General features: G+C 47.3%; 18 protein-coding genes, 1 long non-coding RNA gene and 2 pseudogenes across 38 annotated transcripts; 12 read left to right on the top strand and 9 right to left on the bottom strand.

Moving 5' to 3' along the window:
* Nucleotides 1-10532: 10532 nt before the first annotated feature.
* Nucleotides 10533-11504, bottom strand: LOC117032203 (olfactory receptor 13C7). The gene has a single exon (XM_033123524.1). It carries the CDS (start codon nt 11490-11492, stop codon nt 10533-10535), a length of 960 nt encoding a protein of 319 aa, XP_032979415.1. The 5' UTR covers nt 11493-11504.
* A 7077-nt stretch (nt 11505-18581) lies between these two features.
* On the top strand, nt 18582-19552 carry LOC117032211 (olfactory receptor 13C7-like; annotated as a pseudogene).
* Nucleotides 19553-26731: 7179 nt separating this feature from the next.
* LOC117032217 (olfactory receptor 13C7-like) lies at nt 26732-27691 on the top strand. Its single transcript, XM_033123540.1, has one exon. It carries the CDS (start codon nt 26732-26734, stop codon nt 27689-27691), a length of 960 nt encoding a protein of 319 aa, XP_032979431.1.
* Nucleotides 27692-36410: 8719 nt separating this feature from the next.
* On the top strand, nt 36411-37361 carry LOC117032224 (olfactory receptor 2S2-like; annotated as a pseudogene).
* A 26132-nt stretch (nt 37362-63493) lies between these two features.
* SPAAR (small regulatory polypeptide of amino acid response) lies at nt 63494-67019 on the bottom strand. Its single transcript, XM_033123948.1, has 2 exons — nt 65562-67019; nt 63494-65079 (listed from the first exon to the last, which is right to left on the bottom strand). The coding sequence occupies exon 2, from the start codon at nt 64673-64675 to the stop codon at nt 64448-64450; it is 228 nt and encodes a 75-aa protein (XP_032979839.1). The 5' UTR covers nt 64676-65079; nt 65562-67019; the 3' UTR covers nt 63494-64447.
* Nucleotides 67020-69615: 2596 nt separating this feature from the next.
* Nucleotides 69616-70688, bottom strand: HRCT1 (histidine rich carboxyl terminus 1). Its single transcript, XM_033123945.1, has one exon. It carries the CDS (start codon nt 70422-70424, stop codon nt 70095-70097), a length of 330 nt encoding a protein of 109 aa, XP_032979836.1. The 5' UTR covers nt 70425-70688; the 3' UTR covers nt 69616-70094.
* An 18111-nt stretch (nt 70689-88799) lies between these two features.
* LOC117032334 (olfactory receptor 13J1-like) lies at nt 88800-89979 on the top strand. Its single transcript, XM_033123762.1, has one exon. The coding sequence runs from the start codon at nt 88851-88853 to the stop codon at nt 89802-89804; it is 954 nt and encodes a 317-aa protein (XP_032979653.1). The 5' UTR covers nt 88800-88850; the 3' UTR covers nt 89805-89979.
* A 7193-nt stretch (nt 89980-97172) lies between these two features.
* On the top strand, nt 97173-98198 carry LOC117031538 (olfactory receptor 13C7). Its single transcript, XM_033122029.1, has one exon. It carries the CDS (start codon nt 97173-97175, stop codon nt 98196-98198), a length of 1026 nt encoding a protein of 341 aa, XP_032977920.1.
* Nucleotides 98199-102357: 4159 nt separating this feature from the next.
* TMEM8B (transmembrane protein 8B) lies at nt 102358-128094 on the bottom strand. 10 transcript variants are annotated; one of them, XM_033123211.1, is made up of 14 exons: nt 127508-127702; nt 126926-127004; nt 122355-122544; nt 121787-121994; nt 115916-116049; nt 115314-115582; nt 114376-114701; nt 111294-111387; nt 110977-111100; nt 110762-110904; nt 110383-110561; nt 103734-103880; nt 103486-103602; nt 102358-103234 (listed from the first exon to the last, which is right to left on the bottom strand). In XM_033123211.1, exons 1-14 carry the CDS (start codon nt 127688-127690, stop codon nt 102869-102871), a joined length of 2559 nt encoding a protein of 852 aa, XP_032979102.1. In that variant the 5' UTR covers nt 127691-127702; the 3' UTR covers nt 102358-102868. The 10 variants fall into 10 exon arrangements, with proteins under 10 accessions (XP_032979102.1, XP_032979104.1, XP_032979099.1 ...); XM_033123213.1 differs by lacking the exons at nt 126926-127004; nt 127508-127702 and adding an exon at nt 127975-128094; XM_033123208.1 differs by having other exon boundaries at nt 102358-103238; nt 126926-127590.
* Nucleotides 128095-128319: 225 nt separating this feature from the next.
* On the top strand, nt 128320-138834 carry FAM221B (family with sequence similarity 221 member B). 2 transcript variants are annotated; one of them, XM_033123219.1, is made up of 7 exons: nt 128320-128457; nt 130090-130771; nt 130920-131063; nt 135346-135456; nt 135644-135841; nt 136034-136153; nt 136514-138834. In XM_033123219.1, exons 2-7 carry the CDS (start codon nt 130090-130092, stop codon nt 136549-136551), a joined length of 1293 nt encoding a protein of 430 aa, XP_032979110.1. In that variant the 5' UTR covers nt 128320-128457; the 3' UTR covers nt 136552-138834. The 2 variants fall into 2 exon arrangements, with proteins under 2 accessions (XP_032979110.1, XP_032979109.1); XM_033123218.1 differs by lacking the exon at nt 136514-138834 and adding an exon at nt 136302-136483.
* A 1146-nt stretch (nt 138835-139980) lies between these two features.
* HINT2 (histidine triad nucleotide binding protein 2) lies at nt 139981-142258 on the top strand. Its single transcript, XM_033123221.1, has 5 exons — nt 139981-140225; nt 141432-141572; nt 141670-141774; nt 141880-141952; nt 142072-142258. The coding sequence occupies exons 1-5, from the start codon at nt 140145-140147 to the stop codon at nt 142161-142163; spliced, it is 492 nt and encodes a 163-aa protein (XP_032979112.1). The 5' UTR covers nt 139981-140144; the 3' UTR covers nt 142164-142258.
* A 649-nt stretch (nt 142259-142907) lies between these two features.
* On the top strand, nt 142908-145283 carry SPAG8 (sperm associated antigen 8). The gene is given in 9 exon segments (XM_033123417.1): nt 142908-142926; nt 142929-142982; nt 142985-143114; nt 143217-143949; nt 144074-144248; nt 144444-144489; nt 144569-144683; nt 144806-144868; nt 144980-145283. Coding segments are annotated over 9 exon segments (1524 nt in total). The 3' UTR covers nt 145169-145283.
* A 99-nt stretch (nt 145284-145382) lies between these two features.
* NPR2 (natriuretic peptide receptor 2) lies at nt 145383-162359 on the bottom strand. Of its 4 annotated transcripts, none has more exons than XM_033123413.1 (22): nt 160877-162359; nt 159825-160030; nt 154584-154697; nt 154148-154283; nt 153813-153907; nt 153453-153585; nt 153134-153218; nt 152514-152643; nt 152287-152361; nt 151996-152073; nt 151661-151765; nt 151468-151539; nt 149507-149666; nt 149173-149328; nt 148926-149094; nt 148612-148758; nt 148020-148143; nt 147765-147833; nt 146350-146524; nt 146180-146278; nt 145857-145948; nt 145383-145724 (listed from the first exon to the last, which is right to left on the bottom strand). In XM_033123413.1, the coding sequence occupies exons 1-22, from the start codon at nt 161541-161543 to the stop codon at nt 145659-145661; spliced, it is 3153 nt and encodes a 1050-aa protein (XP_032979304.1). In that variant the 5' UTR covers nt 161544-162359; the 3' UTR covers nt 145383-145658. The 4 variants fall into 4 exon arrangements, with proteins under 4 accessions (XP_032979304.1, XP_032979305.1, XP_032979306.1 ...); XM_033123414.1 differs by having other exon boundaries at nt 152514-152634; XM_033123415.1 differs by lacking the exon at nt 152287-152361 and having other exon boundaries at nt 160877-162325.
* A 1194-nt stretch (nt 162360-163553) lies between these two features.
* LOC117031478 (uncharacterized) lies at nt 163554-177909 on the bottom strand. 2 transcript variants are annotated; one of them, XR_004424575.1, is made up of 7 exons: nt 177858-177909; nt 172013-172272; nt 171168-171436; nt 165598-165728; nt 165096-165167; nt 164187-164369; nt 163554-163807 (listed from the first exon to the last, which is right to left on the bottom strand). It is a non-coding gene; the product is annotated as an uncharacterized LOC117031478 (long non-coding RNA). The 2 variants fall into 2 exon arrangements; XR_004424576.1 differs by having other exon boundaries at nt 172013-172245; nt 177858-177908.
* Nucleotides 177910-187504: 9595 nt separating this feature from the next.
* Nucleotides 187505-190644, top strand: MSMP (microseminoprotein, prostate associated). The gene is made up of 3 exons (XM_033121970.1): nt 187505-189659; nt 189879-189987; nt 190356-190644. The coding sequence occupies exons 1-3, from the start codon at nt 189530-189532 to the stop codon at nt 190534-190536; spliced, it is 420 nt and encodes a 139-aa protein (XP_032977861.1). The 5' UTR covers nt 187505-189529; the 3' UTR covers nt 190537-190644.
* On the bottom strand, nt 190559-194642 carry RGP1 (RGP1 homolog, RAB6A GEF complex partner 1). The gene is given in 10 exon segments (XM_033121968.1): nt 190559-190980; nt 191487-191676; nt 191885-192012; nt 192221-192367; nt 192641-192790; nt 192891-192974; nt 193240-193376; nt 193756-193890; nt 194163-194302; nt 194304-194642. Coding segments are annotated over 10 exon segments (1644 nt in total). The 5' UTR covers nt 194613-194642; the 3' UTR covers nt 190559-190756.
* On the top strand, nt 194294-206274 carry GBA2 (glucosylceramidase beta 2). The gene is made up of 17 exons (XM_033121967.1): nt 194294-195233; nt 198747-198838; nt 199359-199474; nt 201513-201731; nt 202042-202281; nt 202520-202622; nt 202776-202929; nt 203020-203145; nt 203345-203517; nt 203756-203860; nt 204063-204170; nt 204267-204418; nt 204523-204629; nt 204780-204922; nt 205002-205117; nt 205211-205402; nt 205697-206274. Exons 1-17 carry the CDS (start codon nt 194899-194901, stop codon nt 205973-205975), a joined length of 2760 nt encoding a protein of 919 aa, XP_032977858.1. The 5' UTR covers nt 194294-194898; the 3' UTR covers nt 205976-206274.
* On the bottom strand, nt 206141-210117 carry CREB3 (cAMP responsive element binding protein 3). The gene is made up of 10 exons (XM_033121969.1): nt 209999-210117; nt 209775-209912; nt 209536-209683; nt 209394-209461; nt 209181-209270; nt 207957-208063; nt 207778-207846; nt 206965-207049; nt 206782-206866; nt 206141-206704 (listed from the first exon to the last, which is right to left on the bottom strand). Exons 2-10 carry the CDS (start codon nt 209901-209903, stop codon nt 206391-206393), a joined length of 1095 nt encoding a protein of 364 aa, XP_032977860.1. The 5' UTR covers nt 209904-209912; nt 209999-210117; the 3' UTR covers nt 206141-206390.
* A 219-nt stretch (nt 210118-210336) lies between these two features.
* Nucleotides 210337-242036, top strand: TLN1 (talin 1). 3 transcript variants are annotated; one of them, XM_033121964.1, is made up of 58 exons: nt 210384-210606; nt 216728-216890; nt 217140-217237; nt 217500-217629; nt 217709-217861; nt 218139-218281; nt 218395-218522; nt 219239-219299; nt 219943-220047; nt 220405-220560; nt 221298-221399; nt 221569-221645; nt 221850-222030; nt 222194-222307; nt 222418-222526; nt 222743-222951; nt 223121-223219; nt 223627-223677; nt 224215-224382; nt 224572-224866; nt 225410-225576; nt 226410-226538; nt 226723-226839; nt 226947-227060; nt 227256-227390; nt 227537-227665; nt 227843-227945; nt 228063-228271; nt 228667-228786; nt 228996-229193; nt 229389-229528; nt 229715-229808; nt 229910-229999; nt 230110-230232; nt 231792-231935; nt 232431-232592; nt 232829-232969; nt 233059-233240; nt 233429-233561; nt 233778-233879; nt 233967-234137; nt 234226-234375; nt 234487-234588; nt 234670-234789; nt 235515-235661; nt 235832-235998; nt 236110-236293; nt 236384-236509; nt 236605-236721; nt 239011-239196; nt 239311-239418; nt 239911-240016; nt 240217-240341; nt 240453-240578; nt 240706-240768; nt 240884-241066; nt 241209-241337; nt 241461-242036. In XM_033121964.1, the coding sequence occupies exons 2-58, from the start codon at nt 216761-216763 to the stop codon at nt 241584-241586; spliced, it is 7677 nt and encodes a 2558-aa protein (XP_032977855.1). In that variant the 5' UTR covers nt 210384-210606; nt 216728-216760; the 3' UTR covers nt 241587-242036. The 3 variants fall into 3 exon arrangements, with proteins under 3 accessions (XP_032977857.1, XP_032977855.1, XP_032977856.1); XM_033121965.1 differs by lacking the exon at nt 210384-210606 and adding an exon at nt 215125-215215; XM_033121966.1 differs by lacking the exon at nt 223627-223677 and having other exon boundaries at nt 210337-210606.
* A 5606-nt stretch (nt 242037-247642) lies between these two features.
* Nucleotides 247643-255198, top strand: TPM2 (tropomyosin 2). Of its 4 annotated transcripts, none has more exons than XM_033123445.1 (9): nt 247643-247990; nt 248443-248568; nt 251421-251554; nt 251647-251764; nt 251862-251932; nt 252077-252152; nt 252657-252719; nt 252882-252951; nt 255048-255198. In XM_033123445.1, the coding sequence occupies exons 1-9, from the start codon at nt 247877-247879 to the stop codon at nt 255128-255130; spliced, it is 855 nt and encodes a 284-aa protein (XP_032979336.1). In that variant the 5' UTR covers nt 247643-247876; the 3' UTR covers nt 255131-255198. The 4 variants fall into 4 exon arrangements, with proteins under 4 accessions (XP_032979336.1, XP_032979335.1, XP_032979338.1 ...); XM_033123444.1 differs by lacking the exon at nt 255048-255198 and adding an exon at nt 253942-254281; XM_033123447.1 differs by lacking the exon at nt 252077-252152 and adding an exon at nt 252401-252476 and having other exon boundaries at nt 247701-247990; nt 255048-255196.
* Nucleotides 255199-256164: 966 nt separating this feature from the next.
* Nucleotides 256165-261777, bottom strand: CA9 (carbonic anhydrase 9). Its single transcript, XM_033123442.1, has 11 exons — nt 261346-261777; nt 260489-260518; nt 260047-260217; nt 259754-259896; nt 259552-259644; nt 258426-258492; nt 257511-257668; nt 257186-257321; nt 257021-257047; nt 256516-256597; nt 256165-256381 (listed from the first exon to the last, which is right to left on the bottom strand). The coding sequence occupies exons 1-11, from the start codon at nt 261758-261760 to the stop codon at nt 256315-256317; spliced, it is 1389 nt and encodes a 462-aa protein (XP_032979333.1). The 5' UTR covers nt 261761-261777; the 3' UTR covers nt 256165-256314.
* Nucleotides 261778-265430: the final 3653 nt, after the last annotated feature.

Genomic DNA, 265430 nt, shown 5'->3' with positions numbered 1-265430 from the left:
TGTATGGTATCGTTTCCCTATCGTTTTACTTTTAACCTATCTTTTTTTATATTTAAAATAGGTATCTTGTGAAAATCATATACTTGGTTGTTTTTTTAAAATTTAATCTGATACTATCTACCTTTTAATTGGAGTGTTTAGGTCAGATTTAATATAATTATTGCTATGGTTGAGTTAAATCTATTTTCTTGCTACTTGTTTTCTATTTGTTCCATTTGTTCTTTTTTTCCATTTTTTCACTTTTCTTTCTTTTTTTATCTTCCGGAATAAAAGTGTTGTTTTTATGATTTTATTTATTTCCTCTATTGGCTTCTTAGCTCTACCTCTTTGCTTTATTTTTCAGTAGGTGCTCTAGGGTTTATAGTATACATTTTAACTTTTTACAATCTATCTTCAAATAATAATTACCACTTCATGTAAAATGTAAGAACATAACAGTATACCATTTTCCCCCCTCCCATCTTTTGTGCTAATGTTGTCATACATTTTGCTTTCACGCAGTTATTATTTTGCTTTAAATAGTCAATTATTTAAATAAAAGATTACAAAATGAGAAATAATGTCATTTGTATTTCTCCACAGCTTAAGCAAATCTGAGGCTTTTCATTCCTTTATGTAGATCCAAACTTCTTTCTGGTATCCAAAGGAAGAGAAACTGTGAATAGGAACATGGCAGGTTTTGTTTATTTCAATTAACTAGGATTAAATTCTTTTCCATTTTTAATTCTGTAATTAAAATTTTATGATATTTGGCCTCCTATGTATACAATGGGCCAATTTTTTGAAATATTAATATATTTTTTATTCCCAGTAATTCCTTCACTAGAACTAAAACATGAGGGTAAGGCGTGCATTTCTTCAGGGATGATTATTAGAGTAGAAAAGTAGACAAAGAGGAAAAGTTCTAGCTTCTTGGTTTTAAAAATAGACATTTGAAATTCCAGGCAGTGGTTTTAAGAGTAAAAGTTTTTGAGATATCAGAACCTAACCTGAAAGGCTCAGGGCATAAAATACTTGTATGAACAACATACTTGGAAGAATACTGTGATCACTCAGATACACTCTGTCTTACCCCTATCAGTTCCTGACAACGACTCACTCTAATGGGGAAGGAGGAGAGCCACTGGAGAAGGGGTCCCTTGTGTGGGGATGCAGTGGGGTGAGACATAGAACCCCAGAAATATGAGATAAGAGGGAATCTGAGCCTCTCTTCCCATAGAGCTCAGGGAAGTGACACACCTCATAAAATTGCCCTGCTCTCAGCATGATGTAAGTGCAGAGTAGAAATGGCTGTGAATATGTCCCATTCCTTGCTTCCCACCTAGAGTGCCACAGAAGAATAGCTGAATGTTTTCTTTGCCCTTCAAGAGGGGCAAGGCAAGAGCTGAGCCAGAACTGAGTGCCTGAAGAGGTCTCAAGAGCAGAATGAGGAGGCTGTTGCTGTTATTTGCATGGTCTATACAACTGGATACCAGATGAAAATGCAGGTGCCAATAGGGAATGATGATGACAACTGAGGACCAGATGTCCTGCCTTCTTCCCCAGTCTCAGTTGGTGTGTTTGGCTCTATATATTCCTCTTAAAACTAGGAAGGTGTTTGGGAAGAGGCCTTTACTCAGCTGAGAGCACACTGAATTGACTGAGATTAAGTTTTAGTCATTCAGGAAGGGGACTTGTAGAGACCACTAGCTGTCCATCAAAGCTTTGTGTAACCCTTTTAGAACTTGTTGCTTGGAAGCAGCTGCCCTGCCAGAGAAAACACTTTCTAACTGCTGTCATGTTCACTGTTAATTTAATAACTCGAATTCGGCCTTGGAGAGCAAAGCATTCCTGTGCCTTGGAGCAGAATGGGTGTATCTGACATCCCCATTGGCCTCTATATTTAGATCTCACTGGAGGACAAGAAGCCCCACCCAAGGCAACCAACACCAACGGATTATAAAATTTAGCATATAACCCTCAACCTGAGATGCTGGTACAATATCCCGCCAGCCTCCAAGGAGCCCGGTAAAGACACGAGCCTATGAGTATGCCATTGTCCCCATTCTCTACTCTCCTTGCCTGTTTATTTCTGTAATTTTCAAACTTAAAAAAAGTAAGTTTATTTTTCAGCAGTGAAATTATTTTCCAACAAAATCTTACAGAGTCCCAATATATAAAATAGAAGGAAGCCGTGTTTTACTGCTACATTAAGTTCAAATTTATAATAATTACTTGGTTCATAGATAATGAATGAGATTTTGATGAACACAAAAACTTGAAATCTGGAATTATGGATGATATTTGTGGTCACTTCCAATTTATTTCAGTATTTTGGTTTGGTTGCCTGCTGTAGAGAAAATCCTGCTTCAAGCAAATAAGTAGGTTGCAGGATCATGGTTTTTAAACAGCTCACCTTGAAAATCTCAGACTAGTCTTTATTTAAATTAAGATGGTACCTTTAAAAAGAAGTAATGAGAAATTTTTGTGTCAATTATTAACTTATGAATACTTATGTCCATACTGAAACCTCTACATGAATGTTCATAGCAGCTTTATTCATAATCTGCCAAAACATGGAAGCCACCAAGGTGTCCTTCAGTAGGTAAGTGGATAAACTGGTACATCCAGACTACGGAATATTACTCAGCGCTAAAAAGAAATGAGCTATCAAACCATGAAAAGACATGGAAGAAACTTAAAAAACATATTACTAAGTGAAAGAAGCCAATCTGAAAAGGTTACATACTGTATAACTCCAATTGTATGACATTTCTGGAAAAGGCAAAATTGCGGAGACAATAAAAAGATCAGTGGTTGCCAGGAGCTGGGGGGTGGGAGGGATGAAGAGGCCGAGCACAGGATTTTTAGGGCCGTGAATTGTATACTATAATGGTAGACACATGTCATTATACATTTTTCCAAACCCATAGAATGTACAACACCAAGAGTGAAACTTAATGTAAACTATGAACTCTGTGATGTGTCAATGTAGGTTCACTAATTGTAACAAAGGTACCACTCTGGTGTGGGATACTGATCGTGGGAGAGGTTGTGCGTGCGTGGGGGCGTGGGGACAGGGGGTATATGGAACATCTTTGCACTTTCTGCTCAACTTTGCTGTCAATTTAAAACTGCTCTTAAAAAAACTAAGTTTATTAATTTAAAAATGCCAGTGAGACATTAAAAATCAGAAAAAATCTTTACTCAATAATAAGGTTCCTTAACTACTCAAATTCCTTATCCTAAATGTGAAGTTAGAGAACCAGCACCCCATGTTTCTGGTTAATCCCAACACCATTGATAATATGACATTATTACTGTGTGCCTAGTTACGTGTTCACTTGTTAATTGTGCAATTGGTTATGACACCATGATGAGACCTAGACCGAGCAGATGATTCTGAGCCTCGCCCGACACTTAATTGAGAACAGTGCACCTGTGTACTTCCTGGTATAATTATACATAAGCAGATGTGCATAGGCTTGGATTAAAGAAAAGAGCAGCGCAGAACTACACTTTTTCTAATCAAGGACACATTTAAAGAAGATAAAATAAATGCACAGAGATGGCAGGAAAAGATTTATTCCAAGATCTATTCAAAAGGCAGTCGATTCAACAGCACATATGGCAATGTGGCAGTGGCCTCCAGAGTGTCAAAAATCAAGACATAAGTTTGCATATGTCTGTTGTCTAACTACATATTAAAAGTTATTTACAATATGTATAGTCAAGAAACTCAAATACTTGCAGAACCTGAGAAACCTCCATTTGGGAGCAGTTTGATTCTTGTTCAATCAGATTGTAGTATTCAAGAATTTTGTACAATGTATGTTTGAACATGTCTGTTTGAATTCTGATAGATACCCTCTTTCTTTTCCAAAATAATGAATCACACTGTCTTCCACAGCTGGAATAAAGATGTCACTCTATTCTTTTTTGGCTTTTTGTAATTATGATGGTATTTTATGTTTAATTCTAATCCATCTGAAGTGCATGGAAGTGTATGGTGTGATGCATGGATCAAAGGCAAACTTTCATTCATTTGAATGTTGTTGCTGTCACACTATTTATTAAAAGGTGGTTTGTTCTTCGTGCTATTCATTTTGATCTGACATATATGTATTAAATTCTTATAGTTGGAATTAATTTTATGGTATCTCTGATACCATTGATTTTACAAAACTTTAAAAAATCGGTGGCATATAGTTCAGTAATTGTTATTTCATAATAAGTTCAAATCTGGTAGGAAGAATGTAACACCGTTAGTTCAAAAGATACTTGTATTGTTCAATTGTTCTTCACTAGCAATTTGTGTAGTTCAGCAGTCTTTGGGGGGATTTAAAACCCTAAATAATTATGTTTTTAAGCCCAGGTTTCCTATTGGCCTTACCTCAGAAATAGTGAAATTCAAATCTTTGGGGGTAAAGCCCAGGAGTATGCATATAAAAGAAGTTCTTCTGTTTGTTACAATTTGAGTGCTCTTCCACCTTAGAAATTGAGGTCGTTTTTATAGTAGTATTTCTTCTCCCAATCCCCTGATCAATCACTCTGACTTCTTTTATACTCCCATAACACTTTTAACTTTTTTCTTGACTCAGTATGTCATGTCTTGAATTATATTTGTTCCCAGTTGTTTGATACTTGTTATTACTGTAAGGCTATTATTCCTGGTTTTTTCTTTATATTGATGGTTCATAGATATACAATCGTTTTTTGAGAAGTTATTTCTATCTCCTTTTCTGAACTCTTATTACTATTGGTTAATTTTTAGAACTACAAGAATTGTGTTTTCTGCAAAATTTGACATGTATTTCTTCCTCTCTTATATTTATGCCTCTTATTTTGCACTTGACCACATTTTTATATCTATTTTTATATCTATTTGCACTTGTGCATTGTAGAGCTATTTGATATAAGAATGCACGATTTCTGGTCTGGCACATAAGAATCTTGAAAGTCAACATTGTGTTAGCAGGTAAAAAGGTGAACACGCTGATAAATCAACAATTCTTCTTAGATCCATAGGGAAGTGAGGTCACAGGGCAAACTGCTGCTCCCACCTTGGAGAGACCAGCCTGATGCCAGAGGACTTGGCTTAAGGCAGGATTCTTCCACACTGGAGTTGCTTCCCTGCCTCTTTCTCCAGCCCCTTAGCCCTGGTCCCAAATCTCTAGGGCTTGCTGTTCCAAGTGGGGCCTGCAGAACTTGTCAGAGACTAGATCGGACCCTACCTCGGAGTCACATAATCTGCATTTTCACAACATCCTCAGGTGATTCATGAACACATTCAAGTTCAAGAAGCTCTGATCTCAGGAGCTTGCAGAAACGTCCACCAGATGGCGGGTTTGCAGCACGCCTCAGTAGCCAGAGCCACAGTCAACCACCCAAGACTCCTTCAAACTGTGCCCTAAGTGGTGTTAGAAGTTTGGGGCCATTGCCCACGCACTGTGGAGGGAGTGAATAGAAAAGCGAGCCCAGAGGAGACCCCTCATCAATGAGTGGCAGGATATGGCTCGTGAGCCGAGAATTCTCCCTCTCTGGGTTTTCCCCAAGTATTTTCACACGCATTGTCTAGTGAGAGGGATGGGACAATACGCTCTCATTTTACAGGCAAGGAAATTGAGGCCCAGAGAGAGAAAGAAACTTAGCCAAGTGCTCAGCAGTTGCAGATGGTGTTGGTGGCAAAATTGGAAGGCAGGTCTCCGGCTGCCAGACCTGGGCTGAGAGCACCTCTAGACGGACAGGGCAGGGTGGTTCAGCACCGGTCTCTGCTGACCTGAGAGGCCTGCCTACCCCGCTCCCGACCCTCCTCCACCCGGTTGCTCTTTGAACAACTACCTTATTTTCTTTGAGAGTGCTAGAAGCAGCTGCTGTAATAATTCAATTTGGAATGTTAATGGGCTTCCACAATACTAAGGGTCCTAGACTTAACCCCTGAGGGAACAAAGCATCAGGTGTACCTGGGATCAAACAGGACCAGCTGTGGTCCCCAGAAGATTCCCTGGGAATCTTAATAGTCCCTGAGTCCATGGCCAGTACCGGCTGTGAGCCACTGACTCTTCCATCTCCCAACCTCTTTAGTTTTGCTCTTTTCATTATAAGAATGAAGATTTCACTTGTGTGAGCTCAAGTAAAATTTTTCTTATTTTTTCCCTAAGTAAGAATTCATTTGCATTGATTAGGAAAATCACATTGAATTCAAGAACTGAAGTTTTCATAGAATTGAGGTTAATTGAGCCTGAACTATATGTGCCCCGACTATAAGGAAAGTTTTAAAATATTTTGAGGGAAGCAAAGGGCAATAATAATTCTCATTTCCACCCCTGTTATTAACCATTCATAAGACTTGTGCTAACCACATTATTTACACAGCAAGTCAGATGAAGTGGAGACCACAAAACAAAGGTAAACACAGAGACAGCACAGAGAATGAGAGAAGCAGAGACCTCAACAAAGAACCTCAGACCCTCCCTGTGTCCCCTTGCTCACCTCCTCCTAGGGTACAACCACTGTCCTCTTCTCAGCAGAGGCCCCGCCCACCTCTGGGTAGTAAGGAGGTGAGGGCTGTGGTCAATTCAATAAGAATAGGAGCCTCATTTTAGAGATTTTCAAGGAGAAAGCTCCACCACATCCCCTCTCACCATCCCCAAGTCCAAAGAGAAATTCAGGAGAGTTTGGTTTTCTCTTTCCCCTCTCCTCCTAGAAATTCCACAGCAGTCCTCATCTTTGCATGTAGTTTGGTATTTTATAAACAATCCTATGTGAAAAGGAACCTCTGCCACCATCCAGAATCTGGGAATGAGGAGACTCCTTCTTATGTCTGCAAATGCCAGACAGTACAGACACGCCTTTGGGGGTGACCATGACTAAGGACCTGAGATCTGCTCACAGAGGTTTGTATTTAGGTAAATCTAAGCATGTATGTGGAAATAAGTATAATCACTGTCTCCTGTAAAAGTCACGTAACACATGTAATAAATCCCTGGGACTGGCCATTGAGAGGGCAGCACAGAGCAAGGGTGCCCAAGGGACTATGATACTGGAAGGTGACTTTTACATAGTTCCATTTCTCCATCCCTGGTTTCATACCAAGCTTGAGGCCTTGGAAGTTCAGTCTTCAAAGAACCTCAAAGCCATTCAGTCCCAAAATAACTTATAACGGGAGAGAGACGGCAAGGCCCCAGAGAAAGGAGCTGTGCGGGGCCGCAGCCACCAACAGCCAGCCCCCTGCCCTCCTACTACCATGTTTTGTCATTAGTTCATTTGTTTGTTTGCTTGTTTGGTTTTTGAATTTATGCCTGGCATCATCCCACAAAAGATTTGAGATAACCCAAAAATATATCCGAGGTCAATAAATTAAAATTAGGTGAGGAAATGGGGCAAAGGGAAATTAAAAGTAGAAAAATTACAAAATGACAAAGCCAGAGAGGAGTAAGATTCACCTCAAAATGCAGACAATCTGAGCTGCAGAGTTATGATGTGATACAAGAACACATCCGGAACTGGTTTGAGTCTAGTAGGAAAACTCAAGAAATCTTCATGTATTTATTCTTTAATCAAATTAAGTCTGACATTAAGCCTCCATCTGACCTGGCTAATGGTAATATTCTGTCTCAATCACTAAGGGTCATTCTATCCTCCTAGGGATTTCCCAGAGTCAGGACTTCCATAACTTTTGTGCAATATAGAGCATTCCACCCAAAAGCAGCAGAATATACATTCTTTTCAAGCACACATGGAACTTTCTCCAGGATAGGTCACCTGTTAGGTCACAAAACAAGTCTTAACAAATTTAAGTATGAATGAAATCATACCAAGTATCTTTTCTGACCACAGTGGAATGAAACTAGAAATCAATAGCAGTAGGAAAACTGGAAAAGCCACAAATATGTGGAAATTAAACAACACACTCATGAACAACCATTGGATCAAAGAAGAAATCAAAAGGAAATTAGAAAATACCTCAAGACAAACAACAACAAAACACAATATACCAAAATTTATGGGATGCAGCAAAAGCAGTAGGAAAAGATGTGTGGAAGGATATTGGCAGTATTGGGCAACAGCTGATCTCCAGTGATACTAGAAACAGTATTTTGGTTAACTCAAGAAAAGTATAGGGAACTTGAATGCTCTTTCAAGTGCATGTTTCCAAAATGTCTTGGTAAAAGTGATAAATTTAGACAAAGTAGTACAAGAGGAGAACTTTCTGAGTGTGGACAACTAAAGGAAAAGCTGGATGAACCTATGACTGTGATGTGAACTATGTAGATTCTGCATTAAGTATAGTGTCAAAGAAAAGGTATATGTGGGGTGTGAGTAACAAACAAGACTGGTAACACATATAGAATGAAAGATGGAGTATGACTATTGGCCTTTCTCTAACCATGTTTATGCCAGTGGAAGAAGGAGGTTGGAGTTGGCTGGGTGAAGAGCAAGGGATAAAGACAACGGCCTCACATCAGAGACTTCTGATTCTGACAGCTATAACTGATAATGCTGATGTTAATGGTCTAATTGTAATCTTAACTAATCAAAACTAGATTAAAACTTCCTCAGATTAGTCAACTATAATTTAATGTGTATGTAGTCACGGGTTAAGGAGTACAGCAAAAGGAATAGAGTCAATGGAACTGTAATAGATATATACAATGTCAGAGGGGCAATAGATTGGGGGAGGGGGGTTATCACTTTGTGAGGGGTAAAATGTCTATTACATTGTTTTTGTATACCTGAAACTAATAATAAAAAAATCAAATAAAAAAAAATAGGAAGATTTCCTAAAAAAAAAACACACACACAAAAAAAACCACTTCCTCAGATTACTTAGTGAAGGGTTACACAAATGTATTGGGGTAAAAAAGGGGGGCAATTCAAAATCTTTTTCTTAGTTATAATAGTGGTTAATATGCAGTGTGGTGCCACTGGGCTCTTTTTGTAGAGAGGAAATATTTGAACACATTTTTGGACACTAGTGTATCAGACATGGTTGCGAGAGCTTTTGCTTTCTTTGTGTATTCTTTTTATAGTAGGAAGTAAAAAATTGTGGGAAATGCCTGACTAGAATAAAGGTCTGTGTGCAGGAAATAAATGAGTTATGTTAGTAAATTGTAGGAGAAAGCTTAAATCGGGCAGCCATAAATCAATGCATTGTTATTAATCTTTCCCATCAATTATAAAAACACACACAGACACGCATATGTGCACATACATACATAGGGTGCCAACTGAATATTTTAAGTTAAAATGTGTATACAATTTTTTTGGCACCCCCGGTATATACACCATTCTTAAAAGAGGTGTCATTTTCAGATATGAAGATTTTTTTCTGATATTGTACATAATGCAATTACATATGGATTCCAAACTTCTATTTTATTCCAATTCAAATAAGTTCTAAATATATACATTTTATACAGCAATAGAAAATGAATACAACTTTGGAGGCAACTATCAATCAGTAAGGGAAGGGAGCTGATTTAACATGGGAATAAAGAAGAAAGAGGGAGGAAGGAAACTGAGAAAACAACCTGCTTTTTACTAATAATAGTTAACAGACAAGTTTGGTAATCACTGACTTTTACAAATATAAATTTAAGTGGATTAAAAATAATTGCTGTAATACAGTACGTTTCACTCCTATTTCCATATGTTCCTTGAGTGTAGGAGAAAGTCATGGACTTGGAGCTCTGGGAGCCACACGGGTCCTATGGCCAATCCTACCTGTGTGCCGATAGAGGGGAGTACCTGTTACTGCTGGCCTCTTAGTTGTGGAATTGAGGATGATTTTTACATTTGCTTCCCCACAATCTTTTTGAAGTTTCATCAAAATGTGGATATTCATGTAGTGTGTGCTGGGTGTAACTGCCATTCATGTGCCATGTCAGTTGCATGGAGCTGCATGGAGTTTGGGAGCTGCCAGCATCCAATCATGCAGCATTCTACTACTACTGCAGTGGGGTGGCATGTTTGCCTCTGAGCTTCCCTGCAGTGACAATAAAGTGGAGAACATGGTGAATGACAAGATTCTTAGGGTCCATTAGATCAAAACAAAGCAGCTGCTCAAGATAGGTCCGGCTATTTCCAATGCTAACGTGTGAGTGGAATTCCTGCCAGGGTGCTCATGATCAATATTACATGTTGAGGCAGATGACATTTTCCAATTTATCCCTATATCAGATAGAGCAAAAGTCTCTAGGATGAGACCAAAGCAGAACAGAGTAAGCAGCAGTTCTACACAGGGAAAAGCAATACACTCTGAGGTCGCAGTACCACTAAAATTTTTGTTTGTTTGTCTCTTTGACCACATTTATAACTCTGTATAGATATTCATCAAATTCTGTTATTAGAAGGTTTAAGACTTGGGCAGCAAAATATAGCTATGATATAATACAGTATGGCTTGTGTGAAGCCAATAAACTCATCAGTAGTGCCAGAAATGAAAAGGCTCTTCCCACTGATAGCCCAAGGACCTCCCGGGGTTACCATTTCCCCAAGTACAGTGAAGAGTTTAGAGGTCTTGCATCTGGCAGTCTGGGAATCTGTGACAGTCATTCAGTTAGGTGTTTCTGATGTACCAGGTTCCTCACAGCGGCCTTCACGTCCTTGTTCCTCAGGCTGTAGATGACGGGGTTGAGCATGGGGGTCACCACCCCGTAGAAAAGGGACATGAGCTGGTCTGAAAGGTCCTCTTTGTCTGCCCCTCGTGGGTCCTTGGATTTGGGTTTCCCATACATGAAGAGGATGGTCCCATAGAAGACGACCACGACCGTGAGGTGGGCAGAGCAGGTGGAGAAGGCCTTTTTCCTCCCCTCAGCTGAGGGGATCCTCAGGATGGTAGCAATGATGAACACATAGGAGAAAGAGATGAACAGAACCGGGATGCCCAGGAAGATCACATTGGCCGCCGCCATACTGATCACATTGATGGAGATGTCAGCACAGGCCAACTTCAGGACAGCCAGGATCTCACAGGTGAAGTGGTTGATGACGTTGTCCCCACAGAAGGGCAGCCTCATGGCCTGGGATGTCTGAACTACAGAGTTGGTGATGCCAGCTGCCCAGGAGCTGGCAGCCATGGGCACATAGGCAGCCTTGCTCATGACCACAGGGTACCTAAGGGGATTGCAGATGGCCACATAGCGATCAAACGCCATCATGCTCAGGAGCACACACTCTGTGGCTCCCATGGCAAAGGAGAGAAACATCTGCACAGCACAGGCTGAGAAGGAGATGGTTTTCCTGGGGGTCAGGAAATTGTCAAGAACGAGGGGGACTGAGGAGGTTGTGTAGCAGATGTCCAGGAAGGAGAGGTTCCCCAGGAAGAAGTACATGGGCGTGTGCAGGTGGGAGTCAAGGATGGTCACCAGGATGAGGACCCCGTTTCCCAGCAGGATCACCAGGTACATCAGCAGGATGAGCACAAAGAAGGTTTTCTCCAGCTTCGGTTGGGTTGAGAGGCCCAGGAGAATGAACCCCACCACGGTGGAGGTTCCATTGGAACTGTCCATGTTGCATCCACTCTGTCACCTGCAGGAACTCAGAAGGTCAACTTTGGCACTCTCTGATTCCAAAGGTGCCTGGGCAGCCAGGCAATAATCCCCACCCTGCTGAGCAACTGGAGAATAACTCTAACAATTCAGTCATCTCTACAAGATTCTAGGGAAAATGTAGTAGAGATCAATATTTAACTTCTGCTTCCAGTAAGAGCGAATGAGTTCCTTTGGACTAACTCTCCTGCATATGGCAATTAGAAAAACTGGACAAACTATCTAAAACATCTGTGTAAAGCATTGGCAAGCTAATGACACAACAAGAAATCATAGGCTCATAATTCTGGGATAAAATAGGAACTCAGAGAAGACCAGCATTTGAGGCTGTTTCAACTGGACTATGTTTCAGCTGCTATGATTGCAGCTTCTAGAGGTGGCTACTGTGAGGCCAGAGTGGTACTGACGCCTCCTGGAGGTAGAGAACAGGTTTGGAAGTGCAAGGCCCACGATGAAGTTGTTCCTAACTAAATTTCCTCCTGTTGGGAGGAGACCCCAAAGGGCGGCACCATAGGAATAATAGTGAATCAGAAGAAAACACATATTTACAGGTGCTGTCGCTTAGCTTCAAATCTTGTAAGCCCTGTAATGGGACTGAGGTGCTCCCAGATTTTCAGTGTTTCCAAATATGTAACAGAAGCCAACAAATCCACTCTGAAGAAAGGTAACATCACTGCAGTCTCTAAATTATTTCCACAAATAATTTTGCCAATACAACATCTGGCACACCTTTGAAAAAGAGAATAAGGCATATAGGAGATAAGACAACAAAAATGAAAACCAACAGGAAAAAACAGAAAGTCAAATGTCCCTTTCCTTGGGGCCAGTGGGAGCCAAGAGTTCCCTGGCTCTGGTGTCACCTGCTGAGAGAATTAGCCCAGACCATAGTGCCAAGTTCTGAACATGCTGTTGATCCTTTTGTATAATACATTTGGGGCCTCAAGGGAGCCTCGTGAGCACCGTGGCCAAGTTGAAGGAGAGTTCTGACTGAATAGTACTTCTCGTCATTCTCCATCTGCCTGCATCAGAGGCACTGGCTTCTGCCTAAGACTGTTCACAGAACCCCGAGTCCTGTTCTGTCAGCTCTTCCTTCTGGAAAGCTGGAATCTCCCCTCGTACTTCTAAGTGCTCCCTAAACCGGGATTTATTCTGGACCAGTGAAAAACTTGTAGGCAACATTGAGAGTGTTGGGCATTTGGTTGTATTTGCTCTATATCTAAAATACTTGTGAACTTCCTAGATATCCATCTCTCCGTACTGTCAGTAGTCCAGCTCCTTCCTCGGTATACAGGGGTGATTCCTGCCTGTAGAACTGTGAGACACCTCTCTATAGGTGTTTCACATTATAGTTGTTACCAAGTCAGTGCCATAACAATTTAATCAGGCCGACAGACATTTATTGAGCATCTGCTCTGGGCCAGGTGTAATTCTAGGTGCCAGGATCACAGCAATGAAAGGCATAGCGCCTGACCTCAAAGAGCTCCAAATCCAGCAGGGATGGGGCGTGGTGATTACCATAATTGATTATATAAATAATTGCATCAGCATCATCGACTGTAATAATTACTCCAAAGCTACAGACAATAGGCCTTAGGGTCTATTTAGCAATCTGCTCTCTTTTCAATGTCGAAAGCCCCTTACTGCATTCCTCACAGTCCTCCAGCCTTGCCTGACGCCCTGATAATGTGGGATTAATGTGGGGTGCTACCAGGAACCTCCTGGCGAGGGTCTTTTCACTTTGAAGGAGTTCCCCTTTGATACTGAGCTAAAATTTGCTCCTGTGCCACTTCGATGCCTCTTCCACAGACAGCCCTCTAAATGTTCAGAAATAGCTCAGCTTCAGCATAAACAGGAGTCAGTCTCCCTTTTTCTCCCAGGGCCTTAAGAAAAAAAAATCAATCTATTTCTTAGAGGCAAATGTACCATCCAGGAATTGACTATAAAAGCTAGTCAGTACTGAGAAAGGCCTCTAGCTTGAGTATGGCTCAGGTGCCCAGGACACACTGCTTTCTGCGGTGTGTGTGCTGAGGTAGTAAATCAGCCCTAGCCTGGGTTTTCACTCCATGTCTGCCAACTGTCCGGCCTCCCCCAAGAACCTGGATCGTGTAAGAAAAATATTCCCCCCGCGCCATCATCACCAGATCCAGCAACATGGCTGATTATAACTGCTGGACTTTGGATTCTTAACTAGGAAAGGAGAAAGAGCCCTTAGTTTTAATCAAGAAGGGACAAGTGTGAGAAGGAGGCAAGAAGCTTTGCGCTGGGCAAGCACTTTCCCCTCTGCACAACGTGAGGTGAGGCCAGATGATCTTAGAGACTCTTGTAGTTTAATGGTCTATTTGACTCCGTGAAAATAACATCATACCCATGAAAGGGCACCCTGTCTCCCCTTCGCAAGCCCCCATTCCATGACAATCAAGCCTGATGGCACAAATGCAGCTGTGTGCTAATGATAACTTTGGATGATCAAAATCTGTACTTACTCTTACCAGAAAAATGATGAGCAACAGTGATCTGTTTCCTAAGGGTTGGGAAGAGGCCACATGTCAGAAGTAGCGACACTGGGTCTAAAGTACCAGAGGGAGGATTCAGAATGTGACAGGTGAAGGGTCCAGCCAGTCTTCTCCCCTCCACTTCCCTTGTGTGCTCAGGGCATAGTCTCCAAAGGACTGGCCATCACCCTTAGAAGATAATTTATATTCCACTTTGTTCTTCGGGACCATTTTAGTCCCTGAAGTCATTTAAAGTTTGGAAAGTGAATTATACACAGTTTAGAAACTTTATGTTCTTCTGGGATAACATCCCCAAGATCCAATTATGCTGAAGGCACTGGAGGAAGTTTGCTGCCTACTTCTTCCTTCCTTCCCTCCTCCCCTTCACCCCGCCTCCTTTTCTTCCTTCTTTTTCTCTTTCTGAACACCATACCCCATTAACAGAGTCCAACAGCCTTCCGGTCACTGATCACATGACTCATTCCAATCTCCAGGTCTTTTCTCTTGTGTTGTGGCCAAGCCCCATCACACTAAATCTGTGCTTACCCAGTGGTTTTTACTCTCCCTTGAAATGTTCAGCTTGTTGAATTAAGCCCGTTGTGTTCTTCCTCAGTCTTTACTTGGCATCGTCCTTTCAGCGTCCTGTCATCTTGCATTCACTCCGAGACCCCATGGGAGTCACTGACAGAATGTGACTCAGAACAGGAATGCGTCCGGAGAATGGGTACATTCCTTTATTCAGCAAATGATTATTGTGTATTACGTAAAAGGCAGAAGTGTGCATAGTAACAAGTCTCTGCCTTCTGGCATGCACCCTCTAGTGACAAGAGAGAGGCATAAGCAAAGAAAATTACCAAACAAGGTAGGAAGTGCAGAACAAGGAGAATGCCCACCTGCTGTGAAAGCCCAGAGAGAGGCAGAGGCCAGACTTCCTGGAGGAGGTGATCCAAGGTCAGTGGTGAGCCGGAGCAGGCTCCACAATTGTGTACATCTCCTTCCAACTCCCATTCAGTGACTTCATTGGTAGCTTGAAATTGGACATTGTGGGAGTGTTTACATCATAGATATTGGCAAATGCTCCAGATCAGAGCTGTTTTTGACCTGGACATCCAATTGTTAAACATTTACCAGCATACCACTGGCACGGATGAGCGGCAATATGCCTGATGAAGGGGAGTGGGGAAGTACCCCAGGCAGAAGGGGGCAAAGGCACAGAAATGAGAAAGATTCCAGGGGTGAGGGATGACCAGCAGAGCAGTTGCTGGAGCATAAAGGGACAGCTGCTGCTGACGTGGAGGTAGGCAGGGGTCAGACCTGTGGTTGGTCTTTCTAGGCATCCTGAGTTAGGACTTTCTCCTACAGGGGATAAGGAAGCACATAGGGGTTTTAAGTAAAGGTCTGACAAAATCAAATTTTCATCCTTCTCGGCACAATGTGGAGGGAAGATTGGGGGCACGAAGACAAGAACTAAAGAGATAGGGAAACACTGCCCACAAGTGAAGGTAAGGACATTAACTGGGGAAGTGATTGAGGGGTGGTGAAGACAGGGAGATTCAAGAAGTATTTGGTAGATACAAAATACAACTATTAGCATTTGGTTGGACATGACAGCCAGGAAAGAGAGTTAAATCAGTATTTGCAGCTCAGATGACGGGTGGATGATGGTGACACCACCGAAGTAGAGAACACTGACCAAGTTGTTGGTTTGAGGGGAGAAGGTGAATTCAGTTTGGGGCAGAGTGTGTGTGAGGAACATCCAGGTAACGACGGGAGATGTCTGAGCAGGAGACTCATCGACTTGTCCATCGCTGAGGGAGAGTGGCTGGAGTCCTGGAGACGCCGGCACTGCTCAGCGCTCTCTAGACACAACTCTAACTGCACTACCAGGGGAGATTGCTGGAGACCCCCCGAAATGCAAATTTGTAATATCTACAGGGTTTCCTTGATGTCTGGGTCTCTAGGGGCTCATCTGCTCTGATGGGAGAATCCTCTGAGAAAGTGGGTCCTGAGGATAGCGAGGAGGTTTACTGCTGGCAGGAGAGAAAGTCCCCAGACACCGGTGACCCAGGGGATGTCAGCAGGGGAGTGGATAGCCAAGGGTCAAGGATCAGGGGTTAGGGCAAGCAAGGACTGAAAGAGTAGCCCACTCCAAAGCAGGGGAATTATAGGCAGCTGCTCTGAGCATAAAAACACCCTCCTTCCCCTTAGATTCCTTAAAAGGAATAACTGGCACCCCAATCGTAGGAAAAGTCTAGATAGACCAGATGCTTCTGCATCAGAAGCATCTGGAGGACTTGTTAAAACACAAATTGAAAACACACACACACACACACACACACACACACACACACAGATCTGATTCAGTAGGTCCAGGGGGGAGCCCAGGAATTAACACGTTCCCAGGTGATGTCAATTCTGCCTCTCTGTCGGTCACACTTGAATAGCATTGGGTTAGATGTCTTACTAACTCAGTGCATGGGGTCTCAGGTCATTGAGATTTCAAGTGTTTCTGAAAATGTTTCTCCTCATTTCTCCTCACTGCCTACCGACGCATCAGACAGACCAGCCAGGGGATATCTGGGTTTTAATTGGCCAAGACGGAGCTTGTGTGTCAGAAATCTCCTTATTCCATGTGTGCGAGTGTGTGTGTACATGTGAGTTTGTCACAGATGAGTGGAACTGACCAAAGAGGTAGTCTGAACCCCAGCAACACCAGAATTTTCTGGGGTGGCATGTGTTTACTATGGCTTCCCGGGGACAAAGGTGAACATGACACCACTGGGAATTCACAAGGTCTGTGACCAGAGCCCTGGTCAAAAGGTTTCGTCCCTCTCATTCTTGACAGCTTCCTGACCCTCAGGAAAACCATCGCCTTCGCAATCTGTGCCATTTCAGGCCTATTTCACATGAGCCCAGGAGGAAGGGAGACGTTAGAAAAGGCAGATATCAGGTCCCTGAAGAACTCTAACAGCCCAGGCTTCCTGTCAACAACATGGGAGGCCAGGAGCCCCCACATTGTTCAAAATGTTCGAGCAGAGGCCAAGAAATCATTTCATGAAGAGAGGATCCCTGTAACAGGTGGGTTAGAGAAGGGGGTTGGCTTTAATATCTAAAGATTCTGCCAAGCCTCAAATTATGTGTTCCCTGATAAAAAAAGGAAACTTTCTCTAAAAATTGCTACCTATACCTTAATTCTGATATTATGAGATAACCTCTATTGGACATTGTATCATTACCAATTAGTAAAAATGACCCCTTCTTCAGTGCCATGTGAAATTCACAAACCTCTCTCCTGACCTGTTTGATTTCAAAGACTGGGGTACATCGGAAGTACATGGGGAGCACTTACTTAAAAAAACAAAACAAAAAAACTGATTACCCAAACCACCTACAAAGAAGGACCCAGAAATCTGTCTTTTTAACCAGAACTCGGATAACTAGGTTGATACAAAAGTAATTGCGGTTTTTGCAATTATTTTTAACCTTTTAAACTGCAGTTACTTTTGCAGCATCGTAATATTACATTATAATAGACAGCCAGCTCTCTGCTCTTTTGGGCTCCCTTCAGGGTCGGGTGACATCTGGTGTTCCTAATCTCTTTGGCAGGAAAACTATGATGATCTACAGTGTAGTTTCGGGTATTCTGGGAGGCTGAGTAGATTTACATGTGATGATGTCTGCAAAGCAGCTAAATGACAGCGGATGGCATATGATTCAAGGTTCCACTCAACCCAAGCTGGGGATGTGAATTATGCGTGGACTCTGACTATCAGGTAATATTTTATTCCCTGGGCCAAATCCCAAAGTGGCAGAGGTGCAGACAGGTCAGGGGAGGTTACAGGGAGCCACACACAAGCCCTGCTCTGCAGAACAGATTTCTGGAGATTTTGTTGGGCACTCCATGGTACAGGCTCCAGAAATTCAGTTTGTTCAGGTAATTTAGAGAAGAGGGTCAGGATCCAAGGATCTGATCCACATTAACTAAACTCACAAAACACTGAAGTGTAAACCAGATGCTGTATAAGAAATAAAATTATTAAAGAGATAAGAAAGTTCATGTTTTCAAGCCAGCACATTCTCTCCCTCTAATACTGTCTGCATGGGAAGCCAAAATTATAATAGAAACTTGCTAGACAAGCAGGAACTAGATCCAGAGGAATGGGCCGCATGATCTTCACGGCTAGGGTCACTGAGCTGTGATAGTCTGAGGTTCCCAATTATATGACACAGTTACTCAGAGACCCCTGCTTCCCTGGAAAGTGCTGGAGACACACAGCATATAGAGACACACAATTTTGCTTCAGGTATATTAACATCATTAATGAGACATAAATATCCTTCATTTCATTAAGTTTCAGTAGGTTTCCAGAGTCTCTTCTTCATGGTTTTGAATGATACACAGCCCGGCTTTAGATAATTTGGTTTTATAGTTGAATCCCATAGGGTGAGTTTATTTACAATTTTAGGGATATCATACTATGATCCCGATGTAGTAAAAAATAAACAAACATGTATTTTCTGCCTTCAGTATTCCTAGGGAAGAAAGAGAGAGTTTGAAATGGAAGAATCCAACCAAACTACTGTGATAGAATTTGTCTTACTGGGCCTCTCTGCCCTTTCAAAACTAGAGAAAACATTCTTTGTGCTCATGTACCTGGTGTCAATGTGTCGATGTACCTGGTGATCCTGCTGGGAAACGGGGTCCTCATCCTGGTGACCGTCCTTGACTCCCACCTGCACACGCCCATGTACTTCTTCCTGGGGAACCTCTCCTTCCTGGACATCTGCTACACAACCTCCTCAGTCCCCCTCATTCTTGACAGCTTCCTGACCCCCAGGAAAACCATCTCCTTCTCAGCCTGTGCTGTGCAGATGTTTCTCTCCTTTGCCATGGGAGCCACAGAGTGTGTGCTCCTGAGCATGATGGCGTTTGATCGCTATGTGGCCATCTGCAATCCCCTTAGGTACCCTGTGGTCATGAGCAAGGCTGCCTATGTGCCCATGGCTGCCAGCTCCTGGGCAGCTGGCATCACCAACTCTGTAGTTCAGACATCCCAGGCCATGAGGCTGCCCTTCTGTGGGGACAACGTCATCAACCACTTCACCTGTGAGATCCTGGCTGTCCTGAAGTTGGCCTGTGCTGACATCTCCATCAATGTGATCAGTATGGCGGCGGCCAATGTGATCTTCCTGGGCATCCCGGTTCTGTTCATCTCTTTCTCCTATGTGTTCATCATTGCTACCATCCTGAGGATCCCCTCAGCTGAGGGGAGGAAAAAGGCCTTCTCCACCTGCTCTGCCCACCTCACGGTCGTGGTCGTCTTCTATGGGACCATCCTCTTCATGTATGGGAAACCCAAATCCAAGGACCCACGAGGGGCAGACAAAGAGGACCTTTCAGACCAGCTCACGTCCCTCTTCTACGGGGTGGTGACCCCCATGCTCAACCCCGTCATCTACAGCCTGAGGAACAAGGACGTGCGGGCCGCTGTGAGGAACCTGGTGAGTCACAAAGGCTTCACCCAGTGATGGTGGAAGACAGACGTCCCTGTAGTTATGTGCCTCTTGGCTGCTTTCACTCACAAATCTCAGAAGAATGTGTCCTCCAAAGATACATGTGAAGAGTGATGACCAGAAAATCAAAATACACATGTAATAGAGAATTTAGCTGTTACTGGACCTATTTTAAAAAACAAACAGACAAACAAACAAAACCAATAAAGCCTAAAACCTGATGGGAGCACGACTTGAGGGGATGGAAGTGGAATGCTGCTGAAAACACAATTCATGATTTTTGTGATTCTCTATTGGGCAAGCCTGAATTCACCTTTGTGAGCAGGTTGCTCCTTTGTTTTGGGAAAAACAGCTTAGTGTACCTTTGTGGCACAGAAAGATCCAAAATCCTACTCTGAAAAGGAGACACTGAAGACAATGGGGGGCAACACTTTATGACAGAACATTATAAATAATTATCTTTGTTGTCGATTAAATGGCACGTCGTCAGATTTTTTTTTTTTTGGAGGCAGGGCCGAGACTGGAGATGAGAATGAAATTGGCTTTTATCCTTTCCCTGAAACTCAGAGGATTTGGCATGATGTAGATTCCATGTAGGGCATTTCCTTTGAGGGCAAGTAAGCTGGATCCTGTACCACATGTGTAGAGGATCTTAGCCTGGGAACATTCATATCTGGAATTCATTAATTCCATCTGGTTTGAAGTTTCATTTTCCTGCCCTCAGTAAGTGTTCTTTAAAGACACAGTCTGGCCCTACAGTCTCAAAAGTTGAAGGGTGGACCTACTGGGAGAGAGCAGAACACGGTACCACCGCAGTCTGAAAGAAGCCCAAGTCAGAATGGTGAGACAAGACCAGCAGAAGGTGGAGCGAGGTGGCTGACTGAGGAAAAGTGCAAAGATAAAACTGAAAGGCGGAGCCAGTTCACCATGTACCTAACAAGAGGTCCAGAGGTAAAATGTGTGAGGATCTCAGTCAGTAGAGACACAAAAAAGGGCAAAAATATTGTCAGGGAGAGAACTTTGAATGTCTCTTTTCCCTTGAGGCAATTAGAAGTCCATTTTTTTCCTGAGAATCAAAACTTTCTAATGAAAACAAATGCTCTCTGCATGCCTTGCTTGAGTGTCCTGGGTTCCTCCTGCCTGAGACCTGGCCAGCAACTCTCTTTGGCCCCACAGCACCCCCTGCCCATACCGAGCAGAAATGATACTGGTCACTGCCTGTGTAACCCCTTAAGTTGTCTCAGGCTATACAAGCGAGCACGTAGGGTATGTTCACCATCTCAAAGACAGTAGTATCTGTCCCACCCTGGTGTGAATTTACCTTTCTCTTTTGAGCATGGAGCCCACCTATGCCCTGTTTAGCTCACTAAAGAGAGTATGACATTAACTCAGGAATGAATTCTAACCTTTACAAGTCAAGAATTGACTTAAGGGCTGGCCCGGTGGCTCAGGCAGTTAGAGCTCCATGCTCCTAACTCCGAAGGCTGCCGGTTCGACTCCCACATGGGCCAGTGGGCTCTCAACCACAAGGTTGCCGGTTCAACTCCTCGAGTCCCGCAAGGGATGGTGGGCTCTGCCCCCTGCAACTAAGATTGAACACGACACCTTGAGCTGAGCTGCCCCTGAGCTCCCGGATGGCTCAGTTGGTTGGAGCGCGTCCTCTCAACCACAAGGTTGCTGGTTCGACTCCCGCAAGGGATGGTGGGCTGCGCCCCCTGCAACTAGAAAACGGCAACTAGACCTGGAGCTGAGCTGCACCCTCCACAACTAAGACTGAAAGGACAACAACTTGACTTGGAAAAAAGTCCTGGAAGTACACACTGTTCCCCAATAAAGTCCTGTTCTCCTCAAAAAAAAAAAAAAAAAAAAAGAATTGACTTAAAAATGAAACATACCCGCAGAGAAAAATTCCTTTTGGACATACTTCATTTCACTAGTTTTGACTTGGAGAACTGTACCTTGTTCCCGCTCAGATCTTTCTACAGGACTGAAGGAGGTGTTCTCCAGTTGCTGAAAGCACTGCCGGCAGACAGCCTTCAGCTGTCAGTCATCTTCAGGAATTAGCTAAAGAGGCTCTTAGCTGAAGAGAGCTGACTCACCCCACATCATACCCCCTTCCTCAGGGCAGCCCAGATCCAATGACTGATTGGGGAAGAGATATAAACATTTTGCCCCCACTACGGACAATTCTGAAGGGCTATCCTAGTGCCAGAGTTCCCCGCGGGGTTGACTAATGCCTTCGTTGAGATTGCATCACAGCCCAATATCTCCCTCTGCCCAATCCTGCTTCCTATCCTCCCTTCCAGTATTGATCTCAAGCGCCCTCCCTAATACCCCTCCCTAAGAGTCCTCCTGCACCCCAATCTCCATCTCAGAGGCTGCTTCTCAGCAAAGTCAAACTGTGACACTATGCAAACTCCAATGCTCAAGTAACACATGTGTTCTATTTTCATAATCTATGGACTATGGCTGTACTTAGCAAAAATCATGCAGAATAGCTGAGTGAGGCACTACAGTGTTGTGTTAGCATCAGAAGTTTTGGAACCAGACCTTGGTTAGATTCCAGCTCCCCTATTTATCATGGTTGTAACCTTAGTTTGTTTTACATTCTAGATAATTTCTCTGAAATCTGCCTATCAACCCCACCCAGCCCACCTCCCTATTCAATGTTTATCAATCTTTTTCTTACCATGAAACTCATAGAAAATAATGGGATTTGTATGGCACCCTGAATGAGTCCACTAATGGATGAAGTCATTCACCTGGGGGCTTAGTTCACTGCCTGTCCTCCTTAGTGATCCCTGGGGGACTCTGAGCTTGGCATATCTGGAGCCTGTAGGATACTAGCTAGAAAGAGTGTCTCGTCCCTTAGCACCTGCTGGGAGGACGGTCATACCTCTTCTCCTGGCCACAGATGATTAGACTCTTGACAAAAACTGTATTCATCTTATTTTCTCTCCAAGGAATTTGAAATCTAGATATAGAGACCCTTGTTAGTTGGCATAGGGCTCTTGAACAGAGAGGCCACATAAATCCAGGACTGATGTGGCCATGTGCCTTGTAAGACAGAGAAAAGTGATCCACAGAGAGATGACAAACCAAATGCATAAAGAGAACTATACCAATGTGAAAATCCAAGGGGTTAAGGAGAAGGGAGACATCAGAGTGATAATGTTTTGAAGGCTGGAAAGTGATGGACTAGTGGTCATTTCCTTTGCAGATCTGAGAGAAACAAGTCTGAAGGCAGAAACTAGGAAAGCTAGTTTCTGAGCAACACCAGATTTCCAGCACAGAAGAACTCACTGTATTCGGTCCCTCTGAGACCAGGTGAAGAGGGGTGCTGCTGCAAGAAGGAGGATTAGGTGAAAGTATATTAAAAAACACAATCCCTGTGCCCCATCGCTCTTGATATTGGTCAACTGTCCCTTACATATCTCAGCGAGAGGTTTATTCTCTGCAGAGGATAAAATAATGGCTCCCTGGACTGAGGAACAACAGGCACAGTTGAGAGCATGGGTATTGTATTCTTCCAGGGAGGAAAAAAACTATCATTACAAAGGATCGAGAATTAGAAAGCCAGCAGCTTTGTGCCAGCCGCACAAATTCTGAAGGAAGATGATTTCCAATAAGTACCTACCACACTGTGATGGTTAATTCTATGTGTCAACTTGACTGGGCCATAGGATGCCCAGATATTTGCTCATGATGCTATTCTGGGTGTGTCTGCGAGGGTGTTTCTGGATGAGACGAACACTTAAACTGGTAGATTGAATAAAACAGATGGCCCTCCCCAATGTGGGTGGACCTTATCCAATCAGCTGAAGGCCTGAATAGAACAAAGAGGCTAAGAAAGAACTCCTTTCTCCTGCCTACCTTTGAGCTGGGACATTGGTTTTCTCTCTGACATTCTTCCCTGTACTTGCCTTATCGTGACCATACACTGATAAAATTCCCTCTTCTCTCTCCATGCCTTGCTGTTTGGGTTAGCTGAGGACACTGATTTCACCTAAATATTCGACTCTGACCTGTTCCTAACCATGGGAAATGGGCCATAGTGAGAGCTTAGCAGAAAACATAAAGCAACCCATTTCCTCTGGTGACATTTGTGCCAGATACCTGGTTCTTGGCCACAGAACAGCTGCGCCTGGCTTCTCCAGAAGGGCTAAAACTGTCCGCTTATATTCTCAAGTGAGTCTTCCCCCAGAGAGTGGCCATTTTTCCCTTTACATAAAAAAAAAAAAAAAGCTAGATTTGTAATTGTTATTCAATTTTCCAAAACGGAACATGCATTGAACACTGATACATTTGTAAATGGTAAAACTATGAGGGAAATCAAGAGAATGTGTATTTGCTTTCTATTGCTGCATAACAAGCTACCACAAAATTAGCTTAAAATAACATCTGATTATTACCTAACAGTTCTGTAAGTGAGAAGTCTGGGTGGGCTCTGAGAAAAAATCCACTTCTGAGCTCATTCAGGTTGTTCGCATCGTTCAGTTTGTTTATTTGTTTATTTTTGGTTGGTGGGGGGAGTTGTTGGCAGACTAAGTTTCTGATTTCCTTGCTGGCTATTGGCAGGGGTCATTCTCAGCTTCTTGTGGCAGTTTTCTGGTCCTTGCTGTGGTTCCCTCCATCCTTAACTTCAGAAATGACAGGTGGAATACTTCCCATGTTTTCTGACTTCTCCTTCTGCTACTAGTCAGGGAAAACACTCTGCTTTTAAACAGCTAACCTGATTGGGTCTGGCCCACTCGGATAACCTTCTAATCTTGAAGTCAACTGACTTTGGACTTTAATTATATTGATAAAATCCCTTCATGGCAGCACCTAGGTTAGTGTTTGACTGAATCACCTGAGTGCAGGGACATGGGGTAAGATGGGGATCATTAAGTTCTTCCTAGAATAAAATGACTTCCATGAAAGTCAGAATAGTGGTCACTTCTGGAAGAGAGGGAAGAAGGGACTATAATTGAGGTGAGAAATAAGAGGGGATTTTAAGGTACTGGAACATTCTAATTCTTAACCTGTTGTGGTACATGGTGTATATGTTATTACTTTCCCTTAAATATCACACACATACTTTTTTACATATTTCTGTATGTATATATCACAGAAAGAAAAGAATCAATGCAAGGCATAATGACTTAAGACCACGAATGTGGCATATATTTGATTCTAAGATTTTTAGAAGCCAACGCACATGGTAGACATATCTGAAGGGAGTGGGAGGAATCACCCAAGTCTTTTATTTTCCTGACACTAGGCAGGCTCCTCTTGGACACCAAGAACATCTGTGGAATAAGATCTCAACATATGTGCCACCCGTCAACCTAGGCTTAGTAATGAGAAGGGGAAACTCGAATGTGGTTAAGAAACTATAGCGTTCAGAAAATAGTGGTCCTGGGTTAAGATGTTTCCATGCTGCCTGGGTGGTCACAGCTCTCAGTTTGGATCCTGGAAATGGAGGTTACCAGATGCCAATGGCAAACCAGCCATGCTTTCACAGAAGCACAGATAAAGGATACTCATACACATACACACACACACACACACACACACACACACACACACACACACACACACACAAGAAAGACTTCTAACAGGACATCGATTCTGTGATCAACAGGCCTTTTCCAAGTCCAATGCTGAATTGAAACTTTCCTGGCAGGAGCCCAGACCAGACTCATGCCCTCCCAATGCCCTTTTATGGGTTGGCCTGTGGTAGGAGCTCAGAATCTATTTGGTGGGACCCAGACAAGGGGGGACCTTCTAGGTCACTTGCTTCTTTCCAACTCTAAGATCCTGAATTTGGAAATGGACGAGGGTACTGAGCTCCAAGGATTTGTCCGGTGTGGTGGGCTTCACATTCTGGTAGGTCTACCGTAGGCTGTGAGTGAGAGATCTCATTGATTGGGGGTTGATGTGAATTCTGGCAAGAGCAGAATGATGCTTCTTCACTGGTGCTTTCAATTGCTCAGCAGAATGGGTACAAAGGGACGGAGGGGGAAGGAAGTATTTCTGGAGGGACTTTAGAATAATTGGATCTTGGGGACATAATCCCAGATGTATAACGTACCTAAACTTTGTCACTTCAATTTATAAACTTTAAATTGCTTCAGGGACTAGTATAATCCCAATAGCTGGATGAGATTTAAATGGCTTCATATTTGCAATGGATGGTCCTTTGTGGATTGTACCCAAACACAGAACAAAGACAAGAAAACTTAGCTTTCAGGCTGTAACTTCTCTGGCTGCTACTTCAGACTAGATTGGCTATTTTCAGCCTCTGGACTATTCCCAGACCTTAGAGAAGTGATTTTCTTTATCAACTTGTTTACCAAAAAGGTAAGAGAACACTTTTAAAAGAATGTGGACACTCCTGTGGTCCCAGCCCCACTGATGGCTTCATCTCTTGTGAGTAAATGGCATGGGGGGAACGTGAAGGAAACAGAAAAGGACATGTCAATGGTATGACAGAAAGTCCAAGAACGAGAAGTTCATGAGATCATTTAGTCCCTAGCATGGAATGCCTCTAAAAAGAATCTATTCCAAAGTGAGTATTAGGGAAATGAGGCCCAGAGAGGAAATGGGACTTAACAATTCCCACACGTTGAGTGATGGGCAAAGGCCGGTTCTTCCGGTAGTAAGTGCTCTGGAGGAGTCCAGCAGGCAAGTAAAGGAATGAATGAATGAATGGCTCAGGGGCCTGTAGAATGTCAGACAAAACTATGAAAGAGGAAGAAAGTCATATCCAAAAGTGTACGGAGAGGGGAATGGTTGGGAACTGATGATGAAGAAGACCAGTTACTTCCACCAGACCTATGCCCCAAAGGGAAAAAAACAAACATACAAATGGAGTATAACAGTCCTCACAAAACTGATTAAAATGAATCAGTCACACATGGTGTAACTTGAATTAAATGTGTGATGCCCATCTTGAATGTGATTAGGAATATTAAATCCAATCGGGTGACAATTTAAATATCTCTATGGGGTGGCCAACTATCACAAGTAGATTTTGATCAAATTCTCTGTGTTTTACTTAGAACAACACAGAGAACCACACACATTTCCAGAACTGTTCTCTAGCTGTCCAGTGAGATGAGTTTTCTCACTGGCTTTCTGGTCACATCAGGCATCAGAGAAGCATGCAGCCGGCTTCCTGAGTTCCGCAGGTGACAGAGCATATACACTATGGACAGGTCCAATCGGACCACCCCCACGATGGGGTTCATTCTCCTGGGCCTTTCTGCCCAACCGAAGCTGGAGAAAACCTTCTTTGTGCTCATCCTGCTGATGTACCTGGTGATCCTGCTGGGAAACGGGGTCCTCATCCTGGTGACCATCCTTGACTCCCACCTGCACACGCCCATGTACTTCTTTCTGGGGAACCTCTCCTTCCTGGACATCTGCTACACAACCTCCTCAGTCCCCCTCATTCTTGACAGCTTCCTGACCCCCAGGAAAACCATCTCCTTCTCAGCCTGTGCTGTGCAGATGTTTCTCTCCTTTGCCATGGGAGCCACAGAGTGTGTGCTCCTGAGCATGATGGCGTTTGATCGCTATGTGGCCATCTGCAATCCCCTTAGGTACCCTGTGGTCATGAGCAAGGCTGCCTATGTGCCCATGGCTGCCAGCTCCTGGGCAGCTGGCATCACCAACTCTGTAGTTCAGACATCCCAGGCCATGAGGCTGCCCTTCTGTGGGGACAACGTCATCAACCACTTCACCTGTGAGATCCTGGCTGTCCTGAAGTTGGCCTGTGCTGACATCTCCATCAATGTGATCAGTATGGCGGCGGCCAATGTGATCTTCCTGGGCATCCCGGTTCTGTTCATCTCTTTCTCCTATGTGTTCATCATTGCTACCATCCTGAGGATCCCCTCAGCTGAGGGGAGGAAAAAGGCCTTCTCCACCTGCTCTGCCCACCTCACGGTCGTGGTCGTCTTCTATGGGACCATCCTCTTCATGTATGGGAAACCCAAATCCAAGGACCCACGAGGGGCAGACAAAGAGGACCTTTCAGACCAGCTCATGTCCCTTTTCTACGGGGTGGTGACCCCCATGCTCAACCCCGTCATCTACAGCCTGAGGAACAAGGACGTGCGGGCCGCTGTGAGGAAACTGGTGAGTCAGAAACACTTCACCCAGTGATGGTGGAAGAGTTCTGATGGTTCTCTGCTCCCTGGTTGCTCTCACCTGAGAATCTTAGAGGATAAGATGAACATCATCAAAATTTACATAGGTAAATCTGATCACAGAGAAAGGCTCTGTGTGAACAGGAAACATTTAATGGGACCTTTTCATCTCATTCTACAAGCAGTTCTACAAAAGTATATTTCTGTTGGTAAAGCGTTATAGTTTTCTATCTCTGTGATGCATATTAAACAAACTGATGTCAAGGAGAAGCAACTCTTCAAGTTTTATTTTTTAATATGAAAAGCTCTAGTCTGTAGATCTATAATTCAATTTCTCCTTGGCTTCTTTCTTTGAATATATTTGAACGGATCCTTACTTTTATGTTACCTTTCAACTCTTCGTTCTCCATATTAAATAATAATAATATTTATATCTTTATCCTCATTGTTTCTTTCTCCATATTGTCACATTAATTCTTAAAAATGTTCCCTGAATTGTTCCCTCCCTATGTCTTAATCCCTTTCCTTTCTTAATCAAGGTCCCCATCAGAAAATTGTTCACACTGTTGGAGCACAGAAAGAAGTGAGTAAGATATGGCAAAACTGCTAAAAGGGTGAAAGGCTCAGCTTTTTGTCTTTTCCCTTTTTGAAACGTTATTCATTTCTGGATTCTGTTCCTGGGTACACTGGCCTCCTGTGGGTCATCAGAGTAATGTGGAAACTGATGTTTCAACAAGGATCAAATAAATTCTATTAATCACCTGACTTTTTTTGACCAAGCATGCCACCAAGTGGCGACTGACTATCACTTGCTTTCTACCTAAGAATCCCCAAAGCCACACAGAGATCAGAATGAGGAGGTAATATTCACCAGGAGACATCTAAGAATCACCCCTATGACTGGTGAGGAATTCCAAGCCAGCTCTCAATAGTAATCAATCTAAAAATCCAGGGGAAAGAATGAGCAGGATGAAAAATCTCTGATATTTGATGTGAACTTTTAATCCAATAGAGAGAAAACAAACTACCAATAAAAATAAACAGCCTTTGCTGGAAAAGAATTATTGCAGGAAGATGGTAAAAATATTAAAGAAAATTCTCAGTAATTGTCTCAATGAAATTCAAGAGTCTATTGAATCAGTAAAACAAGGATATTCTCTACAAAGAGAGGCTAGGAGAAAAGATGACTAGAAGATAACATTTTCTTAGGGAAAAAACTGCATTATTAATCAAATAAATTTTGGTAAAAATATTTAAAAGTAGATAAGGCAAAGCCTAAAATTGAATTTTAAAATTGAAAATAGCTTATATTGCTCTCCTAGATTTCAGAGAAAAAAAGACAACAAGATTTAAGTCATTTAGAAAAGATGAGAGTCATAGAAGATACAGCAGGGAGATCCATTATGGAAATCATGGGGTGGGGGGAACAGAGCATATGAAAGAAAAATAATAAAGAGGAAAAAACATTCATTTCATTGAGCATATGTTTTAGATATTTTGTTCATAAAAGGTTCATCAATCACCTGGTAAGAACTGTGGCAGAAGACCTACCTATGGAGAACCCAGGATGAGTTTTGATATATGCCAAAACAATTCTATAGACTTTTCCACAGAAGAAAAGCAGATCACCTGACAGGGAATGAGAACCTGACTGCCATTGTCCTGCTTCTGTGCAGCCCTAAATGTAGAAGTCATTGGAACAAGGTTTACAGAGTGCTGACAAATGGCTTGTGAATCCGGAATTCTACACACAGCTGACTATTGCACAGATATGAGGGTTAAAAAAACACTCACTGTCATGTGAAAGCACAGAAATCACACACCGCTATAATCTTTTTCTGAAAAAGAAATTTTATTTAGAAAGTTCTCTGCACAATTAAATAATTGAAAGAATGTGATACACATGGTATGTAAGAGACAGTGGAGAATAATGAAATGCATGTAAGACCAATAAATTCTAATTATAATAATTCTGGATACCAAGTGTGCAACGATTAATTCATAGAGGAATTATTAGAAAACACATAGAGGTACACAGTGACAACAAAGCACTGGTATAAATCCAGTTAAATTGTAGATGACTTCATCAAACTGGGAGGTTGAATGCCTTAAAGCTGGTTCAATATTCAAGGATCAGTCAATGCAATCTACTATATTAATAGGCATCAAGTGAAGTTTATTAATAGGCATCACATCAAGTGAAGCAGGAAAAGCATCCATTCATGATAAAAATTTTCAGCATTGAATTGGAGGTCCCAGCCGTGCAGTAGGGCAAGAAAAAGAGACAGCAAGTCTAATATTTTTGAAAGAAGAAAAAACTGTCATTGTTCACAGATGTTATTGTCTACTATGTAGAAAATCTAAAATAATCTAGAAATATAAGTAGCAAAAGGAGTTTAGCAAGTTCCCTAGACACTAAATCAATATACAAAAAAAACTATTTTATTTTTATATCCCAGCAACAGATTATGAGATATTTTTAAGGATACTGAGAAATATAAATATGTATTTATAAACAATATAAATACCACCATACAGGGTTAAATCTGGCAAAAAGAACTCCAAGACCTTTATGCATAAAATTATAAATTAAAAAATGAATAATAAAATAAAGAGAAAAATATTTCCCATTCATGGGTTGGAGAACTCAATATTATAGAGATATAATAGTTCTTGGGAAGTCCCAAATTGATCTATAGATTCAATGTAATCCCAACTGTTAAATCCCAAAAAGAATTATTGTAGAATTTAACAAGCTGGTTTAATAATTCATATGAAAGAACAAAAGATCAAGAACAGCCATGACATATTTGAAGAAGTATTGGACAGGGATAAACAGATTTACCCTATAAGGAATCAAAACATAATATAAAGCAACATTAATTAGGGTGGTATAGCATTGACACAGGAATAGACAAAAAAGAAAAAACAATAGAAAAGAATGGAGATCTCAGAAATAGACCCATTCATGTTTAGAGACTTGATATATGACAGAGATGGAATCGCAGATCGGCGGCAAAAGGATAGGTTGTAAACACAACTACCATAGGACAATCGGGATTACATATGTGTGTAGCAGGAGGAATGTATAAAAATATTTATAGCAGCATTGAGCTGGAAAGCAACCTAATTATTCATCTAATTATTCACCTAATTATTCACCTAATTATTCAAAAATAGAATGTATAAATAAACTGTGCTACATCATATAACGGAATTTAGCAATACAAATTAATGAATTTAGCTACACTCATAAACATGAATAAATGTCACCAACATGATATTGAATGAAGAAACAAGTCAAAAAAAAACATTTACAAATGACATGATTTACAGAGTTTCCAAAGAGGGAAACCTAAACTATACTGTTTAAGGATGCAAAAATGTTTCATAGGTGATAAAATTCAAGAAAAGCAAGGAAATAATTATAACTTAAATCAGGAGTGCGATAATCTCTGGGAGGAGAGAGAGGAGACTAGAAGTCGGAATGAATACCCAGGAAGCTTCAAACATACTTGTATTGTTCTGTTTCTTAAATTAGGTGATAATTACTTTATTATTCTTTAAATTTAAAATATTAATATGTGCTTTACATACTTTTATACGCATTTATATGTATGCATACTATATTTCACATTTTAAATGACTTTAAATATCAAGCTTTAAATACAACAATGCAATGTCACTTTTTACCTATCAGATTGGCAAAGACCAAAAAGTCTCAGGACCAACATACTGTGTTGGCAGAGTGTGGGAAAACAGACCTTCTCAAACAGTAATAACAGGAATGTGTAAATTTGGCAATATCCATCAAAATTACAAATGTACATAAAACACATACATTTTACCACATGTGCTAAATTATAAATATGCAAGGATATTTGTTGTAGCATTGACTGTAATAGCATAGGATTGTAAAATGTAAATGCCCATCAATATTAGGTCAGTTAATTAAATGACGGTACATCCTTACAATGGAATATGTATATGCAGCCATTTAAAAGAATGAGGCAGCATTGTATTTTTTTCCAGAAAAACTTTCTAAGGTACATTAAGTGACAAAGGGAAGATATTAAAACAGCGTGTATTTGTGTTAAATTTGTCTCCAAAATACTTACTAGTATACGCATAGAACATCTGTGGGGGGAAAAATAGCAGACAAGAAATTGCTAACATTGTTTGCCTCAAGGGAGAATTACTGAGTGACTGGAGACAGAGACTTAATTTTTATTATATACTCATCTATACCTTTCAAATTTTGATCCAAGAGTAATACCTGCTACTAATGATGGTGACGATTATAATAGTGATGATGATGACAACGAGAATCAGATGTGTTGAGACTGAAATCCCAGCTCTGCCATTCACAAGACAAGTGGTTTTTGGTAAATTGCTTAAGTTTTGAAAGTCAGTTACCTCAAATACAAAAATAGAGAGAAAATAATACAATCACCCAGTAGATACTCAACACACATGCATTGCAGGATGTCATTGAACTTGTGTAAGTGTTTTTTGCAGTGACTGGCACATGGGGGCAGCTCAGTGAACGCAGCTAATTCTGCTACTGTCGTGAGACATCTGTCCTGCCTCCCAACTCTGGAAATCTAGGACTTCAACTTTGGACAATTGCTCTGTCCCTGAAGTGAGCGCTGGCTTCTCTGAGACCCCAAGGAAAGCTCAGGAGGAAACCAACATCTGCTGTGCGCTGCTCCTCTCCTCCATTCGGCCACGTCCCAGTCACGCCTCTCATTGGGATGAAGCAATGTGGTCCCTGGAGCCGCCAGATATACTGAGGGCCTGCATCCTGCGCACACTTGACATTCCAGACATTAAATTGCTTCTGGGATTAGCAGAGTCTCCGTTGGCATCCGTCGCTGCTGCTTGAGGACTCTCTTCACTGCTGGGGAAAAATGTACCCTTGGGACATCTGGGCCTCAGACCATGATGACAGGTTCCCTACATGAAGAGTCTGTAGCTGAGACACCCAGGGCTCAGCTGACACAGCCGGAAGGAGGGACATGAGAGAAAGGTCTACAAGAGGCTGTTCCCACAAGGATTAAGGAGGAAAAAGAAGAGGGTCCCCAAGGTAAAAAGAAGTCAGGCAGGGGAGTGTCCGGGCCTTCCTCTGGCGTCCAGATTCTGGCTTGGGGCTCAGTGAGGCGTTGAGAATCATGTCTGGGATCAGGGGTCTCAGAGAAGTGGCCACATGCAGAATGTGGGTGGGGAGAGCTGGGCTGTGAACATGACTTCTGCAGAGCAATTCCTGAAAATGGGCTTTCCTCCTTACCCCACCTCTGCTTCAAGAAACCTTCCTGCAGCTGGTGCTGGAGCAGGGAGGAGCAGCTGACAGTAAGCTCCAGGCTGCCCGTCCTGTTATCCAGGGCTCGCCATTGACCAAGGCCCTGCCCTGACCTTGCTGCTCCATCTTCTCATGAAACACACATTCCGGAGCCTCGGCAGGATTTCCACCCCATCCTGCAGAAGGTTCTCAGAAGAATGGGCCTTCCTCAGGGTCAGAATCGGGGGGTGAGCAGACTCAAGCCCTGTCCGTCTAATTCCTAGTCTGTGCAAGTTTTTCTGACTTTCCTTCCATAAAGGTTAAGCTTTCCCCCCCTGAATACAAAGTGATTTGTGCCCATTGTACGAGAAAGTTTGATACTACTAAAGAAGTACAGAGAAGAATCCCTCCCCTGTTGATTTTGCTATATCTTCCCAGTCACTTTTATCCACATACAGTATATCATTTACCTAACTGAGATCTTAACTGTGTGTACAGTTTTGTATTCTTTTTCATTTATCATAGTAGTATACTAATACAGTGTAAAAATTATAAATATAACTTTAATGTCTGCCTAATATCCCATTATATGAAACGGCATCATTTATTTAGGCATTTATTAGACAGTTATTTTGTTTCCTATTTTCACCCACAAATATTGCTGTGATGCATCCCTTCACAAAGAGTTATTGGCCCTCCACTCTCCTTGATTCTTTAGAATTTTTCCCCAGAGATGGAACTTCTGAGGCAATGGTTAGGCAGGTTTTTGGGGTTTTCCTTTTTCTAGGTAAGTAAGCTGCTCTCCAGAAAGGCTGTTTTAGAGTGTATGGGGCTCTTTTGACAACACTGTATTCCATTTATCAGCTGCCTGCTGGCTCTAGAAGGTAGGGATGAGACCACAAGCAAGGCCTGGCCCTTGTGACAAGCCAAGGTGACGTACCTGGCGTCCCTTCCTCCTTTTGCTTTCCCTGGCTCTTTGTTTTCTCCCATGCTGAGTCCTCTCCAGAGTCACAGCCTCTTTCCTGTTGACCATTCCTTGATGGGAAACCAAGAATTCAGATCTCCCCAACACACATGCACACACCCAAACCAGTGGGCTGCCACCTTCACCAAGAACTGCTCCGTGACTGCTGGGACAGCACCATGCAGTCCATGACAGAATTGGGATGCACTGGGAAGCACTTCATTCAGCCTTCTTGTGATGCATGTGGGGAAACTGAGGCCTAGGGAGGAGAAGGGATTTGCTCAAGTTACACAGAATAGACATGTCACAGGCTGGGGCACGTCTCACAGGCCTGGACTCTGCACCGTCTTCCTGCCTGTTCAGTTCATTCTAATTGAACCAACGTTTTTATTCAGCAACTTTTACATGACAGGCAGTAAGACTTCCATGGATGTACCTCTGATGTGGGTCAAATCCTATGCACATACTCATACACCACCCTGTGCATGGGCAGAAGCTTCTATGTACACGGATTTGTCTGATGGGAGTGGACAGGATGGCTTCTCTAACAGTCACTATTGAGTCTTGTTTGTGATACTGACTGTAATGTTTTCTTTTCATTTTCTGGAGAAGCTGGGAAAGCCACTGGGAGGAATGTGAGATAAGCTGGGGCAGAAGTTCACGGGGGAGCACTCAGAGTGGGCCTGCACTGAGCAGACAGGAACACCCTCATGTGCTGTATCGAGGGACACAGTACATTAGGGTGATACAATGAACCCCTACTGCATAATGGGGAGACCTCTTCTGGGTCAGATCAATGGTCATCTGCTGGGCACAATTTTGCACCCCCCTTCTCTTCCTGGAAACATTTAGCAATGTCTGGAGACATTTTTGTTTGTTACAACTCAGGGAGAAAGTGTTCGTGGCAGCTGGTGGGCAAAGGCCAGGGATGCTGCTAAATATCCTACACGGCACAGGACAGCCGCACACAGCAAAGGATTCTGCAGCCCAAAGCGTTAACAGTGCCAGGTTGAGAAACCTTGAGTTCAACTGAGGGCAGGAGCTACAGTGCCTGACAACACACCTGACATAAATGAGTGAAGTCAGTGTGTGCTGGATGGACAATGAGACAGATCAGAGAATACACACACATAGAGCTGATATGGAGAGACAGAATCTTTTAAAAATTTGTGCACCACAATAGGCAGTCATTTAATGGAAAGAAGTCCAAATGGGGGCTTGCAATCCAACCCCAGCTTTACCATTCAATCCCACAGAGCAAAATCATTAGCTCCTCTGAGTTTTGGTTACTTCAGCTATAAAACCTGAACAACAGTAACTTTTCCATGGCGTGTTTCAAAAATTAGGGCACAGAGTAGGAGCTCATTAATATTAACCGCTCATGTTACATCATCCACCCACTCCTACACACACACACACACACACACACACACACACACAGCCCAGCACCACCCGCACCGCCACAATTAAGAAGGAGCTATAGAAATATTATCAATGAGGACTCTGAATTTAGAGTCTGAGCAATTGCAGGTAAGAGACTAGAAATCCTCTACACAAAGGCATACAGATCTTCCTTTAATCTAGCCACTTGTGTGGAACACAAGAATGGGGTCAGAGAGCCAGAACACTACACAAGAATAAAATAGAAACATAAAAGGACAAAGAAAAAAGCATTCCTTAGTCACCCTTGGCTAAGAATTTCACCAATATCTTAATGAGATGAATTAGAAGTTAATGCCACATACCCTACTATTTTATAATTGTGGTTAGTGTGGTTATTAATAATTGAGTTAACTGGTCAGTAAGCTGCATAGTTGTCATCCCATAGTGGGTTCAGTCACTCCAATTAATCCTTGTATTGACTTCATAAAGTTCCTCCCCATATGGGGACCTCCCCATATATTGCTATCAATCCACATCTAAAAGAGGCAGATTCCAGTTCTGACGATGGTCGAGTCTGTGTGTCTGATGGCAGGCAGACTGAAGAAGTAATCCTCGTCATGACTGAGCCTTTACCGAGGCTTATTTCTGTCTGGATGCGGATTAACACTTTTATACAAATTCCTTCCAAATGTAATCAAAATTTAAAGAGGCTTGAAAATTTGCTAGCTCTAAGAGTTGAATCGGCTTGGGGATTTACCTCTCTAAGAAAGCTCAAATTAAATAAAATGTCTATACAATTGCATTAAAGAGAAATAATTCATAGCATTTTCCAGGTGTTAATCATAATGCAGAGGAAAAGCCCTCCCCGACAGCGGATGAGCTCGGCTGTGTTCAAGTCCTATCTCTGTAAGCTCTGTTCCAGCTCCGACCATCTCTGCTCTAAGACTTAATGACACCTCTACTGTCTCTTTCAGTTATTTTTTCTGTTACAGACACATATGCTCTCTTACTATGTAGCAGGGACTTGACTGTAAACCAAAGGCCTGGCACGCTTCTCAAGAAAGGCTGATGTGCTCATTTGTACTTTGTTGGTGACAGAGGGGAGATCATATGGAAAAAACCAATCAGACCTCCCCAGGGTGGGGTTCATTCTCCTGGGACTCTCAGCCCAACCGAAGCTGGAGAAAACCTTCTTTGTGCTCATCCTGCTGATGTACCTGGTGATCCTGCTAGGCAACGGGGTCCTCATCCTGGTGACCATCCTTGACTCCCACCTGCACACGCCCATGTACTTCTTCCTGGGGAACCTCTCCTTCCTGGACATCTGCCACACAACCTCCTCAGTCCCCCTCATTCTTGAGAGCTTCCTGACCCCCAGGAAAACCATCTCCTTCTCAGCCTGAGAAAACAAATGTTCCTCTTTTCCCATGGCAAGGACAGAGTGTGTGTTCCTGAGCACGAGGGCATTTGATCGCTATATGGCCATCTGCACCCTCCCTGAGGTACCCTGTGGTCAAAGGCTGCTTATGTGTGCATAGCTGCCAGCTCCTGGGCTATTGGTGGTGCTGCTTCTGTGGTACACACATCCATGACAATTCAGCTGCCCTTCTGTGGGGACAACGTCATCAACCACTTCACCTGTGAGATCCTGGCTGTCCTGAAGTTGGCCTGTGCTGACATCTCCATCAATGTGATCAGTATGGCGGCGGCCAATGTAATCTTCCTGGGCATCCCGGTTCTGTTCATCTCTTTCTCCTATGTGTTCATCATTGCTACCATCCTGAGGATCCCCTCAGCTGAGGGGAGGAAAAAGGCCTTCTCCACCTGCTCTGCCCACCTCACGGTCGTGGTCATCTTCTACGGGACTTTATTTTTCACGTATGGGAAGCCCAAGCCTAAGGACCCCATGGGGACAGATAAACAGGACCTTTCAGGGAAGCTCATCCTCCCCTTCTGTGGGTGGTGACCCCCATGCTCAACCCCATCATCAACAGCCTGAGGAACAAGGACGTGCGAGCCGCTGTGAGGAAACTTGTGGCTCAGAAACACTTCACCCAGTGATGTAGGAGGGGTCCTCTGTTGTTCTCACCCCCATGGAAAAAAGGACTTTCAATCATTATAGCCTCCATTCAATAGCCAAGTCAAGTTAACTGAGATGGTCTGTCACCCCTAAGTCTGTTGTCAGGGAACGTTAACTTTTCAGAGTGTATATACTGAACTTTGGCCATATGTCTGACAGCTTCAACAGACGCCAGACAATAATACTCTACGTGGAATGTCTGAAGACATTCTGAACACACGCCAAAATCAAGGCAACAGGAACCATTAGAGAAAGTTAAACGTCCCGTATTGTGTCTAAGCTCAGGGAAGTGAGACAGCTCTCACAGTAACTTTGCCATCTCTATTGGACTCACCAGGAGAGTCTGAGGAACACAAAAGAAGTGGAAACTTCCATTTTTGGCTTTTGTTTATTTAATTCGGTTTGCCCAGAGTGCTCAGAAGAAACAAGGACAAATTCTCCACATAGAGAGTTTTGGGTGAGAAGAATCTATTTTGATAAACTGAATTTCTTTTTAGTTATGAGAAAATTGAAGTTACTTTTTCTTAATGTATTGCATATTATGAAACACTGCTAGTAAATTAAATTCAAGAAGGGGTATAGTTTGAAATTGATATTCATCACTTATAGTGGCTCCCAATAGATAAAGCTGGTATTCTGTTAGCTAATAACTTACATTCTGAAAAGAGAAAAAATAGATGATAGGAAAGATGAAAGGAAGGAAAGAAGGAAAGGAGGGAAAGAGGTAGGAAGGGAGGGAGGCAGGGAGGGAGGGAGGGAAGGAGGAAGAGAGGGAAGGAGAGAGGGAGAGAGAGAGAGAGAGGGGACAGAGAGAGAGAGACAGAGAGAGAGAGAGAGAGAGAGAGAGAGAGAGAGAGAGAGAGAGAGGAGAAGAAGAAGAAGGAGGAGGAGGAGGAGGAGGAGGAGGAGAGGAGAGAAGAGAAGAGAAGAGAAGAGAAGAGAAGAGAAGAGAAGAGAAGAGAAGAGAAGAGAAGAGAAGAGAAGAGAAGAGAAGAGAAGAGAAGAGAAGATGGCTACGTCTGTTTGAAGACTTTGGGAGCTGAAGTTTGACAGGTTTCTTGCTCCAGGAATTCTCAGAGCCCTTAACATGCTAAAGTGCACTGTGAATGTTCAAGAGATACAAAGTCTGTAGCATTTCCTGAACCTCCATAGATCACCCCAATAAAAATTGGGAAGCATTTTCTTATCTATGACCCTGAGCAAGTGGCTGAAGCTCTCTCAGTCTATTTCTTCACATTTTAAAACCTAACCACTTGATTTTACATTAGGTAAGATACTATAAATAAGTGTTTTTAAATGGTAAGGACAATAGAAATGCAAGCTATTCGTAGTAGCAGTAGTACGAGTGCTGCACAGTGCAATGGGCCACGTCGAAAAAACGAGACATAGTTCCTGTCTAGAACAATAGACAAGGAAGACAGATGAGTGATTCAGAGATGGCAGTGGTTGGACAGAAGCAGTTTTATGGCAAGTTATATTAAATTCTGAGACTATTGGAAGACTTGTTTAAAAACGGAATTTAGAAAGTGAATCCAATTTTGAGACTAGATCTTGAAAATTTTTGCTTCAAGTGATATTTAGGTTTTCTTATATTTATTAAAAGTGAATTACATAAGATAAGGATGTACATTTTGTTAATGAAATTTCACTTTCTTGTGTTAGTCACGTTCCTGCTTTCTACTTTGCACCAGTTAGGAAACAATTTTGCTATCGCAAACACACAAGAGTGACATCTAGCGGGCATTCAAGCAAACTTCACACACTTACAGAACCATGCATATCGTTGTTACAGTAGAAGAGGTTTCCGAGGTCTTGTTCAACCCTATCTGCATGACACAAGAGTTCCTCTCCAGTATCCCTGACCGTAGTCATTCAGCATCTGCTTGGATACCTCCAATGACAAAGAATTCAATACTTCCAGATTCGAGCCATTTCATTCAGCCCAATTAGCAAATTCTTCCTTGAATTATGCTAAAATATACGCTGCCATAACTTTACCTCCCACTTCTAAGTCAGCTTTGTCCCTCTACATAAAATGCACCTCATTTCCTTCTTTCAGATATATGAAGATAGTCCTTCTGGTCGCTTGAGTCTATTTTCCCTCCAGCCTAAACAGACCCAGTCCTTCCCCCTGAGCTAAAATCACCCAACATTATCCAACTGGCAGGTACTGAACTGTGTCTAGAGCGTTATCTAGTTTATTTCAGCAATAGGAAGAATGTGATGTTTCTAAAAATACCTTAGGAAGAATAACGAGATTGCCAAGCTAACTCTATTTCCCCAAGTAACTAAGATCAGACTGGTATAGAGAAACGCCTCTGAACAAGCCCACCTCCTTGATAGGCTGTCCTCTGCTCACTTTTCTCTCTCTGAGTAATGGCAGCCACATCCTTTTATATTACAAATTAAATGATCCTAATTTAATTGTTATATTAAAAATTACATAAATTGTTTTCTCTAGAAACAACAGCTACCTCCACTCCCACCTGCCAAACTTCACATTCCTTCCCTTTCAAAGTCAGTCACCTTTCTCCTGGCCTATGCTTTCAAAAAGAACAAGCTACACTGAAAGGAACAAGAAGAGACAAGTCTGAGGAAATTTTTCATTGACCTAGGTCATCAGTCTTTCTGGAAAATTATTGCTATCCATACAATATGGGAATCCATTCCTAAAATCCCCCAAATGGACATGATCAGAATGGATAAACTCTTTGGGGGGGGCAGGAATACTGTCATATTTTTACACTTATTCAAACAAATGTATTATTTCAACTTCACAGTTCTGATTCAGTGATTTTTCGGGGTTTGATTCTAATGACCAAATCCCCAATGAAATCTTTAAGCCGAAACTCCAAAGATAAAGTGGATCTGCTCTGCTGGAAGCAGGGCAGGGGTGGGGGCAGAATGGTGGTGGGAGATGGTAGAAGAAGTAGGGTTCTACCTGCTCAGACTGACCTTCATCTCCATCCCCCAGGGGGTCCCCAATTCAGAGGCACCATCCAACTCAAGTAAGATCCATACCACTGGTGCCAAGAATATCAGAAATTTTTTAAGAATATTTTTGCTCCACTCTCAGAAATAAATTTGAGAATCTCAGGGAAAAAAAATATATTCTAAGAAAAAAATAAATTACCTGATTAACCATTAAAGAGAAAACCCAAAAACACTAATCACCTAAAAAGAAGTTGAGAAATTGTCAGAGTTATCATTTTAAGATGTTACAGGCCCAGATAGATTCATAGATGAATATTATTAAATATTCAGGGGACAAAAGATTTTAATACTGTTTAAATTATTGCAGAGCATACAGCGAGAAAGATATCTTCCAAATTCCTTTAACCAAACTAGTATAACATTGATGCCAAAACGTGAAAAACATGACAAAGGAAGTACAAAGAAGAAAACCAGAGACTCATCTCACTTATATATGAATGTGTGTGTGTGTGTATATATACACATATAATGGAATTCAGCAACACATTAAAAGACTAATATACCATACGCAAATGGGTTTATTTCAAAAACCTAAAGGTGGAACAATTTAAGGATAGCTACTGGAATAATTCAGCCCATTCATAGGTCAAGCGAGGAAAAAAGTGATCATTTCAATAGATTCCCCAAAATTATTTGAAAAAGTTCAAAATCAATTTCTGAGTTTTAGAAAACTTCTAATAAAATAGGAATGGGTGTGTCCTTTTTCAACAAAATTAAATCTATGTCTCTAATTTTAAAAAGTCTGCATCATACCTAATGAATCAGTAAATCAAACTCATTATAATTTAACATTGTTCTGGAAATACCAACCATTGAATTAAAGAAAAGAAATGTAAAATGAAAATAGAAGAAAGTATGGAATACTAGTAATTTTATACCTGGACAAAACAGGAAAATCAATTGAAAAGCAATTTTTTTAAAAAATAGAAGAATTCAACAAAGAAGTTTGTTATGAAATTAACATGCAAAAATCAATTCATACAAATAGTAACCAGGAGAAAATATAATGGGGGGGAAGAACTCATCTATATTAGCAATGAATTAGGGAGGAAATAAAGTTAAGTATCCACAATACTTAAATGTTTCTTACATCAGTTAGTTCCAATGTCCTGCCTCTTTCCACATTCTCAGAATCAGGCTCATTGTTCTGAGTCCCAGTTCCATAAGGCTTTCCCCTAAACATCAAGATAAATTCCAGAGGAATCAAACATTAAAATATTAAAAAATAAAATCTTAAAAGTTCTAGATGGAGGGAAAGGTGAGGAAGCTTCTGAAAAACATGGCAGTTTATTCTGTAGAATCCATGATGCTTCACGACCCAGCCCCCATCCAGCTACTGTATTCTCCTAAAACAATCAGCTGCTGAGGCTCCAAGGGCATGGGCAATGCCATGGCTCAGTTAGGGCCCTAAAACATGGACCTGGTGCAGGAATTTTACTCCTCTGTGCAAGGAGATCTGGGCACAAGCATCAGAGTCTTGGGGCAGGAAAGAGAAGGAACACTGGTAGCTCAAGAGTCAGGTTGGGTGATTCCGTGGCCACACAGGGGCAGGACTGTGGCTTCTGTGTCAGAGTTGCTGGAAGAGCTGGGGGGTGGGGGTGGGGGTATTTCTGGTCCTGAGCAGGAGATGATCCAGATTTTACTGGCCTTTGAAGCTCAGGGCCTATTAAAGGATTCTCAACTGGCCAGTGTCTCACACTCCAATCCACACAGAGCCTGCCCCACTCTTAGGATAGTGGCTGCCAGCAGAGCACCCAGCAGCTAGACAGAAGAGCAAACAGAACCCAGGAAAACAAGTGTCCTAATGTCATTGAACTGATAGAGGAACAAAAACATGCCAAGAGCACTCCAGGAGGTTCAAGTCCAACACAAAAACATATTTCTGATAAGATGGCAGATTGAACACTTGTACACAGTGTAGTTTGGAAGAAAATACATGATATGATGCAACTGGAGGAGAACACAAGGTCAGAGGAAAGTTGGTGGGGAAGGGGGGGCAGGGTAAATAACAAAGACTTGAAAGTGATCAGAGAAGGAAATGCCAGGATTTGGATCCAGTCTGTCTAACTCCGGAGCCCAGGCCGTTTCAGCTCTAGCAGCACTTAGCTAGGTTTCCAGTGGGGCCCAGAGATGGGTAAGAATGAGAACAGACCCGGCCAGTATTGAAGAGAGTTTAGGGAAAAAATGGGGAGACAGCAAGCTCCTGTTCTTTCTCCTGGAGAGGATTTCACTGCGCAGCATGACTCGATTCCTCCTTTAACAAAACAAAGGCTGGCTCAGGCAGGCCTCAATCCTCTTTCTTCAGAAGTCACCAAGTAAATGCTGCTTCAGAAAATCCCGTGGTACTGCATGGAAGCAATCAAACTTTCAGCCCATATGTCCACCCTGTCCATCAAGTCTGGCTGACAGAAAGCGTCGCCAGTTTAGGTCCAGGGCCCTGGCAAAAAGGTTAGGGTGTGGCAAAGGCTTGTCTGCAGTCTTCTGGCTCTCACCTCGCTTCATAAGGGTTAGCTCACTGTTACCAAGTGTACACCCCTATAAAGACTTGTTTTGCTGCCTCTTCCTGACCTCTCTGTTCTCAGCTACATACTTAGCCCATATAATGTCGGTTCAGTAATGACTTGCCACCCTTATGGCTTTGAAAGATTAAGCCACTTTTCAGACCATGACTCCTTTTTTTAAATTCTGTATAACAATGTTTTCACCCAATGACATATGCTACCTCCTCTACCCACATTTACAATCCAGATTTAGTTTTAGTGGTCCATAAACCTAAAGTACCTCACTGGTCTCTCACAAACTCTCATCTCTAAGGGAACACAAAATTCTCACCTGAAGTCTCAGGGGACTTCACCTTCCTGGACTGTAACAGGGATACTTGGGGGCCAACTTCTGTTTCTGCACGTTAATTACAGGCTTCAGCATCTGAGTAACAAGAATGAGCCCTCCCAAACCCTCTCTGGTTGGCCACACCTTAGGATCAGACTTGTGGGACAGGCAGATGCTGTGTTACAACAGCGAGTGTAAGGGAACAGCCATGTCCTACTGGCATCTAGACTGGATGACCTTGAGACTTCCTCAGCATTTATAGCCTTGCTGTTTTTTATCAAAGCTGTTGGCATCCCTTGCTTGTGGGGTTTGCTTTTAAACATTCCCAATTGAATGGGCTTACATTTTTAATAGCCACAATTATCCTTGTTTAAATTATTTTAAGGCAGTAACTTTATAGCTTTGTGGGATGTTTTTAGTTTAACTGATAGGACTTCAAGCTCTAGATTGTTTATTTAAAAAAAAAAAATTGACCACCAGTGTTTCAGATACATGATAATAGAGCCACTTTCTTTTCTGGCCAAATTTTTCAGACAATTTAAAGGAAAACTTTTTAATTCTGTGGGTTAATTATATTGGAAACTGAGGCAAAAGAGGTTATTCATTCTCCAAGTTGTTTCAGTTTGTTTGTTTTTATATTGAGATTTCCAACCCACAGGAGAAAATTTGATATTTTAAAACTATTTTGCATCTTGCTAAAATCTTCAAAGTCAGAGAAAAGATTTTTTCTTTTTAATAAGAGCAACTATTTATTGAACAATTACTTTGTCTTGGGCACTGAAAAAAGGAGTATGTGTGCATATGTAGGTATGTGTAAAATTTGTAATAATATTATATTAACTATTTATATATTTATAAATATATAAGTCATCTCAATCAATTCTCCCTTGTACAATGAAGTATTATTCCCCCCTTAAAGAAAGGATTTTAATTGGGTGGTCTTTTTATACGGAGTCTGAGGCTGGTACAGACGGTATAGTGTACATAGTCTGTGCTGCTCTACAAGGTTACCCAGGAACCCACTTCTTTCTTTTTGCTCCACTCTCCCCTATGCTGTTGTTCTCATTCAAATGCTCAAAGCTAGTTCACCACGTTATTTTAAACACTTCATTCCAAAGAAAGGGGCACAGAGAGGGCATTGACAGTTTTTTCTGAAAGAAGTTGAAAATGTCATTTCCACTCAATCTCATTGGCCAGAATTTAGTCACATGGTCACACGCAGATGAAAAGGATGCTGGGAAATATAGTGTCTAGCTGGAAAGCCATGTGCTCAGTTAAAATTTAGGGGTTTCTCTTGGTGAAATGAAAAATGGATACTGAAAGATTATTGGTCTCTGCCACAATGTCATTTGTTTCATGAATAATTGCTGGATCATAGCTAGAGTTTGATTGGGAAAGTTTGGGAAATGGGTTTGATCACTCTGAGAGGAACTGACTACTTTGAGGGGATGCATTGGTTTCTAGAGGATTAATTAGGGTTAGTGCTGATTTAGGCGTGAAGAAAAAAATACAATTGAGTATGACTGGACTGACCATGAATGTATTTTGTGAGGTTGATTGAATTAGTCAGTAAGATCTTTGATGAGATATATGACTCCCAGTTTAATATCAAAATACAAAGAAAGGGTTCAGCTATAAGTTTGGTCATTTTGAGAAGTAACCTTTTTAATTTACCAAACATTAAATTTTTGAGGTACAAATTGGTTATACTTAGTTATAATAAGAAGTATTACATTCTCTCTCCTGCCTTCTCTTGTGCATTGTATGTCAGTGTCAATATTCATTCCATTTGAGGTCCATTTGGTCTCTTAAAAAGCTAGCCACAAATAGCTCTCAATAGCACCTCTGGGCAGACACCAAAGAAGTAAATCTGATCCTAAGTAAAATCTAGTAGCTTGCCAATATTTTCACCAGTTAGGAATTATAGGAATTTAGTCATAGAATTTGAAAATAAATTAAAATCTCTTTTTAGCCATTTTTTGTTTTTAGTAGAGACCAAGATCCCATTCATTGCAAAATGTTTTCATAGGCATGAATGCTTGTTTTTGATCCAGGAATAATAAATGATTGACTGTTACCCAGCAGCAGGGTGGGGTGGGATTCCTGGCACTTTTTTTTTAAGCAAAGGAAAAAACAACTGAGCAAAAATTTGTTCTTTCAACAGCTTTTCATGGAAATGCAGATTAAAGAGACTACGGGGTTTTTTTTTAATCCCTTATTGCAATAATTAAAAATATAGTTACACAACACTAGTGGGAATGCTGTTTTAAGTCAATATAAGTTACCTGACCTAGATATGGCCTTTAGGGGCATCAACTAACAAGGCATCTTCCATTTATTAACTTTTTTATCTCAATGAGTTCTGAGTTCAAATGTTTTCTTTTTAAATATAAATATTTACTTTTGCTAAAGCTAATCTGAAATTCTTGAGTGTTGACTTGAGTATGCACAGAAAAGATCTCAGCTACTTTCATTGGAAGTAGCTGAGAAATCCACTGTTAGCATTTAAAAATGGCTGATGTGTTAGAAGTCATTTCATTTCATTGTATAAATCTTTACAATATAGAATAAAATTTAAAATTCCTTCAATAGATGAATGGATAGAGAAGATGTGGTACATATATACAATGGAATACTATTCTGCCATAAGAAAAGAGGAAATACTGCCATTTGTAACAACATGGATGGATCCTGAGATTATTGTGCTAAGTGAAATAAGTCAGACAGAAAAAGTCGAGAACCATATGACTTCACTCACATGTGGGATATAAAACTAAAAACAACAAATGAACAAGACAAACAAACAAAAAACCATAGACACAGACAACAGTTTAGCGGTTACAAGAGGGTAAGGGGGGGTGGTTGAGGAGGGTACAGGGGGTCAAATACATGGCGATGGAAGGAGAACTGACTCTGGGTGGTGAGCAAACAATGCAATATATAGATGATGCATTATAGAATTGTACATTTGAAACCTATATAATTTTACTCACCAATGTCACCCCAATAAATTTAATAAAAATTTTTAAAAGTCTTTTTAAATAAGATCTTGATGCTAGGCATCACAAAAGAAAGGTTTGTCTCATTTTAAAAAATGCTCTAAACCAGCAATTCTCAAAACTTTTTATCCTAGTGATTAGCACAAATTAAAAGACATAATATTTGATATTGATGAGGATTAGAGGGAAATAAATACTCATATTCTTGGTACTAATGTAAACCAACTCTATTTTTTCAATATAATGCTATAATATTAGGTAAACATGCAACAAGGAGACTAAGTAAAGAAAAAATTCAACCATCTTCCAAGAAAGAAAACTAAGGGACCTAAAGGTCAAAAATCCTGTTTCACAAGTGGAATCCCCATGCATTTACTGTTGGGTTGCCAGATTTAGCAAATAAAAATACAGAATGCCCAATTCAATTTGAATTTCAGATAAACAATGATTTTTTTTTTTAGGTACAAATATGTCTATATACTTTGAGGCACACGTATACTTTAGAAAGTATTTATTGTTTATCTGAAATTGAAAATTTACTGGGCAACCTATGTTTTATCTGGCTGCCCTAAGTTAATATAAAATAATAATAATAACCAGAGAGGAAAGTTTTACCTCTGATTGTTGCTAAAAATCCTGCCCTGAACCTCCTCTTTTTGTTGTCCGTTCCCCCAGGGAATGGTTATTGCCAAACTTTGTCACAGGAATTGTTCAGCTAGTCCTTTTATTTTACCCTTATCCTTGGGTCTATCTTAAAATATCCTCCAATATTTCTTGTTCATTTTCTCTTTTGTATTTATTTATAAGCCTTTTCAATTTCAAGTTGCCCTGAACAGCTCCAGGTACATTCAAGAACAGTTCCAGGTACATCCTCTTGACTATGTTAAAACTAGGAACTACTAAATTTCCCTAGGAAAGGGCATGAGGCCAAATCCAGAACAGAGAGCACAAATAAATCAAAGGCTAAATCTTTGGGGGTCCTCAACTGCAAAGGAACAATTGTTTCACCGCTCTTAGTGCTTTTAGAAATAAGCAAATCGCCTGGAACAGACAGGCTAGGAAAGGATTCTTTCAAGTTCACGAAGTTTACCGGGGGCCTGATTAGTTCAATTCCTATTTTTCTTTGGTTTAGAGCCATCCCCGTCTACCACCACCCAGATCTTTAGAGGCTTAAAATGGCCAGTTACAAATATAAGAAAATATAATTAAATCAAACACTAAAAATGACGTAGACATTTGGACACTGACTTGATATTTGATGATACGAAGGATCATTGTTCCATGTTTTTGGGTGTGATGACGGTGTTGTGCTTATGTTTGTAATGAGTCCTTATCTTTTAAATACATCCTGGACTATTTGCCGATTACATGATATTTCTGGAATTAGCTTTCAAAGGGAGGAGGTGGAATAGGTGGAAGTAGAGATAAAATAAACAAGCTTGTTGAAGCTGGGTAATGGGTACCTGGGAGCACAATATACTATTCTCTATGCTTTTACGTATGTTTGGATTTAGCTATAAGAATTTTTAAAATGAGAATTATCATATGCATACAATATAATATTATTCAGCCTTAAAAGGAAGAAAATTCTGACACGTGCTACAACGTGGATAAAAATTGAAGGCATTAGTCTAAGTGCGGTAAGCCAGACACAAAAAGACAAACACTGTATGATTCCACTTAAATGAGGTACCTAGAGTAGTCAAATTCATAGAGATAGAAAGTAGAACAGTGGTTGCTAGGGGTGGGGGAATGGGGAATTAATTTTTAAATGGTACAGAATTTCAGTTTAAGATGGTGAAAAAATTTCTGGAAATGAGTGGTAGTGATAGTTAGACAACAATGTGAATATACTTAATGCCACTGAACTGTACACTTTAAAATGGTAAATGTTATGTTGTGTATATTTTATCATAATAAAAATATCAATTTAATCTTATAAATAATGAATATTACTTTCATAATGGACAGCACAAATAAAAATGGAAAATAGCAATAAAATCTGATTACAGGGGATTAGAAACTAATTTCTATTCTTAAAGAATAAACACACATTCTTTTCAAGATGAAAATCAAATCTATCCTGTTAGTCTCCCCAGGTAGGAAAATCAAGTTTCCTTTTAAATGTATTTTATCTTTGAATTTACAAAATTAAAAAGAAAAAATAATAATAAATTAAAATTATCATGATAAACACAGCAAGCATTGCCATTGGACAACTTTTACCCAAACAGTTAAGTGTGACAATTTCTGTAAGCCTCATGGTCCTCAAGAACCAGATTACAAAAGTCAGTTAAGAGCGAGTCTATGTTGCTGAAATCCCTGAGCTGGGCACCCTCTGCAACACACCCCAGCTGCTTTTCCACATTCAGCTTGCATCCTAGGGGGCATTACCAGTAATTTCAGCCCCTTTGGCCAAATCTCAGGAGCTTTTCCACATAAAACAAAAGCAGAAAGCAGATCAAATGATAGAGCAATTCTAACAAAATCCCGTTACAATCTAGGTTCAAGGTGGCAAGTTTGTTGGCAAGATTAAACATCTCATGATTGCATTCACTGATTTTCATTTTCTATTTCCTTAAATGAGAACTGACAACACTCAGTTACCTCTAAAATGTCAAGCCCCACAGAAATAATCTAATTCTTGCAGTGTCACCATGCGTGTCTCTAACCCAAAGCAAACACCATAGGCTTAGGACTGAGGTCTCTATAGGTCCTCTGACCCGGGGTCTTCCAGGATCCCAACCCTCTAGAGAGCTCATCTTTAAGTAGCGACCTGGCTATGCTGAGGGTCCCTCCACATCCATATACCCCAGGCAAACATCCTTAGCATCGAGCAACATAGCAGTGAGTGTAGCAAGCAAGGCTCTGCTTCCATGGAGCTATAGCCAAGAGGAGAAGGTGAACAGTGAAGGAGCAATTGTAAGTGTGGTGAGTGCCATGAAAGAGAAGTATAGAACACTTTGGAAACCCAGGAGAGGCTCTGGCCCGGGGTGGTAGTGGTCAGGGAAGGCTCCTCTGGCAAGAAACAGGATGAGGATGAAGTTACAGCTCACCCTGGAAAGGAAATTTCCAGTGGGATGCCCTGACTCCGGAGGTATCCAAAAGGTGAAGCAGGAGTGGAAGATGCTGTGAAGAATAGCCTCCACCCTGGATGGGGAGGAAACAGGGTAGAATAGCAGTCATAAAGAGCACAGGCTTTGGAAAAATACAGCCCTGAGTTCTGTTTTCAGATCCATCCATCACTTACTAACCAGAAACATAGGTAAGTTGCTTGACCTCAAAATTATCGACAATTTTAAAGATACATAAAAGCAAAATCATTTAATGACCAATCATCACTCAGCTTCAACAATGACCAATTCATGACCAATCTTCTTTCATTTATATCCTTACCCAATTTCTCTGATTTTACCGTCATTTTGAGACAAATCACAAATGCTGTATTATTAAACCTATTACATATATATATATGTATATATATATATATATACACATACACATATATGAGATATATGAGAGAAACACACACAAAAATGTATACACATTTTAAGAAAGGAAAAAAACTGTATTAAAATTCTAATACTCAATATATACTGATAACAAAAGAGGAATACAAGTCACGTTTGACTTCTGCAATTACAAGAGGTGCTCAAAGTGGTTACCATCAGCGCCCAGACACTTCTGATTATAGCGAACATCTGCTTGAGCAACGTTGACCAAAGTGTCCACTTGTATACATTTTTTGGCACCCTGTGTGTGTGTATGTGTGTGTGTGTATATATATATATATATATATATTTTTAACATAACGCACAATGTTATTACCATGTGTAAAATTTTATCAGTCATTTCTTAATATCAACAAATATCTAGTCATTTCCAAACTTGAAATTTCCAGTTGTCTCATACTGTGTGCTTGTGAACTTTGCTCCCCCTTCTTAGTTACCTTCTGCCACTAACTCTGCACTCATAGTAAGATAGGACATTGTCCCTGGAGACCTGGAGTGGAAATATCACATTCCAACTTTGAATTCCTTCTGCAATCAGCTCCTTAGCTGGCATAATTGTTAGATCTTCAATCAACTCCAAGCGGGAGACAGGCTGGATTCCTTTCCACATTTTGCAGGTGAGAAACCTGAGACTCAGAGAAGAAATGGAGCTCTCCATGCTCAAAGGGTGAGCCAGGACTCAGGACCCAAAGCCTTATCTTCTGATTCCCAGGCCAAAGCTAGTTCTTTCCATTTTTCCGTTTCTTTTTGTTGTTGTTGTTGTTGTTGTTAATTCAAATGATGATTTTTTTGTTCAGGGTACAAAATAACACCTGCCCATTGTCGGACGATTGGACCAAACCAAAGCAGTATTAGAAGTTCCATCCCCTGTGGTTTAACTGCTATAAACAATCTGAAATAATTTCCTGCTATTTGGTCGTTTTTATACATAGATATTTTTATGTGATAGAGATTATATTGTATATGCACACTTATATCTATGATTCACTTAATTTTATATCACATCCATCCCCAGCGTGTTATTAAAAACCCTTTGTTGACATCATTTTAATGTGTGAATCATTTTCCATTTTATGACTATGTCATAATTATTGAGTGTGCCATGTATTGGTGGACAGTTACTTTGTGTCCAATACTTCTCTTGTAAATAATGATGAGATGAACATCTTTGTTGAGAAAACTTGATCCACTTCTTTGATTGTTTCTTAGGACTGACTTCTAGAAGAGGATTGCTGGTCCAACAGATATATAGGCCCTGATGCGCTCACTAGCTGGTGCTCAAGGAAAGCTCTCTCAAGTTAATACAGCTGTCATTCAGAAGAAAAGTAACTTCTAAATTACTTAAGTAAATTTAGTAGAAAATTGTATTCTCTTTTCAAAATATGCTTTGTATGTTTTGAAACATATTGGTCTTATGTCTGACAGCTTCAGTAGATATAGAACTTACTAAATATTCCAGCTGAAATATAGTGAAAATATTATGGGATCATGTTAAATTTCTAGATGCCACTAGAGTAAGTTAAATGGCTCTTATTGTCACTAAGCTGCCCAGGTAGCAGAGATCCACAAGAATGGATCTCATAGCAACTTTGCCAGCCCCATTCCATCCTCTGAAGTACAGGCTTGAATAACTACCGGACTATCTAAGATGTAAATAGAATCCTCCAAATTAATAAGTCCAAAATAGAACTCTCAGTTTCTTAATGCCCCTCTTACAACTTGCTCCTTCCCCAATTTCTCCCATATAAGTAAACAGGGGCACCACCCCCCACCTGGTGGCTCTGGCCAAAAACCTATGGATCATGCTTAATTACACTTTCCTTCACCCTCTGGATCCAATGCAAAAGGGAGTCCTTTCTGCCCCCTTTAATGCATATCCAAATTGAACCCATTTAGTTGGTGCACATGCTTTCCTACAGGCCATTCCTCATGTTTCAGAGCATGTCTCTTCCCTCTTCCTCACATTTGGGAATAAAATCCCAGTTCCCACAAAATCTGCATCTTATCCAATTCTTCAACCTCATCTCCTACCACGCATCCCTCTTTCTTTGCCCTCCAGCCACATTGATGTCCTTCCAAGCTCCTTTCTGCCTGGACCTGGAATGAGCTCCATCCAGATCGTCACACTGCCCTCTCCTTCACATCACTCAGGTCTCTGCATGAAGGGCATCTTCTCACATACCTAAGACCCCTCCCATTGCTGTCCATCCCCCTACTTTTCTGTTCTTTTCTGTAACACTCATTACTACCTAACAAGCTTTTATTTGCTATTGTTTATTGACCATCTCCCCATTAGAATGCTCACTCCATGGGAGAAGGAGCTTCACCTGCTGTGTTTATTGCTAACACATAGTACCCAGCACAGGGCACAGTCTAGTGCTTAACACGTCATGCTCGATAACCATTCATTGTTGAATGAAGGAACGAATAAGGTAGAAAGCTTTCACTATAAAGAATGCACATTAGATTCACTTTTGCTTATTACAAAGAAGGACAAAGAAAAGGTCATTCTCTGCAACTTGAACTATCATTGAGAGGGAGTAAACTATAAGGGCTTTGTAAAGTGTAAACCACTAGATAAATAGAGATTATCATTATATTAATGTGGCTTCGTGCTAGATGCTGTCTGCTCCATAAAAATGGACAAGACACAGTCCCCGCTCACACGAATAAAGATATCAGCCAGTGGAGATGCTCACAGAAGACTTTTGACCAAGAGAAACAGTTTTCTTGTAAGTACACTAAATTTCTGAGACTATTGGAGCCTATTTAAGGACAGCATTTAGGAAAGTATTCAGTTCCATTTCAAGAATACAACACTGAAATTTTATTTTGTTTCCAAATGCTAAAAGTTAGCTGTATGTGGGGGAAAAAAGAATGCTTTTTCAATCAAGTTTAATTTACTATAAAGTTAGGGGATCCCATTTTGTAATTTGCACTATGAAATTAACTGCTGTGAATACACAAGAGTGACATCTAGTGGCCATTCTCATAAACTACAAGCTCCTTGAAAGGTCAAGTCAGATGGACAAGCTACTGGTTGTCATCACCATCTTGACTGTGGTTACCAGATTTCCAGATTTCACTTCGTTTTTTAAATGGAGACTTATCTGGAGTCGCCAAGATTATATGGTCACCATCTAATCAATCTTGCCTGTAGTTGATGCCACATTACAAGCAATGCTAGAGCTGATGCACAAAGGCTTGAGAGAGCCAATTGTATCCACCTCTTTCCAGCTGCCAGTGACATCACACTGGTAGCTTGAAATTGACCACAGTGGGAATATTTATACCTCCCCTTAAAATTCAGCAAATGCTACATATAAGGGTTTTTCTTTTTTTCCCCCAGAGAGTCAGTTTATCAGCACACACTGGTGATAAGTGTGTGTTGTGGCCTGGTCTGCTTCTAACGGTAGTCATTTTTACAAACAAAATAAATATTAGAAGTTTATACACATAGGGTACTTATACAAATCTTATGAGTAGTGTTACAAAAAATAACAGCTTTTGGAAGCAAAATAGGTCCTTCTATTGGCTATTTCAATAAGTGACGCTGTGTAGCGCTATTAATATTGCCAGAGGATCTGAACATTAATATTTTTTAAAAGTTTACCTATAATGGCCACTGGCATTTCCAAGTGTTTGAGTATTCACTACAGGCTACAGGTCTTTGTAAATGCTTAACAGGAGAGCTGCAAAAAGAAGAAGGTGTTATTGTTGCAGAATGCTCCAACATGAAATCAGAAACTGCTCTAAAATCTAGATCAGTAAGAGCAATATTGAATTCAACAGCAAAATCAAGACTAGCGCAAGCAATGAAAACATTTTTATCATTAAAAAAGGAAATGAGTTTCTATGTAGCACCATGTACCTTAATGCCCAACTTGAAGATATTTGGGGCACTCTCTTAATTCGACCAACATTAATGCAATTGAAAGGAAGTTTCCTATGTCTGAAATATTTGTCACAAAAAAAAGATGAAGACTATCAGATGGAGCAATTAATGCTTTGTGTCTTTAAAGTTCATTTAAAAATAATAAATTTTAAATATTATAGTATTTTCTCAGTTTTTAAGTGATTTTTATTTGGCATTTATTTGGTGTTAATGTTCCTTTCTTCTTAATGGTTTCTATATCTGTGTCTCTATCAGGTAGAGATCACTTTTAGATGTCATTGAAATAATCTCATCACAATTTATTCATTCATAAGAATAAACTATAAACCATATTTTTTCTGAAAACATCTGAAACAGTATCACACTATCACAGAAAATTATTCACTCTATTACTATGGTCACTCATTATTTAAGAGCATGTAAATAGTGTTATGAAAACTGCAGAATAATTTATGATTTCAGGAATTCCCAAGAATTTCCAGAAATTCCAATTTATTATTCCTGAATGCAGAATACTATTGTTGGTTGGGAATTTGGAAACATTATTCTGGATCATTGACTTTCAAATATTTTAAAGCAGCAGACCTCTTTTTATCAAACAAAATCTACTTTGGAAACAGAAGATATAAAAGGGATCAAAATAAAGCTCTAGCTGAAGAAGATGAGAGACTAAGGAGAGGTGACTCTGCTCCTAAAGTTTTCAACCAAGTTGCTGACTTGGGGCCCTTCATTTTGGAGTTTCTGAGTCTTGATATCCTCATAAGTAAACTGCAGTAGATACAGTTCTCCTGGGCCCCCAGGCTTGTTGTGAGAGATAAAGCTGCAGAAGAGCTTGCAAACCTGGGACACCTGGTAGAGTGTTGGTTGCTAGGGAGACAGAGGACGTCCACGTACCTGCTACAACCCTAACAACCTGAGGCCAAGGGGAAAGAGCGGGAACTGGAAGCCCAGAGTCCCACCCCAGCCGGGCAGCTTTCCCGGGTTGCTCCCGCTCCCGCTCCCGCTCCCGCTCCCGCTCCCGCTCCCGCTCCCGCTCCCGCTCCCGCTCCCGCTCCCGCTCCCGCTCCCTGCCAGTGCCTGTCCCTTCAATTGGGTTTAAATTGGGATCAGGCAGTAAAACAGAAAATTTTATCCCTCATGCAAAAGTTATGGGGAGTGTAAATTATGAGGAAGTTCATAGTTCACTTAAATGGGGACCAGAAAATTCTATTTCAGTCTGGAACTGCCATATAATGTAGAGGAATCGGTCGACTCCCCTCTCTGAACTAAAGATCGCACAGTAAAAGGCCAGGAGGGCTTGAATGACTCCACCTTTCCACTTGGAGAATTCATGCTGCCTCATTCCCACACTGAGCAAAGGTAGAAAAAGAAATTGATTTTTCTTGTTCATCTGGTTCTGGAGGGTTCCTGCTAAGTAGAGGCTCTGCCATTCCTCAGCCCAGAGAGCTCTTTTTGCAAATAACAACTATTTACTGAACAGTAATTGTAAAGTGTGCTTTTTTTTAACCTTTTACCATCTTTTTAAAAAATATTATCACATGTAATAAAAAGCAACACACGCTTCTTAAAATAAATTCAAACAATCCAGAAGTATATAAAGTAAGCGTACTCCTCCCTCCAAGCCTATTCCCCAGTGGTAATCATAGCCTTCCAGACTTTTCTCTATGTTTATACAAACACATGTGCATATGTGTAACTTTGGAGTGTTTTTGTTCTTGTTTTTGTTTTCTTAGGGAGAAAAGGTGTTTGTTTATTTGCGCTTTCTTTTTTTTTTTTTTGAGACCATTCTGTAATTGGCTGTTTTTTCTCTATTTATAACGGGGCAGTTTCCAAGTCAGTATATTTTTGTAATAGCTATTAATCCATTTTATGGATGTACCATAATTTTGTTTGTATATTTCCCTGTGGATGGATACTTGGATCTTTATACTCTTTTGCTATTAAATAATACTGCAAGAACACCCTTGGACATATATGTTCGTACATCTGTACGGGTGTTTCTGTAGAACAAGATTGGGATTGCTGGAGACGCACAACACCGAGCACAGGGCCTGATAATCACCATGTTGTTACTCTCTTCCTATTCACACCAGCACTGGAGAAGTGTGATTTCTGTCTCCTCACACTTATCTGTAAGGTAGTCCAGCCCATCTATCCCCCGTCCCCAACAACCTTCTTCTGCTCTAATACTTTCGACCCCTCAGATGCCACCTGACTCTGTCCCTTGGCCAGTCATGGGACTAACTCGTGGAGCAAATTCAAGCCTAAAACTTGGTGAGCATTAATGGAATCCATGGACACTTTGCCGCTGTAACGAAGTACCACAAACTTAGAGCCTTAAAACAATACAGGTATTATAACAAATTTGTTAGGTAGATAACAAATGTATCATCTTACAGTTCTGGAGATCAGAGTCCAAAATGGAACTTGATGGGCTCGAGTCAAGGTGTCAGCAGGGCTGGGTTCCCATCTGGAGGCTCCGGGGAGAGTCTGTTTCCTTGCTTTTTCCTTTATGGCTTCTAGAGGTGGCCCCTCCTATCTCCTAGTTTTTCTCATATCGCATTCCTCTCACCTGACTCTCTTGCCTCCATGGTCCACATTTAAGGACCTTTTTTATAATATTGGGCCTACCTGGGTAATCCAGGATACTCTTATTTTAAATCAGCTGGTTGGCCACTGTAATTCCCTTTGCCATGTACTATGATGTACATATTCACGTGTTCTGGGATTTAGGATATGGACATCTTTGAGACCATTATTATGCCAAGCACAGGTAGTGAGGCTGAAGCAGGGAACAGAGCCCACACAGTAGCTTTCTAAGGAGTTTAGATCTATGTCTGAGAAGCCCCTCCAGGGCCAGCGGGCAGTGGTGCGGTAAGGCCAGGGAGACCAGTCAGATCATATTACAGTGGTGAGGCCTGTGCAAGGACAGTGACATGGGGATGGTGAGAGGGCACAGGGAGGCGCAGGCTGAGGGAGGGGCTGCCATTGTGCCAGCATCGAGGGAGTTCCCAAGGACAGACGGCCTCTCTACGTGATGTGCCACAGCCCTGGCTTCCTAAGTGGGGCCTGTGGGTAGCTCCAAAGGCCTTGGCCTGGAAGTCACAGCGGTGGCTTCCATAAGTGGAAGCCCCTCCCAGCTGTGGGCCCTGCTCTCTCCTCTACAACTCGGGGGAGGAGCTGCCTTGACAAGTTCTGCAGCCTGGCCTGAATGCTGGACCTGGGATCAGGATCCATGCTGTCTCAGGAGACAGAGGGTGGGTGCTGTACAGCCAGGCCTCACGGGGCTAGGCTGAGTCCCAGGACACTCCCTTTACTCTCCCCACCCCCCCCCAAATGCACCCCTCAGGCCCGGAAGTTCCGGCAGTCACCTCACACCAAGATCCCAGCATTTCCTGAAACTTGGCAGCCATCCCCCAACTCCTCAGCCTTGACTCCGTAAACCCAACCGTGGGAATGGGGCAGGGGAAGGGGTGTGTGTGTGTGTGTGTATCCCTGTCCCTATGGCTGTCCTGGGAATTTGTCTGTCACCATTTCTGCATCTGTGTTTGACTGTGTTTTTATATCTCTAGCACAGATTGGAGTTGGTTTATTTTATAATTTTAAAAAAGAACTTTTGTTGCATTTCCTTTGTTAGTTTCTTGCTTTTTCTTATCGAAAATCAAGCCATTCATTACAGGAAATACAGATAGATAAACAAAAAGAGAAAACATTTGAGACACACAAACAGTGCCACCCACCCAGAGACAATCGCTAGTGAACTCCTGGGCATGGAGCTCTCTTCTATGTCACTTCCATGCACCAAAGTGTATTTGAACAAAAACACAATTTTTCTGCATGGCACATTTATCGTTCTCTCATTTACTGTACTTTTTACTTACTGATATACGATGAATGCGCTCCCACGTTCATGAATTTAAACTTACCTCATTATTTGAAGCCTGTCTTCAATGTTGACTATGCTATGACTTGCCGGACCAGCCCCTCCTGATTGTTGTTTAGGTTGGTTCTAACTTTTCACTATTGCAAATGCAGTGGGTGAATGTGTGTGTGTGTGTGTGTGTGTGTGTGTGTGTGTCTTTTCAAGTGTCATGTCCTGAGGAGAGTGGGGACCTGGCACAATGAACAAGTGGTTTCCTTTAAGGAAAGTACTTTTCCAGAAAACATGTTATTTCAGGGCCTCCTGACTCCAGAATCAGGCTGTCCCACAGAGAAACACCACCCTAATTGCAGGCAGGAGTGTGCAGAAAGAGCAGAGCAGGGGTGTGCCCCTCTGACAGCTGGGTTTCGAGGATCTTCCCCCTGTCAGATGTCCCCTAGACAAGGCAGGACAGGATTCTCATCTCATCTGTTCTACCAGGGAAACTGAGGTCCAGAAAGTTAGTGGGGTGGAGAGGGGGGAGCTAAGATAAAGCAGGGCGAAACAAATCAGGGTTCTCCGTGCCCTTTGCCCTAGGAACTTCTCTCCTGAGCTAGGAGAGAAGCCCTTGGGGGTGAGGAGGAAACATATCTGTCCTGTGCATGGAGAGGCACAGTCTGTATCTGCAGTGTGAAGCCTTAGGGAGGCCGTGTAAGCTGGCTCAGGGCTGAGGTCTGTTTACTAGAAGTCCAGCACTGGACAGATGTTTGCCTGGGGTGAGGCTCGGGCTGCCCATCACAACTGCGTAGGCCGAGACCCCATTCTTCCTCAGTCAGAGATCCAGGTGGGAGCAGCTGTGAGCAAGGCTTTTGTCCAGGGAAACCCAGGGCCAATCAGATCCCCCCGGTGCTCGGCTTTCCCCTCATCCTGAAGATATGAAATGGGTCGGCTGAGGGTTTGCTAGATGCAGACCCCATTTATGGAGGAAAAGGAGCTTCGCTTTGCTCGGGGAGGTCCCTGGGGCGACAGGCCGGGAGTCCTTGGCCCAGAGAGCCTCACAGCAGGCAGCTCAGGTCCCTCAGCAGTAAAATGGGGATGGTGGGCTGCTGGGGGTACTGACAGAGGAAATACAGAAAGCACAGTCGCATGGAGGAGTCCAAGAAAGAGGCACTAGTGATAGAAGTAAAGTGGACGAAGAGATTTGGAAACTGGCAGGCCTGAGCTCAGTGTGATTCCATCCCAGGTTGCCAGGGTGACCTTGAGCAGCCACTTCCCTTGCTGCCACCAGATAAACACTTCTGGCTTTGCTAAGCATTCCAGTGCAGCCTAAATCTCTGTCCCTCCCTCTGGGAGACAGAGGAGCTTCTGGCTGGCCTGTTCCGGAGCCCCCCGCCCTCTTCTTACACAATGGGCAGAATGGCAGAAGCACGTTGGGCCAATATACACCACAGCATACAACTTACCACACAGCATACACACTCACACCCACATATACATACACACTCACACCATACAACATACACACGCACTACACACATTCTCCCCACTCACACCACATGCCCCACACACATGCTCACACCCACACACATAAAAGGAAAGCAGGACTGTAGGAGCTGATCACCCCTTCTCTGATCACCCCTTCTTCATCATTCCAGACTCTCCTTAACCCCAGCCCCCTCCCGTAGCCACCTCTGAGCATATACTCCTGCTTCGCTGAGAAAACAGACCCTCACGTCCCTTCTCCCTCCGAGACCCTCACAGGCAGCATTTGTTATTTATTGGTATCCCCAAACGTCCTTCCCGGCAGCATTCCCTCACCCTTGCCCACATCCAGTCTTGACCCCTCTGACCTCCTCCTGTGCGCTGGCTCCCAGACCACCCCAGGGACCGCTTCTGTGGGTCTCTTCCTTGCTCATTGTTGTGAGCGCCTGGAAGGGCAGTCGTGATATTTCAGTCTCTTCCTGAAAGTCAAGGGGACATTAACCCCTCAGTAGGGCCCTACGTCCCTGCGTGGTACTTGTGACGTGAGTGGAACAAAGTCCTGGCCCACAGGTTCAGGTAGAGTGAGTGACACTGGGAGCCAATGTCCCTCCAGAGGCCAATGCTCTGATAAGCACAGAAGGGTATACAGAGTAGAACAGAATTTAATAACGAACCAAGTCCCAGAGTCAATCGGGAAGGAGAAGGTTCCTGGTCCAGGAGAGGTGACTGGGCCCACGAGGGGTCTGAGGCGAGCTGGTCTTGCCGGGAAGAACTTCGGAGAGTCCCGGAGCATGGTGGCTTGCACCTCTCAGATGACAGTCGTATTGCCCAGAGGAACGTCCCGGAGGATTGTTCCTGAGTGTCTCGCTCAGAGCCTTGCAGAGGGTCGTAGTCGGAGCGCCCAGACGGACCACTCATGGCTCTGCTCTTGAGCTCTGCTTTTGTCCTCTTTTCCTTGGACTTGTTTATTTCTTAGGTGATAACCAGAGGTTGTTTTGGTGAACATGTTTATCACTCAATTTTGTCATGCTCAGTTTCCCACAAAAACATATTTTTCACTTCACTCTTATCAGTCTCACACATGTGCGGCCGTAGTCCTGTCCCTACTAGTAAACAACTTGTTTTGCAACCTCAATACAACATATATAATACATTTTATATGCTCTACACACTCAGGTACTCAGTGTCTCTCTCCAAGCCTTCTCCTTCGGGCCTATACAGACTCAACCTCTCTCCCTTATTAAAAATAATAATAATAAACTCACCCTCAGTGCAGCAATGCCCCTCTGGCCATAATGCATCACTCTCCTTCCCTTCAAATTATCTTCAGCTGTGATCGTCCCTTCCTCCGCTCTCAGTGACTCCACTGCTCTTCTGCGCGCGCGCGCGCGCGCACACACACACACACACACACACACACACACACACCACTGTAGGGCTGCTCCCTTCACTCCATTCAAACTGTTCTCACCAAGGTCATTGTCAACCATCATGTTATAAAATCCAAGGTCTCTTCTCCATTCTCACATCACCAGCCCTCCCAATGCTTTTAACAGGTTGATCCATCTTGTCTGAGAACCACCCTCTCCCTCACAAGATTGCCAGATAAAATATAAGACACCCAGTTAAATTTGAATCTCAGATAAACAACAGATAATGTTTTAGTAACAGTATGTCCCAAATATTGCATGGGACATATTTATACTAAAAATTATTTGGTGTGTATCTGAGATTAAAATTAACTGTTATGTCCTGTATTTTTGTTTGTCAAATCTGACAACCCTACTCCCTGCTTCTCTGCCCCCTGAGCTCCTCACTTTCCTGTCTTGGTTGGTTCTCCTTTTGTCAACCTGCTCCAGGGTGCTGGCCTTGATTGTCTTCCCTTCTCAAACTCCCTGCTCTCCTGGGACAGCTTCTCCCACCCTCAGGTCCACCTCCACATAGAGCTGGCCTCGCCCAGAGACTCCAAGGACCTTCCCTCCAGCTCCCACTGGGGGAGCCCCGCTCCCCTATAGCAACAGCAGATTGCAATGGTGGCGTGTGTGTGTGTGTGTGTGTGTGTGTGTGTGTGTGTGTGTGTGCTTGCAGAGACTGTACACGTCCAGCCCGGCAAGTGAGGCTGCCTCTTAGCTGCCTCCAGCACCTGTTGCCTGGAAATGTGCTGGCCAGCCGTGGCAAGAAGTGCTTCCCTCTGGAGCTGGCTCTTGTCCAGCCCTTCTCCTCATGCCAGGTCAAGATGAACAGCTTACTCCCTGCCCCCACATGGTCTCGGAATCTCCGCTCATGCTCTTCCCTCTGTCTAGAACACCCTCCTCCAAATTCTGCTTGTTGAAGTGCCCTCTTTTCTTCAAGTCCCGCTCAAGGGCCACTTCCTCCCAGGTTTCCCTGGGTCTCCTTGCTCTCCCCACCTCACCCCCACACCTAGCTCCTGAGTGTGTGATTTGCTGCTTTGTCTAAGTCACGATGTTGGGAGTTCATTGAGTGCTGGGACTGTGTCTGGTTAACTTCCACGTTCCCTGGGCAGGGCCTGGTACACAGTCCTGCTCAGCCGGTGTTTAGTGAATGGAGGAGTGAATGGCTGAATAAGAGAATGAGTGATGGAATGAATGAATGAATAAATGCATGAGTAGGTGATGTGAACGAAAAAGCAGGTATGTAATAAACCTGACAAGTTTAGGGGGGCCACATGGCAGGCCTGACCTCAGTGACCAAAAGTAACCACCCAGGATGGTCTAAACATAAAAATTTCTAACTGGACAGGTTAGTGGGCAGTCATGCCCCAGGCCTATAGCTTCCTTAGCAAAGCTCGATCTTTACCTTAAGTGAGCTCTCTGTCCACTGTTCTTATGCATCTAGAATAACAAACCTTTGAAATACCAGAGTAATTTTCTTTTCCAGACCCCTCAAAGACATAACTATAGGCACCAGAGCACAGAGCACAGAATCCCTCATTTTTATCTTGTTTCCCACATACCATCTCTGTGTACTGTAAATGTTAATTATTAACTATCCTGTACCAATGTAAAAGAAGTATGTGCTTCTCCATTTTACTTTTAGTCCATCCTAGAGATTTCCCCACTTTGCTTTCTCCTGCCTTTTTAATCTACACCAGTGGACTTCATGTACCTTCCTTACATTTCCCCCTTTGATTCTAAACATATAAAAGGAGCTGCAAAACTACCATTCTCCAGAGCATTTTCTTAATCTGTTGAGATCTTGCTTCCAGGCATGTCCTCAAAAATTTGTCTCAAGTAAACCGCTTATAAAACTTTTCTATAGGTTTGGATGTTCTTTCATGAACAGTGAGGAAGGCAGACTCAGTGAGTAAATGGAGTGGACGGATGGATGGATGGATGGATAGGTGGGTGTGTGGATGGACAGATAGATGGACGGACAGAGGGATGGATGGATGGATGGGCAAGTGAGCAAATCCTGAGGAGACCTCAGGGCTTGACAGACTGCCTGTCACCTGCAGTGTGATGCCCCATGCTCCCATCCCATTGCTTTGTTTTCACAGTCACTTGATTCCAGCCTGCAGACCTTTCCCTCCACTGACAAGGGAGGATATAGCGCATGGTACAGGGGCAGAGCCCTGGGCCTGGAGTCCGGATACTTGGGTCCAGATGAAGGGTGCCTGACCAAAGCAGAGCTGACTCTGCTTAAGGGTAGTGAGCCGCTGAAGCCCACTCTTTTCTCCCCTCCCAGATGTTGCTCCGCTGTCCTGCCCACCTGGAGCTCCTATGCCCAGGTATTTCTTTGTGCCTGGACACACTCACTCACCTCTAACTAGTCTGGATGTCTCTGAGCACAGCACCTGCTGAGTTCCTGTGGAGATGTACCCGCCAAGGCCCCTTCAAGGAAGGACCTCAAGGTCAGTCACAGCTGCAGATCTGCTTTGCCTGAGGGCAAACCCTGGGTTGGAGGTGGGCGGGAGGCAGCAAGCGCTCAGAGACCCAGCAAAGGTGGAGGGGATGGTAAGAGTCAGCATCACACTTTCGCTTCCGCTATCTAATCCTGCTCCCTTCTCCTTTCCCTCACAGACATTGTTCCCTATAAAAGTCGTGCACCCCAAACTTTGTCTCAGTGTCGACCTGCAGAAAAGACAGCCTACAACAAACAGTTCCCTTTACTCAGTCTCCAGGTCCTCCCTGCAGCCAGTTCCCCTCTACGTGTATCTATGAAGGCCTTGCTCGGCCCCCATAGATGACCAAGTGACCAAGACATGATCTCAGGAGCTCCCATCCCTGGGCTACGCCTCTCCCCTCCCCATGCTCACCCACACCCGCCCTTTCCATCAGCCTGACCGGCTCCCTGGCCCCTTACCCCCTCTGCATCTCTGCAGTCCCAAGCCTCTCTCTCTGAGAGTCCTTCCTGTGCCAGCGACATGGTCAGGGTGGCCTGTCTGAGCACCCTCAGAGGCCAGAGCCCCCCGCAGGGTCAGTCTTGCACCCCTCAACAGGCTGGTTCTGTAAGAGCCATCTATTCAGGGCTGAATGGACACACGATCCAGGAGACTCAGAATTTTGCACCCTTCAAACTATGCTCTAAATACAGCATATTTATTTCGTGGGTACAGAGAAAACAGATTTTCTTTTAATAAAAACTTCGCCTCTCTTTATTTGTGACGGAAACAAGAGCTTTGCTACATGCTCTTAATGTAACGTAACATTTAGCTTATCTGGAATTGTCTTTAAGTTCATGATTTTCTGTCATTCCTGAGTGACACAAGTCACTCACATTCTCTAAGAGGAGAAGTGACCTAAAAGAATAGAGTAATAAAGTCTCATTCAAAATATGTTTCAAAGTCTTCTTTCTGGCTTTCCTGTTAATAAAATATCTCATCCTTTCTGTGACTCTTATTTTCTCTTCTGTTTCCTTTTGTGGTTTTCCAGCCCTGCTTCTTGGGAGACCCATAAAAGGATATACATTTTCAATTATAAAATAAATCATTGAAGCAGAACTTCAGTTTCAGAATTTCAGGGCTGATTTCAGGCAAGTGGCAGGGGAGGCCTCTGTTGGATGCACACATACCAAGCAGCAAAAAGACTCACTGAGGGGAGCAGAGAAGAAGTGATTTGTAAAAATGTCCACTTGAGGGCACTGCTTCTTCTGGTGGCAATAAAAGCAGTTTCGTAGGCATCCGGGGGAACCTGAGTTACCCCGACCCTGTTTGCAATAAACTCCACTTCCCCTGGAGATCAGAAGGGCTCGCCCACCATCCAATCCAACACTGTTCACTCATTCACTCTTCGAACCTCTCCCAAGCCCCTTCTTGTGGGTGGGGTCCAGCTGAGCTCTCAGAGGTCACGGCTGACTCCCACCTGGTCCCAACACTGTGGCTCTCGCAGGCCCAAGGGCACAGCAACCAGGGATGGGAAGGAAGAGGGAGTTTGCTGGATATAGGCAGGGATGCCAGACTCGGAGCAGTGGGGCCGTCTTGCTGGGGGATGGATGAGTCTGACCCAACAGCAAAAAAAATCCTGAGGGCCCTTAGGCCTCACATGAAGGTCCAGAAGTCCCGGGCACTGGCCACTGGCTGGGTGTGACGAGCTGGCCCTGTGAAGAGAAAAGCCTCCTGGCGAAACGTGGCCACTGTGAAGCTGTGGCCCGGGCCCCCCTGAGGATTCTGGGTCCTTGAGTCACAGCTGAAGCAGCAGAGGATGCAGGTGATGGCCAGGGTGACCACAAACAGCACTGCCACCATGCCAATCACTGCCGTTTCCATGGCCCCGCGTGGCAGTGGACCCACTCAGCAGCCTGCTCAGCAGTCTTAGAGCCTTAGTGCCCCATCTGAAACAGGGGGCTCTTGGTGGTGACGGGTACCCTGCTCTGCCAGCTGCTCCCCCTGCAGTCTTCTAGGAAGATAGTGGTCCAAGGTCCTGAGTCGTGCTCCCTCGAGGCCGTTGGGCGCTTCACATGGCCCTACTCTGACTTCAGTTGGTCTCTGTCACCGTTTCTTAAGCCTGGCCAGGCTTCCAAGAGCTATGGACAACTCCACTGGCAGCCTCTGGAAGAAATGCTGTTCTGAAAGATGTGAGCCCAAGACTCCCTGGACTCTGAAGAGCTGGAAGGAGGGGGCAGAGGACTTTGCTCACAGGGAACCTTGCCAAGCCGGCCCTCTGGTGACGCCTACGGATTTCAAGAGAGTTTGTATGCTCAGACAAAAGACAAAATACTCCCCCTCGTGGATCCGTGGATCCGGGATGAGCCTGGGCTCGCCCCTGGAGGAACCGTGGGCCAGTCCTTGAATAAGCCTATCTGCTGCATCCTGAGACCCTGGCCCTGTGCTGGGGGCAGGGCCGCAGGTGGGGAGGAAGGCACCTTTGGGCAAGCAAGATGAGGGGAGCCCTGCAAGCTCACCGCTAGTGCCACGGGGGCGTCGGGCAGGGCTGTGGGGGAGGGCCTGGTTCATTTGGCCTCCTTTTCTGTATGGGGTCGGGAGAGTACTGTTTAGATAAGGCCCGGACATCTGAGCGCTGTCAGTGACATACTGTGGGGCTCCCTGGCCCTGCAGTTCCCAGAGAAGCTCTCTTCTGCTGCGGTCTCCCCGCCAGCCCTCCTTGCTGCCTGCTCATGCCCACTGCTTACACTCAGGTGCTGTGAAAACTTACCCTGGGCTGCCCCTGGGTGACAGCTCTGGCTGTTTGTGGTGCGGTGGCCTCCTGGCCTGGTGGCCGTCCCAGGAGCCAAGTCACGGCATGCCCTTCCCTGGGTGCTGCAGCCTTGCTGCTGCCTGGGACTGGGCTCCAAGATGTCGGAGTGGCTGTGAGCACTTCCTGAATTCCTTCCTCCGATTGTCACGGCCTAGGACCTGCACAGCTGCCTGCCGCCTGTCTGCGTCCGCGGTGACTACACTTACCCACCCCCCACGAACCCCCATGCCATTTCAGTCCTGCCCCTGCCAGGTTCTCCACTTAACTTGGGGGGGTGGGAGGGAGCCAGGCCCAGACCACCGAGTAAGTCTGCCAGAAGGTGCTCCACCCTGACACCCACCTGGTCAGCCCTCTCCAGCCAACACCTCCTGAGACCACCACCACTTCCAGAAAGGAGACTGGGTTATTAGTCCCACTTTACCCAAACTGAGGAACGAAAGACTGAGAAACAATAATTCCAGGCATGGGACACAGCCAGGTATTATCTCATATAATCGATCCAGAAACCCTGTGCGGTGATATTACCTCCGCTTCACAGATTCAGGTGCTGGTAGTCAGAGGTTACCTGACCTGCCAAATCAGCCTATTGCTAGTTTGTAGTGATGACAAGAGCACCAAATGGCTGAAGAGGGGCTTGCCGGCCTTCCTTTCCAGTAAGATGCTCTTTCCAGGTAGAGCCACCACAGAGCCATCACCTCCTTCTATGGTTTTACTGCTCAGAGTTCAAAGGCCCAGAGAGGGACAAGGGCTAGCCCGAGGTCACACAGTCTGGGTCCTTTTCGATTTCTCTAAGGCTCCAGTGGGCTGTTGTTAGTACCAGCTCTAGACAAATCCTCAGGCCCAGAACAGGAGAGTGACTATTGGGAGTAGGATGCCCAATAAATCCTCACTCTTCCCTTTTCCAAGATGATTGTACAGCCTGCGTGTGGGGCTCCGCCTCTGACAGGGCAGAGCATGAGCAAGGAACACGCTGGGGCCATGACAGGAAGCTGGACACCTGGGATTATTTGTATTAACTGGGGCGACCAGAAACAGAGAGGAGGAAACTTGAGGAGTCAATCTGTGGTGCTGGTGGTTTCAGATTGAATTACCAAGATCAACTAGTCAATTCAGGAGACAGAGGGCACCAGGGGGACCAGGTTTCGCTGGGTTATTTGTTCCTTGGACTTCTCATTTTTCTGTTCCTTGTGGGTGAATGGGGTGGGAGGCCCCCTGTGGTAGGTGTGTGTTGTTCAGCATTTTTAAACTAGAATAAAGGATAAGGGCTCAGCCCTCTTACCTTTTGCCTTGCATAGGTTTCTTTTTCTGTTTCTGAGATTTGGGGACCCTCCTTTGATTCATCTATAAAATAGGCCTTTTGGTCTGTTCTCTGATAGGCATTCAGCATTTGAATGGAGGCCATGTGGCATCATGAGAGGGACTCCGGTTATATAGTGAGGGCAGGCACAGGCTTTGAAGGCTCTTAAGGGTCTTCATGGATGTCACACTGGTGGTCTGTAATGTAGAATGACCAACGTGGCATCTCAAGCCCAGGGCACAAGGAGTACCTATGGATAACGGTCAATAAGATTAAATACCCTCCCCACAGTACACTCCCGTCTTGGTACCCCTGCCCCCAACCACCCCTCCACAACCCTTTCCATTCCTCAGCATTACCAAGAGAGTTAAAAAGAGCAAGACAGGCATCAACCTTTTGTCCAATTCACATATGTTTGTCCTGAGCGGTTTTTCCAGGTATCTTTTCTTCATCCTGTGACTTTTGTAATCCTGTGAAACACCGTTCCTACCCATGAGCCCCAGATGCAGAGGGGCTCCCAAAGATATCTGTCACTTAGATTCGTAGGTGACCTGCCAGCAGCCATCATCCTCATCAACTGATCAGAAAAAAAGACCACATCCCATACATTCCACTTCTGTTAACGAGGAAAAGGGACAGCAGGCATCCAGAAACAAAGAGGATTCTCCCAGGGCTTGAGGCCACATTTAGGAAAGGCAGGCCGACCAAGATTAACACGGGGCTGTGTAGAGAGACAAGGAGGAGGGGAGGTCCAGCCAGTGGGCTACAGACTTCCACCTGCTGTTTCCTGCCTTCAGGCCACGCCATACCCCTCCACACTGGGGAGATGGAGTAGGAGCCCGAGCTCCCTCACAGGCCCCAGAAGCCCAAAGGCCTCGTCCCACAGGCCCTAATGCTCTCGTTGCTGTCAGGCTCTGAACTTCTGGCAGTGGTTCTGCTTTTTTTTCCCTTTTTTTTTTCCTGTGGTGTGATTTTTTTTTTTAACTTTTATTTATTTTAAGTGTGTTTTTCCAGCACCCACCAGCTCCAAGTCAAGTAGTTGTTTCACTCTAGTTGTGGAGGGCGCAGCTCACAGTGGCCCACGTGGGAATCGAACCGCCAATCTTGTTAAGAGCACCACGCTCTAACCACTGAGCAAACCGGCCGCCCATGGCAGTGGTTATTCTGATCATATTTACTTTTCCAGAGAGCACGAGTCTCTGATCTATGAAGGCAGGATCCTTGAATCCTCCATAAATCTCTGGGGAAAGAGATAAAGTGTAGTCTGTGCTCCAAAAGAGCACAATGTATCATCATCATCATCATCATAATAACAACAACAATAATACACTGCATAATCCCTTCCTAATAGAAGGGAGCAACAAGTTCTTCCTGGACCAAAACACAGAGAAGGTAAAGTGCAAGGTGTTTTCTGGGGCTGCTGACTAGAGCAGTGCAGATGGAACAAAAGAGCAAGGGGGTCGGCGGGAAGCAGGCCGGGGGGGCCTTGAGTGGCCAACGGAGAGGCAGAGACTTTCTCCCAAGGACAATGAGGAACTTCAGCAGAGCCTTCAGAAAGGGGCAGGGCTGGAGGTGAGCAGACTTGGAGGGGCTGTGACAGGAATCCAGGCTTGGAGATGAGCGAGGGTGGACATGGGGAATGCGGGGGGAGGTGGATTTGAAGGACGCTGCAGAGATAAAATCAACAATACGCCGCGATTCATGGGCCACTTTCCCAACCCAGAAATCTGGTGTGGCTGCCAGTGTGAATTTGCTTCCCTCTTCCCCGCACAGACCCCAGTTCCCACCCCAAACCCAAGCACTGACAGAGACTCCATCAGGAAATAGAAAAGAAAGAGGACATTCTGTTCCAGTGAGTCAGCAGGCCCCTGACTTTCTGGACTTTCTGGACTGTTCTCAAGCCCCTCCCCTCCAGCTCACCCAGCCCCCCAGCCGCTCCTCTCTCCACTTCTCACAGGCACAGGCTGCAGGCCTCAGAACATGATTTCCTTCCTCCCTGTGGAATTCTGCCAGTTATTCCTGGGGTTTTTGAGAACATGCCCCCAGGGTTTGGCAAGAAGGAGTCTCTGTTATCTGTCCCATTTTAGGGAAGAGGAAACTGAGACCCAAGGAGGCGAGCACTCTCCAAGGGCACTCAGCACTACATCCCCCAGTTTAAAGAACACATCTCTCCCTCCCAACCCAATTGCCATACACAGAAACCATGGAAGCAGGCTGCCTGGAGACTCAGGGCTTGGATAAGAAACCCTGACCCAGTTACCAAAGAAACACTGAATTCAACCCAGCCCACAGAGTGGGGTTTCTGCCAGTCCCAGAGCTCAGTCTGCCCTAGATATGGGCTGGAAAGAACCCTGAGGTAGAGCCCAGAAGGCCAGCCTTGGAGGCCTTACTGCTCCCTCTCTGGGACCCTGGACGGCCCCATAGAAGCCCAGAACCCCCCTGGTACACAGAAAGCCCTCTCTGGACAGAGCTGCACGCAAACCCTAAATCCTCCCTCAGAGCTCAGGCCCCATGCCCTTCTCACCTACTATCCATGGAGCACGGCAGAGCCCACCGTTTCCCCCACTGCACAGCCAGCCCTCAAGCCCCAGGCAGAAGCCACCACTTTTTGCACTCACTTCCCATCAGAGTAGGAGGTCCCAGCGCAATGCAGAGAGGAGCCTGGCAGCTCCCTGCCCCCACTTGACTTGTAATCAAGAGACTCTTCACAAAAGCTTCTTGGTGGTTTTTATTTTCTTGTGAATTAAGGCACCAGTAAATTGACTGTACAGCCTCATACTGCCTTCTCCAAATGAAAGGGCGTTGCTGGGGTCCCTCCCATCTACCCCCAGCCAGAGGCCTGAGGAAGTCAGAAGAGGAGCACTTCAGAGAGAGCATGGGCCATCTTTCATGCATCAGCATACATCAGTGCATTTCTGGTGCCCTTTGGGAGTTATAGTCCCACGGTGGTGTCCATCCCCAAGGGACCACCCCTGCTCTCACCCCCCTCACCCTCCAGTGTGCGCTGGGTCATCCCAGGTGTTCCTCTGTCCTTTGCCTCTGTGGTTCACTGCAGCACCGTATGCAAATGAAGCCCAAGCAGGACCCAGGCACAGTACCCAGCATTCAGCAGAGAGGTGCCCCTCTGCACAGGAACATGGGAGTCCACTCGTCCTGAAGATGGTACAGCAGGCTGCAGCTGCCATCCACAGGCATCAGCGGTGACCTCGGTGGGCCTGGTGGTGGGCTTGGAGGTGGCGGTGGTGGTGCAGGTGGTGGTGTTGGAGGCCTGCATGGTGCATGTGAGACACATGGCCAGGAAGATGGGGATGGTGAAAGTGTCCCAGGTGGCCCCGGCCCCGGAAGAGCCAAGGCTGGATCCTCCGGACTCGGTTTCTCCTTACAGCTGGATGGTTTCTCTCCACGTCATTGTCCCACTGTCCACCGTGCAGGCAGGTGGCCAGTAGCAGCAGCAGCAACAGAACAGCCACAGCAGTGACTGTGATCAAGCCCACGAGAGTCGTGGTCCCCAGGAGGCCTAGCATCTAGGAGCTGGACAGTCCCCTCCGCTCTGTGGCTCCTGTTGCTTCCTCCCCTTCAGCAGCCTCTGCTCAGCCCTCACAGTCACTGGACTTTGTTGTCTCAGTTCCTGCAGGCTGGAAAGTATCCAGGGAATTTAGACGGAGTCTCTTGGGCTGGAGCTGCTGGCCAAGGGCGAGGCCGGGCGACTGTTAACTCTGGGGAGGCCGAGCCGAAGGCTGGGTGGGAACGGGACTGTCAGGCGGGAGCTGTGGAGGAAAGAGCCCTGAGGCTGGAGATAAGAGGTCCAGGCCCCCTTCCCTGCCTCCTGGCCAAGTGACCAGGCCAACCCCTTCCTCTCCCTGGGCCTCAGCTCCCTCCTCTTTTAGAGACAGTACAGCACAGTGATTAAGAACGTGGGTTCTGGAACTACACAACTCACTAGCTCTGTGACTGTGCACACGTCACTTAACCTCTCTCAGTTTCCTCATCTGTAAAACAGCTAATAAGAGTATCTTTGCTCATAAGGTTTTCTAAGGATTTAAGGAATTAAGATTTATAAAGCACTTCAACCAGTTGTTGACATATGTTTGCCATCAACATTATTGCAGTGGAGTGTGGACCAGATGACTTGGGAGACCTTCGCATCTGAGAGTCTGTAGCTCCCTGTCCTGCAAAGTCCACCAAGGCCACAGAGTCCTCTGGGACTGAGTCAGGTTATGTCAAACACACTGTCGCACACTTCGGGAGCGCTGTGAAGCACCAAGGGCAGATTTTCATCATTCAGGGAAGCTGAACAACTGTCTCTAGGTCTTCAGCCCTGCCGGCTTTGGGAGCCAAGACGGTCTGGGAGTTAGCCCATGGCTGCAGGAGGCAGGAAAGAGGCCACTGAGCTCAGAGAGGCCAAGCCCTACCCCAGCCTCCTGGTTCCCAGTTCAACACTCTTGACTGGCCATAAACTGCAGACTCCTTGCTCCATCCCACCCTCCCTGCCTGGTGAGAATTTACAAAGCAGGCAGGACCTGTGTAGTTGCAGACTCCTCTCCCCCTCTAGTCCCAAACCCCTCTGTTCATCCTAGATAAGTACTTGTCCATTTGGTGCACACACCTCAGGGCGGGTACCCACTATTTCCCTGGGCAGCCCTTTCTGCAGTGGCTTGTAGGCTGTTCTCAGAGCTCTGCCTCACACAGGGCCTCCCCAAAGCTGCAGCTCTGTACCTGCATCCCTGAAACCACTGGTCCCCAAGGGCGTTCCCTGTTGAGTCCCCTGCCCTTTCCTCTCTGCTCCTTCCTGGGTGTATGCTCATCTCCTTGCCACCTGAAGGAATGTTCCAGCAAGGCTGGCTCCATGTTGCTTTGGGCAAGCCCCTCCCTGATCAAGCCTGTTTCCTCCTATGGAAAAGTGCCAAGGCAAGAGGGGACTTCCAGGGACCTTCCCTCTCTGACCTCGATGGGAGATGAGCTCTCTCAGGGAAGCCTCAAACCCTCAGTGAAAACCTTTTCTGGATGAAAATGCCCAACATTCCTTCAACCAAATTGGGCTCAGGGGACAGCAGGTCTAATGAGTACTGGGGCTTTCACCTCCCTAGGGAAAGCCACGTGAACTTTTAATGACACTGGAGTGAGAAATTCCTCCTACTTCCTTCTGGGGCCCTGGGGGCCCTGGGAGCCCAGCTTCCTTCTCCAGGGGCCTGTTAAGGAAGGAAGTCTGCTAGACAGACGGGGAGGAAATTTGTGCTTCTTCAGAGCTTCTCCAAGAAGACTCCCACGCCACACCAGCCACTGGAGAGGGCAGGGCCCTGCAACCTGCAGACTTGTGGGATTCGAGTCAGCACAAAGGCTTCAGAATCACCCAGACCCAGCCCTCAATGAGAGCTGGGGAAACTCAGGCCAGAGAAGGGAAGGGACTCGCCTAAGGTCCCCCAGCTTTGTGGGCCACTCCATCAGGCAAGCAAGACAGCACTATTCCTGGAGTGAGAGGGTTTCCAGAAAGTCTGAGGTCAGCTGGGTACCTTCCACAGAGATAAGAGGGAGGAGCCTATATGGATGTGGATGACTCTGGGGAGGCAGGGATTAAGGGGCGCCCCCCACCCCTCCATGCACACACACATACACATATTTATTTTCTTACACGCAAGGTCACTCCTTACCTGGACAGAAGATAGGATCCCAAGATGGACATTTTATTGGATGCTTTGGGCTCTCACAAAAGGTGCTGAGACTTCAGAAGTGACTGAGACCTTCTTGGAGGTCAGACTGGACCCAGGGCTTGCAGGACTGATGATTTTAGAGAAACCCATGGCTGTGTGTAGGGATCCCCTTCCTCAGAAAAGCTGCCCTGTGGCACTATCGTTTCTCCCATAGGGTTGTGTCTTTGCACACTCCATAAGTAATGTTTCCAGCTGAGGGACCAAGGTCTGAGACCACACAGCTGATGGGTCAGCCTTTTGGAATTAGCATTTAGCTTCACGCCCATAATTTCCACGATGCACAGCCTTATGTTTCCGTACACTTGTGAGCCAACACTGTTCTGTGAGCAAACTCATGCACCATGAATTATGTGCACACACACTCATGCACATATGCACACGGGCCTACAAGTCCCACACAATCACAAACTTGTGCTTGTACCAGCTGCAGATGGTTCTTGGTTGTCCCACGATAGAAGCCCTTGTTTTCACTAATTGGTGGCACCACCTAGTGGTCACACTGTAAATAAATCAGTTTCGTATTCTGATCTGTCAAAGGCTACAGTACCCTGATTTTTGTCTATAGATCACAATTTGAACCCTTGCAGTTAACTCCTCTCTGTTCCAAATTCTGGTCCAGAACTTTAAGGAATTTATACAAGTGTAGACGGAACCAGATTGGTGGATGTATTGACTAAGGAAGTTTCAGCCCTGGGAGGTGATGGAGGGTCAGCCTCCCCAAGGCCTATGACAGACGGCCAGGACTAGGAATAAGGGTGAGGTGGGCACAGACAGGAAACAAGCCAAGTGACTTGGCAACTGCACAAGTGTTGGCTCACAGAGCAGTTGGCCAAGGCTCCGCCCACCTTTGGGTTTGCACAGAAAAGCAGGGACACTGGCCAGCAGGTTCCTAACCTGGGCTCTCATGCCAGTTAGAGAAGGAAGACACTGTCCCAGCTAACCTTGGGCTTCCTCAGCAAATACTGGAAAGAAGCTGTCCAGCACACCAGAAAACCTCTCTCCTCTTCTTAGGAACTCTCCCTGCTCTAATCAAGGCCAACTGGATCTCCCAATCTAGAAAACAAAAAGCATGTACAATCGGGTTAGTTTTTTTTCTTTCTCCGTTACCTGGAATCAACATGCTTGAAAATGATTTGCATAATATTTTATAGAACCATTTCAAATTCCCATCCTAAACAAACATAGATCTAGGTCCCTCTGTAAAGTGAGCAAATAGAGAAAAATTACTAGACATATGAAAAATATGAGGTATTATATCCATGTTATTACCAGGGTTACTAGAATCTAAAAAAAAACTTAGAAATAGTAAAATCCCCAAATTTATATTCTAAATAATATTCAAAAGGTCAATTCATACATGAATTTGGGAAAATATGCAAAACAGGAAATTTACTTTGGATTGAAAACCAAATCAGGAAAGGCTGATTTGAGAACACTCCCCATAACTCTGAAAAAAAACAAACAAATAATAAAGAGATTGACAGAGAAAGAGAGAGAGAGGAAGTGCCCAGGAAATCAAATATACTCATATAATAGACATTCCAGAAGTAGAGAACAGAGGCCATGGAGAAACAATCATTAAAGATATGCAGAAAATTTCCTGACCTGAGGAATTAAGTCTTTAGATCAAAGGTGCACTGAGTACTAGGCAAACTGTTTGAAAAGGACGGCCAGACCTTTTAGACAAGGTAGATCCAAGTGAAAACTTAACATTAAAAATGCTGTATGAAAAAATGTAAAAAGTAAAGTGCTTTCCTTTATACATTTAAATTAATAATTGCCAAAATATGGAAGCAACCAACATGTCCATCGGTAGGTGAATGAATAAATAAAAAATAAGGTACATTCAGACAATGGAATATTATGCAGCACTAAAAAGAAATGTGCTATCAAGCCATGAAAAGACATGGAGGAATCTTAAATGCATATAAATAAGTGACAGAAGCCAGTCTGAAAAGGCTACATACTGTATGACTCCAAGCATATGACATTCTAGAAAAGGCAAAACTATGGAGACAGTAGAAGGTTCAGTGGTTGCCCACAGCTAACGAAGAGGGAAGGATGAATAGATGGAGCACAGAGGATTTTTCTGGCAGTGAAACTATTCTATAGGACACTGTAATGGTGAATGCATGTCATCATACATTTGACAAAACCCTTAGAATGTACAACAGCAAGAGCCAAACCTAATGTAAACTATGTGCTTTGGGTGACCATGATGTGCCAATGTAGGTTCATCGATAGTAATAAAGGTGCCACTGTGGTGCCAGATGTTGACAGTAGGGGAAGCTGTCTGGGGGGAGGGGGGCAGGACGTATTATGGGAAATCTCTGTACCTTCTATTCAGTTTTGCTGTAAACCTAAACCAGCTCTAAAAAATAGTCTATTAAAAAAAGAAAAAAGATAAAATAATTCAACTAATAACAGGAACTGTTTAAACAGTTTCAAAGAATAAAGAAACCTTCTTTAGTTTAAAATTTATATAATTTACATTATAAAACTAGCATAATCCTGATACCAAACCTGACAACCATTAGCACAAAAGCGCGATGGACAAATCTCAAAATTCTAAAAAATAAATAACATATTTATACTCTTAGTAGACTATTGAGAGACTAATACTACTCCATAAATCTATATTTTTAAAATTTCGACAATAAACATGTTACTTGCATAATAATGAAAGCAACAAAAGTTATAGCAGCTTTAGAAAAATATTCAGAAACCATGCCAATCCAAATACAATACGTCTGAATCCCAGCCAAGCAATCCACTTCATTCACCAAGGATGAGAGCAACCAGACTCCAGAATTGGAAGTTCGACTGGTATCAGCTTAAAGATGCCAAAAAATAGAAGAAGTATACCAGGTTGGCTGTCCTCAGGGATGTGCGGGAACTGATTAACCCAAGGGAACTGCGTTTCCACACCGCCCCTGCATGGCGTGCCTGTGGGCTTTTAGACATACGCATGCAGATAAACGTAGTAAAACTTTCTCCAGCCTCAGTCTCGCCTATGCACGGGGGGCAGATCGGAGACGGATGGAAGCTGTGCGGTCTCAGGTTCTGTCCTCTCTGATTTTCCAAGTCTGAAACCACCATCTAAAGATAATTGTGGATGAATTGTTGATGAATTGAGTCCAAGACCCTTCCTGAAGACTTGCAATGTGGCCCGTATGCTAGGTGAGGAAGGCAGTAGTATGAAGGGCATATTACGTGGGGAATGAGTGAGAATCAGGAAACCATGAGATTACTGCAATAATCCAAGCAAGAGGAGAAGAGAGCACTGGGAGAAGAAGCTGAGTTATGGAGTTATGTCTCATCTAGAATTCAACCCACCCAGAGACCAAGTAGATATTACAGGTGACATGGGAGAAGGAAGGATCAAGAAGAATGCTGAGGTCCTAGACTGAGTGACGGGATGGTAGTGAGTGATAGAAAAGGTTGACCAGAAGGATGAGAAGAGGGAGGTGATCAAAAGAAAGGAGGCATGCTTTCTGTGTTGCACATGACAATGTTGATTTGTCAGTGGGACATTAGTTAAATAAAAGATTTCAATCAGAAAAAAATAAATAAATAAAGATAATTGTGACACTTAGAATTACATTCATTTATTTAACTATCACCTATTTAACCAGGCCGTGTGTTTGGTGCTGAGACGAGGGGGAAGAAAGACAGTTCTTGTCCTCCAGGCACTTTTTACCTAGAAGGGAAGACAGAAATGTAAATGATGACAACGTGCCAGGTAAATTCTGGGACCTAAGTGTTCACAAGGCCCCAGGAAAGTGCAAAGGAGGGGTCATGTATAAGCAATGAACTCCTTTTCCTTTCCTCCCCAACCTACTCTTTTAATGCTTGCTACAATAATTACACTTTGTTAACTTACCTCATTTAAACCTCACAACACCTCTATTACTCTCACATTACATGTGAAGCTTAGAAAGGTACAGCACTCGTTGTGGGTCACATAGCTTGGAAGCTGCAGAGCCAGAATCAAGCCCAGGCCTGCCAGACCCCAAAGCCTACCTGATCCATGGCGACACGTGCTAGACTGAGACATGGAGCTAAACAAGTGACGAGGCCTCCCTCGGAAAGTTTGCCCCGCAGTGGGAGAGAAGCCATGTTTCTGAGAATCCACGTGTGAGGAAAAGGAGGATATGAGAAGGTAATGGAGAGGAACTGGGAAGAGTTTTTCAAGGGCAACCGTAAAAAAATTTGAAAAACTCCTGATTAGGCTTTTGTAGAAAAATGTTCAAAGAGATAATAGTTTCCTGAGTGGCTTTCTGACCTATCCTCCATACACACATACAAAAAAAAGTCTTCTTAAAAGTAGGCAATAATCAAAAGATAAGATGGTTGGATAGATGAATTCATATATGATAAAGCAAATCTGGTAAACGGTTAACAATTGTAGAAACTAGGTTTTAAGTATACACGTAAGGCTATTCATGCTACAATGTTTTCAATCTTTCTATATGTTTGAAAATTTTCACACACAAAAATAGTTGAGGGGAGGGACAGGAGGAGACTAGAATTTTTTAGTGATTCCCATATGGTAGCCACGTGGCTACTGAGCAAATGAAGTGTGGCTGGTCTGAGTTGAGAGGTTCTGTATGTGTGATACAGACTCCAGATTTCAAACACTTAGTACACAAAAGAATGTAAAATACCTCATGAATAATTTTTATCCTGTTTACATTTTTAAATGGTAATTTTTGATATGTTGGGTTAAATAAGATATATTATTGAAATTAATTTCACCTGTTTCTTTTGATCTTTTTAATGTGGCTACCAGAACGTTTTAAATAACATACTCGACTTGCACTGTATTTCTACTGGACAGCACCCTCTAGAGCATCCAGTCACCAGTGGTCCTATTCCTTTGCCTGCTCTCACCTGCTCTGGACCAAGCAAGCCCTGTGCTGTGGGAGGCAGAGATGAATCAAACACAGTCACAGCCTCAGAGAGCTGAAGGTCAAGGCTTTGGGACAAGCCAACACACACCTGAAAACATCAGACTATTTTAGCACCTTGGGAATCTCAGTGACTTCCTTGCTTGTGGGTGTCTGTGGTGACTTCCTTGCTGTGTGGTGCCTTTTGGATTAGGCGTTGGTCAGAACCTTCCCAGAGAACATTTGGAAATATGTTGGGGGTGTTTGAGGTCGTCAGGATGACTGGGGAGGTGGGGTTAGCGTTTCACATACAGGAGCCAGGAATGATAAACATCCTGCAATGAGCAGGACAGTCTCTCACGAGGAAGAATTGTCCCGTCCAAAACACCAATAGTGTGACTGTTGAAAACCCCAGAAGTAGAGGAAGAATGACACATGTAAGTTCTTCCTTCTGGGTAAGAACTCTGAGAGCTGTTTTCCAACCCCCATAGGGGCAGCACCTTGATGTCTGTGAAAGCAAGAATGAGGGGCTTCTAGGGGTACTGTGTCCAATAACCCAATTCCGAACCTTAAAGAGGGTGGGAAAGACACCTGGGGATAGTCAGGGAGACCCAAGGGCTTGGCTCCCAGCAGGGAACCTGTCTGATCAGGAAGACTGCCAACGGCAGTGTTCAATTAGCCCAGAATAATTGGCCTTCTGGGAGCCTGTCTCCAGAGCTCAGGCCCTAAAATGCCACAGGAACAGAAATCTGCGGGCAGCGACAAGTGAAAATGAGTCATCCTTCTGGTCTGATCTCAGGGGCTAAGACTATGGCAGATGGAGAGTATGGGTGAGTGTTCCGTATAACTCTGGTTGAAGGATTTGAAGCTCCCAAAGCGCCGTACATCCCAGAAGGCCTTGGTTGAGGGACAGGTAAAGCTGTGAGAACTCAGAGGCAAAGGGCTTGAATAAACGTTTTTCCAAAGATATAGACTGGCTAATAAGCACATGAAAAGATGCTCAATATCACTGATCACTACGGAAATGCAAATCAAAACTACAAGGAGATACCATCTCACACCCATTAGGATGGCTACTACCAAAAAACAAAAAAACAAACCTAGTGAGTATATGGAGAAATTGGGACCGTTGTGCACTGTTGGGAAGAATATAAAGTAGTACAGCTGCTATGGAAAACAGGATGGAAGTTCCTAAAAAAATTAAAAATAGAATTACCATGTGATCCAACAATTCCACTTCCGGGTATAAACCTACCAAAATTGAAAGCAGGTTCTTGAAGAGATATTTATATACCCACAGCAGCATTACTCACAATAGCTAAAATGTGGAAGCAACCTACGTGTTCATCAGCTGATGAATAAATAAGTACAATCTGATGTATGCATACTATGGAATATTACTCAGCCTTTTAAAAGAAGGAAATTCTGACATATGCTGCAACACTGATAAATCTTGAGGACATTATGCTAAGTGAAATAAACTAGTCACAGAAAGACAAGTACTGTATGACTCCACTTATATTTGGTACTTAGAGTAGTCAAAACCATAAAGACAGAAATTGTAATGGTGGCTGCCAGGGACTGGAGGGAGGGGAGAGTGAGGAGTTAGTGTTTAACAGGTGTGGATTTTCAGTTTTACAGGATAAAGAGTTATGGGGATTGGTAAAGGGGATGGTTGCACAACAATATGAAAGTATTTAACACCACCTAACTGCACATTAAAAATGATTACGATGGTAAATTTTGTGTTATGCGTATTTTACCACAATAAAAAATACATATTTATAAGAAATAAAATTTAAAAACAGAGACATATACTGTGTTCATAGACTGGAATACTCAATATCAGTTATCCCTAAATTGATCTATAGATTCAATGCAATTCTTATGAAAATCCTGAAGGTTTGCTTTTTTTAGAACTTGTCAAGCTGATACTAAGATATTTATGAAATCATCAAGGCACTCATGAAGTGAATAACAAGGCAAGAGGGCTCATCTTACCATTAGATGAGGTCCTAACCAGTCATCCTGCTGGTTGCCTCAGACCCTTCCTCATGTTCCTTGTAACTGTTGCCTCTGAGCTCAGAAAGCCCCCCAACCATTCCCCTTATTGCAGTAATTCCTTCCTTACCCTGTTTCCCTGAAAATAAGACCTAGCTGGACAATCAGCTCTAATGCATCTTTTGGAGCAAAAATTAATATAAGACCCGGTATTATATTATATTATATTATATTATATTATATTATATTATATGATATTAAAGACTTGGTCTTATATTATAGTAAAATAAGACCGGGTCTTATATTAATTTTTGCTCCAAAAGACACATTAGAGCTGATTTTCCGGCTAGGTCTTATTTTTGGGGAAACACGGTGCTTTGTTTGGCTATGATTTCCTCCAACAATCCAGTCTCATTTGCTTACCATTTTTCAGGAATACCTCTTTCAGGGTGGAACTCTCTCTAGTTTTTCAGTGCTATTAAGGATTTATTTTCATTTAAACTTGCATGAGTTCTATCTTCTACAATTTTTCAGGAAGATGCCAAGCAACTCCTGAGCCTCCAAACTGGGCTGGTGCCAAAGACTCAAGATCTTACTTTCTGGACCAAAGTTGGGACATAGTTTTCTGATTTGTAAGTTTATTGTTATGAAAATACATCCAGATTCAAAAACACGAAAGAACATTTGAGGGTTTACACTCACTGGAAATGACATAAAGATAATTATAAAGCTTAGGAAAAAGGACATATCCATAAATAGACTGCTAGATTCATAGAGAATAGATTTTTTTAACACAGATATGGTCTCTTTCCTCAAAGTCTAGTAGCAGTGAGAAACTAGTAGAGCCCAAAGTGGCAGGGGGCACACAAATTCTGCATCTACCAGATTCCTAATTCTATCATCCTGCGGCCATAGTGATCTCCTGAGTCTGAGCCCTGGAATTTAGGACTTCATATCTGCCCCAAGCGCCCATCCCCAAAGGTTGGGAAGAATGGCCTGATGCCCACCAGGTGGAGCCCAGGAGCTGGAACCCATCAGCTCAACCCCAAATCAATCCTGCAACTATGACAAGAATAAAACATCATGAGGAAGAAGCATTTATCCCAGAAATACAAGGAGAGTTCAACATTAGGAAAAAATATATATTGATGGAAATCACTTCATTAACATATTAGAAAGAGAAGAGCTATATGAGTGTGATCAGGGCATAGTGAATGACCTGGAGTAATGGATGAACAATGTTCCCAGATGAGAAAACTTGATTTTACAAAAATGTCAATTCTGTCCCTAAATCTGTCAATAGACAAAATACATACATACATACATACATACATACATACATACATACATACGTACATACATATATACATAGAATCCAGGTAAAATAAGAGTAAAATTTTAAAGAATTTTTGTGAAATTTGACAGGCTGATTGCAAATTTTATCTGGAAAAGAAAATATGCAAGAATAGCCAAAAAATTTATTGGAGAAGGCTAATAAGAGGGAAATCGCCTTAGCAGACATCAGTGCATGCTAGAAATCTACAGTAATTTAAAAAGTATGGCACGAGGATAGTAAGAGACAATAAAATTTCTTTAGAACATAACAGTGGATCTAGAAAGAGACTCATAAATATATGAGAAACTAGTATATGATGAAGACGGCATTTTCAAATAGTGAGAAAAGAATTCCTTTACAATAAATTCTAGTGGGGCAAGTAAATAAACTTACCCTACCTCACTCAATGTATACATACATACATACATACATACATACATACATACATACAATCCAGATAAAATAAGTAAAATTTTAAAACACGACTTTAAAAGTATTACAAGAAAATAGAGAAAGGAAAATGTATTTAAAACCTTGGAAATATGAAAGAAGAGACAAAAAGACTCAAGTTAAGAAAGACACAATTTTAAAGAAATTAAAATTAAAGAAAATTTTTAAAGAAAATTTTAAATAGCAAAAATTAACATATGAAATTTTGCCTTAGCAGTCCTAGTCATCAGAGAAAGGCAAAATAAAACAACAAGATGCCCTTTTTTATCAATCATAATGCAAAATTTAAAAGGCTAATAACACCTAGCATCTGTCGGGGTATAGAAAAATGGGTACTATTGGGCACTTGGTGGACATTTTAATTAAGATAGCTTTTCTCAGGGCAGTTTAGTTGCATCTTCAAAAATTTAAATAATTGTGCTTTTGATCCAATAATTTCCTGTCAAGGTACCTATCTTTGAGAAATATCTATACATGTGCCAACGAGTTGTATAAAATGATATTCTTTGCAAAAAGAAAAACACTGGATATAACCTAAATGTCTAACAACAAGAAATAGTAAAATAAGCTATTGTACATTCATACAATAGAATATTATGTACCACCTTAGGAGAAACAAATAATTATATAAAAATGTCTATAAGACATATTGTAATTTGTTAAAAGCAAACCTCACATATTAAGGAAAGACAATGAGAATTTTTTAAAGATCCAAGTAGTGCTTTGAAAGATGAAAAATATAATTTCTGAGATAAAAGATACATTGGATGACTAAATGCAACATAGTATCTTCGATTGGCTCTAGGAACAGAAAAAGGATACTAGTGGAAAAACTGGTGAAATTTGAATAAAGCCTGTAGTTTAATTAATAGCATTGTAACAATGCTAATGTCTTAGTTTTAACAAATGTACTATGGTTATATAAGGTGTTCACAATCAGGGAAAGCTTGTTGAAGGGTATGCAGGAAATCTATGTACTATCTTAAAACTCTCTGGCCAATCTGAAATTATTTTTAAGAAAATTATTTTTAAAAAATACATTGGATGGGATTAATAGCAGATCAGAACCTTCAGAAGAAAAATATTAGTAAACTTGATGACATAGCAATAGATACTGTCCAAAATAAAACAGAAGAAAAACAACTGGAAAAAAAAATGAACAGGGCATCATTGAGTTTTGGGACAACTTCAAGTGGCCTCATATACATGTATATACATCTGGAGTCCAAGGAAAAGGGGTGGTGGATAGAAAAAAAAAATAAGTAAAGAAATAATGATCAAAAATTTTCCAAATTTGATGAAAACTATAAATCCACAGATCCAAGAATTTCAACAAGCCTCAAGCAAAAGAAACATGAAAACAACTACACCAAGGCATATCATAATCAAATTACTTAGAACCAATGATACAAAAATATATTAAAAGCGTCAGAGAAAAGGACACATTATGCACATAGGAACAAACACAAGAATGGCAGCAGACTTCTTGTTAGAAATAATGCAAGCCAGAAGACAGTAGTGCAACATCTTTAATACTAAAAAGAAAAAAAAAACACTCAGAATTCCGTGCCAAGCAAAAATGTCTCTCATAAAATGGAGGCAAAACAAAAACATTTTCAGACATACAAAAGTTGAGAGACTTTATCACCAGCAGATGAGATCTACAAGAATGTTAAAAGAATTCTTTCAGGTGGAAGAAAAATGATATCAGAAAGAAATCTAGCTCTATAAAAAGCAGTTAAGAGCCCTGGAAATGTTAAATATGTGAATAAATATAAAAGACTTTCCCCTTTACTTTTTAAACTTCTTTTTAAAATAGTTGACTATTTGGAGCAAAAGTAATTAAGTATTATAGGATATATAACACATGTGAAATGAAAATATATGACGATAACTCAAAGCCCAGGAGAGGGGAAATGAAAGTACACTGTTAAAAGGTTTATACACTATAGGTGAAGTGGTATAATATTAATTAAAGATAAAATTATGTTACAGTTAAAACAACCACTAAAAATAAAAGATAACTAGCATGCCAATAAGGGAGATAAAATGAAATCATAAAAAATACTTAATCTAAAAATATACAGAACAAAATTTTAAAGGATAATAGAAAACAAATAGCAAGACAAGATTTAAACCCAACTATATCCATAAGTATTTAAAATGTAAATGGTCTAAACATCCCAATTAAAAGGCAGAGATTGTCAGATTTAATTTTTTATTATTGTTAGTTTCAGGTGTACAAAACAACATGATTAGACATTTACACACCTCACAAAGTGATAACCCCAACAAGTCTACTGCCCCTCTGACACCGTACACAGCTATTATACCACTGACTATATTCCCGATGCTGTACTTTACATTGCTTCGGGGGGGAAAAATATATATATATATATGTTTTTAATTATAGTTGACATTTGTCATATTTAACTTTTAAAGACCCAAATCTATATTAATAGCATATGAAACAGACTTTAGAGGAAAATAATATTAACAGGGATAAGAGGGTCATTTGAAAATGACAAAAGGGTCAATTCATCAAGAGAACTTAACAATCCTAAAAGTTTATGTATCTAATAACAGAGCTTCAAAATACACAAAGCAAAAACTGACAGAACGAAAAGGAGGAGACAAATCTATCATCATGGTCAAAGATTTCATTACCCCTCCCTCAAAAATTGAAAAACAAGCCGACAGAAAATGAGTAAGAATATAGAAGATTTGTACTACACTCCCAACCAACTTGACACAATTGACATTTATAGAACACTCCACCCAATAATGCAGGCTACACAATTTTTTCAGTTGCACAGAGACTATTATCATGCAGCAGGGCAGGCCACCAGTATTTCCAATCCCCTCCAACTCTGAGTTGCAGAAGCTAAATTTACGGTCAGTACAGCTGAGAGATTGGGGGCTCCCTTTCTCCCATCAATCCACTCTCTTAGGGTGGAGGTTCTACCCCAGGTGTAGCAGTTAGAGGATACTTGGGCCCCGATCTCACTCACCCCACTTGTAAGGCACGGAGAGAGGCAAGTTGAATAAAATAGTTAAATAAAAATCCAACAACAATAACAATACCCAAAATAAAATGACCCTATTTGATATAAAGGCCCTTAAGCCCACAGAGGCACAGACTCAGAACTCTCATGGACTCTGAAGGCATCTCAGGAGAAACCATCAGGAGCACCGGCTCGAGGGGCCAGGTAGAGGTGAGAGCACCCAGTCACTAACTGACTTGGGTAGGCCCGCTTTGCATTGACTGATGGGTATATAATTCAAGGGTGGACAAATCAGTGTTCTAGAGTGAACCCAGGGCCATGCTCTGCCTCACTAAGTGACGCTGAGCCAGCTTCTTGACCTCTCTAGGGTGTTTTTCCTGTCCATACGATGAGGAGGGGCAAGATGGTCTATAGGACTTTCTTGCTCTGACAGTCTAAAAGGTTGCCTCGTCCCTTTCACTTCTCTATTACACTCTTTCCAGATTTGGCATTTTCTTAGGATCCTTACGAGAGTTGAGCCAAGACCTCTAGCCCTCTTGGAAAGCAACTCTATCATTTTTTCACACACTCATTGAGCTATTCTTAAATTTGTTCTTCGAGAATTGCTTTGCATTCGTTTAATTGTTCATCTATCCATTCATTTATTCATTCCGTAAACATTCCTGGGCCAGCACTGGCTGGGGACTGACCTGTGAGGGTGGATCCCTGGCCCTGAGCCACTTTCTCCAACTTTTTCACACCAATTAAGATTTCTAAATGTACTCTGTATAATTGGGTCTTTGGGACATCATCCCTGAAGCACCCCCAAGTTTCTAAGCTGGGCACATTTCCCCTCTCCCTCCAAACTGCCTTGGGGATTACACAGTCTCTTGGCAAATGGGGAGCTTTGAAAGGTGCCTCTTTCATTTGGCCTGCTCCCTGGGAGGCTGTCAGACAGGATGGAGCTGTAAGCTTCCCAGGTCAGGGAGTGCCTGGCTGCACATAGTAAACTACTGGGGACCCCATGGCACCTCAAGCCCAACAGAATTTCCGAATTCTACCAAAATTGACACACTTCATAGAACCCTACCGAAGTCTAAGCATTTTGTCTAATTCCACCAAATTCTAAAAGTTCCACTTAATTCTATCTAGTTGCAAATAATTCACCAAACTCTCTGAAAGCCTAAGTCTGTTTTCTTAGTTTGGAAAACTGAGTCAGTGTGAAACCCTGAGTCCTCCCACTGGGTTCCAGGCCTGTTGTTTGATGTGCATTCCCCCGTCTCTAGTCAGAGAAGGTCCCTGGTCTCACACCCTCTGAAACGTTTCCCAGGGAGCCAGGAACATGCTTCTGGAAAAGCGTGAAGGTAAGTGAAAACATGGGGATGTGGAAGCAAAGAAAGGGGCCTAGACTGGGAGTCAGGAACCCAGGGAATTACTGGAGCCTTAGCTTCCCCCTCTAACTCGCTGTGTGATGCTGGGCAAGCCCCTTGCCCTTTCTGGTCCTCAGGTTCCCCATATATAACAAGGGGGTGGTCTTGCTGAGCTGTAAGCCCCGCACCAGCTCTGTGAGTGTCACGTAAGCTAGGAACAGCTCTTTGGCAGCCTGCTCATGCCCCATTTGTCTTAGCCCCAGGAAGCCACAACAAGACAGAAAGAAGTTGGCTGTGACCAGGCCAGAAGCTTCAACTTGGCCTTCAGAACCTGGATGAGGAGAAGAGGGACGTGGCATCCCTGTGGGCTGGCAGGGGTAGGCAACTTACAGGAAGCGAGAGAGAGAGGTGAGCACCATTGTAGAGGTATAAACACAGGGTGTGGGGCACAGAGAGAGGGCTCAAGGTGCCAGGAGAGGATAAAGGAAGGCTCCCCCCCCCCCCCGCTCCCCGGGGAAGGTGGTATTTGAACTGGATTTTAGGGGGTACTGGGCCAGGAGAGAACTGAAGGCAGAATGGACACTGTGGGCTCTGCAGCCAAAGCTTCCTGGCCCTGCTTTGGTAACCGGAGCTCCACGGCCACATCCCTTCTGGCCCCTCTTCCCACTGGCCCCATCACCCAGCTGAAGGAGGAGAGGTAGAGCAGTGGGGCTCAGATCCTCAGCGCACAGGCTGGGAAGCAGACCTGACCCTGCGCTGGTTTGGGGCCCTGGGCTCTGTGCTGAGGTTGCTTTGTCCTCCTGCTTCATCCTGGGCAGAGATTGCTCCCCACTCTCAGGGCTGCTCCTTCTTTAGTGCCACTTCCACGGCCCCTGCCTGGTCTCTACGAACCTCCTCCCAAGGAGAAGTAGTCCTGCCAATCCTCTGACACCCTGGTCACAGGTCCAGCGGTCTGCACTACTGGTTCTGGGAGGGAGTGTGTGTGCATGTGTGTGTGCATGTGTGTGTGTGAGTGAGAGCAAGAGTGAGAGTGCCCACTCCACGCGTACATACTCGTGTGAATGACCGTCCATGTACACATAAGCCTATGTGTGACATGCATCCTCATAGGCACATATGCGTGTGCCTGGGTGTCAAACAGGGGTTTGTGCACACACACACGGGTGGGTGCATATGTGCTGATCCTATGTGGGTGAATGTGTTTTCTAACAGGTAGTCAATGGCTGCAGATGTTTGCTAGTGACTTTAGGAGATAAATTTTAGTGTGTGGAACCATGCAGAGGCGGCTGTGGCCTGACCTGGTCCCAGGGGCGGCAGAAAAGCACACCACCAAGTCAGTACCTCACCCCAGCCCTGGCGCAGTGCCTGCTGCTAGTGACACTCTACTGAATGGGGCTGCCTCTCCAGGAACCCAGCCTCGCATTTTTCCAGCTGAAACCTGAAGGCAGCTCATAGCTCACACTCCCGACCCCACAATGTTTCTAGACACAATCAAGCTGAGGCAAGACCTTCTGGCTGAGCTCCCAGGGCTCGGTGACAGCTCTCCTTACGGCAGAAGTGGCCCTTTACCCCCTGAGGTAGGGCCCAGAGCTCCAGACACTGCATAAAATTATGTCAGTGGGAGTAATGCGTTTCCTGTCAGTAGAGGCATGCAAACAGAAGCCGGATGAGGCTGGGCGTCAGAGAGGATTTCTGCCTGGGAATGGTTTGAATTCAGTGGCCTGGGAGCACACGTGTCCTCATTCGTTCCCCTAATGCCTAGCGTGCTACCTGGCATGTGGTAGGAACTCAATCAATTCTTGATTCTAGAACAAATAAAGGTGAGAGGACTAAAAGAAATTGTCTCATGCAAGGGAGTCATTAAAGGGCACTGGTGCTCACCCCAGACCCAGGCTTGGGCAGTGGGTCCCACGAGTTTATTGACATCGTGCCAAGTACCTGAAACACCAAAGAAAGGTTGAGTCATGCTCCTTAGCTGGTGAAAATCTGTAGAGAAAGACATCCATCTAGTGCAATAAGAGAACCACCAGCATTTGGGGCTTGACAGAAGCAAACATATGCTCTGAGCATGGTGTACAGGCCACAGTGTTGGGAGGACTGGATTCTAGACTCATCTAGCCAGGGACCCACTGTATGACCTCAGTTTCCCCACCTGCACAATGGGAGGTCCAAGGAGTCGACCTCTGAGGGCGCTTTCCATGCTGATGCCCTAGGAGTTCCTGAAGTCAAAGCAGCCTGGCTCAGGTCCAGAGGAAATAGCAGATTTGGGACTGAGCCAAGAGATCCATCAAATTTTAGCTCAAAAGGCCACGATGAAAGCACATCCTGAAGGTCAAGTCCCACACAGTAGTGGAAGAAGCAGGCCCTGAGGGGGACAGGTGGACGAGCCCATTGATAGACCCAGAGGCCAGCAGTCCCTCCAATGCGAGGCACAATGTGTGCTTCATGCATGGGGACCAGAACTGATCTGAAGAGACAAGTCAGATTTCTACAGGCTGAGGGATAAAGAAGAGCATTCCCGTAGTGGGAACAGTGAGAAGCAACGGCTCCGAAGATTACTTAAAGCCAGGACCCCCTAGCTAGAGACCAGCTAGCCCAGTGGTTCTCAAAGTGTGATACCTAGGTCAGCAGCAGCAGCAGAATTACCCAGGCCTACTGAGTCAGAAACTCTGGGGACGGGGCCCAGCAACCTGTGTTTTAACAAACTGTCCAGGTGATTCTTGGGAATGTGAGAAACTCTGTCCAGACCATTATTTCCCAAATTGTGTTGGTAGAATATTTATCTACAGTAGGTTAATGGACGCTCTGTAAAGGGAGGATCTATGGCCAACTAAATAGGGAAATCACATGTTCTACTCTGCATTTGGGAAGTCACAGATCACAATGGCACATTAAAGGCTCTGAAAAGCCCTGCAGTAAAGAGCTGGATATACTTCTGATTCATCCAGTGTTGTCTCAATTCGATTTTTCAGACTGCCTACTAACATTTCCATTCACGCTCTTAGGGAAATGGTGATCCAAATCATTTTCACATTTGTAAATTGCAGCCTAGAGGTACAGGGACGGCCCAAAGTCACAAAGAGAGTGTGTGTCAGAGCTGGAAAAGACCCTAGCAATATGCCACGTCCCACAAAGAGGCTCTGTGGGCTCCCCACCATCCTGCACCCTCTTTCCCTCATTTGCAGCTGTGTGTCCCTCTAGAGCCCTGCAGTATGGAGCCGGTCAACAGGACAGAGGTACCTGAGTTCTTTCTGAAAGGATTTTCTGGTTACCCAGCCCTGGAGCGCTTTCTGTTCCCTTTGTGCTCAGCCATGTACCTGGTGACCCTGCTGGGGAACACGGCCATCGTGACGGTGAGTGTGCTGGATGTGCGCCTGCACACGCCCATGTACTTCTTCCTGGGCAACCTCTCCATCCTGGACATCTGCTACACGTCTACCTTTGTGCCCCTGATGCTGGCCCATCTCCTGTCAGCCAGGAAGACCATCTCCTTCATTGGCTGTGCAATCCAGATGTGTCTGAGCCTGTCCACGGGCTCCACGGAGTGTCTGCTGCTCGCCATCATGGCCTACGATCGCTACCTGGCCATTTGCCAGCCCCTCAGGTACCCAGTGCTCATGAGCTACCGGCTCTGCTTCTGGCTGGCAGGAGCCGCCTGGCTCCTCTGTCTCTTCAAATCGGTGACGGAGACAGTCATCGCCATGAGGCTGCCATTCTGTGGCCGCCATGTGGTCAGTCACTTCACCTGCGAGATCCTGGCAGTGCTGAAGCTGGCGTGCGGTGACACGTCCGTCAGCGAGGCTCTCCTGCTGGTGGGCGCCATCCTGCTGCTGCCCGTGCCCCTGGCATTCATCTGCCTGTCCTACACATTCATCCTGGCCACCATCCTGAGGGTGCCCTCAGCCGCTGGGCGCCGCAAAGCCTTCTCCACCTGCTCGGCGCACCTGGCGGTGGTGCTGCTTTTCTACGGCACTGTCATCTTCATGTATATGAAACCCACCAGCAAGGAGGCCCCTGTCTCCGACGAGGTCTTCACAGTCCTCTATGCCGTGGTGGTGCCCATGCTGAACCCTGTCATCTACAGCCTACGGAACAAGGAGGTGAAGGAGGCAGCCAGGAAGCTGTGGGACAGGAGACAGAACAAGGAGGGAGGCCTCTATGCCTAAAGTGAGGACAGTGTGAGGAGCAGGGCTGTGTTTCCGGAATCTTCCTCCCAGAAAGGCCGCACCAAGTCCCACTGACATGCTACAGAACAGCTCGTCATCTCCCCTCGCTCCTGCCCCCGGCGTCGCTCCCGGCCAGCTCTCAGCATCACTCCTGCATCTTTACACCAGCCCCCTGGCTGGCCTCACGAGTCCAGTCTTACTCCTTCCAATTTATCCTCCAACGGGCATCCAGAGGGCTCTTTTTGAAAAGCACATGTGATCGCATCGCTCTCCTGACTGAAACCCCAAAATCGCTCCCCACTGCTCTCCGGACAAAGGGCAACATCTTCAGTGCGGCATTTGAGGCCCTTACAAGCTGGCCCTGCTGGCCCTAACTAAGCCCCCGGACTTCACCCCCCCATTCTCCCTCCTGGCAGCCACACAGAGCAGCCAAGTGTGAGCCTCAATATTGCCCAGCACTGTCCAGTTCTGTGCTCTTCTTGGTTCTTCCCACAAAGCAGCCCCCACCCAGCACACAACTCCACATGTAAAAGGACAGCCTGACCCTCACGGCCCAGTGCAAATGCCACCTCCACCAGGAAGCCAGCCCACTTTGCTCCTCTCACTGTGCTCCCCTGCTTTATGTTCAGTGTTATTGTAAGAACAGGTGGTGTCGGATTCCATTCTTTCTTAAAATCCAACCCTGCCCAACCCCAGGCCCCACACAGATTTCTTAAATAAATGAACATGTCAATGTAAGAATGTTAATGGCAGAGCCTGGGGTCCTTCCCAAATCTGAGCAGAGCTAAGATGGAGTTCACAGATGACAGCCTCTGGAGGTGTCCCTGGGAGGTGACAGCAGAGGCAGTGATGAAGCTGAGTCCAACATTCCCAGATCCCCCAGCACACCTATCACCCTGAGCAGCCCTGGGCTGGATTCTCCCATCACCCTTTAGTAGGAGCAGCAGCAGCTTCTGGCATCTCCCTGCCCGACATCCAGGCCTCCCCTGGTTTTGGGGAGACTTGTTCTATGCCTCCTGATCCCCCTTCCCTGGGAGGCTGCCATAGCTGCCCCTTCTCGGTGCTCGGCCTTTTCCCAGCCTTCCCTTCTGAGAGTTCAGTGAACACACAGTGGAAACAGACCCGTATTCACACAGCATCTCCATTCCATGCCCCCTCTGGCCTCAGTGGCACTGTCTGTATGATGGGAGAGCTGGGCTTGGCCTCCAAGCAGGCAAGCACAGCCCTTGCTTGAGCTCTCAGTTCCCCTCCCAGTCCCCCTTTCTGCTTGTTGGTCAGAACAGAGGCACAGAGGAGAGAAGCACACTCCGCTCCCCGCACCTCAACCTTCTCTGACCAAGCCAGAGCGAAGGCTGCAGCCAAGATGTTCTGCTGGACCTTCAATAAGGCCAGAGTTTGGACTTACCTTATGGGCACTGGGGCTTTACAATCGCATTTACTTTGAGAAAGGCCACCAATCAGATACCACTCTTCACCCATGAAACTGGAGAAAAATCTTTTTAATGTCTGTTGTTAACTAAGATGCAGTGCAGTAGGTACTGTTGGTGGGGATGGGAATAAATTAAAATGAACTTCCTGCGAAGTGAGTTGGAGTATGAATCAATCAGTCATTAAAAACTTCCAGGCGGTGGCTGGGTGGCTCTGTTGGTTAGAACACAAGCTCTCAACAGCAAGGTCGCTGGTTCAATTCCCGCATGGGATGGTGGGCTGCGCCCCCTGCAACTAAAAATTGAAAACAGCGACTGGAGTTGGAGCTGAGCTGCGCCCTCCACAACTAGATTGAAGGACAACGTGGAGCTGATGGGCCCTGGAGAAACACATCGTTCCCCAATATTCCCCAATAAAATTTATAAAAACAAAAACTTCCAGACCCTTTGATCCAACACCTCTACATCTAGGAATAAGTCTAAGGCCGTCTATGAAGAATAAGTCTAGGAAGAAGATCTTTAGAAGCACAAAGACTTAGGTGTTGCAAGGATATTAATCACGGCATTATTTATAGTAACAAAAAATTGTAAGAATCTTAATGTCCAACCACAGAAGAATGTTTAAATAAATCCTGGAGTAGTCCAATGACAGAATGTGATGTAGCGGTTAGAAATCTTATTTTTTGCAGAATATTTGATGATGGGAAATGCTAACAATGTAACTGTAAGAGGGTGCTGTTCTATGAGCAGTTAGAAAATAAGTGGCAACAATCTTGAACTGTGTTCTTGACAAAAATCTCAAAAGATCGATCATAGTATAATGGGAAATCCTGCAGCAGCCGCTGCTTCCTTTAGGGCTGTATTTTAGTTCCTAAACTGTGTCAAGTTGTTACTCTCTATTGTGAAGGAAACGGAAAGAGAGGGAAATGGGAAGGGCCAGGGAAAGGAAACCTGTGGACATTCGTGCACCTGACTGAGTCCTGAACTTAATAGTACCTCCTAAGTGCTCGGGGTCTCACGCCCGATACAACAATTCACTTTCCTTAATCTTTCATGAAGCCAGGTCCTCACAACAGCTCTGGAAAGAGACAGACTCTTTCACAGGACAGCCAGACCGAGGGCAGGGGAGTCACGGCCCCAATTCCTGGGTCCAAAGGGCAGGACTGCCAAGACCTGGCCTTCAGAGTCTCTGTACAGTGTCTTTCCTGTGCCCACCCCAACCCAGCCAGGCCCTCCTGGGGCAGTGCAAGGAACCTAGGGTCTCTGAAGCCCCACAGCTGCAAAACCTGCAAACTTGTGTAGTTGCATTGTTTGAACTTTAAATTGGGTAGGGACTGCGAGGTCCCTGAGGGCAGGGAGCAGGCAAGCTCGGTGTGGCAGGGGACCGGGAAGCTGGTCCTCCGGGCTTGGCCCTGGCCCGTCCCAGCACAGTGTGTCTGCTGGTAATGAACTTAGCACATCCCAGCTCTGCTCCCCCAAGCCTCGGGCAGCTCACCTGGCAGCCCACTCCAGTCACCTGCATGCGCTACTGCCACTGAGCCAATAGGTAGGAGGCAAGGAGAATCCATAGCATGTTGCTTATTCTCATGAAATCTTTTTTAAACATATATTTAAAAGCAGAATATTTGCTTGGGGAAGAGGACATAATGATACTAATAATATCAGCCACCACTCGTTGATTCCTTACCATGGGCCAGTCGCTGTGCTAAGAGCTTTGCATGCATCATCTCTCTGGATCTTCAAAATAACCACACAAGGAAATACTATTCTTATTTCCACATTACAGGTAAGGAAGGTGAGGCAAAGAGATGAGGAAGCAGGAATCCTAGATCCAGACATGTCAGGGAAATTGGAAGAGAGGATTTCGTCTTGTTATGTCCCTCACCTTTCTATTATAATAATTTGTGAAGCCTAAAATAAGTATTAAATGGTTCAAACTAGATTTATCAGCCAATGAAATTGATGTATTTGCCTTGCAAAGTAACCCTGGGTCTGTTAGACCTCAGGGTTGGAAGTTGCTAGAAAGATGTGATGAAATGTTTTGGACATTACAGAGAAGCAGAGACCCCCTGCTACTTGAATGGCTCCATTTCACAGAAGGAGAAATGTGACTGTCCTACAGCGGAATCAGAAAAAGGCAAGACTCAAACCTGAGTCCCTCACTCGCAGTCCAGGGCCCCCAGGCCAGGTTCACGTCATCACCCTGCCTCTCAGGAGAAGTGAAACTGGGGAGCGAAATCATTCTTGGGGACATTCCATTTCCTATCTCTCTGTAACCTAATTTTCCAGGACATGACAGGGTGTGAGACGTGGGAAGATGCTAGAGTGGTTTTCTAAGTGTATTGTGAAACGCCATCATACCCAAATACTCAGCAGTATTTCTGGTTCTCCTCTGGGCGTGTGGTAGGGTTACACAGGGCCAGCAGGTTGTGGGCAGATGCGACAGGTGTCAATCCTGGGTCAGAGCATTTAACTGCTAGTGTGAGATGCTCTGGTGTGTTCTTTCCAAGCTCTAACAATTGATGATGTCCCAGACGGTGGAGCCTCAATCAGCCGGGGTCTCTGAGGAGGACAACATGGAATAGAGCCCCTGAAAACCTACAGTGGTGATGTAACATGAAAAAGAAATAAACCTTTGTCATGGTAAGCCACTAAAATTATGAGGTTACTGCAGCAAAACCTGGCTCATCTTAATTGATTCACAAAGGGAACACCAGCTGCTCCCTGATGTCCCGTTCTGTGCGCGTGTTGCAGAGTCAAAGCTGTCAGTAGCCGGGCAGCACGGTGTTTTCTAGACACAGACTTATTTCTTTGGGGCCCTAAGCCTGTGGCCTCATGGGCTGGTTCTAATTTCCATGAATGTGTTATGATCAGACTCTTACATTATGAAGAAACTCACTCTTCTACTAATTTAGCTCTTCAGAAAGAGCACCTGTTACTACAGGTAGGAGACTGGCACCCCCAAAGCATTTCTCTCAGCAATCACAAAGGCTGCATTGTTCTGTCGGTGTGTGTGTTGGGAGGGGGGGTGATCTCAAGGTAACACTTTTGGGATCAGGATTTTGGGCAGAAGAATAGCAGTAGGTGTCCAACAGCCATCACTGACCCCTGAAGGCAGGCACGAGCATGGCAGTGATGAGTCGCTGTTAATGGCTGTGTCAGTATCATGTTGTCGGGATGCTAAGTGCTAGGGAGGCATCTGAGAAGACTGCACAGCGGAGGTGTGTGTTAGCTGGGCCTTGAAGGATGAGTGAAAGAGAAAGGCCACTCCAGGCTGAAGAAAGAGTATGAGAAGGATAAGACAGGAGAGTGTGCAGTTTGTCCATTAAGGGGAGTGGTCCAGGTGTGTGTGAAGGGATGTAGAGGGAGAAGCAGGAGGGTAGGCCAGAGCCTGATCATGAAAGCCCCCAAGGACCTCTGCCATTCCCACTTGGTCTTTTTGTTAGAGACAAAGGTGAGGAAGACAGATGCAGAGTCATCTTTACCTGCTTGAAAACACCCCCACTCCTGTGGCCAGGGTCAGAATTTGAGGTTAACATGGGTCTTTTTGTAGCAACACACCCAACAAAGAGCAAGCCATTATACTGGAATCTGAAATACTGTGGATAAAATTCAGCCACATGAAGTCATAACCTAGAAAAACAGATGCTGTCTTTTAACTTCTTTCCAGATTTCAGGTTTTACTTTGTCTTTATATCCCAGACTCAAAGAAAATCTCAGAAGTTTCTAAAGCCCAGAGAGAGGGAGGGATGTGTCCAAGGTCACTGATAGAGAGAGAGACAGAGAGAGAGAGAGAGAAAGGGAGAACTCTGTTAGTGCAGAAGCCATGTCTGCCTCTCCTGTATCCCAGCATCTAGGACACAGTAGGTGCTCAACAAATATTTGTTGAATGAGTGAATGAATGAGCCATCACACTCAGGCAATTCTTTATCTTATCACCAAATCTTAGCAAGAGAAACCCCATCTTTAAAATGTTCATGTGGATAAGATTTAAGGTTAGTTGCTGACGCAGATTAATCCCCTGCCCCTGTATGTTCCAGAAACTCCATTAACAATCACCCAGATTCAGGCTGGAGGAGGGAAAACCGGCACAGACTCTGGGGCGAGAGGGGGTTAGGACAGGTGCTGGAGCTCTTGCCTGGAGATGCAGAGCGCAGACCCGGCAGGGGCCTGTGGCTGAAGACAGTCTTTGATCTGAAGCCTCGGGGACATGTTAGTGCTGGGTGTCTCACTAGCACCTTCACATGTACGTCTCATCTCATCTACACAGCATCCCTGTTTTTCAAAAGGAAACTGAGTCTCAAGAGAGGCCAAGTGACTTGGTCAATATCACACACCAAGTTAGTGCTAAAGCTGGATGCAAAGCTAGGTTTTTTGAATCGTGCATTGATTATCTGTTGAGTGACTGTCCTTGGCAGCACTCACTGTCGGGGGTGCTGGAAAGGAGCCAGAGTTCTGCTGTCAAGTGTAGTCGAGGAGACAGGTACACAGCACATGAAACAAGAATACAGAGGGATGGCCAAAAGCTGACAGCAGGTAAACTCTGCGGGGGCAGGAGGGAGAAGAAAGGAGGACAGAGAGAGCTGGGCTCTGAGGAATGAACAAGGCCCCCACTGGGGAAGGGAGCACATGCCTATAAAAGGGAACTTCGTAGGTAAAGATGTAACACTGGGAAAAGACATGGTTTACTTAGGAGAGGGTGAGTCCTTCGGCCCCTACAAATAGTAGATGCAATTAAGGAGGAAGGAGGGGAGAAATCCATCCCCGCGCTTAGCCGGTGCTCCAGGACTGCCACAGGACATGGGTTCACAGTCAATCCCAGAGTGCAGGGGCCGGGGGAGGGCATGATTATATCTTCTGAATGATAAAAGTTCACATTCACCTCCTATTTGTGCTTTAGACCAGAGGTCGCCTGGGCCATAAGACAGCTTTCCTGCCTAACAAGACTATACAGTGCCTTGGGGACATTTCAGCTCCCTCCTGTGAACACCTGACACTGGCACTTTCCAAGGAGGCAGTGAGACCCGCTCAGAAGAGCAGTAAGACCGCCAGGGAGAAAGCTGCAGGCTCTTCCCATCCCTCCCTGTACAAGGCTAGTCAGTGACTGACCACACCTCTGCCAGATGAGAACCTGGTCTTCCCGGCGTGTGACATCACTGCCCGTATCATTTACCCTAAAAAGCAATAGGAAGGCCAAGAAGGAATCACTTGGCTTTCACGACCAGGGTTATATCCTGTGACCAGTGGCTCTGTTGGGATATATATGTTCTTATATGTTCTTCAAAAAATCAACAAACGGTCTATGATTCCTTAAGGAGTGGTGACCAGAAATCAGGCTTACACATTGTATGGAGCAGAAATGCTCAAACTTTAAGGCCCAAAGGAACACTGGGGGAGCATCACCCATCACCCACCTGCCTTCCAGAGCTCATCGCACCTAATGAAGGGAAGAGGAGAAAGCCTTGTAATAGGTGTGGCATTTTTCTGTCCACTTATTTTTCTTACTGCTGTAGGCCCAGGAGTTAAACAATACCTAGCACAGAGTAGGCCTTCAAAAAATATTCAGCAATGAATGACTCTGAAATACCATGACATAATTCACCATAAGTCATAATCTAGAAAAGATGCTTCTTTCTAATAGAGTGTCAAACAGGAATCCGACTCTACTGTCTCCCCAGAGCCCACCCTGGGGAGAAGAGTGAAGACCCTAAGGGACTCGGACCTGCCTTACCTCCCCTAAGTTATGTCATAACTGCAGAGCTGAGAGGGCCAGCTTGCAGACCTGAAGTCCCACTCTCTCTCATTCTATAGATGGTGTAACTGAATTCCAGAGGTGGGGCTGACCTGCCCCAGCTCACACATCCAGGTTGCTTGGCTCCCAGGCTAGCCAGAGCTTTTCCCAACACCTGTGTGGTCCAGATGCAAAAGGAGGGAGAATGAGATGGGTAAGGCCAACCAGACAGCAGTGACGGAGTATGTCCTGCTGGGACTACAGGAGCACCGTAACCTAGAGACGGTCCTGCTTCTGCTCTGCCTGGGTGTCTACTCCGTGAATGTGCTGGGGAATGCCCTCCTCATAGGGCTGAACGTGCTGGACCCCCGCCTGCACAGACCCATGTACTTCTTTCTCAGCAACCTCTCCCTCATGGACATCTGTGGCTCGTCCTCCTTCGTGCCTCTCATGCTGGTCAACTTCCTCAAAGCCCAAAGGACCATCTCCTTCCCTGGCTGTGCCCTGCAGATGTACCTGACCCTGGCGCTAGGCTCCACAGAGTGCCTGCTCTTGGCTGTGATGGCCTATGACCGTTATGTGGCTATCTGCCAGCCGCTTAGGTACCCAGAGCTCATGAGTGGGCAGACGTGCGTGTGGATGGCAGTGCTAAGCTGGGGGGCAGGCTTTGCCAACTCACTGCTGCAGTCCATTCTCACCTGGAGAGCCCCCTTCTGTGGCCACAGTGTCATCAATCACTTCTTCTGTGAGATCTTGGCAGTGCTGAAACTGGCCTGTGGGGACATCTCTCTCAATGCGCTGTTCTTGGTGGTGGCCACAGCTGTCCTGTCGCTGGCCCCATTCCTGCTCATCTGCGTGTCCTACGTTTTCATCCTGGCTACCATCCTGAGGGTGCCCTCTGCTGCAGGCTGGCACAAAGCCTTCTCCACCTGCTCTGCCCACCTTGCAGTGGTGGTCGTTTTCTATGGGACCATCTCCTTCATGTACTTCAAGCCCAAGGCCAAGGACCCTAACTTGGATAAGATTATTGCACTGTTCTATGGGGTCGTGACCCCCTCACTGAACCCCATCATCTACAGCCTGAGAAATGCAGAGGTGAAAGCTGCTGCCACAGCCCTGCTGAGGGGATATCTGCTCTCCAGGAAAATGCCCCACTTGTGCCGCTGCTCTCCACCCTTCCAGGCAGGACAGGCTAAGTTATATCGTGGCAATGACTTCAAAATTTCAGTGGCGTAAAACCACAAAGGTTTATTTCTCGCTCAAGCTGCAGGTCCATTAGAGGTGGGCTGGCGGGGGGATGTGCTCTGTATCATCTTCACCCCTCTGGGACTCAGGATGATAAAGCAACTGCCATCTGACACATTGCTGGCTGCCATGACAAAAGGAAAAGAGAAAATGACAAGACCTGCATTGACTCTTTAAGCTTCCACTCCTGTAGGGAAGATGTTGAAGAAAATTTGCCTTCATTGGTTGATGTGAGCTTCTGTCTATTAGCTTTTATCTGTTCCTCTATGTGAGGTGATTTCTGTGCCGTGATCGGGGGTTGAGTAAATTCCCCCTTTGGTCTCATTCTCCCGAGCAGGGGAGATACGAGATGACGTTTGCTTTCTGTGCCTCATTCTCCCGAGCAGGGTAGCCATGAGATGAGGTCGCTTTTCTGCCTTTTCTGGTTGTGCTGTGAGCAGGGGTTGAATAAATTCCCCCTTTGGTCTCATCCTCCCCAGCAGGGGAGATATGGGATGATGTTTGCTGTTCTGTCTGTGCTGTGAGGTGATGGTTAGCTTAGGGTTAAAGAAATTCTTGATCAGGGGTTGAGAGAATTCCCTCCTTGTTCTGTTTCGCCCACATCAGCAGATAAAGTGAAGAAGTAGCTAAGTTATATCAGGACAGCATGACAGGCACGTTGCCAGGCTTTGGAAGAACTTGGGCCGAATGTCCCAAGCAAGAACAGTAGATATTGCTTGTCCGGATGAATTAGCCCTTCAGCCGGATAAGTAATATTTTTTCTTTTTTTTACCATTGACTTCCGGACCCTCCCAGAACTGGCTATTCCTTGAGAGGGGGAGGCAGGCACACAAAACTTGGCTCTGGGGTGCATCTGAAGAGATATATAAGACAGACCACAGGTGGATTGATATTGATTGATTGCTGTTTCAAGAGATTGCTATTCAGAAGATTGGCTGTTTCAGGACCGCTTTTCAGGATTGGATTGTTTCAGAGTAAGAGATCGGAACTTGCCTCGATGGACAGTAGACACTTCTTTTGTTGGTGGACTGTCATCATTCTAGCATCTTTGGGAACTTGTATGCAGCTTGCAGCTTGCAGTCTCAGAAGACTTCCTAACTTCCAACAACAACAACAACATTCTTGGGAACTAGCGAGCAGCGGTGTGGGAGACGCCTGAGTTTCTCTCAGCTACAGACCTGGCAAGGTTTGGATTTATGACTTCTCCAGTGTTGTTCCCCACCCCACCCCCCGGTTTGGTGAGCTTTTGGCATCTACTGTAATAGTTACTATCCCATAAAACTTATTACTGCTCTTAGATACTCCTTACTGATGTTCTTTGTGTATTTAGCCAAGTGATTTCTGATCAATAGTGAATATGTGTTGGGATCTCTTAAACTTATGTGTATGTGTACTCCTTTGACATGACACTGTTATCAATGTATATGGTTTAGTCTTAACCACCTTTACTTTCTGTCATTAGCACATTCTGTTAATTGCCTTTGTCTTTTACTATTACATATTGCTAAATAAATAGATTAGATATTGCTAAATAAATTCATTAGCTCCACTCTAGCGTAGGCTCCCCCCCTTTTCTTTTCCCCGCTGGTCATTACAACTTCGAAGTGGCATGTTATCTCCACTTCCCTCTCATTGGCCAATACAAGGCACACGGTCACAGTGAACATCAAGGGGACAGAAGGCACACCCCCCATGTGTGTAGAAGGACAGAGGGCTGAGAAAGTCGCAGAGAGCCTAATGACTGCCACACCACCATCCTACAGTCAGCCTGAGAGCGGTTGCCTTCCTTTGCTCTCACCACCCATCCCTCACTGGCTGCTACCAGGTTATCCTTCCAGGAAAGCTCTCGTTAATCACTTGCGGTGGCTTTGTACTGGGTCAAGCTAACTAGGTGGGACTACGCCTCCCAGAATTGCCTTGCCCGTATGGTCTGGGTTAGGGTTGACCGAAAGCGAAATGTGCATGAAACTTGGAAGGCAAAAGTGAAGCTGCGCCAGACTCTGCCGGAACACTCACATATTCCTGCTGACCTGCTGGCTCACCGTGTCGTTAGTGCAGCCCCTCCATGTCCCACCAGATCGCCTCCTTCAGCTGTTCTGAGTCCTGTGCCACGTGCAGCTCCTGGCAAAGAGTGCCAGCTTCTCCTGCAGGTCACCAGTGTCACTGAGATCAAAGCAGTGAGAGCCAGACACAGGTCCTCCTGGGAGCTAGTGTGCCCTTCCCGCCCCCACGTTGTGCCCACTGGCCCAGTTATCTACAGCAGTTTCAGGCCTAACACCAGATGCAGAGGTAACAGCTTTGCACAGGCTTCTACAACTGCTCCCAGCTGGCTAGGTCCCTTCTCCATAACAAATCCCTTATGTCACTCAGAGTGGCTCTCCTTCCTTGGTGCAATGCTGACTGATTCATCACTCTTCTGATCAAGAACCTCGATGGCTCCACAGCATGAAGCCCAAATTCTTCAGCTGAGTCCTCGGCCCGCCAGAATCCAGCTCCCCGGCCCCTTCAGCCTGATGCCCCACGAAGCCCCTCACATGGCCCCCCAACTATGTTGCCTGTACTGCCTGCACCACCATCTTGTCCACACTGTCCTCTGGTAGGACCTGGGACAATTTTTCAAAAGCCAGTTTAGACACCATCTCACTCATGCGTCCTTTCCTGACGCACTTTGAAAGTGTTCTCTTTCCCATTCATCCTACAGCACTTTGGGGGAACCTTTCACCTGGTATCTACCTCATTCTGCTTTGCATTCATGGTATTTCACCAGGAAGTGAGCTCCCTGAGGGCAGGACTCAGCCAGGTCTGGCTCATCTCTGCAGCTCCCCCAGAGCCTCCCTCCACCCCATCAACACACTCAACACAAAGCCCCTCTTGACCCCTCCCAGCTGGGCGTGTGTGTTGAGTCTATGCCCAGCTGTCTCCCTCTTCAGTGCCATCTGTATTCTGCTAACTCTGTCCTGAATCCCAGCTATTTGGGTCAGGCATCCTGGTGACCTGACTCTACACATCTTAATATGACAGCGTATTTCTGACCCAGGAACAGACACCTAGCCCACACCTCTCACTTCTTCTCACCATTCAGTTGGCCATATTACTCTCTACTCAGTGCTCCAAGGAAGAGATGTGGCTGCAGAAACCAGAGAACAAAAGAATGTTGTCCTGCTTTTGGCCTTTAAGAGCCTAGGCTTCAAAGGGAACAGAAAAGACTTAAGGCATGGACAACAGATTGGGGAGAAAACATGACAAGTAAAAGTAAGGCCTCCCCACCTGCAGATTAACAAGAGTCTCTAAACTCGGGAATAGGAAGAGAGAGGAGGAGGGAACATAGTGAGAGCATTGGGCCAGAAGGGTCCAAAAAGGGAGGGGCTCTGAGCCTCACTGCCCAGGCCAAACCCCTGGCCAGGTCTGCAGGACCTGAAAGCTACAGCAACTCATGCCTTGGTGGTCAAGGAAAATCCAGAGCAAGACCCCAGAGTAGAAATGGTCTCAAGGCGTACCTGGGTAGCCAAGGTCTCTCAGGTCTTTGCACATGGCCCAGCAGTGGTAGAGAGCATCACACTAAAAGTGGTTATACAGACAGGAACAAGAAAGTGCTCTGGGACGGCCTACCTGCACCGCTGACTGGGGGCCAGGTGGAATGATGGAAATCTCAGGGAATGGGTGGCGTACGGACCATCATGACCACTCTCCCAGTACCTTTGCATTATATAAGACCCTTAGGACTCAGCTGTGACCCTTGTGGAAAGAGAAGAAATCCCAAATTGACAAAAGATTATGTTTCTGATGCTAAAGCGTCAGAAATGGGGATTCAAAATAGAAGTTATATTTTTGTGATATTTCTTGCACATCTGAGATTTGTACCTGGTAGTCCAATTTCCTGGGACCTCAGCTTCCTTCCCAGTTGAGTGTGGTCACCACAAGGGAGGTCTGTCTCACTGGTTAAAACCATCTCAATGTGCATCCACACACACACACTCACAACTCCCTACTCCCAGCCACTGCAGCCTGACATGACGGTGCAAAATCCTCAAACAGTAGGTCCAGCAGCTCATTCCAGCCGGGCTCCCATCACCCCTGCTGACCTCCTCAGGTTCCCTCTTTCCCTCCCCTCCCCACCCTTGGCCCCAGAAAAAAAAGCAGCACAGAACCAGCAAATACTTCATTGGAGACATAGCAGACTCCACCTGCATCAACTCAGGATACCGGCCCCAGTCCCAGCGCCATGTATCCTGCAATCCCCCTCCCAGCAAAGCACAGCCGAACGCTGCCTCTGGGAATGAGGCCTGAGACCAGAGTTGCTGAGCCGCTGGGGAGATCTGAAGATTCAGTTTCCCCAAGATGGACTCCATTTCCTCAGGCATGACATCGTGTCCCAGGAGGGCTTTATCTCCCCAGGAAGGAATCCATGTCCTCAGGAGGGCTCCATATCCCTGGGAAGGGCTCCACACCCCTACGAGGAGCTCCTGGTCCTGAGGGGGCTCCAGTCCCGAAGAAGGCCTCCATGGATGCAGGAGGACTCCAGGTCCTCAGGAAGTATGCCAGGTCCCTGGGCGAGTTCCTTGTCCTTAGGAAAGATTCCTGTCCTCAAGAAACACAACTTGTCTCTCGTCCCTGGAATGGTTCCACATTCCCAGGAAGGGCTCTCTGCCCCTAGAAAGGGTTCATGTTCTCCATGGGCCATGCCCAAAGCCCCTCTCAGCTGGCACAGATGCTGCTGACAGTGGCCCCTCCTGAACCCACAAGGCCCAGCTCTTCCTGCTCATTGATGCACAGCTGGTAACCACATCCCCGGGCCCGGGCTCCAGATGGGACCCGGTGGTCAGTCTTGGCACGAGGGGGCAGCAAGAACCCCACACTGCCAGCGATGAGCATATGCCAGATGCTGTGAATGTAGAAGTAGTTGTCTCGAGTCTCCACAAAAGCATAGAGTAGGATGGCACTGCCTGCAATAAGGCTGCCTGGGCACAGGTAGAAAAGCCAGCGGCGCCATGTGGGTGGGTAGCAATGCCTGCGGCGGACGCTGCGTACTGTCTGGGAGGGGCAGAGAAGTGGGGCTCAGGAATGCAAAGCCCTAGAACTCAAGCCAGAGCAGCCACTCTCAGGCTTCCGATAAGCCCTGGTTGTGACCTGCGGGCACCTGCCAAGGCTAGAATGGGCACCGTGAGCAGTGGTGATGATGACAGGGTCTGAGCCCACCTTAAATTTGGTGCCAGATACCCAGGGCCCTGCACCCAAGTCCTGTTGGGACACCCACCTCCACAGTCCTCCCCACCCTTACCCAGGCTGTGGCCAAGATCCCCAGGGCGAAGAGGCTGGGTCCAAGCAGATTCCAGAGTCCATGCCGGTCAAGCTGCAGAGCCATGGACAGGAGCATAGCCCCCAACAAATACAGCACCTAGAGAAAGAGGACTCGGGGGCTGGGCCGGGGTGGACCGAGGCACTTGGCAATGCCCCCGGGAGAGGCTGGGAGTGGACTGCAAGTAGACTTTAGGTACTGGTGTCCCCCAGGGCCCACGCTGGACTGACCTGCTTGACCACAGGTTGTAAACGAGCCATGGCAATGACAGTGACCCACACAGACATTAAGGAGCCCAGGAAGTCACAGAACTGCAGCACATCGTAGTCCATGATGCAGAAAACCACAATGCCTGGCTGGTCACAGGCATGATAGAACTGGAGGAAGAAATGACAGGCATTGAGAGAACTGGGGGCAGAGAGGTTCAGGTCTACAAAACTGCTGTGAGAGGAGCAGAGGTCAGAGGTCAGAGGTTGCACAGACTTGGGCGATGCCTGATTCCCCATTCCTGAGAATATGGAGAGGGGGCCTGGTCTGCCTCAGAAGCCACATGTATCTGGCTGCCCTTACCCTCATCCTCACCTTCCTAATCTTCCTGCTCTGGAATGTACTGTAGAGAGCACCAGGCCAAGCAGGTCCAGGTCTCTCAAGCTGACGCCAATCCTTGCCCATCTCCTTGTGCTTACTGTGGGTCCCATTTATAACCCTCGTCCATTGCTCAACTTCTGGGGCCAGACTCTGGCCTCTTGGCCAACCCAGACCCCAGACCTCCCCTTCACGCCTCAGTCTCCCCTGATCGCTCGGACTCTGAGTTGGGCTTCATCCCCAGGCCTTGCTCGAACTGGCCCTCTTCATTCCCTCCCACAGTAAGAAAAAAGACAGCCCCTAAGGCCATGGAGAAGAGAATGGCACTTCACACCGTGGGGAAAAACACAGGCACAGGGCAGTGTCCACCTCTCCTACACTGTGGGGAACATAGTAAAGAGCAAGGTATTGAGGAGCTTCAAAGGAGGTGCAGGGGCACAAGTGGAATTGTATCAAGCTCTACCAGGAGCCTCAATTAAAGAACCAAGGCCTGCCATCAGCCCCCCTTGGTCTGTGGTCCCAACCCCTGTGCCTGTCTGGACAATGCTATCGTGGCCTCTGGCATCCTGTTTTCCCTTATGTGTGAAACCCTTTTCACCCAGGAGTTACCTGGGTCCTCTGTGTCTTGGAGCATTTGCTGACACCTTTCTCTGAACTTCCTACAGAATTCACGTGATTTGAGTACTTACTGATGCTAAACACTAAGAGCATGTATGGCTGTAAGAATACCTTTGGTGCAAAGATGATGGGAACCCCTCTGAGGATTTATGTCATGTGCCTTATGAGGCCATCTGAAGAAAAGATACTGGACAGGACCTCTGAGGACAAACAGCTCCAGACTGAGAACAAACACCTCAGCGGCAGGCTCACTCTTCCCATCTCCTGCTATCCTCCCTGTTCCATGTCAGGAAAAACAGGTTGCTACAGTGACGGAAGCAGGGTTAAGAAGAAAACTAAGAAGCTATAATGGAAGAGAAATGTTTTCAATCTATATAAACTTCATCAAAATCTATTCATTGGAGCTAAGCTTGAGACGTGCCAGCAGAGTTTAGGGGACAAAAAAAGCGTAAGATTCTGTGAATCAATCTGCTTGATCTCTGTTCCTGCATGGTACCCAGGTCCTCTATAAGCCATGGCATCTCCAAGGGAGAAACAAGTTGGTGTAGTTGCCAGGGTTGGACTGAAACATCAGGATGAACTAAAGCTGGGGCAGGAGGGCTAAGTGCTGTGGCATACAAAGGTGGCCTTTGAAGTGTCTTGATCATTGACAGAAGGGACCCTTTAGGCTGTGCTTTCAGCCCAGGTCAGCTTCGTCATCATTCTATTAAAAAGCAACCCTAAGTGACCAGGGCTCCTAGCCCCAAAGAGAAGTAGCTTTACAGACCTCAGCGAGACAGGTTTCCAGGCCCTGCAGAGGTATGGCCTTGGGTAAGAGAAGAGGGCAAGGATATCCAGTCCTCAGCTGGGGACAGAGAGAGCTGAGCAGTATCACAAGTCGTTCACCCACTGGCAGCAGTGGGGTCTCTGTAACTTCTGGGAGGTATGGAAATGGGAGAACCTCATCTCCCGTTTGAATGAGTTAGAGCTGAGAACAAGAAGGTGGAGACGAGGTCAGGAAAAAGAATTCAGAAAGAAAGAGCGTTATATCCCAAACTCATATTACAAACCATGACACCCCAACCTTAATCAAATAGCAGGTGGAAAAAGCAGGTAGGAAATTGAAGCAAGTCTGAAAACTGACAGAATCCCGCCCAGATGCGGAGCTGCCACCAATAGAATCGGAAAACAGAGTTGAAAGTTTAGTCTTTAGAGACAAAGGACAAGAAATTGTTAATGTTTCTTTTGAACCTGTTGAAGATTTCATCCAGTCATTCAAATTATAAAATTCTAACTTCAACAGACAAAGTGGAAAGAAAAGATAAATAACTTAAGTGCAGGGAGAAGCTAGGAGTTTTTGAAAAAGAGAACAGGAATATTAGTACTGGGAAACCCTGGGTTTGGTTCCTTCAAATTTTAGGCTGTGAGACTTAACTTTGTGTACCTATCTTTTTTCTTTTCTTTTACATTGCAGGTAAAGAATGTTGTCCCTTCAGGAAAAGACTGCCTTGAAATGATCGTTTTAAGTGAAGTTTTCCCAGACTTCTGAAAGGCCTTATATGTTTGAGGGCATGATTCCCTCTTAATATATTATTATACTGAGAAAATTAGTTCTTATTGGGAAACTTTGAGAGACTTTTCATGCGGGTCCATGTCAATATTAGAATATTATTGTCTGAATATGCCTAAAAGATGTTTATTTTTCAATTCTTTCTATGTGCTGATTAATTGAGCGTTAATTTGGCTCCTAAACACATTCAATGTTTTGGACTTCTTTCTATTTTAGCCACAGGATATTAATTAATCTCTACCTCCAAGACCAGATATAAGTGCTATAGGCCACTAAATTACTCTGTACTATGTTGGATTTTATTTGAAAGCATTAATTTTACATGTCAGGCTTAACCAAGCACTTGCTCCGTATGCCTTTCAAGTATAGAGACAGAAATGCCCAAACATTTCTGGAAAAGGGACTTGTAATAAATCCTTCAATCTTAGCGAAGAGAGGATATGTAACAGCAGAAGAAAAGCAAAGCTGAATTACCTAACACTGAAGACACACCTAAGGGAATCATTAACTGAAAAGCTGATTTTTCTCAAATTTCTCTGCACTGAAAAAAGAATGGTGAATAATGGAGAGTTTGTCACTGGAGTGGAGAGGCTTTAGGAGGAAATCCTATCACTAATATTCTAATTACAGAATAATAATGACTGATCATTCTTCAAGTACACTAAAAGGTCAAGAAGATTGTTTAAGGTTGTAGAAAACCCACAGGGGTAGAGTTAAATTAAAATTGCAGTGTGAGGGAATTGTTAGTCTACTAAAGTGTGGACTAATTTTTAGATTGGTATTGCTTTTGTCAAAGGCAAAAAGGGAAGTGGTAGAAATGACAGAACAAAAAATGGAGAATTTAAGACAGACTACAAACTGGCTTCATATTAATATTATTCTAATCTAATTTGATACTTTCCTCAGCTTTGGACATTTCTTTACTTATGAGGCAATTTTAGAAAATTATCCCAGACTATTTTTCTGTGAAATTTTATATTTCTATAATATATCTATATAGTTCATCTAATGCTCCAAAACGGAGTATCCAAGCACCACAGAATGTAAAATTGGAAATGCTATGCTAGTATATTTAATCCACGCAAAGACTGGGATATTTGCACCCAGGATATTACAGAACTTATTGCTGTTCTATTATTTTCTGCTTGCATTTTCTCTTGGAAACAGTCATGGGATTTTGCCAGGGGCCACTGAGAACTGTTTCCCCGAAAATAAGACCTAGCAGGACAATCAGCTCTAATGCGTCTTTTGGAGCAAAAATTAATATAAGACCTGGTATTATATTATGTTATACTATACCTGGTATTATGTTATATTATATTACATTATAACATTAATTATTATATTATATTAGACCCGGTTTTATATTATATTAAGACTGGGTCTTATATCAATTTTTGCTCCAAAAGATGCATTAGAGCTGATGGTCCAGTTAGGTCTTATTTTTGGGGAAACACGGTAGCACTGGGGAGGATAGGTGGCTTTAACTGTACAGGTTCGAGTTGAACAACTGCAATGTTTGATTTGTGTTCCCTGATGATTTCTTATATTTGGTTTGGTTCTATTTTCTGATCTTTTGATTGGCTCTCCTGATCTTTTAAGAGATTGAGAACTACTAAACTGAGGTCATGAGTTTCTCTACACACAACAAGACTTCTGAGAAACTGAAGTCAGGTGAGAAACTTATCAGAGCACACTCACTGCCCTGGTGCAAGGGGAACAATATAGCTCAGTGATTACATGGGAAGGGTCTGGAGTCAGGCTGAGGAAAAATTCTGGTTCTTCCACTCACCTTACACCTTAGGCAAAGTATTTAAATTTCCCTCATCTGCAAAAAGGGATGATAATAATAAAAGTACCTATTTATTATTATTGTGCTATTGTGAGGATTCAATTAGCAGTGTCTGATGCACAGCACACATTCAGTAGATGTTATTTTGCTGTTACCATTATCTAAACTATCTGGCTAGACACAAAATTAAGTGCTGGGTTTGTGGCTGTTTTTTTTTTTTTTTTTAATATCGTACATCATATATAACATATTTTACATGCTTACATTTCGAACTCCTGAAGAACAAACCTACTGCCTGTTCCCATGTCCTGGATAGGACTTGATGCACTCCTCCCAGGTGCAGACTGCCCTGGATTTGAAGACAGAGAAGAAGACTGTCGTCTACTATCCTAGTACTGTGACCCGCAATGTGACCAATGAGTCCTTAAATGGAGACTGCTGAACAATGGAATAAGTCTAAACTAAGTAAAGAATGGGAAAGGAGGGACTACAGGGAACCTGTCTGGGAAACCTGGAAGACCAGTAGCTCTACATTTTGGCCCCTGTGGAAAAGAACAGGAGTTACAGCAGGACTTCTGGTAACACCTCAGAGCCATTGACTTTCCTTTGCTCTTTCACTTACTACCTTACTTAAGAAAGTAGAAGCTCTGTATGTGGTGCCAGACACTTCAGGCTCCCCTAGTGTTCTTCCTGGGTGAAGGGGGAGGAGGTCTTTCCTTTTTAGGTTATATGCCATTGTATCCAGAAAATGAGGAGTCGCTGGGGCTGAACACTGGAGCCAATGCCCAGGATGCTTGTGCAAAGTGCAGGAGAACAGACACGCTCTCCACACATGGCCCAGGCTCCTGATACACTCAGGTACTCTTACTAATTGTGAATCACATTAATCTGCATGTGGCCAAGAGTGGGCTGGCGGAACAGCTGTTGCTGCAGAATTTGGTAAGCAACAGTATAAGGGCATCTGGAAATAAAGAAGAAAAACAGTGTCTGATATAAAAATAGAATGAGGCACTGTCAGAGCAGGTCTAAAAAGGGGGCCAGTAAAGCAAAACTGGAGTGTACTCTTCTCATCCAGCTTCAGGGCTCAAGGTCTCTCTACATGGCATGGGTACAGCTTACTCTTCCTCATCTGTGGATGAGCGTCTAGAAGGAACCTATGACATAACCCTCCGTTTCAGGACATTTGCCCCTCAGTTTCTCCTAAATGATAAGTAGGATTTTTGTAATTTGGAGATATGTCTGATCTATTAATACTGAACAAGGAGAGGCATGTATTGGTTTTCGTGATATGTTTGTTGCCAAAACAGGAGGAAAGTCTGAATCCATCTAAGATTTTTGCAGTGCTCATAGGTGGGCACTGTATATATAAGACAATAAGAGCCCAGAGATGAAAAGATTCCTAGATGCAGAATCTCAGGGGGAAAAAGTCTACATGGAGGTTAAGTCACTCACTCCTCTACCTTTCCTTAGAATATCTGTGACTCTTGCTTGTAATATGAATTTTTCCAATTACGGAAGAGTGGGAAGACACAGAGAAGAGACTGTGGAGATTCTGTAATGGGAGGGGAGGGGTTTAAAACGATACCACCTTCATCAAAATATGCTACTTTTGAGCTAGGATTTTATATCACACTGACACTTCCCACAATGCCTCAGGACACAGTTGAATCTGTAAAGTTCTTAGGATTCTGAGAGCCAGACTGTTCTATAAATTACCCTGTTGTAGAGATCCCCTCTGCCTTCCAAAAGTTCCCATCAGAATTCAAGGAGGCCATGGCTATTGATTGGAAAATACCTTTTCATACCATAAGAAACAACATACTAACATTGCAGAAATCCCCACTACAATGGAAAACATGAGCACAGTACAGCCAGCTCTCACTTTGTGAAAGACGATGATAAAAGCGAAGACTCTCCATATAGACACATGGGTGAAAGTGCACATTTCCTGCCCCCATGCAGATCTCTCATGGTGAAGGCACAATTCCACACTATAGGACAGAGATACTCCGCCAGCGTACTGGGGTATATATAGGTCCCCTGGCCTTCGGGGTGGACAGGCAGGGTGTGAGACAGCTGGAGACCCCACACTGTCTCCAGTGGCTGATGGTTATTTCAAGTTACAAACAGTCGTGTTCATTGATCCCAACGTGCCTTACAAAATTGACCATATTACTATATTCTATGCGTGCCGTGATATGAAAGGTGGGGAAACAGTTCTGTAAAAGACACTGAATTGGAGACATCCCCAAACCCGTGGTGAACATGGTTAACATGTAGACCCTCACCCACTACCATGGATAAGGACTCGGTGAAGACATCCGCAGGCACATACCGTCGAAAAGAACATGGTGAATGTGTAGACGGCAGCTTCCAGAACATATCGGCTCCGAATGGCCAGGGCCACGGGGGGCAGAAACATGAGATTGCTCAGGCAGAGCAGCAGCGTGGACAGCAGCTGGAATCCGTAGGTGAGCGCACCCGCACTGTCGGTGCAGCCCCAGCCCCGCCACCCTGCGGGTGGGGAGGACCCACGGTGGAAGAGGACAGAGGGCAGCCATGGGTTCAGCAGACACTTCTGCTGGCGGATTCTAGCTAATTCCTACGCCTCCGCCAGTGGAGGGTGTTCTCCGCCCTCCCATTCTCTCCAAACCCAGCCCCAATTCACGCCGCCGCCCCCTCGCGACGGCCCCTCGCCCGCCCATAGCGCTCACCCGCCTTGCACTCGCAGGCCGCGTACAGGTAGTTGTGCGTGCGCAGCAGCTTGCACTGGCCGTAGGGCCCGCAGTCGTCCACGCATGGGGACAGAAAGGTGCGCAGCCGCACCTCAGCCGTGGCGTTCTGGCACCGCACGAACCTGCGCGCACACAGGTGGTCACCCGGGGCCTCGCAGCTCGCTCCCCGGCCCCGCCCCACCCCGCGCCCTTACCGAGGCCCCGCCCCGCACAGCGAGCGCAGGGTCAGGAACCAGGTCCCCGTCTGCGGGAAGGGGATTCGCAGCCTGGCCACTCGGGAGGTGGCACTGACGGAGAGGAGGAAGCCAGCCAGGGATTCTGAGGGGAGAAGAAAAGAGTCAGTGAGAGGGAGGAGGGGTCAATGTGGGGTCAGGACCTAAAGAACCCTCACCTACCTGCCCCCACTTCCCGGACTCCCTAGCCCATCCTTCCTCCTTAACACCCCCACCCTAAGCCCGCCCACTGCCCGGGACTACCAGCCGCCTCTTCTCCCTTCATTCCTCACCCTCACCTTTAGAACAGGTCCCTGCTGCATCCCCCAGGCTCAAGGGCACCTCGTGAGTCAGGCATCCGAACACTGTCACATTTTCCTGGCGTAGGGAGCTCTGAGGGCAGGTATGAAGATGAAGCTGTCACACCCTCCAGGTCCTACCACCACCCCAGACTCCTATACCTGTAAACCTCTCTCCATAAACTCCTCCAGACTCTCACCGGACATCCCACACCTGCAGATGCTCTCCACACCAAAGCCTCTCCTCCATTTTTAGAACCAAAAACCTGGGAAACACCAAATCTTCCATAGCAGAGGTCTTTCAAAGACTGATGAGAAGGCAAAGCCCAATTCTGAATCCGTTCTTTAGGCAGAATTGTTTAAACTATCCAGGCTAGAGAGAACTCCGTCTTTTTCAGTCCTGTCTAGCTTGCTGCAGGGAAGGTAAGGGGTGCTGTTGTTGGATATAGAAACTAGTTGTGAACGAAAGTAACTGTAAGGTTTTCAATCATCTTCACCTCTTCACCTGGGTCTGAAGGCAGGAGGCCGGTAAAGAAACATAGTCTTCCTCAGGTGAAATGATCCCAGTTACTGATGAGTGGTAATAGAATGCCTGAGGGATTAAGTGTAGCAACCTGGCTGGGATTAAAAGAAACCAGATATCCACAAGAGTAAATGTAAAAAGGGTTATCTACAAGAAAAGGTAACAGGATGCCATAAGCTCACCTCATTCAAGAAGGATTTGAGGCAGCTTATGAAATACATATAACAGGATAAAATAAATGCACAAAGGAAATTGAAAAATCAGGATAGGAAAATAAAGTCTGCCCCTAGCTGTGGGCCATATGTTTGATGCTGACTTCCAAGCAACCTAAGCAAAGAAGGAAATTTGATGAGTGACTAGATTTCTAAGTCTATCAGATAAAAGTTAATCAGAGTCACAGGGGAATATAGCACCCAAACGGGTGGTTCTCAGGTAAGTCCTCATCAAAGAAGCACTGTGTGCTGTCACGCATCCTGTCCTCAACTAGAGAGTGAATTTCATAAAACTTGCTCATAACTTTCATCAATGCAAGCCCAGGGCAATATGCCAAAGTATTATTCAGCAAAAGTCACGGAGGGGGGAGCCATGGGAAAGAATGTCCTCTAGGTATTCAGTTCTCTGATCCAAATGTCTAGTTCTTGATCCAAGGGCAAAAATCAAAATACTTGGAGGCAAAGTTCAGAGTGGATGTGCCAATATACCTCTCAGAATAAAGACAACAGCTGTCTGAGGTATGTAGCAAGGGTTACAGCATGCAGATGGGTGGAATGTAAGCAGATCCCATTAGAGTAAACAGGCAAGAAGAAGGATAGGGACAGGGTGAGGGGCTGGCTTCTACGCTAAGGATACTGAGGAAGAACAAATATGGGTGCAGCTGGTCTCTGATATGGGCTCTAAGATTTCAAGGTCAAATCAAGACGTCACTGTCACTGGCAATAAGCAAACGCAAAATACATACAGTTTTAGCCAGAACAGAGTCAGACAGAATTTGAGTATGAAACTAAGGGACATCTTTGGGTTGAAGAATTATCTCTGTCCTGACCAGCAGGACCACTAGAAAGTTCTGAGCCATGTCCCATAAAAAAAAAACCACATCAAGCCACCGACCAGGTCTCAGGTTGGCTCATAGGAAAATGTCCCCTGCCCCCAGAGCTGGGAGACAGTAGAGTTAAAAGGATCCCTGGCTGGAGGAACAATACATACACTATTGGATCAACACCAGTGTGAGACAGTCACTAGTGGCCGGACACAGGCTGTGCCCTCAGCCCACTCTTATTCAATGCTGAAAATAATCACTATGAGGTACACAAGGCTGGCTTTTCAAGGGTGTGAATTACACAAAGCAGAGAAGGCCCAAGACCCAAACCAGCATTAGGCAGTGCTTCAAAGATGAACATGAATTCTTCTATTCAGCTTAAAAAGTTCACCGGAAAAATATGAGATGGGAATTGGCAACAGGGTCACATGAACCAGGCCCAGGGCACAAAGGTATCTATGCCCCTGCGTGACAACTAGATAAACACAGCGTTAATGTGGAAAAGCTAAGCAGTTGTGTTATAAGGACGTCTTAGTCTATTTTCCAAAGCTTTACATGTGATCCTATTATTTTTATAATTAAAAGCAAATGGTTACAATTGTTTTGAAGAAAATAAAAAAGAAGGAAAGGAAAAGGACCCAGAGATCTTAGCTCACCACAAGCCCCAGGTGATCACAGTGTGATGGTAGCAGCTGAAAGAGGTAACTTGATCCCAGGCTACACAAAGGCGGCCTGCCACCCTACTCAGACCACCTCAGAGCAGTTATTTCAGAGACACGATGACCAAAACTTTGACCAGAGGAGACAGCGGAGGATGGGGACAGGTCTAAAGGCACTCATGTTGTTCAGCTTTGAGGAGGCTGAGGGGCATCTGAAGAGCTGCTAAAATAGGATCGGGATGAAACAAATGTACCACGCTAATGCAAGATGCGGATAATAGGGGAAACGGAGGAGAAAGACGGGAGACATGGGAACTCAATACTTTCCACTCAATTTTTCTGTAAGCCCAAAACTGCTCCGAAAAATCAAGTCTATTAATTTAAAAAAAAAAAAAAAGGACAGGGATAAATTTACTGGGATATAGCTTCTGGGGCAAGATCAGTGGGTAAAAATCCATGGAGGCTGGTTTTGATGGAATGTCAGGACTGCCTTTAGCAATCAGAACTGTCTAAATATGGACTGCATGGCCTCAAGAGGTGCTGAACTCCCCATCACAAGAGATATGCAAGAAAAGTCCACACCTGCCATAGAGAGAGGCCCTTAGTAAGTGGGAGGTTAGCCTACAAAACTGGGGAAATCTGGACCACCCTGAATTGCCCTGGCTGACCCAGCCCGTTTGTAATAGAGTCAACACGCAGGGCATGGTTGTTGACCAGAATTGGCCTGAGACATGTTCTTTAATCATAAAGTTTGGTGAAAGCAACCTGCGTAGCCTTCCAGGAGGAGGTAAGTGCCCCCATGCCCCTGCCACCTTCTCCTTCGAGTTTCCCCATGGGGCAACCTTCCCGCTTTCCATACAGTACCACATTGAGATGGAGCTCCAGGCTGAGGACACCTCCGCTGTCCAGCACTGGCAGCAACCGCAGGGCAAACACGGCCGGGCGCTCAGGGGGGAGGGCCACGCTGGGGCCAAAGAAGATGTAGAAGTGGACAGAGAAGGTGTCCAGCTCATTGCGCAGCGTCGGGCGCACTGGCCAGCAGTGCTCAGGTGGAGATGTGGCCCCAGGCCCCTCCACAGGGGCCCCAAGGGATGGCGGCTCTGGGGGCAGTGGCTGGTTGCCCAGAGACAGGGGCATGTTCATGGCAGCTCCAGGGACCAGGGCACGGGACAGACTGGGCTGTGGGCACTCTGTGGGGCAGACGAAATCAGAACTGAGATCTGCTGTCCTCACAGCCCTGCAGCCCCACCGCAAACCAGATCTGAGTCAGACAGGATTTAGCAAAGGGTAGGGAGGGGTAAGAACTAGAATCAAATGTCCCTGGGGAGGATGGGGCATCCAAGGTCACTGGATAGAGCCCCCGGGTTTCCTACTAGTCACAGCTAATGGAATGTCATGTTGGAGGGAATCAAGGTCATCTCTTTCTCCCCAAGGACAGTGAAGACACTGTTGAAACGATGATGGGCCTTGTCATTCATTTGCAAGTCCTTTCCAAAGGACAGTGTCCCAGAGGTCCTCGCTGTTCCTACCTACCCCAGGGAACTGAAAGAGAGATTAAATCAAGGAGAGTAATCAGGTCCTTTAGTGAGCCCCACCCAACTCAGGTGCAAAAAATGATCTGAAGGCTTTCCAATGACCTGAAGTTCCAAGTGGGGGTGCTTCAGAGAGTGTGAAGGAGCCTGGGTGGGGTCAGGGAGATGGTAGGGACACAGCAGAAGGACAGTGAACACAGCCACTTCACCTAACTCTTCCCAGCCACAGTCAACACAGGCTGGTAGTAGGGCAGATGTGGGGCTTCTGACCTTGCAGCCTCACACACAGCTGGAAGCGGATGGTCCTGCCAGCGCCCCGGGATGGTGTCTCCACACGCACGTAGACCCAGTGCCCCCAGGGGGGCAGTGCCAGCTCCAGCTGGCATACTGAGGCACCTCCACAGACCACAGAGCTTGAGTTGTGCAGGGGTGGGGCCTTGGGACGTAGGCGCAGCATCAGGGGACAGGCAGATGCCCCGTGGCCCCCCACACACAGCAGCTGTGCTGAAACCCTATAAGTGAAGCTGGGCACAAAGACCCTGGGCAGAGGAGAGGTTGGGGGTAAGAAAAGACAGGGTACAGAAAGGTGAGAGGGACACCAGAATGAGGGAAACACTAGGAAGAAGGGGGCAGTGAGGAGTAAGGGCCACAGGAGAACAGGAGGCCTTCTCGGTGCCTCCCCTCTGCGCTGGGAGAGAAGGAGGTGGGGGCCCAACCCACGCTGGAGGCTCTGGGTGGCCCAGCAGTCCAGGTTGGTCAGAGGGAGAGCAGGAACAGGCAGGTAGGCTGAGAGGCCAAGAGAACCCTGTTCCCTGCTTGAGGCCAGGAAAGGAAGAGGGAAAGGACCAGGTCCGGGGTGGTGTTTGACTTACTTGTACAGAGCTGAGCGATTATGGAGGGAGAGGGTTTGCTCTGATGGACGGCCAGGCACCAGCACAGCAACGTCCAGCAAACGCCGGACAATCAGCTGCGGCTGGAGGAGGTACTGACACTCATCCTGGAGACCCTGAGACAAAAAGCAGTGGTGAGGGGAGGGGACAGACAGCACGAGTGCCACTAAGGCGAGGCAAACAGCAAGTGCTGCACATAGGGAACAAACCTCCTCTGGCCTCCTGCTCCCAGGGCCATGACTGAGGTCTAAGTGCTGGGTCCTTCCTAGGTCCAGAGGACCTGCTGTGATCCTCAGCATTGGCTGAGGTTTGGGGATTCAAACCCAGGCCTTCCGGACAATCAGGCCCAGGCTGCTCCTTCTCCATTCTAACCCCTCCTTCTGCTGAGCATTCCAGAACTGCCCTGCCCTCAAGAGAATTTCAAACCACCCCATTCCCCCACCACGTCCTCAGGAACTTACCATGTTTCCCCGAAAATAAGACCTAGCCGGACCATCAGCTCTAATGCATCTTTTGGAGCAAAAATTAATATAAGACTGGGTATATAATATAATACCAGGTATAATATAATATAATACCAGGTCTTATATTAATTTTTGCTCCAAAAGATGCATTAGAGCTGATGGTCCGGCTAGGTCTTATTTTCGGGGAATCGTGGTATCTAAGCCCTGCGATTGTAGCAGGTCAGGGAAGGAGGGGCCTCCTAAGTAGGCTTCTGTGATCTGGACAAATGGCCTAATAAACTAGAGGCCACTTTTCACTGATGTGGTTATTCTAACCGAGACCTTGTTCTGGGACAAAACATTTCCAGGCTCTGACATCCCACAGAGTTCCGTGCCATGGAACAAGCCGGCCATGGCAAAGCTCCACAGGCTGGAAGAAGGCCTTGAAGGATGGTAGGCCAGAGTATCTCATTACCCTCTGCCTGGAACGTTCCGGTGCTTTTGCATCACGGCATGCCCAATGCCTAGCACACCACCTGGCAGACACCAGGTGCTAAAAAATACCTGTGTGTTAAAGAATGCATAGCAAAAAGAGTGTCCATTCAGAGCGCTCCTTAACCCACCTAGTTGCTCAGAGACCTCCATCTCTGATATGCAAAGCAGATGTCCCTCATCTTTGGTGTCAAACCCTAAGGACCAAAACTACCACAAGTCACTTCATCAACCCCACTTCCTATGGGAGGAATCACCACCACGATAATTTTGTAGTGAATGATCCCCAAGAGTAGAGGCTCATGCTCAGGAGGTGGCCCATTTCCTTGCTGGACAGTCCAGGGGAAGAAACACTTTGCTCCACATTTTGCTGGCTGTGGCTTAACTGAAGGGTCAGTGGACATGACCACATGGTTAAGAGGTGCTCCTTCCTTAAACTGCATAAGGTGCACACCCCTCCCTTACTGCAGAGGGGGGCATCCACTCAGTGGAGACCTGGAAAGGCGCAGAGATGCAACAACCTTCCCCCTGTGATGGAGCCAGAGAAAAGGCACCAGAAGTCAGGTCCTCAAGAACTGCCAAGGCAGAAGCTAAGTGAGAGTCCAAACTGAGTCAACATCAGCAGTCGTGGAAGGAACAGGGCCAAAGCCAGGAAACTGGAGAAACCAGGAGGGCCAAATGAGACGCGGTGTGGGAAACGGTCTGAAAGAAGCTGGAGTAGAAGGCCTTAGATTGATTCCTAGGCTATCTTCGTATGGGTGGGCTGGGTTTCTTTAGAAAGGCCTGAGCGGGGTGGCCTGTGCCAGGCTCTGGATGGGGCTTGGGACTGAAGATGCCAAAGACACTTGGCCTTCTGCAGGGGAATGTCCTAGCACACAGTACAGCCCCTGGCCCAGTCAGTCAGCAGCAATCAGTGGAAGTAAATGAGTGCTGGACAGACTACAGGGGGCAGGAGTGGAAGCAGAGAGACCACTTAGGTTACTGTGGTGGCCCAGGAGAAAGCTGAGGGAAGGTGTGCTAAGAGTGGGAACAGAGAAGTAGAGGCATTCGGGGCATGCTTTAGAAGTAGAGTCAACAAGACTTTCCTTTATGGATTAATTGTAGAGAAATAGGGGAAAAGAAGAATCAAGTGTGACACCTAAATTTGAGGTTTGAGCAATTGGTGAATGAGAGTGCCATTTACTGAGAAGACTAGAGAAAGAAAAGGCTTGGACTGGGAGAAGTGAAATGAGAATTGAAGAGATTTTTACTTTTGGCTTTGTTTTAATTTCTACATGCTAAGTTTGAGATATTTCTTAGATATCCAGTTGGAGATGTCAAATAAGTAGTTGGATGTAAGTCTGAGACTCAAAGAAATTAGGACTCGCTGAATAAACTTGGAAGGCATTAACTAATAGGTAGTACTTAAAACGACGGTGAAGACCTAGCAAGAGTGGAGAAAGAAGACAGGAACTGTTCTAGGACCAAGCACTGGGGCCCCACAACATGTGTGGGAAGAGGAGAATCCAGGAAAGGAGGCAGTGGAGTGGGCGGTGGGCAGGAGGAAAACCAGGACAGTTCTGTAAAATCACAAAGACCCAGAGGACAGAGTCTTTCAAGAAGGGAACAGTAATATAAGGAACTAGTTAACAGCTAGTTACTAGTTAACTCTGGACAGGAGAAATGGGGACTGGAAGGAGATGAAGAGAAGAGGAAGACTTACTTTTTACTGCCTTTTGTACCTTTCGAATGTTGTACCAGGAGCATATATTACCTATTCGAAACACAAATAAAATCATTGAGGAGAAGGAAGAGCAGAAGGAGCACTGTTAGCAGATTTTAACCTCTTCAGTTGAGATATTCAGCCACGCTTCCTTCTAGTTGATGGATTCAACCGAATCCTTTCTTCAGTATAATCTGTTCTTTGGTTTCCTTATCATTGTTTTTGTTATTTTACCTGCTTTCATGTACTTTCAAATCTTGGAGCTGGGAAGAGGAAGGAGAACTGTGCCCCAGGCATTTGGAGAACTTTTCCTATGAGCCATTTGGGTGCCAGAGGTTACCCACAACACAAAGGCAGCCCATCAGAGCAGACTGGCAGCAGAGCACCACAGGATGAACACACATTCCACGACAGGAAAGGCAAGGAGATAGAGGGCACGGGTCAAGACGGACGAGGTTGAGAGGAAGAAGGGGAAAAGGAAAGGAGGAGAACTGAGATCAGTTTGGGACAATATAAGTTTGAGAAGATGGCAGAAGGACAACAAATATGCCATGCCCCCACTCTGTGCCAGGCTCTGTGCTGGGTGCTAGGAATACAGTAGTGAATAATACAGAAACAGGGGCTAACAGAAGTGTGTGTGGGACCAGAGCTCAGGAGAGTGGCTTGGACCAGATAAGTCACTTCTCTCTTACAACCTCTTAAGGCTCTCTGTCACTCTCAGGATAAAGTTCAAACTTCCAGGCCCTTCATGATCTGGCTTCTGCTCCCCCCTCCAGCTCCCTCACCTACCCCAACAACCACCCCACACTGAACCACTTCAGTTCTCCCTTCTAAGCTTTAGCCCAGGCTACTCCCACTACCTGGAATGGCTTTCCTTGCCTTCTCAACTTCAGACCTCGCTTCCTAAGTTTCCTAAAACCACCTCTACCATACGACCAAGCTGCATTAGCCATCTGCTCTGTCCTCTTAAGGCATCTCCTGTATCTCCTGATATACATCTTTTAAAAAAATCTGTGTCCCTAGCACCCAGCCCAAGGCCTGCAACAAGGCAGGTGCTCAAGGACTAAGGTCTAAAGGGAGGTCTGAGCTTACCCCCAAAGCTGAGGAGGGCCCTAGAAACAGCACTGCCTTCTTACTGCTGGGACTCTTCAGTTCCCACTCAAGAATTTCCCTGAACCCACATTATTTCCTGTGTTGGCCAAGCTCAGAGAAGTCAGGACCATAGTATAAGGAGGAAGCAAGTCAAGAAAATGGAGCCCTGGAGGAATGGTTTAAACAATTCACCCAAAGGCTTGTCTCTAGGGAATTAACCAGAGAACTTAAGAATCCTTACGAGGGGAGTGGGGGGTGAGGGGGGAGAGAATCCTTAGAGGCCCACATAAGATTCCAAAAGGTAATCAAATTCTCAGAGGGACCACAAAGATGATCCTTCCCACCTCCACCTTCATCCCCACACCCACCCCCAAGCCTCTAGAACAGGCCTGACTAAAGAGTTACATCTTTTGTGGTGTCCAGGTCGGCTGCCATTCATGGGCAAACTGTCGCTGTGCCCTCTTCTCTCTAATCTCGCCACACCCCAGGGAGCTCTGCTGGCTAGGGCTCCAGCGTACAGAATGAAGTCCCCCGAGCCCCACTTGCTGTATGTAGTTATAAATGGATGTCAACCAAACCTGGTTCTGACCTCTCCTAACCAGGCTTCAGCTCGCATAACGCCAGCCCAGGCTAGGCCCTACGTATGTCCTGCTCACCCCGAAAGGATAACTAGAGCAGGGCTTCAGAAGGATTTTCCCTGTCAGTTCTCACAAAGGGAGTCCAGGATCAGAGTTGGGATCAGGAATGGGCTCTTTGGGATTTGGTCAAAACCCTAAGACGTTTCCCTGAATAGAATAATCTTTAATTCTTATGGGAGTCAAGACCTACCTAGAACCCAGAGCCATTTCCAGGCAAGCCCCCAGCATGCTCTCATCCAGAGGGCTCCTGGCCCTTGACAGGAAGTTCTCTTGCACGTCAGGAGAAACAGGCCTATCACTGAGTCCTCAAGACACTACCTCAGCCCTAGTTCCCCTCTGTGACAAGAGCAGTGCCAGTGCACTTGTCCTGTGCAAGTCTCAGCTCATTCAAAAGCATTATAACACCTTCTCTGAACACTGAGCTACAGGAGGAGAAGGAGACGTGAGTCTAACAGTCACGGAACTCCTGCCCTCAAGGAACTCAGCCTGGAGAGATGTCTCTGAGTCAAATCTTCACCTGATTGGGAATATCAGCCCCTCTCAATTCTCAATGGCTAAGCCGCACTGGCTTTCATGTTCTTCAGCATCCTGTTCTTTCATCCTCGCTCTGTTCATGCTTGGTCCTTATCACTGGACCCACACACGTGGCCATCCCACTCTGACAATGGCCTGATCATCACACCCTTCCCACCAACAGGCAGGAGTAAGAAACCCAGATAGATCCTCTCACTACAAAGAGGAAATCTCGCCTGCCCAACACCTGGGAGTGGCAGGGAAATCCGTGGCATTTCCTTTCCCTCCAAACCAGAATAGAGGAGCATCCTGACCTTTGAACCTACACGTCAAACTTGGACAGCTTCTGCTCTATGAAATGAGTGCAGATATTTGGAGGAAAGGGAGGCAACGGTCAGGATGGATACCAGCTTCCCAAAGCCTCCTTTGAACAGGAAAGGGCTACTTGCCCCAGAGCGTTCTCTTATGATCTTCTAGAGGGTGTGGGAAGCTGAAAATACGATAGACGAGGAATATATTCTCCCAGATGGACTAACGACTGGGCTGCAGCCTTCCAGAGTCTGCTGGGCTATCCTCAATCAAGATGTAGAACAAAACCAGTCCTGGCTTTGTGCAGCAGCAGTTGATCTGCCCCTGGCTGGCGTCTGACCACCTGGATTATCCCCTGAAACTTCCAATAGCAGGGGACACTACTCTGCAGTGCTGGGGCCTCTGGCTGATTGCAGACTCTGGACTTTCCCTCCAGCTTACGTGGACCCACCATGTCCTCCCAAGGCTCCCAAATTGCCTCCTGCACATCATGGCCTCTGGCTCCCCAAGTGACCTGCTGGCCTCTAGCCAGGCCCCACGCCAGCCACCCGCATGCTGTTGCCCACCCCGGTACAAGGCTGTATGCCAGGTAGCCCATGGGGGGAATTCAGCAGAGACAGAGAAGCAGCTCTTGCCCCTCTGGCCCTAGCGAGCATCAACCCACCTTGACAGAGATGTGGCCGTGGGCCTGGGGAAGGTGGGCAGCCAAGAACCAGTCCCCAGGTAAGGGGCTGCTGACGTTAAAGATGCCTGAGGTGCGGTTGGGCAGTGTCCAGCTGAGGGTCAGTGAGAAAACCCCAGGCACAGCTGTGTCCCCTGGGAAGTGAGTGTGCAGGGGATTGATGACAGGGGGTGCCCCAGACCGGAAATACCTGGGAACCAGAATGAGGAGAGGAAAGCAGGCAATGGGGTGGGAGATGGGAAATGGGGGAAAGAAAGGAGAACTGTCACTCATGACCAGGAAAACAAGTGCATTCCCTATACTGACAAGTACAACGAAATGGTTCTAGGTCAGGGGTCAGCACACAAGGGATAAAAGGTCAGCTCAGGCTCTCACACAGTCAAACAGTCAGGAGACAGAGGTTTTGACCCTCATTCAGTCACACTTCAATCTGAACACAGGTCCGGGATCAGGGTCAAGAGGTCAGGTTAGACACTCATAAAGTCATACTTTAGTTTGAAAAGTTGTCTAGGGTTAGAAGTGGGGGTCAGAGGTTAACTCAGACACTCACACAGTCACACTTTGGTCTGGGCAATGGTCCCCAAAGTTTCCCCCCTGCTCCTTGAAGATGAGCAGGTTCCAAACAGCCAGGAATGTGTCCTCAGGAACATGGAAGTGGAAGAGTTCGGTGCTGGCAAAGGAGCGGAAAGGACTCAGCTTGCGTGGTGAGCAGGTGGAGTAATCCGTCAGGAAGAGGCCTCCTGGGGAGCAGGCAGAAGAGAAAGGAGCAGGGTAGGACAGGCATTTCCATTAAGCAGCAGGCACCAGTCTTCCTCAGCAATAGCACCAACTCAACAAATGCTCTCCTCTGAGCCAGGAACCGAGTCTCATGCTGCCCTAGCCATCAACTGCTAGAATCCTTCTAACGACCTCAGGAAAAAGTGACCTGGTTTTACAGGTAAGGAAACTGAGGCTTAAACCTAGAGCAAACTGAGGATTCAAACCGACGTCTGCATGAATCCAAAACTAGGCCCCTTTCTATGATGCCACAGCTGCCCCTCACTTAGGAGCCATTGTTCTCTTACCGAGCCTGACAAAACAGAGGTGTGGACCGTATGCATGAGAGTATGTGTGTTGGCATGAGCTCTGAAGCCACTGAGCAGGCTGGAACTCCACCTGTGGGGATTGGGAGTCGGCACGAAACTGTGTAACTTCCTTGTTTATTTTCTTCCCCTTTCTGTCCCCCTGTGGTCAGGAGCAGTAAAAACCCTCAGAAGCTTCACAAGAGCTGTCTGTATACTGGCTTAGGGCAGGAGGGGGAAGGGGAAAGTGTGGTGAGGCTGCAAGGGGCCTGCTTGGGTGGCAGAGGCAAGGACAGGAGCTGGCAGGCCACCACAAGAGCCCCTGGGAGAGGAGTCATCAGGCCCTCTAGGTTTCAGAATGAGCAGCCAGAGGGCGCTTCCCAGGAGGGAGGCCCAGTGACGCAGTCAATATGGGACTCAGTAGAATCTCAAACGGTTTGGGAATATTCATATGGAGGCTGGAGGGCAGTCATCGCTAACTGAAATACCAAGATACCTGATCACGATTGTCAGGAGCAGAGCCAAGGTGAGCAGGAAGGTCTGGTGTCAGCAGCTAGCCGGGCTGTAAACACAAGGCAGCTAGGACTGCTGTTATAGTGACAATAACCCAGTAGCTCAGCTGGATAGAAGAGTCTGAAATGGCAGACAAAGTTCTGGGGAATCGGACTGCTCAGGAGATTTACGACCAGTCCCAGGGAAGCCCAGACAATGCCCACAGGACAGGGAGAAGGTTGGAAACTCAGCAACTTCAGCAGTGGGGATGGGTAGGGGAGACCCTGGAGCAGAGTTTTCAGCCAAGTGGGAAATAGCCACAGGGCTCATCTAGTCTGACAACCGTCCTCTGTGGAAATGGGAGATACAACTCCAAAAATGAGGTCTTTGAAATAACAGAGAAAGAGGCATGTGGGAAAGAGAGGCTGCTGAAGGAGGGGACACAGGTTAAGGTTGGCCCCACTGAACTGCAGCAGCCTCAAGAGTCATCTTGCAGAGAGGTGGAGGCCACTGGCCCTAGATTGGCCTGTGCTCACCTTCAAAGGCCATGGTTACACCCAAGGACTCGTCTGCCCCGCTCAGACTACATGATCAGTCTCAACTGTCAGCAAAGAAGACCTGCTCCCTTGCAAGCTGAGCACTGCCCAGGAACCAGAGGCTCACAGAGCATCATTCAGAGAGCAGTGGTAATGTATCCAGAAGGGATGAAGGGAAATGAACCAACTAATGGGGAAGACAGGTTTCCTAGGAGCCCTGGCTGTGACAACTGGAAGGCAGAAAGCCTAGAGTTGAGTAGCCTGGATATTACTGTTACAAGAAAGCATAACTCTGAAGCACCTTCTGCAAGGGTTGGGTGAGATCTCCTCTCAAAGCTGGTTCCAGAATGGAACATCGAATGACCCATTGCTACTGTTACAAAGAAATCTTGGCCAGCCCCCCATTGCAGACCCTCAGAGAGCTGAACGACCTTTGGGAAATACTGGATAGACAAGCACAAAGCACTCTGTGATTCAAAGGAATATGTCACGGCCTGGAGATTTGGGGAACTAGTTAAGCCACTCCAAAAGTGGGCATGGCCTACAGAGGTCACAGAATAGGCTGGTAGAAAAGGGAGTGAGCAGCAACTGGACATGGTGGGAGAAACCAAGAAGTTCTGAGAGCGGAAGCTTGAGAAAGCATCCATAGTCCCATTCACTCCAAGCTTTGATTTGGGGTTTCACCAGGACCTACAGAGCTGTGTCCCAGAGGAAGCATGAGTCAGGATCTAACCTGCTCAGATGAACCTATCCTGGATGCCCCAGTACTTTCAGATGAAGCTCAGGTGATTCTCTACCACCACCTGAAATATACACGCACACACATACACACACACCCCAAGGCTGAGGCTGGCCCTGCTAGTGATAGCACTAGGTAGAACAAAAGGCCATTTCCTGGAATGGCAGGGCACGCCCGGGTGATGAAATGCAGTTAGCTGAGCCCAAGGAAAAGACTGGAGGATTGGGTAGGACCAGGAGACCCAGGGGGTACCTTGCATTCCTGAAATGAGATTGAAGCCAACAGTACACATTTATGGAGACCAACTGTGCTATGATGGTGCTGTGACAGTCGGCCTCTCCTCACACAAGACCTGTCACCAGCACGAGGTCGCAGAGCACCCCTGCCGGCTAGAGCACAACTGTAAGGCAGTAACTATTACCAGCACTAAGGGCAGCGCTCTTTTCCAACTTCATTACAATTCTCTCAAAACACCTGAAGCTGCTTCTGGACAATCATATTTTCATCTACATCTTTCAGTTTTCTACAGCTCCGTGGCTGTCAATCACCTTCCCCTAGTCAGCTCATGCTTGCTCAGTGGGTTCGTGAACAGAGAAGACATGATGACAAGGATGGAAGCTGTGAATTGAGCTCAACAGTATGGACTCACCTTCATCCAAACTGGAAAACTGACCTGGCTGTTACCTCTGCTGAGTGCCCAATTTGCCAGAAGCAGTAAACAACACTGAGTACTTCTATGGCTCCTTCCTTCAAAGAGTCAGGCCGGGGGCACATGGATTACTTATACATGTTGTGGGAGGCATTCAACACTGCCTGAAACAAGGAACTATCTACCGGGAAGGTAACGCTTCAGTGCCGTCTACCGGAGGAGCAGGAAGAGCTGAAAAGGACATGGATGGGCCACAGCATGTACCCTTCCTCTCCCCCAATAACATAAGCATTCAGAGGACACACAGGCTCACATGCACCCCACACAACATACATGTGCCTACACTCACCAACGCACACGCACGCACACACACTGCACACGTCCAGCATCCCCACAGATCCCGCAGACACATAACTGCCCAAATACCCGTCAGCATACACAGAGAGCTTGGACATCGCTGCAGGGGCAGTGACCTTTGGCATGCATTGATCTCCTCAAGCTTCTGTACTGAACCAGGTCCCCAGAGCTCACTTACATTCAGCCCCAACCCTCAGCTGCTTTTTTAGTTGTTATTGCCAAAGACTCCCTCAGGCACATCTCCATCCTAACTAGAGTGCCACCCATCAGAGGTGGCTGGGGGTTAGGACCATGAAAATCATAGTCATCCCCTCATGACAGGGCAATCTTTATGGCACATATCCTATGGCCACAACCTGTCCTCCTCCCACATTCCACCCATTAAGAAGTCAGACCTCTCCCTCTCCTATCCAAATCACTTCCTTGATGGATGATGGCCCTAGGTTGACAACTGGCAAATGAGGAACAAGTTAGTTTGTGGATGAAGCCCTCTTGTGGGCAGACAGGGGAGAGAACAGGTTGTGCTTTGAGCCTTTCCCCACTTGGGACTGTTTTCCTATTAGGCATTTATTGCAGTGGAAAAAAACCCACTAGTGTGGGATAGGAATTAGGAAACTTTTTTCTAGCCCCTGTATTGCCATTCACAAGCTGTGTGACCTTGGGCAAATTGCTTACTACTGAGCCTCAGTTTCCCCATCTGTAAAATGGCCTCTGAATTTCAACCCTGCTCTAAAAGTATTAGGAATTATCCCTAGGCAAATCAAGCTTTCAAGCTTATTGGAACAAAATTCATTACAAGAAGAAAATTTATTATAATGGCGACTAACCCATGTCCATCTGTTTGCTATATGTTATTTTCAAAACTGCTTTCTTAACCTCGTTTTAATGCATACCCAGTATCTCAAAGATTTAGGCTAGCTCTTCCCACACTGGACTAGAGGCCGTCTGGTGTGGGACTATGTCTCCCCCATCAAACTTCATCAAGAGTAGCAAGAATTCCTTGGAAAAGCAATAGTCAAAGTGGGATCAAGATGGACACCAGGAAAGAAAACCTTGGAGTTTCTGTCCTAAGAGCTATCAACCATCTGCTGGGCCTCAAGCCCAGTTACCTTTCTTCTGACCTTCCCACTTCCTCTCAAATGTATAAGACCTCTCTCCTCTCTATATCTCCTCACTTCTTCCCCAATTATCTAATTACCCAGGTCCCACCTCTCCTGAATCCCTGCAGTACACCCCTCCCTGCCAGAACCGATTCCCTGCCTCAGTCTTTGCTGCTTCTGCACTCACCAGCCCCTGGGCCAAGGACAGAGAACAGCAACAGCAGCAATAGGACTGGCGACAGCTGGAGCCCAGACCTGAGTCGAGGCTGGGAGAGGGGCAGAGTGGGAGAAAGAGGGGTGGGTAGTGGGAAAGAGAGAGATGAGGGCAAACGTCTGGATAATGGGTTGGGCTGCGCTGGGCACTGGGGCTTGAACAAGGGCAGGGGGTGGGATGGAAGGAGGGGCTGTGATAGCGACTGCAGCAAGGGCAGGGTTTGGGCCCGGGGCTTAAGCAAACACTGGGGAGGAGGTTGGGACAGGGCCTGGGCTGGGATTTGTGACAGGAGGTGAAACAAGGGCAGAGGCGGGGATGAGGGCCGTGCCAGGGCCCGGGACTGGGATTGAAGGGGGGGCCTAGGCTGGGACCCGGATCTGGGCATTCGCTGGTACCCAGGTCGGGACTGGGATCGATTTGGGAAGCAGGGCGAGGGAGGGGCCGGGGGCCAAGGCCTGGATCGGGATAGGACGAGGGGCCGGGACAAGGGCTGGGCCATGGCCCGGGGCGGGGGCGGGGCCGGACAGGCCAGCGCGGGACGCTCGCAGAGCTGACCCGCGGCTCCGCTCCCCACCCCCGTGGAGTGGCCTCCGGTGTCCTCGTAGGCCCGGGGCCAGGGTTGGGCCGGCTGGAGCCAAGCCGGGGACCTGGGTAGGAGTTCGGGCCTGGGCGATTCCGGGCTGCGCTGAACAGGCGATAACAAGGCCCCGCGGCTGCGGCCTCGGCCTGACGTCGCATGGCGCTCCGCCCCCCGGTCAGTTCGATTGGACCTTCTCAGTAAAGCCCGCCCCCTGCCGTATTCCATTGGTCTCTCAATTGGTCCAGCTGGGCTCCGAGGACAGTCTCCGTCCCAGCCCCAGCTATCTTGAGTCCTTGCTCTCACCCCAACCACCAAGCCAGGATACCCCCTTCAGATCCTCACAGACCCCACTGGCCGCCGCACAGACGTCTCTTAGGGACCCTGCAGAGACGCTCACATATCCAGACCCACGGATGTCCCCAGAGATATCCGCAAACCCTACCTAGAGACTCTGAAAAAGATCTTGCAAACCGTGTTAAAAGAACTGAACCCTCTAGGTTTGTCCTCTCCAGGTCCAATAAGACGCACACAGGAGACCTCACCCACCGGGGATGTGTGATCAGACTTCTGTTGACACTGAGACTACTGGGCGTTCCGGTTGCTCTGGTGACGGATGCCTTCTCTTCCCGCCTTGGTTCCAGAGGATTCAGTGAAGTCCCTCCTTCATCGGCCCTGGATCCCCTCTTCTCCCCTCCTTCCACCCTTCCCCCAGATCTGGCCAGAGCTCTTTTGCAAATTTCTGCAGGTGTCCAAGTCTCCTCCACAAATCGTAGACTTCAGGCAAGTCCAGGCACCACACAGCGCCCTGCAGCTGGGTCTCATCCACAACCAAGAGCCTTCCCTCCTCGGGTCTAACACTTCCGCTTCCCAGCTTCAGACAACACCCTGACCTAAGGACTTGTAACAGCCAAGCCAAAGCCCAGAGGTATGTAGTCTCTAGTCTCTCCAATGGCCCCCACTCCAAACCCTCATCCTATTTCCCTCCTAACACTTTCTGTGCCTTCCCACCTCAGTCCAACCCCCTCCTATTCTCTTTATCTTTACCCTCCCCTTCCCACCAGTTCCCTTCTCTTCTTTTCCCCCTTCCTCTCTCCCATCCTCTGGTTCTCCAACCCCAGGTTCCTTTTTCCTCTTGCTGAAAGTCTGGTCACCTTCCTCCCCACCATCCTACCTCTCCCCTTACTTCCTGTCTTTGGAAAGGCTCTAATGAGTTTAAGTGATGTATTTAGTAACTCTGGAAGGGCGCGGGGAGGGGGGTGGCGGGCAGGGGGGGGGGCGGAGTAGGGCACAGGGAAAGTTAAGGCTGAAATCCTTAGACACCGTTACAAGTGACAGGCCTTGAATGTCAGAGCCAAGAAATTCACACTTAATCCTTAGGCTGAGTCACTGAGTATTTTTAAGCAAGGGCATGCCATTGTTAGATTGCATTCTGAAAGCTCTTGATTGGGTCATTAAGGAGGACTCTTTTGGACATAACTTCCAAGATAAATTAGGCACAGCCCCCTCCCCACAGCATCCTGGACTTACCCCAGCACAATACCAGCTCATGTGTATTGTCATTCTAGTTAACCTGTCTCCTTCCCAGATTCTTTCAACTGAGTCCAGTGCTTGCACAGTGCCTGATTAAAAGTATAAGATTAGGCCCTTGATAAAAGTGTAAGTTTTCGATAAATCAATGAAAGAATGGGTGAGTGGATTAATATGCTGGGGAAGGCAGCAGAGGGGCAAAGTTATTACATAATCCAGGTAGAAAATGATGAGAACTTAAACAAAATTGCAGGGAAAGGAGAGGTGAGAATGGACTTTGAGGATATTTAGGAGAGAGAAATACAGTCCTTCGTCCCTATTTGAAGATGAGGGCTGAGGGAAAAAGAGAAGACTAGGATAATTCCCAGAGTTCAGTTTTAATACCTTGTGAGACATTTATTTAGCCATGTCCAGCGGCAGTGGGGTATGAATGTGAAGTATAGGGATTTAAAGAGGTCTGAGCTGGACTTATGGATTTAGGAGTCGTCGGCATACAGCTGGAAGTAGTTGAAACCTTGAACATGAATGTCATCTTCAAGGGAAGGTGCGTGTGGTCCCTAGACAAAATTAGACTGTGGCCAGGGCCCTGCCATCGTGGCATCCTCCTGCACTCTTGGGAACAAACTCCCACTTTGGCTTGGTATTCCCAGTCCCTAGACTTCTACAGGCTGACTCCCACAGTTCTAAGGTATGCCCAGGACCTTGCTCTTGGACTGGCCAAGTTGCTATGTTCAGGCTCCCTCCTGGGGCATGGTCCTCTGCTACCATCTACTGATGGGATTCTGACTGCATCAGCCTTTCAAGCTTTAAACTCCCGCTCCCTCACAAACCACAGCAAGATGCCATGTGGGGGTCTAGACACACGGGTGAAACTCCTGGCACTATACTCTGATGCAGAGTTCATCTTGCTTTCCTCTTACACCTCCAGTACCCTGAGAACCTTATCCTAATTCCATACCCTACTGTGAACCCTGACTTGCAGACCCTCCAGTCCCAACCTAATGAAGCCTGTACTCTATTCTACCACTAGATGGAAGCAGACGAGGTCACAGAGGAGCCTCATACCACCAGAGATGCAGAGGAGCACCGTTCTTCAAAGGACCCCTCAGCCGAGGACTCACAGGAGCCTCCTATCACTGAAACCCCCTTGGAACCTTCTGTCCCTGAGGCCCCTTTAGAGCCCCTTACCTCTGAAAGTTCTTTGGAGCCTTCCACTTACCAGGTCCCTTTAGAGACCCAGTCCTCTGAAGTCCCCTTGGAGCCTTCCATCTCTGAGACCCCTTTAGAGCCACACACCTATGAATCCCTTTTGGAGCCTTCCATCTCCAAGGCCTCTTTAGAACACTCTATCCCTGAGAGCCCATTGGAGAGTCACATCGCTAAGGTCCCAGAGAAACACTTTACTTCTCATAAATCTTCACCTGGCCATGTCTCTGTGTCTTCCTCTCAAGTTCTGAAGGAAGACCTCTTCGCTGAGCCTTCCTCCAGTCAGGCCTTATGGACAAGGAGATCCAACCAGATCTCTGAATCTGAGGTCCTTGAAAAGCACTCACTTTCAGACCCTTCAGTCCAGGCCCACCTGGACACACCTGCAAAGGAAAGGGAGGAGGACGGAGAAGACAGGGAGGGTGTAGATGCCACCGAAAGCACTGCTCACACAGCTCAGCCAGGCCATCATCTGGGAAAGAAGAAGGAGAAAAAAGGAGTTAGCCGTAATTACGCCTGCCCTTTGTTTCATTCTCATCACTGTCTTTCACCTGCCCCATGAGGAAAGGATTGGGTTACTCTTTGACCTGGCCCCTTCTCTTAGTTTTAGGGCCTCCTCACTTCCCCTTTGTTACTCAGCTCTTCCCTTCCAAGGTTACACAGTCGGCCCAGTGGTCCCTGCTAAGCAGGCAGAGTTGGTGGAACTGGCTAAGGCAATGCACAGAGAGAAGTTTGGTGCTCACATGAATAATCTTTTCCAATGGGAGAAGAGTGCAGCCCTGAATGCCATGCAGACAGGTGAGCCCAGGCAGCCTTCCAGAGGCCTCTGACAGGCCCATGTCCATTCTCCAATCCAACGTTCTAGGAACTTGCCCATTCAATGGATAGCTGCCCCCCGTGGAAATAGCAATGCCACCTGCCTGGAATCTGGGAGGGGAGCAGGCAAGTGGGCCAAGGTGGATGGCATGGATGCAAACAAAAAGTATGATATTCATATAAAGCCCAGGTAGGGACAGGTTGCCTAACTAAAGGTGTTAAAAACAGAAGGGCCACAGGCCAGCCCCAGATCTAGGGCTCAGATTGCCTGCACCAATGGACCCTAAGGCAGAGATGGCCCAGGACTCTAGACAATCTCCAGGTGACTTGTTGCTCTTACATGGTGAAAGGCCTTCATCCCCTTGGTGAAACTCCATTAAAAGGCTGTCACACCTGCATGTGAGACCCATGATCAGTTGGGTACCAAAAGCTGTGAGTCTCCACCAAAGAGTATCTTCTAGCCCTGTCACTTCCAAGTCTCATTCCAGAATTAATACCCTTGACAGTCCTGTTAGTGGCATGCTGTGCTTATCTATGTCTGTATATAAAGGGTGTGCAGATGTACTGTGTAAACACATGCCATCCTATGTACCTGTGTTACTGAACTTCATATCTATAGGGATTACCTTCAGTAAGAGGGCCGTCTGACCTGCTATGAGGATTCTGGGGTTTCTAGATTGCATTCAGTGTATGTCACTTCATTCATTTTGTTTTTTCATGCTTTCTTTCCCCTTATGATGGGAGTAGAGTTATGTCAAAACTAGATGGGCCTAAGATATAAAGATAACCAGATAATTCTATGACCTTATGCCTCTTCCATGTAACTTACTTTCCTCAGTCCCATTCAGGGAACCCTGGACAAGAAAGTCATAGTGATCTCATTTGTTTCTCAGCCTTCCTTCAGTCATTGAAACGTCTTTGTTTGCTTATTTTAATATCTTCTGTCACTCTTAATTATATTTCTTGCAAATGTAGAGTCTGTTCAATCCCCTCATTCTCCTTCTCAGAACCTCCTGTCTACTTCCCACTCTTCAAGGTCATTGCACTTCTTGAGATTGGACTTCATTTTCCTGTTAAAATAGGCATTTTGATACTAAAATTTAAGTGTTATTCAATCCTGAACAAAGATATTTGGGGCTCCCTTCTAATACTGGGGCTCTTCTGTTATTGTAGAGTTAGTCTATGAGCTCTGTAGAGAAATTATCAAGTGTAAGCTTTTCTCTTATTTGTTTAATATTTATTGAGCACCAGCAACGTGCCAGGCATTGAGCTACCTGTGGAGGTGGTGGTGCTGGTGGGATTTCAAAGACAAAATCCCTCAAACAATTTACACTCTAATGAGAGACACCAATAAGTAAAAGGACAATTACAATTCATTCTAATAATTACTATAATTGAGCTCAGCCCATGACAAAAGGGGCACCCAATAGTGGGAGCTTGGGGAGCAAGCCTTGGAAGAGAGAACTTCTCAGCTGAAATCTGTAATATGAGTCAGAAGAGGTAGCCACATAAAAAGTGGGGTATGGTAAGACATGAGAGGGCAAGTCACTGGTAGGAAACTGTAAGAAATGCAGTATGCTTGCTGCATGGAGTGATGGGCAGAATAGCCCAGCTCAGCTCTGAAAGGGCAGCATTGCACAGGTATTTCTGTGCCAAACTCAAGAGCAGGGATTATATCCTGAGGGTAATGGAGAGTCGCTAAAGTGTTTTAAATAGGACAATAACATGAACAGATTTTTTTTGAAAGATCATTCTGGCAATAGGATAGACTGGAGAAAGACAAAACTGGAGACAGGAAGACTACATTATGGGGCACTGGTAGTAATACAGGCAAAAAGTGGATGGGTGGAGGTGGAAAGAAGTAGGCAAATTTGAGAAATGCTAAGAAGGTAAAACTGACCTTTGGATTATTGGACAGGCAGGATAAGAGAGTGGGCCATGCCTGGAATGACATCTAGATTATTGGCGTAAGTAGCTGATTGGATGATGGTGCCAATAACTGAATACCTAAAACAGAGTAGATGCTTGCTAAGTATGTGCTGGATGAACAGAGGACAAAGGATGAGGGCCAGGTTTCGAAGGAATCATTGAATATAACACATTTGAAGTGCTTGTGGAACATACTGGTGAAAGAGTCTAGTAGATAGCTGGCTATATGTGTCTGAAGCTCAAGCGAATGGTCTGGGCTGGAGACATCCTTCATGTAAAAATAGCTGTGTGTTGTATGGAGACATTCTAAGCATAAAGAAATGTTCTCATGCAAATGTGACTATGTGATCAGGGAATTAACTGTGCTGTACAGAATCAAAACGGCATCCCAGATAATGTCTCCTCCCCCTACCAATCCTTGTCCACTCATAACAGGAAGAAGGTTTGGAATCCAGGGAGAATGTGGAGGGCACCACTCTGGAATCCACAGCCAGATGTCAATTGTCCCACTTTAAGGGCACTGACACCTGTAATAGAGTCTGAGGTATAGTTGACAGTCTCCCTGTTCAAGCTTCAGTCTTCATCTGAAAGCTGGGCAATGACTTCCATATCAGTACTTGGACTTGACTCTTCCAGGCCCTCAGGCTGGATCTTGATCTCTGGACACTGACCCCTGTCCACTTCTACACCTCACCTGCTCCTCCAGTGTATCCTGCTATTGTGGACAGAATTCAGAATTCCTATATTAGAATCCTGGCCCCCCACCCACCCCATTGTGACTCTGCCTATAGCCTGTCCTTTCAACTAAGGCTCCCTGGTGTAATGGGCCCTGGCACGACAGGCTGTCAGCATCAGGACAGAAGCAGCAAAGCCAAAAGCCACATCTGAACAGGCTTTAGACCCTGAGAGACCATGGGTAAGGCAAGAAAGCTTAGTCTGTCAAGTAGATACAGAATTGTGGGTTATGGCCCTGGCCAGAGCCAAAGACTAGAGGACACTAACTCTTTCTCATCTTCCTTATAGAACTTCAAGGTTATGCCTGGCATACAGGTTTCTCTTTCCTCCTGAAGGAATTTGCTCATTCACTTATTGAGTCAGGCCATCTGTGTTCTCTGAGCACCTATTTTGAGCCAGGCCCTGTGCTAGAACTAGAGATAGATGAAAAGACAGATGCTTCCTTGGAGGAACTCACAGCCTAACGGGAATACAAGTGAACAGTTCATTATAATGCATAAAAGTAGCACAAGGAGCCACAGAAGGCAAGAGGAGGGATTCCTAGACAGGGGAAGTCGGGCACTTTTTTGGTAGAGGTGACACTTCATTGAAGACTTTAAACTGGAATAAGAGTCCTAGAGCTGAAGGTCCCACTCCATAGGGACTCATATAGGATTCTTGTAGAAGTTGGGGTACTCTCAGCTGTCATGGAGGATGAGAAAATCTGAGTAGGAGATGTTCTCTGGTTCTCCTCCCACATTTACATAGCACCACTCTTGCCCTGTGGTGAGATTGACCGTGAAGCCAGACATTTTCAGATCCCACTGCTGAAACCAGGCTCTCAACGGTCGTAGCCTCTTGCTGGTGCCTGAGCTCAGGTGTTCTTCTTAGCCTCACCTTCCTTTCCATGCCTCCTTTCATAGTCTCCCAAACTTATAATTTGTGGTCTTCACCACTCATGACTTCTGCCCTACCCCTTTCTCCTGACCCTTGGAGAGCCATAGGCAGCCCTTTTCAAGGTCATAGAGGTCATTAGTTCAATGACACCAGGAACACAGAAGAGAAGTATGAAGGTGACAACCTGGAGAAGTGAGGGAAACCCTCCTGGCCCCAGCGCTGCCGAACCTCCTCCTCCTCTTCAGGCCCCTTCAACAACCATGCTCATTAGTAGTCAAGCCCCACCATCCGTTCTACACCTGGCCAGTCATCTTCCCTTTCCCTCTTAGACACTTCAAGGAAACCAAGCAAAGTTGAGCTCTAAGTTGGAGAGGGGAGGAGATGAGAATCCCTACAGTCACAGAGAACTCATTGAGATTCATGTTCATCTTCAAACAAAATTTCATTTATAATCGTCCTGCTCAGAAACTGAAGACTGTCTTCAATCATCTTTGACAGGCTGACAGAGATAGGGTGGGAAGGGAAATGAAACATTTGTGGGGCAATGAGGAAACGTGGAGGAAAAAAGTCTAAAGAGGTAGGGATGAGGGTGGAGTCCTCATGAATACGACTGGGGGGACAGGTGAGCCCCCCTACCAGGGGATAGGTGAGAAAAGCTTGGGGAGCTTAGGCTATTTTTCCTCCCTTCTCCCTTGTCCTTCTTACTCAATCCCGCCACACCCAGGTCTCTACATTGGCTGGCGCTGCCCCCACTATCTATGGGACTGTTTCCGGATTGGAGATGAGTCTAAGTGCTTTTGTGGACACTTGTTGAGAGAGCACCAGATCATCTCAGGTAGGGAGAATTGAGTTATCCCTCCCAGCCCCTGTCAGTGGGGAGGGATAACTGTACTCTGTCATGTGTTGGGATGTATGAGAGAAAGTATGTGTGTATTTGTGTGGAAGACGGGGTTGGCGTGGGAAGGCCAGGCCCTATCAGGTGCTGGTCTAATCCTACCATCTATCCCCATCTACACACATAGACATATCTGTGCCGTGCAATGTGAGCCAGTGCCGCTGCCTCATGTTCTGCTTTATCCCATCACGCCCAGAGGAGGTGGGTGAGTTCTGGCTCAAGAGACGAGCTACCTTTGACCCCAAGGCCTGGAGGGCCCAATGTCGCTGCAAACACAGCCATGAAGACCACGCAGCTACCAAGTCCCATCCCTGCAGGGTCAAAGGTACCTTCTAGGACAAGGGGAGTACAAAGGTGGACATGGGTGGGGATAGGATGCAAATAGTTTGGGGCCGAAGATGGGGGAGCTGGTAGGAGACACTTGGGTTTGTGGTTGGTGAGGAAGAAATGAGCATATAGTCAGCCCCTGGAGAAACCCCAATTCCCTATACTTTTCTTGGCTGTCCCTTTGCCCTAGGCTGTTGCTGCAACTGCTTTGAGTCTAACTTCCTCTGTGCGGCCTGTGACCGGCGCTGGGAGGAACACGAGACTTTCTTTGAGACTGAGGCGACCCGTCGACGAGGAAGGAGGCCTCACGGTGAGGGGGCAACCTGGAACGGGGGCCATTCCAAGGTCTGTAGTCAGAAGGCCAGGCAGGAAGGCACTCCCATCCTCAACCATCCCATCCAAGACTACCTCACCCCCTCACCCCTGCATTCCATAGCTTTACTGGTTTCCACCCCCAGGAGCAGACTATGTGCCTTTTGCAGAGATGGCTACCCTCCGAGAAACCATCATAAGCAACTCTGACTTCGAGGCCCTACAGGACCAGGGACCCTCTGCCTATCCCAGCTCCCACCCTAGTCCCACTGGACTCCCTGGCCTACACAGCCTCCAACCTCCCCCTACATCTGACCCCCATACCTGACCCTTTCACCTGTACTCTTCCCTCTTCCAGGGACAGACACTGTCAACACCTCGCACAAGCCTCAGTGAGCCTGGCTCAGATCAGCAATAAAGGGAAAGCCATTGGAATCTGACCTGGCTCTTTATGGCGCAGCTAGAGCCCAGCCCAGGGATAGAATCCTAAGACTTTAGAGTCAACACCTATTGGGAGTGAAAGACAGCACCACACAGGAAAGAGGCTGGATCCAGACATCTGCCTCCATCACACTCACATTTAAGCTGCTAGCTCTGGCATTAGAAGAAGAGAGTGTCTTCAAGGAAGCCAAGGAAGAGGTTTCAAGAAGGATAGAGTGATGTTAGATGCAACTGTGGCCTCCAGCAAGCTAAAGACTGAAAAATGCCCATGGGATTTTCTAATTAGGTCTTTGGGGACTTCAGAGAGTATAATTGCAGTGGTGCAGTGGAGGCAGGAGTGTCTTTAAGAAGCTTGGGTGAAAGGAGCAGGAGAGAAGTCAGACAATAGCCAGAGGGAGATGTGGAGTCCAGGAATCATTTTTTTTAGGAAGGAAAGGGGAAGAGACAAGTAGAGAAAGAGACCTTGAAAGATGCAGAAGAGAGATGCCTGTGAGACAAGCTTCCAGAGATGGAGGGGAGGGGATGAGGTCAAGGCAGAGATGAAAGGGTTCCCTCTGACGGGAGAAACACCACTTCCTAAGACCAAGAGGAAGGAAGGAAGGAAGGAAGGATAGGGTGGGTCTTCATTGATCTGCAGGGAGCAGAATCTTGTGGAAGTTCCCCTGTGAAGTCAAGGTCAGTTGCTGGAGGGCGAGGAGAGGGATAAGAGTGTGGGGAGTAGGAGCCGGGAAAAGAGAGGTGAAGGTTTGGGAAAGCTAATGTGGGGAATTGGAGAAAAACATGATCAGTGGATAAAGATTCAGGTAGCAGGAACCTGGTCAGAAAAGCAGAGAAGCAAAATATTTAGATTAAAGGGTGGTGATGGGAGAGTGTCAAGGAGAATGATCGGGAAAATAAGGCTTGAGGATATGTGGGGAGCTGACCATACAGATAGGGAAAGAAAATGATGCCAGGAATCAATTGGCAGATTGTAAAAAGGAACAAAGGAATAGAAGTCTTCAATGAGGTCTAGCAGCAGATGTAGTGGTAGGAATTGAAGTACAGGAGACAGTAGTCAGAACCTGCAGAGCATTTCAGCTTTCAGATGAGAGCAACTTCGAATAATCACAAAGACTTCGATTAGAGAAGATTGTGGGCTAAGGGCCCAAATCAGTGAATGTGGGGGAGTGGCTAGGCAGTCCACAGATGATTCTTATGGGGAGTGGAAGATTCTGACATAATGGGCTCTGTGTCACTTCCCCCTCTCTGGGCCTCAGTTTCAGGATCTATAAAAGAGGGTTAATCTCTGTACTACCTGCTCTCTATAAGAGCCCAAAGAAATAACCAGTTTCAAAGTGCTTTGTACTCGCCTACCCCTCCTGGCTGGTTTCCGTCATCTTCCAAGATCCCAGCTCCTTTTATCTCTTGCCCTTCTCCAGAGCAGCTCTAGGGAGATGCTGTCCCAGAGGTATGTCAACAAAAGTCACTACCACCAAACCAATGCAAACAGGAGTCCCCAATCTGGGGTGTGTAAAGGGAGAAACTTTTCAGGTGAACAGTTTGCAAACCAGGGAGAGACAGCCTCCAACAGAAACCAAAATTGCACTCTGTCTGCTTTTATAGAGGAAGCTTCTGCCCTATCCCTGATTGGTCTATTTTTATGCAAATGAAGAATCCAAATTTATACAGTCTGATTGGTCCAAATAGCACTATCCTGATTGGTCAGAATCACTCATTCTGATTGATTGTTATGGATTGCTCTGATTGGTCAGTAAATAAGCAAATAAGAGTATAGCTGTGCTGCTCAGATTTGGGAAGGTCTCAGCCCATTGGTTGAAAGATGATTCCAGGAACTCCTTTATAAAGGTGGGCTCAGCCACCAGGAACATAGTACAGGACACTGGCCATTCAGTCTGTGGCTTTCCCCTGAAATGCAGAGTGTATAAGAGGCCCCTGTCTCTTATATTGTTGCTGGGCAACAATAATATGGCTATACAAAAGCAATTTACTATCTCCAGAAGTAAAAAGTTCCTTATTACTGGTCATATGCAATTAGCGCCATAATAACCATTCACTACAACTAATTCAGTTAATAGTCAGCAATAAAGGAATGGTTACTATGATAAACTCATTCAAGGAAGCTTTATGTTTGCATAATATACAAAGCATATTTACATAGACTATGTAATAATATGGAAAACTGTAAGTGGGAGACGAAGAATATAATATACAATACATTCGACGCATGTATTATATATAATGAAAGGAAATTAAAGGAAACACCAAATGTAATTCATGCTACAAATAATTATTGAGCACCTATATGTCTTAGGCCGTGTGCTAAAACATAAAGAGACAGTGGTGAATTTTATCCTATATGTTAAATGTCAGACTAAAGCTTACCTGGTGTGAGTATATTAGCATTTTGTGACACACACACACACCCCGTTTCTTATGTCAAAAATATATATTCCAGCAAAATGAAATATACTTCAGATCTAGCTATATAACGCATTTCCCTCGTCCTTCTAACTTGACTCACTGGAAATGCCAGGCACAGAGTTAACCGTATCACACACCTTTTCTGATTAGGAAAGAACATTTGCTTATTGGTCGTGTGGCAAAGATAGGGCATTTCCGCCCCCGCCCATTAAAAAATGCAAAAACCATCCTTAAAACAACTGCAGAATCTTTCATATTGGAGTGAATATGTTAACGAGAACATAAATTAAGGAGGAGTTGCTCTCAGATAAATTTAAATTTCTGAAATGTTCAAGGGGCTGAAATTGCCCCTGTGGGGAAAATATCTATCTCGCCAGTTAAAAAAAAAAAAAAAAAAAGGACCCCATCCCAAATCACCTTTAGCCCCGTCTGCCCGGTGTCCTCCACCCGCCTCTTTTTTCCGGGATTCCAAAGGCCTTGGACTGGGGGTTAGCGGTGGTTCCTGGAGCCAATAAGAGCTGAGTGCCATCAGGACCCCGCCCTCCTCCTGGCCAATGCGGTGAAGGGTCTACAGTCTTAGAGGCTTTGCGCGGCAGGTGACGGAGTGCTGGCCTCTTCCTCCCAGCCCAGCAGTAAGGCCAAGACCTGAATAGGAGGAGCCAATAACGGAAAAGCCCCACCCACTCGGGCGCTGCAACCTAAATGCGGCCGATGGGTGTGTATCAGAGCCAGCTGAAGGAAAATCCCATCTCTAGGTCTCTTTTTCCTTCCAATGCAGTGAGAAACTATCTCATAGCAAAACTAGTTAGGGGCTCTAATGGAAAAGCAACTTTCACGCTGACTAGAAGAAGCCAATGGAGTGGAAAAATCGTCGAGTTGGCAGAAGCAGCCAATGGGCTGAAAAGATTTCAGCGGCGGACCCAATGGAGTGAACTGAACCACCCTCTGGGCTATGGGGCAGCGTGCAGGAGGGCCAGGAGTGTGACCCAATGGAATGGCAGGACTCGCTCCCTGCGGCTGGCGGAGCCAATGGCTTCCTTTCGCCTGCTCCCTGGCAGCTCCACCTCCTACGGGCCGCAGAGCCTGAGTGCTGGCCCCGGTGACAGGTTCCCGCGGCCGAGGGGAAGATGGCGGCGGCCTTGGTGCTGGCTGCCGGGCTGCGCGTGGCGCGCAGGGTTGTGGCGGTCGCAGGGCCGCGGGGGGCGCAGGTGAGAAGTGGCCGTGGGGGCGAGGAGGGTGTCCTGCGGGCTCTGACGTCCTCCGGGGCCCGGGAGCCGCGTTCCTCCTCGGCTCCCCCAGGCGCGCGCAACCCTGCGACCTCGCGAGGACCGATCCCGAGGCTCAAGCTCCAGGGCTGTGCGGTGAGGTGGGACTGGTGGTCGCGGCAGCCTCTCCGAGAAAGCCTCGCCGCGAGAGAAGCGAACTGGCGATGAGTGACGCCCTCCACAGGCCCGGGCCCCGAGGTCGGAACAGGGTCCACGCGGAGGCTGCTGCCTTCTCCCAAGCCTGCCAGAAGCCCAGCTCACCGAACGCCTGCTTGGAGCAGCCCCCTCAGTGCCCCCTGCAGGAAGTGATCTGTCTCTTCTCGGAGGCAGTATTCTGACCCTCTTCAGGCCCCTGGCCTTCTGCGTACTAGTGTTAACCTCTCATCTTCCCCACTTGCCAGAGCGACTGGAGGGGTCAGATTCATCCCGTCCCTTTGTCCCACAATGTGAGAGCACTGACTTCAGCCTTCCCTGGGTCCTGGGGAAACTTGGATTTCCCGACCCTGAATGCCCTGGGGCTGGGGCTGCTGAGTTCACTAATTCAGGGGACTGGAGTTAAAAGTTACAGTAAGAGGTCAAATGTGACACCCACCGGCCTTGTGTCAAACAGGGCAATTGTATTAAAACTCGAATAAAGCAGGTAACATGGCTTAAAGATCAGAAAACAATGGAAATAAGAGGAAACATTAACAAGGTAGAGTGAATGGAAAGAGCTCCAAGTGGTATTAAGAGATGATGATGCAAAGTACCCCCTTTATTTTATATTTGATGCCAAGAGAAGGGATTTATCTAAGGTAAATCCGTGGTAAAATAGGAACTGGGACTTACGTCTCCAGATTGTCATGCTGAATCCTTTCGCCTGAACAGTGCTAGATTTCCTAGATACTTTAGAAGCGGAAATCAACTGGACTGCTGAGTCCTGTATTGTAATACTGCCTGTTATCTAACGAGGCCCAACACTCTTTAGCCCTACTCTCTGCTGCTGATGCTCTGAAATTGAGGAACTTTTCCTTTGGGTGGGAACAACTAACAGGTTCTCAGAAGGGTTCAGTTAATGACTATCGGTGCCCAGCCTCTGCCAGCCCCAACTGAGTACATGGGAAAGGTATTACCAACTCCCTCCCTTGGGTGTGTCTGACCCACCTTCAGGTCCGAAGAGCTGCAGGTGTGAATGATGGGAATGAAGTGGCCAAGGCCCAGCAGGCAGCTCCTGGGGGAACAGCCCCAACCATCTTCTCCAGGATCCTGGATCGAAGCCTCCCAGCTGACATTCTATATGAGGACCAGCAGGTGGGGTGCCCTGAGGACTCATCCCCATAGGAGATTCATACATAACATCTAGTTTGTTGAAGTAACGTGGTGGCCTCTGGCCTGTCCCTGCTCCCAGTGTCTCGTATTCCGTGATGTGGCTCCTCAGGCTCCTGTGCACTTCCTGGTCATTCCTAAGAAACCCATTCCTCGGATTAGCCAGGCTGAAGAAGAAGACCAGCAGGTGAGAAAAACAGGACCAAGGTTTAGCTGGGGGAAGCCCTGAACTCAGCTACAGGTTTTGTTCCCTGTGAATAAAGCTCCCTGTGTCCTTCCCCTTTCCCTGTAGCTTCTAGGACACCTTCTCCTTGTGGCCAAGAAGACAGCAAAGGCTGAGGGGCTGAAAGATGGATACCGACTTGGTGAGTGATTTGGCCCTTGAGCCCCTCACCTATGAATTCTCAGACCTACTTCTCAATATGATCTTCATTCTTTGACCTTAGCCATGATCCCAACCCACTAACCCCAAGCTCCATTTCAGTGATCAATGATGGGAAGCTGGGAGCACAATCTGTGTATCACCTGCACATTCACGTACTTGGGGGCCGACAGCTCCAGTGGCCTCCAGGTTGAACCTACCAACTAACCAAGGACCCCAGATCTGGATGCTTGGATGGGGTGGAGGGAAAGGGACCCCGTGATGTTTAAATAAACTTGCTTTCCCTCAATTTTGGATCTCTGTCTTAAAATATATGTAAAGATGTATACCACAAATAAGAAAGAAACACTGATTCAAGGTTATGATTCCCCTTGACTATTATCTGAGTAAGAGACACTGAGGAGGCCCATACTGTAGTTAAAGGAGCATTTGCCTATATCCGTGAGTCTTCATGACTATAGTCCACCTGGGTCAAGCTTCTAGACAAGCAGCAATAGGAATAAGCCTGAATGAATAAGAAGAGATTGAGTGCCAGGAGTGAGATGTGCTCAATCCTGGTCCTTATTCAGCTGCCAATCCAAGTTATAAGAGGATCTGGGAGAAGGGTGGTGGTCCATATGAGGGCCTTCTATTGGGGGCAAAGCAATCACACCAAAAAAGAGCTGCTAATCCCTCTATCTCACCATTTTGCCTTTAAGCTCGTCTGATACATTTTCATCCATAACATGTTTGAAAAAGTTCCCCCCCACTTTTGAGACTGAGCTAAGGGGAAGCTACCGTTGCACCTACATAAACACACTAAGTAGGCTTTTGTCTGATACCACAGTCCAGTGCCTTTCTCCAACACAGCCACCTTAGAAAGGCTCAAAGAATCATGCTTAGGTTTGGAGGGCGAGGCTTTAGACCAGCGGAACCTTAAAAGCCAGGGATGCGGCCGAATGGAGTCCGGACCGAAAGCGACTTCCCGCACCGCACCAGGTTTCAGACTTCCGCCCCTCAGGGAACTTGCCTCCACCCCCACCCTCCACGTCCGCCCAGCTCCAGTTCTGCGCAGTCTCCTGGAATTATTTACTGTCTCTATGGCAACCCGGTAGCTGGTATCTGAAGATGGAGACCCCTGATTCTACTGAGGGATCGCAGTCGCGGTGAGAGCCGCAGCTCTGGCTGCAGGCATAAGGGGACAAGGAACGTTAGCGGATTTCCTCTGCTGAGCTTTTGACAACTTTGATGCATTCGCTTTCTTTCAGATCTATACACCAACAGACCAGCTCCGAAAGGCTAGAGTCAACTTCCCAACCGTTTTCTTCTTCCGATCCCGGTCCTAGGTCGGCCCTGGCAGCTGCAACTGCAGCAGCTACAGCAGCTGCTGCAGCCTCTGAAGCCGCCTCCACAGCCAAAGCAGCTACCTTATCTGCAAAGACCGGAGAGCCCTACGTTGAGCCAAGTCTTTCCACGGATCCCTCCTCTGACAGTCTTCTTCCAGACCCCTGCACTGGACCCAGCTTTACCCACAAGATAGGCCATGGAAGATTGGGCTTTAAGCCTGTCTATGTTTCCTGTATTGCTCGGGATCCCTGTACTACAAATGACCTTAGTTCTAGCCCTGGACCTGTTCCTGGTTCCAGGTCTGGTTCTGGCAGTGGCTCTGGCCCTGGCCATGGCTCTGGTCAAGGCACTGGTCCTGATTCTGGCCCTGGTCCAGTCTGTGACTCTGGCCCTAGTCCAGGCCATGGCCATGACCCTGAGCTCAGTCCCTTCACTCTTCCAGGCTTTAGAAATCCCAGGGCAGACCTGGTCCCTAATTATGCCCCCTGGAATCATTGCCATGGGGAGCCTCAGAAACAACCCTGGAAATTTTTGCAAGTCTCAGAACCTGGTGCCCGAGGGCTATGGAAGCCCCCTGAGGTTGAAGGGAAACATAAAGTTCTCAGTGAAACATTGCCCAGGGGCCAGTGCCTTCTCTACAACTGGGAGGAAGAGGTATCAGGTTTTGACCTGCTCCCTTTTCCTGAGGGCTGCCCCCAGTTTTATGGGGGAGGCAGTGGTTTATCATGAGGGTGGGTACCAGCAAGGATATCATGGTCACTCAACTTGGGGCCCACAGAGAGCCACAAACCACCTGGATCAAGTTCCAAGCATGCACGGTTGCTCTGAGGGTTTCTTCTTCCGACATGGACACCAGGGACTGCTAACCCTACAGCGACAGCCATCCACGCCCCTCAGCACCACTCATAAAGACTCATACCAGCCACCAGGAAACCACTGTCAGCCAATTCGAGGTGTGAAGCGTGCGAGAATGGGCCAGAATGAGTCCGTTAGAGAAAAAAGAGGAAGGAATTTCTAGTGGGACTATGGATGGTCCAGTGGGTAGAAGGGCAAAACCCCATGATTTTCCTTCCTTTTCCAAAATATTTCTCATGGGCCTGCTGCTTAACCAGACTCCCCCACTCTATCCGCTCCCTGCCCTCCCACAGGGAAGCGTGAGGCCATGCTGGAGATGCTCCTGTACCCCCAGATCTGGTGAGAGTCTGGGGGAAAGGGAAAAGGGGGGAGGGGGGAAATCAGGGAAAACGGACTTAACACCCTCAGGACTGTATAGTAAAGAGGTGCAGGCAGAGCGGGAACCCACAAGGGAGTACTCTGAGATCAAGTCTGTGACACACCATGACTACCAAAAGGAACTGGTGCAGGCAGGGCCTCCTGCCCCAACCAAGGTAAGAACCCATCCTACCCAACATGCGCAGCTGGGCTCTGGCAGGCGGTGGGAAAGCAGCAGGCCCAGAGGTTGAGAGAGGGAGCTTCAGGCCAAGAGTTATTCACTATCTCTCCCTTACAGCCTCATGACTACCGTAAGGAGCAGCCCGAAACCTTCTGGATACAGAGGGCACCACAGCTTCCGGTGTGTGAGGGTGACCAGGCACTGGGAATGGGGTGAAGGAGGAAGGGAAGAGGCTGTTCTGTGCTGGCTTGGCAGAGAGTAGGATTTGTCCTCATTCTGGCACTCCGGCAGGGTGTCAGTAACATCAAGACACTGGACACACCATTCCGGAAGAACTGCAGCTTCTCTACGCCAGTGCCTTTGTCCCTGGGGCAGCCTCTGCCCTATGACCCTGAGAATTACTCCCACCAACTGGGAGAAATCTCTTCCCTTGGCTGTCAGGGCGGAGGACAGGGTGGTGGAAGGGGTAGAACTGTCTAAGGGCTGAGGAGGGAAGTGGGATGTGGAATATGGAATCTATTTCTGTCTGTGCTGGAGACGTGGAGAGGAAGTGAATTGTTGTATTTGGTGAAGGGGCTTTATATAAAGGGTTCTCTCTCATCCTGAGTCTGCTAATTCAGCGATTCCCTGAGTTTCCATGTCCATACCCCATAACCTTTCCTTGGAGTTGCCTTTAACCCAAACTATGACATCATGATGTTTTTGTTGTTTTATATTTGGCCAAAATATTCTGGTTTAGATACAGATATGTACAGAAGGTAGGGAAGAAGGGAACCAGGCCAGAGAGGGGAAGGTATATATACAAGGCTGAGCGGCAAAGGGCAACAATTTCCATATAAGGTAGGGTTTTTGTGCACGTTGGTTTCCACTTCATATGACAATGTCCATTTCTGATGTGTGGAGAGATGGTGGCCACTGCCTACCCAGGTATCGGCAGCAGGAGATTGTCTGGCTTGGAAAGAATTGGGGTTTAGAGAAGTCCAGCAGGTCCTTTCCTCTCTCCTAGGAGCCAGTAAGTTCGCATCTTTCCTTTTCCCTGGGAGTGAGGGAGTGGAGATAATTCAGATTCTTCTGTGTTATTCCCTTCATCTCCCTCTCTTCCCCCATGACCCCCATAATCACTTTCATCCTCCCTTTCCATGACCCATTCCCCATGGCCTGCCATCACCTTCATCTCCACATCCCCCCGAAGCTCTAGCTGGAAGCATCCTAGCTCATCCAGGGCATCCTTGGTGGTGGAGGAGACATGGATCTTCAGGGCTGTGGTAGGATGGGGGTATGGTGGAAAGAAGAATCAAAGAAAAGGCAACAGAAGAATTGGTGGTGTCTAAGAGAGCTTTACCCAACCACCTCCCCTCAGAAGGCTCTCAGTCCAGGGATGGGGCAGTCAGGAAGTGTGGTCTCAGACTGAGAGATTTGGAGGAACTCTGAAAAGAAGAAAAGGGCAACACAGATTGAGACTGAAGCTGGGATTGAGGGCTAACGGCTCACCTTGACCATTAGACTCCATCCGGGAAGCAGTGTTCACTGTGTCTCCAAAAAGACAATAGCGGGGCATCTTCAGGCCAACGACCCCAGCACAGACGGGCCCTACGAGAAGAAACAGGTTGGGAGAGCCGGGGAAAAGTGGATAGTAGGGCTGGAGTGAGAGTTAACCTTACCCGTGTGGACCCCTATGCGTAGCCTCAGCTGGTCATGGGGTCGGTGGCGAATGCGGAAGGAAGAAACTGCATCCAGTAATGCTAGGGCCATACGAGCAATTTCCGGGGCATGGCGTTGACCATTTCGGCCTGGGAGACCAGATACTACCATGTAGGCATCTCCTATCGTCTCTACCTGATTGAGAGGGGGATTAAAAGGTCACCTCTATCTGTATCAGCAGGAATGGGGAACAGTAGAAGGAGACAAGCTAGATACCACTATGAGTCATCAGAAAGCCTGAGAGGCCAGAATACTGACTAGAAAAATTAGTGTCACGGTCCTGACACTTTAGGGAGAAGCAGAAGTCAAGGGAATCTTTAAATCCTCCTGCCCCACCCCAGCACCTGGCGAATACTTGATAAATGTTTGAATGGACACCCAGTCTGCAACAGGACATGGACAGCTAGGTTCTGCTGGCAGGAATGGGAAGCAAGAAAACAGGGCTGACCTAGAGAACACAGAAGCTGGTAAGGAGGTTAAGCAGGCCCAGTGAAATAGGCCTCAGACAGCCTTAACTGTCGAGGTAAGAAAGCAGGCACTTGGCTTTGTTCATTATACTGAAGCTAGGTGAGAGAATGTCCTTGTTTTTAGGAACTAGACACTGAACTGTCCAGGGATAAAGGGGCACTATGTCTGAAACTTACTCTCGAATGGTTCAGAAAATAATATAGATTTTTAAAAAATAAAGCAAATAGGGAAAATATAAGCAATTGTTGAAAATCTAGGTGAAGGGTTTATGAGAGGTCTTCGTTACAGTAATAACAGATGGTAGACTAAGTCCAAAGGGAAGGGACAGGAATGGATATTTATTATCTGCACAATGTTAGGCACTTTCCACAATTAATCTATTATTCCTATGTGACAGATAAAACATCTGAGGCTCAGGGAGCTTCTGTTATTTGCTCAAGGCCACCCAGCCCCAAAGCCAATATTCAAATCCAAATAATTTTTACTCCCAAAGCACAATAAAGTGCAACCCTGCGCCAACTCAGTAATTTCAACAAAAAGCTTTTACAACATAGCTTGTCCCTAACCCCAATAAATCATTCTGTACCCACATCTTGTATGATTCTTCTCCTCCATGTCTGGAAGAGATAGAGAGAAGAGAATAGATGGATAGGCTGTATTTATAACCCCAGGCAAAATGTAGCAGATAGGGGCTAAATTTCATGATGGTTCCGGTTAGGGGGAAGCCTAAGGATTCACAAGAAATGAGAGTGGAATGTATAGAGTGCCAGAGCCTCATTTGTCTACAAATAGCACTCCAGCACGAGGATGCTGGAGGGAAAATTGACCATGGAGCACATAAGGTATGGGGGTTCAGGGAAACTGGGTTTTAAAGGGGACTTAGTAGGAGGGTAGCCCCAGCTCTCACCTTGTAGACGTCAAAGTTGTCAATTATGGCATCAAAGCAGGTATACAGGTCATTAAGAAGTGTCACCACCTAATGGATGGGAAAGTTGTGGCCTGAGACTTGTTCCAACTTTCTAAGAATGCTTAACCCAAGAGCCATACCAAGATATGGGAACTCCCAAACAAACGAATCTTTCCTATTATCAAGGGTCCCTATGCCGCAGTGTAGCTCCCCCAGGTCCTTATCCCGGCCCCTAATCACACCTATGGCTCTCACCTGCATGGGGGTGCTCTCTGCTGACAAAGCCGTGAAACCAACGATGTCACTGAAGTAGATGGTAACACTGTCAAAGGCCTCGGCCTGTACCGTCTCTCCCCGTTTTAACTGCTCTGCCACGGAACTAGAAAGCAAGGGTGCAATTTGAGCTACACTCAGAAAGAGGATGGGAGGGGGAGAGAGGAAAAGTGTGAGCTGGAGCAGAAATGAGTTCTAACATAAAAGCTGAGCCTGGCGGAGGAGATGGAAGGTGGCGAGGGAGACATTACAGTCTAGCACGACATAAAGTGGACAGGGATGGGAGGTTGGAAGGGGCTGCGTGGGGATGGGGGTAAATGTCTCAAGTGGGGATTGTTCTGCCTACGCTTGCTGGAGCAAAGGCATGGTAGAGCAGTGCCCTAAGAAGAAGGTAGCACAGCTCAATTGGAGACAGAATGAAAACACAGTCTCTAGCCAAAAAGGCTCACTGCAGCCAGATGTAACAAAGCAGGGTTCTAAGAGTTGGGAGGTGAGTTCTCAGGAAATCGATGAGGTGGGATCCAACAGAGCAGAATATCAAAGGAAAATTCAGGAAGGAGGACAAAAGTCTCACTGGGGTAGAATTTGGTAGAGGAGAGCCTCAGCCTTGCGTTTCTCCTCCAGATAAGCCTGTGTGCGTTCTTCCACCAGCTTCTCCAGATTATTGGCATACTGTTCCATGCGCAACAGGAGGTTGTCCAGTATGCTGGTGCCACCCTCCCTGGTGGGGTGGGAGAGGCCAGAATATGGTACCTGCTCCAAGATTCTCAAGACTCCCAGGACTTCCTTCCCAACCCACCTTCTTGGCCCCAACCAGCCCCACCTCATCCACTAAGCCGGATGAGGCTTCTGTCTCTGGAAAGCCCCTGCCCTTCAGGGCTCTCTCACTTGTTAAAACGGCGAATGAAGCCCTTAATCTGTCCAAAGTCTGGCCGCTCAGCTGGGTCCTGGGCCCAACATCGTTCCATCAGCAGAACTAGCTCTTCATTCAGTTGGGTCCTGTCAATGCTAGGCCGGAAATATGGCCGCTGACCATTTCTGACCTTCTGGACAATCTCTGAGGGTGATAAAGGCTTTGGATGAAGAACAGGGCCCACCAGGTAGAGGAGGCTGTGGATAGTAGATTGACTGTCACCTTTGGGGCTGAGGTCCAGGCTCTCCAAGTAGAAAGGACCACTGCGAAGCGCTATCTCCTGTAAGATGATCCCAAAGCTGTAGACATCAGCCTTCTGCATGCCCGTGGTTGGCAAGGGGTTCCCACTGAGCAGTTCTGGGGCAGTCCACAGCTTCTCTGAAAAGAGGGAACAGGCTGACCAACTCCTCAAAAGGTATTTCCAAGCCCACCTGGGCTCCTTCCCATAATGCTCCCCACATTACTGTCACTCCATCTCCCTCTCCCACCCTACGGCGGTGGAAAGGATCAGGGCCAGAGGAGAAATATAAAAGTGGGCTGTGGGGGAAGGCCTCACTGGCATAGAGGGCGTGGCTGTCATCAGGTTCAGCAGTCGATCGGAAGCTGGCCAGGCCATAGTCTGTGATTTTGAGCACAAAACGACTATCCACCACACAGTTGGAGGACTTGAGACTCCCATGTGATGCAATAATGCTGTTATGCAGAAAGGCCATGCCCTGCGGGATACAGATCAAGTCATGGCATTGGATCATGTCTGCCTTAGGATTCCCGCTCTCCAGGAGATGGGCATTAGCTAGCTGTCTACAGATCTTGGGACCAGAAAAACAATACGCTAACTGTGGAAGGCATCCTCTGTGCAGTTTCCACCCAAGGAAGCAGGCAGAAGAGGAGAGTCATCCCTTCCTGGTACCAGATGCGGTTTATTGGCACCCAGGCACCCGAGACAGGAGAAACGCGTAGGAGGAGGGACCTAGGGAGCTATCAGTCACTGCCCTGGAAAGGGCCGTCAGTCTTCCGAGCAGTGAAGGGAACAGAGCTACGAAGGTGAACTCCAAGAATAAGACACCCATGGGGGCCTCAAATGCATGGCCACTACTTAGGAAGATATGGCTTGAGAACCAAGTATCATGAATACCTAGAAGCATCAAGCAAGACTAACCAGTTGTAAACGTGAACGTATAACCATGTGCAGGCAAGCAAGTCAGGATGGAGGAGGATAGTGATCTATCAGAGGGAATTCTGGGCCAGAGAGAAAGTGTAGAAAATAATAAATACAAAAACCTGAACTTCTGGCCCCATGGGGCCAAAGAGGAGAGAACCTTTGTCTCTGAGGGACTATAAAGCAGGTTATAAGAGGGCAGAATGGTGCTTCCCAAAAGGAAACTCTGGGACCCACCCATGTTAGTTCAGGTGTAACAGAAAAGGATACCATGCTCTGTATGCTAACCAAAACACATCTGCCTATCTGGTCAGCTCTGGACCTAAACAATATATAACTCTAGTCTCTGTAAACTCTTCCTTCTTATTCCTTTTGACAGCAACAAAACCTTTGGGAATCTCCAAATTTGTGAATATAGAAATGATTAGGCTTCTAGCTTCAGTCTAAATCACTTTTCCACCAAACCACTGTTCTCTCAAGAGTCGTGTTTTTCTTATATTTATCATCACACCTCTGGTTGGGCACCATATCAACTTTATGTAATATGTTTATCTCTCATTTAATCGCAAACTTTCACACAAAAACATATTTTTAAAATAACCTCCTGAGAATTAAGCAGAAAAACCAAAGTCAGCTTCAGGTGTGATATGGGTGATCCACTAGGCTAGCTCACTGGCTATAGGACTTGCTTCTAAACACCTGTCCAACTCATGCCAGATTCAAATATATAACTCCACAAATCCATGGACCTCTTGGTCACCTGAAAATAGCTGAAACCTAGTATATCAGAAGATACCAAAGGTGTAGTATCATTTTCTTCGATTTCTCTTAGTTTTACTAGTAAGTGTTCTTTTTTAAATTTCGGTTTTTCAAAAGAACGGATATGCCAAATATTGGTCAGAGAGTAAGTGATGAGAAAAAAAACAGAAGACAAATATGGTTGGAGACCCCATGGATGTTTTCCCTGCTAAAAGATTTTAATATAAGCTCTAGGATGGAGAAAGGGAGGGGAGGAGGGAGGGAGGGATGGAGGAAGGGAAGGAGATAGGAAGATAGATAGATAGATAGATAGATAGATAGATAGATAGATAGATAGATAGATAGACAGACAGATAGATATCTGAAATATCTAGGGCAGGAAGACGACAATGCTTTACAAGTACAGGACTCTTTGTGGCAGACAAAACTTATCCCTCCCAATTAAAAACCCCAGATTTTTGTTTACCCATTATTATCCAACCCTAAGAATAAGGGAGAGAACAGGACTTTTAGAGGACTAGGAGAAATCATAAGCAAAGATAAAAAGATGGAGGCATTTAAAGCAGACGTGCTCTTAAGGAGGAGCGGGGAAAACTCACCTTAACAAGGTCATTAATGAGTGAATAACGAAACATCCAGTCCAAGTTGATGCTGTCATTTTCCAGAATATCCTGGCAAGTGACATGGAGTAGATTATGTGACTATCCTTGTCCCACTAGCTAGCACCTGCATAGAGTCCACGTCACGTGGGGCCTATCTCCCCCATCCCTATAATTCCTACCTATGCCTCACCTGCAAACTCCCACGAGGACAATACTCCGTGACAATGCAGATGTTGGGAGGGTCTATGCAAGCACCAATGAAGCGAGTGAGATGGTTGAATTGCACATCTCTCATCTAGCAAAACAAAAACAAGTGTTGGGAGAGAGAACTGAAAAAACTAAAAATCAGATACAGAAATCTACCCCTGCATGCGAGGACCTATCTCTTAATTGTACCTGCAATTTTGAGTCATTTATAAACAAACCCCTTGCCCTCTGAGCCAATTTTACTACTCCACAGTCTTCCCTCCTCCTCTTCCTCATCCCTGTTTACCCTTCGCCCTCAACCCATACACCATTACATACATGTTTGAGTTCAAACAGAACTTGCCGGGTCAGCTCAATGCGCTTCTTATTCACATGTTTGATGGCGACAACATTTCCCTGATGGTGGGAGTGAAAGGGGAAAAGAAAAAATTAGTATCAGAAGAAGGAATACTGGGTACTAGGAATACTGGAGAACTGCAGGAGCATCCAGGAGCTCCGCTGGACATAAAGAGGAGGGTTATGAGGGGCAGAGGTTCACGGGAAGAGGTGACATATGGGGATGAGACAGGATGAAATGGTGGGGACCAGAACAAGCGGATGACTGTTCACCTTGAAGTGACCGGTGTTGGCAAAGATCTGGTATTTCCCATGGGCTGTCATGAGCGAGCCGTAACTGGATCCCCGCTGGGGCCAAGGGCAACATGGAGGCGGAAGGATGAAAGGAACATTAGATGATGGTGGTAGTGCAGGGGCTATCATTACAGGCCAATGTGCTGGGAAAGGTCCAGGGTAAGAAAGGACGGGAAGCAGAGGGGACAGCTGAGACAAGGGCTCACCAGTGACAGTGTGAGGCGGCTGCCTGCACCTTTATGGTATCGCTCTGAATTGCCAAACTGCAGCTCTTCCCAGCGAATGCGCCACAACATGCTGGCCAGCTCCTTCTCCAGCATCAGTTTTCTGTAAGGACTGCACACCTCAGTTGACTGGCAAGCCCAATCCTACCACCCCATAAGCCAACAGCGGGGCTGCAGGGGCTTCCCTGCAGCTCCTGAAGCTGCAATTGTTACACCCAAGAGACAGGACTGAGAGAGGCTGCATCCTCTACAGATCTGACACATGCCCTGTGCTCATTTAAAAACACAGAGGCTGAAGGTGAAAATTATTTCCTAAAATGGTAGCATCTATGGAAAATTCACCTTTGCATTTGTAAGACCCCACTCAGAATCACTAGTTAGTATACCCAGTCTCGAACCAAAAGTGGGAAAACAACACCAAGGCTAAAAGAAAACTAATGAGAACAGCTAGAGTTAGGACGTTAGGTCAAAGAGACAACCACCAAGTTAAGAGACCTGCCACCCCCACCCCACGTTATTGGGACCTAGTGGCCTCAGCCAGAAGGCTGTGTGGCAACAGGGAGGGAGGGAGGGAGGAGATCAGTGGAAAGCCCGGAACTCACCGGAAAATGAGGAAGCTGGAAACACCAAACATGATGAAGGTGATTCCTGTGCCCAGAGCCACAATGGCCAGAGTGGAAAGTGGAGCTGAAGGAAAGAAGGGGACCCTGAGAAAGACTGTGTGGAGTTGTGAGAATGGGAGGGGGTGATGCTCAGGGTGCAGGCAGTAGATAGATTTCTGGAGGGAAAGAAGTAAGGAGGGGGGAAAGCAGAAGTAGAGGTAAAGGTAGAGCTAAGGTGGGGGTGGGGTGTAAGTGACGGGAGGGAGAAGGATGGAAAGTAAAGGGAGAAGGACTGCTCCCGGTCCCTGCACACACCCACTTTTATCACAGGATGGGTCGTCCAAGTCAAAGGCACAGGGGGGATTGTCCAAGGGGGGTGCCCCCTTCACCCAGGGGATAGGCCGTCCTGTCCACCAAATCTGCTTCTCTGCTCCTGAGTAGTGGGCTGCAGGCTGTGAGGAAGGAGAGAACTGGGCCCACAGGCCTGCTCCCACCAGCCTCCTCCCCCAGACCCCAGTTATTTGGCTGCGTTTCTCCTCAGCCTCCCACTGACCCAGGACGCCACTCCAGTGGAGAAAGTACGTTCCTGCCTCTAGTACCTTTGATTCTGCCCCTGCTGAACCCTTGAAAGCTGGACTCGCAGGGCCCACACTCTCCTCCCTGCCTCCTCCCCCATCACCTGAAAGTCCCCCGAGTCCAGGTCTCCCATGGCCCACAGGACAAAATCAGTCTCCCGGTCATTGTTCTTGTCCATGACGACCAGTCCAGTCACACCTAAGACAGAAAAGCATAACCCTGACTTGGAGACCTACCCTAGGCTGCTCTCCTACCCCCCCAGGCCCCCCAGTTACCTCAGAGTCCATCCCTGCCCCCGCTCCTAATATGTGTCCACCTCTGCCATGTTCTCTGACCCCTAACTGTCCTCCCTGCCCCAGTTATCTGTACTTGCTTCTGCCCACTCCACTTCTGAACCTGACAGCAGCCCTCTGGTCTCCGTCTGACCCTCTTTATTACCCTGGTATCTTCGTCCCTGCATCTTTTCCACAATTCGAAGTCCATCTTCCCGGGTGCCTCCTTCCTGTATTGTCTCGTTCAGGACTTCAGCATACAGCAGGATCCCATCATAGAAGCAGCCAGCGATGAGGTTCATCTGGGGGCGGTAACTTCAGCAGTGCTCTCCCAATGTCCTGCCAGGCCCCCGCCCCCACCCCCTTCCCATCGCTGGGGTCTCTTTCCACCTTTTCTCTCCTCTGGTTTGCTTTCTTCCCTCCCCTCATTCCTGAGATGCCATCCCTACCTCACTGGACACTGGGGCAGAAGGAAAAATCCTGGATGGAAGTGGACAGCCCACAAAGTAGGGCTGGCTCCATGGCCACGGCTTGATGCCGAGTTAGGGAGAGGAGCCTTTGCTCAAAGCCTGGCCTCATTCTCAGGAAAGATAACTACTTACCAGAGAGGGGGCCAGCTCCACACCAAAATCTTCTCGGGCTCTGATCAGCAGACGATTCTGGAATTCCTGATACTCAGGATTTGGGGGTTCTCGGTATGTGATGACCAATACCGTCTGTACCAAGAGCACATGGGGAAGAATGAACAGGATTCCAGATGGGCATTCGGGGAAGCGATGAAGCAGGACAGGGAAACTTGGCGAAATACACATGAAATTCACATGGGTGAGTGTGAAGGCTCAGAGGACACTAAACTCCTTGTGAGTGTACCTGTGTGAGGGGCCAGGGGAGCTGTGTGGTATATGTTTAATCCATCTGAGGAGAGGAAATGGCACGCCTCCATGAAAGGCAGATAGGATGGTTCTGGAAAGGTAGAGTCTGGGAAATAGACGAAGTCAACTCCATCCCAAAACCCTGCCCCTCATCTTCCTGAAGCCCCCAGGACGCCCTGGGCCTCCCTGCAGGGTGCCACAGCACTCACAGCTCCTCTGTCCCATCCTTTCTGGGTACCTGTTCATTATCGAGGCCACCACTGACCAACAGCTCCTCTATAGGTGTCAATTACTGTTAATGTTATCAGTAAAATGTTTACATCTCCATTTGGGACTTGAACACAGTGCCTCCACCCAGTGAATCAAAGAGATTTTAGGTCCTATGACAACGGAGGGAAACACGTTGAGACAGTGATTCCATCTGGGATCATTTGACATGCGTGGGACACCTACCATAAGTAGCACCGTCCTGCATACTGGCATGGTCCTACACGTCACTAAGTAATAGACATGTGTCACAGAGAAAACACACAATCACATGCCCACATACATTTCATAGATAAGCCAACGACACATTTGGTCTCAGCCACGCACACATCTCACTGGCCACAAGTCAGCGTATCTCTGTCTCTCACTGGGGTGTCTGCCTGGCTCCCTCTCGGCTCACACATTTCTCCTTTCTTAACTGATGGACACAACCAGTGTCTGCCTCCACCCCAGGCCTGAACCATCACTGAGACCAGCCTCTGCCTTGGACAGGAAACTAGCACCACAACATCAGGGAAAGACTTCAGATCGACGTTTTGTGAAATGTGGCTTCGTGAAATGACAGATTAAAATCTAGTGTTTCTACCAGTTTTGTTCATTCCTGTCACAGAAAGCACATGTAGAGATACCAGATAGAGATAACAGAGATAGCGATACATAGAGATACCAGATATATCACATATGATCTATTAAATATCAATTCATTCCAGGTAGGAAATAATAAAGTCAGTGTCTAATATACATTCATTATATTAGACTTGAGTTTGCTTTATGATACATTCATTATATTAGATTGGAGTTTGCTTTATATTAGACTGGAGCATTTGCAGCCTTGATCACACACTTCTAATGCTCTCCTGCTCTCAGGCAAAATTAAAAAGGAGAAGGGGACTAAGGAGGGGTTGTTCAGTAACACCTGTTCCAAGAATAAGAGAGAAATATAAGGGCAGGATATTGTAGACAAAAAAATGTAAAAGTCAGTAAAAGAGCTGGAAAAGGTCAGGTTTAGCACAATTTATGTTTCAATGTAAAGGCTGATAGGTTTTTAATGTTTTTTAAACCCTTAGCGATTCTCTAGGTTTGTTTGTTTGCTAGACTACCAGTTCTCAAACTTCTTAGTCTCACTACTAAAAATTATTGAGGACCCCAAAGAGCTTTTGTTTGTTTGGATTACATCTACCATATTTACCATATTAGAAATTAAAACTGACCATATTTCTAATATTTACCATATTAGAAATAAAAACTGTGTTTAAAACACAAGCACACCTTCCCTAGCTGCCAGCGTGATGACATCATCACACATCACGTAGCCCCTGGAAAACTCCACTGTGCAATCACGGAAGGATGAGAGTGACAGAGGCAAATAACATCTTGGTATAATTCTTTAAATAGTTTGGACTTCGTGGTCCCCTAAAAGAATTTCAGAGGCCCCCAGGATTCCAAGACCACACTTTTAAAACTGCTATGCTAGACTCTGTTTTGCTGTGGTTAGTAGCTACTGGGAAAAAAAAAAGAAAGAAAAAAAGAAAAGAAAGAAAAAGAAAAAGAAAGAAGAGCCTCCAAAGAATTTCTGTGCTTGCTCAGGAGCTAGAGAGAAGACGGTGAAGGTAAGTAATTGTGTCCCATTTCAGAATGGACCCCAGGTGGCAACAACAACAACATCAACAAGCAAAGGCTGTCCAAAACGGGTTCAGCAGTGGGTGGAAGCCACAACTGCTCCTAGGAAATGTGCAAGGGCAGCAGACGCCTGCCTCGGCCTGTGGACCCACCCACACCGAGACCTGGCAGCAGCAGGAGGCACCAACTATGGCCTAAAAAGACAAAGAACTGTCCCCAAAAGAGGTTCAGCCTTACACACAGCCCCTAGTTTAGTGCTTATTTCCATTCTAGCTGTTGGTGTCCCCCATCTGTAACCCATCTCGTGTTGGTCACCTAGGTTGTGACCTCTGCCTGGGTTTCTGACCCTGTAAGTCCTCAAATGCTCAGCCTGGGTCTCGATCCTTAGAGCCTGGTCATTTGCTGCTTTAATTCCACTGTATCTGCTTATTCTTCCCTATCCTGGTTGATCATTTTGGTTTACAGTACCTGCCAGCTCTACTGCTGTCCAGACGAATTCCTAGCCCTCTTCCCCCTCTCCCTAACACACACCTTAATTCAATAAATGTGTGCTCAGCACATGGAATACAAAGGTGAGTAAGATCTTTGCCCTCGAGAGCTATCGGGCCTGAGCTGGTACCATTTTCTTGAGCATGACACCCTCTTGGAACAGCTTTGGGAATCTGTATTAAGGACTCCTCGCCTCTACTGCCACCTTTTCCAGACTGGCCTGGTTGGGGGTCCCTGTGAGCCAAGTATCTCCGGGGTAGGGTGCTCTGCTCTTTCATCGTTGGCTGGAGCTAACTACCCAACTTCCCTCACCCCTGCCCTGCTTCAGCATTAGGAAAAGATGAGAGTCGCTTTGCCAGAGGCCACCTCATCACCCCTCACCTCTGCCCTGTCCCAAAGCCTTGGTTCCCGTCTCAGCATATTCTTCACTGTCTGTTTCCCCTTCTGTAGCATATTCTCCCTTTTTGTTTTTCTGTCTGAATAATGCCTGCAGTGAGGGGCAAACCTGAGAATTCATCTATATAACTGATTGTTAACTGACTAGATCCCTCCTTCCCCTAGCCTAAGTGCTGGGACCCCGTGGCTGGTAGGAAAGAGAGGTGCTCCTTCCACAAGAAGAATACAGTTCAGAATGGGGTCCTCCCATGTGGGAGGGGGACAGAGATCTTCCTCAACCACACTCGCTAAAGTTCAGTCCCCTTTTTATTCTCTTCTCATACCACTATTCTTTTTTCTTTTTTTTTTAGTAACACTTATCACAGTTTGTTCTGTTTGTATTTATTTGCTTCATTTCTATTCTACTAAATGTAAGCTCCAAAAAGGCAGGGACTACTACATCTGTAATGTTCTCCAATGTCTACCAGTACCTAGCACAGTAACTGGGATATAATAGGTGCTCAGTAAACACTAACAGAATGAGTCAGTCTTCAAATGAATCAAATACTGACTGAATCATGTATAAGTTCTATGTAGTATAAGTTCTACAGAGTTAAGCACAAGAGTAGGAAACTCAGTTCAACCTGGGGATTCAGTTTCCTAGAAGTGAAAATAACTGACCTGAGTCTTGAAGAATACACAAGCATCATCCAGACAAACAAAGGTGAAAAGATTGTTTTAGGCAAAAGTTAGAACATAAATAAAACCTGTCCTGCCACTGCTCATGTTCAGGTGTGACAGTCACAGACTCATACTCAGGCATGCAAACAGATAGTATCATTCACAGTCGGATACACATTGGTCAATCACAATCACATATATAATCACAGCCACATCAAACCTTACTCATTGGAGAAGATGACTAGCCCTTATACATACATATCTACTTAGAGTCAAAGAATCTCAGGGTTGAAAGGACCTTAAGGTTATCCCATACACCACCTCAAATCCTTTTTGGGAAAAGGAGGGACATGGATAAATAAACAAGAAACACTATGTATATAAGTTAGTGAAAAATTTGTGGGAGGATCAGGGAGTAATTCATGGGTATGATTTTGAGAGGCAGACATTCAGGGTGAGGGAAGGAAGAGTATTCCAGACAAAAGGATCAAAGAGGGTAAAGGCAGGGGGGCAAGGAGGCCCAGGGGTCAGGGGCCGGAATACTCCATCATGAAGGACACTAGGAAGTAAAAGTGAAAAAGTGGGTTGAGAACAGACTGTAGAAGGTCTTATATGTCATGTTAAGGAGTCAGGACTTTATTCTGTAGGAAATAAGCCATTGAAAGTTTTGAGCAAACATGTGAAATGAACAGAGCCATGTACTTTCCCTACAAATCGTTTCTCAAATCCATTTCCTCATTCCTGCTATCACGACCCTAGTTCAAGGCCATTTCACTTCATTCCATTCTAACCTATTACAGGTGGTCTCCATGCCTCTGGCGTCCTCCTCTTCCAATCCAACCTGAATTCTGTCATTACACTTCTTCTCACAAAAAAAAGCTCAAGGACACCACATTCATGTCCATGTGCCGTAGTCTTAGATTCAGAGCTCTCCTTAATCTGATTATACCTTTGCAACACCATTTCCTGTATCTGCTTCAAGTGAACCCTTCTTTCTTTCAAGGTCAGTATCTTCTTGGTGTCCCACACACGCCCATTCTATCTTTTTCTCTTTGTTCAGGCTGCCGGGACCCTCTCTTGCATTCTGACTAGGAATATGACATCTATCTTTAAAGTCACAATAGAGCCGCACTTGCTTTCTAAAAGCCTTTCCTAACCCCAGCCACACTGACTCTCTGTCCTCTGAACACTAGTCCTCACTGTCTGTTCCAGGACACATAATCATATCCCTTCGTGCACTTGTATATAATTGTACCACATCATGCCTCACCTCGCCAGATCTTTTCGTGTACTTTCCTCCCCCACACTATAGTCTACTGCTGGCACTGAGGAAAGTCATTGTTCTGGGATCTTGGGAGGGAGCCTTGGCAGGCACACTGAGAAAGAGTCACAAAGGTGGGGACGTAAGAAAAAATGATACTCAGCTTGAAAAGCCTCTGTTCATTTCACTCCTGCAGCTCACAATTCCTGCCCTGTTCCTGGGGTTTCTGTGGGGGCTTGTGAGTCCCCTTCCTCCCTCAAGTCTGGCTCAAATGATACCTGAAAGGCTTCTCTGAGGGCCTGGGCCTGTTCCCAGGTGCGATTGTCCTGCCAGGGTCGGCCTGTAGAGCGCGTGGGGCCTGCACGGAGACTCTCCCCAAAGACATCCAGGTAAAAGAAGACATAATCCCCATTGGTCAGGTTCTCCCTCTGGGCTTGAAGCAGGATCTCATGCAGCATCTCCAGAGGGCCGCAGATATACACAACTGGGAGCAGGTGTACAACACAGGGCATCCTGAGAACGGATCCAGGTCCCCAAACAGCCCCCTCTCTGACACCATCAGTATTTCCATCTTTAGCAAGGCAGAGAGGGCCCTCACCTACCCACCACCCAACAGATGCTCCCGAGCCCTCCCTCTTGGAGTCTACGTCATAAGTACCCTGGGGCCACGCAGACCATCTGGCAGAAGTCAGAGTCTGACTCCAGACCCCAGAGAAAGGGAGCTATCAGCCTGAAGCCCTCCTCTTCCCAGAGCCCTGCCTGCTGCTCCCCACCCAGCCCTCCTCACTCCCCCACTCTGCCCTGCCTTTCCCTACACTCAAAGGCACTGGATGCTCAGAATTTCTCTATGTGAGCTTTACCTGCCTTTCCCAACCCAAGCTGCTGAACCCCAAAGCCCATTTATACAGTCATTATTACTTTAGGGACATTATAGACCCACACTATAAGGGTCTTGGTACCCCAATCTGAGAAATCTCTGCTCACAGTCACACATTTTGGAGCGGCCATTAACCACATCACTACCCCAGGGCACTCACACTGCTCCCCAAATTCAATGCCCCCCCAGTCCTACATTCTCCCGACACAAGCTTCACCCCCAGGCTATCTTCCTCCTTGTTTACATCTGCCCCTGACGACCGCGAGCTCCCCTGATATAATGCCTTAGCCCTCACATAAGTGCTCTGTCCACATGTGCTTCTGATACTTCTGGATCCCAACCACCACGTGCAGCTCCTCAAGGCCAGGCTCCATCGACAGCGTCTCAGTGCTGACCTCCAGGGAGACAGCGACCCTCCTCCCCTGACCCTAAAATAGCCGGGGCCACACTTACTGCGCCCGTTGGCCCGGATGAAGTGGGTGGCCTGCTCAGGGCCCCCTGGCTCTCGGGCATACACCTGGTGCTGCACACTGAGGTTGCTGCCCTGCAGGGCCTCAAAGACGCCCTCGATGGTGAAGTAGTGAGGCCGGTCGTCTGTGCGAGCGTCCAGATACAGCAAGGCAGCACGGGCGGTCCAATTGAAGTGCCCATGTAATGTCACTACAAACTCACCCAGCTTGGGAGCAGAGGGGCCAGTGCGCACCAGGGTACGGTAATGCTCATTCTTAGCCGCAAAACCAGAGGCCACAGCACCCGCAGTCAGCAGGGGAAGGCGCCAATGAGACGCAAAGCGGGCCACCGACGCAGCAGGATACACACAACCTGGGCCCAACAGAAGGTCAGGGTCATGGTACAGCTTGAGGTCCACAGCGCGCAGCGGTGCCAGGTACTCAGAGCAGGCGCCATCTAGTTCAGAGCTGACAAACCGCAGGTCCACAGGCAGTGCCCGGCCCAGCGCCTCCACAGCTAGTGCCACAGCAGGACCCACCCGTGGCCAGGCCCAGGCATAGCTCAGGTTGTGTTCTGGCAGCACCACTGCCAGTGTCAGATTCCGCGCCAACGGAGGACGCACCCCACCTGCCAGGGCTGCCACCAACAGCAGGAGTGATGGCAGTGCCATGGGGAGAAAGCAGAAGCCCCACCAGCCCCAGATCCTGGGGCCACTCTGGCCTACCTGGGAGGCACAAGCACCACCCAGCCTGGAACCTGGGGAAGTCGGTCAGGAAGAGAAGTGAGGATAAGCTAGGTAGACTGAGATAGGAAAGTGGTAGGGTGGGACAGGAGGAGATGGGAGGAAGGCCCAGGGGGTGGGTAAGGAGTGGGTCTGCCTGCCTTGGGTAAGGACTGAGCACTAAGAGCCGGGTGGCAGGAGGAGGGAGGGACCAAAGGGGCCTGCGGCTGGGATGGGGACAGTGAGAGGTGAAGTAGACTGATGAACTTAAAGCTGAGAAGGCAAAAGGGATCCGAGGCTGGGATGGGGTGGGGGTGGGGGGAGGCTGGTACAAAGAAAAGGCCTGGGGGCTACCTCACAGCTGAAGGGGCTAGGAGGGCAGAGAGCGGCGAAAAGGACCAAGGGGTAAGGTGGAAGGGGGCCCGCACCGCGGAAGGACTGGGACCATGGGCAGGCAGGGAGCGAAGCGAGGCCTGGGCCGGACGGTAGGGAAAGGCACGGGTAAATCTCCCTGTGAAGGCTTCTCCTGAAGCTCCTGCTTGGACTAACGGGCCCAGGGCGCTGGTCCCATCCGGAGCTGCGGCGGCCCCGCCCGTGTCCCAGCTCCTCTGCTCAGCTCCTCCTGGGCCCGGGCTGCCGGCGCTGCCCGGCGCTTCCTCCCGCCCCCCGCCTGGGCCCCCGCGCGCGCCGCTCGTCCAGGTCAGGTCGCCGCGGCAGGGCCCGTCTCCGCTCGCTGCGCGGGCGGCGGCCGCCGAGTGTGACTCCTCGGGCAGGCCGCCTGCCCCCGCCCCGCGCCTCCCCCGCCCCCTCCCCGCAGCCCCTCCTCCTCCCTCTCCCGGCCCCACCCTCCGGCGCCTGCAGTCTCCCCCCACCCCCCACACGGGCGCCTAGGGACCTCCCAGGTCTCCAACCCACCCGGTGACAACTCAGGGGCGCCGCACGGGGCCTCTCAGGCCGGCGAGGTTTCTGGGCGTCCTCTCGCTTTAAGGGCCTACCCCTGCCTCCCCCAAGACCATGGGCCACTCCTCTGCTCTCTATCCATCTCACTTTCCTATCAGCCCAGGGCCTCTCTTGTTAGGGTCCTCTCTCTTAACTCCGCTGAGTCCCTCAAATACTCCAGTCTCCAGGAAGCAGTCAGGAATCCCCAAATATTTGGAATCTTCACCAGTCCTCCACCTAGTAAACCTTACCACTCTTCTCATTGCCAGGAGCCTCTCCTTCACCATGCCTGCTCGCTGGAACACTGGCCCCTCCAGGACCAAGGGGTGTCAGTGATCGAGTTTTCCTGAGTCCTTACAAAGCCCAAGTCTCCTTTTCCCTTAGGACGCAAAGCTCCAATCTCCTTCTTCCTGTGCCCATGCCCCCGGCGCGCCCTCCCATGTCCTCAGAGGCCCACCGTAGCCCACTGGGCTTCCACCACACCATCTGCTCCAGGGCAGGAGCCTGTGACAGCCTCTTCTCTCTCGTCTCCCCACTCACCCCACACAGCACAGCCTAGCACCTGATAAAAGCTGGTGGACCGGCTATGCAGAACATTCTCCCAGCAATTAAAGCCCATTGTATCCCCCTTGGGTTCCTCCCCACTCCCAAGCTTCTAACCTAGAAGGCTCACCCCAGATACCCCATATCTGGATTGCGGATCTGATCCTGAGGAACAGCTTGTGAGGGATGACATCATGGTTGCTGGGTGGGATTACTATGGGACCTTGGGGAGTTTTTCTCAATTGTCATAAACCCATTCTCCTCCCCCTGCCGAGAGCCACAGTTCGTCTCCCCCCTTCAAGCCACTTCAGAAATCACAGTGCCAAGAAGCTACATGAGCGCCTGAGTAGAGGGAGGAGAGGGGTGGGAGTGCGAGGAGAGAGGAGGGGGCGTAGTTTCTCTGAGATGAAGGCGACACCTAGTGGTTTTGGGGAAAATTTTAAGGACAATGCTATTTTATTCTTAGGTACGGTGTTTCTTTATTGAACACTGGCTTCCTTGCACATGCGTTAGGGGTGAATACAATAAAAGCTGAATGATGTAGCCCTTACTTTGAGGAGCGTACAGATGGAATCCCTGAGGGTGCCGAGACCAAAGGCAAATCCCCCAGTAACATATCTTGCCCCAAGCCCCAAGAAATGGAAGTAAAACAGCTCCTTTTTTGATCACGAAGGGATGGTAACTCCAGTTCCAGCTTCCAACATTGGTGGTGAAAAGGAATTTCATTTTATCTGAGCAAGGAAAAGAAGGATATAATAGACAAAAGGGTGATGGGAAACCTGAGAAAAGACGTGGCTCTAACTTTAGACTGACCCAACCAAATAATACTTTTTAAGTAACTACATACAGCTTAATGAGAGAATCAAACCCAAAATGATGCAATCTCTGCCAGAATCACAGAATTTCAGGGCTAGGAGTTGTTTTATAAAGATATTGTTCAATCCCCTCATTTAAAGATAATTGAAACTGAGTCCTAGAGGGGGAAGTCACATAGCTTCCTCAGCTGACTCTCTCCCCCAACCCTACTTGGCTTTTAATAGTAGAACAGAGACTTTCCTGGTCTCTAAGGTGGGGCTCTGTATAGCTATTCTGCTGACTCATGGAACTCACCATATGAAGCCATGCTTACAGGACAATGGCCACCAAAGACCCAGAGGAGTTTCTCTGGACACCTGCAGACCCGAGTGAGGACCAGTCAGCACTGTTGCCCAGACTCCCAAACAAATTTAAGTGCAAGGTATGTCATTTCAAACATCTTTCCCCTTCTCTCTCTCTTCCAACCGGCCACTGATACTAGAAAGTGGGAAAGGGTGGAGAAATAAAAGTTAATCGCTTAATGTGCCAAAGGCAGTGAAAGGCTTTTGTTTTGTTTCTTCATTTGGGGGTTGTGGTGAAAATTTTAGATAAATGAGAAATTTGGTTATCTACATGTTCCCATTATCCAAGAGATCACTGCTGTCACTGATGTGGACAATCAGATTTGGGCTGTGTTTGGTGACTCCATGCAACTCATGCAAAGCCTGGGAAATCTAAAGATCCTGCTGGCCTGAGCAGCACCAAGCTAGGATCCACCTTTCTCTCCATAGGGTTGGTAATGCCTCCTTCACACAGCCGATCTATAATTTCTTCTGGAACAGGACCAACCCATGCACCTTATTTCTGATCCAGAGCTAAACTGCAGAACATCAGATCAGCTAGATGCTGGAAGCTGCTGTGGTTTCCAAACTACCTTGTTCCTTAGTGGAAAGAAATTCTGAGCCCCGTCACACTTAGGCCAAAGGACCTTCAAGACCCCTGCCAAGTTCTGGCACTGCCGTGGGATTCTGGCTCCCACTAATCTCCATGGCAAGCTTTGATATCCCAAACTGACTTTCAGTTCAGCACTGAGCAGTTTTATAACCTACCTCATTTCACACCTAACTCTGAACCCTCAGGTGTGCACTACACCAGACCATGCCTCGGGGCTGTAAGAAGCTGGAGAAACAAAACACCTTCCAGCCTTCTCCATGCTTGACTAACCTGACTTGCAGAGCAAGGCCCTGATTATGTGTGATTGTCTTCTGCGCACAAGACACACGGGTCCAAGAGAACCTGCCAACAGAAGGCAGAGAACAGGCATGGAAAGTAAGATAAAATAAGGCAGAAACGGTACACTTCAACTGTAACATTTCAATCAGGGAGAGGAGGAGGCAGTGAAACGTATTGAAGGCAAACAAAGACATTACTAAAATTCTGCATTATTTCTTTTAGCCTCAGTGAGGGAGAGATAGAATCCTGAAAACAGGTCAAACCCCCATTATTGCTCATGTGGCCCACTTCCCCCCATACAGCAGCACACAGTATGGTTCTATACCTTGGGTCCAGTTCACCTTCTCATAATAGTCAATATCCTTTAAGAGCTGCTGTTATTGTTTAAAGGGTCAAGGGTTTTTACTTTGAATTCACACATCGCTTTCTTTTATGAATTAAAAAGTTTTTTAAGTTAAAATATTTTCAGATCAGATCTCAGCTTCTAATTTACCTGTCTAGATAAGTATTCTATAAGTTGAACTGGTTCCATACTCTGAGGGGCAGAAATACCAGTTTTGTGAAAAGATAGTCCAGAAGAGTAGTTTTTTCCATGAAAAATCTTTCATAGAGAGCCAGTGATCCCTAAGAAGGAATTTAAGAATTATCAGGAGAATTTATGTTCAAGATGATTCAAGCTCTACCTAGGTGAACCCATTTTCACCTGTCTGCTCCATCCAAGCCTGGACTAGCACTTCTGTGAGTGTCCCGGAAGGTCCCAGTGGCTTCGATGGCTCTTTCATACTTGCCCTGTTTTCCCACGTACATATACTGCTTCCCTCTGTTCCTATTTCCACCCATCACCATAATTACCAGTAATTACTTACCACCCCTTGGGAGCATCTGATTGCATAAAGTCTCCAATATAATATTCTCTGTTAATATTTCCCTCTCCACTCCACTTAAAATTCTACTTTCTTCACAAAATCTTTCACTGAAAAAAAAAAGTGGCATATGTTCCCTCGCGTTTTAAGTCCTGCTCAATTTACAAAAATCTCACATAAAAAAAAGCAGAGGGAGCATGATCACATTAGCTTCTAGAGAACTGAAGTGTATTTATCACTCTTTTAATCTTCTGTTCTGCTTAGAATTTTCTAGAGAAGCCAAAGACTGGAAGAGGAGGAGAAATCTGAAGCAAGACTTGACAAAACCGTACTCTTTTGCATGGCTGTAGTATGTCATGAACAACAGAACAGTTAACCTGACATTCAATGTAGGGCTGTGAAGACCAGTGAAGAGACTCCTGGAGAAATTCAAGCATGAAATGCTAAGTGCCTGGTCTAGGATGATGGAATAGTAGTGGAAAGAGAGAAACAAATGTGAGATGATTTGAAGGAAGAAACAACAGGACTTGCTGGCAGACTGAACCTACAGGATAAACAAGAAAGAGTCAAAGATTACTCTAAGGCAAGGGTCACAGAGGCAAAAGCCAAGCAGAAAATGTAAATGCGAGAAGCAGCTGGATGCAGCCCTTGCTCCATCTAAAGTGGATGCTGCCACTCTGGGATGGAGCCCAGAGTTGCCAGTTCCAACATTTTTTTCCTTTGGACTGTTTCAACAGCCTCAGTGACAAGTCTCTGGGCCTCCAGTCTCACCTCCCTCCAATCCACCCTCTACAATGTGTTCAGATGCCAAAGTGGCCTTTTGAAATGAAAACTTAATTATGCCACTTCCCTGCTTAAAATCCTTAAATGGTTCCCCATGGAAGCTATGTTTTTCAAGCTGTTATTTTTAGCAGTAAAACCCTTTCTCCAAACAAAAATTTAAGCATAAAACAGAAAGAGGCCCAGCTGCTGCAGATGAGGTAGCAATGGTGGGCCCAGAAACAGGCACCCCCTGCCCTTAGCACCTCCTGAGCCCCTGAACCTCTGGGTGGTACCCCTCAAACAGGGGGAGAACAGAAAGATTTTCCAAGGGGTATGTATGCACAGGTGGTTTCAAGAGAATCCCTTTCCAGATCCTTCCCTCCCATATGTACTCTTCCCTAAAACTAATTTGCCTAAGAATAAGCCTGTGCTCACAGAGTCCTCTTCCCGCTTTACAAAAAGAACGGCATGTCTCTCATCCATGCCAAATCTCACAATGATGAACTGTTCTAGGGTGTAAAGACTGCTGGGACACCAACCAAAAGGGAATATAAATGAAGATAATTGTCTAGGGAAACTTAAAGATTAATCAAACGTGCCTTAAACTAATGGGGCTTCCAACTTTTCCCTACCATATACCTACTTCTGTTATGGGTAAAACTTGGTATTGGAAATGGGGTGTTTAGCCCATGCTGGGATTCTCTATAATCAGCATAGCCAAAGGAGACTACATTAGTAACATATTTTCTTTTAATAGTAATTGGAATACACAAAAATAGTTGAATCATACTGTATATAAATTATATTTTGAGGGCCGGCCCAGTGGTTCAGGCGGTTGGAGCTCTGTGCTCCTAACGCCGAAGGCTGTCGGTTCGAATCCCACATGGGCCAGTGCCAGATGGCTCAGTTGGTTGGAGCACAGGCTCTCAACCACAAGATTGCTGGTTCAACTCCCGCAAGGGATGGTGGGCTGCGCCCCCTGCAACTAACAACTGGCAACTGGACCTGGAGCTGAGCTGTGCCCTCCACAACTAAGATAGAAAGTTACAACAATTTGAATTGGAAAAAGTCCTGGAAGTACACACTGTTGTTCCCCACTAAAGTCCTCTTCCCCTTCCCCAAATATTAAAAAATAATAATAACGAATAAATGAATTATACTTTGATAACCTGACTTAAACAAAAAAAATGTAACTGGAAAGTTTTGTGGGCCACAAAAAAGTTCAAATACACTGAATAAAATCCATGGATACAAAATTAAGTAACGTATTTTGTATTTGGTGTGCTTTATTCAATAAGATTTAAGTCTACTTTATCAAATAATCATGAAATATTTATTATTACAGTCAATCTTCAACTTATTTCAACTTATAAAATGATTAATAAACTATCTCTTAGTAATAATATATAAATTTAAACTTGTGATAAATGTTAGATTTCAACTGACAACTGTATGAGGGGGTTATTATTACTTTAGGGAGCTCATGAGCAAAAAAAATTTTGAGTTCTGCAGCTCAAAATAACACTTTGAATATCAATGGCCACACACTGAATGACTCATGAGCCTATCAGACCTAAGTCTCCCTTCTTCTAATAAATATTTTAAATAATAGCACCTTCTCTAACTTAAAATGAAATTCGTAGCTAATACAACCTATCTATACACATAATTTCAAAACAACTTAAGTGTCCTAGCTGTCATATAAAAGAGAAATAAAAGACAATAATTTATAATAATAAAGTAATAGGTATTTCAATACATAAATGGTTGGACATGACTATGATAGAAGGCTTGAGGAAGCACTCAGATGCTTGCACCTAACTATAAGAAATGAGTTAGTTAGGGCTTAAGAGATGTAAGATCAGAAGCTATTACATTAAAAAAACAAACACAAAACTACATTAAACACTAGTGTTAGGATAAGCAATAATAGACTAGATTTATTTATATATGACACCCTACACAAATGTTTGGTGGAATATTCAAAAATCATGCAGAACTCAGGATCTCTAAATCATACAGCATTCAGGACACTTATTTGACATCCAAAAAGTATTGCCAGTGTTGAAGTACAAAGATTAACAAGATAAAATTTGTTCTCTCGTGGCATACATGACCTAGTGGGGTAGGTAGAAGAGAAAATACCTATTTTAAAACAGTATGTTCTTGATTATATGGAACTGTTGTCCCATTGCACATTGCAGAGTCGAACATCTATAATTCTCAACTACCAAGATGCCAGTAAATCGCACCTCCCATCACTATAGTAACAAAAATTGCCCCACAAATGTCCAAATTGCCCCTCCAGAGTCAGTACCACTGTTGTTAAGAACCCCTGGCCTATAGGATAGAGGACAAGCATGTTATCCCATTGGGATCTGGCTCTGGCCTTCCTCTCCAGCCTCCTCTGCTGCCACGTCTGCCTTCTGAACAGACAGAACTATTTGTAGTTCCCTAAGTGGGCCACATCAGTCCATAGCCTGAAATCTCGTCTCCTCCCTCGCCTTCGGACTAACTACTCTTCTTTGAGGACTTCCACCCCACTTTTTATAACCTTAATCCATTGTTTTTAAAGTAGGTGGTTACTTTCTACCTCCCCCACTCTAGATCGTGCGTTCCATGAAGGAAAGAATTCTATCATGTTTAATCTTTGTACCTCAACACTGGTAATTCATTTTAGAAGATGTCAAATAAATGTTTTCTCAGTGAATAAACAAGCATCCAGATAAACAGATTCACTTTATAGGAAAAGAAATATTTCCTTCTAGACTGCAGGGAAAGACGGGACAATGGATTCAAGGATGAATTTAGTGATAGATAAATTTAACTTACCGTTGAGCGTTGAATTCAGTTGGAAAGGAGGGTAAAATACTCCCTGCTAGGTTCATGATTTCCTCCCTTGAGTCATCTTAGACCCTACATAGACTGAGAATAAGGTGGGGTGACGAGGAATGGGTGGGTTTGGTGGTTGGAGGTACTTATGCTACCTCTTTGTAAGCCCTGGAGAGAGTATCTGACCCTAATTATTAGCAATTCTTTCTAGAATGTGTGGTACTTAGTGCTTCTCTGTCCCCATCTTTGGACCTTAGTCACCAATTGCAGGGAAATAGGAAAAATGCAACTCAACATCTTCCACAATCTGCTGAAGTGAAGGAAAGGTTATATGAAACAAGGAGCTCAACTGCATTGCTCCATGAAGAAGCAAGGGCATCTTGTCAGCGAGAGGAAGAGCCAGGAGTTGCAGGTTCAGGCAGTATAGAGCAAGCAGACAGACATAGACTGGGGACAGAACAGTGGATGAAAGCCATAGACACTTTCTCCCCAATAATAAAAAAAGGGCACATATGAATATTACATAAAAAACTGTGCATATCATTGCGAATATTTCCTACCCCAAAATGAACTAGACCACACCATCAGCAGTTTGGGGTCATATTCTGGAAAGGTGAAATGTTCTAAAAGAATGAGTTTGCTTATTTTTCTACCATTGTGCAAAGGTTTTCAAATTTTTCAGGGCTGATTATTAAAATATATACATACATATTTCAATAAAATTTGGGTTCTAAAAACAACTGGTATAATCTATATGACTGCAAAGACTCCACGTGACTAGATCAGACTCCACGTGACTATCCTCAAACACCTTCTAGGTCCCTAGGAGAAAACAAATGGGTGGTAATGTGATGCTAGCCTCTCCCACCAAATGACAGCTGGGAACATCTCCCATCAACTGTTGGGAGTAACTGAACTGTCTAACAAAAAAGGCAGAGAACGTTGCCCATTATCTGCAGTTCAGAAGAAAACCAAAAAAGAACCCTAATGTTTTTCTTTCACACTTAAGCATTATACTAACCTGACAAAGGTCAAATAAACAGATTCCAACATCCCCAGGTTAAAACCTACTTACAATGAAAATAAACGTGTAAGTACTTTGTAAACTGTAAAGCATTTTGTATGTGTTAATTATTATGGTAATCATTGTGAATATTTCCTACCCAAAAATGAACTAGACCACACCATCAGCAGTTGGAGGTCATATTCTGGAAAGGTGAAATGCTCTAAAAGAATGAGTTTGCTTATGTTTATACCATTGTGCAAAGGTTTTCAAATTTTTCATCTCTTTATTGAAAAGTCTAAGAAAAGGAGCCAGTCAGTGACACACGCGCAAAAGAGAGTTTAGAAACTGTTAAATTCAGTTAAGTACAACAAATATTTATTGAGGGGCCTTTAGAGGATACAAAGGTAAGTCAGAATATAGTTCCCTGCCCCGCCCATCCTTGAGCCGTATACCAGCTAGGAAGAGACAAGAGCCAGTTTATGTGGCAAAGTGATAACATGATTATGGGTGTCGTGATTATGGATGTGCTCCTTCCCACTCCCACTGGCTGGCCCTACCCACTCCTGCCAGTCCTTGACCCATTTCTTATCAGATCCATACCTCTCTCTCTCCAGTGAGGCTGCCACTCAGACTGGGTCCTCAGCTCCCGAATCTCTGCTGCATTCAGTCAACGAGAGGCACTGGCAGAAGACTGGAAGTCAGAAGGACGCCAGAAGCCAGAGTACTTCTTCCCCTTCTCCCTCTGCCTTCACCAACATCTCCGACAGCAGCTGTGTCCCTGATGGTTCCAGCTTCCCTAAGGTAGGCTCTCCAAAGTTCCAGCTTCTAACTTATCCTGGCCCCTGGGCTTCCTCTGCTGGTTCCTTCAGCTTAGGAGGGATAGAGAATTCCTGCTGTTGTTAATTTCTGGATTGCCTCACCTTCCCCTGAATGGCTTCCAAGCATATCTTCCATTTTCATAGTTAGTTCTCTGGATAAAATTCCCCCTAGTTTAAATACTGAGAGTGATTCCTGTTTTCCTGGCTGGACTCTACATGTGGCAGCTAAACCAAAATGAATTTACCTCCATTGAGAGCAAAGACCCTGATTCTAAAATTGCTAGATTCAAAACTCATATTGTTGTGAGTCCAGACTGAGTTATACAGAGAAGTGAAGACACAGAACTGATTTTCCTCTTCTCCCAAAAGGACACAGGAGAGAAAAAGAATTTGGGAAGAAGAGAAAAGAGCATTGTGGACTTCCTGCTTCCCTGTCCTCAGGACAATATGGGGAGGGGTCCGCTGACAAGGTCATGGACGTGATTGAATCCCCCTTAAAATTTAGGGTGAGTCAAAGACGAGAATGGACCTGCACAGGGCCAGGTTAAGGCCTTTAGAAAACCAACACGCCGCAAGATTATGGTGCTCCATTCCCCTCCCCCAATAAAATTAATCATTTACACTTACCACAGATTCTTAAGTTCACATGGGCCCAGAGGGAGCTGAAGACTTTAGAAGGAAAGGTGAGCTGGTGTGCCAAGCCTAAGAGGCCTCTCTGGAAGAGCAAGGGGATGTACAGGGTTCACCTGGCGGCGTTGTGCAGTACAGGCATCTCCAAGGGGTTATCCACATGTGGGAAAAGCTAATGCACCATCCATCAAAACCACTACTGGCCATGGCCATCATCTTCTTTCAACCAACTGTGGGGAAGGGGAGAGCATGACAAGCTGTTGCAGAGAGAGGAAATGACCAAGATGAGACCAATAGAAAGGATACAAGCCTCTCCTACAATTGCCTGGCTGTGTACAAATTATGAAGGATAGAACCAAATAGGTAGGGAACAGGCAGAAAACCCAGAGATAGAGCTTTGAATTGGACTGGGAGTTATGAATCTTAGTATTCTCTCTCTCTCTCTCTCTCTCTCTCTCTCTCTCTCTCTCGATTAGACTAAATATACCTGAAAGGTATACTATCAATGGAGGGAGAATGTCAGTTCTAAAGAATAGTCAGTCAAATATATGGTGACGTAAGATTTCGCTTTGGGTGGTGGACACACAATGCAATATACAGATGATGTATATATAGACTTGTACACTTGAAACCTACCGTGTTTCCCCGAAAATAAGACCTAGCTGGACCATCAGCTCTAATGCATCTTTTGGAGCAAAAATTAATATAAGACCCGGTATTATATTATATTACATAAGACCCAGTGTTATATGATATGGTATGATACGATATGATATGATATATGATATATTATATAAGACCTGGTCTTATATTATAGTAAAATAAGACCTGATCTTATATTAATTTTTGCTCCAAAAGACGCATTAGAGTTGATGGTCCAGCTAGGTCTTATTTTTGGGAAAACACAGTATATAATTTTATTAACGAATGTCACTTCAATAAATTTAATAAAATTTTTAAAAAGTTAAAAATCTCTGCACTTCCAAGTCTGACTGTGCAACTTGTACCAATTACATATTTGTCCACTGCTGTGGTTTGAGCTAGTGCCAAAGGTTGATAATGCCTAGATTTCTGTCTCCAGCTTTACTTGACTTCATGTGATTCCTGCTGCCACGAATACCCTCCCCACTCCCATCCCTATTTTGCATATTCTTCAAGGTCTGGTTCTAATGCTGTCTTCTCTTAAGAGAATTATCTTTCACCTGAACCCTCACAGTGTTTTACCTGTATCTCTTCTGTGGAAGCTTTTGCTTTCTGCCTGTATTACCGTAATATGGGTGCATCTCATCCCTCCTGCCAGACAGTAAGCTACTTGAAAACAGAAGACATGCTTTATTCGTCTTTGGATCCCCTTAGCACCTCCTGTATTTGTGACCAAAATAACACTATCCTTCGGAGTCTAGATGATTACTCCCAAGATGATGCCTTAAAAAAACTCTTTCCAAATTCCACTTTTGATGTTGCCTTCAATCAGTCTATCACACAAGAAAATCAGTCTCACCAATAACAATTGCTAATATTTACTTTGTGCCTATGCCAACCACTGTGCCATGAGTTTTGCATCTAGTATCTTATTTAATCTGCCTAATAACTCTCTAAGACAGTTACTATTATAGTCCCCATTTGGTAAAGACACTGAGACCTAGTGACATTAATCAACTGCCCAAAACTACCCAGTTAGTAAGTGACAGAACTGGGATGTGACCACTTCAGAGTCACATCTACATTCAATCAAAAACAGTATCACCCAGATTGATCGTTTACTTCATTAAACCAACTTAGAATAATTTTTATTATCTTCAAAGAATAAGATATACATACATACATACATACATACATACATATTATTTTAAAGTGGCTGGAAAATTTAAATGGACTATTTTTTCTAAAAAAATTTTTTTAGAAATAATACCTAATGTTAGCAAGTGTGCAGGAAAGTGGTATTCTTATACACTGCTAGTGGGAGTACAATCTGGTACAACTTTAGAAAGCAACTTGGCAATCTCCATCAAAAGTCTCCTTTAAAATATTTTTACCATTAACCCATCAATTCCATTTCAATAATTTGGCTAAATAAAATCATAGATTTAGCCTCAAAGATACTCAACACAGTTTTGTTTTTAATAATGAAAAATTAGGAAAGAAAGATCTAAATTTCTAATTATAGCGTATTGTATAATTAAATTATATTACTTATACATTAAAATCCAAGCAGTCCATTAAACATTATTTCAGAGATATATGATTGATATCAAAGATTGTTCACCATATGTCATTAAGTGAAAACAGAAGGTTGAAAATGTATGGAACAAACCCAGTTTCATTAAAAATACACACACAGATAGAAACCTGGAACGGTATAAATCAAAATGTTGAGAATGGCTACCTTTGGGGATAGTATGGTTAGAATTTGATATATAACTATTTTCAATGATTACGTGTTAATTTTGTAATAAGAAAAATTATATAAGGATGTTTTTCAAAAGGTAGCACAGGGATGAATGGATACCAAAAGATTTTTTTAAACGTCATCAAATTAAATCTAGTTTCCATTTAAAAATATACCAGTGAAAATTGATGTCGTTTTTATGTATAAATTACCAGTATATGTTTATAAAGACATATTACTTTAAACACTTTATGCCTCTTTTATATAACCCTACCAGTTAGTATGCAGCTCAATAAATAGTTTGAATAGAATTGAAGAGTCTAATGTAAAATTTTTATAAATGACCTAGATGATGAACAACACAGGGCAGTTCATAGTTTACAGATGACAGTAAGTTCCTTCATTGTACGGCAATCACATTTGACATTGTTGACCATCACCTTCTTAAACTCTTACCGTGGCTTCTACCACAGCTCATTCTCCTAGTCAGCCTTCCATCTCACTGTCCACTGACCTCCTACTCCAGCAAAGGTCCTCTTCCTCCTCTGTACTGGAACTGTTTCCCCCATGCTGCAGTCCCCAGCTTTCTGCATTCTTCTATCCATACTCATTTCCTTGGTGAGTTCATCCACAATCACGGCATCACCTCAGCTATCACCTCAATGGAGATAATCTCAGGAACATGACCTTATTTCACTGGGTGTGGGCATGTGCGCTGTCATTGCTACGTATATAAGGTATTTTGATATTGCACAACATGATTAGAATTTTATAGTACAGCTCACCAAGGAAAAGATTGCTTGGAGGATTTGAGGAAGAGTTGTGAGCATCAATGGCAATGAACTCCCCTCCATAAAGTAAACAACATAAAAATACATAAACAGAAAAAAGTCAGCAAAGGATGTGTTTAAAAATCTCAGGTTAATGGTGTCATACCTTGCTTGGGGAAGGGAGAAACTAAGTAAATTAAATAATTAGCCAACAGAATATATTTTTAAAGGCCCTAGAGTCTACATTTATAAAACTCACTTATATGAACAAAGTACATGTTTTTATTAATCATATCTTCGTTTTTTATTTTTCTGGTGGTCAGTCCTAGTCAGCAGATTACATTACTCTGTGCACTCAGCTTCAAGACACATCTTCTAACTGCCTCCCCTCCCCTTTCAGAGTTCTGCTCTTAAGCTCCTCCTGTATAGGAATTGCAAGCCATTGCTAGGCTTGCAAATTTATTATTTATACTCAAGGTATGCTAATCATAGATCCTGAAATAAGCTAAGGGCTATCGGCATCCCTCACACCCAGGATACAGAACATAAAGGTTACAGACTTTTGGAATAGGAAGACAGCAATTTGGGGCTGACTTTTGACTAATCCTGGCAGGAAAGAAAGCATATGGTAGAAAGCTCCACAGACTAATACTGAAAAAGTACATGACGAGGAGAGATACAAGGTGGGTGCCGATGGAAACAGTAGACCACAAGGATCTGTCCTTACAGGTTTGACAGGGCCAGGTGTAATGGATGTTTCAACCACATGGTTCTTCCTTGGCAATCGGTGCAGCCAGTGCTGGGACATTGGTGGTGCTGAGGCAGGTACACACGGATAAGCAGTGCTCCTGCAGCTGAGTGCACTGAGCTACCTGCTTAGCTAGGCCACATGCTCTGGCATCGATCCTAACTTACCTCAGATGGGCCCAATCAGCCCGTCTTGGAAATGGGTGTGGGTCTGCATCATTCCACATTCAGTCCTGCCTTACCTCATCAAGGGTAATGAATGAGCTAGCTGACTGGTACCCTCTACTCACATGAAGGTCTTGTACATCTTCACAGTTGCTCATACCACATCTTTCAGAAGTTCCCAGACCAGTTTAACATAGTCTGATCTGATCATTTAAACAGTCTTTAAGGCACTGCTCAGACTCAGACTCTCCTGAATAAAAATTGCTTGGTCTCTCAGATAGCCACCTCTCCCCTGCTTCTCTACCCGACATGCATCAGGATGTACGAGGGAAAGGGGACTTCGTAGCAGCAGGAAAGAGTTGAACTCCTTGAGTAAGTGGTTCTCTGGCTTCTTAGATTTCCAGGGCATCGTTTTTTTGCCCCTGTTTGCTGCTTACTTTGCTGGCAATGGTGGCCCAACTCTGTAACTGGTATAATTCTATAGTCTTTCGCGGCCCAGAAATAGCCTGAGGTGTGCCCTCTGGCAGAACACATTGCACTGTCTTCCCCTGACATTTTTCTGAGTCTGGTTTTGATGCCTATCACACCCCTCAGATCATTCATACAACACATGCAACATACAACCTTCATAGTCTCTACACCAAGGGCTTCCCTGTTGCACATGGGAAATGTCCCACATCTGGACCTCCATGGTCAGACATTTTCAAGAAGCCTCATTGATGCCTTTTTCAACATTTCTCTCTTCTTCTATTATCTAGTGCATCTTACCAGACTGTCCAGGCTCAGCAAGAATGAGTGCCATGATGGATTAATGATGTCTGCTGCAGATAAATGATAGGGGAGTCACACCAGGAATGATCCTTAATCTCTTCTTCCTCAGATCCATTAATCCAAATTAATCTTCCCTCTTTATTTGTATCTATTGAAATCCTACTCATCTTTTAGAACTAGTTCAAGCTTTATTCTCTGAAGGTCAACCTAAGCTATAATGATCTTAATCCTGCTCTGAATTAACACCACTTACCGGGTTATCTAATATTAGTACTAGTTTCTAGGTGTTAGTAGTAAATAGCACTTATTACTGATACTTGAAGTAGCTTGAAGAATACTGGTATCATTGACACAAATAAAGTATGACTGATTTTAAGAGGCATATGAATGGTTAGTTATAAAAGATATCTGGTGCCCTGACCATCAGGAAAGAAACTTAGGAGTTCTCTGAAGATACTATCAATAAATTCTTTTGGCAAAAAGATATCAAAAATAGGGCTGGAGACAAAAACAAAAAGCTTTGCTTAAACCAGAGAAGAGAGCATTAAGTCTGGTCACTATACCTCAATAGTAACAGAAGGAGATCACTTACTGTGATTTTCCATCCTGTACTGTGATACCACTCTCCATATTGCATTATAGCTGGCTGTACGCAGCCTGAGATTCCCTTTTCTCTACAGATCAGTGACCCTTTAGGGAAAAAAGGTTTTTCCTTCTCTATTATACAGAAAGATTAAGAAGATTGTCGAGGATGTGAAATACTTCCTTCAATTGAGGAATCACAGATAGAGGCAATAACATTTTCTTCGCGTTTCTTCATGTATACAATAGGTTGTTCACTAAAACACAATCTCTCCCATTAAATGTGAACTCCATGGAGCAAGGACATTGTCTAGTGTATTCACCACTGTGTCTCCAACATCTGACTCACAGTAGGCGACTAATATATGAGGTCGGACAATTAAGTTCGCGAACTCATCCTAGAAAAAGTGCTACATACCTTATTGCTGATATTCTACGGTCACCTTTGAAGTACTCCCCTTGGAAAGCTATGCACCGACGCCAGCGCCTAGTCGACTCTTCAAAGCAATTTTGGAACTCTTTTTCAGGAATGGCCATCAGAGCTGTCGTTGTATTACCCTTGATGTCCTGAATGTTATCAAAATGTCTTCCTTTCAATATTTCCTTTATCTTTGGGTAAAGAAATAAGTCATTGGGGGCCAGATCAGGTGAGTAGGGACGGTGTTCCAATACAGTTATTTGTTTCCTGGCTAAAAACTCCCTCACAGACAGTGCTGTGTGAGCTGGTGCGTTGTCGTGATTCAACAGCCGTGAATTGTTGGTGAAAGGTTCAGGTTGTTTTCGTCTTTTTCTTGCAGCCTTTTCAGCACTTCCAAATAGTAAACTTGGTTAACTGTCCAGTTGGTACAAATTCATAATGAATAATCCCTCTGATATCAAAAAAGGTTAGCAACATCGTTGCAACAAGTTCGCTAACTTAATTGTCGGGCCTTGTATTTTACTAATGAATAGTTAATACTTAATGAATATTAAGTGAAGACAAGACAAAGAAACTTTTAATATTTCTATCCTACGATATGTCTGTTTTTGAGAGAGGTAATCATCTTCATTTCATATTCTTCTTTCCCTACTGCATCTGTTGTGCAGCGAGGACAAAGTTGTGCATTGAAGAGATCAAATGGGTCATAAACGTAAAAAGACTAAAACATAAAAGTTAAAACTATAAAACTTCTAGACACAGAAAAAAACACAAGAGAAAATCTTTGTAACTTTGGTGTAAGCAAAGATTTGTTATGTAGGACATAAAAAGCACCAATCACACAAGAAAAAAGGAAGAAATTAGATTTTACCAAAATTTAAAACTTGTGCTCTTGAAAGGACACCGTAAAGAAAATAAAAAGACAAGTAATAGACTGGGGAGGGGGGGAAATATTTTTAATTCATATATTCACAAAGGACTTGTATCCAGAATATATAAAGAACTCTTACTACACCAAAACAAGAGGCAAACATTCTAATTTTTTAAATGGGCAAAAAAAAAAAAAAAGATTTAAATAGACTTCATCAAATATGAGACATTGGTGGCAAATAAGCACATGAAAAGATGCTAAATATCATTAATCACTGGGGAAAAATAAACTAAAACCACAACAAGATACCACTATACACCTACTAGAATGATTTTTCAAAAAAACTAACAATACCAAGAGCTGACGATGAAGCAAAGGAGCTGGAACTCTCATACAATGCTGGTAAGCATAAACTTGTACAGCCACTTTGGGAAACAGTTTGACAGGCTTTTTTCTTTACCAAGTCAAACATTCACTTACTATAAAACCTAAGATTTCACTCCTAGGTATTTATCCAAGAAAAATGCAAACATACATCCACAAAATGACTTTTATACTAGTGTACTGACTGGGAAGATGGTTAGTTATAAACATCTGTCAAAACTCAATAAATTGTACATTTAAAATGGGTGCATCATTTTGTATGTATGTCAATTACATTTCAATAAAGTTGAAAAAATAATTATTTTGCAACAGTTAAGGAGGTATTTTAAAGCCTTTTTTTGTTATCAGTAGTGGCCAGCCAATGAATCATTACAGAGGTTAATCGGTCATTGGTAATGTAGGATCATGAGTCTTCTGAAACTTACCAGAAGAATGGATTCCCTGACCAGTGGAAATGAAGTAGGTTAGAGAATTTGTTTTCCAATTCACAGAAGTCAGAGTGTGAATTTGCACATTCTTTCATGATAAACCTAAGTTAATTTTTTAAAAATCAGGTCTAAGTTATGATAAGAGTTGTAAAAGCTATTTTTATCAGAAAGTTAATGCTTCAAAAGTGAAGAATCCCCACTGTGGGAAAACAGAACATTTCTCATACATACTCTGACTGGGGCCTGGACCTTCCAGAGGGCAGAGAATCATTTGGCATGTGTACAGGCAGGAACACACACACACACACACACACACACACACACACACACACACACACACACACACCCCCCCCCCAAATGGGCAAAAATGCCTCCCTGGCCACACTCTATATGGCACAGGGGAAAAATAGCTCCACCATCAGAGGAGCAGGTTAGAATAGCCAGATGCTTTCATCAGGTTTTTATTTCTAACGTGACTTACAAATGTTTATTATGATCACATTTAAAACTGTCAGGCACTGGAAAAGCTTTCTGTGTTAAGTACAGGAAAGAGAAAAAGCAAAGTAAAACCTGCTCACTGCCCTCCACCTGTCCTGCCTTCTACTTCTCTACCCCTCAACTCTTTGCCCCCTCAGTCCCATGTCAGTGCTAAAACCACATCGGAGGGATTGGGTTGGCCCAAAAGTAACGAAAGGCCTGGGATGCAGCTATAGGTAAGTAGGGAGAGGGGGGATGAGTTCAATGGACATTTGCCGTTTGTGGTTCCTACCATCCATGTCCCCTTCCTAAGAGTACTCTGGTGTCCTTTCAGGTTTGTTGGGAAAGTAAAATCAAATGTTTGCCTTCTCTTGACAGAAACCAAGGAGTTTTCCTCTGGCTCCTTCCCCCAGATCCTTTCTCCCTATATCCAGATAGAGTCATAGATGGCATTTGACTTAAGCTTGACCAAGCAAATGATTTCCTTGGACTTTACTTATTTAGCAGAGTGAAGTGAGAAGCAAAGAAATGGTTTGCAGTGGAGCCAGGCAAGACAGCTGAGCAGTTCCTTCCCTGTCGGTTCCAAGCTTGGTCCCTTAGGTTTCCCTTCCATCCTGTGAGGCTCTCCTCAGTAGAGAAAAATATTTTAAGTCCCCCTTCCTCCCCTGTCCCCTATCCCTTCTCAATCCCTCTGTCAGAGTTAACGTCTCATATCAGTTTGGTGTGTTTTCTTCCAGACAAATTCCATACATCTCATTCTTGTTTTAAAAAAAATACATGTATGTGTCATATATAAATAGTGTATTACGGTATTTTGCCGTGTATAATGTGCTCCCGTGTATACCATGCACCCACGTGTTTGGCCCAAACTTTCAGGGAAAAAAATCTTTTGTTTTAATTTTTTAATTCAAATTTTCATGTTTATATTCAGGTACTTGTTTTTTGTATTATAAAAGAATCATAGCATTTATTTATTTATTTATTTCATTATTATACTTTTAACTCATAAGCATAAATAAAAGAATTAAAAACATTTATATGGATATGGAATTAGTACCACCCATGTATAATGCGCATCCTTATTTTTCCCTCACAAATTTGGGCAAAAAAGTGCGCATTATACACGGCAAAATACGACACACATATTGTTATACAACTTCTTTTTATGAGATGTCATCTTCTATTAATATTTCTTTTGTATTTTCTCATCATCCCTGATTAAAACTGTACATACAAAAATCCTGCCGAAGTTAAGAATCTGGGGGTAGTATGGGACTCAGTTAATTTCACTATTGTATAGCCATTAATTACCCATAATAGGATGGATTTAGGCTCAAGTTCAGCTGAACAATGAAGATCCTAAAGAATGCTAACAATGTGTCAGGCTGAAAAGTTCTCCGAGGCAATATGGAGAAGGTTCCCGAGCAGGGATATCTTATGATGAAGACAATGTTTCATGAAAAAATAGTATGGCAACAGTGTATATGATTTAGACCAAGGAGAGATTGGATAACATGCACTAGACCAGTGGCTAATAGAGAATCGTAGATCTGAAGAAATAAAAATCTGGATTACAGTTTGTGGCCGGTGAAATGGACAGAAACTTTTACTGAATTATAAGTTATACTAATAGAGTGGAAAAAACAAATGATTGGAATTAGAAGAGCTAGATTCAAATTCCAACTCTGAAATTTATTATCTATGTGACCTTTGGCAAGACATTTCCCTGCTCCATACATCAGTTTCCCTGTCAATAAAATGAAGAAGTTAGAATATTAGGGGCTCTAAGACTTTTTTTCAGCAGAACCCTTTTTTCTTCTGGAAAAAAAAAGGCAAGATTTTTCTGGCTGAAGCATGGATAAAGGGCTCAGAGCCCCAGCTAGCCTTCATTTCACTTCTGTCAGCCACCTCTGAGGCATTCTTGAGGAATCTCCAGAGGACTAGGGAACATTTGAGAAATCTCTAAAGACTCTACTACCAACTCTAGTATTCAGTGACTCAAGGGGGTTAACTTGGCAGAGGTACCTAGAAAAATAGTAATGACTTTTCATAATTGCCACAGAGTCATGTAATAGAAAAGGTGAACTGACTTCCGATATATCTGCCTGTTTCCCCTTATAGACCAAACCCAATTTAATGTCCAAAATCTCATCCAAACATTGTACAAATGGTAATCTAACATTTATATACACAATTTAGTCACAAATAACTCATTACCTAACAATTCAGCTCATTTCAATTTGGGATCCTCTAGTCAAACGTTCTTCCTAATTTTAAGCCAAAATCTGTCCCCCATCACTGCTATCTGAAATAAAGTTCCATATTCCACCTTCTGGAACTAAACCGAATAAATCTAACCCCTCTTCCACAGGACAGTCCTTCAGAGCTATGAGGTCTGCCTTAGTACGCTTTATTCTCTCTCTAGCCCTGAAATATTCCATGGAGGTGGGCTGCTCATTTTGGTTCAATTCAACATTTTCTCTGCATCTAAGTGCAAGCAGATTTTCATGTATTCATGGTTTTAAAGACTTAATCAAACCTGATGATCTTCCTTAAGACAAATGACTAGCTTCATAATGAAGTATAAATAGAAAAAAAATTCATGATATGGTAACTATTCTTTTCTTGCTAAACACTAGCTGCTCCCTGTATCAGAAGTAGATTGCTACATCTTTTGACCTAAAGCAAATTGTGAAAACATCCAGCCAGGGATCCAGAGAGATCCAACAAAGCAAGTTCATAATCTCATCAACTCTTACGGGGAATATAATTCTCACCAGTACAAAATTCAATTATCACAAAAGTGTTCCAGTATATCAATGTAAGAAAGCTTCCTTCACCATTCTTCATCCTACCCATTCCATATTCCATTAAATTCAGGGTCTGTGGCTTGGGCCTAGATATCTGCCTGTCTGGGTAGTTTGAAGATGGGGAGTAGAAAGTATGACTGAGTCCCTAAGGAGAAAGCAAGCCAGCACAGCCACAGTCTGTAATGCCTGTGGGAGCGCTGGGCCTTTACGGTTTCCTGTGCTCTAGTTGTCCTGGTAACCTGAGGCCTCCCTATTTGTGTTGGCATCTTGGGGCCAAGAGCGGAAGCAAAGCTGGAGCACCAGGAAGACTTGCAAGAAAAAAATGTGGGTAATGCAGCAGTTATGCCACAGGAGGGTCAAGCCTAGGGCATAAGAATTACCTGTTTGGGGAGAGGGCAGGGGTAGTATCTGGTAAAAATTTGATTTCCAGATTCTACTTCCAGCGTTTCTGATTCATTAGGTCTAGGATGAGCTCAGGAACTTGCAATACCAAGGAACTCCTACCAAGTAAGACAAAGACCGCACTTTTGAAAGCCCAGGCTAAGCAAACAAATCAGTTGGGGAGAAAAAGTATAACCAGCAATCAATTTCAGAAAGCCAATATTCTAGAATAGTAGTTCTCAATTCCTTTGCTACAGAAAGTTCTATTGGACAGTGCTGGAGTGAAGAGAGGTTAGACAAATAAGCCAACAAAAGACAAACCCTTTTCAATTCTGTAAAGAGCTGCCACATTTGAAAAAGAAGTAGATTTCTTCCATATTGTTTCAAAGAACAAAAGTAAGGGAAAATATGAGCTGTTATAGCAAGAAAGATGTCAGCTTCAGAGCTCTCTAGAACTAAAGCTAGGTAACAGTGGAAGGCGGGCACTGCAGGAGGAAGTGACCCATTCCATTTAGAGACAGACAAGCAAAGACCTACTTGATCATCTTTCAGAAATAAGAATTAGATGTCGTCTGTGTATCTAATTTTGAGTCTATAATTTTAAGAGCAATTTGCAAACAAGATAAAAGTGAGAGTCTCATAAATGGAATTTTAAAAGTCACTACTACTGCCATAGTAGATTATGGGAACAGGTAGGAAAAATAAAAGCAAGAAAGTAAGTAGGGAATTTAGTCAAAATTAAGGGACTTAATTACTGGTAATAAGGGCCCTTGTGAATGCAATGATTTGTAAGCAGAAAAAAAAATGAAGAAAAATTTGGTGAGAATGGTTCTAGTGGTACAGAGATGGTGTAGGAAAACTTCAATATGGATTATCAATAAAAACTTGACTACTTGTATAGTTGAAATCAGTACTACAACCAGAGAATCTTTTATATTCTTTGCAAGAGAGAATATTGGCCTGTTTGGATATAGCAATCATATGTTCTCGAAAGTCCGGCCCCTCCTCCCCTCCACTGCCATTCACCACAGCCTTACAAGTCAGCTCTCTCAGCTCCAGAAACTCAGCCTCCTTTAAGAAGTCTCTTCATCTTCACAGGAATGACTCTCCCCTCATCCTTCTCCAGTCTGAATACAACATGCCAAAGGATGCTGTCTCTTAAAACGTCCGTCCTCACTGTGAATTTAACGCACACTCATCTTCCACCCCAAAATGCATTTGGCTTGATTATAACGTAATACACTAAATATACATATATTCATATTCATATATTGACTTACAGTTCTATTATCAGTTGTGCACACATTCATGCACATACATGACAACTTCTATTGTTGACAAGCATTTAGGAATCTGACCCTAGGATTATGAAATTCACTATACAGTGCCTAGCCCAATACTGAGCTTAAATGGACACTCGATGGACTTTACAACAATGGACATGTCATGCTTCTGGACACAGAATGTAGGAAGAAGAGACTCAAGCAAATGTGAATTTCAAAACTTTTTTCGTGTAGGAAAAATAATGGAAACCTAAGTATCTTTTGCTGTATCTACAGAAAGAATGTTTAATAACAAACAGAAGACTAAAGTTTTGATGAAACCAAGCATAATAGAGTTTACAGAGTACAGAATGAGAAAAAGGTGAGAGAAGAGGAAAGAAGACAGAAATGGATCATGCAGAATAAATAAAGCCCAACCTTTTAAAAATCTGAGGTCTTCCCAAAGAGAAAAGAAGAAAAAGAGAAGATTTCAACAAGAGAGTGTTAAAGATGGAAAAGAGCCAGAAAGGGCTGTGGGCTTGAAAAAAAAAAATCAATGAAGAAGCAGTGGTGTATGTTGGCAAACAGAAGTGTAGAGTTGAGGGGAGGGAGAATTTATAGTAGAGGAAGTTGGTGTGAAGTTTTCCTCTAAAGATGCCCAGCAGAGCAAAGAAGGAATGAAGGCAAAGGCCACTGGCAATAAGGTAGGGCTGGGCTGAAACAGCACAGGAGAAAGCAACAGGGCCCAAAGTAGGAATTTTTTATTTTTAATTAACTGACCCAGATTTTCTTGTTTGGGGCCAAAGGCGACTGACTGCAGGGATTAAGGATCTTTAAAATAAATTATAAAGATCTTACTCCTTGTAGTTGCCTTTGGCCCAAGATAACATAAATTATAAAGATCACGATAGTTTCTGAGACAAGTACCAAATACCATTAGAAATACCAGCCCGAATAAAACAGCTTTAGCTTTCTCTTTCTATCACCCACATACATACAGAAATTTTATAGCTACGTACATGTCCACAGAAGATAGTAAGTAACCGAACATCTATGGTAAAACTGAGTTACCTGTCTCTGTATACTGTAGTTCAGTGCCCCCATCCCAAGAAACCTTTTACTTGGTTCAGGATACATAGTGCAGGTTAAAGGGCTGCACACACACACACAAAAATAAGGTTAAAAACAAAGACTGTAAGATGCAGGAGAGGGAAACCAGGTGTGCTCTGCTACTGATACAGAAGACCAGGGGCATTAACAAGAGAGAATTCCCGTCAAGTCAGTGAGGGAAAATACAGCACAAAAGCAAGACAAAGGAAAAGACTAAACGCCATTTAACTATTCTTGATAGCCTCACTTTGGGTTTTAAATCAAATATTGAATCAGATTTTTCAACTTTTCTCTTTTTAAAACTTCAACACAATTAAATTGTTTGATAAATGTAGTCATGCAGTTTTAAATGACTATAAAAATAACAGATCAGTGTCTCGCTTTTTGGCAGACTGAATGGCAAGCCATAATGCTAGACACAGATAACCTTGCCTTGAAGCCACTCACTACTCTTCCAGCTCAGACACTATGGATTCTACCTGTAAGGCCAAACCCCAATTCCTCCTCCAGGCATTCAAAGCCTTTAATGACCTAATCACAACTGTAACCAAATAACCCTAACTCCCACTACTCCCTAAGGCGCACAGGCCTCTGGACAGACCTTATCTCTGGAGGTTGGTCATCCCCACCTTCCTACCTGAGGAGGCAGTCTCCACCTACCTTTGCTGGCCGAGGCCTGTGCTGGTGCGGTGCCGGCCTGCAGCCCGTTAGTCCCATTGCTCTGGTCCCACAGCCCGCACGCCTCCCTCTGGGCCCTTTCTGGGCCTCGCCGACTCTCCATTTTGCCCAGGCCCCTTTCCCTCTCCACACGAGTTTCCCTCCCCAAACAGAATACTTGGGGCCTTCTCCCCTGTTCCACAATGTTCTCCCAGGGCCTCGCTCCCCCCTGCCCCCATTCAGTCACAAGCCCTGCATTTGCGTCTACTAGGTGTTTCCCAGGTGGAGTGAAACCAGGACCTGCACCCGACAGGGACCCCTCCCCCCTCAACTTTCTCAGGTGCTTCCACGACCCTCCCAAGGCTGCGGTCCCCCAAATCTCCCCACTGCAGCCAATCTATCCTATCCGGCCAAGGCGGCGGGGGTCAGCGGTGACTCACCGGAGGGCCAGTGGCTGGGGGGCCGGAATGCGCTCACTTCCTCCCCGCGCGCACCTGCCCGGCCGGCACTGCTGGAGCGCAGCCCGGCCGGGCCTCCGGCGGATGTTTTCTGTCCCCGCGCAGGCAGCGCGCGCCAACCGCCCCCTCTCACCCGCGCGCCAACCGCTACGCCCCCCACAACTGGCATCTCCAACGGCCGCAGGAATCACCCACCGAGTTGAGCCCTAACCACTGACACCCTCCTACACACATGCGTGCATATACACACACACCAACCAGAAGTGTGGCCTCCACCCCCAAGAAGCTACACAGGCATACACAGGAGCGCGTGCACGCCAACAGGCATGCAAGTGGGTTCAAACAATACCTCCTCGCTGCTCCCCAACTTCTGGGAAAGGGATCCTGGCTCACCCCAACCTTTCTTTCCAGAAGCCCCCTTCTGTCTGTGTCCGGCTACCTCACCTTCATAACGACAGCTCTCATTCCCCGACCCCATTATCTCACACCAATCCCCACTGGGCCCCTTTGCCTTCCAGCATCACCACCGCCACCTTCATTCTTCCTAGCTCCCCACTGTGTCTGCCCCCTATTGGGTTGGTTCCAGGTTGCAGGAGCAGAAGGTAGTCTATGGTCCAGATTTTTAGGGTGTCAGCTAGTGTCCCTTCCTGAGAAAGGTGGCGGAATAGCTACTGACCACTGTCAAGACTTCTGGATCCTTGTGCTAGACAGGCCTTCTAATCCACCTGTTCCAGCCAAGAAAGCAGTCCCAGGCCATGCCTCCCGCAGACCAGCCCACATCAGGGCACCCTGCCTCCCACACACAGCCCAGCCCACATCAGGGCACCCTGCTTCAATGGTGAGTTTTTTATCTCTTGGCATTCCTCTGCAATGGAAAGGGTATCAGACCTGACTAGAGTGAATGTGTGCAATGGTCTGCATCTCCATCCACTTAAGCTGTTTTCTTGGGAGAGAACAGAGAGGGAGGTTGAGGTGGACTGATGAGTTATTTCTGGATAGTGAATAGGTGAGAGGCAGGGTAGCCCTCCGCAAAAGTCAGCCAGAAGTAGTACCTGATCCACTGGGTGACAGGAGTGGGAGTCTTGGAATAAATGGGACTGGAGACTTAGAAGGAAAAACAGAATAAATGCCAAAGTGATTGGCCCTGTGGATAGGACGGGAATACTTGGAACAGGGGTCTCTGGAGTGTGGAAAAATGAAAGAAATCCAGTTTGACCAGGGGCCCGGCCATTAGTACCCAAGAGATGGTCAGCATTAGTCAGAAAGGAGAATTTGAGAGTTTGCATCGGTGGGGAAGGGAATAAATGGATGAGAATCCATAGGAAAAAGGAGTCCTAAAGTAAGCTAGAAGAGAAGAAAATGATACTTCTCCCCAGGGTAGAAGTGAAGGTAGTGTGCTGTAGGTTTTATCAGCAACAGTTTCTCAAACCAGACACTTAGACATTCAAGAATACCAGGAGCAAAAGAAAACCCTGGAGGGAGTTTTTGAAGTAGGTGGCTGGAATGACATGGAGAATGAGTGTCAAAGGGGCAGAATTCTATGCTTAGAAAGAGCAACACTCAACAGAGGCCTTCAGCTGTCCACAGAGCTGCTCAATGGCATTAAAAGTACGTTTATCTATTATGTCTCTAAGCTCTAACACCAGTCACAGTAGTAGCCAGGATTTTCTGAGGGCTATGTGCAGGGGACAGAGCTAAGAGCATTACAAGCACTATCTCATTTAATCCTTAACAACCCTATGAGTTAGTATTACTATCCCAATTTATAGATAAGGAAACAGGTGTAGAGAGATGAAGCAACTTGCCCAAAGTCACAGGGCTCTTAAGTGGAGTCAGAATTTGAATCCAAATAGTCTGACTCTACAACCTATGCTCTTAATCACCCATCTTGAGGTTCTCAAGAACCTGCAGGAAACCCAAAAGAGGATGTCAGAGGATAAATCCCTAAATCCCCATTCCATAACATACGAGGTACCTCTGGGAAACTGGACTGACTCATACCACTAGGGCGTTATACAAGATGTTCCTCTTTGAAAGAACCATCCCCAGATACAGGGAGATCCTGTATCTGCTCTATGTTTAGGGGTGATGAACAATGGACAGTCCATCTCTGGGAGTCCTGTGGAAGAGACCCCCTCCAACCTCTGAGGGGCATCCATGTTTCCAGGATACTTCAAGGAGACCCTGCCCTGGGGTCTGAAACATTCTCCACTCCAGGTGCCCGTTCACTCTCCTGTAGCCTCTGGCCGGCGCACCCTACTGCAGCTCCTCGGTTTGGCTGGGGCACAGGATTAGCCATCCCCAGGAAATGCCTCCCTCCGGTCCAGGCAGGGATCCCAGCATAGCCACCCCTGGAGAGTGTGTGTGTGTACGTGTGGTGTTGTGGGGCGGGGAGGTGGGGGGAGAGCGTGGAATGCTCTCCAGGTCAGGAAGAGATCTGGGGACCACCTGGGGACCCTCACTCCCCCCACCTCCTTGCTGGGGAAGTGCCCAGTCCAGTGCCCCTTCCATGGCCACCTCCCTCCCCCTAGCTATGCGGGGGCATGAATCAGCTCTCACAGCTTGTTAAAGCTAGACCTCTTGTTTTCATGCCCTCACCTCAGGAAACAGAGTTACAGCTTTTCCAGCTCTACTCAGCAGGGGGCCAGGGTCCTCACTTTATAAACATCTCCAAGACTGTGAGAGCAGAGGGCAAGGAGATGGTGTGAGACAGGAGCCCAGGGGAAAAGACAGAAAGTAAGACTCAAAGAGAGAAACAAAGAAAAGCCAAGGAGACAAGACCACAGTAGCCTGAACAGAAGCCAAGAAGGGTCCGAAAGGGCTGTACCGCAGGAATGGCTCTAAGGATGCTCTGGGCTGGACAGGCTAAGGGGATCCTGGGAGGCTGGGGGCTCATCTGCTTGCTGATCTCTCTGCTTCTCCAGCACCCAGGAGTCCACAGCAAGTGCTACTTCCAAGCTCAAGGTAAAGCTGGATAAAGCGTTAGGAAACGACAGGAGCAGAGGGCATTGGGAGGAGGGGGGCTTAGAGATGATCCTCTGTCAGAGTACCCAGACTCCCTCCAGCTCGGAAATAGGAGAGACTAAATATAGGGGTAGCGAGCACTTACTCTCTCTTACTCCAGAATGATTCCGTCTGCCACCACCACTTCCCCACACACTAACATTTCCTGTTCTTCCCTAGCTCCCTGCCACTATGATGGGAAATATTTTACCCTGGGTGAGTCTTGGCTCCGCAAGGACTGTTTCCATTGCACCTGTCTGCATCCTGTCGGTGTGGGCTGCTGTGACACGTGAGTGACCAAAGGTGGCCAGAGAGAATGGCTCTGACATGAGGGACTGAGAGATGGCCAGGGCAAGACTAGATTGCTGTCATGTGAGAATGAACAGGATAGCAGTAAGCCTGGCTGAACCTGAAGGTACCAACAAGAGTGTGAGAGAGTAAGGCTTCAGACCACAAAGGGAGGGAGGAAGGGGTAGATCCAGAGGGAAAATACTCCTGCTGTGCAACGACAAATCCACATCTGGTAGGTGAGAACTTAGCTGGCGGACCAGGGGAAACTAAGGAAAGACATGGGAGGGATGCTGGGAGGGGGGTGTGAGGAAGGATCGCTGCGGCCTTTCACTGTGCTGACCTCTTCCCCATTCTTTGGTTCCCCAGGTCCCAGCATCCCATCGACTTCCCCGCTGAGTGTGAGGTACGACAGGAGGCAGGAACTTGCCAATTCTCCCTGGTGCAAAAATCTGACCCTCGGCTGCCCTGCAAAGGGGGAGGGCCTGACCCAGAGTGGGGCTCAGCTAACACCCCTGTTCCTGGGGCTCCTGCTCCCCACTCCAGCTAAACTCAAATGATCACCCTTCTGCTGACTGCCCACTGCTGCTGCCACTTCCAGGGAAACCACTAGCAGCTGCCAATTTATTCTGAATAAATAAATTAATGCTCCAGCTGAAAGCCTCTCATTGTCCGTGCCATTGGACCCCAGGTGGGAAAAATGGGCCCTACTGTAGTCCAGGTGCTGAGTTCTCAGTATCCTGACGAAAGGAGTGCCATGTAGGCCAGTGTCAGATGGTTATAGTGCTGGTGCTAGGGCCTGGGGCCGCGTATGAGGCCAGGGTCGGGCTTGTAGGCAGCACCTTGATGGGGAGGTCCCAGCTGAAGGTGTCTACGGGCACTTGTTCAGGCCCTGTCCAGGTGACAGTCTCGGGCTGTTGCACAGGTGGCAGGAGCACCAAACCTGGTTCTCGGGATGTTACAAATTCAAAATGCAATCTCCACTTCAGGGACACTGAAAAAATAGACAGAGGCAGAGACATTAGAAGTCAGGAATAAAAGCCAATGACAGGGTGTGGTCAGCAAATGAGCAAAAACCTCTATTCGGGAAGAGGGGGAGAAACTGAAGATCAAGTGTTTCTCTGAAGAAATGTAGTGTGTGAATCAGAAATGGGACAACAAGGACAGCAGTGTTAAGAACTAATAACCCAAGTGTGAGACAGTCACGATGGGAGTGTGAAGTAAAGTTGGTGGGAACCAGACATCAGTGCATCACAGGGTCCCAGTAGGTAGGGCTAGGGAAGGAGATCTGCAAAGCTGGTAAGAGTTTAGGGGTCAGTGCATCTAGGAAACAGTTTGAAGATGTGAGCAAGTGTTAAGGGCCAGAGGCTGGATGTGGGTATGTCTGGGAGTGTGTTAGGAATCAGGATCCATTACACTCCACCTAAGCACAGTATTTTATTCTCTCTCCCCACCTATTTTATTCGCTCTCCCCACCTCCAATAATAATCAGGGTCTCACCGATGGCTGTGCAGAAGCCTGGGGTGGAGCTGAGAGGGATGGGGAGGGAGAAGCTGGTTCTCGTTGTATGTAGGCAGGACTCCTGGTGCCGGGCATGAGTCACATGGGACACAGAAGGGGCACCCCCTGCCCCTCGGCGCCGCTGGTACTCAGGCTGTACACACTCCTCGGTCTGTAAGCTTACTGAAAACTGGGAGCAAGAAAAGTGCACGCTAGTAGGTATTGGGGAGTGCTGACTCTACATGAGGGCAGCCCAACCTCAACCTCAACCTGTTTTACCAAAGAGACCCTACTGACCCTACTATCCACTTCTACATACCACCCCTCTTTATGCAGGCCCTTCCCCTTCACCCTAGCCCTTCAGACCCAGCGCCCCAAAAGCCCCTCTCCCTTCTCACCTGCAAACAAGCTACAGTTCCTTCCCCTAAGTTTAAGGTCCCCACCACGTCCTCGCCGAGTCTGTATACAGATTTGAAGATGCCAAATGTCCCAACTTTTCCTCGACCATCACTGATATTGTATAGATCTGGGGAAAATGGGACACTGTAAGCCTGGAGTCCACACTGGGGAATGTCTAGAGCTAGGAGCCAGAAGCCAAAAGGTGGGGCTGCTTTTCTTTATAATCTGGGGTATCAGTGGATCCTCAGAAGTATATGGCAGTTAGGAGAACCTGCCTCTGAGACAGAAATACTATGAGGGGAATACGGGGTGAGGCATTTGGAAAGGATTCTCACGAAGGCTTCGGCAGGATGTGGCAGCCATGAGGCGCTCCCCAGCCAGCTCAGTTAGCCATGAATCCTTCTTCCCACCTTCATCCTCCTCCAAGAATGGACTGGATGGGGCTACAGCCTCATCCTGGGGAAACCGAACATCCTGAAGGCCTGGAAAGAGAATGAATGGAGAAATAGTGCTCGGCAGGAACAAAGTGCAGAGGTTAGGGTCTTAGACTCCAACCTGAGAGGGCTGAAGGTAAAGGGAGCCACAGCTGAGGTACACATCTCAATCTATTCTCCAGAACCCTCCCTTCCCAACTCTGTTGCACTTTCACTAAGACCAGGAAGCTTCCCTCCAGCCCTTCTCACAAGCTCTCTAAAGATCATTCCTGCTTTGGTGAGGCTCTTCCCCGGCCCTTCCCTCCAGGAACCTTTACTTACCAGTCAACACAAGAACCCTCAGAGGGACCCTGAGTAAAGTGATGGGTGAGTTGACACGCTGGCAGCCAATGGTCAGTTTGTAGACATACTTGACTGACTGACCCCGAAAGGAGGGTGGTCCCTCTATGGGCAGCACTTCGCTGTAGGAGTCTGGTTGGGAAGTAGTAGTCAGGGCAGCCAGAGGCAGCCAGAGAAGTCCTCCCTCCAGGAGCCTCAGAAGGCAATCCAAGGGTGGGAGAAAGTCACTCACATGATTTGGATTCTCCAGGGTCTAGCCTCAGGTCACAGAATAGGATTTTTGGTGGAGTGGAAAGGATACACTGACCCCTCTCACCTAAAAAACATAAGGACTGCACGTTAATGACCTCATTCTCCAGTACTGGATGAGTCTAGCACATCAAGTGGGAGCAGTAAGCACTGCTAACAAAGGGCAGCACACAGTAAGCTACTCCTCTCTTCTTGCTGTGAGGTAGCAACAGTCTCACACCCCCAAAGCAACAATTACATTCCCCCATACCCCCAAATCACAGAGACTATAATGACCCACCCAACGATTTAACAACTTCACCCTTCAGGGACAATTATTCCATTTCTCTAACCTCGGTGTGGTAGAAAGACAGTCTGGCTCTCAGGCTGAACATCTGGCTGACTGGAGTCAGGGGGAGGCAGTGCTACTCGACTCTCACTGGCATGGAATTGGCAGTGGATTTGGGCACTGGCCCAGGCCAGAGCCTCACTATGGGAAGAGGGAAAGGAGGCATCAGAGGGGAGTTCCGACCTCACCAATGCTCTTCCAAACTCCGTACCACATTATCTTAGACCAACATGGTTGAAGTGGCTGTCCTAGGGATCAGGGAATCCAGAATCCCAAAGAGAAACCATTAAACAAATAGAAGCACGCTGTGGGTAAAAAGGGGGAATGGGAGGGGGGAGGGAGGAAAGCAGAAAAAGGGTTATGTCAACCACATCTTCTGTTAAATAGCCCTTTCCTACAGTGAGAGCACCATGAGCAGGAAGGTGGATGTAACTACAAAACAACCTGAACTCTGGCTTAGCACTATAGATACCAAACTTCCTCCCAGAAGGACCACCTTCTTCAGTACCAGCATCCTCACCTGGATGCAGAAGTGGCTGTGGGGGGCAAAGGGTTGGTGACTGTCACCATACACTCCAGCGCTTCCCCCGCCAGAAACACAGGACCTCGGCTCAGCTCTGCTACCACTTCAATCATGGCAGCTCCGGAATCGGATCTAGGAGACCGGGGGTGAGGGGGTCACAGGTCAGTACAATGGCTGGGAGGGTGTCTGAGTGAAGTCTGGGGTTGAGGACCAGGAAGTGGACGGGAGGTACCGGGGGTAGCTGACTCAGTACTGCCTAGGGGGAGGGCGTCGCTCAGGGTCCCAGATGTCCGCGCCTCTCGGCATCAAGTTACTCCCCCTACCCTCCCGGAACCCCAGCCCGGCCTCCGCCCCCCTTCCCTCAAGGTTCCGCGTCCCAGCCCAAGGCCACGGACACCCGTCACCTCGTGCCTCCAGCCCAGGCACCTCGCACGGTCGACACTGGGGGTCTCTGCGCACGGAGACCCGCCCCTTCTGGACTAGGCCAAGTGCGTGGCGGCGTCCGCAGCAGAGGCGGTGCAGCAGAGGCGGGACTTCCCTTCAGCCCCCTCCCATGACCGGGCCCCCTTCCGGCCGGAAGCGCCGGGCTGGCCGGACCGGAAGGGGCTCGAGCGCCGTCGCCTTGGGCCGCCTTCCCACGGCCTGGCCCTTGGGCGCGGGCGCTTCGCCAGACACCGGCCGGCGAAACTCGGCGCCCAACCCTGGGGGGCCTGGTGCTGCGGCAAGAGGACGCGGCTGAGTGTGCCGCGACCTCCCAGGCCGGTCCCGGGGGCGGTGCCTTTCGGGCTGGCTCCCCAGGCTCCTCCCCTTTCCGCGGGCCCAGTAGTCGCCCTTTGGCCAGGCAAGCTAATCATCGCGGCCCAATGACGACGAGGCCCGACCCTTCCCGCCCAGGACCCAGAGAGACGACCAAGAGGGAGCCCGAGGCGGCTTCATTGCTGTCGCCTCTGCCTCCGCTGCAGCAACAGCTCCTGGGTTCCACAGAGACACCTGCTCACCTCTGCTTTCCCCAGCGCCCGGCCCTCCGGGACGGCACCTAACAACCGGCACCCTCATCTGGACTTGGCTGGCGAGTACTTTGTACCAGAAGGCTTGGGACCCGGGACCATCGAGGTCGTGGGGACCCAGGATCCAGGGAACATGGGAACTGGAGTCCCATCCTCGGAGCAAACCAGCTGTGCCAAAGGGGATCCACAGGTTTATTGCTCTGAAGGTGCTGGGGGCACTGAAGCTGTGCAGGTTACTGATTGCGAGAGCCCTGAGGATGGTCGATCCCAAAGTGAGCCGAGCTACCGCAATCCAGAGGACTCTGGGCAGCTGATGGCTTCCTACGAGGGTAAAGCTAAGGGCTACCAGGTGCCTCCCTTTGGTTGGCGCATCTGTCTAGCTCACGAGTTTGCAGAGAAGAGGAAACCCTTTAATGCCAATGACATCTCTCTAAGCAACCTGGTAAAGCATCTGGGCATGGGCTTGAGGTGAGTAGATCGCATTGTCTTAAGTACCTTAGGCTTCACTTTGTTGCAGCACAAGACTTCCAGCGGAGATGGGACAGGTGAGAAAGCAGGCAGGTGCTTGTCCCAGTCAAGGAGTCCCTAACCCCAACATACTCTTAAGGCCGGGTTTTGGAGGGTGAGACCAGGTCACATCTTTTTGCAACTCCCTTTTTCCCGTAACTTTTTTAGGAGGAAAGAGCAGAAACATCTGGGCCTGCAGTCAGCCTTTCCCATATCGGCTCCCTCTCACATACTCCCTCTTTTACAAAGACTGCTCTTTAGAATTAGCTGTACTTTGTGGCAAGGTATAAAAAGGATAGTCTGGCTGTTACAGTACTGACACAATGTTGTTTTATTTGGGAGGGGGAGGTTCTCAACCCCCGATTCCCCTGAGCCGCTGGGGTAGTCTGGGTACCTCATTTAGACACATCACATTACAGTCCCAACATCCAGGAGTTTCTTTCCTTAAGCTTTAGCTCCAGGGAGTGGCAGAGATCCTGCCTGCTCTCAACCCTAAGGAGAGGATGATGAGAAGTGCCATTCACTTTATTCTGGGATACACAGCCCCTGATATAAGAAAAAGCAAAGACCGCTGACCAGAGAGGCACTGTCATAGGTGTTCCCAGGGCTCTTAGTAATAGTGTTCCAGAGCCTGCTGCACTCTTCCCCCCACACTCCCTACCCAAGGGTTGCAGACACCCGAAGAGCTTGTCCTAGGCTGTAGAATTCCTCTACATCCCTCCAGATCCCCACTGAGTTCAAAAACTAGTGATGAGAAGCCCATACCTATGAGTATTAACAGGAACAGGTGGATGTGAGGACAAAAAGCATCACCCTGAAGTCATCCTGAGTCAGTCCACACCATAAACACAGAGCCAGGGAGGGAGGCATAAAGGTTGGGAAACCCAACACTGCCGTCCTCTAAAATAGGGGATCCTTCCCTTTTCCAGTCAGTGCTGTGGGGTTGGGGTGGGGAGTCTGTTTACCTAACCCCAACCCTAGGCAGTGGGAAAGGCCTGGCACTGCCTAGGTATCCATTTCCTCTGCTAGTCCCTGTGGTTGGCTTGTACCAGAGAACAGTCATCCCTCCAGGTTGCTTCTGAAACTGACCTAGCCCAACTTTGACCCCAAAAGCCTTTGGGTCAAAATAGGATCTAGGGCTAGGGTGCTGAGAAAAGCACATTGGGGTGCCTATGGTGGGGACAGTGAGGTCAAAAATAGGTGGGCATCCTAGCCCTTCAGTCTCTATGAGCTGAGTCATAGAGGCCTGAAGTTGAGCTCAGCCCCCTGGACCTTGGCTGCCCATACCTGCATAGGGCGGAGACCACTGACACCAGGCTTTTGGAATGGGATGAGGTCCTGCATGAAGGAGCAAGGAGTGAGACGAGGAAGAATTCTGAATGATAATTCTTAAGTTGGGGCTAAATGATGGAGAAAGCCAAATATGGTAGGAATGACCAGCCGCTAAATTAAGGGAGTGAGAGAAAGACAGACCCTAAGAGAGAGCTGAACTGAGGGTACACTGATCAGAGTTCTCTTGGCCTCAGTGTGGTAAGAACTCAATTGTGATTAATCTCCCTTCCAGACAGTGTCCATTCATTTCAATAAATATTTATTGAGGGCCGGCCTGGTGGCTCAGGTGGTTGGAGCACCATGCGCCTAATGCCAGGGTCGCTGGTTTGATTTCCACATGGGCCAGTGAGCTGTGCCCTCTACAGCTAAGATTGTGAACAATAGCTCTCTCTGGAGCTGGGCGCCATGAGCAGCTGGAGCAGGCTACCATGTGCCGGGTGAGCGGCCGGCAGCCAGCGTGAGCGGCCGGCAGCCAGCGAGAGCTGCTGTGAGCAGCTGACCAACAGCTGGCGACCGACTGCCTCAGCTGGGGGAGCGCAAGACTCATAATACCAGCATGGGCCAGGGAGCTGTGTCCTACACAACTAGACTGAGAAAGAACGGCTTGAACCGGGTGGGGGATTGGGGGAGGCGGAAGAAGGGGGAAAAAATATATATATATATATATGTTTACTGAGCGTTTGTTCTATGCCAGATATTCCTTTGTTCTGCCTATCCCCATATCTTGCATTTCTCCCTCACTTCTCTAATCCCTGCTGCACCCTCCCTCCCTTCACCAATCCTTTCTGGCCTCTAGTTTCAAAGTCCAGTTTCCTCTAAGCTGACAGGGAGGATCTTCTGACTTGCCATCATTTCATCCTTTGTCTTCCCTTCCTCTCCCCCACCCCCAGAAGGTACCCTCCCTATTCTTAATGCACATTTTTCCTCCCCTTGCTCCTGTCCATGGTCATCTCTCATATGCCCCACTGTTTGTAAATTCAGCGAATAGTAATTGAGTGCAGACCATGTGTCCTGCCCTGTGCTTGAAGCTATAAATAATAATCTACTAGTCTTTGTCACTGTCCCTTTCTCCAAGGATGTTAAAGTATGTCAGACTCATGTGAGGAACACTGAAATAACAAGACAGCATTTGATTGGGAATTGAGATAGTGTATGTACAATGATCACACCTGACACAGGTGTTCTATTTTATGGCTTTCCTATTATATCTTTTGCTCTGTCAACCATTCCATGAGGTAGGTAGGTAGGTAGGGCAGGAGGTATCCCCATTGTAGATGAGGAAACCGAGGCTCAGAGGGGTTACACAATTATAATACATGATTACAAGTGTCATGATTGAATAGTGGGTATAAAATAGCTGGGTAGGGAGGAAAGTGGAATTAGGAGAGTCTGGGGTTGCTTAGTGAGGACCCACCCTGAATGGGAATTTGTAGAAAGTTAAGATTAGAAGATGGTCTGGGACAGATGTGAGAACCTTGAATGAAACCCAAACACAATCATATGCCTGTTGGATATAGAGCTGTGACAAGACCAGGAAAATGTTGGGATTTTTAGAAGGCTTTACTGGGGTATTATGAGAGAGCAGAATCACAAAGCTTACAGTTTAAATCCTGAACTTAAAAAGAAAAAGAAATACTCCAAAATGTAAGCACTGGTTATCTAGGGGTGGGATTTTTTTTTCCCCTTCCACCTACTATATTCTACAAATTTTCACCTTTTATAATCAGGAAGAAAAATCAATTTAAAAAGAAAGTTATCCCAGCAGCCCATGCCTATTGTGGCAGGTGGAGGGGTTGTATGTCAGGAAACCATAACTGGCCCTTTCAACACCTCAAACAAAAGCTCCTGGGGTAAGCGAAAGCAGTGGTAGTGGAGTTAGAGGTGAGGAAAGATCAGAAAGCACCTGAGGAGAAGATAGAGGAGAAACAAAGATAGTCCCACACTGTGAGCTCGGGTGAGGAGGAAGATGAGGGGGCCTTGAACTGTAGAGGAGTCGAGAGGGGGAAAGGTTTGGAAGAAAAGGTGATGGATCCTCGGGACAGTTAATGGGAAATCACAGCTGGCTTTGTCCAGAATGGTAGGTGACTGCAGCCTAGAAGGCACCGCCCACTGCTTCTTCTCACACTGCTTCTTGCTCCTCAGGTACTTGCAGTGGTGGTACCGGAAGACCCAGGTGGAGAAGAAGAAACCTTTCATCGATCTCATCAACTCTGTGCCCCTGAGACAGATCTATGGTGAGCTTCATCCCAGCTCTGCCCTGTTCAGACAGGGCCCAGCCTCCAGGTCTACCTCAGAGCTAGGCAAAGAGGCTTCCAGCTTAGGCAAGCTGCACTGCCCTCATCCCCTCAGGGTTTTTTCCCATCTTTATTGAAAATATAATTGACATATATAACACTGTATAAGTTTAAGATGTATAATGTGTCAATTTGATATTCCCCTGGTTTTTAGAGGAACCTAGCTTTATGGTCTAGAGCAGGGGTGTCCAAACTGCGGCCCGTGGGCCAACTATGGTCCGCAATCTATTGTTAATTGGCCCGCAGCAAATTCCAAAAATATATTTAGTTTACTTAAATAAACCAGGTGAGGCAATACGTACTTCACCTCGAGTGAGTGGCCCGGCTGTTTGTGTGTTTTACCTCATATGGCCCTTGGTGAAAAAGGTTGAAAAAAGTTTGGACACCCCTGGTGTAGAAAGTGAGAAATGGGCTTGTCTTCCTTTCCCCGCCCCAGTAACGATCCTGATTCTCTCTCTAGGTTGTCCCTTGGGTGGCATCGGGGGAGGCACTATCACCCGAGGCTGGAGAGGCCAGTTCTGTCGCTGGCAGCTTAATCCTGGCATGTACCAACACCGGACAGTCATCGCTGACCAAGTAAGAGCCAAGAGGTAGAGGAGAGGTCCAGGACAGGACCTCCCCCGGCCAGGAAGGGCCTCTTTGCTAATGGTGGATGTGGCAGTTAGATGTGTACATGGTTCAGTCCAATAAGTTTCTTCAGGAGGCTTTCCACGTGCCCAGCCCTGTGCTAGGATGTACTGTACAAAAGAAACAGAGAGCACATGTTCCTTGAAAAAGTAAACAGCCCTGGCACCCCTCTAGTAAATGCCTGTTAGCTACTTTGAGGCCCTATCTCCACTAGCTGAGCAATACCCAGCCACAGAGAGCAGAGAATTCCCAGGTGACTTAACCTGGTTGAAAGAACATGTAGTAGGACCAGAAGGGAAAACAAAACCAGAAGTCTACAAATGCATGGGGGGAAAAAGATGTATAGAGCACCCACTGCTCACCCTGATTTGCCAGCCATCAGCCAGAGGTCAGCTCCTCTGCTGGTGATCACTCTTCTGGAGGTCTCTCTGGCTGAAGCCCTTCCTCTCCCAGGCATAGATCTCTAGCCTTCTTCCCTTTTCTGAAGCTTCGCTTCTTTTTCCTCTGTTCCTTCATCACACCTGAACCTTGTATTGCCAGAGGCATGGGATCTACCTTTCATCATCTCTCTCTAGTGTCCTCTCATGTTGAGTTGTCCACCAAGTTCCTAGTTCCTGTTTGAGGGATGCCTCCAGCTTTCAGCTCGTCTTCAAAGGAGAAATGACTAGCAGGCCTTGAGTCCAATTAATGACAGCGCCCTTCCTAGTTAGCTGACTGGCCCTGCCCAATGCCCCAAGCTTCCTCTCTGGCTCATCCCTTAGGTATCCCGTGGGGAATGCCTTCCAGAATTGTGACTCTACACTTAAAGTAATTACTGCATGCTTAACATGTGCTAAGCTTTTTGTATAATATTTAATATTTAAAGTCAATCCTATAAGGTTAGTATCATACATGCTGTGCCTATTTTACAGATGAGGAAACTAAGATCCAAAGAGGTTTAGTAACATGCCCAAGGTCACATGGTTGGTAAATGGAAGCACTGGGATTCAGAACCAGTTCTGTCTGCGGTTAAGAACCCCTGGTCTTAACCATTATCTAGTATTCCAACAACATAATTTTAAATTTTTACTAGGGGAATAGGACTTGGAGAAAATGGAGACTGTGAGACCACATCAGTGCCAAAATGAGAGGGACAGATAGTACACTAAGAAAAAAGGGACACTGCTGCAGACTTTGCCCATTCTCTCCCTACACGTGCCAGCTCTGCCTGACTCTGAGGTGGAGTCATAGGTGGAGAGGGGGACCTCAGTGAACTAGAGGGTCCCTGCCCTCAGAGAACCCATAGAGCAATCAGAGAGTCAGAATGTAAATAAATACATTGTAACATGCTAGACTAGAGGGGTAGGGGGACACACAGGAGAATGACTCACTGCTTGAGGAGAGGCGATGGCGTTTGACTTAGGCCTTGAAGGATGGGGTGTTTCATCAGAGGGAGAATGAGCATGAGCAAAGGCATGGAGGGGGACCTGTGGTGTGCTCAATGTGATTATTGAGTGTCTGATATGACCAGAATATCGGTGCTTGAACAGGTAATGAATCTGATGGGTAGGGAGAGGCCAGATCAAGAAGACCTTGAAGACCTTGAAAGTAGAATTTAAACTTTAGCCTGAGGGCCATGGGGAGTCACTGAAACATTATAAACACAGATTAACGTATCTTCATATGTCTGTAAGAAAGATCCTTCTGATACCTAAATGAGTAGAGGCAGAGGGTAAAAGCAGCGATGGTTAGGGTTTGGGTTAGGGCAATAAGACCACAGTAGTGAGAAGCGCGAGGAAGCCTGGGAGATGGATGGAGAAAGAGGCAGGAGTTGGTGGCGACTCACTGAGCTTGTGGGAAAGGCCTGAGCCAGGGATGAGTGAGGCTGTTACTATGGTAACTAACCATTGCAGGCTCTGGAAGAGGAGGAGCTACTTTAAGGGGAGGGAGACTAGTTTGAGGTGCCCGCGGGTTACCCCGTTCTAGCCTGTCTTCCTTCTTGGTTTAGTTCACAGTGTGCTTGCGTCGGGAAGGGCAGACTGTGTACCAGCAAGTCCTGTCCGTGGAGCGCCCAAGTGTCCTGCGCAGCTGGAACTGGGGCCTGTGTGGGTACTTTGCATTCTACCATGCCCTCTATCCCCGAGCCTGGACTGTCTATCAGCTTCCTGGCCAGAATGTCACCCTCACCTGCCGCCAGATCACACCCATCTTGCCCCATGACTACCAGGTGAGATTCCCCTCCTGTGTTTCCTCCATTGTCTTCCCCTCCCTGGGATCTGTCTGTGCTGGAAATTCCATGACCTATGAAAGAAGGGGTTGGAGGTTGAACATCACGCTGGTTTCCCAGGACTGCCGCCCAGCTGGTCTTCTGTCTCAGGGTAGACAGCCTGCCTAGGAATGGGGGGAGATGCAAGTGGGAGACAGAGAATGAATATATGGGTTCTGAGTCAGGTCCTTGATGCCAGGTATTGACCCTGGGGGAGCAGGCCCAGGAGGCGCTACGCTGGGAACATCTGAGTCTGATGTTTTGCTCCCAGGACAGCAGTCTGCCTGTAGGAGTCTTTGTGTGGGATGTGGAAAATGAAGGCGATGAAGCCCTGGATGTGTCCATCATGTTCTCCATGCGGAACGGACTAGGAGGTGGCGATGATGCCCCAGGGGGTTTGTGGAATGAGCCCTTCTGTCTGGAGCGTGACGGGGAGACCGTGCGGGGGCTGCTGCTGCATCATCCAGCCCTTCCAAACCCCTACACCACGGCTGTGGCTGCACGGCGCACGGTACGGGGCAGCCGCCTGGACCTCAGCCCGGGACCCCCCCTCAGCCTGGTCCGAGCCCCGCCCCCACCTCCCATCCCACAAGTGTCTTCTTCGTTTCCTCAACTCCCGAGTCCCACCCTCCCCACAGCCCTTAAGCCTCTAGAACTTGGAGGTGGGAACATGTAACAGGACCTCGAGTGTTTGTCAGAAGCCAGTGTACTTGCGGCGCTTCCCCTCACAGTCTTTGGCCCCTCAACAGGCAGACACGACAGTAACCCACTTCACAGCCTTTGACCCTGACAGCACTGGGCAGCAGGTGTGGCAGGATCTACTTCAGGATGGACAGCTGGACTCCCCCGCTGGTGATCGGGGGTCTCACAGGGAGGTGGTGGGAAAGAGGTTGTCCCTGTTTCAGGAGCAAGGTGGGAGGCCTGGTAAATGACCAGGCCTTGTTCCCACGTTAGGGATCCTGGGGCTGAAGGACTATCTGTGCTGATTCCTCTTGTGCTTCTCAGGCCGAAGCAACCCCTCGCAGAAAGGGGTGGGAATCGCTGGGGCTGTGTGTGTTACAAGCAAGCTACCACCTCGAGGCCAGTGCCGCCTGGAATTCTCACTGGCTTGGGACATGCCCAGAATCATGTTTGGAGCTAAGGGCCAGGTCTACTGCAGGTGAGCGGACTGAGAGTACAGGGATCCAAGGTGCTAGGGCTCCGATCTAGAGCCCATGTTCTCACCCTCCCCTTTTTGTTCCCATCGCAGGCGGTACACGAGGTTCTTTGGCTCAGAAGGTGATGCAGCACCCGCCCTTAGCCACTATGCACTGTGCCGATACGCAGATTGGGAAGAGAGAATCTCCGCTTGGCAGAGCCCAGTATTGGATGACAGGTGCCAGTGGGGCCCATCTCTTGCCTTTCTCCCAGGCACTCAACACTCCAACTAGGACTCCTTGAATCACTGTCCACCCATCAAAGTCTGCAGAGTTGGGCTGGGATTCACCTGATGCCCCCACTCTGCTGAACCCCAGAATCCTTCCTTTCTTGGAAGGTCCTCACTTGTAAACCGTCATCTCCTCCTGGCTCCCCAGATCCTTGCCTGCCTGGTACAAATCTGCACTGTTCAATGAACTATATTTCCTGGCTGATGGAGGCACAATATGGCTGGAAGTTCCTGAGGACTCCCTACTGGAAGAGCTGGGGGGGAACATGTGTCAGCTCCGCCCCACCCTACAGGAGTACGGTCGCTTTGGCTACCTTGAAGGTGTGGGCTCCTGATGGGCCATGGCGTGGCAGGCTGTGTCTGTAAGGCCAGGGAGTGCCCTACCACCAGGCAGAATGATGGGTCTTACCTACCCCAAGGTATTGGTTGGGATGAGGCGGGTAAGAGGCAGGTGTGCAGTGTAACAGTGCCCCATCTTCAACTCTGGAGGACAAGCTAGGGAGGGGCATGTGAAGGGGAAGCAGGAATTCTGGCAACCGTGTCTCCCTCATTCCTCCAGGCCAGGAATACCGCATGTACAACACATACGATGTCCACTTCTACGCTTCCTTCGCCCTCGTCATGCTCTGGCCCAAACTCGAGCTCAGCCTACAGTACGACATGGGTGAGCGTCTCTTCTGTGCCCCTTCTACCCTCTTAGCTCCCCAAACCCCTTAACTTTTGTCCCTCAGATTGTCTTTTCCCCTTTCCCCCAAAACATATCTACATCCTGTTTATTGTTTCCCCTCTGGGGTCATCCATATCTGTATGCCCCACCTCAAGCCTGCCCATTCCCTGCCCCCCAATTTCTGTGTCTGCTCCCCCAGCTCTGGCCACACTCAGGGAGGACCTGACATGGCGACAGTACCTGATGAGTGGGGTAATGGCACCTGTGAAAAGGAGGAACGTCATCCCCCACGATGTTGGAGATCCGGGTAAAAGTCCCTCCACCTCAACTTGCCTCCTTCAACTTGTGCCCCCTCTACCCTAAGCACCAACGCACATGAACCAAGTTCCCTTCCCTCCCACAGATGATGAGCCGTGGCTCCGGGTCAATGCCTATGTGATCCATGATACTGCGGACTGGAAGGACCTGAATCTGAAGTTTGTGCTGCAAGTGTATCGGGACTATTACCTGACGGGTGACCAGGGCTTCCTGAGGGACATGTGGCCTGTGTGTTTGGTAAGGGATGCACGTACAGTGGCCGGTGTGCCAGTGGCATGACTGGTGTTTGGGGAGAGCCCAGCTGGCTACTGTCTTTCCTTAGTACCTTGGTCCCTCTCTAGGCCGTGATGGAGTCTGAAATGAAGTTTGACAAGGACCAAGACGGACTCATTGAAAACGGAGGCTATGCAGACCAGACCTATGATGCCTGGGTCACCACAGGCCCCAGGTTGGGGGGTAGAGATTTCCAGGGGACCTGAGGTGGGGAGCTGGGAACCAAGGCATCGTGGGCTCAAGGAATAGTGACCCATTGCCTGTTGTATTGCATGTGAGTGGCTGGAGCTGCCAGTCTGACCCCTAAACCTGTGTCCCTGATCAGTGCTTACTGTGGCGGACTGTGGCTGGCAGCTGTGGCTGTGATGGTCCAGATGGCTGCTCTGTGTGGGACACAGGACGTCCAGGACAAGTTTTCTTCCATCCTCAGACGGGGCAAGGAAGCCTATGAGAGACTGCTGTGGAATGGTGAGTCGAGGGATTTTAAGGAGTCTTAAGACAGCTATGGGGACCAAGGAGCCTGAACTTTGTACTTCCTCCACTCCAGGCCACTATTACAACTATGACTGCAGCTCTCAGCCTCAGTCCTGCAGCATCATGTCTGACCAGTGTGCTGGCCAGTGGTTCCTGAGGGCCAGTGGCCTGGGAGAAGGAGACACTGAGGTGAGACAGACTAGGAGGAGGAACCAGAAACGTGGGTTTTTCTTGGAGGTGCGAAGTAAGTTTAAGAGACTGTTTCTGCCTTTGCCCCTCTAGGTATTTCCTTCTCCACACATAGTCCGTGCTCTCCAAACTATCTTCAAGTTCAATGTCCAGGCCTTCGCAGGAGGGGCCATGGGGGCTGTGAATGGGATGCAGCCCCATGGTGTTCCTGACAGATCCAGTGTCCAGTCTGATGAAGTCTGGGTGGGCGTGGTCTACGGGCTGGCAGCTACCATGATCCAGGAGGTAATGCACTCCCTTCCCCATCTCTCCACCGTCTATACCTTGGCCCAGCACACTTCCTCAGCCATCAAACTTTTTACAGCCTAACCCAATGCCATCTTACCTCCCCAGAAAGCTTCCCCCTTTTCCCTGGCATGCATTCCATCTCCTGCCTTCAGTCTTCTGCCTGTGGGTCAAGTTTATCTCCCCCACTAGTAGGGAACTGCCTGAGGGCAGGGACCCCTTTGTATCCATCTGTCCAGCTGAAGTGGTTATTCAGGGGTTGCCAACTAATGTGACCACCATCTCTCCTCACAGGGCCTGACCTGGGAAGGCTTCCGGACGGCTGAAGGCTGCTACCGTACTGTGTGGGAGCGCCTGGGCCTGGCCTTCCAGACTCCTGAGGCATATTGCCAGCAGCGGGTGTTCCGCTCTCTGGCCTACATGCGGCCATTGAGTATCTGGGCCATGCAGCTAGCCCTGCAGCAGCAGCAGCATGAAAAGGCCTCCAGGCCAAGAGCCGAACAGGGCACAGGACTAAACACAGGGCCTACACTCGGACCAAAGGGAGCCATGGCCAACCCGAGCCCAGTGTGAGCCCTCTGAACTGTGGGAGGGAGGATCTAACAGCTCAGCCTCTAGCCTCGCCTTTCCTCCTTCGCCTCCCATCTCCTGCAACCCTGAGCCACCAGGACAATCATGCCCCTTCCCTTCTCCCCACCCAACCACGCCAGTAAAGAGGGGTTGAGGGTGACCCAAGCATCAGAATCACTTATTTATTTCTTTCCTCACCCTATCCCCTCACTGCATGAAATGTTCAAGGAGGTAAGTTCATCCTCCCAGGCCCATTCACAGGGTGATAGGCATCCATGGGTACAAATAAAAGACCCAGAAAGTTGGTTAAGTGTGGTGTGTTTGAGCCCTCAGGCTTCCTGACAGGGCACAGGAGCTGAGACCAGCCCTCTCCCGTTCTTTTTCATTTGGACACGACTGGAGGCATCAGGCCTCACAACTAGCCTGAGTATCTGCCCTGCAAGATAACAGATACGGGGCTATGGGTTGGGAGCCATCCCATCTCTCTCGTGTGATTTGCATGCAGGGAAAGGATGGGACCAGGGCAGGAGGACTCTGAGAAGGGGCCAGGGAGTGGCAACTTCAGGGAAGGCTCTGTGCCAGGAGCCTGAGGCATGTAGAACAGGCAGCAAGAGTTGCCAGGAGCCTGGAGCTCGTCGTATGAGCTGTCCTTCGGTACCGCCGACTGCAGGGCAGGCAGCTCCAGCTGGTGAGGGTCCTCACTAGGGAGGGCACGAAGCTGGCGGGATAACACTGAGGAGACAAAGACTCTTCAGGAGCAGGCCAGGCTTTCCCCCCCAGACTCCCCTTAATGGTATCAAGCCTCTCACCTCCGTGCTCAGCTGGCAGGCTCCCCCTTGCGTCCGAGGAGTACATAGCAGGTACAAGGAGGAGACAGAAGGAGAACAGTAGGACCTGGAGCACAGGAAAAGGAGATGAAGAAGGGCTCTGGATTGTACCCGTGTCCCTGCCACCTGAGAGAAAAGGATCTCTTCTTCCATCACCGTCCTCACCAAGACACAGGAGCTGCTGCTGCTGGTTTTGTTTGATATCTGAATCACCATGGCCTGGAGTCGCCTTAACTGATCCAGGAGAGACCTAGGACAGAGGACAGTGAGCAGCCTGTCACCTGGCACCTGAGACACAATGAAACCCTCCTATAAAGGCCACCCCTCCATCTGTGCACTAGGTCCTCTTTGTTTTTTTTTAAGCAGGAGAAAATGTTTAATAACGTATACCCCATGTATACACGAGACCCAGAAGCTCTAACTCGCTTGTTTTTTGTCCTATTTTTGCAAATAGGACATTTTGTCCTCTCTGTGGACAAAATGCCTGAAGTTCCTCATTAAAACAAATACACACCTCTGCCCTGCCCTGACTTAAACTCTTGCAAAGTCAGTGGTTCTATACTGCCTAAGTAGCTATGCACATAAACCTCACCAGGCAGCCTACATTCTCTCCCTTCTGTCCCAACTCACCTATGTTAGGATTCCAGCCAGACTAACCTGTGCTGTGTTCTCTCTCCCTAAAATGTTCCCCCCCCCGCCCCCCCCCCCCCCCCGAATCCTATCTACTACCAAATGCCATCTGCCCTGTGAGGTCTTTCTTACTCCCTCCTTTTGTCTTTCTTGATACTTAACTCATCCTTAGTTACTTGTGAATTTAATCCCCATTACTGTGAGCGTCTTAGAATCAGACCCACTAAAGGCCATACACCAGACCTTGCATGTGGGAGCTGCCCAGTTGGAAATCAAATGTAGAGCAGGGAAAAGAGTGAAAGCTCATTAAATGGGAGGGATGAGAAGAGACTGAGGTTAGTTGCTTACAGATTCTGTTCTTCCAGGAGCTGTACTTTGTTCTGTAGCTCCAAATTCTGGGCTGTGTATTTCAAGACCCTGGGGGAATAACAGGGATGTGGGGATATGGCCTGTATCCTCCCTTCAAAAACATATCACTTCCAGCTACTTCTGTTCCACCCACCCCAGAGCCCCTCTCCTGTTTATACCTGCTCTCTAAACTCCCCAGGTACACCTTCTTCTTCCTGCGGCTCTCTTGAGCAGACTTTTTATTGCGAATCTTCCTCCGCACTCGTTTCAGAACTTGTTCCTCCATCTGAGATAATACAGGGAAAAGGGGTATCATCACAGAACACTGGACCAAAGAGTTGGAAGGCAACTGAGTAATCTTGCCAATGCACGAATCCCTTCTACAGCTTCCTTGACCAGTAGGCACTTGGCTTCTGGCTAAATGCCTCTGAGGACTAGGTGTTAACACCCTCATAAGCCAGACTATTTTTAACAATTTTATTAATTAAAATTAATCTTCCCTATCCTGAGCCAGTATCTGCTTCGATAATTCTATCCATTGGACTTACCTCATACCTAATCTCGGGAGCTATACAGAACAAATGGTCTTCAGCTATTTTAAGACACTCAACATTTCCTCCAAGCAAAGATAAATCTGGGCAACTTTTTTGGGGGGTGGGATAAAATATTTAACTCATCATCTTACCTCCTCAGGATGGACTGTGTCCTTTTACTCCTTTTACTATCTGTCAAAGATCTGGACTCAAAACTTGGCACTAGGATATGCTCTGACCAGTATAAAGGAGAGCAAGATAGTCACTGCCCTTCTAGAGGAAATACCTCTATTGATACAGCCTCCAAACCCCATTCACTTTCTTAGTGACCATATCACACTGCTGACTCATCTTGTACTTTTAAGAAACTCTTTTAACCTTTCTGTCAATGAACATTGATCTCATCACAGTATCACAATATTATGCTTGCGAGACTGCCACCCATTGCTTCTTGAAACTTAAAACTCAAGATTTTACGTTTATTCTTGTTATACTACTAAGTCCAGTCTTGAACTCTAAAACTTAATTCGACCTTTCAGCTAGATAGATATGGTAATCCACCTAGTGAAATCTAAATGTCAGAGCCCCTTGCTTGCACAGTCCTTTCCAAGTCCCTATACTAACTAATGCACTGGTAATTTTGAATTCTTTCCTACAAAGAATACCAAAATTTGTGTAAGCCCCACAAAACCAGGATCTGCCCCTGCATCCAGTATATAACTACATCCCCCGGCTTCCTATTAGCAGCAAATTTGCTTAATTTCTCACTTTCGTCCTTTAGTAAGTTACTGATGAAAAATTAACAGAATTGGACTACTTGGGACTCAATCCTCACCCCTCCAGTCTTTGATCCACCACTGGGAGTCTTACCTTAGTGAGAGGAAATGTCTCTGGCAGAGTAAGCCCCTCCTGCTCCAATAGCCTCTTTTCCTCATCTGTCAGTATCAGCCTAACAATCTCCTGGGGTTACAGAAAGGTGGGAGGCAGAGTCACAAGGGAGCATGTCAGAGAGGAATGAGGAATCCTGTCTGCAATGTGGGAATAATGTGCAATGTGGGAATAATCCTCCAGTAAACAAAGTACCTGTTCTGCGGGCTCCTCCACATGTAGGGGTGTCATCTGGGCCTCCTCTTTTCCAGAACTCCCACTATCTGCAAAAGGGAAAGTGAATAGCCAGGTTCATGAGTCCCTTCCTCCCCTCAAAATTCACTTATTTCAGACTCACCTAGATCTATAGAAACATGTTCCTGTGGGAGAGAATAGGTGTGGTCATGATGGACCAGACAGGGATTCGAGCTGTTGAGAACGTTCGACGATGCTGGGAAACTCGTCAGGCAGCTCAGGAAATCCTCTACATCCCAATCGCTCAGTGCCTGAACAGGATTCAAATTAACAGGCCTTGACCTACCACCATCCTCAAGAACACCCCGCCCCCCACCTCCCGGGCTCAGAGCCCCCGCCCACCTCGGAAATCGGCAACTCCCAGTCCAGTGGAGCCTCGAAGGACGCATCGGACGCCACCCCCAAATCTCCATTTTCCTCTAGTAGTAAGGCCAACAGGTCCTGGTCACCCGGGTCCAACGCCAAATCCATATGGGCCACCTACAGAAAGAATGGGCACAAGCGCAGGAGTTCACCCTTCCACCCGGCCCCATGCACGACCCTCACCGATTGTGAGTCAGCCCCACCTATCCGCTAGTCCCTATTCGGCCGGCTTTCCCCGTAGCTACTAGTCGTAGCTCTCAAACAAGACCCGCCACCGAGACTCGGTTCTCCGCAGCTTCCAACACAACGGAAGTGACACGCCTACCCCAAAGCATCCCGGGACTTAAAGTTCTCTCTAAACGCGGAAGTGGCTTAGGTGCCGCGCCACGTCCCGGGAGCTATGCAAATACAGGGGAGGTCCCTGCTGCTTCCTCACACCCTGAGGGCGGGCATTCTGGGGAGCCGGCGCCGCCTTTGCCCCAAGCTAGAATAAGGAAGGATCAGACTCCAAAGGAACTGCGGTGCAGTTCGGCCGTTTCCCCGGGACTGCGCCGCACCCTTGCTTCCTGCGGGGGAGGGCCAGACGGTCTTCAGCGCGCTCCCGAGCATCGAGAGCTGGGGCCAGAGCAGCTTCCTGCCGTCCCCCGCAACCATAGAGCGCGGGCCCAGGGCGCCGCCCGCGGGTGGGGGACGTTCCAGGGACGGAAGTGGCCGAGAGTGCCGAAGGGAGGGCGAGGCCGGAGCCCGAGAGCCATCGGGAGAACAGACGGGCTAGCGGGCCAGCGGGCGGGGCACAAGCCGGGCAGCTCAGGTAGGCTGGACTGGGCCAAGGGGGAGTCTCAAGGTGGGGCCTCGAGGCCAGGCCGGGGAGGCGGGTGGGCAGGCGGGGCCCCTAACTCTCCTGCGTCTCCTGTTTCGGGTCTTGTTGGAGGGGTCAGCGTCCAGTGCATCCGGGGTTGGGCTCGGAGTTAGGTAGGCCGTTTTGCGGGAGCCAGGCCCTTCCTGGGAGCAGTCTTCTGTCTGGGATAGGTTTTGGGGAGGATGAGAAGTAGGGTGGTAGTGAGGTGCAGGGTGGGGATCGGCTTTTGAGGTTAGCTGCTAGGAAAGCGTTGGGTGAGTTTGGGATTAGGTGAAATTAGATTTAGGAATCAGGTTAGCTTTAGGAGTTATAGAGCCAGGGTTGAAATTTATAGTTATTAGCCTGAGCCAGGTCCCTTTTATATAGATAAAGTTTGGATTAAGGTCATTATTTTGTTTTCTAGGATGGCCAGAGTAAGTCAAAATTAGAGTTCAGGGTCAACAACAGGAATTAGGTTAGAAGTTCAGTTTCAGGGATTAGAGAACCGTGGCGTATTAGGGTCAAACAGTGAAGGGATGGGTCAGGAATCAACTGACAAATGAGCTATAGGTTTAGGAGTCAACATTTACGGTTAAGGTCAGAGGATCTAGTGCTAAAGGTAAAAATTCTATCAATATTAGGGATCAGGGATTGGATACAGGTATCTTCCCAGGAAGGGATGAATGTCAAAACCGGTATTGGGAAACAGGAAACAAATTAGGGTCAAGGTTAATATTAGAAATTAGGGGCAGTTTTAGAGGTGGTGGTTGAGGTTAGGGTAGTGACTTCAAGCAGGTAAAAGTTACAACATTGGCAGTAGGTGGATGTCCTTGTTTTGCGGTGGTGAAGTCTCTTTTTCCTATGTAGTTGCAGGGGCTTCTTTGACCTAGAGAAATGACAAACTAATTTCACGCCATAGTTCTGGACTTCAGCTAGAATTGCAGGCATCTGGGATTCCACCTTCTTTATTCTACTCTCTAAGCCAAAGGCTCTTGCTATGGCCACCACATTTGAGAGGCAGGGGTTCCCAGACTATGTTGTTTACAAGATAGGAGGTGGGAGACAGGTCAAGGCCTAGTCATAAGTGGGGGACCGCCTAGGGGAGAAGGGACGGGTGACTAAGAGGGAAGTAGAGCAAGGAGACACTGTTGCCAAGGGAAGAAAGGGATGACTGAATCCTCTCAAAGTTCAGCCCCACTGCCTCCTATTTCCTTCATTATCTAGATATTAAGCCCTCCTCTCCAACTCTTCTCCCTGGCCCTGCATTTCACACTCTTCCTGCATATTCCTTTACAGAATACTTACCTTGCCTTTAATTCTCCCATGTTCATCTTACCATCCATTCCTAGCCTCAGGTCTGCCTCCCTTCCTACCTGTTAATCTACACATCCTACCTTAATTTACCTTCACCCAAATCCGAGCTTTCCCATTATTTTACAGCACTCTCCCACCATTTTCACCCACTCATTCACCTGTATACCTCTTAGTCATTTGCTGAATACCCCACCCCCAGCCCAACACAACTGGCAAGTACCCCTCATCCCTGCTATGTGCCATTCCCTGATTCTAAGCCTCCTTAATTTCTTGGTCCTGTTGTAGATCCCCTTCCCCCACTCCCTAAACAGAAAAGAGGAAATGAGACCCAAAGAGGAAACTGGGTCTTGCTGATCCCACGCCCAGGCAGGCCACTGACCACACCCCCTTTTACTCCCAGCCTGACCCTGCCATTGACCACAGCACTATCCCCTACCCAGCCTGATGCAGCCACTGGCTGCACCCCATGCCCTGCCCCACCCCAGCAACTCCAGCTTTACTTAGACACTACCAGTGTCCCTTTACTCTCCCTCCATCCCAGCCTTCCTAATTTAGCTCCTGACCACAGCCCATCTCTTCTCAGCCTCCTGTAGCCTGACCTAGCCTCTGACCTCACTTCATCCTTCCCTGACTTAGCCACTGTCCACAGAACTATTCTTCCTCTTCCCCAGCATAAAGTGGTGACTGATTACATATGTATTTTTTCCTACTGCCATCTTACCCCACGTTTCTCGGTACCTTGTCTTCCCCATTTCCAGTCCAGTTCAGTAACTAACCTTATCACTTCTTTTTTAATTTTAAAAGGAGGCATGTGTATGCATTGTATTTTTTAAATTAATTTATTTTCCAATTACAGTTGGCATACGATATTATGTTAGTTTCCAGTGTGCAACATCGTGATTAGGCATTTATATACTTTACGAAGTGACCACCCCATAAGTCTAGTACTACTTGACACAGGATACTAACCTCATCCCTTTTGCTCCTACGTGGTACCGTCCACATCCCCACCCCCTTTTTCCCACAGCCTAACCACATCCCCTAACCACAGCTCATCCTCACATTCGCAGCTCACCCTGATCCTTTCTTTCCCCCTTCCCAGTTTCTTACCTAAACTCAAGCTATCCCAGCCACTGAGGGGCCACTAATGACAAGAAGCCTGACTTTGGGCCCTGGGCCCTGAGGGGTGACAGGACAGGCTGTCATGAGGTCCTTTTAGTTCTATGTCTTAAAGTTTCCAATGAGTGACATCCTTCTCTCCACTATTCTATTTCTGGCTTCATTACCCCCCACTTGTGCTAATGCAGTGTCCTTCTAACCAATCTCCAAAGTAATTGCCAATTATTTTCCTAAAATCCAGTTCTTGTGATGTCCCTTCCCTGCACACAGCCTCCCTTGGCCTTCTGTTGCCCTCCAGGAGGTAAAATCCCTCATACTTCTCTCTAGTCCTCCCTTGCCTTTCCATCCTAACCCTAACTGCTCCATTGCAGGTACCCTGTGCTTCAGCCAGCCTGTCTGCTCACTTCTTGAATGTTCCTCCATGGTTTCCTGCTTCTCCACCTTTGCTTATGCTATTCTCTCTGCCTGGAATGCTACCCTTGACTCATCTCCGGCTGATGTAGTGGAGAGAGCTTGGGCTTTGGAGTCAGAGAGACCTGGGTTCGGATCCTGGCTTCATACCTTATTAGCTGTGTGATTTTGGACAAGTACCTTGAACAAATTTTTAACTTCTTGGAGCCTCCGTTTCCTAATCTGTAAAACTGGAAATAATGACGCCTACCTTGCAGGGTTGTTGTAAGGATTGCCGAAATTATGTATACAAAGCAATGGACATATAGTCAATAAAAAGATCACTATTATTTTTTATTATCTTTATTTTTTTTTAATTTTAACTTCAAAGGACACTTTTCATGGAGATTTTTTGGTCCCCTTTCCCTTACCTAAAGGAATCACTGCCCTGAGCATACACCTCTTGGCTCTTTACATCCTTCCCTCTATTATAATTCTGTATTTAGCTCATCCACTTAGCTGAGTGGGAGTCCCTTGAGGGCAAAGGCTAGGGCTTACTCTTGGTTCCCAGCCACTGAGGGTTTGGCCCAAGGCCTTCCCCACAACAAGTCTTCAGAAATGCTTGCTAAGTGAATGGAGGGAGAATGTCTACATAATGGAAGAAGAGACATGGGGTGACTGTTGTGCTTGCTGATAGAGGTATATTTGTGGGGAAGCTGAGTGCGTGGGATGGGGTTTTTGACGGAAAGATAAGGTGGTTGTGATGGGATCTGTGTAGGGGCTGCGTGTGTGAGATAACGTGTATGTAGAGACAGTGTAAGTAGCTTTGTGGGGAAGAGCTGTGTGCACAGATGGGCTGGGCTGCATTTGAAGAGAATGAATTTGTATGGATAGGAGAGTAGGTGAGGAGGGGCTGTGTTGGGGGAGGTCAGGCCCAGCCCTTCAGCGCCCGGTCCAGCCCTAAATGAGCCTCCAGCAGCCTGAGGCTGGATATGTCAGTCTCACCCACAACCCTCACCCCCACCCCTCGCGGGTTACAGACTCAGAGGCCAAATTTGGTAACAGGCTGAGTGTTACTCCCCCAACCCTCTTCCATTCTGACTCTGTCTTCAGTGTTCTCTCTCCCTTTGTCCTTCTCTGTGACTCCCTGTCCTTCTGCAACTCCCTTTGGAGGTATCTGCTCTGACTATATTCTCCATGTACCCCAAATTCCTTACCCCCTGTACACTTACATTCCATTCCTTGCTGGGATTTGACCTTCTGTCCTCTATTCCCCCTCCAATTGCCCAACTCCTCTGGAATGCATCTCAGGAATGTCTTGAGGGAGGCGGAGTTCCCTGGGAGGGGGACATTGGGGGAGGGGGTGTTGTTGCTGTTTCATAAAACATGATGGAAAGGGGATCAAAGTTCTCAGACCAGAGCAGGAACGGGAGAGCTTCTCCCTGTGCTTCCAGGGCCCTTGTTCTATGCCCGTATCACCCCCAGCTCACTCCTCAGTGCCCCTTCTTCCTCACCCCTTGTAGCCATGTAGTTGTCCACTCCGGACGAGCCTGAGAGGAAGGGTAGGCATGACTCAACTCCCTTATCGGGGTCTCACCAGAGGTTTCCGTACTTGAGGAAGAAGGGGGTGTCCATGTGTCCGGAGGAAATGGGGGGAGATGTGCAATTTTAGCTTGGGGTGGAGGGTCCTCTCAGTCCTGCCCTCAGCGCCTCTGACTCCTCCAGCTTTGCTCCAGCCCTCCGGCAACCCCACAGCCAGGTCTGTCCAACTCCTGGGGGGGAGCGGTGCCCGAGGCATGGGGAGGTAGGCAGAGAGCTGCAACTGGGGGCCTGGGAGGTCCTCTCTTGTTTGGAAGTAAGAGTGAGCTGTGGTCTCTTCTCTTTTGAGACTCTGGACTGTTTAGAATGTCAGAAATAGTCTATCAGATCCTGACCCAGACCTTTCCTACCTAGACCTACCCAGACCAGGCCTCTCGTCTCCTGTTTCTACCTAGATTTTCAATCCCCCTCACCCTATCCCCCCTAACCTCTTAACCCCCAAAAAACATACCCCTTTCCAACTTCCCTAGTTCTCAACTGCCTTCTGTATCCCAACGCCCCCACCTCTGCTTCCAACCTTCCCTCTAGTGCTTTCCCCCGTGGGGCTCGCAGTGCCAGGAAGGGACCAGGCAGCCTGCATGGGCTGACTCTCTTTATGAGGCACCAATCCCTGTACCGAGCTGGGTTGCATCATCAGCTGCCGGGCAGACTTATCCTCTTGTGCACTGTGCGCCACCTGCCGCTTCCAGTGGCTCCTCCAGCCCACTGAGAGGTGGTGCCAGGAGGGCGGGGGAGGGCAGGGTGGGACTGGTGTCCTGAGAGGCACTGAAAATACTACCGGCAAGGCAGCTGAGATGAGAGGACAGGGTCTGAGAAGGACTTACTGGAGCGGGCGTAGGAGGAGTTGTGGTGAGGACTTGAGCAGGGACGGAGAAGAACTGGGCTCTTTCTCGGACCTACCTTGTCACGCCTCCTCCCCCGATCACCACAGGGTCTGATTCTCCTACAAAACTGAAGAGTTGACTAGACAATTTCTGAGATCCCTTTGGATTAGAGGGTCAATTCTAGCTTGACTGCCAGGGAAGCCAAATAATGGGGCCAAGCTCCTGGTGGGGGCAGGCAGCATCTCAGGAAAGCTGGAACAGGAGAGGGCCTGGATGGCTTGAATAGCCAGTGTTTGGTCTCTGCCAGACTAGCCAGAGTCAGTGTCTGCAGGCTTGGGGAGCCCTTGGGGATTATCTAACACAACTTTCTTCATTTTGTAGAAAAGTTGTGAGAGGAAAGGTCACGTGATGAGTCAGGGCAGAGCTCTGAAAATCCCAGCCGGGAAAGCCCGCAGGATTTAATGGGAGACAGAGAGAAAAAGACTGAACCAGGAAAAGGTGAAAACAAGGCAGCGGCAGGGCTGGGAAAGGGGGCAAGAGAGAGACACTTGGAAGAAAGAAGGGAGGCACAGGGTCCAGTGGTGACAGAGCACCGTCCTCGGCTAACACTACATTTCAGACCTGTTCTTATACCTTGCAAACCAGCCTCTCCTTCAAATGACTTAGGTATTTAGGTCCTTTTGATGTAATTAATCTTTACGCTTTAAAATTATTAAATAAAACAAAAACAACCTCATTACCATATGTTTTGGTGAGTCCCTTTCCAAAACACCCCTCCCTGGGACTCCATCTGGGGGACCACCTCTCCTCTAATGAGGATGTTCTAATGCCCTGATGCCATGGGCCAGGTGTAGCCAGGCTGGAGAGAAGAACCTGCCACCATGGTTGCACTTTCGCTCAAGATCAGCATTGGAAATGTGGTGAAGACGATGCAGTTCGAGCCGTCCACCATGGTGTACGACGCCTGTCGCATCATTCGTGAGCGTATCCCAGAGGCGCTGACTGGCCCTGGTGAGCCTGATTAGCCAGGTGGCTGGGGTGGGAATCCTTGATCCCTTCTGTTCCCAGGCTCTTGACCTTGAGCAATGACCCTATTTGTCCCCCAAGGCTACTTATCCCTCGGGTCTATGCTCCGTGGTGCCCTCCTTCCCCTTTAGGCCCAGAGTCACTGAGGGAATATTAATAGTATGGGGCAATGGTGCAGCCATTCAGCCACATTGGGGTCCTCATAGGTCTGAGGTGATCCCTCCTCTCTTTTAGCCAGCGACTTTGGGCTGTTTCTGTCGGATGATGACCCCAAAAAGGGTATATGGCTGGAAGCCGGGAAAGCTTTGGATTACTACATGCTCCGAAATGGGGTGAGTATTACTTCATCAAGGACCACCAACATTCTCTTCCATCAACTTCCCCTTTCCCCCTTCTCTTTTCAGGACCCAGATCTATTGTCTCTGATCCCTTCCATGCTTTCTGTCTCTTACCGGTGGGCCTAATACCCTGCTTTTGAGTGAGCCATCGTAGCCCTCCTCTTAGTAATCTCCTTGCCTCCCTTCTGGCCATGTAAAAAGGAAGTAATACCTCTAGCTTAAAGTGGGCTCCTACCTCCTATTCTCGCCCCAACAGGACACCATGGAGTACAGGAAGAAACAGAGACCCCTGAAGATCCGGATGCTAGATGGAACTGTGAAGACCATCATGGTAGACGACTCTAAGACTGTCACCGACATGCTCATGACCATCTGTGCCCGCATTGGTAAGGGGTCTCAGTCCAGCTCTGCCTGAAGACATGGATGCAGTGCCTGGCATGCTACCAACCCCTCCCTCTCCTCTAGGCATCACCAACCATGATGAATATTCTCTAGTTCGAGAGCTGATGGAAGAGAAAAAGGAGGAGGTGACAGGGACCTTACGAAAGGACAAGACATTGCTGCGAGATGAAAAGAAGATGGAGAAACTCAAGCAGAAATTGCACACAGATGACGAGTGTAAGCAGAAATGGAAAAAAGAGCACACTGGAAATGGTCTGGGTGGGGAGTGGCGGGGGCAGGGGATAGCCATTTATTTATTACCTATTAAACACCTGTTCTTGCAAGGCACCTTTTTAGACACTAGGGATACATCAGTAGTAAAACAGTCTTATACTCGCAGAACTTAGCATATTATTGAGAGAAGGTAAGAAATTAAGAAATAAATAAAAAGCCAGAGACCAGTCGGTACAGAAGCCATGGGGGCTTGGCATTGAGGGGACTCTCTGTGTCCCAGTGAACTGGCTGGACCATGGCCGCACACTGAGGGAACAGGGAGTGGAGGAGCACGAGACGCTTCTGCTGCGGAGGAAGTTCTTCTACTCAGACCAGAATGTGGACTCCCGAGACCCCGTCCAGCTGAACCTTCTCTATGTGCAGGTGTGGAGAGGACTTGCCCGAGGTAGCGGAGATAGGGAGTGGGGACAGAAGCACAGTGAGGGGCATCCCTTCGCCCACACACAACATTCGCCTCCTTTCCCTGTGCTCTCCAGGCACGAGATGACATCCTAAATGGCTCCCACCCTGTCTCCTTCGACAAGGCCTGTGAGTTTGCTGGCTTCCAATGCCAGATCCAGTTTGGGCCCCACAATGAGCAGAAGCACAAGGCCGGCTTCCTCGAGTGAGTAACTCACATCCCACACCCTGTCAGCCCGGGACTCCCTGCCATTGTGACCCCAGTAGGCCTGTCTCCATCCCAGGCATTCTCACCTCATTTCTTCTCCTGAGGTACCAGGGTTTGACCCACATGAGTACCTTCTTAGCTTCCATCAGCCATTTGTCTCTTCACTGGCCCTATGTGGAATATGAATGTGGTCCAAATTTCTGCCCCTATCACCTATGTCTGAAGCAAGCACGTAACTTTGACATTTTCTGAAGAATTTTACTGCAGTAGCCAGAGGGATATAGGGTACATTTTTACCCATAGGGAACATTAGATTTACAAGGTCTCCCAAGTCTTCACTCACTGGTATTTCTCAGAATGTAGTTTGATGTGGCTCTCAGCTTTCTACAGGCACAGTCATTCTCCTAGTGAGCTCCTTCTGCTCTTGGTTCCCTGAAATAATGCTCTTGACCCTCTTTCCCGCAGGGACTGAGCCTCCAACTCAAGTTCCCTCAGTCCCTTTCCCTGTAGGGAGAGACACAGGCTGCATTCAAGAGCTAATGCTAAGTCACCTCAATTTCAGGGACAATCCAGACTCTGTTCCCTCACAGTCTTCTTTCTCCCCAAAGATGACACCGTCCTAGACATGCCCTCACACCCCTAAGCCCACAGTCCATGGCCAATATGTCCCTGATGCTGTCCACTACATGCTGACCCTCCCTTTTCTGGTGTAGCCTGAAGGACTTCCTGCCCAAGGAGTATGTGAAGCAGAAGGGAGAGCGTAAGATCTTCCAGGTGAATGGGGACAGGGGAAAGTGTTTGGGATGACCCGGGAGCTTTGCTGCTTAATCCTACTGACTGAATGGACCCTCCCTCTCCCCATCTGCTCCCACCCTGCTTCCACCCACCACGCTGTTCTCCCACCTCTCCTGTGCCAAGAAAACAGAAGACCCGGGCTTTTAGTCTCAGCTCCATCACTGCATTTGCCATGGGATTCAATTCAATATTCTTGTTTTCTTCTGTTTGCGTCTAACGTGATAACAGTACCTGCTCTGTGTAGGATTGATAGGAAAATCACATGAGACAGTATACCTGAAATTACTGTGAAAAGTGTGTCTTTGAACAAATGTAAGGTGTTACCCCCACTCTTTGAGTACTCAGCCCAAAAGGCCTTCTATTTGACCTTCTGCCTAATTATCCATTCATGTCTTCAGAAGGTCTGCAAGTTCCTTAACTATATCCCTTGAACCACCGCTTCTGCAGATCCTTTTCAGCCCCCAGCCCTGTCATCCTCTCATGTCTCTTATGCTGTATTCCCTTACCTTTCCTGTGTCCTCATAATACTCTCCCGTTATAGTTAACATCCCAACTTAAATCCTCGTCTGTGGTATTATCCTCCCCATGTTTTGCTAAATCTTTCCCCATATCATTCTCCAAGGCGCACAAGAATTGTGGACAGATGAGTGAGATCGAGGCCAAGGTACGCTACGTGAAGCTAGCCCGTTCCCTCAAGACATATGGCGTCTCCTTCTTCCTGGTTAAGGTGGGTTACGGACCCTTCTCACCACCCTCCTTATTTCCCTCTTACCCTTTCCTATCTGAAAATCTCCGAGCCTACCCTCATTTCCCAACATTCCACAGGAGTCCTGTTCTCTACCTTGAGAATACTTGACCATTGTCAGTTCTCCACCATCACTTCCCTCCCTACCCTGCACCCTGCATTTTCCCGCCCTTTCCCTTTTCCCTATAGTAGCCTTGTCCTGGGTCCATCCCTTGACACCCTAGTTTAGGGTAGCGCTCCTTCCCACCTCAGTACCCCCTTGTCGTCTTGATCTGATCTGACCGTTCACTTCTCATCGACCTCTGATCTGTAACACCAATAATAACTTCTGTCTAACAGGAGAAGATGAAGGGAAAGAACAAGCTGGTGCCCAGGCTCCTGGGCATCACTAAGGAGTGTGTGATGCGAGTGGATGAGAAGACCAAAGAAGTGATCCAGGAATGGAACCTCACCAACATCAAACGCTGGGCTGCCTCTCCCAAGAGTTTCACCCTGGTGAGCCGGGGGACTCAGATGAGAAAGGGCTTTGGAATTTTTAGAGAAAGGGCAGCTGCAGAGGTCTTTCCACCTCCCTTGGGGCAGGTGCACTGAACATGACTCCAGAAAAACAGAAGAACTTTGGAACTATTGCAGGAACACGAAGGTTAGAGTAGAGGAGAAGCTCCTGGAGAGTGAGTTATGCTTAAATGAAACTTTTTCTTTAAAATCAACAGAACAAAATTGTAAACAGTAAGCTGAGATCATAGGAAACTTGGGGAGAGGGAAGAAAACAGTGATAGAAAAACAGGCCTTCCCTCTTTCAGCAGCAACTATGTGCTGTAATTTTCCCCTCTGGCTTTATATTTTGGTGTTATGAATTGAAGCTGGTACCAACTTGATGAAGTGCCCCAGTAAGGGAGAAATTAGTAAATGCTAGTTTTCCATTTTAGGTACTGGTGCTAACCTGTGGTCATTTAATGGTAAATGTTAGTGTCTTCCCAAGTTTATTATCAGGGTGAAAGAAAAAAGAGATTTCCTGAATGGCATGGATTTGAAACTATGTAGCATAAAGACCACGTCTCAGAAACAAAATATTTCCCTCCAGAGAGGAAAATAAAGAAATGGGCTTCTTCCCAGAGGGCTATTGGCATGGGAAGACACCCTCATCTGCTCGAGCTTGGGGCTCCCACCCTACTCTTTTCCATCCTGGGTAATTTCAAGCCTTCCCACTGAGCCCCCACCTGTCACCCTAGGATTTCGGGGACTATCAAGATGGCTACTACTCGGTACAGACGACTGAGGGGGAGCAGATCGCACAGCTCATTGCTGGCTACATTGACATCATCCTTAAGAAGGTGAGCACTGCCTCCCTCCAGCCTTCTCCTTATCTTCCCGTACCTTCTCCCCAAGTCGGTCCTTTAGGAATGGGGACCCACGTTCTGGAAAACGGCTGATTGGGGAAAGAAGAGTCTGCCTTTCCCCCACTTCCTCTTCTTTAACTCTTATTACTTTTTTCTTCCACAGAAAAAAAGCAAAGATCACTTTGGGCTGGAGGGAGATGAGGAGTCTACTATGCTGGAGGACTCGGTGTCCCCCAAAAAGTACGAAGGGAGCTGGGCTGATCTACCCCTCAGGGGCAGGAGGGCCAGGCTTGACTCCAAGGACTGTTGGGGTGGGGAATCCTTAGGCTGTAATGAGACCTCACACTCCCCTGAGAGCACAGGACCTGCAAAGGCAGTAGAGCTGGGTAGGAAGGCGGGGAGGAGGAGGACCTCTGAGTGCTCCTCAGTATGTTCCCTCTCCAGGTCGACCGTCCTCCAGCAGCAGTATAACCGAGTGGGGAAAGTGGAGCATGGCTCTGTGGCCCTGCCCGCCATCATGCGCTCTGGAGCCTCTGGTCCTGAGAATTTCCAGGTGGGCAGCATGCCACCTGCCCAGCAGCAGATTACCAGTGGCCAGATGCACCGAGGACACATGCCTCCTTTGGTAAGAGTGCCACCACAGTACCAGCACCCCCACCCAACCCCCTCTCAGCGGGGCCTAGCCAGAAGTTAGGCAGTCTTTTCCCCTGTCCCTATTTGTGTTCCTCTCCCTCGCCTCATGTTCCTTTTTCCCTTCTCTTTCCTCTGAATGTGTCCTCTCCTTGCAGACTTCAGCCCAGCAGGCACTCACTGGAACCATCAACTCCAGCATGCAGGCTGTGCAGGCTGCTCAGGCCACTCTGGACGACTTTGATACTCTGCCCCCTCTGGGCCAGGACGCTGTGAGTATGGGATGGAGGAGAGACCAGTGGGACTGAAGCTACGACTCCAAGGAACAAGGTTGGGGTTAACCACAGCGGAGCAGATCTTAAGGTTTGTTTGTTTCTCTCAGGCCTCTAAGGCCTGGCGGAAGAACAAGATGGATGAATCAAAGCATGAGATCCACTCCCAGGTAGATGCCATCACAGCCGGTACTGCCTCCGTGGTAAACCTGACAGCAGGTAGGCTGGACAGCAGGCTCATTGTGTGTGGTGGGCAAGCGAGTGCAAGCAGAGTGTGACTGGCTCAGGAGTGACTGCACCTTGACTCATGGAAGGGAGTGTGTGTGTTCGTCTCTCTCAGGAAGTGTGTGTGACTAACTGCCGGTGATGCTCCTTGTCAGCCTGTCATCTAGCCTGACCTGTCACACACGCTCCTCTTCCTCTTCCTCCCGTCAGGGGACCCCGCAGAGACAGACTATACTGCAGTGGGCTGTGCCGTCACCACCATCTCCTCCAACCTGACGGAGATGTCCCGTGGCGTGAAGCTGCTGGCCGCCCTGCTGGAGGATGAAGGCAGCAGTGGCCGTCCCCTGCTGCAGGCAGCGAAGGGCCTTGCCGGGGCAGTGTCAGAACTGCTGCGCAGTGCCCAGCCAGCCAGTGCTGAGGTCAGGAGCCATGGGGCTGGCGCTAGGGAGCAGCAAGGGTTCAAACCCAAGGACAAGGGGGCGGGCAGTCCAAGTAGCTGGATGGAGGTGTGCGACCCGTGGGCACATAGTACCCGTGGGTGTGTGGGCAGGGGTTGGGCAGCTTCTGACTGGTGTTCACTCTCCACAGCCCCGTCAGAACCTGCTGCAAGCAGCTGGGAACGTGGGCCAGGCCAGTGGGGAGCTGTTGCAGCAAATTGGGGAAAGTGATACTGACCCCCACTTCCAGGTTGGTGACTTACCCAACCCCCAGAACCCCAGCTTCTAGGAGGTAACCTCTGATCCTGAGACCAGCTCCTAGTCCTGCTGCTCTGAATTGACCCCTCAGAGCCAACCTGAACCTCTGTTTCTAGAAATGACACTGGGAACCTCTAGTCCCTTTTTGGGGGATGAGAATTCAGAACCCCTGAATCCAAACTTAACCACTAGTTCACCCTTGGCCCTAATTGATATTTTTTAGCCTCCTGTCATCTTTTCCCTCTTTCCCATATGTGACCCTTGCCCCAACTTGAGGACATCTTGAACCCCCTCCAGTCCTTTAGATCTTACCACCCTGGACTCTGTTCCTTTAGCCCACCCTTCCCCACCCCATGCCAGTTTCCGCAGCTGACTTGTCATCCTGGATTTCCCATGCAGATATGTGCACCCAGAGGGTCTGGGGTTCGATCTCCCTCTGATCCCCCCACGGTAACGGCCTCTGGCCTGGGCCTTCCCAGCTTTGTCCTCTCTGAGCCGTATACACTCGCTTTTGCTCCTCTCCCCCAGCCTCCTGGGAGAGCAGGACATGATAGGAGATGGGGAGGAAGGGCTCAGGAAGTAGAATCAGGGAGGGTAGTTCCCAAGACTCCAGGGTGACTGCTTCCAACCAAGATTGAGGAGGAGTGGAGAAAAGAAGTTGGGGGTGGGAGGGCTCCCCGAGGTACCTCCTCTCTCCACCCCCTGTGACGGCACTGCCCTTCCCTCCCATCGCCACCGAGTGTATCCGCCTCGCACGTTTCTCCCTTTGGTGTAGGCTCTGTTTCTCTCGGTGTGTGTTTGTTCTGCGGTGGGGGTTCTGTCCTACTGGGCGCTCAAGGCAGGGGCTTGGGGTAGGTTCTGGTTGCTTCTGCATACACTGTCCTGTGATTGGAGTCAGTGGGAATAATGAACCAGCTTATGCCTCTGAGAAGGGTCCAGGTATCCTAAGCCCAATCTCAGGCCATGCTGATCGCTCTTTTCTCACAGGACGTACTAATGCAATTAGCCAAGGCCGTGGCAAGTGCTGCAGCTGCCCTGGTCCTCAAGGCCAAGAGTGTGGCCCAGCGGACAGAGGACTCGGGGCTTCAGACCCAGGTTATTGCTGCAGCAACACAGTGTGCCTTGTCCACCTCCCAGCTGGTGGCCTGCACCAAGGTGAGTCCCAAAGGTTGCTCTAGCCTGTGCCAAGGGGTGATGCTGCCGCCCACACGAGACCCTCTCATTTTATCTCTTTGGCTCCCGAGACCTCATTACCCAACTCAGTGACTATTGTGAACACCACAAACACCCCACTTCACGACTCCTTTCCCTTGCCTACATCTCTTACACCTAGTTTGCCCACAGGTGGTGGCACCTACAATCAGCTCACCTGTCTGTCAAGAGCAGCTGGTGGAGGCCGGACGACTAGTGGCCAAAGCCGTGGAGGGCTGTGTGTCTGCCTCCCAGGCAGCCACAGAGGATGGACAGCTCCTTCGGGGGGTAGGAGCAGCAGCCACAGCTGTCACCCAGGCCCTGAATGAGCTGCTGCAGCATGTGAGGGCCCACGCCACAGGGGCTGGGCCTGCTGGCCGCTATGACCAGGCCACTGACACCATCCTTACTGTCACCGAGAACATCTTCAGCTCCATGGGTGATGCTGGTAAGGACACCACCCCCGGAAGACAGAGAACACCAGTGAGGTTTGCTAAGCCCATTAAACATTCCCTTGCAGACCTGACCTCCCGCTAAGGACTCAGCACAGTAGATTGGGTGTTTAATCTCCAGTTCCCCATCTGAAAAGCAGGAATGTAATCCCTGCTCTGCCTTCCTTAGCACATTTAAAGAATATATCCAAGTGGATACAAAAATAGGTGGAAAGTGGCATTATTGGGAGATAGCGTTCCCTACTCCACTCTACCTCGTCACCACCAGAAGCCTTCACCAGTAGTTTTTCATTCTCTCAAGGCTATTTGCTAAAAACATCCATTGAAGACTATTTTCCCTCCCGTCAGAGCCCACTAGGAAATCTGTTACTTGTCAAGATCCTAAAGCCGGAAAACAATAACTTCAGGGAAGTTACTTGAGAATTTCCCCCAGTCTCTACTGTTTTGAAAAGCCCCGCCTATCTTGTCTACACCACTTTCCTGCACCCCAGTACCCTCTTTGTCTATGGCTTCCTTCCCTGATTGTGCCCTGCTCTCAGGTGAGATGGTGCGACAGGCCCGCATCCTAGCCCAAGCCACGTCTGACCTGGTCAATGCCATCAAGGCTGATGCCGAAGGGGAGAGTGATCTGGAGAATTCCCGCAAGCTGTTAAGCGCTGCCAAGATCCTAGCTGATGCCACAGCTAAGATGGTGGAGGCTGCCAAGGTACCGAAACTTCTGTGCAAACTCCCAGACTAGTCCCTGAGGGGAAATAGAACAGTCTAGACAGTTACCCTCTTCTGATGTGCAGACCCAGGAGAAGCAGAAAATACAAGAGAACAAATAGAGGAGCACTCAGGAAGTAACTGCATCCCTAAGCTGCGGGTGGGTGGTGGCCCAGACTTCCAGCCAGTGTCATTTCCAAAGTCCTTGCTGATTGACTGGCAACCAAACCCTTTTGCTTTCTCTAAGTCCGAGGTCTGCTTTTCCTACCTTTCCTTACTTTGCGGCCACTACCTGCCTGTGACCCCTCTGCTTCCTGGTGTCTTCTGTGAATGCACGTAAGCCTTCAGTCCCAGGGCTCCACTGTTAGCCCTGCAAAGACAATGCAGTGGGACGCAGGGACACAGGGTGCAGAGGACTGTCAGGAAGAAGCCAACAGATTCCCAGGCCTGGGGTTTTTCAGTTTGCGGGAGCGACCAGGTCCCCTTCTTTCGTGTTGCTGAGATTCCCTCCTCTCAACTGCAGCCTCCTGGTCCCTGCTCAACCCCATTGGCTAGTGGTATTTTGCGGGGAGTAGAGGGAGAAACATGGCCCCTTCCCCAAAGAGGAGAAGAAGAAACAGTTCCACCTAAAGAAGGGATTTCAGCATCCCAAAGGGACTCCAGGGTCCCCCCAAGGTTTCCAGTCGCCTTCCAGCTCACCTCAGTGATGATTACCTTTCAGTGGGGATATTAGAAGTGACTTCAGGAGAAAAAGTCTGAGTCTGGAGGGGTCAGAGTAGAGCTTATTCAGGATCCACAGGGCTGCTGGGTGGTGACTGTCTGTCCACCTCTCAGGGAGCAGCCGCCCACCCTGACAGTGAGGAACAACAGCAACGACTTCGGGAGGCAGCTGAGGGTCTACGCATGGCGACTAATGCGGCTGCGCAGAATGCCATCAAAAAAAAGCTGGTGCAGCGCCTGGAGGTGAGGCTGGGAAACAAACCAGGAGCGAGAGAGGGTGGGTGCTGTGGGAGAACTGAAACAAAATGGAGAAGTGTGCGGAGAGAAAGTCACTTAATACTTCCTTGCAGGGTGGCATGGGCAGGGTAAGCCAGGTAGCCCCTTGAGTATGGGAAAGGGGCTTGTCCTGACTACTCTGTCCTCACAGCATGCAGCCAAGCAGGCTGCAGCCTCAGCTACCCAGACCATTGCTGCAGCCCAACATGCAGCTGCCACCCCCAAGGTCTCTGCTGGCCCCCAGCCCCTGCTGGTGCAGAGCTGCAAGGTGAGACTCCAGGGCGCATGTGGGGGCAGGAGGAGGTGTGGGAGAAGAGGGACTTTCCCCTAGTCTGGGGTGGAGGTGGGGGATTCTTATGACATTTTCACCTACAGGCTGTGGCAGAGCAGATTCCACTGCTGGTGCAGGGCGTCCGAGGGAGCCAAGCTCAGCCTGACAGTCCCAGTGCCCAGCTAGCCCTCATTGCTGCCAGCCAGAGCTTCCTGCAGGCAAGGCACTCTCTCCCCACCTCTCAGACTAGACCCTTCCCACCCTTCTAAGTCCCATAGATCTCCCACAGTTTAAATCTCTGCGAGTAGCCTCTGTCCCAGTATTGAGCCCAAGTGCTCACCATGTCCTGTCAGTCCCTGTACCAAGCCCAGGGAAAGATGGTACCCTTTATCTGCCCACCTGTTCCCCTACAGCCAGGTGGGAAGATGGTGGCAGCTGCGAAGGCCTCAGTGCCAACAATTCAGGACCAGGCTTCGGCCATGCAGCTGAGTCAGTGTGCTAAAAACCTTGGCACCGCGTTGGCTGAACTTCGTACCGCTGCCCAGAAGGTATGGGAGCTGGCACTCATTTTGGAAGCTGAGGGTAGAGTCCTGGGATGATGGGGAATCTGCAGAATAACCTACAACGGGGATAATCATATAACCTGAGGCATCAGTGGGACAGAGCAGTACCTCCTATCCCCACGTCATTATAGGCTCAGGAGGCGTGTGGACCTTTGGAGATGGATTCTGCACTGAGTGTGGTACAGAATCTGGAGAGAGACCTGCAGGAGGTGAAGGCAGCAGCTCGAGACGGCAAGCTTAAACCCTTACCTGGGGAGACGGTAAGAATTCATAAACTTCATTCTTACTCAAACCCTGAAGTCTGAATTCCCTCCTGTGCCCCAGAGTTTCCCCAAACCTCATTTAAACTGCCAGATTTCCCCAAGGAGCTTCCTAGTTTCCCTCTTCTCAGTTCCTTCTGCACCAGACCCCCCTTGAGACGCCCCCTTCATCCCTAGATGGAGAAATGTGCCCAGGACCTGGGCAACAGCACCAAAGCAGTGAGCTCTGCCATCGCCAAGCTCCTGGGGGAGGTTACCCAGGGCAATGAGAATTATGCAGGTATGTGGGCAGGGCCAGGAATTGGGCGTATGGTGAGGGGGAGGGAGGAATAGGAGCTGACAGAGAGGAGAGCACTGGGATCAAGTGCCTTTGCCCTTCCTCTCCCTTGTCTCCCAGGTATTGCCGCTCGTGATGTGGCAGGTGGGCTGCGGTCACTGGCCCAGGCTGCGAGGGGTGTAGCTGCCCTGACGTCAGATCCTGCAGTGCAGGCCATTGTGCTTGACACGGCCAGTGACGTACTGGACAAGGCCAGCAGCCTCATCGAGGAGGCGAAAAAGGCAGCTGGCCATCCAGGGGACCCTGAGAGCCAGCAGCGGCTTGCCCAGGTCAGGTACTGGGAAGGGGCCGCTTTCTCCCTCTCCCCCAGGCCCATCAGCAGGCCCACTGTGATTGGAGCAAAGCCTCACCCACACTGACAGAGGGACAGCTTCTAAGGTCTGCTCTTGAGATCTCCTCCCTGGACCCCACCCTTTCTCTCCGTCCTAGTACAAGTGCCTCAGTCAGACTGAGTCAGGGGCCCAGCTAAAGACCAAGTTGGGGGAAGTTTGATCACTGTCATTAATACCCTAACTTCAACCTACTCAGCTACAACGTCCCCTTTCCTCTTTCGTTTCAGAGGCAACAGAGCAGTTACCTTCCATGTCCTATGGGCGGAGGGGATGTCCCAAACTGTTCCATTTTGGCAACCCCCCGTCAACCCCTCATCTCTTTCCTACCTCAGGTGGCGAAAGCAGTGACCCAGGCACTGAACCGCTGTGTCAGCTGCCTACCTGGCCAGAGAGATGTGGACAATGCCCTGAGAGCAGTGGGAGACGCCAGCAAGCGACTCCTGAGTGACTCGGTAGGAGGACTGGGGGTGTGAGGGGAACATAGGAGCCAAAAAACTCCGAGCTTCTCCTTCCACCTATAGAACCTCCTTGACCCTGACTTCCCAGATGTATCCCCTGTCATTAGTCCCAGGCTCTAGGCCCACCTTCCAGCACCCCTTTACCAAGCTCTGCCTCGCATCATTCCTCATTTTTGCACCCCACTCTCTCTCTGACCCTGCAGCTTCCCTCTAGCACTGGGACATTTCAGGAAGCTCAGAGCCGGTTGAATGAAGCCGCTGCTGGGCTGAACCAGGCAGCCACAGAACTGGTGCAGGCCTCTCGGGGAACCCCTCAGGACCTGGCTCGAGCCTCAGGACGATTCGGACAGGACTTCAGCACCTTCTTGGAAGCTGGCGTGGAGATGGCAGGACAAGCTCCGGTATGAAGAGGCACAGGACTTAGTTTAAGAGTTAGATAGGAGGCACCTGTGTGGCCATGGAGGCCTGCCCTGCTCCTGGCTCCCTCCCCTCTCAAATCTGTAGCAGCACTTGAGTGTCTGGGACAGAAGATCCCTTTTAGAGACAGATAGGAAAGGACTAGACAATATATTGATGGGCCTCCTCGCCTTCAACAGAGCCAGGAGGACCGGGCCCAGGTCGTGTCCAACTTGAAGGGCATCTCCATGTCTTCAAGCAAACTTCTTCTGGCTGCCAAGGCCCTGTCCACAGACCCTGCTGCCCCCAACCTCAAGAGTCAGCTAGCTGCAGCTGCCCGGTAAGTAGGAGCTGGGAAGCCCAGCCCTGGAGTGTTGGAGAGACTGCGGGGGAGCTCTTCATGAGATGTCCCCAGCTTAGGAGTGGTCCCACCCAAAAGAGAAATAGCTAGGGACTCTTTGTAGATGGGACCCAGGAATGCTGGCCTACCCATGCATCCATTCTCTCACCCTTCTGTTCCTGCCAGGGCGGTGACCGACAGCATCAACCAGCTCATCACCATGTGTACCCAGCAGGCGCCAGGCCAGAAAGAGTGTGACAATGCCCTGCGGGAATTGGAGGTTGGCAGTTGGCAAGCTAACTGAGCTGGAGATTGAAGAGGGTGTTACGGGTCTAGGGGTGTGGGAGGTGTCCTGGATCTTACTTCACTCTCCACCTACAGACTGTCCGGGAACTCCTAGAGAACCCAGTCCAGCCCATCAACGACATGTCCTACTTTGGCTGCCTGGACAGTGTAATGGAGAACTCGAAGGCAAGTACAGCTGGGAACCCAGGAGGGCAGGGGGCAGAAAGATGGAACTAACCAAGGGCTGCTCTACCCCTCTGATGATGACCTGACTCCTGATACCTTCTGTTCCTCAGGTACTGGGTGAGGCCATGACTGGCATCTCCCAAAATGCCAAGAACGGAAACCTGCCGGAGTTCGGAGAGGCCATTTCCACAGCCTCCAAGGCCCTCTGCGGTTTCACCGAGGCAGCCGCCCAGGTTATTCTCCTGAGATGATTCCCGGAATGCCCTGCTTTCCTTTTCCCGACCTCTTCATGGCCTGACACATATGTAGATAAATCAAGAAGTTATGTTTGCAAGACCAGCTCTGTGGAAACGGGTTCTTCCTGCCTCCTGAAGTGCAGATATTTGTCAATAATCATGGAACCCCAACCGTTCTGATCGCAGTCACTCCTACACCTGGTGCCTTGGGTTAGGGTTGCTCTGTCCAACCACTGGGCCTTTTCCAGCCCTGGCTTTCTTGGTATATACTAATTAGTATGTGCAAATAATTTGTCACATAATTACCACTCTATCAAAATAGGACCAGTAACTAAACTTACAGTTATTTGAATTACTACTTAACTTTGCCTTTTACTACATTATAAAGTATAAAACAACCAATTAGCTCTGACAGTATTTTGCTTTAGGATACACGTCCTTAATACTGACTTGGACTGCTTACCTGAAAGCCTACCATCCTGCGCCCTCAGCCTCCCCTACCTCCCATCACCCTGTTCTCTTGGGTGGCCTGCTCTATATGTCTTAACTTATTTCTGGAAAAGCATAAAGAGAAAAAAAAGCAAACTCGAAGTACGAATCCAACCTTACAATGGACTTGAAATCATAAAAACCATGTTGGCAACCATTACACCCATTCCCCTTTCCTCTTTCCAAATCTCTGAAGCTTGGAGGTGTTGTAAATTTAATTAGCCTAACAACCTCCATAGTTTTAGAACTACCGTATTTTGCCATATATAATGCGCACTCACATTTTTGGCCCAAACTTTCAGGGGAAAAAATCTTTCATTTTAATTTTTTTAATTCAAATTTTTATTTGTTTACATTTATGTACTTGGTTTTTATATTATAAAGGAATTTTAGGATTTATTTTTTAATATATGGCACAAGAAATTTTATGTAACAAATAATTACAAAACACAAGAACAGTTACAAGGTACAAGAAGTTTTATGTACCATTAACAAATTTACAATATTAATACATCATAGAAGACCAAGAACTCTTCATTGTTGCAAGTTCAGCAAAACTGATGATCGTATTCCGGGGGTATTATTTTGCATATAGATACCGTTATTGATTTCTAGAGTTACACTTTTAACTCACAAGCATAAGTAAAAGAACTAAAAACATTTATATACGGAATTAGTACTATCCATATATAATGAGCATCCTTCTTTTTCCCTCACAAATTTGGGCAAAAAAGTGCGTATTATACATGGCAAAATACAGTATGTCTTTAAATGATTCTTTGTGTGCAGATGGTATGGTGGGTGGGGGTAGCTGTTGGCTTTCTGTAGTGTCGCTATAGTTTGTTAATACCTTTAATTTGTTATTTATGGTTTAATTTGTTAATAATTTTGTTAATATTGTTTAATATCTTGTTCAGTTTGTTAATGCCTAGTTTGTTAATACCTCCACTCACATAGAATCCTGGCCACTAAACTTACCCCTATTCTCCTTTGTCCCCACTATCACTATTCGATTCCTACCTGTAGACTGTTCTTTACTCCTCATTTTCAAACTTCTCTCTCCGCAGGCTGCATATCTGGTTGGCGTCTCTGACCCCAACAGCCAAGCTGGACAGCAAGGGCTGGTGGAGCCCACACAGTTTGCCCGTGCAAACCAGGCAATTCAGATGGCCTGTCAGAGTTTGGGGGAGTCTGGCTGTACCCAGGCCCAGGTAACTCAAGGGAACAGGTACCATGGGCAAGTCTAGGAAAGGATGCCAAGCCAGGGTGGACTGGCCCGTGGGGAAAGGAGGAAATGTGGGAAATATGGGGAAAAAGAGGGCTAAGAGCCATCTCTGACCTTCCTTCCACACATGATTTCTCTTTGGTAATTGTCTTCTGCCATGTTTCTCATCATTCTTTCAGTTGTTTCTAAGTTCACAACTTCTCTGTAGACGTTTGAGCTTCCTCTCTTACTGATCCCGTTGGGATTTCGTCTTTCATCTTACTGACCCCGTTAGTGTTTGTCTTTCTTCTTCCCCCTCCCTCACCCCCTGTTCATCTTTGAGTATCTGTCTCCCAAATCTGAACTTTCCAGGTGACTCTGTCTTTCCTAAGTAGACATCCAAAGGTATTGCTCTCCATCCCCCAACCTGCAGGCAGCTCCTCCGTGGGTGTACACACTTCCCTCCTGCCCTCATGGCTCTTCCACGTGTCTGTCTCCTCAGGTGCTCTCGGCAGCCACCATTGTGGCCAAACACACCTCTGCACTGTGTAACAGCTGCCGCCTGGCTTCTGCTCGTACCGCCAATCCTACCGCCAAGCGCCAGTTTGTACAGTCAGCCAAGGAGGTGGCCAACAGCACAGCCAATCTTGTCAAGACCATCAAGGTTCCCAATGTTTGAATTCTCCTCCTCTCCTTGACCTATCCAGTCTTCTCTTTCTTGAGTATCCCCATCATTCCCCGAGGCCTTCTTCTAAATCCCTTCTTCCTGAGCCCAAGCCCTTTCCTATTTATCTTGGTCATCACCAATCTCCCCACACCTTTAAGCTCAAGAGGGAGAGCTGGGCTTCACCCCCTTTGCCTCCAGTCTGTCCTGAGGGCCTCTCTCTCACCCACTTCCAGGCGCTAGACGGGGCCTTCACGGATGAGAACCGTGCCCAGTGCCAAGCAGCAACAGCCCCTCTGCTGGAGGCTGTGGACAACCTGAGTGCCTTTGCATCTAACCCTGAGTTTGCCAGCATTCCTGCCCAGATCAGCCCTGAGGTGAGGCAGCCTGAAGGGAGAACCAGTGAGCCAGCTGCCACCTCATCTCGGGAGTTGTGAGACTTACCTGTTTTCTGCCCTCTCCCCAGGGCCGGGCTGCCATGGAGCCCATTGTGATCTCTGCCAAGACAATGTTGGAGAGTGCTGGGGGACTAATTCAGACAGCCCGGGCCCTGGCAGTCAATCCCCGGGACCCCCCACGCTGGTCCGTGCTAGCTGGTCACTCCCGTACGGTCTCGGACTCCATCAAGAAGCTTATTACAAGCATGAGGTATTGAGGGGATGGAGAACCAGTGTGACTGGGGGACATACATTGGGGAGGGATGGGCACTTCGGTGCAATTAGATGGGCTAGTGTTGGAGGATACCTGTTACCAAGATTTGGGGGACATAGGGGAGAATAGGCCAGCCTTGTTTCAAGAGGATGTTCTTGGTATGGGAGCCTGTGATGTGTCTGCAGGGACAAGGCCCCGGGGCAGCTGGAGTGTGAGACGGCCATCGCAGCTCTGAACAGCTGTCTGCGTGACCTCGACCAGGCTTCCCTTGCTGCAGTCAGCCAGCAGCTTGCTCCCCGGGAGGGGATCTCTCAAGAGGTAAGGGGGCAGAGGGTTATGTGAAAGGTTGTGTCGGGCAAGAGAGATGGCAGACTTGAGGAAGGTGGGGACTCAGGAGAGGGTTTCACAGAGGCATCAGGAGGACGGACCATGCCAGGGGCAGTTAGTTAGTTTGGTATGGAAGGAACAGTGGGGTCCTGTGCAAGCAGAGGGTCCTGTTCCAGGTCACAGGGCTAACATCCGCTTCCTCCCCAGGCCTTACACACCCAGATGCTCACCGCAGTGCAGGAGATCTCCCACCTTATTGAGCCACTGGCCAGTGCTGCCCGGGCTGAAGCCTCCCAGCTGGGACACAAGGTACCTGGGGAGACAAGTGGGGAGTCCTGGGGGTAGGGTGAAGAGAGTCCCTGGCCCAGCTGACCCCATTCCAACCCCTTGCCTCAGGTGTCTCAGATGGCCCAGTACTTTGAGCCACTCACCCTGGCTGCGGTAGGTGCCGCCTCCAAGACCTTGAGCCACCCGCAGCAGATGGCACTCCTGGACCAAACTAAAACCTTGGCAGAGTCTGCCTTGCAGTTGCTGTACACAGCCAAGGAGGCTGGTGGTAACCCCAAGGTATGGAGAGCTGGGAGGGAGGGGCTACCACTAGTTAGGGGTCAGGGAAGCCGGAACAGGACCCCCCTCCACTCACTCTACCCCACAGCAAGCAGCTCACACCCAGGAAGCCCTGGAGGAGGCTGTGCAGATGATGACAGAGGCTGTAGAGGACCTGACAACAACCCTCAATGAGGCAGCCAGTGCTGCTGGGGTCGTGAGTGGCATGGTGGACTCCATCACCCAGGCCATCAACCAGGTTAGAGTCTTAGGACGCCTGTGGGCACTGAGGCTACCCTGGGCCAGGGTTCCTGAGCACAGTGGCAGAGGCCCTGATCATCTTCCCCATTTCCCCATCCTCCCCCCTCAGCTAGATGAAGGACCAATGGGTGAACCAGAAGGTTCCTTCGTGGATTACCAGACAACTATGGTGCGGACAGCCAAGGCCATTGCTGTTACTGTTCAGGAGATGGTGAGTGTGAGGGAGCATAAGAGGACTGCCCTTGGAGAGCTGAGTTTGGGCATAATTCCCCACCTTTTCCATTATTACTAGGTAACCAAGTCAAACACCAGCCCTGAAGAGCTGGGCCCTCTCGCGAACCAGCTGACCAGCGACTACGGCCGTCTAGCCTCACAAGCCAAGCCTGCAGCTGTGGCTGCTGAAAATGAAGAGGTAAATATGGAGGCAGCTCTGACGTTGCCCCTGCTCCTCCCAGAGAACCCCAGTGGCATGTCCCTTGTTCCTGTTATGTCAGCCTCTGGGGCTATCCCACCCTCAGTTCCCTCTAGTCTTCATAAAAAAGGAAACACACCGTGAGGGCCATTGCACTAAAGAGTGATCAGGGGTCTGTAGGGATGGGATCAAAGCCTTCAGTCACAGGGATAAAGGAGACAGCCCAGGATCTGGGTTTCCTGGCCTCCCACTGTTGCCTCTGCCAGCCCTCATCTGGGCCTATGACTACTGCTCTGTTGTGCTGCAAGTGTATATTCCCTTTAGTTCTTCCTTGTTATAAATCCATGAAGCTCTTCCCTAAGCTCCTGGCTTTCCAAGAAAGCAAGTAATTGTATCTTAGCAAAACACACCTAATCCCCAACCCCAAAACCCTCCACAACCACATACAGGCCAAATTGTAATCCATGGCCCTCTGATTCAAATAGCCCAGCATAAAGTGCTTCTCCCCTCCTTTTCACTGTGCTTAACACAATCCTCACCAGCTGGTGCCCACATGCTATTATTATCTGTGTGTAGGTGACCTCCCGCCGAAAGGATGTGAAACAGGAAAAGTCTGTGTGCTCCAGTGCATGTTTTTTTTAGGTCGTTGGTGACTCTTCTGAGCACAGTGGAGGTACCCTGAGTTCCCCTCGTAAAATCCATTTTCCTTTTCCATCTGCTAACAGATAGGTGCCCACATCAAGCACCGGGTACAGGAGCTGGGACACGGCTGTTCTGCTCTGGTCACCAAGGCAGGTGCCCTGCAGTGCAGCCCCAGTGACGCCTACACCAAGAAGGAGCTCATAGAATGTGCCCGGAGAGTCTCCGAAAAGGTGACTGTGCTCATCCCCGTGGACTGAGGGGCTGGCTCCCCGACCCTGCAGCCTTTCCCATCCTCCTCCAGCCTTCCAAGCCCTCTCCTCTGTCCCTTCTCCCGAGCACCAGTGACCTTTCTCTTTCACATGGCCCCTACCACAGTCACCACGTGACTTTCCTCTCCCAGGTCTCCCACGTGCTGGCTGCGCTCCAGGCAGGGAATCGTGGCACCCAGGCCTGCATCACGGCAGCCAGTGCCGTGTCCGGCATCATTGCCGACCTCGACACCACCATCATGTTTGCTACTGCTGGCACCCTCAATCGGGAAGGTGCTGAAACCTTCGCTGACCACCGGTGAGGAGGGAACGGGACCTCAGGGAGGCAGGGGGTGGGTGGGGCCAGAAGAGGCTGGAGGGGCAGGGGGCGGGGTCTGAGGAAGGCTGACTAGGCTGGGCCCACCCTCAGGGAGGGCATTCTGAAGACGGCGAAGGTGCTGGTGGAGGACACCAAGGTCCTGGTACAGAATGCAGCTGGCAGCCAGGAGAAGTTGGCACAGGCTGCCCAGTCCTCTGTGGCCACCATCACCCGCCTCGCTGACGTGGTCAAGCTGGGTGCAGCCAGCCTAGGAGCCGAGGACCCTGAGACCCAGGTATCCACCTGACACCCCTAATCCTGGTCAGATCCACTTCCTATTCCCCCTTTTCCTCCCACAGACCAGAGCCTCTGCTCTCCCATACAGGTGGTGCTGATCAATGCAGTGAAAGATGTGGCCAAGGCCCTGGGAGACCTCATCAGTGCAACAAAGGCTGCAGCTGGCAAAGTTGGGGACGACCCTGCTGTGTGGCAGCTCAAGAACTCTGCCAAGGTGGGCGGGAATGACAGCAACCTCAGGAGAGGGAGCAGATCAACGTTCCTCTTGTTCCTTAAAATGATCCCCTCCCCCACCCCTGACACTCCTAGGTGATGGTGACCAATGTGACATCGTTGCTCAAGACTGTGAAAGCTGTGGAAGATGAGGCTACCAAAGGCACGCGGGCCCTGGAGGCAACCACAGAACATATACGGCAGGAACTGGCGGTGAGCAGAAGTCCGAGGTGTCAGGGCCTCAAGTCACAGAGAGGGATCGATCCAGACAGTGAGCCCCTACCTCATGTATTCACAGAAGTGTAGACAGTCACACACATACTTCTCGCTCATTACCAAACTTCCTAAGTGAGCTACACTCACGTCTTTCCCTTCCTCACCTTTTTACTCCTTAGCATTTGACAATTATCTCCTTTCACCACCCTCCCACTTTCTCCAGTCGCTAGTGGCCTGTTAGTTGTCACATCCAGTGGCCTCTTCTTGGCCTGCATCCTCTTCAAACATTTCCAAAGCATTTTGCTGTGGTAACAAGCTTCTCTTTGAAATTCTTCCTTCCTTTGCCTTCTTGACACTGGTGTTTCTCTTGCCTCTCTAACATCTCTTCTGTAGTCGTTATTGAATCACCTTCAGCATAGTAATCATAGAGCGCTTTCCACAATTGTACAAATAGCCTTCTTTCTCTGTTCTCTTCATTAGCAAGTGTAACCACTTTCATTATCATTGTCTAAGAAATTCACTTTCAGTTCTGAATGTAGTTACTTTCCAGTGCCTGTGTGACATCACCACAGAGATGCAGCGCCTCCCAGCCAGCATTTCTTTCTGACACGCTACTTCCTGTTAATAGTGGTAATAACCGCCCAGTCAGGAAGACTCCCCTCAGTCATCTTTGACTTCACTGTTTTCTTCACCATATCCAGGCCATTGCCAAGGCCTTCCAACGACCCTTCTCCGTTCTCTTTTCTTTCCTCTCGTCCCTTTTCCCAATCCCACAGTCAGCACTCTGGTTCAGGTTTTCATTCGCCCTCCCTCCCTCCCGGGGACTGCAGTACCAGTTTGCTACCTGGTCTCCCTGCCTTCAGTCTCTTTCACGCTCATCTCTCCTACTCATCTTTCTCATTTCTGAATTCATCTTTCTGATGTTCTGTTTTCATCTCTACGTGGAGATACCCAAATTGAAACTCTTAACTTTCTGCCTCCCAAACCTGATCATTCCCTCCTCATCTTTCTCAGTAAATGGCACCTTTTAGTAACTCCGTTCCTAAAGCCAAAAACGCAGCTCTTAACATCTTTCTTTCCATCCCCACAGCTGCGCCCATCAGCAAGTCACCTTCGTGCTCCCTCCAGATCTCATGTTCTCTGCTCCGCATCTGTACCACCACCACCGTGTCCAAACCATCACCAGTCCTTAGCTGTATTTACGCCGCAGCCTCGATCTGATCTCCCTGCTTGCACACCCACGCCCCACAATCCATTCTCTCTACACAGTAACCAGGAGTATCTTTTTAAAATATAGATGGTTACTTCACTGCTTAAACCCTCTAGTGACTGCCCTGGCATCTGGCACAATCCACATTCCTTACCATTGCCCTCCCGTTCCTGTGGCCTCCGCCGACTTCCCCAAGCCCATCCTGTCCCGCTCTTCTCCCTTTCCATCGCCCAGGCCCAGTGCACTTGCTTCTCTCCAGCTTTCTGAGCATCTGGCTCCTTTCAGTCATTCAGGCTTCAGCTTAAGTGTCCCGTTCTCAGAGAAGCCTTTCCTGACCACCTATCTGAAATAGGACCTTGTTTTTATTTCTCCTCACAGCAACCTCTTTATTTCCTTCACAGCCCAGGTCACAGTCTTTAGTTTTTCTGCTTGTTCACATGTTTTAAGTCTGTATCCAAAACTAGAATGTAAACTCATGAGAATAAGGACCTTGTCTACCTTTTTCCCCATTGCGTTCCTAGCACCTCACACAGAATCTACCACCTAGCCTATCTTTAATAATTTGTTGAATGAACACATACATCAAAATATTTTTATGAATGTAAAATTCTGGGTTCCTTGGTCTGATACTCAAGGCCCCAACAACCTTTTCTCCACTATCCCTGTATTTTAGAACATTCCTTAATCCTCTCATACTTGTTATCCTGGTTATTCATGCCCTCCCAGTTACCTCAAATACTCTCTGGTTATCTGTGTCTCTTAAGACCCAACTCCTTCTTGCCCCACCTTTTCCACCTACCCCTTCAAATCTTCTCTATAGGAATAAAAACTCAACCCACAAACTATACTGTTTTAATTTCAGACTCTTCCCAATCACTTCAGTCAGGAGTGATGACCAGCTGCCTGTTATTATATTAGCTGTGAACGTGTGGACTTCTCTGAGGACTTGACCTGCAATATGTACTTAGTGAATGCTTGTTGAAGGAACACATGGATACATGAACCAAATTACACGAGTGCTACATTGTCTTACAGTGTCACTCACTAACATTTTTCTTCTTCTTCTGCCCCAACAGGTCTTCTGTTCCCCAGAGCCACCTGCCAAGACCTCTACTCCAGAAGATTTCATCCGAATGACTAAGGGTATCACTATGGCAACAGCCAAGGCTGTTGCTGCTGGCAACTCCTGTCGCCAGGAGGATGTCATTGCCACAGCCAATCTGAGTCGTCGTGCTATCGCAGATATGCTTCGGGCTTGCAAGGTAGAAACCCTGAGGCAGCTTTAGGGCAGAGCATGGTAGGGGAGAAACTGCAGGGCCTGGGGGGACCTGGAGCTTTTTGGGATCCTAAAGCTAACGTATTACTCTGTGGCATAGGAAGCTGCCTACCACCCAGAAGTGGCCTCTGATGTGCGGCTTCGGGCCCTGCGCTACGGCCGGGAGTGCGCCACTGGCTACCTGGAATTGCTGGACCATGTGCTCCTGGTAAGGCAACAGTCGTCACTCCCCATACCGGCCTCCCTGAATACAGTTCTCTTCCCACACGCCTCAGCTCTAGCTCTCATGTGTTACTCAGCTCTCCTCCCCGCCAGCTAGTTCCCAGATCTGTTCTTGTTTCCGAGCCTCCCTTCCACTAGGGCCCCATCATTCTTGGCATTTTTGGTTCTCGCACTCACCTCTTCCTCTTCTTTTTCTTATCTCCTCTCTTCCCACCTGACCTCCTCCTTCTCTACCTCCGTCATCTCTTCTCATTTCATCATTCTCCTTGCTCCTTATCAGCCGGTGAGTGACACACAGCCCCACTGTCTTCACCATATGTGCGGTGTGATGCCTGCAGTGCCCTGGCCAGGCCGCCTGGTGGTGGAGGGCTGTGGTGTGAAGTAGTCTAGGAATGGAGTCAAGGGGCTCCCCTGATTTTTAGGTCAGGGTAGAAGCAAAGGTCTGATGCTCTCTGCTCCCTGCTCCCTTCTTCCCCAGACCCTGCAGAAGCCAAGCCCAGAATTGAAGCAGCAATTGACGGGACATTCAAAGCGTGTGGCTGGTTCAGTCACTGAGCTCATCCAGGCTGCTGAGGCCATGAAGGGTGAGGGGTGGCCAGGGCCAGGGAGGGAAGGGAAACCTTTGTCGTGGGGAAGACCCCTGCTTCCTGGTTGGACTGCTCTGAGCTGGCCTCTGCCCACAGTCCCCACAGGTGCCGGGGCCTGGTGGTAGTGACCAAGCTGTCCAGGGCTCCTGACCTCCTGCTCCAGCCTAGCCCCTTCCTTCCCCCCTTTGTCCTACCAGGAACAGAATGGGTAGACCCAGAGGACCCCACAGTCATCGCTGAGAATGAGCTCCTGGGAGCTGCAGCTGCCATTGAGGCTGCAGCCAAAAAGCTGGAGCAGTTGAAGCCCCGGGCCAAACCCAAGGTCAGTCCTGCTCCCTCCTTCTTTCCTACCCTCCTAATGGCAGAATCTTCCCCACCTTCCGCCCCCTCTTACTTTGCGTCTGTCTCTGCAGCCTTTGTCTCTTCATTGCAGGAGGCGGATGAGTCCTTGAACTTTGAGGAGCAGATACTGGAAGCTGCCAAGTCCATTGCAGCAGCCACCAGTGCGCTGGTAAAGGCTGCGTCCGCTGCCCAGAGGGAACTGGTGGCCCAAGGGAAGGTAAGCACTTGGATACCCAGAAGCGTGGGGACAGCAGCTTTGCTGTCCCCACCAGCATTGTAGCAGGAGGCTTTCACATACCCATGGAGCGCACAGGTCTGAGCAGATTCTCCTCCTTCCTCCACAGGTGGGCGCTATTCCTGCCAACGCACTGGACGACGGGCAGTGGTCCCAGGGCCTCATTTCTGCTGTGAGTGTACAACACCCACGAGGTCCTTCTGAGCTGGAGAGCCTTGAGAAGACTGGATGGGAGAGGGGATGGACCAGGGTAAGAGGCATATTTTAATCTTATCTCCTCTGTTTAGGCCCGGATGGTGGCTGCAGCCACCAACAATCTGTGTGAGGCAGCCAATGCAGCCGTACAAGGCCACGCCAGCCAGGAGAAGCTCATCTCATCAGCCAAGCAGGTGGCTGCCTCCACGGCCCAGCTCCTTGTGGCCTGCAAGGTCAAAGCTGACCAGGACTCTGAGGCAATGAAACGGCTTCAGGTGAGGAGCCCTCACCCATCCCATTGTACGTTGGGCTGTGCTGCTTTAACGTGTCACCTCCAAGACATGCTTTTCTGTAGGGGGACTCTCAGCTGGGCCCCTACCTGAGTCCACAAGCTCATGCTGCCTTCTCTCTGCCCAGGCTGCTGGCAATGCAGTAAAGCGAGCCTCGGATAACCTGGTGAAGGCGGCACAGAAGGCGGCAGCCTTTGAAGACCAGGAGAATGAGACAGTGGTGGTGAAGGAGAAGATGGTCGGGGGCATTGCCCAGGTGAGCTTTGCCCCAGCCCCTCCAAGGGACACCGTCAGCAGAGCAGTCACGTTGTCTCTGCGGGTCCCAACTACCCCTAATGCACATACTTGCCGAACTGAGTCTCTGATCTCCGTCCCTCAGATCATTGCTGCGCAGGAAGAAATGCTCCGGAAGGAACGAGAGCTGGAAGAGGCCCGGAAGAAGCTGGCCCAGATCCGACAGCAACAGTACAAGTTCCTGCCTTCAGAGCTTCGAGACGAGCACTAGGATAGCCGCTTCTATTTAACGCAGACCCAGCCCAGAGACTGTGCCTGCCACTGCCAAAGGCTTCTGGGCTGTCGGGCCCAACCTGCCCAACCCCAGCATTCCCCCAAGTGCCTGCCAAACCCCAGGCCTGGTCCTGCCCGGTCCCACTGCACAGCTCTGTCCCCTCCCAACTCCAAGTGCCTTCATGCCCTAGGGCCCCCTAAGTGCCTGCCCCTCCCCAGAGTATTAACGCTCCAAGAGTATTATTAACGCTGCTGTACCTCAATCTGAACCTGCCAGGGCCCGAGCCCTCTCCACCTTGCCAGCAGCTTCTCGCAAGTCTCCACAACCTCAACGCCACTCATCCTTTTTTGATACTGTCCTCCTCCTTGCAGCCCCAGCTACCTGTGGGGGCCATGGGGTTATAAGCCCCAAGTAGGTCATGCTCCAATAAAGGTCATGCTGCCTGCATCTCCGCCTGGCTTTATGAGGAGATGGGTGATTCCCCCAGGGCAGTGGGAGAGGGAATGGGATTGAGTCCTGTCACCACCTTGATCTGGCTCAGAAATGGAGTGAGGCCCCTTCTTCCTTGCACCCATATCCCTAAATTCATCACAGTAGGGAAGCTGTCCCTGAGAAATCCTACTGCTGCTGTCCCGTCTCACTGGCCAGTGCTGGTGCCTCACCAAGTGTCACTCTTCTGTTGCAGGGACAGCCTCTGCTACTGCTCTTTGTGGCTACCTCTTCATAACTGCTCAGAGTATGTGAACAAATCCACCCCCTGGCCAAATTCAAGTGTTCACAGCAGCTTTGCTAAAATAATAAGCCTATAAAATACAAGCATCTGAGCCTAAGGGAATTATGGCCACAGATTTCGTTGAGGTATTTAACAAGTAAAAAGTCCAACTGAGGCTGCCTCAGGTAGGTTCTACTGTTGACTGGGTTGGGGCACCTCTAGGCCCTCCAAGGCCTTCTCCTTCTGCCTAGAACAGCACTAGAAGACAAGGAGCTGAACAAGTGTGACCCAGGTATGAGACTGTCTAGTTAGGGCCAAAGCTCCCCTGGTGGCCGGGTGGGTGCTGGTAGCCCTGTTCCAGGGGCCCTGCTAATCCGGAGGTTCAGTGGAGGGGAGTGGTCAGGGACAAGGGAGGTGGAGTCTGTGCCTCCACTTCCTTCTGCATTCACCCCTTCTGCCCACACTGCATGGACTAGCTGGCAGTCCCTTAGGACTGCCACCATTTTCATGGCACAATTCTTGAACCAACCCTGTTACCCAGTATGTGATTCCCTTGCTTCTCCCTCAAGTATAACACAGACACCACCCATCTGCTGCTACTCTGGGCACCTTTCACCTCATGGAAGCTATGACATCTCTTTATGGGAGTAAGTTTAAAGTAGACGGAATTACTTTGTCCTCCCCAGGGCAGCCCATTAGGGAAGGTGCCAACTTCACACCAGCATTCCTGTCACCTGTGATTGATTCATTCAATATTTACTAAGCCATGCCTGTGCTAAGCACTGGAAAATAGAGATGTATTATCACCTCTGACGCAGAGGACTGGCAACTCCAGTACACACGCCGCTGTGGCCCTCTAACCCCAGATTCAATGTCCTAGCCTCCTGAGTTGAGGACCTTAGAGATCAAATCCCTTCTCCAACCTCCCCAACAACTGGTAGTTCACACTATTTGAACTCCAGCTATGAGCCTACTTCCCTGCCATGTCCCCAGGTCCCCTATCACGTACCTCTCACTAGTGATGCCTGGGGAGCCATCTGGAGAGAAACTCGAATACCCATTAGACCAGCAGTTCTCAAAATGTCCTCAGGCCCTTAGGAATTCCCAAGACCCTTTTTGGGTCCATAAGGTCAAGATTATGTTCATAATAAGACATTTTCCTTTTCTACACTGTCAACATTTGTCCTGACAGTGCAAAAACATTGGTGGGTAAAACTGCCTTAGCAGAAACCAAGGCAGTGGCCCAAACTGTACTAATAGTCTTTGTATGCTCACTGCCATGCACTAGCAATTTAAGAAATAAATGCTAACTTCACTTAAAACTGTCCTGATGAAGCAGTAAAACCTTACTAGTTTTATTAAATCTTACTCCTTGAGTAACAAGTATTTCTAATACTGTGATGAACTGAGAAGTAAGTGGGGAGCACGTCTGCTGCACGCCTAAGTGTTGGTGTCTTGAGAAAAGCACTTAGATAATTCTTTGAGTCCTGAGCTGAACTAGCTGCTTTTTTTCATGGAACACCACACTGACGAAAGCATGAGTGACAGATAAACCACGATTATCAGACCTGGATATCAGGTAGAACTTTACTCAAAAAGGAACAATGTGTGTCTGTCAAATCACAGAAAAACCTGGCAGTATTTGTTGCCAGTGATACAATTCGAGCTTTCAAGTGAAAATTAGAATTTTAGAAAACTTGTAACTGCCACCATAAGTTTCATAGCTTCCCAAAACGTAAAACTTAGACTTTTCTGTTGAAACCAATCATGATATTTAGGAACGTGATTTTTTTATAACGTATAATGAAATGTGTCAACATTCAGAAACTCTGCATAGCTCAGTCAATCAGTATTTTCCAAATAACTAGCGTATGATGTTACAAAATTATCCCTGCACAAAGGATCCAGCAAAAGTGCAATACAGACCAATGGATTTTAATGTAAAATAGTAAAAAAAAAAAAAAAGGGGGGTGGTTACTGATTCGGTTTCAGGTTCCACATTGCAACTAACCTTTAAGAAACTACCACTTGTCAAGTGTTGGTGTAGTATCAAGAGTAAATCCACAATTACCTGAGAAGGCTATAAATATCCCACTCTCTTTTCCAACTTAGTTTCTGTGTGAGACTAGATTTTCTTCATACACAGTTCTTCAAACCAACAGACAGAAAGCCAAGTAGAGTCTGAGGATCCAGCTGTCCTCTATTAAGCCAGATATTAAAGAGATTTGCAAAAATGTAAATAACAGCCATCCTTTCACTAATTTGAGGAGGTAAATATAGTCATTTTTCATTAAAAACATGTTTTTCGCATGGTTAACGTGTCAGGATTGATTTATTGTTATTTTTATGAATTAATAAACATTTAAAATTTTTCTGTTTCCACTTTAATGTGGTAAGTATCAATAGATACAAACCACTTCAACAAAAGCTTTTTGGATCTTCAAACTCTACTCTTAAGAGTACAAGGGGTCCATATGTGGAATCTAAAGAATAGAATAAATGAATGAACTAATCAGAAACCGTCTCAGATATAGAGCGAAAACTGAGGGTTGCTAGATGGGAGGGGGAGTGGGGATGAGGGAGAAGGTGAGGGGATTAGAAAGCACAGTCGGTAAGCATAAGAGTGCCACGGGGATACGAAAGTCATTTCGGGGAATATAATCAATAGTGTTGTAAAGATTTTGTACCCAAAGGACTCTTGTCTTATTACGGAGACCAGGGATGGTGTAGATGCCTGATCACTACACTGTACACCTGAAGCTGAAGCTGAATAAAATGTCAACTATAATTTTATAGATAGATAGTCACAAGAAGTGGAGTACAGCATAAGGAATAGAGAGTGGAAATGTAAGGGCTGTATGTGATGTCAGAGGGGTAGTAGACCTTGGGCAGGGGGTTCACTTTGTGAGGGGTATAAATGATAATTGTGTATTACATTGTTTTGTACACATGAAACTAATAAAAAGTACAGAGGGTTCTAAGACCAAAAAGAGAGCTGCTGCACTAGACCGTGATTTCCTATAGACCCACATAGTATCTTGGGTACGTAGAACCTAGCGCATAACAAAATTCAGGCAAATGTTTATTTTATCAAGTGCCAACTCTGCCTGAAGCTATGCTAAGCATTGGGGATTCCGAATTGAAAAAGACAGTCCCTGTCCTGGAGGACTCAGACCTGTCGAGGAAACAGGGACAAGAACAGTTACAAGAGGGACTGATGAGAATGACAGAACCTGCACCGAGAATACACACCTACGGATTAGGTGGCATTAGGTGGTGGGGTGGGAGGGGAAGTGGCCAGGACAGGCTTCAGAAGAGCCAGACCCTTGATCTGAGTAAGGCCACAGGAATTAGCAAAGGGAAGAGCACTGAGGGAGGGAACAGGATGCATAAAATATGGAAGCTTTGAGAAAAGCATGGCTATTTCCATTGCCTACAACAGCTCAGTATGAATGCAGCATGAAGTATACAAGTCTGCGTATTGGGGGTGAGGGTGGGAATGAAAGGACATGAGGCTAGAAAGGTAGGCTGGGGCCAAAACAGCCTTCTATACCATATTAAGAAGTGTGGATTTTTATCTTCAAAGGAGGGAGGGGGGTTTTGGAGGATTTTAGGATCCTATTTGCACCAACTTTTAAAAAGATTTTTGGTAGCAATGTAGAGGACTAACAATGAATGAGCTGGGGAACCAGGACCACAAGACCCATGCAGGAGGTAATAAAAGGAGTTGCCCAAGGCAACCCCAGAGATTTGGAAAAGGAACCTCGTTTGTAGAAAGTAGAACCAACAGGATTGTGGATGTGGGAAGTGAGGAACAGGGGGGCGCTTGATAACGCCCAGGGATCAAGCACTGGCTACGGATGATGGAGGTGTCTTGCATTAGCTTGGGGAACGCAAGGACATGGGTTGGAGTGAACACTACCAGCTAAGGCTTGTTCCACGTGTAGCAGCCGGCAGCAGAGCAGATCTGAATACATTTCCGGGCCCCCTCACCCGCCCTGGCCCCGGCCCCCCCCTCCCCGGCCCAAGGTTCCCACGGTTCGCACCCCCACCAGCAAAAGGCTGGTCTCCCACCCCTCTGTCCCTGGGGAGCGAGGCGACGCGTTCCCTCCAGGCTTCCTCCACCTCGTCTCCCCTTACCCCTCCTCCCAAGCGGTTCTCCACTTCCTCTCCCCCCACCCCACCCCGAGGAACAAAACGAAAACAGCCTGGCACGCTTGCCTCATACTCCCCCACCCTAGGACCCGGCTCTGGGGGCTGTTTCTTGCGGCCTGGGTTGGAGGGAGCATCCCTCGCTCGGCTCCCGAAGCGTGGCAGTTCAGTAGCTCTTCCCCTTGCCCCCTGCCTTCCCTGCCCCGGCCCGGCCCCGCCTCCCCACGGGGAAACAGCCCAAAAAAGGGCAGAAAAGAAATTTCGGCGTAAAGTTGGCCCACAAGGGAAGAGAGGAGGGTCCGCAGGGAGAAGGGGAGAAGGGAGGACGCGCGGGGCAACCAGGGGCGGGGGGAAAGCGGGGGCGGGGCGGAGTAGCCGGGGTGAGTGGAGTAGCGGTCGGGCTGCTAGAACCTGGAGTGGGGCGAGGAGGAGGCGGACAGGGATGCGTCTCGGGTGGAGGTGGGGGCGGGGAGCGCGCGTGTCCGTCGGGCTGTAGCCGCGTGGAAAGTATGCGGGACACGTGGGGGTGGGGCAGGCGGGGCGCGGAGCTCGGTTCCCAGCCGCCGGGCAACTGTAGAGGAGGGGCCCTGGCTCCAGGAGCAGGGGCTGGAAGGGGAAGCGAGGGTAGGAGAGGTCAGGCCCCACCATCTCGGGGGCAGCAAGCTCGGCTTTCTCCTCATTGCGCTCCGGGTTCCCCTCCTGCCTCGGTTTCCTTAAGTCCCTGGTGAGGCTCTACGTTATCACTGCCACGTCGGTAACGCAAACCCAGACTCTGGGACTCAGGGTAAACTGAGGCACCCGAACCGCGGAGGAGCCCCGCCTCCCAAAAGACATTTAATCCTGGGGGATTTACGAGAAACTTCTAAATTAAGGGCAGCGGCTGCTGCAGCTGAGGGGGGAGGGGGGGACACACCAGTGCCTGCGCCCAGGCAGCTGCTTTGAGCTCACACCCCGAAATAGCCCCATGGGCCCCTGCTGCAGCTGCCATTGGGCCAGGCTGTCACTCTGAGGGAGCGCGGAGCCCCCAGCCCAAGGATCCCCTCCCGTCCCCTCCCCAGTGTTTGGGTTTTTCCAAATGAATGTCCCAGCTACTTTTTCCCTTCCGACGGCTGGGAGAGAGGGGGGCGGTGGTAAGGGAGAGGCGGGACCCCGAGGGGGCGGTCCCGAGGGGGTGGGCGCAGGGGGCGACCGCGCCCCCCAACCGGGCTGTGCTTCTGCCCCTACAAGGTTTGGGCTGCGGTGGGGGAGGGTCCCGGCCCCCGGCTCCGCCCGGTCCCTCCCAGCCTTTTAAGCGTCCGCGCGGCGGGGACATCCCAGTGCCGCTGGGTCCTCCTGGCTTGCCACCCGTGCGCGCAGTCCTCGCAGCCAACCCTGTTCGCCCGGTCCACCCCGCCCGCCCGCCGGCCGGTCCCACACCGCAGCCATGGACGCCATCAAGAAGAAGATGCAGATGCTAAAACTGGACAAGGAGAATGCCATCGACCGCGCTGAGCAGGCCGAGGCCGACAAGAAGCAAGCTGAGGACCGTTGCAAGCAGGTGGGGGGGCCCAGGGCCCAGTGCAACGCCCTCCCTCGAACCGAGGGCGGGGTAGGCCCTGCCTTGTGCCTCCTAGCCTGAGGCTCACTGTCCAAAGCTCTCTCCCGTCCAGTGTGGGGTCTGGGCCTTCACCCCAGGGACCTAGCCAGAGCCACACTTCATCATACCCCCAAAGGCTGGGGAGCCCCATTCCCCCAATTTCCACTCCTGCCCTTGGGGAGTAATGATGGACCCTGCTCCTTGGGGCTGGAAACTTTTTCTACCCCCACCAGGTCCCTCCAACAACCCTGGATGCACTGTCCCTCCTCTGCTATCCCTCTTCCTCCCTGACAGCCTCTAAATATCTCTCAGTACCCCCTCCCACAAACCCCTGCCTCCTCCCTGGGCCTGGGCCTGGGCCTGGGCCTGGGCCTGGGCCGAGGGCCTGGCTGACTGAGGCTTCTCTCTCCCAGTTGGAGGAAGAACAGCAGGCCCTCCAGAAGAAGCTGAAGGGGACGGAGGATGAGGTGGAAAAGTATTCTGAGTCAGTGAAGGACGCCCAGGAGAAACTGGAGCTGGCCGAGAAGAAGGCCACTGATGTGAGTGTGGACCTGGGGAATGGTGGGAGTTACCACGCGGGGAAGGGCCCCAGACATGGGGATGAAGGGAGAAGGGGACCTACATATCCCCAGCACCAAGACAGAAATGATTTCCTCTCAGGAACCCAGGCCAGGGCGAGCTTGCACAAATAATCCGAGGCAGTGGGTAAATCAAAACCACCTACCACTTCCCCCAGAGGACGTAGTCTTGTAATTTGGCTCCAGCTCTTAGAATGTACAGTGATCAAGCAGTGAGTCATTGTGGGGGTGGGTGGTACAAGAATTTGCCATCTACCTCAATTAATCCTCCCGCTGAAAGTGGAGCGGAGACTCCAGCTACATTTGCAGGGTGTGGGTGTAGGTTCCTTGGTGAGGAAGGGGGAGAAGAATCCAAAAATGGGCTCTGACTTGAGTTACACCCCTGGGGGGCCATTAGAAATTCCCTGGCCTTGACCTCTGGCTCCAGTGGCCCTGCTGTGCACTGGGGCCCCAGCTCAGGTTCTATCGGCCCCTCATTTACCCTCATTAAGTTGTCAGCCTTCGAGAGCATGCCAGGCCACAGGGCAAAGGGACAGGGCCACAAATGCCAAGGCAGCCACTTTGGCAGGTCCTGCTTGCTCAGATTTCTCTGCCCGACCCACACCCTCTAACCAGACTTCTCCACCTTCTATCATTCCCAACCCCCACCATGAGGTAGAAGAAGGGCTGTATGACTTTGGACATGGTTACTAATACCATTTTTTGCCTCAGTTTCCCCATTTGCCTTTCACCCAGGATTACGTTTAAGATGAGCCTACCGTTGGGTAGATGGTGGGATTATCATAAGCATGGTCTAAACGTCTGAGATCAGAGATGACATTACTGTTTGTGTTGACCATTATCCATGTTCCCCAATTCCCTCCCCCCATTCCCAACCTGGGTTGGTTTCTCTGACCTCCAGCCTTTGGTTTTGGTTCTCCACCAGCCCTGGCACTTGGGAGGGAACTGACCTGCAGCTGCTAGCAAAGACAACCCTGGGCATCTGACACTCTATAAATAACCAAGGCCCAGTGCAGCTGGAGGCAGAACTGGAAACCCAAGGAGCTGGGTGGGGGCTGGAGGGGAGGAAGGTGGACAGGGACAGAGCTGGGGAAGCAGGGCAGCAGTGCCAGGCGTAGAAAGGAAACTGCCTAAATTTATTGTGTGACCTTGAATGCAGCACTTAACTTGCACAGTGCCTCCCTCAGTTTCTCCCTTCTCTCTTGCTTTCCATTTGTCTAGTGGGGACGGTAGTGTTCTGTGGCTAGAGAGCAACATCCATAACCGGGAAGAGCTTAAGAAGCAGAAAATGGCAAATGTCAGTCAGTCTTCTGATGAGGAACCCAAGACTTCCAGAGTTATTTGTCACTTCACTACTGTGAAGAGAGTTTTCCTTCTACAGAGTCTCATCTCTCTCTAGAGTAGGCGCCCTCAGTGACCCCAAGTAATTCTTCCCAACCCCCAGTGCTGTCCCCAGAATCCTTCCGCACTGAGTCATTTGGCCCAGTGCCCATGATGGGCTCTTGTCACTCTAGGTGGCCTTCAGCACCTGGAGGACAAGCTATAACTACTTTCTATATATGGTACTGTGTTTACCCTGCCCTACAGTACCACCCAGGACCTGCTTGCTACCCCCTCCCCCCAGTGCTGCCACCCGTCTCTTCCCTCTCACTCACTTCTTCCCTATGCTGGTCCTTTCTCCTCTCCAATCGTAAATCTCAGGATCTCTATGTCTTTGTCTCTAAAGAAGAGCCAGGGATAACCTAACATTTATGGAGTGTAGACTCCGCAGACAATGTGCTCAGGTGCTTTCTGTATATTATTTTATTATTTTCCCAAATCATCAGACTCGCTTGGGAGCTTTAAAATAAAAAAAGATTTTCAAGCTCCCGCCCTGGAGATTTCTGTTTAGTTTTATAAGCCTCCCAGGTGGTCTTGTCGAGTATTAGAAGTACCACGTACTGCATTGTCTCAGAACTGCCTACAAAGGAACTGCTATTGTCAACTAGGATTTAAAAAGGAGGAAACTGAGGCTTAGAGAGACTAAGTAAGTTGCCCAAGGTCACACAAGTGTTGAGTGGCTAAGCTGTGGCTCAAAGACAACAATCTGACTCAGAGCCAATGCTCATAATACCAAACTGTACTGCTTGTCTCATTTTCTTTTGTTGGGGCCTTTCTTGCTCTGCCCTTTCCTTTTTTCAAGGTGTCATTGTTTCCATGGACCTTCTCCAAAATCTTCATGGTCTTGCCTCTATATTTTAGGATTAGTGGCTCAGTATCTGTCAGTCACATTGCCCTTGCACCACCGCCAGTTGCCTCTCCACCTTGGCAGACAACCCCTTGCTACACCATGGCTGGCTAGCCTGATCCCCTCCCTGGGAATATGCCTAGCAACTGGTGACATCCCTGGAGCTTGACTTTGTGATTGGCTATTTTTAGCAGCAGTGAGGTCTGATTGGCCTGATTCTTCCCCATCCCCTTACCTGGCTCAGGCTCTGCTGTGGAGTCAGGGCTGCCTTAGACCTACCTGGTCCCAGCACTTGGAGTATTGTGAGAGGGTACCGAGGAACCTGTCTGCAGATAACTACTGGGAGACTAACTATGCATAGTGCCCGAATTGGCCCTGTAGCAGGGGAGTGATATTTTGGACTGGAGCATAGAGTCTGAGCAGAAGATAGATGGTTAGTGAGGGAGAAAAAATAGGTTGAAAATCTGGAAGCCAGGAAGCCTAGGGTTTTTTTTTTTTTGACAAGACTCTTAACTATCTTCTGGAGTCTCAATAATCCTCATCCAAAGTAGAGAAAGCCCTTTGACCTCTGACCTTTGACCCACAGGCCGAGGCAGATGTGGCCTCCCTGAACCGCCGCATTCAGCTGGTAGAGGAGGAGCTGGACCGGGCGCAGGAGCGCCTGGCTACAGCCCTGCAAAAGCTGGAGGAGGCTGAGAAGGCAGCTGATGAGAGTGAGAGGTGGGCAGGGGACCCCTCAGAGGGTGAGACAGGGATAGGGTGGGAAGACTGTCTCTGCTGGTCCTGATCTCACCCTTCTCTCTGCCTCTCAGAGGAATGAAGGTCATTGAAAACCGAGCCATGAAAGATGAGGAAAAGATGGAGCTGCAGGAAATGCAGCTGAAGGAGGCCAAGCACATCGCTGAGGATTCAGACCGCAAATACGAGGAGGTGACAGGCCAGCTCCACTTCCTTCTCACTCCCAAGCTCCAGACACCCCAAGTCATTCACCATGAATCGACTCCTTCTCTCTCCCCACTCCCCCCAGGTGGCCAGGAAGCTGGTGATCCTGGAAGGAGAGCTGGAACGCTCAGAAGAGAGAGCTGAAGTGGCTGAGAGGTACGGATACCCTGGGGTGGCGAGTGGAACTTGGCCTGAGCCTGTGGCTATGGGGCACTCTGCACCATAGGTGGGGAAGCAGCTTCTCAGACTTGGGGCCATAGGGACACATCCTGTCCTCTGACCCCTACCCGCTGCCCCTAGCCGAGCCAGGCAGCTGGAGGAGGAACTTCGAACCATGGACCAGGCCCTCAAGTCCCTGATAGCCTCAGAGGAGGAGGTAGTGACCTCTCTGGACCTTTCTGGGCCATGGCGCCTTCTCTCAGCTCACCGTCTCCTCCATCTCAGGCTGCTCTCTCTCACCTGCTGGGGGTAGGGAAGGGCCTGGGGCTCCCAAGCTCTGTCTGCTGTCACTCTCACAACTTTGCTCTTTTCTTCTCTCCTCCACCCCCCCCCCCACTGTGCCATCTCCACTGCCTCCCCGCACTGCGCCGTCACACACCCCACCCTGCCACACACCCCCTGCAGTAAATGTGGGGACCTAGAGGAGGAGCTGAAAATTGTTACCAACAACTTGAAATCCCTGGAAGCCCAAGCAGACAAGGTAGAGGGGGGTAGAAGGGCAGTAAGGATGGGGTCCTGCAGGAGAGGGAGGCGATGGGCCCAGACAAGGTGGGGCTGGGTGTTCGATGGAGATTAGATCATGAGTAGTCTGTGGGGTTCAGAGGAGAAATGAAGGATTTGTGGAGGCGATCTACTGATGGCATATATACGTCCCTAAAAGTATTCCACCAAAGAAGATAAATATGAAGAGGAGATCAAACTGCTGGAGGAGAAGCTAAAGGAGGTGAGAGTCCTTCCAGTCCCAACCGTCCCCTCAAGCCCCCCAGTCCTCGTCAGAGACTGCCTGTGATGGGCATTTGGGGGTGGGGATGGAAGAGGTCGACTTAAGTGAGTGTCTGGGAGGGCCTAAGTTTTTTGTGTGTCTACATCTTGCCTTTACTCCCAGGCTGAGACCCGAGCAGAGTTTGCCGAAAGGTCTGTGGCAAAATTGGAGAAAACCATTGATGACCTGGAAGGTAAAAGGGATATCCCCTGTACCCCCAAACCTTTTTAAGTAGGTCTGCACTCTCCATGAGTGTCAGTCTGTCCCTTATCTTCGCATCCCATGATATTTGTCACCAATAAATTAGGGTTGGACCGCCTAGGACACCACAAACTCCAGTGGTCGGTGCCTATCAGCCAGAACTTCAGTGCTTCTCAAATTTTAGCATGCATGAGACTCTCCCAGAGAGGTTTTAAAATACAGATTCCTGGGTCCTACTGCAAAATGATTGCTGACTTTGGGCTGGAGAATTTCTATATCTGACAAAAAAAAAGCTGATGTTGCTGGTCCTCAGACCACACTTTGAGTAGCACGATTTAGACAATTCTGATTCCAAGTGCAACACAACAGAGCTATGTCACAGAGCCTTCTTTATGAAATAGAGAGCTATTCAATTTAATGTCTAGGTTTGGAAAACAACGTTAATGGAAAACACTATTTTAAGTTAGATTTGGTGAAAAGAAACATCCAGGTATTTGCTAGTCTGTGGTTATTTCTCACTATCATCAACGTTGTGCCTAAAACTGTCTCTCCTTTTTATTCTACAATAATCTTTTACTTTCATAATTCCAATTTCTCTTGTTTCCAGCCTTCTTGGGCAACCCTCAATTTGATCTCCAACTTCACAGGACTTTAGACATTTCTGGCTTGAATATTCTCCTGAAACAAGCACTCCTCCATATCCAAAGCACTGTGCCCCCAGATCCCCAGGGGAGTCAGGAGCTCCTGGGACAAGAACCAATTTAGGGTGCAGAGAAGGACAAAAGAGATGGCTACAGAGAAGGGAGGAGGGAGCCCTGACAGCTGTCCGGCCTCTTCTCTGGCCTGTCTCTTTCACTTCATCTTTGTCCACCTCTTTCTGATTCTTGTTCTCTCTTTCCATTACCCTCACTCCTTCCTTTCCTCTTTCCCTCTATTCCCTCTCCCCACACTCCCACCCATCCCTGGATGCCCTCCCCCCCAGATGAAGTCTATGCACAGAAGATGAAGTACAAGGCGATCAGCGAGGAGCTGGACAACGCACTCAATGACATCACCTCTCTCTGAGCCTCTCACCAGTTTTCCCCCGTCTGCCCCTTCTCTCCTCTTCCTTCCATTCTCTCTATGAGGAGGGGGGCAGGCAGGAGGAGCAAAAATTGCCAACATTGCACAGCCAGGCTGGGCGCAGCCTAGGAGAACCTCTGTCACATGAGCTGCCCACCCTGGCACTTGCTTCTTCCTTCTATCCAACGATTGGCCCCTCGACCCACCGGCCTCTACCTCTTTAGGCTGCTTAATAAACTCAACTTGGTCTTCATGCTGTTTTCCTGCCCTCTAGAGAGCACTTCCTTCACCCCCTATCCCTAGTTCACTGCTGAGACCTTGGCTCTTACAGACACCCCCAATCTTGTGACATCCCCCCACTGAGCTCACACACAAAACTCTGTGGCCCACACTGAAACCCCCTCTACACGAGCACTCCCAGTCTGTCACTTTCTGTCACTGCTGCATGTGGGCATGTATGACCCCTTCAGTCACCATGAGCCCTGTGGTGCCTCTACAGACCCAGACCTGTCACTGACCTCGGAGCACTCAGCTGGGGTTCCGGGATCTCAAGGAATGACTGGAAGGGAGATGAGGTGGTCAGGTGCAGGGGAGGGTCGGAAGGTTGGGAAAGGCCTTGAGATGAAGTTTGGAAAAACACTGGATGTCAACAACATGGGGCTTTCACTGCAGGTCTGTTTTCTGCCTCAAGTCTGTCTGTCTGGCCTTCCCTTCCCTGGCTCTGTCTTTGTCTTTCCTTCTGTTTCCAACTCTTAAACCTTCTAAAGAAGGAGGGTAAATTAGTTTATGACTCGAGCCTTCCTGTCCTACCTCCATGACCCCGAAGCCTTGAAGGAGGCACCCATGTCTGCCTGGTCAGTCCATCCATTTGCCCCTCCCATGGGGTCCTCAGCTCCCTGAATGCTTGTGTCTTCGTGTGCCTCCAACCCACTCCACATCTATTTGTCACATCCCTTGTCCATGCCTTGTCATGTCTCTTCCCTCGTGTCTTCCCTTCCTCTCCTCATGTGTTGCTTCTTCTCACAGAGACCTTGGCCAGTGCCAAGGAAGAGAATGTGGAGATTCACCAGACGCTCGACCAGACTCTGCTGGAACTCAACAACCTGTGAGGGCTGGCCCTGCCTCCAGCCAGGCTATAGTTGCCGCCCAACCCAATAAAACTGATATTCCTGGCATCACAGGGCCCTTTAAGCCTTTCTTTGGTGTGGGCAATGATGGTGGTAATTTTCCAAAGTGGAGAAGGCTGAGAGGATGCCTGAGGGGAACAATGGAATTGGAAGGACCTGAGTGAGCAAGGTCTGGGTCCATGTTCTGTGACAAGACTTCCTTTTCTATGGGAGCCCAGGGGTGGGGGCTCTGGGCTCATTGAGAAAGGGTTGTGAACAGGTTGTGTGAAGCAGAGAGGCCCAGTAGGACTGTGGGGACGTCCTTGGCCTTACAGGGCAAAGGAGCTGCTGTCAGAGGCTCTGCCCCATTCCAGTACGTGGCTGAGCCAGATAACACAGTTTGATGGCAAGACTGCAAAGCTACACAGATTTTACTTGAGCAGGGTGAAAGCCCAAAATTTTCAATGTGATTTTAAGCCTGGAGGCTGAGCCTGCCCTACCCCTAGACACATGCACTGCTCTCTCCACACACACACACAGTCATTCCAACAATATCAGTCATTTCTGCCCCCTTCCTGAGAGCAGAATAATGCCCCCAAACCAAAGATGTCCATACCCTAACCCTGTGAAATGTGACTTTACGTGGGAAAGGGACCTTGTGATTAAGCTAAGGATTTTGAGACGAGGAGATTATTCCAGGTTATCTGGATAGGCCCGGGGTAATCACAAGGGTCCTTATAAAAGGCAGTTGCAGGAGATGTGACCATGGAAACAAGAGGTTGGAGTGATATGAGGAAGGGACCACAAGCCAAGGAATGTATGGCTTCTAGAAACTGAAAAAGGCAAGGAAACATTCTCCCCTCAGTGTCCAGAAGGAACCGGCCCTGCTGACACCTTGACTTGCCCCATAAGATTCATTTTGGACTTCTTACCTCCAGAACTCTAAGAGAATAAATTTGCATTACCATTAAGTTTGAGATCATTTGTTATGGCAGCAGTAGGAAATGAATACACCATCTTGATTTGGGGAACAAAGATACCTTCCACATATTAGAAACATTTATTATTTTTTAAAAAATCTTGGCAATTAAAAAGTGGCGTAATGGGCAGGATGAAACAAAGTCTCCAGCTCCCCCTCAGATTCCTTTGGCTGACTTCTTTCTGTACATTCTCCCAGTTCCAGGCCTCTAGGCAGCAGTCTCGGTGACTTCTGCTGGGTGGTAGCTAACACTCCCATTGGTCCCACTTGGGTGTCTACATAACAGGGAAGCCTAATCAAAAAACTGGCCCAGGATGAGCTCATTTGTGTGCAATTTACATGAAGCTGCTCTGGATTCCACATAGGAGCTGGGAGCTGTACCTGAGGGAGAGGGTCAGTATAAACATACCTTTTCTGCCTTCTCATTTGCACAAAGAAAGCGATGCTGGTGACAGCAAAGAGGATTCCAAAAATCAGGGCCAGGATGTCACCTAGAGGGAGAGGAGAGGCTGCCTCAGAGTAAAAAGGAGTCTGTGGGGTTTCCTCAGGGCCTACTTCTGTGTATCCCCTCCCCCCACTGCTCCCACCTCAGAATTCAGAAGAGGCTAGTAAAGGCATGGCAGTGATACACAAGGAGGAGTAAGAGAAACACCTTTTTCCTCCCTGAAAAGGAAGTAAAAGAAGTTGTTGGGGAAGAAGAATGCTAGGAGATGTCTGAGGCTTCATTCTGACCAACTCTTACCCTGGGGACAATAGGGGAACTTCCACCTTGATCTGACACTACCCTATTGGGATTGGAAGTCTATTCTATGGAAAAGTAGAGGCAGCAGAGGTGGTCCTGACTAGCCCCCGGGGCTGAACAGTGCCAAGGGGTGACCCCGGCTTCAGGAGCCAGAGGAAGAACACAAACTCACCAGCAGCAAGGCAGGAATTCAGGTGGACTGAAGAGAAAAAGGAGACATTAGGGCCGGGGGCTATGACTACCAGTGACAGACAAATGAGGACATATGGGAGGATGAGGGACCTGTGGTCGGGGGGTGGGGGGACATGGTAAAATGGGATACCAGACAAAGCTGCACCTGGCTTAATGGTCTGCTCCACTCCAATAGGGAAGGAGGCTTCAATGATTCGCCCATTCAAAGGCTGCATGGCTCGAAAGTTCAGCTGTAGCCGAGAGTCCTCAGGTCCCCACAGTGAGCTATAGAGGGTGTGGAGCTAGGGAGGTAATTAGGGGGGTCGGGACTAGGAAACAAAAGGGTCACAGGCCCACTCACAGCCAGCACCTCAGGCTTCACCTTCAATGTCCTTATGTCCCACACAGCCCTTTCATTACTCCTCCTTTCTCACCTCATCCTGTACCCTTTACCCCATGTCCCCTAGGTCAACACCATGCTCCAGCCCCACCTGCTTAGCACTCAGCCTCACTGTCTGGTTGAACACAGTCCAGATGACCCCCTGGGCACAGGGGGGTGTGGTCAGAGACCCCTCATATCGGAAGTAGCGGCTGAGGTCGGAGGGCAGCAGTGCAGATACATCCAGTCCTGGCACCCAAATCTCTGAGTCTGTGGAGAGGACCAGTGCTGGAATCTCACCTACGTAGATCATGCCCCTCCAAAGCTTTGGAGTATAAGGATACAGTTTCATATCCCAGAAACCAAGTTGATTCAACTCCCTGAGAACACTTCTTCACTAAGTGTCTCCCTTCCCATAACTCAGCATAAGACACAACTCAGAAGAAAGTAAAGGGCTTCGGAGCCTCACAGAGTGAGAGAATTGCTGCTTAGGTCCTCCCTCTGAGTTTTCACTCTTACTTTGCCTACTATAATAAAATGCTGGACCACAAATTTAAGCTCAGTGTGAATCAAAAGGGAAAATAAGCTGAATAACTTGTAAATAAATATAAATAGGTTTTTATAACTATAAAAAACAGACAAAAACTCAAAAATCACAGTTCCTTCTAGATTAGCAAAACTTAAGATCCAGCAGGGTAAGGGAGGTTTAAAATGACCCAGAGTGACTGAGAAGGAAAAGATTTCCAATGTAAGTATTTACAAATTTAAAATGTTTGATGTTTATAAGGAGAATAGACAGTTCTCAGAAAAATTTTAGCTCTTCAATTCCGGAAGTTCCAAACACTAGATTTTTTGGTCTTATTTGGTTTTTTGTCTTATTTTTGTTTGGTTTTTAACCATAAAGGCTGTGGGCAGCAGTTGGCCTTTGCCTGTTTGCCTCTATTCAGCTTCATGGTTATTATCAAGATCATCGTGGGCCAGTTCACACATCAACCCTCTCCCTGCATGAGGGACCCCAACTCCATACCTTCCACAGCGATCTCTTCCAAATGCGACAGCAACTGCTCATAGGCGCTGTTTTCTTCTGGACCTTCCTAGGAGACGATAATGCAAGACAGGTATACATGTATCTAGGGCCATGGCTGGAGACCTGAAGGTGAGGTGGGGTTCCCACAGCCCTTCCTCATTCCTTAGCTCTGAGCATGCTGGGAACACACAAAATCTTATGTATTATTACTCAAAGTCGACTTACTCTTACTGTGCAAACTAACCTAAGAAGCTTGGTGGGCTAGTTTTCAGTGGCAGATTGGAGGAGGAGGAGGAAGGTGGACACTTTACTAGGGTACAAGGCCCTCCTGACCTGGGCCCTACTCACTCAATGCTATCTTTACACTTCACATACACTCCGTGCTTTACCCCCGAAAACTGTAATAACCTTTGTATTCGTGTTACCTCTGCATTCACCTTAATAATTCATATGTTGATTTTTGGAGCAAGAATATGTGATTTCCAAGGCACTTCTCTGAACTTTGTGTTCTAAGGCTAGTAGTATTAAGGAGTAAGGGCAAGAGTGAAGGTAGCAGGTGTCTCACCATCCCTCCATTTTACTGGCCTCCTCTAATCACTGTGTTTGTAGCCTTGATCATTACAGGTCCAAAGAGGTCACTAGATGTTTCTCTAGACTTTCTTGCATTTCACAAAGGGGAAATTGTGGGTTATAGGAGCAGCAGAGAAATTACTCTTCCTGATGTCCATTTTATTGCATCTGCCGTTCCCTGAATGAGCCATATTCTTTGAGTCTTTGCACATACCATTTGCTCCGCACAGAATATCCCCTTTTATTTCCCATTAGTGAAAGCTTTAAGTTTCACTTCCTCTGAGAAGCCTTCCATGACCACCTCTTTTACTCTGTGTCATTTGTATGTGTCTACCCTGTCAGCTTCCCTCACTGGCTGTGGACTCCTTAGAGACAAGGACCCACGGTTTCTGAATCCTTTTTGTAATCCAGCGGCTGTTGAATGAATAAACTAACGAGAGAATGAGGATGATAGCCAGGTGCCTGGGTGAGTGCTGGGATGGGGCCTCTGAGGGCAAGATATACTGAGCCCAGACGCACGGGGAAGCAGGGAGTGGAGGGCTGTCGAGGCTGGTACCTGCAGAAAGGCAGCCAACACGGCCAGGCCCCCTGGGCGCCCCAAGGCGTCGTCAACTTTGGCAAATGCAGTACTAAGGTGAACCACGTGGATCTGGAGAGGACAGGCAGGTAGGCGTGGGCAAGATCCCCTGCCCGCGCCCCATTTCTGGGGATCTTGCCCACGATTCATTTCGTCCCTCCGCCGACAACTGAGCGCTCACCTCGGCAGGGTAATGTTGGCCACCAACCGTGTGCTCCGAGCCCGGGCGACCAGCAGCCCCCCAGTGCAAATGCAACTGCAGCGCCCGGTACTCCCGCCCAGGACCCAGGGCCATCTCCATTCCCGGAGGCAGAGTCAGCTGCACTGCGTGGGGAGCGCAGGTGAATCAGACGCTGCCCCGCCCCTGAGAGCCAGCCTAACCTCCAAGCACCGCCCAGGCCGTCCCTCTTCCCTAGGCCCTGTCCCATTCCCAGATAGCCTCCGCCCCTCCCTGAGGTTCCGGGACTGCCTCACCCGTGTGGCCGTTGTTGCGCAGGTGCAGTTTGGGGCGTGACGGGAGCTCAAAGCCAAAGAGTTGCAGGGGTCGCAGGGCGGGGAAGAATACGGTGTGCTCTGGGCGGATATCTACCGGGGACTGGAAGCGGCCAGCGCAGGCTGGGGACATCTGGGGCCAGGGTGGGCCTCCTGTGGTGGAAGAGTATGGACAGGAAGTTTGGTGATAAGATCAGGAACTTTGAGGGACGAGCGGTAGAAAAAGTGTGGGGTGGAGTCAGAAGACATTGGAGCGGGAAGTAGAAATCAGGGATGTGGACAGAGACAGGTAGCGGGCGTTTTGGGGGCCTGGCAGATGTGGATGCAGTGGGTGGGACGCCCAGGACCTGAGTTCAGGGATGGTTGTGGGGCAGGTCAGAGCTGGGTGTCCAAAATAGGTCTGTGCAGGTGGTGGGTGTCTCACCTCCATAGCGCCAATGACTGTGGTCACCCCCTGCATAAAAGAGAAGGATAAGGAGGCTGATTTTTGAGCCCAGCCCCTCGCTGGGGCCAGATCCATGTGGGCCCCCCTCACTAACAGCGCTGCGCAAACGCAGGTGCCTTACAGGGAGGGGCACAGCAGGTAATAAATGCCTAAAGTGGGCCATGTGTAAAGCACAATAGAGTGCAGCCAAATTTGACACCACAGCATGGTGAGCCACACAAAGATCCTACTGGCCCTGCAGATACCAGTTGCAACCACTGTCTTAGTAAAGTGGGTGGGGGTCTCAGTCTCAAAGCCCAAATCAGTAGACCATCCTTTCTCCCCCACTCATCCCTCTTCCCTTTCTGGCCTCCAACTCTTTTCCCAAAGTTCGTAGCTTGGGAGTCATGATACCGGGTCCCCCTACCTGCTGTTTCCTTCTTCCTGTGCCTCAGTTTCCTCACCTGTGTACTGAAGATGAGGTCATCTCTACAAGCCCTTCCGGCTCTTCCTCTGGTACCCCCATCTTTTCTCTTGTCTCATACTCTTCTCTCTGTGTTTTCTCTTTCCACATTCCTCATGTCTATCTCCTCTCCAACCTTCTCCTTTCTTCTTTCCCATCTCTTCCTACTCACTTCTCTCCATCTGTGTCCCATTTTTCTCTCCCCATCTGTCCCCCTTCTAGCTCTGAAAGAGGTGAAGGATCTAGTGGCATGGGAGCCCCTGGGGTTGGGAAAGGCTACTGTCAGAGTACAGGCTCCTCTACTTCCCTGAATAATCCTTGCCTGGGATGGGGTTTAATGAGGAGAGGCACAAACCTCCTGGAGCCTAGATTTTGAGGGCTGATGATGACTTACCTTTGTTGTTCCTGTGATTATTCTGGGGGACTTCAGTGTCCCTGGGAGTCTCAACAGTAGGTAGATCCTCTAATTTCAGAGAGTCGTCTTCTGCTGATTCTGTCTTCATTCCAGGTGGGTCCTCCTCTCCAGGTGGATCCTCTTCACTGGACAGGTCCTCCTTGCCCAGTGGATCATCTTCCCCAGACAAATCTCCTCCCATGGAGGGAGTCCTCTGCATCCTGGGTAGACTCTGGGGTTGGGTAGGTACCAGGAGCAGCAGTAACAGCAGCAGTTGCACAGTAGGTCCCGAGGCAGGGGTTGGGATCAACAGAGGGAGCCAGGGACTGGGGCACAGGAGAGCCATGTGGCTGACTGTAGGATGTCCCGGGTCGGTGTGTACAGGCTGTACAGTGTGTACGGGCTGTACGTGCATTGGAAACAGGAGCTGGGTGGGGGAGGAACAAGCCTGGAGGGGAGCAGCCTGACTCAGAGTGCCCTTTTCTAGAAATGAAGCCAAAGTTCCTCAGGTCTTTCTGGCGCTGTGCCCCCTCCTTGATACCAAAGGCTAGATTGGGGGTGGAGTGAATGCAGGTATGTGTGCAGGCACAAGGTTATTGGGGTCATGGGCTCAGCTTGGAACCCAAGGCACCACATGGCAGCACAGGCTTTCCCTGGCACCACCCGGTTGCCTGCCAGCCAGCCTGAGCTAACCCTGGCCTGCTTCCCAGCCCCAGGCAGGGACAGAAAAAGACAGGGAGCTGGGGCCCCCACATCCTCTGGCTGAGAGGGGAGTAGCACATGTGTATTCCCTGCCCAGCTAGGAAGCAGGTAAAGGGGTAGGGCAAGCTGCTACAGAAGCCTGTGGGTGAGGGGGTGGATGAATGGGTAGTAGGAGGTGAATTTGAGTATGAATGGAAAACAGTATATGTATGAGAAGGATTCTGATGGGTTTAAACTACATTTATTTTTCATCATATTAAACCTCTGCTCAAAAACCTTCATTGGCTTCCCATTGCCTACCAAAGAATCTTCCATGTGCCTATCTTCTCCTGCTAGCTGACTTCTATGCCCCTTCAAAATCTTACCCAAGAGAACTTTCCATCTTATTTCTTACTGCTCTTCATACTAAGGCCAGATTAAACTATTCATTTTCCCCCCCAAACCTTTGACCACCTTTGTCATCTAGTTCTTGCTCCCAGGAATGCCAATCACCCTTATAGTCAACAAATATTTATTTAGCATTTACTATATGTCAGGCACTGGGCTAAAAGTGCAGGAATGAATGACAGCCCTTGTCCTGAGGAGCTCACTGTTTAGGGAGTGAGGGCAAACACTATCATAAGATTTAGCAGCAAGAGATGAATTCTGCCTCAGAAGGTAATACAGAAGTAAGCAAATTTGCTCAGGGTTGTGAAGAAGCAGCAGTTTAATTGGTAAAAACAATGGAAAGAATGGTATTCTGGGCAAAGGGGAGGCATCAAATATTTTGAACAGGAGAATGACAGAATCCAATTCTCATATTAGGACTGGGAGGTGGAGGGCTGTGTATAGAGCATGGATTGTAGGGGGAGAGTGGGTGAAAGGAGACGAAGAGTATGAGGACCCCAAGAATGGGCTTGGGGTTCCCACTCTCTGCCTGTTCATTTAACAAACATTTATTGAGCCTCCTCCAATCCTCCAGGTTCTGTTCTAGGCTCTAGGGGGATGCAGCACTGGACTGGAGAACAGCCTCCACTGTTCTGTAACTCACATTCTAAGAAGGTCCCTATGGCTTCAACAAACCAGCAAAGAGAGTAAGGCCATCTCAGGAGGTTCATACCTGGAACTGATGTTCAGTAGGTACACACCTGTATGGTTATATAGATTAATTAAATATATTGAAATATTTCTAATTTTGTTGGTAACTAGCCCCTTCCTCCAGGGTGCTTCTGGGACCTCTCCTGACAGCCTCATGATCTCTTATCTAAAGAGATAATGGCCGGCACAGGAGGGATCCCAAGACCCACCCAGATGCCTCAACCAGCTTCCACTCTGATAGTGCACCCACTACCATGTTAGTTTTACTAAAATATATATATATTTATATAGTTTTACTATCTCCCCTATCTAAAACCCTTCTATTACTCAAGACTTCCAGGAAGTCTTTCTTGACTAATTGCACCACCGGAAGAGATTTCTGGTGCCTCAGCCACCACAGTGCTTTTGCTGCCCTTGTTAATAACTTTGTCCACCATCTAATTCATATTAGGATGATTTATGACATTTTATCTGCTCTAATAGCTTTGAGTTCCATAAGGGCAGAGTTCAATATTTTGATTGATTGAGTCACTCTTTTATTCAACAACCATTATTGAGTATTTTCTCTGCAGATCACCTTGCCTGGGTTTGAGAAAAACCAAATTGATTAAGATGACGACCCTGCCCCCAGGGAGCTCACTGTCAATGACCAGTGTGTGTGTCAAACCACAACTGTTGCAGGAACATGACATCATGTTTGTATGGCATCCCAAATTATCTGCCTCGTCAGAGTGACTGCCATACTGTACACCAAAACTCGTATGGCTGAACAACAGCTGTCTCCAAGCAGTCACTTTACGAGGTAATTAGCCTACAGTCTAAGGTGCCATTTCTGGAGCCAAATTAAGAGCCGTTCATGCATGGCAATCTGATGCAGTGTGTACTCTGGATGGTCAGCTCATTGTCTTGGGCAGCTGTGTGGTCAGCACCCTGGCTGGACCCTGACACATGAAAGGTCCATAGTAATATCTAAATTGGATGGACCTGGACAAGATGGAATGTGGTAACTTCTAGTTGAGGTGGAAGACTTCATGGGGAGCGCAGGGGACAGAAGCACCATAGTAACTGGAGTCTGTATGTCAGGACATCTTTTTCCAACACCAGTCCCAGCTTTATTTCATTTCCCTCTTTCCAAATGTTCTGACTGTTTCTTTTTCCCTAGTAGGTCTCTGTCAGGACCCCTTTGTACACATCTCTACGGCACTCTGTATGTCCACACATCTCCCCGCCCTCTCTGATGCTTCTCTCAGTATGTCAGAGTCCAGATCTCTGTCTAGGTACAGATCTCTCTTTGTTACAGCTTTCTAATTTTCCAAATGCTGTTCTGTATGGTGCTCTTGAGCTCTCTGTCTCTGTGTGTGACTATATCTCTGGTCTGGGTGGGGAATATGGACTCTGACCCTGCATCACACCTTTGCAGCTGGGAGTCTGCCAAACCCCCAAACAGGTTTGAGCTCCCAGAGTCTTTCTTGTTCCCTGAGCTTCTGGGACAGGGTGTACTCAGAAGTGACTGACTTGGGCACCCTCCCCACCTGGTACACAGTCTTAAGGTCAAGTGTTTGGTCATTAGTGTCTGTTTTTATCCCAGGGTTGCAGGGCAGAAAGAACAAAACAAAACAAAACCTCTACTCCCCAGCCATGGATTGGAAGCAAAGACAGAGCAAAGCCCTTCTGGGGCCTTGAGGCTGACCTGTAGTTCTGGCCCACCTCACCATCTGTATTAGTTTCCTAGGACTACTGTGACAAGTTACCACAAATTGGGTGGCTTAGAACAACAGATTTTTTTCTCTCACAGTTCTGGAGGCTACAAATCTGAAATCAGGGGTTGGCAGGGCCCTACTTCTTTGGAAGCTTCTAGGGTTTCTTCTACTGTGTTTCCCCGAAAATAAGACCTAGCCGGACCATCAGCTCTAAGCATCCTTTGGAGCAAAAATTAACATAAGACCCGGTTTTATTATACTATAAGACTCGGTCTTATATTATGTAATATAAGACCGAGTCTTATGTTAATTTTTGCTCCAAAAGATGCATTAGAACTGATGGTCCGGCTAGGTCTTATTTTTGGGGAAACAGGGTAGCTTCTTGTGGCTCCAGGCATTCCTTGGCTTGTGGCTGCATCACTCCAATCTCTGCCTCCAACTTCACATGGCCTTCTCCTGTCATCCCTGTCTCTCCACTGGGTGTCTCCTTTAGGAATAGTCGTCATTGGATTTAGGGCCCAGAATGATTTCTTCTCAAGATCTTTAGCTTAATTACATCTGCAAAGACCCTTTATCCAAATAAGTTCACATTTACTGGTTCTAGAG

This window comes from Rhinolophus ferrumequinum, chromosome 12, assembly GCF_004115265.2.
Source record: "Rhinolophus ferrumequinum isolate MPI-CBG mRhiFer1 chromosome 12, mRhiFer1_v1.p, whole genome shotgun sequence".
Classification (NCBI taxonomy): domain Eukaryota; kingdom Metazoa; phylum Chordata; class Mammalia; order Chiroptera; family Rhinolophidae; genus Rhinolophus; species Rhinolophus ferrumequinum.
Note: the sequence above shows the minus strand (reverse complement) of the source record. Positions and strands in the feature narration are given on the sequence as shown.

Coding starts and splice junctions, on each gene's coding strand:
- LOC117032203 (XM_033123524.1), bottom strand. CDS start 11,492: ATGGACAGTTCCAATGGAACCTCCACCGTGGTGGGGTTCATTCTCCTG.
- LOC117032217 (XM_033123540.1), top strand. CDS start 26,732: ATGGACAGGTCCAATCGGACCACCCCCACGATGGGGTTCATTCTCCTG.
- SPAAR (XM_033123948.1), bottom strand. CDS start 64,675: ATGGAAACGGCAGTGATTGGCATGGTGGCAGTGCTGTTTGTGGTCACC.
- HRCT1 (XM_033123945.1), bottom strand. CDS start 70,424: ATGCTAGGCCTCCTGGGGACCACGACTCTCGTGGGCTTGATCACAGTC.
- LOC117032334 (XM_033123762.1), top strand. CDS start 88,851: ATGGAGCCGGTCAACAGGACAGAGGTACCTGAGTTCTTTCTGAAAGGA.
- LOC117031538 (XM_033122029.1), top strand. CDS start 97,173: ATGGGTAAGGCCAACCAGACAGCAGTGACGGAGTATGTCCTGCTGGGA.
- TMEM8B (XM_033123207.1), bottom strand. CDS start 127,451: ATGGCCCAGCCCTTGTCCCGGCCCCTCGTCCTATCCCGATCCAGGCCT. Junction 122,545..126,925: donor TGTCCTTGGCCCAGGGGCTG/GTGAGTGCAGAA, acceptor CCTGCTCCCCAG/GAGGCCTCTTCCTGACGGAT. Junction 116,050..121,786: donor ACGGCCACATCTCTGTCAAG/GTGGGTTGATGC, acceptor TTTTTGTCTCAG/GGTCTCCAGGATGAGTGTCA.
- FAM221B (XM_033123218.1), top strand. CDS start 130,090: ATGGAAGCAGACGAGGTCACAGAGGAGCCTCATACCACCAGAGATGCA. Junction 135,457..135,643: donor AGAGCACCAGATCATCTCAG/GTAGGGAGAATT, acceptor CTACACACATAG/ACATATCTGTGCCGTGCAAT. Junction 135,842..136,033: donor CCATCCCTGCAGGGTCAAAG/GTACCTTCTAGG, acceptor CCTTTGCCCTAG/GCTGTTGCTGCAACTGCTTT.
- HINT2 (XM_033123221.1), top strand. CDS start 140,145: ATGGCGGCGGCCTTGGTGCTGGCTGCCGGGCTGCGCGTGGCGCGCAGG. Junction 141,573..141,669: donor TTCTATATGAGGACCAGCAG/GTGGGGTGCCCT, acceptor CCCTGCTCCCAG/TGTCTCGTATTCCGTGATGT. Junction 141,953..142,071: donor GAAAGATGGATACCGACTTG/GTGAGTGATTTG, acceptor GCTCCATTTCAG/TGATCAATGATGGGAAGCTG.
- NPR2 (XM_033123413.1), bottom strand. CDS start 161,543: ATGGCACTGCCATCACTCCTGCTGTTGGTGGCAGCCCTGGCAGGTGGG. Junction 154,284..154,583: donor TGGAGCTGGCCCCCTCTCTG/GTAAGTAGTTAT, acceptor TACCGCCCCCAG/ATGAACCTCATCGCTGGCTG. Junction 148,144..148,611: donor CTCTACCAAATTCTACCCCA/GTGAGACTTTTG, acceptor CTTGCTTTCTAG/TTCCGTGGCAGAGCAGTTAA.
- MSMP (XM_033121970.1), top strand. CDS start 189,530: ATGGCTCTAAGGATGCTCTGGGCTGGACAGGCTAAGGGGATCCTGGGA. Junction 189,660..189,878: donor GTGCTACTTCCAAGCTCAAG/GTAAAGCTGGAT, acceptor GTTCTTCCCTAG/CTCCCTGCCACTATGATGGG. Junction 189,988..190,355: donor GGTGTGGGCTGCTGTGACAC/GTGAGTGACCAA, acceptor TTGGTTCCCCAG/GTCCCAGCATCCCATCGACT.
- GBA2 (XM_033121967.1), top strand. CDS start 194,899: ATGGGAACTGGAGTCCCATCCTCGGAGCAAACCAGCTGTGCCAAAGGG. Junction 202,282..202,519: donor CTGTGGCTGCACGGCGCACG/GTACGGGGCAGC, acceptor GCCCCTCAACAG/GCAGACACGACAGTAACCCA. Junction 203,146..203,344: donor AGCCCAGTATTGGATGACAG/GTGCCAGTGGGG, acceptor CTGGCTCCCCAG/ATCCTTGCCTGCCTGGTACA.
- CREB3 (XM_033121969.1), bottom strand. CDS start 209,903: ATGGATTTGGCGTTGGACCCGGGTGACCAGGACCTGTTGGCCTTACTA. Junction 209,462..209,535: donor ACATGTTTCTATAGATCTAG/GTGAGTCTGAAA, acceptor TCCCTTTTGCAG/ATAGTGGGAGTTCTGGAAAA. Junction 208,064..209,180: donor AGACATTTCCTCTCACTAAG/GTAAGACTCCCA, acceptor GTATTATCTCAG/ATGGAGGAACAAGTTCTGAA.
- TLN1 (XM_033121964.1), top strand. CDS start 216,761: ATGGTTGCACTTTCGCTCAAGATCAGCATTGGAAATGTGGTGAAGACG. Junction 227,666..227,842: donor AACCCTTACCTGGGGAGACG/GTAAGAATTCAT, acceptor CTTCATCCCTAG/ATGGAGAAATGTGCCCAGGA. Junction 239,197..239,310: donor ATATGCTTCGGGCTTGCAAG/GTAGAAACCCTG, acceptor TCTGTGGCATAG/GAAGCTGCCTACCACCCAGA.
- TPM2 (XM_033123445.1), top strand. CDS start 247,877: ATGGACGCCATCAAGAAGAAGATGCAGATGCTAAAACTGGACAAGGAG. Junction 247,991..248,442: donor CTGAGGACCGTTGCAAGCAG/GTGGGGGGGCCC, acceptor TCTCTCTCCCAG/TTGGAGGAAGAACAGCAGGC. Junction 252,153..252,656: donor TGATAGCCTCAGAGGAGGAG/GTAGTGACCTCT, acceptor CGTCCCTAAAAG/TATTCCACCAAAGAAGATAA.
- CA9 (XM_033123442.1), bottom strand. CDS start 261,760: ATGCACGTACAGCCCGTACACACTGTACAGCCTGTACACACCGACCCG. Junction 260,218..260,488: donor CAGTCATTGGCGCTATGGAG/GTGAGACACCCA, acceptor CTTCCACCACAG/GAGGCCCACCCTGGCCCCAG. Junction 256,382..256,515: donor CAAATGAGAAGGCAGAAAAG/GTATGTTTATAC, acceptor CCTGTTATGTAG/ACACCCAAGTGGGACCAATG.